This window comes from Macaca fascicularis, chromosome 7 (genome assembly GCF_037993035.2).
Source record: "Macaca fascicularis isolate 582-1 chromosome 7, T2T-MFA8v1.1".
NCBI lineage: Eukaryota > Metazoa > Chordata > Mammalia > Primates > Cercopithecidae > Macaca > Macaca fascicularis.
The window spans coordinates 80,658,011-80,946,368 of NC_088381.1; the positions used below are offsets into that span (position 1 = coordinate 80,658,011).

General features: G+C 39.4%; 3 long non-coding RNA genes across 3 annotated transcripts; all 3 read right to left on the minus strand.

Moving 5' to 3' along the window:
* Window positions 1-77,402: 77,402 nt before the first annotated feature.
* Window positions 77,403-198,605, minus strand: LOC135971653 (uncharacterized). The gene is made up of 3 exons (XR_010587901.2): window positions 198,277-198,605; window positions 132,552-132,596; window positions 77,403-78,186 (listed from the first exon to the last, which is right to left on the minus strand). It is a non-coding gene; the product is annotated as an uncharacterized lncRNA (long non-coding RNA).
* A 17,503-nt stretch (window positions 198,606-216,108) lies between these two features.
* LOC141407247 (uncharacterized) lies at window positions 216,109-217,412 on the minus strand. The gene is made up of 2 exons (XR_012415476.1): window positions 217,278-217,412; window positions 216,109-216,203 (listed from the first exon to the last, which is right to left on the minus strand). It is a non-coding gene; the product is annotated as an uncharacterized lncRNA (long non-coding RNA).
* A 21,102-nt stretch (window positions 217,413-238,514) lies between these two features.
* On the minus strand, window positions 238,515-253,784 carry LOC135971918 (uncharacterized). The gene is made up of 3 exons (XR_010588305.2): window positions 252,775-253,784; window positions 251,861-251,952; window positions 238,515-243,262 (listed from the first exon to the last, which is right to left on the minus strand). It is a non-coding gene; the product is annotated as an uncharacterized lncRNA (long non-coding RNA).
* Window positions 253,785-288,358: the final 34,574 nt, after the last annotated feature.

Here is a 288,358-nt window from a genome sequence, read left to right on the forward strand (position 1 = left end):
TACTACTTAACTAGAAATCTTGAATTTAAAAATATATATCCAATTTTTTTAAATCACTAGATATTTGAGACCCCAATAGAAATCTTTATGTCGTATGAGTCAGCTTGTCATGACAGTTTTTTATTTCACTTAAATGACTGTATGAGCCGGGGTGGAGTTGAGATTCCCATCCCTATGTATATAATTAGGGAATAGGTGTGTGTTAGATAAATACCTTGTATATATATGAATGAATTTCTAATTTGTTGTACAAAAATGAAAATTCTTACCTTGAAGGATAATTACTACAATTTCCCTGTGAGAATAAAATACCACCAAGCACCATACCTCAGGGAATAAATCTGCATCACACTTTCACGAAATTTGCACACAATACAGGTCAGATGGTTAATGAAGCCATAAACTATACTATGTCTGAAGTACTAAACATCACCTTATGCAGTTGGTCTCTGTGGTTAAGAGAGCGGAAGATGTTTATTGCCAGAAGCCACCCCTCTCGCCTTGGAAGGCACATTCAGAGCTAGCTCTTTGTAAATAAACATATAACCTTTGCAAAGGTAATTTAAGGCTGTGCCTTAAAGAAGATCCTAAGAATGCGGGGAGAGAGAGAAGGAAGATAAAAAATCTCATGAATAAAGTCGAAGGCTGCAGGCTAAGGTGGTTATTAAGTCCCAAGCTGTTTTTCCTTCACTTTTCCTCACCACGGAAATAAAAACAATTATTGCTATGATGCTCTAAAATTAGAACACATTTGTCGTTTTTAATGGCAGCTACACTCAACTTGAGCTCGGCAATAAAACCAGAGGCAAAGGAAACACTTGTGCCCTGGGCCTGCCCTCTCTGGGTGTGGCAGCCTAGGAAGAGAAGTATCAGCCCACCTGAGTCTGGGTTTGTGCAGAAACTTCCCTGGCGGAAAAGGCATGGTAAAAGCGGTTTAAGAAATCCCACTGTATGCTGTCCCGGGGCCTTGGTGTTACAGCGCTCAGCTCCATTTCACAGACTGCGCCACGAGGGTGCCCTGCGCCGGAATTGGCTGCAGCACCCAGGTAGGTGAGCTCTATTATTCTGGGTGCAAGCCTTCTAGAGAACTCGGGAAGGCTAAACAAGCTCATCGCCTGCCTTTCTCTACAGCTGTGCAGAAAGACTTGCCTAAATAATGAATTACTAACGACCAAAAGCCTTTCTATTACTTGAAGGGGAAAAAGTCACAATTTGTGACTCGAGTTAGATTACCAATATGAAATGGCCATTTGCGGCTTTTATTCCAAAAATGGAAGTGATTCAACCTCCTCCAATCCATGTTTTCTTCCATTTATTTAGGTATCTCAGCCAAAAAAGGTTTGGCTGATCCCCTTAATTACTGAGATAATTGCCTTAATTCTCTCTTCACTTTACTAATGTAGCTCCAGCTTTGAATCTTAAGCTTTATCCATTAAATCCTTGTAATTGAGAAAAAAAAAATACCAGAAAACTGGGTTTGACCTGATGAGTCCTAAACATTTTAACAATGTGTTGAAGAGCCAAAAGAAAGATGATAGATAGATAGAGATAATTTCATCATATACTTGAAGTAAAAATAGCTTTTCAAGGCAGAAATATTTTCACACAGCTCCCAACACAAGCTTTGAGATTGCTCAAATAAGAATATTCATTTTCTATCAAGTAAATCTTTGATTGTAATTACAAATAATTCAGAATTCCACCCAGAGTATGTGGTGGGGTGTGTGTGTGTGTGTGTGTGTGTGTGTGTGTGTGTGTGTGTGTGTTAAAGCTTAGGCTGAGGGATGTGGGCTATGAGAATCGAGAGCTGTGGTTTTACACCGTCCCTGTGTTTTGCACGTATTTGCAGGTCACAAGTCTTCCTTGGCTGTGAATTCTCATTCACTCTCCTGCCTTCTACCATCATGCAGCAAAGGCTGAGTTCCAGCCAGGGATGCTGAGAGACAGGGGTCATCCTCTATTCTATCAGCCCGCTAGCCTCCCCTCCTTTTCAGAATAAAGTAGCAAACTGCTGGCTTTTAGTGTGGCCCCTGTGGCAATTCTGAGAAAAGGACCAGCTTTCGTTTTAATGTGATTGTAAAATGTCTAGAGATGCTTAGCTATAAGGCACTATAAAAGTTTAAGATATTATTGTTAAAAGGACACAGTAAGGCTATTCATGGCAAAGGTTCATCCGAGTGCAAAAGCATAGGGGCTGAACAAGTAGGATGAGAATTCAGGAAGGTTTCTGTTGTTGTTGATGATGTTATTTTCATTTCCAAGCCTTTCTGTCAATAGTTTTACAGGATACAGCTATCTGAGGTGCTACAAATGGGGGCTTTACATCAGCTTTTCTTTGTACAGAAAAGTATAACTTAATTGAACAGCCTAGAAGTACACATCATCCACAGAATAAGCAAAGGTTGCAAGGTAAATTTATTAAGTCACAGATAAAACATCATGTTCCTAATTCTGGCCCTCAATTCTTTCTGACTTTGCTTCATTCCTTAGACGTGCTGTTTCGGTGATTGCAAATGCTTTTTAGACCACATCTTTGCAAATATCTATATGATGTGAACCATGGTAGCTTGGCATTCCATGACACTTCCATCTATCCTAAAAACCCTGCCTCAACACAGTGCTTCGGAATTCGCTACAGTCAATTCCGTGGGGTAGAGAGAAGAAAATATTGGCTTTTCTTTACTTTCACCTTCCAGTAGAACACATGGGCTCCCCTTGCATTTCTTTGGCCAAAGCAAATCACACAGCCATGGGTGACTTTCTTTTTTTTTTTTTTTTGAGACGGAGTCTTGCTCTGTCGCCCAGGCTGGAGTGCAGTGGCCGGATCTCAGCTCACTGCAAGCTCCGCCTCCCGGGTTCGGGCCATTCTCCTGTCTCAGCCTCCTGAGTAGCTGGGACTACAGGCGCCCGCCACGTCGCCCGGCTAGTTTTTTGTATTTTTTAGTAAAGACGGGGTTTCACCGTGTTAGCCAGGATGGTCTCGATCTCCTGACCTAGTGATCCGCCCGTCTCGGCCTCCCAATTACAGGCTTGGTGACTTTCAATAAAATCCTTTTGCATAGTCAGGCAGGGGAAGAGAAACAGGAACATCACTGAGCAACAGGAACAACTACTATGGGAGGCCACACAGAAGAGGGAAGAACAAGGCAGATACAGAATAGATATAGATGAAAACCTGTGCAAACACCCTGCGTGGGGATGCAGCACGGAAAGGATTGTAAACCATGACAGGAAATAGGTTTGGAGTGGCAGGTAGAAGTCAGATGGTGCAGTGTCCATTACACTATGTTCCCTACGTTTAACAAATATTCAGTAAATACCCACAATGTACCCACTGTTGTTCTAGTTACTTCATTCAATACAGCACTTGATCCTCACCAACAAATTCCACATTTTATTAAATCTAAGATCCCATCCACAGTAAATCAAATCCTTAGTTTATGTATTATTAGGCAAGAAAAGAAAAAAGGAAAAACCACTGCCAATGAAACTATGGAAATACACTTTGTTGCCACTTAGAATGCTTATGTTATACTTGAGAAGGCTCTTTTAAGACCCCAGTATTTCTGTCATCTATCATTCTTGTGTACGTGTATGTGTGCGTATGTGCTTGCATATATATGCAAAATAAATGAGTTAAGAAATTCCTAATACTTTTTTACATTCAGAGCATGACTCTACTGAATCATGTATTTACTCCAAATCATTGATGCCAATGTCTGAGTTTTCACTTCCAGTATTGCACTCTATGCTGTCACAGGGCAAATGCCAAAATTGGGGTTCATCCCAGGAAGCCACATGGGTTCTTGGTTTGCACAGGAAGAAATTCAAGCAGGAGCCCACAAGTAAAGTGAAAACAAGTTTAATAGAGTAAAGGAATATAAGGGTGGCTACTCCACAGCAGACAGCCCCAAAGGCTGCTGGCTATTTTTACTGTTACTTCTTGATCATATGCTAAACAAAGGGTGAATTATTTGTAAATTTTCCAGGAACGGAGCTGGGAATTCTGGGAACTGAGAGTTCCTCTCCCTTTCAGACCATATAGGGTAAACTTACTGTGTCCGGAGTTGGTTCCTTCCCGTGGGTTCGTGGTCTTGCTGACTTCAAGAATGAAGCCACAGACCCTAGCAGTGAGTGTTATAGCTCTTAAAGGTAGTATGGACCCAAAGAGTGAGCAGCAGCAAGATTTAGCCTGAACAGCAAAAGAACAAAGCTTCCACAGCTCGGCACTGGACCCCGGCAGGCTGCCGTTGCTGGCTGGGGGGCGGGGTGGGAGCAAGGTTGACCAGCTTCTTTTATTCTCTTACTTGTCCCCGCCCATGTCCTGCTGATTGGTCCATTTACAGAGTGCTGATTGGCCCATTTTACAGAGCGCCGATTGGTCCATTTTACAGAGTGCTGATTGGTGCGTTTTACAATCCTCTTGTAAGACTGAAAAGTTCTCCGAGTCCACACTCGACCCAGGAAGTCTAGCTGGCTTCACCTCTCATTAGAGATGTTGCCATGGCATTTGTAAGCTGGCATCACACTGGTGCCAGTTTCCTTTCGTATCCTAATGTATTATAATTAGCACATAATGAGCAAAGAGAACAGCCAGCGGTGGCTTTCATCACCATCTTGGTTTTGGCAGGTTTGGCCACTTCTTTACCACATCCTGTTTTATCAGCAGAGTCGTTGTGACCTGTATATTGTGAAACCAGGCCTGCCAAATACCCATCTCAATGCCATAAAGAGAGATGGTGATGAACTCTTTTAAGAAAATAACTATGCACCACCAGTGCTGGACTCCCAGGCCAGCTCTTCAGTAATGAAGAGTCAGCCTGCTCTTGACTCCCACTTCAGGAATGTTGCTAAACATGCCTGATTTGTCATCTCACCCTACTCTCTCTCCCTACCTGTTTGGTTTCTAATAATTAGAAGGGAGCTCACTATAGTTTCTGACATTTTTTTCCAAGTCATTAACAATCATTCTGCTAGTTTTGAGGCTGAAGATTTTGATGTTTACACATCTGCAAGCTGAGACGATTAGACCACAACTGCTACCTGGAAAGCCGTGATTATAAGATACCTCCTATGGTAGGACACAGTCTGCTTTCAAGATTGTTAAAATGTGAGAAAATACTAGAATTGAATAACTATGGTAGCCATGTGTACTGAGTCCTTACTTGTGCCAGATATTGAATTAATAACTGTAGATTAACTCATTTAATCTTGGTAACATGTCAAGGTAGATGTTGTATCTACCTACCTCCAGAGGAAGAATTTCCCAAACTGAGAATCTTGATAAGAAAAAAACTGTAATCTGAACCTTGATTTGTCTAGTTCTCAAGCATTACAATACGAGGCTGTGGGGAGAAATAATCACAAGCAATTTACAGGTGGCAAAGGAAAACTCAAGGCTGTTGAGTGATTTTGCTTACTCTGTGTGGCAAAATTGGGATTATTGTTCAATATTCTTTTACTTGGCCTATGAAGATGCAATCTAGATCTATGTTGTACTTAATTACAACCTGCATTTCAGGTCTGAATTGTAAACCTTTCCCAAATAGAGAAATTGAACAGGGCAAATATGGTTGTGTTTTTCCTTTGGGATTTGTTGCAATGACAATGCCAAATACAGAGAGCTACAAATACCTTTCTTCTTGCTGTAAAGAAGATTACCTTGGTCAGAACCCCAAAGGCATGTTTCCCCGTACTCCATGGTCAGGGTTGGGGTGAACACAGTATGCCCAGGTGTGAATCTTCTGTGAATTTCTCCGGAGTCTCTCAGAGTCATTTATATTTGACTCACCTATGACCCACCTTCTAGTAGGCTAGTCCCCTTCCTGAATGTATATTCCTTCCTTCTGGGTCAAATGTAGAAATAGTTAGGAAGTTAATTGCATCCTGGATACCCTTGTAAGGGTTTTTGACAGCTTCAGTTATTCCACAATTCTAGCCTACCGTTCACATTGCTATGAAATGAATACTTACACCCAGTGGTTAATCTATGTTTCTCCATTAGATCCTGTCAACAAGGTGAAATTACGCATTAAGAAAAGCCTAGCTCGAGGTGAAAAAAATATAGTTTTTCTACTTCTATTGCAAATCCCCACAGGAAACTGATGAATTCAATTTCAAACCCAAATTGAGAAATTTAAGCTCAAATTCCATTTCCTTTCAGCTCAAATTAGACATTTTTATGCAAATAAAATGAAATAAGGCTTAAGGATAGTTTTTTAAAAAATTCACTGGGTATTTTGGACACCAAAAATGTTAAAAATAGTAATAAAAGAAGAGTTCAATGAGTTAAGTGTAAATAAATCAGGAACATATGGGTCAAATTTTCCTTAATATACACTCGGGCTTAAAATTAAATGAAATGTATGAGGAAACACTTTCTCTGGTGGTGACGAAGCAAGAACATTTGAAAAGAAATTGGCAATATTTGAGAAATCTAAAGTACAGCCAATTCCGCCCATTTCTTAGTGACAAAAACCTGGAGACCATACAGTCATCATTAGGGAAGATAGAGTGTCCTAACTGAGGATATTGAAGAAATGATTTTTTTTTTTTTCCCAGAGCTTTAACTCTTATGTGTACATAATTATTTCATTCTGGTTAAAAAAAAAAATAGAGACAAACTCTAAAAACGTTCTGACTTGGCTTCTCATGGTATATTAAAAGCATACTGTAGAGGAACAGACTTAGTTTGGAGGTTTAACCCCAGGGAGAGAAAATTATGGTTCTTTCCATTTATCCATGAACCCTGCAGCTGGTAAGACTGCACTCTGTTAGTAATTACACTGAACAGATGAGGGACTTTTTAATTTTTTTTTTTTATTTTGACCTGCAGTTAAACAAAATTTGCTTGTTTTATTTTTGGTTTAAAAATGATGAGGCAGCACCAACCCCAGTTTCACCCCAGAGCTGTTGATTTTTCCCCCTCCTTCCTAATTTGTTTCAGACTATGAGTGCACAGAGTTCCATTTTAGTGGGAAACATTTGCTGCCAAGACCTTCAGGGGTTTTATCTGCAGTTTATTTTGTTAACTACAAGTTTAAGATTGTTGTGAGTTGTTGTTTTTGTTTTTTTTTTTTTTTTCCTATCAAACTTTGCAACAGAAAAGTTCATCTTTTGCTTTTAGAAAACAAGTTTAAAACAAAATAGAGGGAAAGATGGGTTTGGAGTCTTCTAAAAATCAACAAAGGACTGAAACCAATGATGGTTATAAAGAGGCATAATAAAATAATACAAATGAATTCACCGCCTTAAAGGTTTAGAGCATAGTACGCACTCCACTCCCACCCTTCCTGTTGTAATTCAAATTTAACACTAATAAAAGAGAGGAACTAAAGATAATTGGCTAGAATCAAGCATTACATATCAGGCATTTCACAAGCTGACCCAGCTAAGCAACTGCAACTCAATGCATTTCAACTTACGAGTTCAGAACAAAAAACAATGGTTCATGAGGTGGAAAGAATGTGGTACAACACCCCATGGCCCTGGCTGGTATTTATAAAGTTTTGGCAAAATTTCATAACAAATTTTAAAATAATGTGAAAGTGGCCTGTTTCCGGTTTCTACCATGCACCATGCCCGTCATGAGGATGTTGTGGTCGGGGCAAGTGGCCAAGGGTTTGCCTGGCAACAGAAATGGAACAGACTGACTGCAAATAATCCTCACGTTTGCACAGTGCTTTTTGATTTTATGTTTCAAAGAACTTTCACATAGATCCTTCCATTCGATCCTCACAAGAAGCCTTGTAGACCTGGCTGGTGTTGTTTTGCTGCTGATGAAACCAAGATAAAGAGAGATAAGAGACTTGCTCAAAGGCATGAGTCAAAGAGGATTACGACAGAAAAATTAAACTCACTTTTCCAGTGCAAGACCAAAGAATTCTCCACTAACATTTAAATTTGGAATAACTATACCAAAATCCTTTTTTTTTTTTTACTCTCTTTTCCCTCCTCTCTATAGATCTTCTATTGTCTGTCACTACAGTCACACAAGATTTTGTGGGTGTCCCCAAGAGGACCAGCAGGACCTCACTGGATAAGGCACAGCAAATGATTAATCTGAAGCTGACACACCTTTCCATAAGAACTATAGCGCTCAATTAAACTGGTTTATATTTTTTCAAAACAGGAAAAGAAAATAATCCAATTTAAAGACCAATGGAATCTTTGGCTGCTATCATTTAAATCCAAAGTAAGTTAGCCAATCTATAAAATTTAGTCAAATGTGTATCTTTGTCCATAAAGTGCATTTTTTCAAGTTGAAATATAAGATGCTATGCCCCCTTGGGTGAATAGCACTGCATCTGAAGGGCCCACGGTGTACTGGAAAGAATAGAGGCTATGGGCAAATGTTTTACTCCTACCGCTTCATAGTTATGCGACTTGGGAAGCATTATTGAACCTCGCTGAATCTTAGCATCTTCTATAAAATTGTTCATTTAACCTTCAGAGACTTCTCATGAAGATTAAATCAGACAGTACATATAATGTATCCACAAAATGTGAGCCCCCTTTGTTCTAGTCTTTTAGACATTCTCACTCACTGATGCTTGGGAAGTTCATTCTATAGCTTTGGTTTTCAGGATGCAATCCTGGCCGGTAGTTGTATCTGTGTAACTGTCCTTTGGCCAAATTAATTATGATGTAATTTACACAGAGTGAAATGGTGCAAGGTTGGAATATGCTGTAATGCAGGTTTTTCCCACAAGAGACCTGACCACCCATTGGTGGGTTGTACTAAGAATGCGGGGGAATGGGCCAGAGGTAAATAGGTGGAACCAGCACTACTTAATTCCTTAAATATACTATTTCATTTAATCCTCTCAACAACCTGGAGTGGAGAATTAAGCAATTATATAATTACACAGCAAATAGATCAACTTAGATAGCCAAACTGAGCAATTAGGACAGAAAACATTATTAACTGAGTTTGTAAATGAATCCTTCAGGTATTTATCTTCACCCTCTGCTTCCCTTTGTTCACTGCAGATTATCAGCCCTAGAATAATTTATTGGGTTAACTTAATTGGCACTAAAGCCCAACCAGATAATTCAGGCCTAAAGTATTCACATTGTCTTTCAAATTATCCCAGCATTAAAAGAAGATTTCCCCTTCTCTTGGCCTTTTTGCGTGGTGTTCATCTACAATAGGACACAATTGTGAGTGTGTGGGCTGCCTGGTTTGTCCATTCTTGGGGTTAGAAGGGAGATAAAACGAAGTATTCCAGTTTTTAAAAGATTGGTGGCCTTGTGAGAGTGATGCACGGTATTAGGTATTTTAGGGCTTTGAGCCAAAGGACTCTGTAGGTTTAGATGTAGGATTATTCCAGGATCCTTAAAAACTGAAAGCTTTTTTGAAACTTGGCATGCAGTAAAGCTGAGAAGTTAGGCTAAATATGGAGCACATATCCATGTGGGGCACCCACCTAAAATATAAGCAGAATCATCTATTTAAGATGACCGATCAAAGCTAAATAACACAATACAGTTCTAGAAGAGAAAAAACAAGTTAGAACTAAAGTTATGAAAACTAGGCCAGGCACGGTGGCTTAGCCCTGTAATCCCAGCACTTTGGGAGGCTGAGGTGGGCGGATCACGAGGTCAGGAGATCGAGACCATCCTGGCTAACACAGTGAAACCCCGCCTCTACTAAAAAATACAAAAAAATTAGCCAAGCGTGGTAGCGGACGCCTGTAGTCCCAGCTACTCACTACTCCGGAGGCTGAGGCAGGAGAATGGTGTGAACCCTGGAGGCAGAGCTTGCAGTGAGCCGAGACTGTGCCACTGCACTCCAGCCTGGGCAACAGAGTGAGACGCCATCTCAAAATAAAAAGGAAAAAAAAAAGAACTAAAGTTATGAAAACTAAAAGCATTCCCAATAGACTCATCATCATTTTATTCTCTTCCACCAAATCCTTTCATTGCCTATTTAGATATCATTTTTATTCTTGATGTATACTGGATGTAATACAAAGGTAATATATAGATAGCTAGTAATACTTCTTTGCACTCTGAAGGCAATTTCATAAAAGATCAAGACACAACACATTGATAAATGCAATGAGGATTTTATGTGTGTGTATAATTTATATGACTCTGTGTGTGTGTATGTGTGTGTGTGTGTGTGTGTGTATGTTTAACTGTCCTTTGGCCAAATTAATTATGATGTAATTTGCATGGAGTAAAATGGTGCAAGGTTGGAATATGCTGTAATGCTGGTTTTCCCACAAGAGACCTAACAACCCATTGGTGGGTCATAATAAGGATGCAGGGGAATGGTCCAGCTATTATATACAGTGTCCTTTGAGAGTTCAGTAAAATTATAATCAGCGCTGGGAAAATGCAGCAACCAACATAAGTTTTATGCAAAACAAAACTATAATTTGATACAATCTTGAAAAGCATTACTCTGTTGTATAACCATAGATATTTAGGACTTTAGACAACCCTTTGCCATTTTGAGGTTCTGGTTTTGAGTATTTCTAAGTGCTAACTTACTTTCTAGATTAAAATTAAGGTATCAGGGCACTATTTGGTTGAGTATCCACTTAATGTTGGATAGAAGGTGATTCCTTCTAGAAGCAGGTCACACATATGAGCTTCTCCCAAAACATATCAGGTATATGCCACAAAGAGGCAGGAATTAGGCCTAGGATTTAAAAATAGTGGTGCCATGTTTTCTCTTCTTCCTCCAATTGTATTGTCATACACACATTGAACAACTAAAGGGTAAAGGAGAAAGGACTCTAGATCTACCCATTTTGACTAATTGTAAATTGGATCAGTTCAGTCAAATTTTTTACAGACAAGAACAGATAATATCATATTTGGTCATAAAATGATTTTTTCTCTGCTTTACTAAAAAAAAAAACCTAAATTGACTATATTTTTCATGACTTGTGGCTTGTTATAATCTGAGTTTATTTCAGCTCTCTAATCAAATTAGTGATTGAGTATAGCTTTTTTGGTGTCTGCAGATGTACAAAACAAAAGGAAGCTTTTAACAATGGAATTTTTTTCTATTTATGCAATATATGTATGTTTAAGAAGAAGGAAAAAAATAGTTTACTCACATTTATAAGTGAGGTTTCCATTGTTCTAGTAATGAACTCAGTACATTAAATGCTGGCATATTCTGTTTTCACTTGAAAATTAATTATACAACATACTCAAATGTGTACACTCTGCCTGTGTGTACACAAAGTGGGCATTTAAAGAAATCACTTGGCTATTTCAGACAGAAAAAATATTTAAGGCAAAACTTATTAAAGAAAAGTAGAGAATTTTGTTTGAATTATTACGAGAATCATGGGCTGTTCATTTCTTTTTTGTGTGAGTAGAGCCATATTTTAAATAATTCATATTTCCTTATGATCAAGTTTTCTTCCTTTGCTCATATGTACTTCAGAGATGATTATAGAATCTGAACCTGCAGCATGTCCCCACAAAAATTTAAGACTCATTCAGTGAATTTCGTGATATCCCAATATTTTTATTCTTTCCTCTCTCTGAAAAACATGTTCACTCTCAGCGTCTACCACACTCTGTATCATCAAATTGACAGAGTTTTTAAAAAATTCAAATGGGGGGTGGGTTTGCTCTGTGTATGCGTGCGTGCATGCATGCATTTGTGTGTGTGTGTGTGTGTGTGTGTGTGTGTAGCTCTTATTTTCCCTTTAGAGATGAAGAATTTAGTTTCTGTTTCTGTTATTAATTTTATTTCCTTAGAGGGGACTGGAAGTTGTACCCATCTGAAAGTTACAACTATGAATGTGAAAATGAAGCCAAATCCAGATATTCATTTAGCATGAATCCCTTTTCAATTCCTGCTAATTGGCAATTGTAGGTGGTCTTGATAGAGAGACTAGCAGTTGAACAGGAAAAAAGTCACCATTCTCAATGTGAACCTGCTGGTCCCCGTGCTGTGTCATACTAACAGGACAGGACTAGGTGGTTCAGCTAATTTCCTGAATATATCTACTGCTGAGGAACAGAGGGGATTTCAACTTTGCTACTGGGGTACTGTCTGTCATCAGCACCAAGTTTAATTCCAAGAAACCGAAGGAAACTATGTCAGGCCCATCTTGAACCATCTTTCTGATTCACAGCCAATTCACGATGTTCCATGAAGGGTTTGCAATAAAGAGTAATATGTTGGGGAAATTAAATCATGAATTGGAGCTGTTAATTACACACACATTGGTTTAAAGCTGAAGCAAATACTTCTATCTGCCCTTTGTTGCACATTTTGCATGCCTGCCTGTTCTTCTACTACTGCTGCTCGGTCTGTTTCTCTCTAATCTACGCGTCTAACACCTCCCCTACCCAATTCCAGGAGCTAACACAAATGTAAAATGTAAATTGTGGCCTAGATTGCTGCTACCGCAGTGTGGAGAGAGATGCCAGATTCTGTAATAGCCTAGATGTGTCGGGCATCAACTTCCAGGTCCTTGCATATTGACAAACTCTTCTTGTATCCATCATTTGGGTTTCCTATCCAGTTGTCTTCTTTGGCCAATTATGTGTAGTTCTCATGTGTTTTTCTTGGCATAGAGAGAACTCTATATTTGAGACCTCCAAGCCAACTTACTTCACTTTGAAACTTGCTGCTCTTTCACTTCCCCATGATAAAGCCTGAAGGATAATCCTGCCAATATTTTCTTCCACCAATAATCAACTATCTTACTATCTGTAGTAAGTAGCTACTACAAAATGTTATGGCATAATTGACAATGATATTATACTACACAAACTTTCACTTCTGTCCTCTAAGACCTTTTTACCAAAGAAGGATTTTGGTTATTCTGAACTCTAAGACTACTTCAAGACAAAAAGGAGGGAAGAATATGTGCCAAGACACAGATGTGCAGACTCAGTGTGCCGGGAGGACGGGGACAAGGAAGACATCAATGTGGTGAATGACGGTTCAGGTTAGGGGTGGCAGGAGAGGAGCTGAGAAGAAAGATTATGTTCTGATGATGCAGTAAAGAATCTGCATCTCATCCAGTAAGCAGCAGAAAAGGATCAATGAATATTTTTCTCCAGAGACATTATCCATTGGTTTTTTTAGGGAAAACAAAATAACACCTGGTCATGCTATGGAACATTAACTGAGAAAGAGAATGAGTGAGAGAAACACTGTTGCAACTATCAGAGCAAGAGATGATGTGACCTAGTTTAGGGCAGTGAGAGTATGTGCATGGAGTGGAGGGGGGCTTATTTTGGAAATGGTTCTGAGGCACAGGCAATGGTACTTAGTGTTTGACTGATGTGATGGGTAAAGGATGAGGAGTCAAAGTGGAGAGCGACTTCTTTAACCAAAAGAGGACAAGAAAAAGAAGCGATGTTGCTGAATGATATTTTAAAAAAATGTATTTTTTAGTTGCAGTGAGTCTGAGATACCTACGGATTCTCCAAACAGGGTACCTATAGACAGCTGAAAATACAAGACTGGTTTTATACAGCAGTGTCAGAGCTGAAGAGACAGGTGATAATCACAGGCATGAATGTATTGAAATTACTGAGAGACTACAAAGTGAACACACCTGGGAACAGCACCATCAAAACGATCAGCATTTAAAGAGCAGGGAGTGGGAAGAGCCAATGATTGAAGCTGAGAATAAACTAATTGAAGAAAAAATCGGGGCACAATTTTCTTGCTATAATATACAAAGAGGGAACTTGCGGCAGACGGACTGGAGTGAGAGTGAGTATCAAATTGAATCTGGGTTTGGATTTATGCATGTGGAATCAGGACTATTAAATGGAAGAAGAGACATGACAAACACCAACAAGCCTAGGACAATCCCAGGAACCATAGCTTAGCAATCTTTTCTAAGCACCCTCTGAACTCTACTACATTAGGACTATTTGCTAATCCTGGGCTCAGGATGAAGAGTGTGTAGGAGTGTGTAGCCTCCATTGTTAAATGGCAAAGTGGATATTGCCCCTTCTGACAGTGTCTCCTCTCTGAAAGTGTCTACAACCCAAAACATGCTTTGGGAGCCAGTATTTAAGGATTCTCATCTTAATTGAGAATGTTGTTGTTTATTTAAATAAGCAAATAAACTGGAGCATTTCCAGATTCCTCGTATTCTTCAGACCATGAAAATGTACTCAGCATTGAGTTGAGGCAAGTGTTCTCAGCTTTAATCATAAATAGAATTATATTGGTTTTGTGTTTCATGTAAAAAACATCAACCTGACCTCAGTTGGGGTTCTTTTTTTCCCTTACTTTTATATAATGAAAGTATATTTTTACTTTTATTTATTTTCTATTAGCTTGGGAATTCTGGTGACTGTGGTTGATGAACATCAAGTCAGAAAATCATTACTTAGGCCTGTACTGAAAAGTGCTATGTTATATTTGTGGTGGCTACTTCTGTTTTCAAACTAATGCTTTATTTATTTAGCTGTTCATTTTAAGAACATGAAAAGCATGTTTTAAAAACCCCAAAATTAGCCTTGGGAACAGATGAATAAATATGAAAACAATTTATCCTTTTAACAGCCTAATAAAATATGTTTTCATTATGCTAACTGACCCTGATAAATTCAATAGCCGTCAGTTAAATATATCCATCATCCTTGAGAAGTATATCCAAATGTTTGCTCATTTTCTGATCCTCAATGAGCCTTGGTTGGATGATGATCATTAATTGTGACATCTATAATGTAATACTTTGCTGGCTTTCATTTTTTAAAAAAAATAGTAAGATATCTTTTCATTTCAAACAAGAAAAGCTTTGAAATTCTCCTTCAAGCCATTTTGAAAAAGCCAAATTTTGGTTTAAGCTCATTTGGTGTTTCCTTGCTCAGTTATTTTAATCTTTCAACAGCCACTTTTATTCCCTTTTACTGTTACAGAGCTAATGGCATCCGTTTTGTTTTCTAAGTAGGAAGCACCAGGTACCGACCAACTTGCCTCTTACCTGGAAGGGACTGCAGTTGGGATTCTGGACCTTCATGGTTAGTTGTGGCAACCAGATTTTTCTAAAGAGGCCCAATGGGTGGCCTAAGAGACAGGAGTTCAGTCTGCTCCCCGTTCTGTGTTTCATGAGGGTAAATGAGGAAAAGAGGAGCTCTGTAGGCTCCTGATAACCCAAGTGCCTCAAGTTGCCTCTGGAAATGGGCGCATCTATCAGGACTCTAGGAAGAGCAAGCCCTCTGATACCCAGACCAGGGCAGCCACCCTCCCTCAGCCGAGCTGGCAGGCCTGGGGAACACAGGGCAGGGAGGCATCATGGGGGCAACCCCACTTAGCAGATATTTATGAATACCTAAACATGACTGATAGGCAGACAACCCACGAGAGCCTATGGAGTAATTTCTGGTTCTTTCTTTGCCAGCCTGTCACATGGTTTCATCTTCCACCCCTCCCCCACAGGGCACTGCTGCTCCAATCCCTAAAGCCAGGAACACGTGCTCTTGTTTGCACATCTGGCCTGGGCAAGCCTGGCTCCAATTTAAAAACCTGCATGTTGGTCCAATTCCATTAATGGACAAGGAAATTCTGTTAACTGGTGGGCTCATTTGCATGTCATTACCCAGAATGCCTACCCTGCTCACAGATGTTTCCCAGACATGGGGTGGAGGGAGGTTGGGGGAAAGGTGACGCTTTGGAGACAAATAGAGAGAGTTGTGTATATGTTACTCAAAATTCTTTTCCCTCTGTTTTGTGTCAAGAAATAAAATGTAACATACAAAGTTATGAATTTTTATCTAACTTCAAGAGAAGTTTTTCACCTTATTTTCAGAAAACTTAAACATATTGAAACCAGAAAAACTCCCCTACCAGGGAATGTTCTATTAATCCACTCTGACAAAAGAGAGTTCCACAGACTTCCATACTATCTTTCCAACGTTTGCCATAGAACTTCCTTTTCCTTGAGTATCAGAACACCTTTTTTTCTTAGTGATGTTAAACTGAGAAAAGTGTGGAGAATCTTAGTGGAACTAAATTTTGATAAAAACCACAGTCTGTTTGGAAGGCTTTAAATTGGATAAGTGGCAGTCACACCGTTGTGCCTTCAAATCTGAACTCAGCCACAATGTAAATTTCTTTGCGAAGGTTTTTGCTATTGTTTTCTGAAAAATAACCAAAGGGGTCTGGGCAACAGCTGCAGAACTGGGCTCTGGGCATACACACACAAATGACAACGTAGAACGTCCATAGTTGAAGATTTCAAGATTGATTTTATTTACTCGCATTTTAACAAAAAAAAAAAAAAAATGGAGGGGAATGCTTCATTCATAACAGAGAGACTTAAAAAATAAAATAAAAACTATAATTGCTTTGGGGACTGAAGTTAAAACGCAGGTGTTTTGAGGGGAACATAAACATTTTTTCCTAAATGAGGCGTTGAGGGCTGGGAGAAGGGCAGTAAAATTAGTGGAATTACTGCCTGATTTTAACCAGATGATTGCTGCAGTTGGACACCAGCGAGTTTTCATTAGGGACTCTAATTTACAAGCCATTCAACACATTCCAGTGGAACACAACAACTCCCCCAGGTCCTAAAGAATGCCAGTTCTCCCACTTTATGGCAGAGATGCTGAACCGCAAGGCTCTTAAAGGCCAGCATGACTACGGAATGGAGCTCAAGCTCCGTGAACTAGAGATGATCACATTGTCTCCCCAAATGAGATCGTCCCAGGAAACCAACTTCTGACACACACTTCACCCTCAGTTTATGCACATATGGCCTCTCAGTGTTGTACTAGCAGAAATGGTATGTCAGGAGATGTTTATGGGATGTTCAAGGAATGTTATTTGTTTGCACGTAATAGAGTGGCTTCCAATTTGCAGCTGTAACATGATGTTTAACCTTGTTTGCTTCCACATTTATGATTGCTGATTATGCAAGCACATTTGATAAATAATTTTTCATTTTTACACAGAATTTGCATTCCTGTTTGGAGTCAGGATTTCCGTGGTCTACACCTCATGTGTTGCATCTAGACATTCAAGGTATTTTTATTGTGGTATGTCAGCACACGGAATTGGAAGGCATGTCACAAGGTCAGGACTTCGAGTTCTGTTGATAGTCTCAGAGCTCTTCTAACTTCAACAAGGTCAACAATGTGAGAAATTGTATGTAATCCCCAATCAAGCTCTTCTCCTAAGGATTAAAATGTGTGTCTCAGTGGATCATCAAGAGCATCGTTATGTAACCTAGAAAACAGACCGGGCAGGCCTAGAGCAGTTTAGATCTAGAGTGCACTGGAATGGAAGTCTGGCGTTTTTAAAGCATTAGAAGTACCAATCTGCACAAAATTAACACAACAATAACTGGAAGAGTTGACAGAGGTCAGACAGGTAAATAATCTGGAGTCACAAAATCTCTACAACTATACAAAGTGGGCTACAATTTGCTGGGCTGTGATCTACTTGTTAAGCACTGGTTAGACACGGCATGACATTAGGAAAAGTTGCCGCAGTCCACTTATGAAGTCATGTTTTGCATGTGGTATCTAAAAAAAAAATTAGCCCCTTTGGTGTCCTGCAGATACTATGCAAATACGTTGTATCTTTTCATGATGGCTGGTAGAAGGTGATAAATTCTGTGATCTAGAGAACACTTGACGCTTATGTTTGTTTAAATTTTAGCTGCATGGGATTCTACATTGCAGTTGAAAATTAATTAAAGGCTGTTCTCCACACCCACCAAATAATTCTTTGGTAATTGGCCAAAAACCATAGTAAACAACCAATTGAGAATCTTTCTGAGACACCAAAACCTCAGAGCCTTATTTCTTAAAACCTCTATATAGATATCCAGTTTCCAAAAGAAATTAAAATGTAATACATAGCTAGATAGGCCATTTAAAAACAGTCACTTTCTATAATTCATGGCTGAGAATGATTTGTTTTTTGTTTTATGTGATGTTGGGGTGAAAGAGGAGGTTGGAGTTTTCCATTTTTTGGTTTCTCCCATTCTGGACTGAAGCCAGGTAATTTCTAATCACACAAAAGTGATGATTCACTATCTTTTATAAATTTATCTAAACCTGACTTCTAACTCATAGGCAAATAATTAGTCTATTGTGATTTTCATATTTCCTCATAAAATTATTGAGGAATTTTAGTGAAAAATATAAATTTTAGAAAGTGAATTTGGGGAATATCATTCACCTGCTACAGATGACAAATACCATTAACTTAAGAAAATTATCAGATGTTCACTAAACTCTGATACCAGTTGAATGATCTGGCAGCTAAAGTTATTTTTAGGCACGAAGAAACGTCCCAGTATAGTCTATGGGATAGTTTTTAATTATTCATATTTCTAGAAACATCTTTAAAATACTTGCTAAGACTTTAACCCTTATGGAAGTGATGCATCTTTGTATTTTGTTCAGCTAAAATTTAAATCCATAAAGATCAATACAAAAAAGAAAATTTCAGCTGGGTGCGGTGGCTAATGCCTGTAATCCCAGGAGTTTGGGAGGCCAAGGCGGGTGGGTCACCTGAGGTCGGGAGTTTGAAACCAGCCTGACCAACATGGAAAAACCTTGTCTCTACTAAAAATACAAAATTAGCCCGCCATGGTGGCCCATGCGTAATCTCAGCTACTCAGGAGACTGAAGCAGGGGAATAGTTTGAACCCGGGAGGCAGAGGTGGCAGTGAGCTGAGATCGAGTCATTGCACTCCAGCAGCCTGGGCAACAAGAACGAAACTCCATCTCGAAAGAAAGAAAGAAAGTCAGAAAGAGAGAAGGAGAGAGAGAGAAAGAGAAAGAAAGAAAATTTTGAGAACTTTTAAACAATAGTTATGATTTTATTTGTCATTTTAACAATTGCATTTTTGGATTAGTCAACCAGGCTGTTAGGAAGTCTGTAATTTTACATTTCAACATAATTATATTAAAAGTTATCCAGCCAGTGACTTCTACCACTTTGGCATATATATTGCTAGATTTGGAAACTGTTGCTTTCATAGAATATATGCTGTTCTGTAAATGTTTTTATTCTTTTAATAATATATTAAAAGCACTTTCTTGTGAAAGATTATGAACGAAGATTGCTAACAGTTTTAAATATATGTATATATCAATCCCATGATACTGTGTTGAACTTTGTTTTTGGATTTTCACTATTATACAAATAGTACTTGCCACCTGCCATGTAATGGGAAAAAACACATTGTAACAGATATTTTACATTTAGTCTTTGTTTATACTTCTGATTATTTCCTCAAGGTAAGTATCAAAATTTAAATTTTTAAATAAAGTGTATGCACTTGGCTAAGCCTTTTGATTTGTATCAACAAATTGTCCTCCACAAGTGTTGTGCTACACCAAGTTTCATACCCATCAATAATGTCTAGAGGTTTTTGACCCATTTAGGGCTTTCTAAAATCTTAATATTTAAAAAGAATTCTACAAACCCTTCAGAAATATGTTCTCAACAGAACAGTCTATCAATTCGGTTTGATCAATAGTTATTTATTATGTACTTACTTTTTGTAGATTCTTTGTTGTTCATGTGTGTCACACAGCATCATCCAATATGATGCTTACAGGAATCCCATGAGATATGCTCTGTTCTCACCCTCATGTTATAAGAAGTGAGAGGGCAAGTAACCTGATCAAAGTCACACATCTGGCATGTGACAAAGCCTGACCTTGAACCATAGTCAGTTTTACATCAGCATGCAGGCATTTAATTAGTACTAAACTGACTGCTTCTATCTTGCACTGTTAACTATCCATTAACCCAACATCAAACATTTTGCTCTACCACACTCTTCGGCTTTTACAGGAATGGGCTCATAACCCAGGATAGAGATGCTCTTCCTGAAACCAATGTCAAATGACTAATCTCCTCAATCTCTAGACTCATGTTTTCACACCCATAACATTTTCGCTTCAGTCAGTGCCTCTACTAGATCTGCATTCTGTTCACACCTATAAGGGCCTGCTGAGCACACGTACCCACAGGAGAAACAAACACACCAAAGAGGCTTCTGCCAACAGCACTCTCCAGGCTGCTGAAAGAAAAACACACCACCAGAGGCAAAGGAATGTTTAGCCCCAACTGAAAAATGGAACTTTCCTTTTCTCTCCCATTTTCAAAGTTGTTAGCCCTGTGTCGTGATAGATATTTCAACTTTATCCAAAGGTATGTGCAGCCAGATGAACTATGAGATTATTAGGATTTGATTTTCAGATAAATCACAAACCTGGATGAGCTCATGTTGTTCCAGATGCATTATCTCCTAATCTTCAGGAAGAGGCTCCTTCAGCAGGAAGGAGCATGGCAGGATCTTCCCTGAAAGAACAGATATAGCCATGTCTAATCCCTGCTCTGCCTGGAAAGGAAAAGTCTCACCTATTTCCCATGTCAAGGCAAGAATCAGAATTCCTCTCAAATTCTTAAAACATTGCAAAGTAAGGACAGGTACTGACTCTAAATATGATTCATGCTCTAGTTATTAAAAACGGAATACATTGTACCAGAAGGAAAATGGTAAACAATTTTAAATTCCAAAGGCAAGGGAATGTTTTTGGTTTAATAACCAAAGAGTAGGGCTTCAACAGGAGCTTATGGAGTATACATACTGTAATTAAATCTAATTAATTCAGTCATCTGAGTAGTCAAGTGGTTAAGAGAATAAACTAAGTAATCAATCGTAAAAGTGATTTGCTGTCTAGAAGAAAGAAGTTGTAATATATGTGCCAATATTTTTAAAGAATAAAGAATTTCATGTCTTCAACTCTATCGAAAATTATTAGCATTGTTTTGTTTCAGTCTTCTCATTTACGGAGTAAAAAGAGCATTCATTCATTCAACAAGTACTTATGGAAAGCAGCATTTTCTGAATGATTCTGAGTGATTCTTGCACTCAAGGTGTTTTAGAGTCATGTGGCCTGCCACTTTATTGAACATGTTTTAGGGAAAACTTTAACTTTTGACAAGGTTTACAATTATTCAAACATAACATGAATGGCCAATGAATCTTTTCAGAGAAATCATAGTCTAGTAGATAAATATTTACACTAGTCTGCCACTGAGTCTTACAATTTTTCTATGTCCATTTTTCCTCACTCTGTAATGCTGGGGATACAGAAGGTGGGGCTAGCTGACCTTCAAATTCCCTTCCAATTTTTATGAAATATAATTTTTAGTATTAAGTGAGTAATCACATTGTGCGTGCTTACCTGTGTATAACTCAGTTCTTTTTCTGATTACAAGAATGGAGCAAGCTAGAACCATGAAGTACTAAACAATCCATGGCAATTTTTAAAGGATTCCTCAAGCAGATGGTTCTCTGGTCATTCTTACAGCAGGAAGAGCCCCCTACAGCTCACAAAAGAGTCAGGTTGCACTCTTCCAAACTGTCCTAATTTTGTCAATTTGCATAATCTAATAAAATCTTTCCATCATATTTCTCTTTTCCATTTGTGGACCACTTCTCAGTGAGTACAATTATTATGTTTGGCTAATAATTTACTTTTTGTTTTAAAAGTGCCATATTAACTACCTTTTGAGTGCATGAAAATGCATATTCAGAACATTGCTGAGTTCAGATTGATTGAATTTGACTGTGACCTTAGTGAGCCATTCATTTATTCAACAAAGTTTGATTGAACATTTACCAGCCCATCACCTCAGTCCACACATTGGACAGCCAATCAGAGTTACTACACTTCTTAGGGCATAAAACAGATACATATTCATTAAGTTACTGACTCCCAGTCCAAATTAGCTTGACCCAATTCAAGTCTTCCTTCAGATTGTTAGAGTTCTTGCCAAATCGTTTTCCTATTCCCATTTTCTGTTCACTTCCCATTGCCCTCTTGTCCTCAATTTCTTTTGTATTCATTCTCTCTCTTCTTCTTGTTTTCAATTTCTGTCTTCTATTTCACAAAGAAGTTTTCTCACTTAGCTGTAATGTATGTTTAATAATACACTATTTAATTATTCTGTTACTCAAAATCCTCAAACCACTTTATCTCAAGATGCAAATACCTAGACCTGAGGTTCAAAGCTAATAATCTAAGACAATTCAAATGTCGAACCACATTTCAAAATATTTTCTTCCTGTTCAGCCATACAAGTCTCCTTGTTGTCCCCTGAATACAGTAAGTTCTCACTTAACGTCAGTGGTAGTCTCTTGGAAACTGCAACTTTAAGCAAAACAATATAACGAAACCAATTTTACCATAGGCTAATCGATACAAAAAAGAGTTTAGTTTCTATAGTATATTTCTAGTCACAAAAACATCACAAAACTTCTAAGACTCAAAACATTTCTAATATTAGACATTGAAATAAATGTGAGCTACACATACATTTAAGAATGAGTAATAAAAATGAGTATGATAATTATTTACCCAATTTTTGGTGAATCAGTAAATGACAGTGGTTGTAGTGGTGGTGGTTAAAACAAGGAATAAATGTTCGTAAAGTGCAAATTGAAAGGGGCATGTCCTTGCATCAAGCAGTTCCAAAACCATCACAAATATGATGAGTTCCGTTAGCACTTTCTTACCGCATTGCTTATTGTCACGGATCTCTATGATTATTGTAGATGAATGTATATTTACTCATTAATTCACTTTCCAACCCAATTATTCTAGTTCACGGTCTTGGATGGCCAGAGCCTATCCCCCACAGTTTAGGGTACAAGGCAAAAACCAACCCTGGACAGGATGTCATTCCATCACAGGGCATACTCATCCACATACCCACACTCACTCACACTGGGCCCATGTAGACACACCAGTGAACCTAGTAGGCTCAGTTTTGAGATGTGAGAGGAAACCAGAGTACTTGGAGAAAACCCACACAGACCTGGGGAAAACATGCAGATTCCAGAGAGATGGTGGCCCTGGGCAAGTATTGATTATTTTTCTCATCAACATTATAATAAAATACTGTTAAAAAACAGACATTGTTTAAGGATCTGCTGTATGTTGTGTAGAATCCCACCTCCATAACTTCATTCACAATAGTCTCCTCGCCCAACATGCCATCTTTCTTACCTATGCCATTTTTTAAAACTTGACAAACGTCTAAACTGAAATAGCAAACCTGATCACCTAAGTCCAGGAGAGAGCAAGCTTTCCTCCATATTCCCATGACATTTTTTCTGTCTTGTTCATGGCATACTAGATTATATACTTCCTTGAATTTTTGCCTTTAATATGTTTTATTATTTCAACCATCATAGTATATCTTTCCCAAGTCATGCATCTAGTAATTGGTGAGACCAAGCTGTCCTCCTTATTCCCATGATATTTTTTCTGTTTCATTCATGGAATACTAGATTGTAAACTTTCTGGAATTTTTGCCTTTTAATATGTTTTATTATTTTAACCAACATAGTATATCATTCCCAAGGTCATGCATCTAGTAACTGGCATTCCAGGATTCAAATAGTCATTAGGCTGGTTGCAAAGTACAATTTTCCCACTTATCGTGAAGAAAACAAATGAAAGAAAAATCATCAGTGTTTAAAGACTAATTTAAATGGGTAGAAAGAGAGATATGAGACCACTAACAGAAGATAGGATAGACTTTTTATTAGTCTCGGGGTCAAGCTCATTGTGAGAACTGATGTGTATGAGAGGAGAACCCACAAGCAGACATACCAATTCGGCATTTGGAAATTTGTGATCAGAGCTCAGGAATGGTAACAGGCCCAGATATTTAAATTTGGAAGTCATAATAATAAAAAAAAATGATATTTCAATTTTGGAAGTGGGTCTGGGAAGTAACCATCCAACTGCTTAATATTTTCTAGATTATATACATATCCATATAGAGGTCACATGTGAAAGATCAGATACAGTCATCTTGAAAGCTAGGAAGGGCGAAGGACTTTGCTTTTTAAGAAGATCCATAATTTGGAAGCAAAAGGAAGATAAAGAACCAGGGGAAAGAAAAACAAAAGCTGGCTGGGTGTGGTGGGTCACACCTGTAATCCCAGCACTTTGGAAGGCCAAAGCAGGTGGATCACTTGAGGTCAGGAGTTGGAGACCAGGCTGGCCAACATGGTGAAACCTGGTCTGTACTAAAAAATACAAAAATTAGCCAGGCATGGTGGTGCATGCCTGTAATCCCAGCTACTTGGGAGGCTGAGGCAGGAGAATTGCTTGAACCTGGGAGGCGGAGGTTGCAGTAAACTGGGATAGCACCACTGCACTTCAGTCTGGGTGACAGAGCAAGACTCTGTCTCAAAAAAAAAAAAAAAAAAAAAAAGAAGAAGAAGAAGAAAAGAAAAAGAAAAGGCCAGGACAGCTTAAGGTCATAAAAACAATAATATTTGCTGATTTTAATACAGATTTTGTCATCTTGATCCCTATTTCCAAACCCCAAGCATTTTGTATCGACAGGTGCAAGGTCATCACCACTACATAACACTACAGGTTTCCGAGGCGTGACGCAAAAGACATATTTAGGCACTGATTGATGAAGATTTCTTCAACAATCTTTTAAAAACCAACAATGATTTAGTAAATAAAAGTAATTTATTAATTGTTAATTACTTAATTAACACTAATGTATATATTGATGAATTTTATGGATTGCAAAAAGACAAACGTTATTCGAGTTTTGGCAATAAAAATAAAATAAAACCTATTACACCTTGGAACTTTTTGATGCTATTTTTAGTATTCAACTGCCTTTTAAGAAACACTCTGGCTGGGTGTGGTGGCTCACGCCTATAATCCCAGCACTTTGGGAGGCCGAGGCGGGTGGATCATGAGGTCAGGAGATCGAGACCATCCTGGCTAACACGATGAAACCCCGTCTCTACTAAAAATACAAAAAATTAGCCGGGCGTGGTGGCGGGCACCTGTAGTCCCAGCTACTTGAGAGGCTGAGGCAGGAGAATCGCTTGAACCCGCGAGGCGGAGGTTATAGTGAGCTGAGATCGTGCCACTGCACTCCAGCCTGGGCAACAGAGTGAGACTCCATCTCGAAAAAAAAAAGAAAAGAAAAAAGAAACATTCTAAAATGCTTTCAGCCATGACAGTCTTATTGTCTTTCTTCCCCTGAATCAGAAGTGACTAGGAAGATATGCACTTCTGCCCTACCCCAATAGCTTTCCCAACAGTTGACTTCCAAGCAATTTGGGTGTTGAAAATCTGGAAATGTATTTCTGTGATCTTTGACAATCTCGACTAAAAATCAGTGGGTCCAGTTGCTTCCTACATAAACTGAGTTGTTAACTGAAAGCTCAGCCATACCTTTCTCTGAGACAGCCTTCTGTGGCACCCACAGTAACACTAAATGAATTCACTAGGATTTGAGGCTCATAGTACGTATGAATCTCTTTGAGAAAATCTGCGCTGGAGAAACTTGTTTAACTTTGTCTTCTCCTAACTTCCCTGATTATAAAACAATTTTCTCAAAAGTGAAACCCCAAACGTCCTACAAAGCAAGTTGTCAGCAAAATATTTGGGAGAGGTGATTAGATCTCTTTTAATATCCAACAGGAAAGCACAGAGTATTTACTAAATAATTGTGTTCTGGAAGTTTCTCCACAGAAGCCAAAGGAGAGGAGACATTCAGGGAGGAAGGGTCCTTTTAGTGACCACATTGTCAAAATCCTCCTCATGTAGCTCAAGGAATGTAGAGGTTGAGAAGACACCACTGGTGCTGCTAATTCTGTGTTTGATGTTCCTGTGGCCTCTAGCCTGAGTTCAAGCTATTTTGAGCCCCCAATATCCTTTGACTGGTCTCCCCGGCCAAAAAAAAATTTCTAGTGTCTTCTTTGGGAAAGGATAAAGATATTTTAATAATTTTCATTTTGGGTCATCTTGTTTGCAAGACCTGCCCAGATGAGCAACTAGAAAGTGGCTGAGGACTTTCTCTGTCTTTCAGATGCCCCAGTTTGTACTTGGAGTGCTAGTTAACCTCAGCAAAAAATTATTGTCAGCAATAAATATTTACTTTTCAAAAATATCCTGAGGAGACTGGAAACAATACGGGCAAATCTCTCTGGTACTGTTTTTTCATTTAGAGATGACAAAAAGTCTAGGGGAAAAGTGACAGTTTTAAGGGCTTTAAAAATATCTAATGCTTTAGGTTTGAAATTGGCAGTGAGCCAGGCCCTGTCTTAAAGGGACAGGCACTTTATTATACTTTCTAATTCTTCCAAAGTCTGTCTTTAGGATATATGAGCTGCCTCTAATATGACTACTCTATTCTCATCCTCTAGTGGTATACTCTGGTCTCAGCTCATAAATTGAAAATTGAGGATCTGTAAATCAGGGCAGACTATTTCAGAGAGCTATTGTGAATTTCCAGTCAAATCTTCCAGTTTATCTTAAATATTTCATCTTAATGTCACCTTAAGAAAAATCTTTCATTCAAGTAAGTTACAACATCGAGTTCTAAACTGATTATACTTCTCCACTGACCTTCTGCTAGGAGACTGCTTTTTGTCATTAATGTCATTTCTGCTGACCTATTATGGGACTAAAGGGAGATTTTTTTGTTTCCAAAAACACAAATTGACTAAAACCACATAAAGAATAGGAACTCAAATTTCAAAAGCATACTAGCTGCTTTGTAGAAAGAAGCAATTGAAAAGATTGCTTTCTGTTCATTATTTGCTATTGATATTTTTATTGCCATTTTTTAAAAATGACTGGGCTAATATTCACAGTATACTGTGGTCTGAGGTGATTGACTTGGATTACACACTAAAGCATCTATTTCAAATTAGTTGCCAAACATCTGTTATAAAAATTAAGTTTATACCTTCTAAGTCTATTCATAATTACATGAAATTCTGCCAACTCTGATTGCCCTTGGATGGCTTTTAAAATTTTGCTTTGCTCATTTTTCCTTCTTTAGAACCACTGTTCAGCAGGTTAAATGGAGTTGAGGAAATTTTCATGTCTATTTGTTTATACAGGAATCAACATATTCCACCCTTAACTCACCCACTAACAAGTCTGATGTTGAATTTTCTTGTCATTTGATCTAGCATTTAATAACTTGTCAGCTGAAAGGGCTTTAAATAAACATTTTCGTATAATATTTAATGCAATTCAAGGGTATGTGCCCTGAGGCTAAAGATGAATAGACAAGGGTAACAAGCCTTCCTCCTTAGTAATATATATGCATTTCTACACATCCTAATCCTTTAGTCCTTGAGACTTATAGGCAACAGCCTTGGATCCACAAGAATCCAAAAATACATAAGGTAGTAATATACTTCATGATTCCACTTCCTGTACAAGAGCCTCTTAATTGCTGCTCTCCACTCTCTAGTCACCTCCCACCTACAATAAACAGAGAAGCTAGCAATAAGGCTATTCTACTTTTGCCAAAATACCTTGAGATTAACTTGACATTAAACTTTAAAAGTTGTCAGGTAGCCAGTTTTCCCAGAAGCAACAATCTCATGTGGGTCAAGGTTGGAGTGGTGGATTAGCTAATTAGTCCACACCAGGCCTGAGGATGGAAGGACAGCTTGAGAGCAGCATCAAGTCATGAAATCTCAAAGGACTGAGCTGGCTGGTACCATTCATGTGTGAATTGGTCCAGGTATAAGATAACAAAGAAGAGGGCAGCCTAATGGCAAATTGGAATACTCATACTCCCACCTCCTAAATGCATTCAGTTTCAAACTTTAAAATAACTGTACCAACCAAATCAAAGAAAACAGAAGAGAGAATTTGGTTTGCCAGTCTATGAACCTGGTCTTCACAACGCACATGAATTAGACCAAAGACCATAAAATGATAGCCGGGCCAGGCGCGGTGGCTCACGCCTGTAATCCCAGCACTTTGGGAGGCCGAGATGGGCGGATCACTAGGTCAGGAGATAAGAGACCATCCTGGTGAACACGGTGAAACCCCGTCCCTACTAAAAATACAAAAAAATTAGCCAGGCGTGGTGGCGGGTGCCTGTAGTGCCAGCTACTTGGGAGACTGAGGCAGGAGAATGCCATCAACCTGAGAGGTGGAGGTTAGAGTGAGCCAAGATCACACCACTGCACTCAAGCCTGGGCGACACAGTGAGAGTCCATCTCAAAACAATAATAATAATAATAATAATAATAATAATAATAATAATAAAATGATAGCCACCTGGCCCAACCAAAAAACACAAAAAACATTAAAAATGAGCTGTTCAGAGAACATCGTGAGCCATCATCTCCTGCAGTGGGTTGCTGTTTTTATGTGCTTTCAAGGGAGCATCTATATAGAATTCAAAAAATGGAGGTGAGACCAGATTTAGATTATTCTGTACTTCAAAAGTCAAACTGCCTTCTAGTTGCATTTCCATTGAAAAAGCCACCGACATTATCAGAGAATACATAGTGCACTTTCAAAAGTCAAAGGAAATATATGAATCAGAAAACAATGGCAGTGGATTCTCATTTTTTTGTCATCCAGTTTTCTGAAAATCTCCACAGGTTTCACCCCACCCTGTTTGCTCATTATTGGTATTTTCTTTTATTATCACAATGTGTTTTCACTCCTGTTAAATTGGGCCAATTGAAACAAACAAAAAAAAAGTCTGCCTCTCTCTTCTCTCTCTTGAAGTTGCAACTACCCCACCTCATTAGACCTGAGCAGGAATCACAGAGAAAGTGCTCAATTCATCTATCACCTGGATTTCCACTATGAACTCTGCCATCCTCTTTATTTTGGGGAAACTATTTTTTAGAATTCACCTCAGATACTGGATCATATTTCCTTTTGTTACTCATGTTAAATATTATTGTAAATTTGTGTTCAAAAAGGTAAAGTTATGGTTATCTAAATTCAACCAACTCTAAGTTACATAAAAATCAATCAGAGCTAAAGATGAAGATTTTTTTTGTGAAGATATTTAAACAAACACTGAAAATTTCACCATACTTACAAGCTCATATCTTATTCCACAGGTAATTATCAAAATTCAAAAATTTTATATAATATCAACGTGGGCAATGAAATTGACTACTTCCTCCTCTACCAGGTAGTCAAATAGTTTTCCCCCTAAAAAAGAGTTAGACATAGTCCTTATACTGTTCCTCACTGGCAAAGACAATGTTGATTTAAAAAGAGAATCACTATCCTGTAGTTGGCCACTTCTAGTGTAACTCCTAAGAAACATTTTCCCTTTCAATAAGACTACTTAAAAGGACCGCTTTAGTCTAACAGGCCTTGATATCTCACCATGATTACCGAGAACGCTGATTCACACCCCACAGCAAAAGCCTTGAAGAATTCAGGCTTCCAACTCATGAGTTTGATAGGTTGTGTTTGCTTAATTAAATGCATTACGAATTAGATCTGTCAAGACTTTCATTCTGTAAGAGAAGCAATAGTACCACAAATTAACACTGGAGCTTAATAACAATTCTGGAAACTTCTACATTCCTCCTTAAGCACAAGTAAGTGTTGAGCAAATAAAAATACAAGTCTCCAGCCTAGGCAATATGGTTAAACCCCCTCGCTACAAAAAATTCAAAAATTAGCTGGGCATGGTGGTACCGATAGTACCTGTACCAGGTGGACCCGTTAGTCCCAGCTGCTAGGGAAGCTGAGGTAGGAGGATGGCTTATACCCAGGAGGTCGAGGCTACAGTGAGCCATGAGCGTGCCACTGCACTCCAGCCTGGTTGACAGAGCAAGACCCTGTCTCAAAAAAACAGAAACAAAAACAAATCTCACTCCTCACTCCTCAGTCATACATTGCCCCACCAGCGATACATTCTAGTTTCAATTGTGAACAGTTTATTCAAGATTTTTTTCTCTTTATTTCTTCCAGATTGCTAACTCTGAATTTCTTTTAATAACATTTACATTAAAAATTGGACTAAAATGCCCTACTTTAAACACAAAATATATGTTCTTTTGCTTTCTTCTCCATAGCTGTTTATTCCCTTATCTACATTGAATTGGATCAAATATAATTTGACTTTCCCACTATGCTGATTCTGCAGTTATCACAGAGCTAACTTCTTCCTAGAGAGGATCCCAATACTCATCACTTAGAAATGGCTTTAAAATCCAAAAAATACCTTATGTTCATCCCACCCAAGGCCCTGTGTTCCTTTATAAAAACATGCTACATTATAAGTCCAATGTACCACACCAACAGCCCGTGAGCTATAACATGGGGCCACTGGCAGAGAATGCAGCAGAATCACTTTTATTAGGTTTTGCCTCAGCAGGAAGGAGCAAAGTGACCCCCAGATGCAAAACTAATGGGCAGTGAACAAAGAGGGTAAGACCGGGTTTTCCTTACAAATCAACAGGCTCTTGTTCCCTGGAATTGGTATCTGCCTCACATGCAACTGGCCAAAGTGTTATACCTGGCTGGGTTTAATTTGTTATTTATGTCAGCTTTGCATATTTGTAAGGTTCAAGGGTTTATTGCCCTGGCCTGACCTTGCCAAGTCAGAGTTAACATGTGGTTCTCTAGTAGCAGTTTCTTTCTAATAAACTTTACTTGAAAGAACATGTGTGATAGATTTTGCTCATGATTAAAAAGAACAGTTCTATGTTCATTGTTCCCCAATTTGGTTTTGAAGTTCTGTTGAAAGTCACCTCTGAACTTAAAAAACAAAATACAAAATATTATTCTCTTTTAAATTTCATTGAAGACCTTTATTGTACTTTGTGTTTTAGAATGCTGCTTTGTGACTCTTCTAAAAGATTAATGTGATCCTCTAAAGCTAAGCAAAATAATATATTTCCAAAAGGTTCATAAGATTTGACACACAGTTTAATTTTGGTTCTGAGAATTAGTAAAGTTCAGTAAGCAATCTCTGGTTTAGAAACTTAAGAAATTATTAGTGTGTGTGCATACACACATAAATGCACACATAAACATACACATATATACACATATATACCCCCATACACACACACACACACACATATATATAATACAATACAGCAGAGTGAGTGTAGGATAGAAGATAGCAGGGTGAGTGAAAATCGTCCTTAATTTGCTTGCTTAGTTCCATACCATTAATAATGTGTAGAGGAAAGTACTTTGAAGATATAACATATCCAATCTGTGTCAATCATTCGGATCCTTTTTTTTTTTTTTTTCTTGGAGACAGAGTCTCACTCTGTCACCCAGGCTGGAGTGCAGTGGCACAATTTTGGCTCACTGCAACCTCTGCCTCCTGGGTTCAAGCGATTCTCCTGCCTCGGCCTCCCAGGTAGCTTAGATTACAGGCGCACACCACCATCCCTAGCTAAGTTTTGTATTTTTAGTAGAGATGGGGTTTCACCATGTTGCCCAGGCTGGTCTTGAAGTCTTGACTTCAAGTGATCCTCCTGCCTTGGTCTCCCAAACTGCTGGGATTACGGGCATGAGCCACCATGCACGGCTGGATCCTTTAAGGTGAGAGCCAACTTCCATAACATTAGAAATTGGCTGCTGGAGGCGGACTCCCAAAACTAAGATGACCTGATTTGTCTAGGTTTGTCCAGGAGTTTCTTGGTTGGAAAATAAAAAGTCTCATCTCTCAAGAACTCCCTCTGGTCCAGGCAAACTGAGATGATTAATTATTCTACAGTCCCCATATCGTCCTGGCGAGGTTTCCGGCTCCATTTTCTGTTTTTCTTTTTTTATTTTTTTTGAGACGGAGTCTTGCTCTGTTGCCCAGGCTAGAGTGCAGTGGCAGGATCTCAGCTTACTGCAAACTCCGCCTCCCAGGTTCACACCATTCTTCTGCCTCAACACCCCAAGTAGCTGGGACTACAGGTGTCTGCCACCACGCCCGGCTTATTTTTTGTATTTTTAGTAGAGATGGGGTGTCACCGTGTTAGCCAGGATGGTCTTGATCTCCTGACCTCGTGATCCGCCCGCCTCGGCCTCCCAAAGTGCTAGGATTACAGGCGTGAGCCACCGCACCTGGCCTCCATTTTCTGTTAGTTGATCCAGGGTATCTATTAAATATAAATATTGTCTTCAAAAGCTAATGGACAGAAACATTCATCAAAATCTAAATAAATTCACTGGCCTGTTCATTGGAGTGAAAATGAATGGAACTTCAACTTAACCTGTTGAAGACAACAAGAACACTAATTGTCCATTTTAGTTCATTTCAGGATGACAAAATCAGTTAACTCGGATAAAATGCATCTTAACTATATTAAACTCAAGAGTTTTAAAAATTTTTATTCTTTTTTAATGCTTTTCTGCTCTGCTTTTGATTTGGAAACTCTGAATCTTCATGAAGTCCTGGAACAATAGCAGAAGTGTCATTGTTTTCCCATCAAAATCCAGGCAGTAGAGAGCAGGAACCCGATTTTTCTGTCCAATGAAAGGATATGAGTAGTTGCAGCTTGTGGGGCTGCACTGTTGGTAAGCGTTATTCTTCTTCAGGAAAAAATAAATGAGAACCGACTCACCCCTTTATACACAGTTGTCCTCGTACAGTCCTAACCTCAGATTACTCTATCTTTTTGCTTATGTGTAGAGAAATTTTCCTATTTTATCTTATTATTTAAAAATAAAAATTCGATTAAAACCATGACCACATCTATAGTACAGAAATAGTCAAATTAGTTCAAAGTTGTGTGATCTGGGAATCAAGAAGAAAATATCACTTAGGAGATATTTAGGTGATACATGTCATAAACCACATATGATATATGTGTATATATTTCCATATTTATTTGCAACAACTGAACATAGGAAAGTGAGAGGTTGAACTGAGAGAGAAAATAATTATTTAAGTGGGTTGTGTTTCAAAACCTCTAAAAAGTGTTGCAGGGGTATCTGAGGATTATTGTTTTTCTGAGATCTCTGTTTGATATGAGGACAGCTGTGCCTTAACAGGGGAACAACTAGATGAGGCAACCTCTCCACCTCTCTAGCCCTGCAACTTGTGCTCCTGTGACCTTATCTCTCTTCTCCTGTGCTGTTGCTTGTTTCTGTAACTCCAATGCAATGCAAATGTATTTCCTCAACAGAATCCTATACTTATAACTCTGTGTGAGTGTGTGCACGCATGTGCGTGTGTGTGTGCGTGTGTGTGTGGGTGTGTGTGAAAGAGGTGGGGCAAGCCCAGTGGGGAGATGAAGAGCTAGATGTGAATTGGGCCATAAGTGCATTATTGAGGGTTTATATCTTCCTTTGAAGTATACAGCATTAGCCACTGTCAGGGAGAAGATACCAAGCCAGACAGTAATTGCAATAATGGAACAGACAAATGGTCTATGTCCCCATTAAAGTCATCAACACCTCTAATTTTTGAAAGGGGCTTGTTTGAAATACAGTAATTGTGATTATGTTGTCCATAAAGGCTATGGGCGATCAGCAATTGTCAGCATGCCCAGTGCCTTTCCAATATCCTTCTGGGCAGAGATAACTAAATCTGAACGCTAAAGCACAATTTATTTCTGAATAACCTTATAGAAAGGATGTTTTATAATGTTTAAAAATTTAATACAGCATCTAAGTAACACCTTCCCTTGTAACACCTCTTTTTTCTGATTTTTTTTTAAACTCTCTGCTTTCAAGTCCTCTAATATGCAGCATTTACTCCAAAACCAAACAGTTGTGGCATTCCCTCTTCCTCTCAATGCTCTGCCCAAACCCTTTCATAATTATGCCCTTCTCTGTTTCCTTGTTATTTCCCCTGGGCACTTCTGTTTTTCCTATAAAGTTCTCCTCTCTCTCCTCAGCTTGCCCTTCTTCCTCTGAGCCTTGTAACTGTGTTTCAACAAGGTCACAGTTAGAAAACAACTGACAACGTCATATCCACAGCATTCTGGATAGAGAAATCCTCAAAGTCCAAGAGAGAAAAAATAAGTTCTTTTTTGGAACAAATCCTTAAAGTATTTTCTAAGACCCTGAGAACTTAATTCTGGTGGTAAATATTTTACTCTGAAGGAAACAAAGACACAAGGAACACCAGCTTAATTTCAGAGGCCACTGGACGTTCTGAACTGATTCTTTAGAGGGGACCATGCACCATGAAGTTCTTAGTTCATGCTGGAGAATGAAATTGTTTCCATCAAAAGGAGTTGTGTCACATGTCACATAAATAATGCAAATTAATGGAATAAAAAAATTTGATGAAATGTCATCAGCTTATACTGTTACCCTCCTTCTAAATAGCTAGTACTTAATCTAAGAATAACTGTTTAAACTACACACCATCTACTAGAAAACCTCATTATTAACAAGACTTTTTCATCCTGATTCTCTTGACCTATCAAAAGCCAAAACTCAACACGTTGCCATTTAATGTTTAACAAGGTCCTAGGTTATTGAAACCAGTACGAAATGAAATTTATGGGCTAACATTTAACTGTTATTCTCCACATCTTCCCAGGTTACTCTCCATTCTGGGGAACTATCTTTTATTAGCATGAGTAAATATATAAAAGCCCACTGCTAAAACACTTAACAGATCTTCTCTGTCAAGGCTGTGAACTGCAGTGTCCACTCCATTTGGAGGTCTCTGCTTCTTTTTTTCTTCCTTTGTTTAAAATATGCTGACCACACAGTGACCTCTCCTAACCCACTGGTCGAAAATTACAACCAGCCACACAAACAAGCAGCCCGGGGTCAGAAAGAGCAGGGTCTGCTAAAAGTTAGTAATCATACATTAATTCCCTGACATAATTAATCAAAATGAACCACTGTTATCTAGCAAGAAACCTTTAACCTATTACAAAGGGGTCAATTTGCGAACCACTTGAGCCTGGGAGTTTGGTACAAATAGCATACGCCCTTCATCCGGGATGCCCTAAGTAGGGAAAAATGCCTTTGAAGTCCCAAATCTACTAGATTTAGATATAATTTCATCAATCAAGTTAAAAGCCTGCCTCCCTCCAGAAGGATTTCGTGGAGCTCTGTCAACCAGCTTCGTTGAGTGGTGACTGAAAATCCATTTGTAAGGGTTTTTTTTGGACACAAGTCGACTAGAATAGGTCTGACCTGACAAAAGAGGCAAGAGTTTATCAAATTGAAGAGGAAGAAGAAAGATGTGTGGGCAACTCATTTTCCCCTTGCAAGAAGAGTAGTAAATTGGATGTCTGTTATGCACATGAACTGGTATATGCTTCCATTTTCAAGATTAAACCTGTCAGGTGTTTAAAATCGATATTTGCATGGTGCAGGCAGACAGTAGGAAAAAAATTAGAAGAATTAAAACGGTTTTGCTGTAATTCAGGAGAATGTTTTTGCAGTTTTGCATGTGTATATAATGGAGCATTGGCCTTCGGTCCTATTGCAAACACCCTCCCAGGATGTGCATAGGTGTTCATTTGCAGAAAACCGGTAAGCACAATTTTGTTTGTATTCCTCTCACCATTAATTTCTAGTATCTCCAGAGACTGAAGATGTTGCCCAGGGCCCCAAAATACCTTGAGTTGAAATTGTTACATCACTAATGTGCTTAGAAACTTACATCTATCATATCATACTTGCCCAGTTTGAAGACATTAAAAACCAAAAAGGATACATTGTATTTTGAAAGGATTTATATGGAAATTCACATGCCTTTTGATAGGATCAAACAGATCACATATTTCAAAAGCAATGATGGTCATCAATTTCAGAATTAATGTCTGGCAAAGCGTTGACACTACTCTTACCATGGTCACCTGAGAAACTGATCCCGATGGGAAGGCCCTTGCAATTATTTATTTCAATCCTGGGCCATTTCAATCAGTTTTTCAGTGAATTGCTCTGTTTTATTCCCACACATTCGACATATATTTCACTGAATGTGATCACTGCAGTGGGCCCAGGACACTTGCTGGGAGGTTCTTCAATATGGTGAGTACTGTCATATAGAAATGTGGATAAGGCAACTTGAATGATGCATTTAATTCTTCCTAACCAGTAGATACTTGGAGGTACTGTATTACTCACCTTGCTATTTCAGTCTTGAATCCATTTTAGAGATGAAAAAACTGGAGGCCCAGAGGGATTAAATACTTTAGTCAAGAACACACACCCAGTCCCGGAGTGGTGGCTTATGCCTATAATCCCAGGACTTTGGAAGGCAGAGGCAGGTGGATCACTGGAGGCCAGGAGTTTAAGACCAGCCTGGCCAACATGGCGAAACGTCTCTACTAAAAATACAAAAAATAGCCAGGTATGGTCGTGTGAGGCACAAGATTCATTTGAAACTGGGAGGTGGAGGTTGCAGTGAGCCGAGATCATGCCATTAGCACTCCAGCCTGGTCCACAGAGCAAGAGCAAGAGTGTCTCAGAAAAAAAAAAAAAAAAAAAAATAGAAGAAGAACACACACCCCAGTAGCACCTGAACAGGTATTCAGATACAGGTGGGTTTGTCTTCATATCAAGTTCATTTTTTTTTTTTTCAAAACGCAACCTTCAAAAAAAAGCTTCTGTGGACATGAAAGATAACAAGAATCTGCCAGAACACCCCCTCCATTTTTCTCAGTATAACTCACTATCCGGAATAAGAAAAAGAAAGTATCTGTCCTCAATCCCCACCTAGTAATTTGCTCAGCTGGAACCGTTCTTAAAATCCATTCTACCCTCTGAGCTCAAGCCTTCCTGGCCCCGTTTCTGTTCCTGAGAAGTGTCAAGTTTGTCTCCTCCTCAGGTCTCTTCCCCGCCACGCACTCCCTTCCACGTGGAAGGCTCTTCCCCTCACTAGTTGCTTCACCCGGCCCCTCTACCACTTTCAGGTCTCAATTTAAATGTCCCTTCCTCAGAAAAGCCTTCTCTGGCCTCACTATCTGAAGCCACCCTTTCCTCCTACCCTCCCCGCCTCCCCCCCGCCCCGCCACGGCATAATCACCTCATTAGGCTTTGTTCCCAGCTTTCTTCACAATCCCAAGTGCACCGTTTGTTCCATTTATTTAACATATCTTTCCTTTTCATCTCCCCCCCCCACCATCCCCCACCACCCCCGCCAAGTGGCGGGGTCTTGTCTGTCTTATTGTGGCATTCAAACTGCCTAGCACGGTGCCTGAATGCAGGCGGGAATGAATGAATAGCATCTGGCAAGGTCATGCTCTGACTTTGGAGGCTAATTCTTGATTCAGCTGCGGGAGGAGCAACTATGGCTCTGGGAGTTTCTGTAACTTGCGAATGGGCACCAAGGAGACCAAATCACCTCTTTTGGCAAAGTTGTAAGGGACTTCAATCCATGGACTTCCTGCTCAGCATGAATCTTAGGGATTTTTGCTCTCCTCCAAATGGATCTCTGAAGACGTTGGGACCATTTGTATAGTTTATTTCTCTTTAGCAGTAAGCCCGGTGTTTTCTATGGATTCAAACCTGTTTCAAGAGTACTTGTAACAAAAAACACAGAAGGTGCCTCCAGCTGAAGGTCCCCAACATGCCAGGATCAATGTTCAGGTCCCCGTAGCAACCCTGAAGAAACCGCTTGTCCTCACTCTGCAGATGAAGACATAGAGGCTCAGTGAGGAGCAACAATTCCTAAGAAGTAGGCTAACTCCAAATTCCATGCACTCCTGCAACCCTGTGCTATCTGGTCACCACGCACAGCAAGGAGACAAGCAACACTAAATAACATATAAATGCTAGACGTAAATAAAAGACTTTGCAGCACATGCTCATGAGTTTCATCATTTAAAAATAACCAAACACGTTAAAGAGTCTGGCACCTCCCTCCCCTCTCTCTCTTGCTCTCTCTCTCTCTCTCTCTCTCTCTCTCTCGCTCCCTCTCTCTCTCTCCCTGTGATGTGCCTGCTCCCCTTTGTGTTCCACCACGAGGGAAAGCTTCCTGAGGCCTCACCAGAAGCTGAGCAGATAGATGCTGGTGCCGTGCTTCTTTTACAGCCTGCGGAAACGTGAGCCAAATAGACCCCTCCTCTTTATTAAAAAAAAAAAAAGAAAGAAAGAAAGAGAGAGAAAATAACCACATAAAAGGCACTGATGATTTATTTTAGATAATAGTAGATCATATTTAGTAACTATCATTCACCCCAATAAAGAATACAAAATTACCCACTGTTAAGTTTGACTGACTTAAAAGAGAAAAGAATACAGGCCAGGGTGCAGTGGCTCACGCCTGTAATCCTAGCACTTTGGAAGGCTGAGGTGGGCAGATCACCTGAGGTCAGGAGTTCAAGACCAACCTTGCCAACATGGTGAAAACCTGTCTCTACTAAAAATACAAAAAAAAAAAAAAAATAGCTGGAAGTGGTGGTGGGTGCCTGTAATCCCAGCTACTCAGGAGGTTGAGGCAGGAGAATGACTTAAACCCGGGAGGTGGAGGTTGCGGTGAGCTGAGATCATGTGACTGCATTCCAGCCTGGGTGACAAGAGTGAAACTCTGTCAAGAAAAGAAAAGTAGGGAAGGGAGGGGAGGGGAGGGGAGGCGGAAGGGAGGGGGAATGGCAGGGGCGGGAGAAAGAAATTGAATGCTCCATTTCAAAAGGACTGACTGACAGCCAAAAGTCATGTCATCACTGTCCCAAGGTGACCAGTCTTAGGATGCTAATGGATTTGTAGGCAGAGTGCTTCTCCTTACACATCCCATGGGTCCTTCACTTTCTGTTTGTGAGTGTGCAACTAGAGGCTATGGACAGAGCGCCTTGAAGTCACCTACCGGGGTGACTAGCATGAGTGCATGAGAACCCTGACTCACAGAAGCACCTGGAAGCTCTTCCTCTAAAACTACTGTAAGCCCCAAGATGAGGAAAAACCATGGCCATTCTCTTACTTGAGACTCTAACATCACACCTGTTCCAGCAGCTCCTAACCTCCACATGCCCTCTCTCCCAGCCAGCTCTCCAGGAGCCCAGGTTTTAGTTGGGGCTGGGTTTCCTTCCTCAGTAGACAACAGTGATAACCTCCCAACCCCACCTTCCCTTGACCTGGGAGGCTCCTCATGTGCTACTGGTCCCCTCACATTTAAAGCTCAGTCCTGCCCAGGAGACTTGGAGAAATGTGATACCCGGGCCACCCTGCTTGTCTTTCAAACTGCAAGGCAACATTGCTGAGAAAACGTGTGGATGAAATACAATGCTCAGCGACCTGTGCCTCCGCAAGGCTGTCCAAACAGCAGAATGATGCCAAAATGGCCCACGCTCACAGAGCCAGGTGACAAGAGAGGCAGTTGTGATCCTGTGAGCTGTCTGGGGATTCAGTCTTGTTCATGTCAGGTACTTTCCAAGAATGCAAGGCAGACGACGTGATTTTATAAATTTGCAAAAGCTTCACACCTTGAGACAAGATCCCAATTGTACAGTGGATATGCAAGGAAAAAAAAATCTGGAAAGAAACTTGAAAATTACTACTATTCTCAAGGAAGATACAAATCTAGGCCAAAAAGGCTACTTATTACAACCAGCTCATCGGAGCCCTTCTAAAAATTTCTTGTCACATGTTCACCCTTGACAAGGAGTAAGGGAATTACATTAAGTTAAATTTATATTTTCTATATTCTCTCACTGAAACACTTTATTTTATTTTTTACTGACAATCGTGGGTATTTATTTTACAAAGCCATTAAAACCAAATGAAGTAAGCTTGCTGTTAAATTGTGAGAAGCTTTATATATACTTTTAGAGAAGTCCTAGCCAGAAGAAATGTTTAGCACCTCACAGTGGGTCATGGTTTTAAAAATTATTAACATAAGTTGCCAATATAGCAAGTACACCAAAGAATAAATGCTTTCTGGAGACAGAGGTCAGGGGGACTTCAAAACAATTTCAAAACTGGCTCTTAAGGGGGTTTCCAGCAAGATAGTTCATCATCCCAAGAAAGATGGTGAGATACTGATAGGGGCTTTTGCTGGAACCAAAAGAATTTAGGTTTAATTCCACCTCTCTTCCTACTGACTGTTGGACTTTGAGATGGCCACAGGGCTCTCTAAGCCTCAGTTTTGCCATCTGTAAAATGGAGGCATTAATCTTTACCTTTGAGGATTGAGAAAACTAGAGGGTATGCGTTGCACCCAACAAGTGGGGACCACTGTTTTATCCCTTAAAGACTTAGCCAGTACAAATGCAGTTTCGTTTCGTTTCTCTGAGTTGTACCTTTCTCTGAATGGAATTCAACTTCTGACTCTCCTGGGCTACATCATATTGCTCTGACTGTTCAAAGATGAGGACTTTGGATTTAAAGCTAAGTTATAGAACACAAAGGGAATTCTTCCTAAGAGGAATCGACTTTGGTTATTAAAATACTTTTTTTTTTCCTACGGCAGCTTTACCTAGACAAGATTGTATGACACCCTAGGGTGCCTCCAATGAACTCCAGAGATATTGGAAAATTCTCAAGTTATTCTGAAAAAAAGAATTATTTTAAAGTAAATTCACTTGGGTTTTAGAATTTGCATGTGCCCTATATGGGCATGCATATTTGGTTATGTGACAATGCTATAGAATGGAGAAAAAATAGTGTGCTGAAGTTCCAAAAGATTGGTAATCCTTTTTACTTATGGTTGTGAATGGCTCTCTTGGTTTCTCATTGTAAGAATTACCACATTCTTACAACCCAGTAAGTCAAAGGTAAGGTCTGTCATGAGGTTAACAACATCAAAAAAAAAAACCGAGGGGCTTGTGCAGGTGTCTGTGTGTCACTTAAAAGCTAGAAGTGTTGGTTTTTCTCACTAAGTAGTGGATAATCATCAGGGTGAGCCTTTCACCAAGCCAGTGTGCAGAGGAGGAAGCAAAAAGATCTTGTGTGCACAGCCCATTCCCTTTTCCTTCTTCCCCAGGGTCCTTTGCTCAAAGCATTCCTTGGTGTCCACCAACACACATGGGCCCCCAGCCCTGCTTAATGTCTGATAGGATAACCGTTCAGGAAGCAACTTTCAGCTTTTCTCCAGGAATGCTTAGCCCTTCTTTCAGACCTCTGCCACTCACTGCCCCCAAATACTACTAATTAAATCCAGGACAATTCAGAAAATCATGAAAATGCCTTTCAGAAATAAGAATGGGTTCTCCTCTTCACTCCAAAGCTGTAAATTTCAAGTAATTATAGTCTACCTTTAAAAATTAATGCAAAGCATGTAGATGTTGGCCAGGTTTTAAAAAACCTACAGATGCTGGGTAGGGAGAGACAGAAGAAAAAAAAAAAGAAAAGGAAAGGAAAGAAAAACAAAGAAATGGAAAACGACTTCCCTCCAAAGTCTCCTTTCATGATATAAGCAAATCAACAACTTCCATCAGTTGATATGATTTCCAAATTGAAAACATTACTGAATTGGTCACTTGAAAAATCCACCAAAGATTATTCTTTTTCAGACTGGTAAGAGCTAAGAAGATTTCCTATTTGAAATTGTGTTGAGAATGTTCCATTGTCAGCAACAGAAACTTCTTGTCCATATACTGGGACCAACCAGTTTTAAAGGTGGTGGGCGATACAGGGATTTTAGAATTATTATCATAAAAATCAAATGCAAAGCCAGATGGTCAGTGCAATGGAGAGCATTCATTTTAGGGGTGATCATTTGGGCAATTTCGCAGGAAAATCTATGTGTGACACAAAAATATTATGTGTCACATTTCACCATCTACTGTCCTGAAAACATAAATCTACATTTTCAAGAGAGAACAGAAGACAGGAAATGGTGAAATGTGACACATAATATTTTTGTATTTATGAAGAACGCTATCAATTTGAGCCTCCTACAAAACACTAGTGATATTCAGTCAACATGGGTTGCTGTGGATCTGAAAATTTCCTTCATTTTATCTATCAAAGAACCCTGGCATTTTTCCTGCCACAACCAAGTCTCCTGGCTCTTCCTGGTTTGTGTCACAAGTTCAATTAGGTTATTTAGACACTTTGGACATTTAAATTCTTTGTTTGTGTATGTTTAAAATCAAGGAAAAATGTCATGGAAGGTTACCAAAATCCATGTAATTTACCCAAGAAATGAGTCTACTGGGTAAATACATATTGAGGTAATTTTTAAAGTCATATTTATTTACTCTACACACCTCAGTCTGTGGAATAAATAAATATTTGAGCTGTACACTCTGTGTGTTAAAGCACCTCATGAAAATGTATGCTGACACTAGATGTGCAAGAAGAATCTCCTTTTTAAGTTTTATATCTGAGCCATTTAACTTTGGGGGATAGAGAAAAGGAGCAAATGGAACCATTTTTTAGGGGTAATTGCCACTTTCTATACCCTCACCCACCCCCATCAAAGCATATTTAAGATGAGCAGCTGAAACTCACCACAATTTTTCCCTTTTCTTTTCAAAGGCCACCGACTGCACCAAAATGTGTGCTTTGTAATTAATTCCTTTCAGTCACCTCCACACCTCCTTCTCCAGCAGGCATCAAATCTTTTCGGTTGGGTCCGGTCTCAGAGTTGGATGTGTTTACACTGATGGATCTTAAAATCTGTGGTTTCCCTTCTTTGTTCTTTTCTGGAGACCTGGGAGTAGTACCCTTCAGACATTTTATTGATCTTTCTTCCCCTTTGGCTCATACATACTAATTGTACCTCTGTAGCAAAACAATCTTATTATCATGTTAATTAGTGGGAGGGCTGTTGAGGTTTTCCACTTCATTACCTACTAATTTCAAGATAAATGAATCCACAGGTTACTAAGTAAATAAGGTCACCTATCAAGCACTTGTAAACGTGTTTGTAAACAGGGAAAGGGGAGGCAAAAGGAAACCTGTTTGGTTTTCAAATGAGTGGGCTGGTGGGGCTTGGCTTTCAGTTGGAGTTGAGAGTCCTATCGGGGTGGCCCTGTCCCTGAACTCATTTGTAATGAAAAGGGAACGTTTGCCATCCACCTGGCTTCCCAGTGGGGCATTTCCTCGGAAGCTCTCAAAGGCCTCTTTGTGGCCTAATTCATTCTGTGCATTGGGCACTCATGGTCACTTTTGTAGAGAAAGCCAGAAGTGAGGTTCACACTGGGCAAGAGAACTTTGAAGGGGGAGGCCAGTGGGTGGTGCGATCGCAAATCACACTCTTCTCAACTTCTCAGACTTATATCCATCTTGGGCCGGATTGTTCCTAGTTTCTCTGGATTAAGAAGTAGAAGAATTAGTTATGAGGGAAAATGAGAAAATCGAGCCCGCCAAAACCCAAGATTTTTAGTGGATTTCATTAAGGCAGAAGGTGAAAACAATCGCTAGGAGAATCTTAACTACAATGCCAAAAACTAAACAAAAGGATGAGTGGGAATTATTGTCTTTACCCTTCTGTCTTTGAAAAAAGTCACAATATTCAAACAGGACATTGTTTCGCTCTTTCATCTCCTCTTGATGCTGGTACCTTAAAAAATAAATTAAAGGGAAAAAAAGTTGTATATTTTTATCCCCGAGGAGATTCTCATCTTGTGAGTGTTCTATTTTGTATGTGGAACCTCCAGGGGCATCATTGTCCAACAATCTAACTGGCATCTGAAACACCAAATTCTCCCTTCTTTTTTTTTTTTTTTAATTAAGATAATAAATTGGTCTTAAATTATCCCTGAAATCAGACCAGTGTTGATTACAATGGGGCTCATGCTGTGACAGCTCAAGATGATGTTATTTTTATTCCTTTTCAACGAGATCTTAATCTCTCCCTGCGTGTAAACAAATTGTCACTGTAACCTTGTTCTCTAATCTCCCAGTCAAAGACCTTTAAAGCATTGGGAGATAACAGATCAGGCCAAGATTTCATCAGCTCTTCAGCTTGCGCGGATAGGCCACGTTTCACTCCCACCGGCTGAGTCTTTAAACATTGAAGGAGAATTAATAACTACATCTTACATGAAAAGCTCCACGGAAACCTTTGAAGGCAGTATGTGTTGTATAGCTGGAGTCCCGAAAATGCAAGCTTCTGGTCTGGATGAGGAATGCCTTTGCTTCCAGGAGAAGGACCTGAGCCAGCGGTGGGAAGGGGACTGTTAGGGAAAAGGGACAAGTAGGAGAGGCACTGTTAGGGAAAAGGGACAAGTAGGAGAGACACAGAGAGGGACATTCAGAGACAGCGAGAAACTGCCCTAGAAATAGAAAGAAGGGGAAAAGAAAATTAGAGAGACAGAGTCGAAGTGGAACAAGAATGAGGGAAAGAAGAGCTACAAAAAATGGTCCTGCCAACAACTGGTAAAAGCAACCGGTGACAAACGCCATTTTGCTGGTTTGAGAAAACATTCCAGAGAGTGGATCAGATTACCTTCCCAGTCATTTCAAAATATCCCTGTGTGACTTTCTATTGGAGAGTCTTCTTTCACGCCATAAAGGGAAATTCTGCAAACATTCCCAAACGCTGGTGGGCAAGAAATTACTGATGAGCTACCTAGTGAACCCCAGCTCAGAGACGGCAGATACACGAACTTGTTTGTTTTAAAATCAGTTAAGAGGCATGTCTAGGGTGAGGCAGATCTTCAGCAACGATTCTGAGGGAATGGGCAGCTAGTAGTACTAAGCTCCTGGTGAGGAGGCTGGAAGATTCTCACAAGGCCTCTCCCCAGTCCCCGGCAGAGCCCAGAACTGTCCGCCATTTTCAGACTCGCTCATCCATCTTTGGGTCTTCCCAATTTGACTTCTGTCCTGTGATTCCCCAACCCTTCCTTAGCTAATATTATTAAAAACAGGACAGTGAAGCTTAACAGGTGATTTTGTCTTCAATTAGTAGCGGACTTTGATCACCAGAAGTGGTGATTCAAAGTAGGAAGAAGTTCAGCTTTGGGTTTGCCTTACTTCTAATGAATTTTTTTGGAAACTCCATGAATTTCCACGAGCCAGCATTTTTGAGTGGCAAGGTCATGGACTCTGGTTCAACAGTGTGACCTTTGACAATCTATAAAATGGGGAAAATAATAACATCTTTCCCTTGAGCTATTGCAAAAATTAGATGAGTTAATGTAAATAAAATATAAAAGGCATTATCTGGTACATTAAAAAAATAAAATAATGCTTTTCAATAAATAATTCTTTTCAATAAATGTTAATTATCACCCCCTACAGAGCACACCAGAACCTAAATTTAAGTACCATTTGTCATAGACCAAAATCGTTTGCTTTGAGGTATGAGTCAATTCCTTTGCCCTGGCAGAGAAATAGGTCACTTATAGGAGGAATTGCTTGGCGATTTTCAGGTGTGCTGTGAAAAATCATGCTGCACATATGAAATTTCTTCCTAGGTCAGGGCTTCTTCTTCCTCCAGCTCCTCCAGAGACTTTTTTTCTCTTTAAGAAACACTGGCTTTCATAATATTAGGTGATGTTTAAGTACCTGCTGGGTATTAGTCTGCTTAATTTTATTTTTCATTAAGTCAAAGGATTTGCACATAATTGGTTTCCCTCCGGGCTTCCATACCCACCTGTGGTTAGCAGCCACAACTGTGATATAATGTCCAGACAAAGGTGGCTTTGCTTCTTTTTCTTTCTCTTTCTTTTTTTTTAAGCAACTTCTGGAGGCTTACATTAGTTCATTGGTTTACTTCATTTTTTGACAATATTTATTGCACTTTTTTCTGAATATAAGAGTAATATGTTTATTAAAGAATGCTTGACAAAAAACACACACATATATTTCCTACTATTTATTGAACATTTATTATTTGCAAGACCCTTGTAAAGCTTAGTGGCTTGCAGGCATATGCCACTTAATCTTCATAACAATTTTGTGATGGAAATACCTTACCCAAGACCACAGAATTATAAAAGTGACAAAGTCCAGACTTAGAGTAGATCCATCTTTCTCTAGAGGGTGCAATTTTTATCCCTACCTATCTGTGACAGGTAAGTAAACAGGCAAGAAGCAGGCAGTTATAGAAAGAGGAACATTAAAACCAACATATCCACTCTTTATCCATTGTGTAGGGAGGGGGGATGGTTTCGTTGTAAAGTGAAGTATATTGAGGTATGCATTAGAATTATACTGGTGGATAGGATATGTTTTATGTGAAACATGTGAATGTTAAATTCCTGGTCTCACCACTCATAAAGTAATAAGACCTTTATTGTAGTAAGAGGTTAGATAAGTTACTTATCCTCTTTGTTTGCTATTTCTTTATAATAAGATATTCAGTTCACAAAAAGCATAGAAAATATTTGACATAATAACTAAAATGTGTAAGCACTCATTACACATACACACACTGTACATATACACACATTGCAAAATCAGTACAGCACTCTACATGGTGTCCACTCCATAGCATACCACATCAAACTCATTATTACATCCTGAATATTTACCATTTCAGTTAAGATTCTTTTAATAGCAATATATTTTTCTTTCTTACAATTTCACCGTAATTAATTTAATTTAGCCATTCTTTATTGTTGCACATTTAATTAATTTCAAAGTTTTGCTGTCTTGAAGAATACTTGATTGTAACCCTCCCAATGAATCATTGAGCATCTTCTGTTTTGTTAATATCTCAAAATTGTCCTAACAATCACTGAGTAAAAATGGGCTATTTTCTAGGCTTTCTATAAATACAACCAACTGTGCTTCTGAAAAAAAAATGCGAATTTTCACTTCAATAAGGACACAACAAGCATTTTTTTTTTTTTTTGCCTTGGCCAATAAAAAACTAAAAATGTATTTTTTAAAAAAATCTATTTGATAATTTAATTTATTTTCCCCAAAAAGTATTTCTTCCGTTACCATTGTAAGTGAAAAAATTTTTGATATTTTCTTTGGCTATCTCTATAAATTTTCTTAATTATCAAATTATGTCCTCTGTTCTATTGGTTACCATTTTCCATTTGTTTATCTACTTAATTTTTGAGAACTCACTATAGGTTGTGATTTTCAAATTAAATTGTATAATATTTAATTTTCATATGGCATTATATATTTTAATGTTAATGTAGTTGTTTATACTTTCTTAGTTTCCATTTATACTCAGAAAAGAGCTAGAATATATTCATCCATATTTTCTCTTAATGGTTTCATTATTTCATTTTAATAGTTACTGCTAATTGAGTTTAGTTTTTCTTTTAAGGAAAATGTTGACCTAGGACCTATTACTATGTTCTTGGAGATATATGTCCATTATCTCATTTAATTATAACTCTTACCTCCAGCCAAAAAAATTAAAACAGTAGGGCAGCTGTTAACACTTTTCACAGATGAAGACCTGGACTTGCCCAGAGACCAAAAAGAGTGAAACGGATCAGTTGTGGGTCAAATTTAGGGGTGCTTAGTTAAATTCAAATGAGAAGAAGATAGAGTTTTGAATCATAAAATTGACCAGTATCACCATCACTAGAAAGTGATAGGTAGGAATAGGAGATGCATGGCTCAAGAAAAGATGGAAGAATGGATGAATGGATCAATGGATGGATGGATGAATTAATAGTCTAAAGAGGCAATTTATCAGCCTGACAAAAATGTCTTTCCCTGCTTGGTAGATCATCAGTCTGGTTTAGCCTACAATCATTTCACAATCCTCCAGCCTCCAGGTAAGCTATATTATGATGGTACTACTCAGGAGATTCCTAGGGTCAAAGTGACTGGCATGGATGGGAGATTTCACACTTTCTACTTCCTAAGACCAACAATTCATACTTTCTAAGACCAACAATTCATCCTTTTATGCCATAGTCAGTCCACCAGTGAGCACTTTAATTGGATGTTTTGTAGAGGTTAAAAGCAAGGGCTTATGCAGCTGATTGTCCAAACCTGAATCTTAGCTTCCTAGCTTTGTAACTCTGGCCAAGTTACTTAACCTCTCTGTGCCTCAGTTTTGTCATTTGTAAAATGGGCATCATAACACTTAAAGGCTCAGGCTTTTTTGTTTTTGTTTTTTGCAGATCAATTAATTAATAAATGGAAACCCCTCTAAACAGAGCCTGGAGCATAATAAGTGATAAATAAATGTTTTTAGCTGTTATTATTATTTTCTTCTATGCTAAAGATATATGTGATATGTAATAATAACTTTCATAAACAGTAGAAAAATTGCACAGGAATTTTCTTGTTTCATTAACATGACTCTACACACTTCCAAAAAAAGTATGAGAACATAGAAATGCCCCAGTGGTCTATAATTAACTTTGAGAATTCAGTCTTTTGGGACACAAGATGTTCTCAGGTTGTGTAAGTTATACTTAAACATTTTCTAAAAGAACTAGCCACAGTGCAATTCATACAAGTCACAATATTTGTACTTATCAAGATTGCTTCATAAATATCTCATTTTGAATCAGGAATAAGTTTTATAATGAATACATCTGAATGGGCTTTGGCAGTGCTTACATCGTGTTGGAAAGTCAAAACCTAAAAAACCAGATTATTCAACATCATTATAAGTCTCTAAACCCAAATGTCTGACAGGGTGCAAGTGTCTGTGTGTGTGTGTGTGTGTGTGTGTGTGCGCGCGCGCACGCAGTGTAGACACAATCTTAAATTGCCTAATGTTGGAAAAGCAGACAGTGACAACAGAGGCACGATGATAGATAGCCAATACATTTACTCACCAGGAAACTTTATTTAGAGAGTCACTGAGATCATACACACAGAAATGTTCTTCTCTATCTTATCCCATAGAACCTCCACCATCCACTCTACAGAGAGTGCTGCCAGTACAGGCAAAAGAGACTCACACAAACAAAAACGGCCTGAGATAACCACAGTTTGAAGTCTACAATAGAGAAATGTCCTATCTCTGGATAAGCAGGGTCTGTGGTGACTCCTAGTTTTCTTCTCAGATTTCTGAAATCTCTTCCCTCAAGTGTAATCGACATTTTGCTCCTTCCACCCACCTCACCATCACCACTACTCCAAACAAACACCCAGGAACTTTGACAGTAAGAGAATGATTGCATTGGTGAGAAGCTGGGTGATAAGCCAATTTACTCTAAGCTGAAAAAAAAACCATAGGAGTCACCATGTCCCTTGTTAGTGGTTTAATTTATAAAAGTACAATGCTTAATCATTTAATAGCTTCATTAAAACAACACTAGAAGAAGGCATTAAAAACAAGCATTCTTGTCTTATAAGAAATTGATTTCTTTCTGATACTTCATACCTGTCAAATTGAAAATATGTACTAAAAAAACGTACAACCACTCAGATGACAGCCAAAGGGAAAGTGATGACAATGCATCCTCATATTAGTAATTTAGCTACAAATACACATATGTTTATTGGAACATGAAAAAAGCTATCAAAGAAAAAGACAATTTTAACAAAAGAATCTTGTGTGTTCCCTTTCGAAGAAAAGTATAGTACCATGAAAGTCAAATGATGTATGTTATAACTGTGTCATTTAAACGAACAGATGTTTAGAACATGATGTGATGTCTATAAGAGGTGTAGGGAATAAAAACATTCTAGACTAGTGCACACCATTGTCCAATAAGAGAGAATTTCACTTTTTAGGCAAAATCTCAGAAGACTGAATATACGAACAAGTTGCTTTGGGATAATGGAAAATACGAGCTCATTAGCACCAGGTTTGTTATTTGTTCTACAACAAAAAAGTAAATTACAATGTATTAGTGCAGTTAGTGTTGTTTTTAACGTGCATGGGGATACAATAAAACTTTTATTAGGGAAGTGTGATAGTATGTTTGTGCTACAGTATCAGCATCCTGCTCTTGTACAACAGCCAATCATGTGGCCCAGTGGAACATTCTTATAATGATGTAATAAAATTTGACTCTGATATTGTAAAATATGTTTATGGTAAGGCTGTTGGGATATTTTTATGCAATCTTATTAGAGCAGGTGCCTAAACCTATTATATTTTGTAGTCCAATTTCAGTGGAATTTTTAAAATGTCAAATTTCTAACCTGGAGTTTGAATGCTGAAATGATCACGTTATGATGCAAAATGTGATCTGCAGCCTCCCCCTCCCCCAGGCCTCATGGATATGAGATGGCATGAAATTGCCGTCTTAAAGCAGATATCTAATTGAGAGTTTTATCAATGAATACAATGCTATTGGCTATACTGCAGAATTTGTCTCATGGACGATTGGGCATTTAAAAAAATAGTAACTACAAGTACATGTAACTATTTTTTTCTGGGTCTTCCTTGTTGAATACAGTGTATTCTTAGTTATTTTTCTTCTCCTGTTGTTCAACACTTTTCTTTTCTGGCTTATCATCGCTTTGAGGCCCCAGCAACAGGCATCAAATAATGCATGTCCACAAAAGACAGTTGGCCAGGAAATCTAAGGACAATGCTTGGGAAAGAAAGAAAGGCCATCTATCCCTAAGCTTTGGACTAGGACTTAGGTTTATAAAACCCCTCTTATTCAGAATAACATGAGTTGCTCAAAAGCGGATATTGTTTATTCATGTTGGAGAGGTGGAGATACAGTCTTTAGTGTAAATAATTGTGTTTATTTAATAAAGCACAATGAATCTGTACAAGTTACAAGGCTAATAGGTAACAAGATGATAGGAAGAGCTCAAAACTCTTCTTAATTTTTTTGAGAGCCTAGATCTGAGTTTTCTGAAGTGTTTTTACTAGAAGATGTGCTTCATAAAACATATATCAAAGCCAAATAAATTTTAAAAACTTTGCATATAGTATTAATTATAGTATTGTTTGCTGTGCGTATTTGCATATTAAAGCCTCTGAGAAGTTCTGGGGCAAATACTGGTTGCATTAATGGCACTAATTTTAAAACCGTTTGATCATGCATTTCATTTGTTTTTGCATAGTACACTGGAACACGTTGTAACTGAGAAAAAAGTATAGGCAACATATGTGGTTAGAATAAGAGATTTTAAAAATGTTTTAAAGATTGTGGTTTAACTATTCAAATAATTAGTAATATATAATTTTAAAGCTTAAAAGGGTCTATCTTCCTTGTAACTTTAGGGCAGTTTATGTTTTAAATAATATTTTCTAACTTCTTCTTTCATTGAAAACAGTTCATTAAACCAATTTTGTTAATTATATTTCCAAAAGGCAAAATGCTTGAAATTTTTTTACAATCAAACCTAAATTAATTAAGATCCTCAGGGGATTAAAATTCCAGTTAATTAAATTTTTTAAACAGAAAATTAAACAGAAAAGCCTTTTTGTTTCAACTTATTATTGGGAATTTGTCTTAAATGTATGGGGATGTTTTTGTATTTTACAATGAATTGCTTTGGATTATAATTAAATTTTGTTCCATCATTTAGAATTTTACACAATACCTCTGAATTATCATTCTGAATATCATGATTCTAAAGATCTAGAGGACTGTGGTAGTAGGCACTCAACATGTAGGAGATTAAGTTGAATTGAATTGGTAAGGAACTTGACCTGACTTGGGTCACAGGTCCATCACTGATGTGCGTGCATATTGAATAAGTGTGTAAGTGAGGTGCTGTCCTGCTATATAAGTATCATGATTCTAAAGATCTAGAGGACTGTAGAAGTAGACACTCAACATGTAGGAGATTAAGTTGAATTGAATTGGTAAGGAACTTGGCTCTCACTAACCTGACTTGGGTCACAGGTCCATCACTGATGTGTGTGCATATTGAAAGAATGTGTATGTGAGGAGCTGTCCCACTACAAGCACATAGCTTGGGAGTGGAAAAATGCTGATTCCCTGCCCTCAAAGAAGATGAAATTGGCATCATGTTTGTACACACACACACACACACACCCACACACCCAGCTGATTGATACAGTTGCTTTATTAATTGGTTGTAATCCAACTTGTTAGACTTTATAATTTGCTTATGTTTTCTATAAAATTTAGAAACAGAACTTTTTGGCATTGCTAATCACAAAGTACATTAAATTTTTTAAAAAGTAAGGGGCTGAATTTTGTTCATAAACGAATTGCAAATATTTCAACATAGGGGAATTCAAATATTTTTAAGAAATTGATTTCTCTATATAGCAGGTGTAGGTTATTAACTACAGGCAGCATTCTGCCTCTGTTTAATCACTTCAGTGTGCCTGCTCTTGGACAACTGGGTATAGACAAAGGCATATGCAAGATATTCCAGACCTCATTACAACTATGTAAGGATGTCCCTTCCAGAGGGAATGGGCGGAGGTTTTAGGTGAATCAGAACAAAACGATTTCCTCTTCATACACACACAAACATACTCTGTGCCCATATCAATATATTATTATGCATAGAGTGAACATGGTTATTTACTGTAACATTAATACAGTAGAAAGCTCCCTGGCCTTGGAATCTAAAGGTCTGAGTTTTAGAACTTTTCTTTGGCAAGTCCTTTCACTGCTCTCAGTTTTCTCATCTGTAAGATGAAGTATTTTTAACTACCAGCAGAGCTCTAAGTGTATAATATTCTACAATAACTTGATATATCCTGTCACATTTCCCTTCAGGTATTAGTTTCTGGGAAAATCCAAACGGAATTTAATGTTGGTTCGACAAATAACAATTATACGTGAGCACATACTGATGTCTAGACACTAAACTTGACAATGGGGATTCATCAGTGAACAAAGTTCCTGCTTTCACAGAGTTTGCATTGTACTTAACTCACAGAAGTATATCAACCTACACTTTAGGAGTAAAATTTGTATCCATATCCAACTTATTTTTGGATTTCTTTTCTATGTGATTTCGTCTACCTCATCATTTAATTACCTTTTCTGTAAACAACCTCAAATCATCTTTAGGAAAGCAGGGAAGTTCTTAAATAAAAATAAATAATGCTTTTGGACACTATAGAGTGCAGCAGGCATATCTAAAAGCCCCAAGCTTAAGAACAAGTTGAATAAGAATAAGAGAGACTCATGGAGCAGAATTGTGTTATGAGCAATGCATCTTCAAAACAGGACACATTTCTTTAATTAGTTAGAGTCTTTAATGGAAGAAAAGAACAGGAAAGCCAGGGAATTGAGATTTTGACTCATACCACTGAGGAAGGTCATTAGAAAGAAGCATCAATAAGGCTTTTTAAACCCTTCCTATTTGTAATGCACAGAGCCAAGCTTACAGGAAAACTGGAGCTACAAAAATTACAAATGGCAATGCTATTATTTGGCACATAGTTGCCAAAGGCATTCAATATAAAGATTTTACAGAGGTGTCAACTGATATATAGCAAACACACAAACAGTCTCTAACACTGTAAAATAGGCAAGGAAAGCTGGGGCAAAATATTAAGTATATGAATTATATACATATATATTTTTTGCAATACAGGCTGGGGAAGTGCTTGCTAGGCACTGTAGTTAAAATAAGCAATAAATACCAGGGCGAATGCTGCCAATGTCTTGTTGGGGATGGGTGCGGGGCGGGGGTTCCATTCAATATAGTTTTGGTTTTCCAGTCCATGGTTCCAATTCACATTTTGGAAAATGAAATGGTTAGAAAATTTCTTTCTGGTCTGTTACACATTTAAAACAGGTTTCAATGCTCTCTCTCTCTCACCATCAGGACTCATTTGAGGAGTCAGACATGTGAAAGAGAAGATCGACAGCTTTTTAGAATCAGCCTCTTCTTCCACCCAAGATAAGACTTTGCTGCAGAGGTCAAACATCTGTCCTTCTTTCTCCTCCCCAGGACATTCCTGGTAAGGAGAAAGTGGAGGCACAACTTCACTGGTACTGGAAAGCACTGCAACAGAACGAAGTGGTTCACTTTCTCTATGCATTGTTCCAGTTTCTGGGAAACGCAAGCTTGAATTGGAGTACAGTAGTGGCCTTGCATTAAAATAGCACACTCTGCTAACCCTGTCACAGCCAAGACGATGAAACGATGACAATTTCCCGTTTAACTTTTTATATTCGTATTTTGTTTTTCTTCATAAATCTGGTGAGAAAACACCATCTTCCTTTAAATTCAGGTAAAAGAGATGTCACAGATTAAAAATGCAAATATTGGAGAAGACACGTGCAAATGACAGAGACCTACTGGGAAAGAGTGAGGGAGTAAAAGCCAGAGGACATCCTTCTGTGTGTTAGCTATTTACTCTGGATTTCTCCAGTCGCAAGAAGAAAATTACGATGTGTATGATGAATGCCAAATAGAAAATAAAGTCATTTTTATTTAACTTTAGGATAAAGGTAATCTTCATATTTGTCTGCCAATGTGTCTTTGATTGTGTTTTATTTGGGCTAATGTTAATATAAATCAACACACTCTTAGAATTCATCCAACTCCCAACTCTCATTTTGCAGATGGAGAAGCAAAGTCAAGTGAGGCGAATGATGAGACTGGAGCTCCAGCCCAGGGCGGTGGCTTCAGTCAGAGCTTTTTCCATGTGCACTGAGACAGCACACAAGGACTCAAGCAGGGAATGCGACCTGGACAGTCTGGGCAGGCCTGGGGAACCTTTTCACAGCTTGAATTTTAAATAAAACTGAAAATTTCAGATGTGACCAATGATATGAGCAGCAGGCTGTTAAGATGACAAACACGGGGCAGGAATGGTTCCCCTGGTGGTCAGTCCTCCACAGACACGCCTGTCTCTCAAGTGTTCCCCCAACTTGATGGTCTGTCACTCCAGGCTGCAGCAGAGGTTCAAGGTGATATCCCTTCCCTGGCCACTTCCTGTAATTCTGCAATTTGGGCACACGTGTCCCCTACATATCCGTGCATGCAGCCTTTCTGCCTGAGCACCTCACTTATGACATCATGCTTATATTTGTATAGCTCTGAGTACTTTCACAACTACTCCCTCATTTAAAAAATCATCAGAACAGCTGATGGCAGACAAGGAAACTGAGGCTCAGACATGGAACTTTACACTTAGAACTACCTTTATGAGCTCTGTCCCTCAGCCCACTAACTTGAACAAATGTCTTAAATAGTATGAGTTCAATAAAATGAAAAAAAGACAAAGTTACCTCATCTACTAACACTTGTTCTTGAAAGGCAAATGCTATCAAGAATAATACTTCATATAAAGGCATGGATTTACAAAGTAGATAAATTTGAGAGCAGTGTATTGGACTGCAAAGGAAACCCAACTCCAAACCACCACACCTTTAAAAAAAAAAAAAAAAAGTCACCCCCTTCAAATTTTATCCAGTTAAAGGGGAAAAATATCTTAGTTTACTTACAGCTTATGAGCACATTTGTTATGCGAATTGAAATATATCTGCTAGAGCCAGGCACGGTGGCTCATGCCTGTAATCCCAGAACATTGAGAGGTGGATCACGAGGTCAGGAGTTTGAGACCAGCCTGACCAACATGTTGAAACTCCATCTCTACTAAAAATACAAATATTAGCCTGGCGTAGTGGCACGCGTGTAATCCCAGTTACTCAAGAGGCTGAGGCAGGAGAATCACTTGAACCTGGGAGGCGAAGATTGCAGTGAGCCAAGATCGTGCCACTGCACTCCAGCCTGGGCCACAGAGCAAGACCCCATCAAAAAAAAGAAAGAAGGAAAGAAAGGAAAGGAAATCTATCTGCAGGAGTTTAAAGAAATAAAAAAGTTATTTTTAAAAAATATATTGAGCACCTTTTATATAGTAGAGCCTGTGTTAGGCTTTTTGGTTAACGAGAAAATAAGTCACAGTCCCATCTGGGAGACCTCACGGCCCATTTACCTGTCTCCATGAAGCCATGTACAAAAGCCACTGTTGCAAAAATATCATAGGATGCAGATATTTACAATAAGGAAAGTCTCGGAAAAAAAAGTCTAATAATAAAGGTGACGTCAATGGCTAAATATTCATCTGTATTTATCAAAGTCAGTTTGCATAGGCGATATACCTGCTTATCAGTATGAGATAAAGCACCTTTTAGAAAAGCATATCAGAAAGCAAGTTGGTGTGAATGTTGTTATTCGAGGAGAAGGTAATCTAATTTATAATATCAGTAAGTTGCCCACAAACCGTAGCACTTTGTTTTATTAGTAACAAATGACTTAGGACACACCTCACAACCAAGGTTGGGGAACAGTTGCTCAGTAGCTATGAAAGGCTGGGAATCTAACTGCAGTTTCACCTCAGGACCTGACTAGTCATTTCATTTTAAGATGGTTAAATTCTATCACACACACACACACACACACACCCATACACACACACACACACACACACAAAATTATCTCTTTCCACTAGTTCCTATAGAAACACAGGAAATACTGCCCCCAGAGCTCACCTTCCCTAACACTCAAGACTTCTCCGCAGCCTTGCTGTTGGCAGTTCACCTGTTAGGCTCATAAGGGGCTTGAAAGAGTCCACTGAGCTCACGATAAAAAGAGTTCAAAGTCCCACAACATCTTTGTAGCCTGCGAGCTACTGACAGCTCACACTGTTCCAAGCAAGGAGCGGGTAGTGGAGCTGGGAATGGTGGGGCAACACGCAGCTCTCTGTGGGCAGGACTGGATTTCAAGCCCAACCACAGGGAACAGACAAGGAGGGATGCTCAGAAATGGAAGCATCTTGGCTTTCCTCAGCTTTTCTGCTTCTGCTATTGATTACTAGAGTTAGAGGCAAACCGAAGAAGAAGAATAAAAACTATGTAAAGGCCTTCGCCAGTCCCAGGAAGATGAATGCCATCCTGAGAATTGAGGACGAGCATTTAAGGTGACTTTTTGCATGTGTATCATTGTTTTAAAGTTGTATTGCAGGCCGGGTGCCATGGCTCATGCCTATAATCCCAGAACTTTGGGAGGCTGAGGCTGGCGGATCACAAGGTCAGGAGTTCAAGACCAGCCTGGCCAACATGGTGAAATCCCATCACTACGAAAAAATACAAAAATCAGCTGGGCAAAGTGGTGCGCGTCTGTAATCTCAGCTACTCAGGAGACTGAGGCAGGAGAATCATTTGAACCTGGGAGGCGGAGGTTGCAGTGAGCCGAGATCACGCCACTGCACTCCAGCCTGGGTGACAGAGCAAGACTTGGTCTCAAAAAAAACAAACAAAAAACAACTTGTATAATATTTAATTGTATGGAATGTTGACCAACATGTCCTTTTTCCTAAGGCTGTTTGTATAATAATCCTTTCAAAACCTAAAGTTGAAATGTAATTCTTTTCAATTTCCTTTGTGGTTATTTTTCCCCTTTCCTTCATTGTGGAAACTCACTGATTTATTATCTCCTGGATATTTCCTGGGCCTTGGTGACTTTATTCCGGGAACTAAGAGATAATCAGGTGGTCCTCAAACCTTTCTTCTTAAAGCTGATGCTTGCGTCTACAAAAAAGAGAACTACCTAAGGAAAGAATTCACATGGGTGTGTGGATATTAATGCTTTTGACGAGTAAATAAACCCAGCCCCATGAAAGGTATTGCAACATTTCCAGTTCATTGTTTTTCCTGCTGTCTGTGTCCTGATTGGCTGCCCCTGTGCCAAACATGTTGGGTTTACTAATTGGTATATTGCAAATAATCAATACAGAAAAACAGAAATTGTTGTATTACAGGAAATACAGATTAGAATCATTTCCCTATATACATGCCACCTAATGGCCCAGCTATATAAAATGAAAGGTTATCAATCAGACACCCACTTGTCTCTGATGATTTTGATTTTGAAAATAATCACAACACACTATACAAGATACCCCACACTAGGGAAATGTCATACAATTAGCATTGAACTCTTTCTACAAGCCAGCATTCCAATAGATAGGTTGTTCTGTTCTTGGTTTTGTTTTTAACCCAATACAATTGTCCTTTTGATTCTTTTGTAAGTGTTTAGAGAAAGCCAGTTTTGTTTGTTTGTTTGTTTGTTTTTGTTTTCTGAGACAGACTCTTGCTCCATTGCCCAGGCTGGAGTGCAGTGGCGTGATCTCAACTCACTGCAACCTCCACCTCCTGGGTTCAAGAGATTCTCCTGTTTCAACCTCCCAAGTAGCTGGGATTACAGGTGTGTGCCACCACACCCGGCTAATTCTTGTATTTTTAATAGAGTTGGGGTTACACCATGTTGGCCAGGCTGGTCTCAAACTCCTCACCTTAGGTGATCCACCCACCTCGGCCTCCCAAAGTGCTGGGATTACAGGCATGAGCCACCACACCTGGCCAGAAAGCCGGATTTTAAGTTCACCTTTCTTATGCCTGGTGTATTTGATAAAGGATATCTCCAATCGTCTCTGTCAACTATTCTTTCTCTGCAGCCTACAACTTAGTAGGTAAGTCCTTCAGAAGCAAGCCACCTTCCTCGTCCCATTTCTACTCTGAGCATAGTTGAAGTCCAAAAGACTTACCCAAATGCCTCATGTTAGTTTAACAGGAGAGCTGCTTTGTCTCAGAGCTGGAGTTTGAGGGGAGGACTTAGCTGGAGTGGCCAGTAATCCAGCATTAAGTTTTGAGTTGTTTGCTCTGTTGTGGTGCAATTCTTTTATTCCAGCTTATTAAACTTTGTTGTGTATACGAATGCTTTCTGCAAGTGGGTTTTTAAAAGAAGTCATGGAAAGAGATGGTCCATGGGCCTGTCAATGTGAAACAGAGGGAAGAGGCACAGGAGGTGACATGCCAGTGAGAGTGAAGGGTTAAGAAAAGTCAGAACTAGGCCAGGGTCGGTGGCTCACGCCTGTAATCCTAGCACATTGGGAGGCCGAGACAGGCAGATTGCCTGAGCTCAGGAGTTCAAGATCACCCTGGGGAATATGGTAAAACCCTGTCTCCACCAAAATACAAAAAATTAGCCAGGTGTAGTGGTGCACGCCTGTAGTCCCAGCTACTTGGGAGGCTGAGGCAGGAGAATCCCTTGAACCTGGGAGGCAGATGTTTACAGTGAGCCGAGATCATACCATTGCACTACATCCTGGGTGACAGAGCAAGGCTCTGTCTCCAAAAAAAAAAAAAAAAAAAAAAAAAAAGTCGGAACTCAGACTACGTCAAAAGACATTAGAGAAAACTGAGGAGTCTCTGAAATTTAGGGAGAGACGCTGAGTTTCCCACTGTACATAAATAAAATAGAGGTTTTTACCCAAATCCTTTTAAATTTTCAACAAGGTCACTTTTAATTCACACATCAAAGATATAATATATGCAAGGCACTTAGCACAGAGCCTGGCCCATGATAATCTCTTAATAAATGGTGATGATGATGATGATTTTACATTCAAAGTGACAAAGGGTTTTCTATTTTCTCTCTTTATCATCAGCAAGTTTTAGCAATTGCAAGCAATTATCACAGAAAAAATAGTGTTGTTGGACACCAATTCGATTTTCTCGTACCTGGAAGTCTCATCAAGCCCCCAGAGTTTTTGTAAATGGGTTTTATTCTGTCACTCCCGGGCACCCAGAAGCATTTGTCCACAAGCTCTCTAGGACAGGAGCTGGAAAATGGGGGAGGGGGGGGGGGCCGGGAAACACTGTCAAAGCCTAAATGTTATTTGGGGAGTAGTTGGCTTCTCACATTTCACAGTGAATGGAAGGTACCTGATGGTACCTAGACATGAGGCCTTGTGTGACTATCTTCCTTATAGCAGAAATCCCATCCCATCCTACCCCTCCACACCCCAGAGAGAAAACAGGATCAAGGGAAGTCAGAGTTCACTCAAAGGAGAATGACCTCCACCCCAAGTTATATCACAAATATAAGCATCTTGTGAGCAAACTACTTTTCCTTCTGAATTTGAAAGACTCTCTAAGTGAACTCATCTCTATTGAGAGAAAATGCCAACATATAAGACAATAGATCCCCAAATCCTTCCTCAATTGTTTTAGTCTATTTGTGCTGCTATACCAAAATATCTGAAACTAGGTAATTTATAAAGCAGAGAAATGTATTTCTCACTGTTCTGGAGGCTCGAAAGTCTAAGATCAGGATGCCAGCAGGTTCAGTGCGTGGAGAGGACCCGGTCTCTGTTTCCAAGACTGTACTTTGTTGCTATGTCCTTGCATGGCAGAAAGGCCAAAGTTGTGTTCTCGCACGATGGAAGGCCAAAGGGCAAAAGAAGAGAGAGAGGGAGAACTCTCTCCCTCATCAAGTTCTTTTTGTAAGGACCTCTACTCCTATCCATGAAGGCAGAGCTCTCATATCCTAATCACCCTCTAAAGACCCCACCTCTTAATACTGTTGAGTTAGAAATTAAGTTTCAACACGAATTTTGGAGGAGACACAAACATTCAAGCCATGTCATCAATGCCCATATCCAGACCAGGCAGTGAAAATGACTACCAAGATTTCTAATGGAGGAGTCACTACTTTGAGGTTCCCTGATGCCAGTTTTGATGACTTCCTTGGTTATGTCAACATATTGTAGGGAAACGCATCATTATTATAATGTAGCATTCTGTGGGCAACTTGATGTTAGCACTCCCACAATCCTTGTGTCCAGGTCAAGTATTTTCCCTCCAAAATGCTGCACACTCATGCATCCAAGTCATTATGATACATTATTGTACAGCCTTGGGGGAATGGATGTGTGTCTGTGTGTATGTGCATGTGTGCATGAATGCGTGTGTGTGCCCCTGCGTGAATGATGTAACTAGGAACCCTGGACTTGAAGACAAAACTTCAAATCACCTTTCATACATAGCACCCTATAACCACCCTAAAAATCTGCAACTCTAAATAAATGAGTTTCAAAACCAGATAAAAATATAAGAATTATAAGCAAAAACGTGAAAGCCATGTTTCTAAACCTGAATGTCCCCTAAGAATGAGCAGCCAGAGGTTATTGAGGAAAATATTAAAAATGGAATGATGTTGGGTTATTGAAACGTATTTTTCTAAAAATGTAAACATTAAGATTTAGAGGGCTGTGATTTATTTCTCTAGCTAAAAATCCGATAATACATCACAACAGATGTGAACACGGTCATCAACTTTTGAAGGGTAAAAATGGCATACATGTCCAGGATGTCTAGCAGTTCCCTCCCCTGGATCTTTTGCTGTGTAGCTGAATAGAAATGTTCTCAGCATTCTTTTCCTCTGGAGAAAAGCAAAGAAGTTTCCTCTATGGAGCACACATCCTGGACTTAGCACCAAACAAGGTGCTTTAAGTACACCTACTTTAGAAGATGTAGATATTATGTATGATGTAGATATTAGTGGCTCCATTTCCCAGGGCAGAAATCTGAGAAACAGAGAAGTTAAATAATAAGGCCAAAGTCACACAGCTAGCGGAGGAAAACTGGAATTCAGTTGTCAACTTTGAATTTTCAGTTCAATCCCTCCAGCCCCTTCCCAAATGTATAGGACTCAACACCAAGTTGATTTTTCATAAGTCTCATCCTTGATCAAATCTTAACCTTGCGGATTCTCAGACCGTATTGTGTATAATAGTTTTATCTCCCTAAATAGCCTTTTAACCTCACCTCTAAGGGTGAAGAAGAGCTGCTAAAATAATTAAAATGATTCAGTCACAACAGCCTGCCTGTTTCAAATGTTTTGAACAAACTTTTATGTTCTGATCTCCTGGGGAAAGGCTCCATGTGATTTGCAAGCACCTTTAGAATAAGCAAGCCACGTCGCTTTTAAGAGAGAGCCTGGTTTAATACCTAAACTTGCTGTGGAGGAGAGCTGACCACTTTTTATGCAACTGTGTGCAATTCTTATCAGGACAAGTCCAGCTGCTCTGGGCTAACTAGCTCCCCAAAAGTGATTCCCCCAGGCCCCAGCTAGGAGCAGCTAACATAAATACAAAATGCACAACCCCTTCCCCCTTCACAGATAAAAGGCTGTGGAATATATAGGCCTCATTTTAATAGGGCCTCAGCTAGGTCTCTGTTTTTTGCACCCACAGCTAATTGAAGGGGCAACTAGAGCAGACACAATTGAACACGTAGTTAAGGAACCACCTCACCACCTGGCTTGCACACATAATTAAATATTTGCACCTGCAATGGTAGTATGTGTGAAAGTTATCCCTGTAATTAGTCATCAGGGTAGAAATACATGTAATTTTTAAAACCTTCTCTAATTCCAATAGTTATTTTTAAATAGATTTTTTTTGTTGAAATAAAAGAACTCCTAACAAATTAGTGCTTTTAAAAGAAGCTATTTCATATTGTGTTCTTTTGAGTTACTCCTCTAAAAATATAGCTTTCTACTGCTTCTATAGGCAACTCAATTATAGGAGCATTGTTTGTGTGTATTTTCAATAGGTTTGGCATGTGATTAAGTCTACTTGTTTTTCATTCATTCATTCATTATGCATTTGCTCAATAAACACACTAAGTCCAGACTATGCCCTTGCTTTGGGGATACTAATATATTTAAAAGGGTACCTCTGGCTAGAGACTCATGAGTATGGGGTGAAATCTGGATTAATATTTTTATCAAATATTTATGATTTAATATTCTAAGTGTGTATCTCATACAAGAGATGAGGGTACCTAGAAAACAAAATTAACATAAAATGTTGAGTTGTTTCCCCTCTGTGGAACAATGGTATGTGTAAAGATTTTGACAATGACACAGGTTCTTTATTTGAGAAGATTCTACTGTTTCATTAGCTGCAGATGTTGTTTAACAACATGAAAGAGTTGCCTATTTTTGACATGCTGTGTAAAGTATAACAATAAAAGATTTTAGTAAATAAGCATATTGCCGTACTATAGGACATGAAATGCCTCTTAGCACTGATGGGAAATAAAGTCCCTCTGCCTCTCCCCCAAGAGAGATAACACGCCAACGTTTTGGCAAACGCTTTCAGTACAGATGCATATTGTGTTTCTTTATCCATAATGGACACTTGTACTTGCATTTTTATTCCCCACATCCCTTATATTATTTAAATGCTGAAGCAAAATGTCTGCAGCTCTGAGAGTAAATCCGCAACCTTTAGATTTCACATGGATTGCTCCTCTTTTCTTCACTTTGTATTTGAACTGATGATTTCTTACCTCTAAGGACACGCTGTTTTGGCCACCACTTATCTTGTCTCCTGATAAGCTGGCCCATTTAGGGTTGTCCTAGAGAGGCTTTTGCGGTCCTGAATCTTATGATTATCACACACTGTGGAATTTTGATCTAAACATTGTGAGTGTTCAGAATATCGAAAAGTCACCAAGAAGTCCCACTCTCTCCAACAAGATGACCTGTAAGGGAGGCTTGATAGGAAAGCTGAGCCCAGCTCTCAGAGAATAAGCAGGGGTGTGGGGGCAGCCTGGGAGTTGGGATCAGCCTCTAGACCTTGAAGTGCAGCAGCTGTGCGTTGTCTTTGAGGCTGAGGATCAAGCGGAGAATATGAGATAGGCAAACGTTGGCTTAAACTTTCTTCTCTCTTTGATTGTCCTTGGACATCTGCCTCATCTCCTGTCAAGAATGTTTGGCAGCTGTTAGCTCAGAATAACACAATTCTGCTGCGCCAGCCGCTACCCCAGTCTTCTAATACTTTAAGCCAACTAGTCTCCGTTATATGCCTGGCCTGATACACAACTATGCTAATGCCTTGAGCTAACTAGCTTTCTATCGAGCCATGGAAAACACAGGGAGAGAGTCTTTGGTTTATTTTCCTCACGTGCTAATTGGCTTTAATTGTTGGCCAATTGGATTTCAAGTTCAGAAAAGACTGGACTACACAAAGACAAGTGTTAACTTAAGACCGTGGGAGAAGCAGGCCAACCCTTTTGGTCTCTAATGTAGCAGACTTTATGCAGATGCACATGTCTCGCGGGAGAATGCTCTGGGACCAACATGAGGTTTCTTAAAATTCGTAGTTTTCCCCACAGGCCAAATACCAAGCACAGGGACCACTTACCAGAAGTTGGGGTGTGAATATATTTAGCATTTTTAGCACCTGTTATGTCTCAAGTTTTTATTGTAATGACCTTCTCTCTGTCACTAAGAAATTATCATTGTGAGAAGAGAAAGGGCTGAGTTGAAACTATTTAAAATGGGCATGTTTGTATCTAATCTGTGAGACTCATACGCCATGATAATAAAAATGTAGATCTCTTCCACCCATAGTCCTGATGCCACATTCATGGGTCTTCATGTATGGCAAAACAGAAGTGTCAAAACTGGTCCCCTGAATGCCTGTGCTTTTCAAATAAAGTACAAACAAGTCACCGTAGTCAACTACAAGGGGCATCAGGACACTATATTATTAATAACTTTGATTTATTTCCAATAATGGTCATAGGCTCGTTTTGGGGGCTTCTGTGACTTAAAATTGCCATCGATATGGGATGATATTACAAAATGATGACTTATTGCCCCTTCTCCCAGTCAAATTGTCCCTCAAAGAGATTACCCCAGTGCTAATTCCCCAAATTCTCTTTTTCTATATTGGGTCTGAAATGTATCTACAAGCACAAATGGTTCTACTGCTTTGATGGAATTGACCAGTCAGTCAGTCTAACACCTGTCAACTCGGTCACAGGGTTTTTGACATTTTTGACTGAATTGACCAGGTGCTAGACTAAATCCACCAGTTGATTCCATCAAAACTTGTCAAACCGGTTTTGTGATTGGACAAAGCCAGAATCAACACCCTCATTGGTTTTCCTCTTTCTGCCTTGTTAACACACTTGTTTCCTCATTTTTCTAGCTCCAGATGCCAAAACACCTTGAATTTACATATATTCATATGTACCTGTATATGTGAGGATCTCTTCCAATTAACCATTGTTACATTTGTAATTTATAAATGGTATAGCGCATAGTAAATCATCCATTTGTAAAACTCTAGTTCCAAATAAGATAATTTAATGACCTATTAATTTATTTCACTAGCATTTTTCACTTCTAGCCCTGACATAATAGAGAGTGTAGTAAGGGCAGAATCATAACTGCTTGGCAGGCCAGACAAATGATTCCAGGCCATGTGAAGTAGCTTCTGGAGAAAGCTTTTCTCTCTTCCACTGCCCTAAGACTTACCAAGTTCAGAAATAATTTTTTATGACCATTAGTCATTGCCTATCACCACCCTCCTCACTTCCCACAGGAATTTAAGAAGCATGAGAGAAAACTCTGTCTAATTTATCCCCTGATCACTTCCACATGCCTAGAATTGTGGTAGCACATTACATCTAGACCCTCGGCCACGGTTCTCAGAGATTTCTGGACTAGCAATGCTTATTATAATGGGTTAGGTCTGGAAGGCCCATGCTGGAACGTCTCCTTTCTCTCAACACTCTCAGCACTTTCCACCCAGCTAACTTGAATCATTTAGTCTACCCCACATTACATTTATGATATTATCTTATCTTTTATTCATAGACCATAAATTCCCAGCAGAGGGATAGCGCTGTGGTATAATTCATCCTATGCCAACCACAGGACCTTATAAATAGTAGACAAGAAGAAACATCGATAGGCTTAAGAACATAGTCGTTGATAAGTGAAAGAGCAGTATTCGCTACTAACGGTCAATGCAGCACATAGGACTCACCACAGAATAATTCCACACACTTTACTGAATAATCCATTTCCCTCTCAGGCAATCCAATGTGGATGGGTCAGGTGAGAAAAGAGAACTGGCCAACATGAGATTAGAAAGGAGGCATAGTGGCGGGGCGCAGTGGCTCATGCCTGTAATCCCAGCACTTTGGGAGGCTGAGGCGGGCGGATCACCTGAGGTTCGGAGTTTGAGACCAGCTTGACCAACATGGAGAAACCCTGTCTCTACTAAAAATACAAAATTAGCCGGGCATGGTGGCACATGCCTGTAATCCCAGCAACTAGGGAGGCTGAGGCAGGAAAATTACTTGAAACTGGGAGGGGATGGTTGCGGTGAGCTAAGATCGCACCATTGCACTCCAGTCTGGGCAACAAGAGCGAAACTCCATCTCAAAAAAAAAAAAAAAAAAAAAAAAGAAAAGAAAAAGGAAAAAAAAAAGAAAAGAAAGGAGACATAATGTAATTCAGTGATGGGCCTAATTAGAACCCCAGACTTAGCATCCTTCACTGGCCATAAGCAAAATGTTCTCAGAAACACATGTCTGCAGCTTGGTGGCTCATGCCTGTAATCTCAGCACTTTGGGAGGCCGAGGCAGGCAGATAGCTTGAGTTTAGGAGTTCAAGACCAGCCTGAGCAACATGGCAAAATCCCATCTCTACAAACAAATAGAAAAAAATTTAGCCAGGTGTGGTGGCACATACCTGTAGTCTCAGCTACTCGGGAGGCTGAGGTGGGAGGATCACTTGAACCTAGGAGGCAGAGGTTGTAGTGAGTCATGACTGTGGCACTGCACTCAAGTCTGGGTAACAGAGGGAGACCCTGGAAAAAACAAAAAAAGAAAGGAAAGGAAAGGAAAAGAAAGGAAGGGGAAGGGAAGGGGAGGAGGAGGGAGGGGAGGGGAGCGGAGGGGAGGGGAGGGAAGGGAAGGGAAGGGAAGGGAAGGGAAGGGAAGCGAAGGGAAGGGAAGGGAAGGGAGAAAAGAAACATACCTCAGTGTAATCACACACTCCCCAAAAGAAACTCAGGTTGTTTGAAAATGCACAGCATCTCTGACAAAGTAAGAGCAGGGCAACTCCACCTGTAAAGTAGCCAATTCTCTGGAAGAGCGTTTGATGATTGCTTTTAGAGGATGATTGTTTTCCCCTTCCCCCTCTCTGCACCCTGTCTGATTGCATCATTCCACAGGTCACCTGACCAGGGGACAGAGAGCTGGATGCACTCACGGGGTCATTTTGATACTCCTCATGAGCTACAGACACAGCATTTCTAGTCTCCTCACAAGATCTGCCACCTCTGTTTGTCACCCTCATTTTCCTTGAAGAGTAAACCCCTTCTGAAGAGCTAAATGATATTATGTGTGACACTTGGACTGAACGTCAATTTATAGCCCAGAAAACCATCCTCATTAGGTAAGATACGATCATTATCTCAAGCCTTGGGAAGATCTCCACTTGTATTTTCTCTTTCCTGTGGCTACCACAAGCCAAAGTCATTACTTTTTTCTTCTTTTTTTATTTTCTTTCTTTCTTTTTCTTTTTTCTTTTCTTTTTTTCTTTTTTTTTTTTTTTAGACAAGATCTCACTCTATTACCTTTGCTGGAGTGCAGGCAGTGTGGTCACTCCTCATTGCAGCCTTGACCTCCCAGTTACAAGTGATCCTCCCACCTCAGCTTCCAAAGTAGCTAGGACTACACATGTGCACAACCATGCCTGGCTAATTTTTCTATTTTTGTAGAGACAAGGTTTTACCATGTTGCCCAGGCTGGTCTGAAACTCCTGAGCTCAAGTGATCCTCCTGCCTCAGCCTCCCATAGTGCTGGGATTATAGGTATGTGCTACCATACTCGGCCAAAGTCATTACCTTTCATGGTTTTTGCTGTTAAATCTTCTTTCCCCAAGCCACCTAAAATGATTTGAATCATAAGAGTACTCTGACTAGAAAATCTTGATTCTAGAGTTCTCAATCTGTGCTAATAAATAATAATTGCTAATGGTCGTAAAGCACTATTACCTGCCAGACTCTGTACTGAGGGCATTGCATGGGTTACCCCATCTTGATCCTTCCAATACTCCTATTGAAAGTAGTTATGGTCTGAATGGTTGGGTCTCCTCAATATTGATGTGTTAAAATCCTAATTCCCAAGGGGATGGTATTTGAAGATGTGGCCTTTAGGCTGGAGCCCTTATGAATAGGATTAGTTCCCTTAGAAAAGAGGCCTGAGGGAGCTTCTTTGCCCCTTCCACCAAGTAAGAACACAAAAAGAAGTTACCATCTATGAGAAAGCTGGCCTTCACCATATACTAAATCTCCCTGCCTCTTCATCTTGGACTTCCAGCCTCCAGAACTGTGAAAAATAAATGTTTGTTGTTTATTAGTCACCCAGTCTAAAATATTCTGTAGCAGCCCAAATGGACTAAGGCAAAAGTGTTTTTCACCTCATTTCTTGAGTTCACTCCGGCACCATAGGCACCACCCCCCACCATAACCATGGTACTGTTTGCATGAAGGTCTAAGGATACAGATTACGGTGAGCACTGAACACTAGGAAGCCAGAAAAAGCTCAGGGTCTTCTGCTTCAAGAACGAGCTGTGTTTTCCAAGTAAAGTTGAGTAGAGCCTAGTGTCTAGTTCAAGAGGTATGGAAATGGGGCAGAGAAGTACGAACTTGGATATAAATTTGAATCTTCTTTTTGCAAAGGACATGCCCTCAAGCAAGCCACTGACCCACTCTCTTTTGGAATTTCTTTTAAACAATGGAATTCTTTATGTTGACATGTAACAATGGAATATCTATAAATGAGAACCAATGTTCCAGAGGATCATGCTCTACTGTTCCACGGCATTATTCCTCTCTCTTCCTGTCACCATATATCTTCACCCAGTTGTGAAAATTCAGTCTAGGCTGCTTACAACCTAGGTCGCCTAGTGCCTGCCATAACCAGTACTCCATGTTTAAGGAACGAATGTTCAAATAAAGCCACAGCATAATACTGTTACCCCAAATGGGCACTAAGAGGTTTCATTTCTTTATACTTCTGGTTCTGAACATGCTACGAACATGCTCTCAATAGTTTATAATTCAAAAAGTGAAGATATTAGTTCATCAATATAGAGGGACTGATATTTGATTCAGTTCAAAGAAGTTCATAATTACCTTTTTATGGGCAGTTTGTAGCTCTGTATTTAAAATGCCCAGAGAGACTTCTAAATCTTTTTTTTTTTTTTTTTTTGGAATAAGTTACAAAATCAGCATCACTCCTTTCACATTAAGCCAATAATACTTTCGAAAAGAAAGAAAAACAACCTTTAGAAGCTGAAAGTCATAGATGGTTCAGGGTTTCCAAATGCCAAGAGGCTTGCATTTTAGACACAATAATTTTTTTGTTATTGTTTGCTTCATTGGCATATATCATGTAAAAGAAATGCAAAAGAATTGAAATACAAAAATTATCTTTCCATCCCAAAGTGGAAGCCAGCTTGGCGGCACAGCTGTTTCAGGGCAAGACCTCTGTTCCAGGCTTTCCTGACCTAGGGCTTCTGCCTCCTGTGTCTGTTGCAAACGGTATCTTCTTGCAGGTGGGTCATTTTCCTTTGAAGATTGATGCTTGGAAGAGCAATCTAGAAAGCCTCCTGCTATCTACTTTTCTCTTTGCACAAGACAAGACCACCCGGAGGTTTGCCTGGAGAAATGCTACACCAACCATTGGGTCTGGAGCTTAGAAACTAGCCCAGAAAGCACAGTGGAGCTGAAAACTCGCCCAGGCTAGGATAGAGAAGAAGATTCTTTGGGACAGGAGTAAAGTAAATAAGACAGACTTCACATTATTCCTGACCCGTCCCTCTGCCCCTTCCCCAATACTCAGCTCCACAACTAGGTGGATTTTTAGCAATTTGTGTCAACAAATCATTTATCTTGCAAGTGTTTCTAATTACACTAATTCTTATCACAGTTTTCGATGCCAGCTACAACATAACAAGTTCCTACCAGCCTTTCATCATATAATGATATCCATTTCCAAAAAAGGGATTCCTTCAAGCTGCTTACCTCCCTAAACAGAGACTTCACTAGAGGGTGAACTGTTCAGAATGAGCTTTTCTACATAAGGGACCTCCCCCGTCCACAAAGTTTCCTGTTTTCCTCTACCTATTTCCTTACCTGATCAAGTAAGAAAATTCCAAATTGATAATTCAGATGTTTCTTTGGTAAGCAGGATTGTGTCTTTGTATAGTTTCTTTGCTGGTAATTTAGGAACCTTCAGTGTGGACACTTGACTGAAGGCTCCTCTTCAGTCAAGTGTCCACACTGAAGGTTCCTAAGTGACTTCGAGAGCCATCTCTTCACTCTCCTTAGCTACCAGACTACCAAGTAGCATTGCACTATTCTCTGGTTAAACCAAGTATTTTAGAGACTCAGGCACAGGGGCCAACAGGGGCCTGTCTCTTATCCATGACTACACAAGCCATGCTATTGTTATCATGGGTGAGAAAAACGTCAAGGGAAAGCAGACTCCCTAGCTGTAAAAAATTTAAAAAGTGCTGCTCCAGATAGGTGATGTAATTTGTAGCAAACTCAAATTAGAACTCAGAGTCTCTGCCTTTTAGCTTTCTGGAAGGTTCTTGAGCAAAACATCCAAATACGTAGTGACTGCTCAACTAGGACTTAATGAGGACTAATTGTGAGTCACATAGAAAAAGAAGATAGAAGAAACAGAAGAAGCTTTCTGTCCTTCAGAGGACACCCCGGAAATGGAAATGTGTTGTGCAGAACTCCCAGTATGCAAGTGCTCAGTGTTCATCCTGTACATGGTCTCAGGTACAGTTCTCTGAGCTGAGGCCTGAAAGGGATAAAGCATGATCCATGGTTCCCTACTAAACAATTATACAAAGCAGGATAGAACAAAGAGATGCAGACAAAATTTAGAGCATGCATCCCTATAGATTAGGGTTCCCCAACCTCAGGACTATTGATATTCTGGACTGCATAGATATTTGTAGTAGGGACTGACCTGTGTATCATGGGATGTTTAGCAGCATACTTGTCCTCCACTCACTGGATGCCTGTACACTCCTCTTAGTTGTAATAACCAAAAACTCATTTTAGACTTCACCAAATGTCCTTTGAGAGGCAAAGTCACCCCCAGTTGAGAACCTCTGCTATAACAATGGGAGGTGAGGAAGACTTGAAGTGAGAGAAAGTACAAAATCTGTGACAGAGAAAAAAAGAGCACATTTCAGGCAAGAGAATCAGCAGAACAAGAGTCCTTGGCCTTCCAGAGCCTACTACATTAAGCAAAACCTCCTTAGTATGACACTCAAGGGGTCTTGCGATATAACCTCAACCTACCTATTCAAACGCATTCTGTACTTCTGCCCTTCCCCAAGGCTCATACTCCAGCCATACCAGATGAACAAGGGTGTGCTGTTGCTTGTTTTTCATGCACTCATATAATTTATTAGACAATTAGCTACTCACATGCTTCCTTCAGCTCAAAAATTCCTTCTTCCCACCTTAGTTACTTTGAAGAACTCTGTTATTTTCTAAGGCCAAGGCTGAGCTCAGAGAACAATTCCTCAGTGAAGATTTGAGCAACCCTCAAGTCAATGTTTTCTCCACTGCTTGCAATGTTGGTCTTTGTAACCTATCTCTCTTCTCCCAAATGGGCTCCAGAGGTAAAATTATGTCTCCTGTTCATCTTTCCAATTCAGGTAAACATCATCCTGTTCTGCAAATAATAGGCCTAGAATGAGAATTCTCTGAAAGACAGAAAAAAGTTATGAATCTTCTTTGAAAGACAGAGGGGTGCCTGGGCATGGTAGCTCACGTCTGGAATCCCAGCACTTTGGGAGGCCGAGGCGGGAAGATCACGAGGTCAGGAGTTTGAGACGAGCCTGGCCAACATAGTGAAACCCCGTCTCTACTAAAAATACAAAACATTAGCCGCACATGGTGGTGGGCCCTTGTAATTCCAGGTACTCGGGAGGCTGAGACAGGATAATTGCTTGAACCAGGGAGGCAGAGGTTGCAGTAAGTCAAGATGGCGCCATTGCACTCCAACCTGGGCAACAGGAGTGAAACTCTATCTCAAAAAAAATAAATAAATAAAATAAAAAGAAAGAAGAAAGAAAGAAAAAGAAAAAAGAAAGAAAGACAGAGGCATAGGGGTAAGTATGGCTTGCTCATTCATTCCATATGGAAAGACTTGGACACCAAAAAATAAATTGTGTAATTTTAAAAATTCACTTATTCAACAAGTATTTGTCGAGCAACTATTCTGCTAGACATTGTGCTAGTTGCTGAGGATAGTACAATGTTTAAGTAATTGAGTGTTGTCAGTCAAGTGCTATAGTCTAGACGAGAAGGGAGCAGACAGTAAATATTTTTGCTATACATTTCAGACCATTAGTGCCATAATAATATGATAGTCATGGTGGTGTGATCAAGAGCAATAGGGTGGAGCTAGGTTAGATGTGGTGGTTCAGGGAGGCTTCTTTGAGAAGAGCTTTGAATTAAATTTGAATTCTCAATTTGAATTGAATCCTAGCAGATGTGGAGTTGAGCTAAAAACATCCCAGATAGAGAAGTTAGTGAGAAGTTCACACAATGTAGACAGTTCATCTTGATTAAAACAAAAGAGGCTAATCTACTAGAGTATGTGAATGGTAGAAAATAAGATAGAAAATGAGATTGGATATAAATATTTTTGAATAGTAGTAGAAGGAGAACTGGCTAGGAGCCCAGGCTATGCATACATACACACACACACACACACACACGCACACACATGCATATCTGTAAATCAAAAATCATTACTATCACTCTTGGGCCTGTGGAAATAATACTATAGGTGGTGGTATCCTGGCTTTACAATTCATTTTATTGAATTTTGAGACACCCCTAAAAGATGAGGATTGTTATATCCTTTTTATAACCTGTATATGAAAGTTAAATATTTTCCCAAATATCATACAAGTCACAAGAGACAGAGTCAAATGTGAAGCCCACATCTTCCCCTAACCATACGTTTGCAAAAATTATTACAGAAAACTCAATTATTTTTTATCTCGGGTTATAGCAGTTTTGTTGATCTAATGGTTGCATTTTAAAAAAATAGCATAACCGACTGAATTGCTAAGAAGAATTAGAGGTGAATCAAGTAATTGCATTTGTGCAGGAACTTCAGTAATGCTCTTAATGGCAACTATTATGATATAAAAGTGCATTATCACCTGCAGCATCCACCTTCTTCTTCGTAGTCATGGCAGTTGGGCCCCTTTCATACAAATGGCTTGGAATATAGAAAAATCCATAGACACGTACAAAAGTTGTGAATCACTAAGCCATTCAACGGTGATCCTTTGGAAATGTCTAGAACAACAACGAAACAACTGAAAAAAGGAAAATCCCATCCCTTTAACAGTAGTAAGAAATGAACAGGAAGAAGTCATATATAATGTCCTGTACATGTTTTAAATTAAGTCCTGTTACCTTGCTCAGGAGGGAGTGCTAAAGCAATTTTCCTCCAAACAGTTAAAACTGGAGTTGGAGTTTCCACAAGTGAGTGAAGTTCTGATTTGGTTTAGATAGATTTGTATTCCAGAATTAATCTCAAAATCTCTTCTGGTTTGTGTTAACAGTCACAAGACTTGTGTGGAAATCAAAACCAAGGTCTGGGATTCTATTTATTGCTTCCTGGGATGCCTTCCGCCGCCAAGCTTTTCGTTTCAGAATGAACTGACGGAGTTCTAAACATCAGCTGCATCCTAACAAACTGTAGGGCTTGGGTCTCAGCGGGCTGATGGGGGAGCCGCTAGCATTCCTCTATGTGGTGGTCTCTTCAGGAGGGCATTGGATTACATCGTCCGGCAGCCACCAGCTCTTCCTTTGGCCTCAGCAAACCTTGCAGTGGTGCCTTTTTTTTCCTACACAGCAGGCCCCACTAGCGCCTCTTTGGCTGCTGGGGCCAAATCCCAGGAGCCGGCGGGTGTGGGGCCCAAATTGATAATTGTGTCCATTGACTTTCCGTTCCCAATTCCACCTCTTTCATTATGTTGGGGAGCTTTGTCCCACAGAAGATTATGCAGTGGATTGCAGAGGAGATGGGACTTCAGGAAGATAGAGCACACAAAAACGTGTGACAAATTGCAATGACAGGGCTGCGATGGTCGCTTGTGATGGAGTGAAATTAAATCCCCCACCAAACAATACTGCTTTATTCTATGTCTATGGGGACCCTTGTTGGGCCTAGATTGAGAGAGAAAGTCAGAAGAAGAGAGTAAGAAGGATGCACTCACACAGTCAAAAGGATATTTTTTTCCACATTCATCCGATTTACTTTCTTCAATAAAATTGCAATATAACACATATCTAGAAATGTGGTAAATGTATGGGCATCCCTGAGCAACAACGTAAGAGTGTAGGATGCTCTTTGTGAGTGCCTCACTAATACTTTTTATAATAGCCCAAGTATAAGACACAAAGCTAAATCCTTTCTCACATTCAATGTCTTGATCTGTTACAATTTCGAAGGGATTGTATTAGGATCCTGGTTAAAAAGAAGAATCTGCATGAGCACTCCAGGTCCTTATTTTTCTAGATATATTATGAGGCTTGTACACCCAGCACTCTTCTTCCACCTTATTACATCAGCGCCCTAAGAAGAATTGATACTTCTTTTTCCTGCCAAACACAAATGTCTGGGAAAATGAATTTCAACTTCTAGGCCTCCCTGAACTCAGAGTACAAAGAACTTACTGGGCACTTTGTCATGAATCTCAACTTTTGACATCCCCAGAGTAACAGCCTTAGCTCACCTCCCAAAATCAGTAGAACTGTCCCCCTGCCAGCTAAGTATGGAGGTTACCTCGTAAGTCTCCCTCCCTTCTGAGAAAGCTATCGAAAGATATTATTGTCAAGTTGTCCAGGAGGGGTGAAGTTAAGGTGATTAAAACTGAATCTTGGCCATGTCTCACATTTGTAATGCATTTTCTATTGTGGTAAAATTCACATAACATAAAATTCACTATTTTAACCATTTGAAAGTACCCAGTTCAGTGGCATTTAGTTCACACTTTTGTGCAACCATCACCATTATATAATTTCAGAACATTTTAATCACCTTTCCAAAAAAACCTCGTGCCCATTAAGCCAACACTCCTCATTTTTCTCCTTCCCTCAGTACCTGGCAAACACTAATCTGCTTTGTGTCTCTATGGCAGTGCCTATTTTGAACATTTCATATAGAAGGAATTATTTAACATGCTTTCTTTTGCATCTGACTTCCTTCACTTAGCATAATGTTTTCAAGGTTCATCTATGTTATAGTGTGTATCAATGCTCCATTTCTTTTCATGGCTGAATAATACTCCTTTGGATGGATATACCACATTTTGTTTATTTATGCATCAGTTGATGGACATTTGGGTTGTTTACACTTGTTTGGCTTTTATGAACAATGTTGCTATGAACACTTGTGTGTGCATGTTTTTGTTTGAACATGTTTTCAATGTATGTGTGGGGTATATACCTAGGAAGCGAATTGCTGAATCATATGGTAATTCTATTTTTGACTTTTTGAGGAATTGCCAAACTGCTTTCCACAATGGTGGCATCATTTTTACATTCCCAAAAGCAAATATGAGGTTTCTAATTTCTCCACACTCTTGTTAACGTTTACTATTTTTCATTTTCTTAAAAGGCCATGCTAGATAGTATGAAGTGCTATCTCATTGTGGTTACAATTTGCATTTTCCTAATGAATAATAAGGTGGTGCATATTTGCATATACTTATTGACCATTCATATTTCTTTTTTTATTGGAGAAATGCCTATTCAAGTCCTTTGTCCATTTTTTAAAAATTGGATTGTTTGTCTTTTGGTTGTAGAGTTAATACATTTTGACAGAATGGTGTCAAACACTTTGGAAGGCCAGCACTGTAAGAGAGAGTAGTGAGCAACAGAAATGAGACTATATTTATTGTGAGCCACGGCATCCAAGGACCCTGCATTGACCCTTGCTTTGTCATTCAGGAAGTCGATGAACTAAGCCAAGTTCTTAACATCACAATTCGTAGTGTTGTTGATAGAATGGCAATAATAAGACTAGCCTTCTTGGGTTGAAATGAAGATTAAGTGAGATCATGTACATAAAGCTACTGGTTCAGTGCCTGGCATATAGCAGTAATTCCAAGCAAACATATGGCTTGAATATTCAACTTGCCATTATGGCTGGCAGCAGGGAAGAGAAAAAACCTGATGATTCAGTAATAAATGTATGGCAACCTAGGACCAAAACCATTCTTGACAGAATGACTGTTCTGCTCACCTCCCCAGTGGAGAAACCTGGAGCATTGACCTACCGGCACATTTCGCCAGGTAGTGGCTGAGTCAAATAAAACCAAAGTTGGAGTCTTAACTTCAGGGAAGGATTTCAATCAAAAGTTTATAGGCTTCTGCTGTTAAGTAATTCAAGCAGTGAGTTGATAAATATATACTGAGCATCCACTCTATGCCAGTGGCACAGAGATAATGAAAATACAGCCTGACTTCAAGGAAAAATGGAGATGAAATGAGAAATGGAAAGATAAGTCCTCACATCACTGCCCCAAAGGCATAGGCCCAGTAACACGTTGTGTTTAAATGGTCATTAATAGAGAATTCTTCAAGTAGAGAAAACCTAGATTGACAATATCAATCCATTTAACTAAATCTGTAAAATAAACAGTTGTAGAACACAATCTTTTGATCATTTGCTTAATGAAAAATTCCCAGTTTTGCTTTGGATCTGTGGTTTAGAAAACATATGGTATTTTAATTCTGTTAATATATCATAAGAGAAATATCAACACACTGTAATTGTTTTTCTAGTTGAGTTTGATTTCTTCTTCTTTAGTTAAGTAATATAAAGTAATGGATTAAGAAAAAAAAGTAACTGATTAAGAAAAAAAGTGTAAATTCCCGACTCAGAAACAACGTCAATGATGAATTAATTCACTTAGAGGGAAAGATTTCTCCAGGGAATATAGAAAATACTGAGTTAAAGTTGATTTCCTAACACATGACTTGTGTTCGATAAAGGTTTAAAGTACTTTTTGTTTGGATTTAGTCTGTTATTTTAGATGCATATAATTATGGTGAGTGATTGTTCCAGACACTTAAATGCTACAAAAAAAAAAAAAAAGGATGTTTTCTTTTTCGTAGTTTTAGTGTATTCAGTATTTGTCATTAGGGTACCTGGATCTAGAAAATAATTGGGCCTTTTATTCTCACTACCCCTTCCTCAAGTTGTACACACAGAGAAAGTTGAAGGTAAATGCAAGTTATTTGTTTAAACATCAGGGTAGCCAGGCACAGTACCATGCCACTGTATCATAAAGTAAATTATTTCTATCTATTGAGTTTCACCTTCCCAGTTTTTATGGCTATTGTCACTATTATTGTAACATTCCTGGTTTGTTTGAATGCAACAGTAGTTCAAGCTGAGACAATTTTTATATACCAATTCTCTGACTGTTTCCCATCTCCCCTGATTCCTCCTCCCCCACTAAGCACACCCCAGCTTCAGTTGCCATGGCCAGACTTTAAAAACATTTCAGACTTAAAAGGTTAAGATCTAAGGGCTGCTGATTTTATCTGGGCTTTTAACTAACACAGGCAGGTGGATTAGAGATATGTGTACAATCCCCACTCTAGACACTTGGGTAAATATGCACATGTGCTAGGGCAGCCGAGGAAGCAATCTGATGTTATTGTCTATTAATTCCAAAGTGGAGATTAAAGAAATCAGTAGTGTAAATATCAAAAAGGATTTCCACTTACATATAAGAACATTACTGAAGCAGACTGGTTGCTCCAAATTATATGAAGGCTTTTTTTTTTTTTCTTTAAGAAAAGTGTGAATTTGTTTTACTTGAAATTTGCATATTTTTTGTCTCTCTTTGTCTGCATGGAGGGTGCTAACCCAAGTAGGAATTCTGTGCACATGGTAGTAATTTGTGCTGCTTAGAGTTTCCATGTAGTTTTACCACAATAACAGATATATTTGCCAGAGTTGTAATGTAGAGTTAAATTTTACTTTTTGGCCTCTCTTTATGTAACATTTCCTAGAAATGTCAAAATAGGGGTGAGGGAAGCTGCGTATGAAGTTCAGAGCATTTCTAACTTTAGACAGTTTAAAATCCCCATATAGTTCAGCAGACTTTTCCTCTAAGTTTCAGAATCCAAGCTGAAGTTAAGCCACCCTTGTGCCACCACAAATGAATACCATCTGATGGCTGGAGAAGTTAAAAATCCGGCGATTTTCCACCCTGCTGCAAGTGAGCTGAAGTAGACGTTCCAAAGCTGTGCTTCAGGGGGGGAAATGTCAATTAAAATGCAGGTGCCTCAACTTCAACAAAAGTCATCAAGAATCACCATTAGCTTTTATTATACTATACATCCACTTAAAACACACACATGGCCTCACAGGGCTTTTTAATCAGCCCAGCAGTACAGGGAACCATGTTGGAAAAGTTACAGAATTTTTAGGAATTGTAATAAGAGGTAAGTTTTTCACCCTGTCTTGCAACACATCAATCAGAGATCTCAGTCCATCTTTAGAGGATGTACCTGTGCACTTGGAATCAATTCTAAATGGAACCCATAACTACTCCATAACTCTTTTCTGAGTGATTATGCCCAAAAGAAAAAAAAACAATAGCTATACAGCATCTTCAAAAATGCTATGAGCTACAATGCAGAATATTACTATATGATATCCAACCAACCAGACAACTCTAACCAGGCACCAGATCAATCCAGTGGAAACTATGCATTAAACTTCTTTTTGGCATGAGCAGACAGAGCAAAGGTCAGTGGCCATTCAAAGGAGGAGCACCAAGTGCCTGACTCATATTGGTCTAATGCAATTTAATGCACAGGCATCAGGAAGAAGGAAGGGAGGGAAGCAGTTGTCCTCCAGAAGAGGCAAGAGTCTTGCAGAAGTCTTCCCCTGTCAAAAATATGACATTGTCTTTTCTTCCTCTTGGAGTTCAATGTGGATAAACATGGTCACTGGTTCTCATGTGAATCAAAACGTCATTCCTTTTCACCCTAAGACTAGCTGATCATTTCTTCACATCTCGGCAGAAGTAACTTTCGCATAATGAGCATGTGCTTCTCTGCAGAACAGCCAGCTGGGATGAACTGCACTGGAAAAAAGAGAAAGTTTTGATTAGGAATTGGCGGGGGAGAAGAAATATATATTTGAGGCAAGAATATTTCAGGAAAGAAGAGGCTTGGGAAAGGTGGAATAAGAGGGGCTTTGCCTACCTCACATGGTTGAGGGGGCAGGAAAGGGGCAACAGGAGCGGAGAAACAAGTGGATAAAAGGAAGCTAGAACACAGGACTAACCAACTACAGTGTTTGAAACAAATATAAAAACCTAACCCAGATATTGATAGTTTAATTGCAAGTATTCACATGCAGGTAGCACATAGTCAAAATTTCAATCCATCACTGGACTGCATCAGAAGTTGACAGATTTTCAACCCTGGCATGCAAGGACACTCATCTCGGATTCTGTTGGCCTAGGGGATGAGGAGGCTGCATGAAACCAGGCAGAGAGGTGGTTCTGGGAAAGAGGGAGGGGCAGGTGGCATCTTGGAAAGATTCCTCTGGAAATGAGGCCATCTTGTGTCATCTTTGGCAAACTTACGAGGAATGTGGCAAGTCAGTGTTGAATTTTGGGGAAACTCCTAAGAATAAAGTTCCCAGTTCTACCATTTTTACCTGGAAAGTGAAGGAGTCCTAGTCTCACCTTTATAGAATTGACAGAAAAAAATAAATAATTTAAAAAAAATTTAAATTTGGGTTTCATATTACACCCTAACATAAGTCTTTAAATTAAAGCAGAAAATCAATGTAGGGATTTGGCTTTTAAAGTACAATTTTCAAAATTATTTTAAAAAGTAAAATACATTAGGTGGCTCCCTGATACATATGACTTTTTACAGAAAGCTGTCAAAAGGAAGCCCAATTGAAGTACTCTTACATTTTAACACTCAACTATAAGGTGCTTGCGAAATCTGGAATACAACAATGTAATTCCAACAACTGTGACATATCTCTTGGTAATTTCCCTGATCTTCAGACACTGGAAGAAACATCAAAGAATGAAAATGCCAGTGTAGGGCTCTCAGGATGTTTTTCTGGGTAAGTGTCTATGAAGGTGGGAGGACAAAAAAAGGGTAAAATCAGTCTTTGTGACAAATGATTAATAGTTCAAAGTCTTGATGGCTTTTCTATGAAGAACAGACCTAGGAGGAACAGTATGAAATAAAACAGATCACCTCAATTAGCTTGTCCACACCCTCTTTGGTGTTCTGAAGGAGTACATTCTCAAGGTGAAAAAGCACTTTAGGCCCCAGGCTCTCACTGCACCCATGAACATTTAGGTGTCCCTGGTTTTCAGAATCAGAGCACCTGGATTCTGTTTGGTAATTGCATCTCTTTCTTGGCAGCAAGCAAAGGCCATATTATAAAAAGAAAGGTGGCTGGGTGCGGTGGCTCATGCCTGTAATCCCAGCTCTTTGGGAGGCCGAGGCAAGTGAATTGCCTGAGCTCAGGAGTTCAAGACAAGCCTGGGCAATACGGTGAAACCCTGTCTCTACTAAAATACAAAAAATTAGCCGGCGTGGGCCTGTAGTCCCAGCTACTTGTGAGAATTGCTTGAACCCAGGAGGCAGAGGTTGCAGTGAGCCAAGATTGCACCACCGTACTCCAGCCTGGGTGACAGAGCAAGACTCCATCAAAAAAATAAATAAATAAAAATAAAGGAAAGAAAGAAAAAGAAAGAAGGAAGGAAGGAAGGAGAGAGAGAAAGAAAGAAAGAGAAAGAAAGAACGAAAGAAAGAGAGAGAGAGAGAGGAGGGAGGGAGGGAGGGAGGGAGGGAGGGAGGGAGGAAGGAAGGAAGGAAGGAAGGAAGGAAGGAAGGAAGGAAGGAAGGAAGGAAGGAAGGAAGGAAGGAAGGAAGGGAAAGAAAGGCATATGTGGATACATGAGCCATGCCATGGGATGGAGCCAAAAGATCACCCCTTTCTAGTCATCTAACCCTGGCATGAGTCATTTAACCTTTCTTAGCCTCAGTTCTCACATCTGTATAATGGAAACAATATCTTGTTCCGGAATGAAGTTCACATAGGAAATAGGTTGAAACCTCTGAGGCATTTCCCACATGGAAGGAGCTGTTATTATTCCAGGTTTCCTTCTCTGTTCTGTTGAGTTCCCATGTGTCCACAACTAAACGAAAAACCTAGACATATGTTTTGTCTATCACCAAGGCACACTTGTGGATTCAATTTCATTGTCTTCCATGTTGAATTCCTACCCTGGTCTACTTTTCAGTTGTAACTTTTACGACAAACCACTTTTTTGAAATTCGGCGAACTAAAAGAAGACAACTTAAAAGAATAAGTAAGTACATGGACCAGCACAAATCTCAAAAAACAAAACAAAACCTTACCAGCTTTCTATCACTAGGCAACCTCTCTGAAACCCGTCTCAAACTCGGTGAAAAGACAGAGCATTCTTGAAAAGCTGGAGTCAAACCCAAATTGCACACCCTTATATGCAAAAACCAAATCCAATTCAGGATGCAAGTCAGCTTTAAATTGAAATAAATAGATGGATAAGGAAGCTATTCGAAAAACAAGGGACTTTAAAAAAACAAATAAACAACAACAGAAAATCTTCCCGGTGCACCTGCTGGAGATGCTGTGTGTCAGGCTCTCCATTTCAACCCTAACCTATATTTGATATGGTGTTGTTGCAGCTGTGGGACCAGGGTGGTTTATTTAAGTGGCTCCAAATGCCTGTCAGTGTGGCAACCAGCTGAATACATAAAACAGGCTCTCCAAATCCTTTATGGCCCAGGGTCAGAGTAAATGGAATAATAAAATCCAAATGCTTTTGTCTCATTTTCCATCACCCGGCCCTTCCGCATAAATCTGCAGCTTCACAGTGACCTTCGCGTTCAGTGCGGGATGAGGCCGCGGGTCGGAGACACATTTGGTCTGCATCTTGGGTCTTTAAAAGCTTTTTCCAATTAATTTTAACTGGCTTCCATAAGGATCAAGTACAGTTTCCTCCCCTCCCTCCTCCCCTCACTCCCACCTTTTTAACCAGCCAAGTGACAGAATGCTCTAGGGTAATACAACAGGTATCAACCCCATTATGCTCCGGATGGCCAAGACAAAACATGATTCCAAGTCCCAGAACATCTGAAAGAAACATACTCTTCTTTCCAATCCATGGAGACAGACTTGGGTTTTATTTGGTGGCTTCACCTCTAGCTGCTGCACATCTGTGCAAAGTGGGGAAAACATTGTAAAGTCCTTCTGACAACACTCCTAGTACAAACTCTGGAAATCAGGGTATGCATGTCTTTGGAGTCAGCTGAAGGAAGCTCCTGTCTTATTATTTCTCTGGGCATTTGAAGGCACAAAAATAGAAAATTTGATCTGCCTAATGGACTTGTCATTTGAGTGCTTCAGGAGACTAAGAGAGGAGGAGAATGAAGGTGCATGGGATGAATGACAAGGATCAGAGAAGGATGCAAGAGGAAGGTCCTGGAAAACTATGACCTGGGGCTTCTTTCTGGCACCGACCTTTGCTACCCGCTAAGCTAAAGGAGGAAACAAATAGCACCAGAATGATGTAATGGGGGCATGTTTATTTTCATTCAGCACAGAAACATGTTTATTTATCATGCCTTTTTTGGGGGGGGTGGGGGCTAGATATGGTGAGGGAAAGAGACTTAACTAAGACATAATTCCAGATTCCCATGTTCCCAATCTAGGTCACAGAACTTGCCTAGAAAACAAACATGCCTAAGTTTGAAAAGTATTGTAATGAAAGGGGATGCTTTCAATAAGAACGTTGAATCTTTTGCTCCCATCAGTAACTTGGGTTCTATAATCACTCCCAAGCCCATCACATAGACATTTTCCACTTCCATTTCATCTCTATTTGGACTCTTTTCTTTCCTATTTCCATAATTGTATTTTCCTTACCTGTAGTTATCTCTGTCTTTTCACTCTTTGTATCTCCAGAAAATATACTGAATTTTTTTTTTACTAGTAATTTTTATTTTATTTTATTTATTTTATTTATTTATTTTTTTGAGATGGAGTCTCACTCTTTTTTTTAAAATTTATTTATTATTATTATACTTTAAGTTGTAGGGTACATGTGCATAACGTGCAGGTTTGTTACATATGTATACTTGTGCCATGTTGCTGTGCTGCACCCATCAACTCGTCATTTACATCAGGTATAACTCCCAATGCAATCCCTCCCCCCTCCCCCCTCCCCATGATAGGCCCTGGTGTGTGATGTTCCCCTTCCTGAGTCCAAGTGATCTCATTGTTCAGTTCCCACCTATGAGTGAGAACATGCGGTGTTTGGTTTTCTGTTCTTGTGATAGTTTGCTAAGAATGATGGATTCCAGCTGCATCCAAGTCCCTACAAAGGACACAAACTCATCCTTTTTTATGGCTGCATAGTATTCCATGGTGTATATGTGCCACATTTTCTTAATCCAATCTGTCACTGATGGACATTTGGGTTGATTACAAGTCTTTGCTATTGTGAATAGTGCTGCAATAAACATACGTGTGCATGTGTCTTTATAGCAGCATAATTTATAATCCTTTGGGTATATACCCAGTAATGGGATGGCTGGGTCATATGGTACATCTAGTTCTAGATCCTTGAGGAATCGCCATACTGTTTTCCATAATGGTTGAACTAGTTTACAATCCCACCAACAGTGTAAAAGTGTTCCTATTTCTCCACATCCTCTCCAGCACCTGTTGTTTCCTGACTTTTTAATGATTGCCATTCTAACTGGTGTGAGATGGTATCTCATTGTGGTTTTGATTTGCATTTTTCTGATGGCCAGTGATGATGAGCATTTTTTCATGTGTCTGTTGGCTGTATGAATGTCTTCTTTTGAGAAATGTCTGTTCATATCCTTTGCCCACTTTTTGATGGGGTTGTTTGTTTTTTTCTTGTAAATTTGTTTGAGTTCTTTGTAGGTTCTGGATATTAGCCCTTTGTCAGATGAGTAGATTGCAAAAATGTTCTCCCATTCTGTAGGTTGCCTGTTCACTCTGATGGTAGTTTCTTTTGCTGTGCAGAAGCTCTTTAGTTTAATGAGATCCCATTTGTCAATTTTGGCTTTTGCTGCCGTTGCTTTTGGTGTTTTAGACATGAAGTCTTTGCCCATGCCTATGTCCTGAATGGTACTACCTAGGTTTTCCTCTAGGATTTTTATGGTATTAGGTCTAACATTTAAGTCTCTAATCCATCTTGAATTAATTTTCGTATAAGGAGTAAGGAAAGGATCCAGTTTCAGCTTTCTACTTATGGCTAGCCAATTTTCCCAGCACCATTTATTAAATAGGGAATCCTTTCCCCCTTTCTTGTTTCTCTCAGGTTTGTCAAAGATCAAATGGCTGTAGATGTGTGGTATTATTTCTGAGGACTCTGTTCTGTTCCATTGGTCTATATCTCTGTTTTGGTACCAGTACCATGCTGTTTTGGTTACTGTAGCCTTGTAGTATAGTTTGAAGTCAGGTAGCGTGATGCCTCCAGCTTTGTTCTTTTGACTTAAGATTGTCTTGGAGATGCGGGCTCTTTTTTGGTTCCATATGAACTTTAAAGCAGTTTTTTCCAATTCTGTGAAGAAACTCATTGGTAGCTTGATGGGGATGGCATTGAATCTATAAATTACCTTGGGCAGTATGGCCATTTTCACGATATTGATTCTTCCTATCCATGAGCATGGTATGTTCTTCCATTTGTTTGTGTCCTCTTTTATTTCACTGAGCAGTGGTTTGTAGTTCTCCTTGAAGAGGTCCTTTACATCCCTTGTAAGTTGGATTCCTAGGTATTTGATTCTCTTTGAAGCAATTGTGAATGGAAGTTCATTCCTGATTTGGCTCTCTGTTTGTCTGTTACTGGTGTATAAGAATGCTTGTGCTTTTTGCACATTAATTTTGTATCCTGAGACTTTGCTGAAGTTGCTTATCAGCTTAAGGAGATTTTGGGCTGAGACAATGGGGTTTTCTAAATATACAATCATGTCATCTGCAAACAGGGACAATTTGACTTCTTCTTTTCCTAACTGAATACCCTTGATTTCTTTCTTTTGCCTGATTGCCCTAGCCAGAACTTCCAACACTATGTTGAATAGGAGTGGTGAGAGAGGGCATCCCTGTCTTGTGCCAGTTTTCAAAGGGAATTTTTCCAGTTTTTGCCCATTCAGTATGATATTGGCTGTGGGTTTGTCATAAATAGCTCTTATTATTTTGAGGTACGTTCCATCAATACCGAATTTATTGAGCGTTTTTAGCATGAAGGGCTGTTGAATTTTGTCAAAAGCCTTTTCTGCATCAATTGAGATAATCATGTGGTTCTTGTCTTTGGTTCTGTTTATATGCTGGATTCTGTTTATTGATTTGCGAATGTTGAACCAGCCTTGCATCCCAGGGATGAAGCCCACTTGATCATGGTGGATAAGCTTTTTGATGTGTTGCTGAATCCGGTTTGCCAGTATTTTATTGAGGATTTTTGCATCGATGTTTATACTGAATTTATAAAGAAAGAAAACCTCTACATTAAACGTGAAAATGCATTTATCTAAAATTCGATTGCGTTTCACAAACTTATAGAACGTTCTAGCAGAAAGCAACCCTGGATTTTGTTTGGTTTTGACCTCCTTTATTTTGCAGGAATAAAGGCAATCTAAGGAAACTGAGGATCTGAGGAAGGAATCCATGGTCAAAATACATAAAGCCAGTTAGGGAAGGTCTGGGCGAGCATATTCCACAACCAACCGCCATGCATTCAGCTTTTTTTATTAAGTACCTTCTGAAATGAGTTCTGTTAACTATTGGCTTTTCTGTTTAAGAATTTTGCTGGTGCGCTGAACCTGGGTCATCACATTTCATCAATTCTCATTCCACATTGTACTAACCTGGAATTGGTTAAACTTATAAAACATATACATGAAGCTGATATTCCCATTGCTGCAATGGCTAACAAACTAAATAAAAAAGAAAATTTGGCTCAATCCTAGGACAAATAGTCCCCAACCTAAAGTCAACATCATCCACATCATCTAAGTCAGGCCTATGCAAGAACCAAGATTGGTGGAATAGAAGCTATAAAGTACGTATGCCAGAGAAAATATTTCAACATAAATTTTTTAAAGTTGATTAAAAGGCTTAACCGTAGGTAAATTAGCCCTTAAATTGTTTAGTAAGGATGTATTTGAAAGGAATATGAATGGTTGCGCTGAAATCAAAGGAGGCGGCATGACACACAATGGAAAGTGATAAACCCCAAACAGTATGCAGTCTGTCTTGCTACTTTCTAGGGAATTCATCCACAAAAGAATAAAATAATGGGATCCTGTGAGAATTGAACATCATTCATATCTACCCTCTGAATCTTCACCATTCAGGTTTAGCATGGACAATTCATTAGAAAGGCACTTAAAAGTTTTTAAAATGTGTCATCCGATTTCTTTTGTTTTTGTTACCCTTTAATTTTTTTTTTTTTTTTTTTTTTACTTTTTTAACAGCTCATTTTGTGGGGAAGTCTTTATTATATAGTCCAAAACACACCTCTGAAGGACTTCAAGGCTAACTATGTGGTATCGTGAAAAAGCACGAGTTTTCAATCAAAATACCTGAAGGTCCAAAATCCACCTAAGAAACTCAGAACAGATCAACTTAAACTCTGTGATTCTCAGTTTCTTTATCTGTAAAATGTGGGCAATAAAACAGATCTTACAAGCGTATCATAAAGATTAAGTGAGAGCAAAAATTAGGTGAGATAGTTAAAAGTTAAATGAGATAGCATAAGTGGTGGATACACAGTAGCAAATACAGACCACTCCCCCACCCTCCCGCCCACATACACACACACATTCTCCTAACTTGTGGTTCTACTCTTGACCTTGGAATGTTGCTGTGTTATTTCCCACCCGACACCCAACTAAATATTCGAAGGCATGGGCTCTTTGGCCAGGTTCCACAGCCCCAGTTGCAATGACCCTATCTCACACCCCTCAACACTTCAGTTATTTTCTGAGTATCCTCTGTTTTCTCATATCCTTCTCAAAGATGCATACATAATTTTTAAGCTGTGGGTTAACGAACATGGAGAAAGTAGATATTCTGTTTTTCGAGAACCTCTCATTAATTCAGCATAAGACACATCAAAAGCCTGGTAGTTATTAAGGAAGAGCAGGGTCAGTTTGTAACATGGAGTGTCAAAAAGAGAGCCAGGATAGTGTCCTCCCTTGGTCATTACCTGGCTTGACCAGGGTTGATTGTCCACTGTCCACATTACACAACTGTAAGCACAAGTCCTGCCATTCCTGAATTGGAAACAATTATACTCTTTTGATCCCTACTTGCTTGTTCTTGTGTATAATATCACTTGGTTTAAAACGACTAGGTCTAGTCGCCAAATTCCCTTTGTAAATAAAACAGGATTTTTCAGAAGAACTTTCAAGAAAGGAAGTGAGAGAAATCTATAACAGCTTAGCCAAGTTTCTCCTGAATTAAACATCAATTTTAGAAATCAGGAACCAAGTGTTTTGTCCAAAACTTGAGCTATAATTTGAAAAATATTACAAAACAGAATACTAGTTTTTCAGCTTAGAAATAATAAACCCATCTTCATGAATAGCGATAATTGTGCAATATGTCCTTTGATCAAGGCAGAGAGTCTATAAAAGCAAAAGCCCCTTTTGGGATATAACTCTCAACTTGTTCACTGAATGCTTATATTCCAATTCATTGGCATGAGCATTCACAAAATCAAAACTTTGAGAAGAAACTCACTTCCTTTGAGAGACTCCATGACCCAATATGAAAGCAAAATAAAAACATAATCTAAATCAAGCTCAAAATTATTTATGGTAGCCATGTTGTATTAGTCTGTTTTCACTCCGCTGATAGAGACATACCCGAGACAGGGTAATTTATAAAGAAAAAAAGAGATTTAATGCACCTGTAGTTCCATGTTGCTGGGGAGACCTCACAATCATGGCAGAAGGTGAAAGACATGTCTTACATGGTGGTAGGCAAGAGAAAATGAGAGCCAAGTGAAAGAAGAACACCCCTTTTAAAACCACCAAATCTCATGAGCCTTATTCACTACCACCAGAACAGTATGGGGGAAACCACATCCATGATTCAATTAACTCTCACCAGGTCCCTGCAACAACATGTGGGAATTATGGGAGCTACAATTCAAGATGAGACTTGGGTGGGACACAGTCAAACCATATCACATGTCTAGCTTCCTGTGTCTCCAGATTTGGAAGTACCACATATTATGCAAATAGCTTAAGAATATCCTTCAGACCTCTTGTGTCCACTTTGAATATGAACTGGAACAGAAGCTTTTTAATGGCAAGAAGTTTCTTGATCAAATTTCATCCATCAGTTCCACTGCTAATGCTGATGGCAGTGAGTTTGACTATCATGGTCTCTGGTCTTCCCTCGGTAATTTTCCAATCTGGTCAAGACACTTCTACTGTAAGCACCAGTGCACCTTCCAATATGATCACACAGGTAATATCAGTGCTTGTTTATTTTTCTTGTACACCAGACTGAAAGCTCTGGAGAAATTGAGGCCATGGCTGATTTGTTATTGCCTCTTTAGAATCTAAAACACAGCAAGTGTCCAGTAAATGTTGAATAAATTGTTTTTACAAAAAAAGTTAATGAATGTTCTTGAGAACTCAGAGCTAAGAGGAAAAACAGAAAGCCTATCTATTTCTCATTCTTGGAATGTATGCTCTGAAAGTTAAATGCTTTCTTTGTGCACCTAGCAGTGCAGGTCACAACAGAGGGGCTCAATAACTATCCAACTAAGCTTTGGGGATTGAAAAAAAAGAAGTGTAGGTGAAATGAAGTGCACAGAGGCAGGGTGAGAGGAATGCTATGTAACACTTTGCTGAAGAACAGTTGACAGCTGGGATATAATGTCGGAGAGAAGATCAACCCAACATGTGGTTATCAGACCGTAGGTGGATCCATTTCAGTAAAAGCATTTGCAGTCAGGGCCCAAAGATACAGGCTTGGAAATTAAAGCTGGGAAAACATAAACAAAAAAACCCATGAAGCTAGGAGGGTAAGAGTTCTGGAAGGGTTTTGGATGCAGGCAGACATGATTCCAACCCAATTGAATCACTTTAGCACATCAAGTGTGATCTTATGCTTAACAGCTCTCGTTCTTAAAAAAAAAAAAAAAAAAAAAAAAAAAAAATCTATGAACTGGTAACAGTAACATGTATCCTATGAGGCTTTTATAAGAAGGAATGGGATAGGCAGATAATGAGCTTGACAGGACGAAAGGTTTTAGTATTATTACTGTTTTGAAGAAAAGCATGGATAAAATATGCACAACAGTAGGACACGGGCAATAGAAACTGCACAACAAAGCCAGACACAATGCCATCTGCAGTCACAGAAGACAATTGAAAATGTGTTTGTGAGAACCAAGGCCTTTCATCAAGTCCTCATATGATGGTACTTGGTTCTCATGTCTAGAAAGTACTACTGGCCTGGGCATGGTGCCTCATGCCTATAATCTCAACACATAGAGAGGTCGAAGCAGGAAGGTCACTTAAAGCCAGACCATTGAGACCAGTCTGGGCAACAAAGCAAGACCCTGTCTCTACCAAAAAATAAGAAAAGAAAAAAGAAAGTACTATTGAATCTTGAGAAACTCATCAAACAAAACCAAAATGGACTATTTTCAGTAATATTTGAATTGTGAATATTTGAATAATAAAATATCTGAATCACGATATTCATTGGGCCTACGTTAACTTTGATTTTCAGATACACTATTATTTTACATAATACAAAGAAAAAAGACACTATTTTTATATACCTAAGAAATGCTGCCAATTAAATTATATATGCCATTAGTAAGATACATATTTTTGAGAGATATAAAATGTTTAAAAAGTGCAATGGGCCAGGCATGGTGGCTCACGCCTTTAATCCCAGCACTTTGGGAGGCCGAGGCGGGTGGATCACGAGGTCAGGAGTTCAAAACCAGCCTGGCCAAGATGGTGAAACCCCATCTCTACTAAAAATACAAAAATTAGTCAGGCATGGTGGTGCATGCCTGTAATCTCAGCTACTGAGGAGGCTGAGGCAGAGAATTGTTTGAACCCGGGAGATGGAGGTTGCAGTGAGCCAAGATGGTGCCACTGTACTCCAGCCTGGGTGACAGAGCAAGACTATGTCTCAAAAAAAAAGTGCAATGATGTATAGAATTAAGGAATGAGGGGGTATAAAGGAAAACATGAACCATTTCATAATTAGAATAGTTTCAAGGTCAACTATGATTGTGTGTGTGTATGCGTGTGTGTGTGTGTGTGCATGTTTCTAAGCGTTTTCAAACAGCCAGCAACTCCTCAGCAGTATCCGAGCTTGTTAGTAATCATCACTTTTCTTCACAGTGAATATACAAATATGAAGTTTTTTTTAAGTTTCCCCACTTCCCTTCCAAAAGCAAAAATTCTGGTTTTGTTTTTTTTTTTTTTTTTTTTTTTTTTTTTTTTTTTTTTTTTTTTTGAGACAGAGTTTTGCTCTGTCGCCCAGGCTGGAGTGCAGTGGAGAGATCTCAGCTTACTGCAAGCTCCGCCTCCCGGGTTCAAGCAATTCTCCTGCCTCAGCCTCCCAAGTAGCTGGGACTACAGGCACATGCCACCACGCCTGGCTAATTATTTGTATTTTTAGTAGAGACGTGGTTTCACCACGTTAGCCAGGATGGTCTCTATCTCCTGACCTCGTGATCCAGCTGCCTCGGTCTCCCAGAGTGCTGGGAGTTCAGGCGTGAGCCACCGCACCCGGCCCCCCAAAAGCAAAAATTCTTGTGATGCCCAGTGAGCTAGAAGAGCCTTAGTATATTTCTAGAGTAACAGGTGGAACACAATCTTAACACCCTAATTCTGAGGTTACTTTTAGAGTTGTGGCTTTTATACTAATGCTAACAGGTTTAGAGAAATGAAACATAAAATTGCTTCTAAGTGGATTACTCTGAGAAGAGGTGATAGGGTGGGATACTGGTATTACTTGGAACATTTGCAATAAAGTTCAAATGTTTAGGTTCCAACACTTAATTTTAAGTGTGCAGCAGCAAAATTTAGACAGAAAATATAATTTGCAAAGTGGTCATTTTCTCCCACACCTGGGTCTGTGTGTGTATGTGCATGTACATGTGTGTGTGTTTATACATTTGCGGTTACTCCTTCACGCCATCGGCAGTCACAGAAGTTCTTATATTTCAGACTAACATGATAGAGATTTGGCAATGCCCTGAAGTTGCACAGTGCCCACAGATGGCAAAGCTTTTGCCAACTTTTACCTTTTTATTTTTTGATTGATACATCCAAGATAAAGAAAAAACATCTGTCAGCAAATGACTGGTTATGGACAGCAGTTCCATTTTGCTGATTATCGATTCGTTATATTTTCTTTGATTTAGGGGAATTTTGAATGAAAATAGAGTTTTCATTCCTAGAGATAAGGCACCAGTGTGAAGTGAAAATATGTGATATGTTATTGCATGCTTGTTTTGTCTTAGAATGACCTGTTTGATCTATGAAGGCTTCTATGAATTTTAATATCTCATGTAAGATAAATTACATTGAACACATTTTATGTCAAACATTGTATGTCAATGATCTCAGATAAGTTCTCCAAATAAACCTGTAGTGTAGGTATTACTAAGCCCATTTGTAGAAGGGAAAACTTAAAAGACAGAGAAGTTGGATAAACTCAGAGAATTTAAGTAATTTTCCCAAGGTTTCACAATTAGGCTGTAGCAAAGCAGGGCTTCCACTCCACAGTGGTTTTTAGACCTGTCCTCTTTCCATCATTAAGCCTCAATGCTCCCAATAACGCACTGAACTATAAAGGTAGACACTCATTTCTCTCTTCAGCATAGGCCTCCAAGCTTCATTTTCTGAACAGACCTTGAAAAGTTAACCATATGAGTGGGCTAACCCTAAAGAGAAATAATTGGTTTGCCTCTGCCTTCATTCTAGCACACACAGAAATGGCACACCAATATGTCACAAAGGTGAAGAGCTCAGTTTCCCACCACAGCTTGATCTGAAACCCTCACTGACACTATTCCTCACTCAGCCAAGATCAGCCTATACCACACAAAAGACCTGTTGGAGACTGCATATTCCATCAATTTCACAAGAAGACTAAAAAGAGTTTAACCGAATTAAAATATTTGTAATAATTTTTTGTGCATTTTGCATAGCTGTTGCTTAACAAAATAACAGAAGATTGGCATATTTTTACTGGAAAGTGGTAGCTTTTAATTCCAATTTATTTTATTAGTTCCAACAATATTGTGAAAAACCAACCAGACTGTAGAAGCATGATATAAAGAGAAAATAAGGACAAATGAAGTTATCAGAGGGCTAGGACGTATTCTGACAATATGGTCCAATAATTGCACTCCTTGGTATTTACTCAAATGAACTGAAAACGCATAGCCACACAAAAACCTGCACAAGGATTTTTCATAGCAGGTTATTCCTAATTGCTGAAACTTGGAAGCCATTGAGATGTCCTTCAGTAGGTGAAGAGGTCAATAAACTGTGGTACAGCCAAACAATAAAATGTTATTTATCACTAAAAAGAAAAGAGCTCTTAAGCCATGAGAAGACGTGGAGGAAACTTAAATGCATATTACTAAGTGAAAGAAGCAAATGTGAAAAGGCTACATACAATATACTTTCAACTATGTGACATTCTAAGAAAGACAAAACTATGGAGACAGTAAAAAGATCGGTGGTTTGTCAGAGGTTAGGCAAGAGGGAGGGATGACTAGGTGGAGCACAGAGGACTTTGGGATTGCTGAAACTATTATATATGATATTGCAATGCTGGATACATATCATTATACCTTTGTCCAAACCCACAGAATGTACAACACCAAAAGTGAACCCTAATGTCAACTATAGACTTTGGGTGATAACGTGTCAATGTAGGCTCATCACCTGTAACAAATGTACCACTCTGATGAGGGATGTTGATAGTGATGGAGGCTGTTTATGGTGGGGGTAGCAAATATACGGAAACTCTCTGTATTTCCTGTTCTATTTTGTTGTGAACCTAAAACTCTGTTTAAAAATAACATTTAGGCTGGGCACAGTGACTCACACCTGTAATCCCAGCATTTTGGGAAGCTAAGGTGGAAGGACTGCATCAGCCCAGGCATTCAAGACCAGCCTGGGCAACATAGTGAGACCCTCCTCTCTACTAAAATTTTAAAAATTAGCCGGGTGTGGTGGCATGCACCTGTAGTCCCAACTACTCTGGAGGCTGAGACAGGAGGATCACCTGAGCCCAGGAGGCCATAGCTGCAGTGAGCGGTGATCATGCCACTGTGCTCCAGCTTGGATGACAGAATGAAGACCTTGTCTCAAGAAAAAAAAAAAATGTAAAAAATTTTCTAAAGAAAGAGAAATTTTAAAAAAGAAACAAATGTACAAACATTTTACAAATAAGTTCTATTCATTACAACAATTTAATTCAAGACTTTTCTTCCTTATTTTAATAATTAGTCTATGGTATTAAAAGTGAAGAAACTCTTAAATGCAAAAGGAGACAACTTCAGTGACAGGAAAATCTCCCCTTGCCTGATGGCCACTCTGCTTCCCCGCATTGTTCCTGAGCACAGAATGGCTTGGAAGCCCCTAAACATGGTCCCCCAAGTCAGAGTGTATGCTGCCAATCTGTCATGCAAACCAGCTGTCATGCTTTCTGTCACTGTGTCAGAAGTCAGTGAGGGGGAGGCTTTCCAGAAGCCGCCTCTGGAGAATCTGGCTGCCTGGATCAAGAGCGCTGGCCATTTAACATTACAGCAGGGGGCCAAACATCTGGCCAGAGCCCCAGTAGAGGAAGGGGAATATAAGATGAGGGAGATGAAGGGAGAACAGAGACGGGTCCATGAGGATGGGAGAAGATGGGGAGAAAAGGAGAGGTTTTTTCTGAGATTTGGGGTTTTACTTACTACCAGTAGTTGAAAGTACTGCATCTTAAACTTCAGCACTCAGGAAGAAAATCTGGTCACCACCCACAGCCAATGAAGGGAGATTTGGGGATCCCGGGACATAGGCAAGCAGCAATGAATAGCTCTAAAGAGCCTATGTACGCAGGGTTTGATTGAGAGCCTTTTTTCTCCATCAAATTCAAGTTTTATTAGCCAGCCTCCAGATGCTTCTCCTTAAGACAGATTAATATCAAGTGCGTTGTTCCACTTGAAATTGAAGAATAGGAATGGCGATGTGAGAGCCAAACACATGTGAAGTGTTCAAGAGTCCCAGTAGGAAATCTCCTCTGCAAATAATTTATGAGTGAGCTCTGTTCTTTTTTTGCATCAGTCACCTTTCACGTGCCAGATCAGATAGGAGAGGCCAGGAGACTCTCCGCCTCCCCAAAGTTGTAAACACGAGTTTATTGTCTAGAGACAGCGCTATGATGGCTACAAAAAGTGGTCTGTTCTAGTGGTGCTGTGCTGTTCTTGAGAAGACACTACTTCTCTGAGGAGGAATATCAATGAGCCAGGCTCAAACATATGAGCAGAAACAGGGGAGAGGTTTCTATGAAAGCATCCTAAATAGTGAGTGAATGGCTTCCAAATAATGGCACATGGCTATGAAACGGACACCAACCTCATGTGAGAACAGGTGGTAGGTATCCAGGAAAATCCTAAAAGGACACTCCTGTTCTCAATTATCAGGAGAAGGTGGTTCTGGCCACGCGCGGTGGCTCACGCCTGTAATCCCAGCACTTTGGTAGGCCGAGATGGGTGGATCACCTGAGGTCAGGAATTCGAGACCAGCCTGGCCAATATGGTGAAACCCCATCTCTACTAAAAGTACAAAAAGTTAGCCCAGTGTGGTGGTGCATGCCTGTAGTCCCAGCTACTTGGGAGACTGAGGTGGGAGAGTCGCTTGAACCCGGGAGGCGGAGGTTGCAGTGAGCCGAGATTGTGCCACTGCACTCCAGCCTGGGCAAGACAGAGAGAGACTCTGCCCCCTCCCCCACCCCCAGAAAAAAAAAATTTTTTAAGGTGGTTCTGGGGCTTCCAACATTGGGGCAAATGAAATGACTATAAATGACTGCCATTTCGACTGCAGTTGCCTCCCAAAATGATAGAATGTAGACACATCTACAAAACTTCACAGAAGACCAAAGAGTGCAGGCACCACTCCTGAGCCAAGCTATCTAGATATGAGTTCACAATTTCTGTGTTTAAGGGCATCAGAATACCAGCCTTATCCTTAAGTCCTTTGAACACAACACAGAGGACTCAGGGCCTCCCTCGGTGGCATTTCTCCTGGGTAGAATAAATCTCCATGGCAAAAGTTCTTAGAAACTTAGACCTTGGGACAAACGCCCTGATAGAAATGGGAGGCGCTAATGAGACAATTAGTACAGTGTGAATCTGTCTTTGCAGCCCTCCCAGGTCTCTGTGCTGCACAGAACTTGGAGCATTACCAGAAAAATGTTGGTGATGGAGTGGGGCATTTTCCATTTGGAGAGGTGATTTTTATTATTATTACAGGCTTTTGTCAGTATTACAGAAACGGGGGGGAGAAAAAGAAAAGGGACTAATCACAAATGCTATTTACCAAGCCACATTAGTCAAAATACTGCATTTTAAAGCCCCTTAAGTTGTTATACATCATCATATAAGTCATCGCCAAGTATTAATACAAATTCTTGAGAGTTATGTTGACATGGAATTTGTCAGCCGAAGTGCTGGAAAATTTACCTCTGCTCATATATCTGTAGTCATATCCTCCAAAGAAATTAACATATAATAATGCTAATATTTCAAGGTAATGTTTTCCCATGAGGATGCCATATTTTATCTGTTAATATCATCTGTGTAAAAACTATTCAATTACAGTATCAAGCTGTATATGATTAATATTGATATCAGCATGCTAATGGTGACTTTGCAAGGCATGAAAGCCTTACAGCCAACTCCACCGTGAACCTGGGAAAAGAAATGAATTCATTTCTGCTAAGTGAGTAAAATGGGAGTGAATTGGGACTCACATCAAAAAATGAAATTAATAGACCCACTGAGAGTCAGCCATCTTTACAGAGTTCCAAAACACTGGAAATCTTAGTCTTAAAGGTAGGACTAAAGATAGGGACTTTATGAAGACTCGGGGGCGGGAGGCCAAAGGGTGGAGATGCTAAGTGGGTAGAAGTCCTAGAAAAGTGCATGCAGATTAGTAGGCTGCAAGTATTCAAAAGCGCATGATATTCAGGAAAAAAAAATGTGTATTTTTGATGATCCAGTGTCTTGTTTCTTTGCTGTCTATTTCTTTCAATTTTGTCATCCTTCTCTTATATCAGCCACCTTCATCCCCTCTTTTAAGTTGTACCATTTGCCTTGAGCCTTTGATTTCCCTTGTGCCTCCAGGCTTTCTCTCCTAACTCAAAATTGATCCTGAAATCTCACCTCTTCAGAAGGGCTTCCTGACTACTTTAATATCTAACAGAGATACTGCTTCCCACAAACACTCAGGGCTTTTTTTTTTTTTTTTTTTTCAAGTTATCACATTCACTTATACGTTTGTTTGACTGTAACTTAAATTCCCCAAAAAAGTATATGTATGTAAGTAGACATCCATGGAAACAGCACCCAGAGCTAAACCAATGGAGAATATTTCTCACTATGAGAACCAGGAGACTCTACTTTGCCTTATGGCTAGTGACGATACCATTAACAGTAACCAGTCATCTTCTTGCACATCCATGGCACTATCTTGAAACAAATTAAGCTTGAGAATGTGGCCTCCATAGTGCTTGTTTAGAACAAAAGATTATGAACTAGTAACTTGCTTCTAGTAAGTCAGACATGATCAGAGGAGTCAGAATATGAAAGAACCACTCTGAGTAATATGAAGATGCTGTAATCTCTGAGGCCCAAATCTATAATCTCAAACAATTTCTAGGTCCAGGTATTCATTGACTCAGCACACTTATGTATGAATAAATTTATTATTTATTATTCATGCATAAATAAGTGTGCTGAGTCAGTGGAGGACTGTGTTTTAAATATTTAGTTGTAACTCCTTTTCTTGCTATATTGTGAGATTATCTGAAAAAAAAGTGTAAATCTGGATGTGTATGTATAATCTCCACATTAAATATTGGTGCTTTGGTATGGCTTAGACAGCCCATATCTAGTGGCTGGATCTGGTCTACAGCGTGCAATTGTAAAAGTTTACACTTTACTCCCTGTTTCTCCCCATCAGTCTAAGTGTTGAGAAGCTTAGGTAAATTTGGTAGACAGTATATAAAGCAGTTTAGGTTGAAATAATATCTGCCTATTTCATCCACATCAAGGTTTCCCAAAGTGTCTTCTAGAAGCATTGTTTACACCAGCACCAAACAGGTGTTGCTATTGACAAAAATAAATAAATAAATAAATAAAATTAAAAAAAAATGTTTTAAAGTTCTATTGACAAATAGATCTTGAAAATAATGGTTAAAACAACAATAAAGGGACAAAAGATCCAGAGTAATACAGCGAGAAGTCCAGCAAATCCTCTCCCTAAAAAGCAACAATAAAAGCAACAAAACTGACAAAAGACAATCATTTCAGTACTTCAGAAATAAACCAAAGATATCCAACAAATTAAGAAGTGTTTATTAAAGAAAGAATGCAAAACTCAGGTAAAAGCACTGTTTTTTTTGTAGTTGTTGTCCTTTTTAGTTTGAGGCTGCTGGAATTCCCATCTACTTCACCTCCATAGGCTCTGAATTCTACCAGGGTGGGGCAGGCCATGAAAGCCAATAGCTTCACTGACAAAGACTGACTTGAAGGGAAGATAGAAAAATCCCACGCATAGATATTTTACTGTCAAACAAAGGGAGAACGCCTGTGTTGCAGGTACCCTGAGGTATCATTCTGGTTGAAGCAAGCAATAAAGGAAAGGAAATAAAGAAAAATAAAGACTGTAATTAGATTGTTTGCAACTCAATGAATAAATGTTTGAGGGAATAGATACCCCATTCTCCATGATGTGCTTATTTCACATTTCATGCCTGTATCAAAACATCTCAGGTACCCCATAAATAGGTACACCTATTGTGTACCCACAAAAATTAAAAATAAGAAAAAAGAAATTTACCAGGAAGATCTGGGGAATACAACAGGCATTGTGGGCTGTGATAAATACCCACATAACCCCGGGAGTCTGGAAATCTACACACATGTTCAAGGATGCACACAGTCTCAAGAAATACCAGGGAGGGCCTTATTTAGCACCACATCTTTAGCTGAATGGGAAGTCTTGTGCATGCATAGACAAGACATGGGAAATAAAAGTCATGGAAATTTTTAAGTTGTTTGAACTTGAGTGAATTTTCTAAACCCACCTACAGGTCCATCAGCATAGGGTAGAAGCCTTACTGGCTTAAGTGTTTGAGAACAGTCCATAACCAATCACTGGCTGACCACTGAGGTCTGCTGATTCAGGTCAACCTCCAGAAAACCAGGATTATAAATGAAAACAAAAGGTTTTCTGTTAGTTTGTGTTTTAACAGAAACTGAGCAGAGACATCAGCAGCCACACACTATGAGGAAAATGGAACACACAGAATTACAAGTGGCAAATCACTAAACAAATGAACAAGTAGCAACAAGAATCCTGGGGTAGCCAGAATCCAGAGCTGATAAAGTATATTAAACAATAAGTCAAATTTTATATAAAAAATGTATAAGACATCCAAAGAAACATTAAACTCTGACTCATATATGGGGAAAAGCAGTCAATAGAAACTGTCTCCGAGGAGGCCCAGATGTTAACTTTAGCACACAATGACTTCAAAGTAGTTATTAAAAACACATTACATTCAGTCAGTCACAGTGTCTCATGCCTGTAATCCCAACAATTTGGGAGGCTGAGGCGGGAGGATTGCTTGAGCCCAGGAGTTCAAGACCAATCATCTAGGCAATATGGGAAGACCTCGTCTCTACTAAAAGTTAAAAAAAAAAAAAGAAATAAATAAAGAAAGAAAGGAAAAGAAAAAAAATAGCTAGGTGTGGTGCACACCTGTAGTCCCTGCTGCTCAGGGGGCTAAGATGAAAGAATCACTTGAGCCCAGGAGTTTGAGGCTTCAGTGAGCTCTGATTGCACTGCTGCACTGTAGCCTAGGCAATAGAGCAATAGAGCAAGACTCTCTCTCTCTCTCTCCATATATATATATATATTTGGTGTGTGTGTGTTCACATCACTGAAGAGAATCATGCTTAAGGAATTATAGGAAAGTGTGACAACAATGACTTATCAAAGAGAAAATATCAATAAGAAGATAAAAAAATAGATAATCAAATGGAAATTCTGGAGTTGAAAAATCAATAACTGAAATGAAAAATTTACTGAAATAGTTCAATAGCAGACTTGTCTGCAAAATAATAGAATCAGAAAAATCAAAGATGGATCAGTAGAAATAATCTAATCCAAAGAACGAAAAAATGAAGAAAATGAACAAAGCCTCAGAGACTTGTGGGACACCATCAAGCATATCAACATATATTTAATAGAAGTCCCAGAATAAAAAAATAGTGAGAAAGCAGCAGAAAAAAATGTAATTATGGTAAAATGTAATTATGTTAAAAACTTCCCAAATTTGGTAAATAGGCAGAGCACAGAGGATTTTTAGGTTAGTGAAACTATTCTATATGATAGTATAGTGGTGGATATACGTCATATACATTTGTCAACAACCATAGAATGTGTAATCTCAAGAGTGAAACATACTGTAAACTATGAACGCTGGGTAATAACGATGTGTCAATGTAGGTTTGACTAACAAATGCACAACTATAGAGTGGTCTGTTTTTAGTGGGTGAGGCTATGTATGGGTGGAAGTGGTGGGGTGTGTAGTAACACTATAATTTCTGTTTAACTTTGCTATGAGCCAAAAGTTCCTCTAAAAAATAAGGTCTACTTAAAAAAAACTTTCAAATGTGATTAATAACATTAATGTATCCATCCAAAAAGCTCAACAAACTCCAAGCAAAATACACACAAAGAGATCCACACCTAGACATGTCATAGTCAAACTGTTTACAGATGAAAATCTTAAAAGCAGAAAAGGAAAACTGACTTATCACATGTAAGACACTTACAGAAAACAAATAGCAAAATGACAGAAGTAAATTCAACCATGTCAACAATTACATTAAGTGTAAATGGGTAAAACATTCCAGTAACAACTCAGAGATTGTCAGACTCGATTAACAGCAAGATCAAACTCAACACTGTCTAAAGAGACACATTTTACATTCAAAAACTTATAAAGGTTAAAAGTTAAATGATGAAAATATGTGTCATGCAAACAGTAACCATAAGACAGCAGAAATGTCAAAACCAGAAAAAATAAAATATCAGACAAAATACACATTTAGACAAAAATATTACTTTAGTTAAAAAAAAAGGAGATGTTTAAATGATCAGTTGTGCAGTTGTGGTCAATTCATTAGCAATAGCCAAGTATGGTAATGCAAGCCTTTAGTCCCAGCTACCCAGTAGGCTGAGGCAAGAGCTCAGAAGTTTGAGGCTACAATGAGCTGTGACTATCCCACAGCACTCCCTAGGCAACAGAATGAGAAGCCACCTTAGAAAAAATGAAGAAGATACAAAAATTACAATCATTATGTTATGTATTATATTCTAAACATTCTGTTTTATATATAATAAGAGTCTCAAAATATATGAGGCAAAACCTGATATAAGTGAAAGGAGATTTCAGCAATAATAAATTGTTGGAGACTTCATTACTATATTCTCAATAGTTGATAAAACAACTAGTCCAAAAAACCAACAAGATATACAAGACTTGAACATTATCAACTAACTTTACCTAATTGGTATCTATAGAACACCACACCCAATGATAGCAGAATAAACATTCTGCTAAAATAAACATTTTAAGTACAATCTTGGAACATTCACCAAGGTAGACCATATGCTAGGCATAAAAATAAGCACAAAACAAGTCTCAATATATTTAAATAGATTGAAATCACACAAAATAAATTATCTGACCACAATGAAATGCAAATAAAAGTCAACAACAAAAAGAAATTTGAGTTACCCCAAAGTACTTGAAAATAAAACACATATTTTAAATAATGGGTCAAAGAAAAAAAACACAATGGAAATTACAAAATACCTTGAATGAAAATGAAAATACAATATATTAAAATATATGAAATGCAGCTAAAGCTAAAGGAGTTCTTAGAGAGAAAGTAATAGTTTTAAATGCTAATAGCAGGAAAAAAGAATGGCCACGAATCAATACTTAAGCTAATATTATAACTAGAAAAGACTATCACACTAGTGTCAAAACCAGCAGAAGGAAAAAAATAATAGAAATTAAATTAGAAATCAATTAAACAGTGAACAAAAACAAAAAGGAAAATGGAATGTTGATTATTTTAAAAGATCAACAAAATTGACAAGTTTTTACTAGAATACAAGAAAAAAGAGAAAAGCAAATTACCAAAACTCAAGAATAAAGAAGAAGACATCACTACCTAGACTAAGTTAAAAGACTCAAAGGAGCATACTATTATGTTATTAAAACATTCATTCTAACAAATTAGAAACATATGAAATGAACAAATCTCTAGACAGTCACGAATTCTCAAAATTATTTTCAGGAGAGGTAGAAAATCTGAATAGATCTTTAAAGAAGTTAAATTAGTAATTAAAAATTCATTACCCAAAATCTTAGGTACAGAGGACTTTTGCCAGTGAAGTCTATCAAATACTTGAAGAAATAATACCAATCCTTCTAAATGGACATTTCTCTAAAGATAATAATAAATGAATGGCTAATAGGCACAAATTAAAATCACTATTTGATGCCACTGAGGCAGAAGGCAGAACTCAACTCTGGAGGTAGTGTTTGGACTCTGGACCAGATTGAGGACTAGCTAAAACAGGGAAGAGGTGAAAGCATCTCTCCATAAGAGGTGCCCACCAATGTGCCATGTCAGTTTACCATTGCCATGGCAATGTCTGCAAGTCACCACCCCATTCTGTGTCAACTACTCAACATCTCGAACGTTACCACCCTTTCCAAAAAAATCTGCATAATCTGCCCCTTAATTTGCATACAATTAAAATTAGGTGTAAATATGGCAGAACCATCTCTGAGTTCCTACTCTTAACACGCTGCATATGGAGTAGTCCTGCTCCACAGGAGCAGTCACAGAGCTGTGACACTGCCACCTTAGTAAAGCTGTGTTCCTCCCAAATCAGCACACTCTTGAATTCATTCCTGAGCCACGCCAAGAACTTTCCTGAGCTAAGCCTCAATTTGGAGCTCGCCTGTCCTGCATCACCACCACAGCCATTAGGACAGCTATAACCAGAACACAAGCAAAAATAAGTACTGGGAATGTGTGAAGAAACCAGAAATCTCACTCATTTCTGGCAGACATGTAAAATGGTAGCACCACTTAGGAAAACAATTTATGTTTAAACATTTGTACATATTTACCGTATAATCTATGAATATTACATAGGTCCTACATATCTACTCAGTAGAAATGCCCACACAAAAACTTGTAAACAAATTTCCTTGGAAACATTTTTTTTTTTTTTAAACGGAGATTTGCTCTTGTTACCCAGGCTGGAGTGCAATGGCACGATCTTGGCTCACTGCAACCTCCACCTCACAGGTTCAAGTGATTCTCCTGCCTCAGCCTCCTGAGTAGCTGGGATTACAGGCACCCACCACCACACCTGGCTAATTTTTTTGTATTTTTAGTAGAGATGGGGTTTCATCATGTTGGCCAGGCTGGTCTCAAACTCCTGACCTCAGGTGATCCATCCCCCTTGGCCTCCCAAAGTGCTGGAATTACAGGTGTGAGCCACTGAGCCCGGTCAACATTATTCTTTTTTTTTTTTTTTTTTTTTTTTTTTCTTTTTTTTTGAGACAGACTCTCGCTCTGTTGCTCAGGCTGGAGTGCAGTGGCATGATCTCAGCTCACTGCAACTTCTGCCTCCTGGGTTCAAGCAATTTTCCTGCCTCAGCCTCCCAAGAAGCTGGGACTACAGGCACGTGCCACCATACCTGGCTAATATTTTATATTTTTAATAGAGACGGGGTTTCACCATGTTAGCCAGGCTGGTCTCCATCTCCTGACCTCGTGATCTACCCGCCTCGGCCTCTCAAAGTGCTGGGATTACAGGTGTGAGCCATCACGCCTGGCCCTACATTATTCTTAATAACCCCAAGGTGGAAACAATCTACATGCCCATCAATTGATGAAAGGATAAAGACAATGTCAATACAATTGAATATTCGGCAATAAAAGGAACTACTGATACATGACACAACATGGATAAATCTCAAAACCATTATGTTAAGTGAGAGAAGCCAAACACAAAAAGATTACATGTTATATGTTCCACTTATATTGAATGTCCAGAAAAGGCAAGTCTATAGAAACAGGAAGCAAATTATTGGTTGTTTGCCTGTGTGGGTAGAAACAAGGATCAACTAACTGCAAATGGGCATGAGTGATCATTTTCAAGTGATAGAATGTTCTAAACGTGGATTGTGATGACTGCTGTACAATTTATAAATTTACTTAGAATCATCAAATTGTTCACTTAAAATTTGTGCATGGTATATTATGTAAATTATCCTGCCATAAAGCTGCTTTAAAAGCAGCAGTAAAAAGATTAAATTTGCTTGCTACTTTACTTTGCAGAGTAAATAAGCAATGAGCATTGTAAATCTCAGAGATACAGATTACAGGCCATTTACTAAACTTGTTTGACTCATAGAACACTTTATCAATAGTTTTAGAAGACTTTTTTCCCCTTAGTTTCCATTCTGCCCATGATATGTAGAGCAATTCATGTTATTAAAGATATGAGATACAGTCTATAGTAGGCAGTAATAGGACTCATCAAGATTTCTGCCTCTCCTTTTATTCTAGGCACATGAACCATTTCTTTGGCCAGTTAAATGTGAGCAGAAGTCTGTCACATCTGAGTGGGAATCCTTTAAAACACAATCTTTGATTCTCCAAGTTTTCTTCCCCTGCCACCAGGAAGCCTGAAGCTTAGCACTGAGATGATGATGCCAACAGATGGTAGAGCCCCACTCTACACAGGCATCTGAGAAACTATGATAGAAGAAGCACCTGTCCTCCTCACTGCTATCCTTTGGATGTGAAGCATGAGAGAGAAATTAATTTTCATTGTTTTTTTTTTTTTTTTTTTGAAACGGAGTCTCACACTGTCACCCAGACTGGAGTGCAGTGGCGCTATCTCGGTTCACTGCAACTTCCACCTCCTGGGTTTAAGCAATTCTCCTGCCTCAGTCTCCCAAGTATCTGGGATTACAGGCACCCACCACCATGCCCAGCTAATGTTTGTATTTTTAGTAGAGACAGGGTTTCACTATGTTGGCCAGGCTGGTCTCAAACTCCTGATCCCAGGTAATCTGCCTGCCTCAGCCTCCCAAAGTGGTGGGATTACAGGCGTGAGCCACCACACCCAATTTTCATTGTTTTTAAATCAGTGAGACTGTTGGATTTTAGTCCATCTTCTGAGTTTATCCAAATTGTGAAATATATTATTATGAGAAAATAAGAAATATGGAGAAGGTTTTTTTTATCCAAGTGCCTTAAATTGTGTATGCATTGTGAGAAATACATTAATACTACTTATAAGTAAATTATTTAGCAATCATCATACACACACACACACACACACACACACACACCCCAACCTGGCACTTTTAGGCAACTTACTTTATTATAAGTCTCTGCCAGTTCACCAAAAAATGTCTAATTTGACAATCGAAGAAGAAAAAAATAAAGAACACAAAATGCCAAGTTTACTGGCAGCATTTAGCATACATTAGAACTTGGGCTCTACAATTGCCCCAGATTCCAGAACCTGGTTATTCAAGACAATGTGGGTCAGAGATTTCCTCTGGGTCCAGGAGATAGGCACTAATCCTATGTTTCTAAATCTTACTTGTGGAAAATAGAGCAGAGTGGATGTGGTTAACGATAGCAGCTATGCCACACTTGAGTCAACAAAATATAAGCCCAGGGAATATTGAGTAAAGTTGGAATACCCAAGGGAGCACAGACAGTGCGCCTCTAGAGGACAGCAAGAATAGATTCAATACTTAGAGAAGTAAGAAGCAACCCCAGGGATCCACTAGTGAAATAGGCCCACACATCCATTTTCAGCAAATACACCTATGAATTCCACAGCTTTTTGACATCATCCAGTCACTTACGCTTCTGTCCAATTCAATCAAAATGGTCAAATTAGTGATGCTTGTACAGAGTCCAATGTACCTTTCTACAAACTCTAAGAAGAATGGGATGCTTGTCCACATGAGTATCAGGAGATTCTATTCTAAAGGAAGCAAACATACTCATGGTATGGCAAATAAAGTGCTTCCCCAATGGCAGGTTTTAGTATCACTAGCACCTCTCAGGTCCTCCTCTCTGAGATGGGATCACCCTGCTGCAAGGTGTTCGTAACTAATGAGCAATGAACAGGAAAGAAGATGGTGAAGGAAAATAAAACTCACTCTAAGTTTACAAAGTAAACTTCATAAAGTAAGTTACTGTTATCATTGAGGAACAATTCAATACCTCTCTTGCCCAAAGCAGAGCACTAACCTCTTCACACTGTTTATTTTATGTAGTCCACAAAATGATCCTATGAGGTATATACTATTCCCATTTTTCTCTTAGAGAAACTGAGGCTAAGAAACAGGCTACTTTGGATAAGCACCCAGTCAGCAATACTTGCTCACCATTTCTTTAGTTTTTAAATAAGTTTAAAAATAATTAGAAGCATATAAATTGTAAAATTAGCACAGAGACTTCTCACTTGACAGACGCATTGTTGATTGTCACAATTGTAGGAGTGGGGTTATAATACTGGTATTAAGTGAGTAGACGCCAGGGCTATTGCTAAACACTGTAGAATACCTTGGTAGCCCTTACAGAAAAGAGCCATCAGGCTCAAAATGTCAATAGTGCCAAGGTTGGGAAAACTTGGTTTAGAGAACTATAGGTCTCATGGGAAATCATTTCTCACTTGATCATGTTAGCACCATTTAAACCAGGAAATTCAAACTAAAATATCCACAGTTGCCAGTCAGGCAGCGATCAAGAGTGCAGCAGACCCAGGTACACACGGTAGAGAACTAAAAATCTAGGGGCCTTTACCAACAGACCCAAGATTGTGCTCGAAAGAAACAATTGCCCGCAGTGTCCTCCCCAACAGGTCAGCCCTCTGTCTTTGTGTACATGTCCAAGGTTGGCTTCTAGGAAAAATCTGATGACCCAGCAAATTTGGCCTATGCTTCACCATGGCAAGCCCCACTTGAGCTGAGCAGCAGCTGCTCCCTTTGGGCAGGGAATGTGCTTTCTGGTTTTACACGCTCTACCTAGTCTGCTGTATTTGTGACCACTGCCTGGCTGGCCGCTGTAGATACTTGAGTTTGAATTCCCTGGTTTAAATGGTGTGATATGATCAAGTGAGAAGTGATTTCCCATGAGACTTATAGTTCTCTAAAGCAGGTTTTCCCTACCTTGGCACTATTGACATTTTGAGCTGGGTGATTCTTTTCTGTAAGGGCTACCAAGGTATTCTAGGGTGTTTAGCAATGTTGCTGGCCTCTGATCACTAGATACCAGTATTATAACCCCACCCCGACAATTATGACAACCAACAATGTCTCTCGATATTGTCAAATATCTCCTGGGGGACAAAATCATCTTCGGTTGAGAATCTTCTCCTTGGAACATACTATTCTTGAGGCTCAAAACACTTAAAAATAGTCAAGCAAATAGAGTCTCCATGTGAGTAAACAGCATTGTACCGATGTCAATTTCCTGGTTTTGAAAACGTATTACAGATATGCATAATATTTTGTGCATTGGAGAAGGCTGGTACAAGGGAAGTCTCTGTGCTATTTTTACAATTTATATGCCTCTAACTATTTTTGAAGTTATTTAAAAATTAAAGAAAAGGTGAACAAATATTGAATAAATGAAAGCATGCTGAAATGTATACTTCTTTCTCATTTTTAATAAAGTGTATTTGATTTCCTTGAGGGTAGTAAACCTCACAGGTTATAGCTCTCTATCCCAGGTGCTTAATAAGGTGTCTGGTGTAGAAAACCTTCAAGAAATATTTAAAAAGTTTTAAGGTAATTTAAGAGCAGCTCAGGAGACAGGAACTCATGGATATATATTGACCACTTGGTAATCTCTTGAAAGAAAAGACATTACCTTTCTCCATAAAGCAATGAGCAAAAGAAGACGACTGAGGAGAAATAAAAAGCACAAGGAAGAAATTTGGATTCCTGAACTCATTTGACCTATTTAACAAAGGGAAGCACATTTTAAAGTTGAGAAAGAAAGAAAAATGGAAGGAAGGAAGGAAGAAAGGAAGGAAGGAAGGAAGGAAGGAAGGAAGGAAGGAAGGAAGGAAGGAAGGAAGGAAGGAAGGAAGGAAAGAAGGAAGGAAGGAAGGAAAGAAGGAAGGAAGGAAGGAAGGAAGGAAGGAAGGAAGGAAGGAAGGAAGGAAAGAAGGAAGGAAGGAAGGAAGGAAGGAAGGAAGGAAGGAAGGAAGGAAAGAAGGAGGAAGGAAGGAAGGAAGGAAGGAAGGAGGGAAGGAAGGAAGGAAGGAAGGAAGGAAGGAAGGAAAGAGTAGGGAGGGAAGTATGGAAAGAAGGAAGAAGGAATGAAAGGAAGGGAAAGGAAAGGAAGGGAAGGAAAGGAAGGAGGGAAGGAAGGAAGGGGGAAGGAAGGAGAGAGAGAAAGAGAGGAAAGCTGAAAGGGAAAAGAAGTTATTCTTATAATGATTTTCTGTCATAAACACATTTTGAACAGATTGTAAAAAGTAATTCAACGGAAATGAGACTACAAAGAGCACACAGTACACTAAGTGTGACTGTATTATGCAAACAGGGAATTCATTAGTTTAGAACTTGGTTTTTCCACTAAAATCTGCAAACATGTGAGTCTTCTTGGTGACAGTCTTGGGTCTTTCCCTTAAGGAGATGTGAATCTTGGTGACATGACATTTCTAGGCTTTGGTCCTTGCCCACTAGGATCCACTGCAATTAGTCACTTGATCTTTAGGTGGTGACACCTGGATTCATGGGGGAATTTCTACATCATTAGAAGAAAACTGCTTACTTCCATTTCATCATTCTTTTAATCAGTGAACACAGGCAGTGACATTTCAGTTAGGCTGGTACAAAATGGTAATGGAACACCTCCTCATAGGTTTTGTCAAATTTTGCCTCCAAAAATAAAGAAAACAGTTTTAATTTGACATTAATGCATTAATACACTTATTAATAATTCTAATAATCAACAGCTAATAGGTCTGTGGAGTGTTTCCATCACTCTGATAGCTTATTGGGCCATACTACAAATGCATTATTTTATTTTAATATGATCACATTGGATTTGATTTGCTTGGGCTGTTATAAAAAGGCTTGGTAGTAATCTCTGGTTGTAAATCAGGGACACCTGGAAGTTTGTTGGGTTTTTTTGCTCTTTTTTTTTTTTTTTTTTTTTTTTTTGAGATGGAGTTTTGCTGTTGTCACCCAGGCTGGAGTGCAGTGGCGCGATCTCGGCTCAGTGCAACCTCCGCCTCCCAGGTTCAAGCAATTCTCCTGCCTCAGCTTCTCGAGTAGCTGGGACTACAGGCACCCACCATCACATGCGGCTAATTTTTGTATTTTTAGTACAGATGGGTTTCACCATGTTGGCCAGGCTGGTCTCGAACTCCTGACCTCAGGTGATCCACCCACCTTGGCCTCCCAAAGTGCTGGGATTACAGGAGTGAGCCATCGTACCTGGCCCTGGCAGTATTCTTTTTTTAATGTACCTGTATTTCAGATTAAAAGAGGCTAGAAAGATGTTTAAGAATGCCAAGCCTTCTAAATACCAATGACATATGATGAAAACTTCACATTTACAGTTGACAAGTTTGGCCAGAGCTGAGAGCATTCATAATATATTGTTTTACCTTTATCATAACCCTATGAGTTCAGTAATAGTTTTTCTATTTAACATAGTAGGATATTTAGCTTCAAAGAAGTGAAATAATTTGTTTAGTGTCGCACATATGAGAAAGAACTATATTTCAACTCTGGTGTGAATTCAAACTTGAAGTCCATACTCTTTCCAACTTCCACTGCTGCCTGTATGGATGCATGCACATGAACAGTACTGATACTGTGAAAGGAAAGCATGATGAAATTGAAGAACATAAGCAAAGAGGGGTCCATCCCTCAGGACTGGTGCTGCCTGCTCTCTTCCTCACGGCTATCTACAAATTCATCCCAAGGAATCAAGGAATCCAGGACAGGTGCTTTCTATTACAACTCTGCTAGCAACTGGATTTCCATCACAAGGACCAACAAGGAAATACCCATGCAAGCCTTCATAAGGCCTTCCAATCTCATGCCTGATTTCTTGCTGCACAATAACCCCATGCCTGCCGCTCTTGTAATGAGAGCAGCTTTGCCACCCGCTAGTCCTCTTGTTTTAATTTCTGCTCTGTAGCATCCTTTATCACAAGGGAAGCACAGACTCAGCCATTCTCCCAGCATCTCTCCATTATCAAATACACTTCTTGTTCCCACTACTGGCTGCTTGGGGAGATGTTAACTGATTCCCTGGTTTAAATCTACAGCACTTCAAAAGACTGTTCTGTCTTCACTAGCACCAGAACCTGGCACATGGCCACAGCCAGGGAGCTGAGGTTCCCTCTTGAGTCCCAATGCAATCATGCACTGTCTGCTTCTCGCTGCTCCCAAGTTCTGAAAGTGTTTTCAAAAATCCTCTGTGTTGCCAGAATGACAATTGACTCAAGATAGCCAGAGCCATCCAGCTGCTGAGAAAAGCCTATCTGCAACAGAGCGATTAGAGAGGAACATTTCTGCTGGAGGAAGGGCAGGGCTTGAATAGCCAGCGACATCCTTCTGTGAAGAAGGAGAGGCGAGGAGGCCGGGGTGACTTCTCTTCACTCCAGCATTTATTAGTCACTCTCTCGGCACCACAGTAGTCTGTGGCAGTGCAGAGCTTCCACAAAGAAACACGTGCTCCTGAACATCTGGCAGTGGACAAATCAACCACGCAACAAATATGATCCTGGAGGTGCCTGGGCAAGGGGCTGGAGACACTTGGAAGGGAGACGTGATGCCTGTCCTCAAGGCGATGACTCTTTCAAAGAGAGAGCAACCAAATTCAGCTTCATAATGGTTAAAGAGAAGCACACCTGGTTTACCTTGTGTATGACAGTGTCAGGGGCACGCATGCAGGCCCATTTGCATGTGTCTCTAGTCAGTGTGAGGTCACGGCAGAAAAGGCAGGATTGTCTTAAACAAGTTTTAACAGTGCAGATATGGGCGCTGCACGCAGTGAGAGTATCTGGTACAAATAAACCAGCAGCCTGGAGGTCGAGGACATTCGCACCACTTGAGTCCCTAGCATATTCCAAAGGAAGTGGGGCTGGGAGATCAGACTGAAAGGTAAAAGTGCGATGGAGAGGAGGCAGGCCTCAATGCTGCAGGATTGAGCCTGGACTTGTTCTCTGCAGGGTTTCTTAATTTTCTCTTTAGAGAGTGGTCTGGTTAGTTCTGCATCTTAGAAAGATCCCTCTGGCCACCATAGAGAGGGAGGATCAAAGCCAGTGAGACCTAAGGCAGAGGAGTTAGTGAAAGAGTCCAAAACAATTGTTGCAAAAAGAGGCCACTGGGGCCTGAACATCGGGAGCACTGAGGCCCAGCTTTGCCTTCATCAGTCCTGTAAGACACACTGATCAGTTAGATGGGAGACTCGAGGGGAGAGATGAACTGAGGGTGACTCCTGGTTTCTGTCTTAAATATCAGAGAATAATAGCAGATAAAGAATGTATATGTGTGTTGGGGGTGGAGTGGGGCAGAGAGGATGCTGACTCTTCATGGATAAACAGATGCTGAATTTAGAAGACCCTGGATATGCCCATCATGAGCTTAGGTGAGAAGTTAGAGATTCTAGGTCCAGATTTGGGAGCCGTAAGAATGGACAGGGTTGCCCAGGATTTTGCAAAAGAAAGAAATTCCAGGGAGCATATCTTCTCAAGTAGCAGAAGGCTCAAAATTTTCAGTTATCTCAAAGGGGCAAATGTGCTGCAAGATGTAGAAGGCAGCAGAGGGCTGAGTTGGGGACCTTCTTGACAGCCCTCTCTGCCCAAGGTCCTGTCAGGTCAGCTGAGCCTGCCTGAGTGTCCCTTGAAGCTCAGTGATCGAATGAGCACAAAGGAGATAATAATTAATACCTGGTTTGCAGGGTTGAAGAGAAATTTGCATACAGTATATACAACGTGCTTAGTACACAATTAGTGCTCAAAAGCAGGCATTATATTGTTGCATGTGTGTGCATGGTGTGTGTGTGTGTGTGTGCATGTGTGTGTGCGTGGTGTGTGTGTGTGCATGTGTGTGTGCGTGGTGTGTGTGTGTGTTGTGTATGGGTGAGAATAAATAAGCTGCTTTTTTCCCCTTCTCTCTGATCCATGGGAGACTCAGCATTTTGTTCTGACTGGTGCAAAAGGCGATGAAGAGTGGAGAACAACAGGGCAAATTGTCCAAGCGTAACTCTGCTGTGGTTCATAAAGGAAGTAATGAGTGGGCAGGAGCACAGCTAAAGACTACGTTGCCCCGACCCCTGCCTGGTTCCAGAGCCTCGGGGCCCCGCAGCAGAGGGGCTGTGAGGGGAATTCAGCAGGGCTGTTCCTTTTCCCTTCCCAGGTTCAAAGATTAGAGCACATTATGAGAGATCTCCCAATAAAACTGAAAACAGCACACTGATGATACCTCTGTCTTGCAAGGAGGTAGGCAGAACCATCCTAGATTTTTTTTTTTTTTGGTAGGAAAATCTATACCTAAGATTAAGAAAAAGCCAAACAATAAAGTGTGTATTATGAATTTATCAAGAAAACATGGCCTGTCCCCCGCAAACATCAGGGCTGTTGGTAGATTTAATAGATGCAAAAGTGGGTTCTTAGTTAGGAGATTGAGTAGAGGGACATTCAGGTGCTCCCCAAGGATCTTTAAAATTCATTTGTTCCAAAGAAGCATACACTGTCTCTTACACCAGCATCACTACTCGGAGCACCCTTAGTTAGAACTGACAGCCATGGAATTAAGTAAGAAGCACAAAAGACCAACCCCTAAGAGGAAGTAGCTACACAAAAGAATTTTCACAAACACTTCAAAAAAAAAAAAAAAAGTACCTTCTTTGCTTGATGAGGCCGATCAAGATAAAAGATTCACTAAATTAGTACAGTTTCTACAAAAGGCCATAAGAGAGACAATAGATGAGGGAAAAAAAAAAGAAATTTAAATCAGGCTTGGCTTATGCCAAACAGAGACTGTCTAATTAAACAAAGAAATAAGATGAAATTAACGTACAGGAACTTTTCCTCATATAGGAGGAAAATAAAGTCTGACAGTTTAAGTAGGAAAGTTTATGATCACTTTTAAAGGAAGATAAGAAACGCTAAAGACAGAAGACTATTTGATATCGACAGTTTATTCATTTGCACACAGACAGATATTCTTTCTCAACACGAAGCATGAAATCTTATGGCCACGAAGCTTGAGGGCCCTGGCATGGAGAGTCCGTATACAGCTACAAAGACATTTAAGAAATCAGTTGCATGAAGATTGCTAGTTGCCCACAAAAATCTATCCTTCCCTACTTCCAGGTCATATGGATAAACCACATTTCCTGGCCTCCCTTACAGTTAGATGTGGTCATAGAACTGATTTATGGCCAAGGAATGTGAGAAGCAATGTATGCCATTTCCCAACATGGGCCTTGGGTCATTGCCTCCTCCACTCCTCTATCTCCTTCCTGCCGACTGGAACTCAGTAGGGGCTGTGACCTATCTTCAACCTTCTGTGGGGAAACTCCCCACAGAAGGACCCTGAGTCCCTGAATGATTCTGTGGAACAGAGAACTTCCACCAACCTGGACTACTCATCTTGGAGTTGAATGTAAAAGAGAAACAAGTTTTCATGGTCTTTAAGCAACTAATTTAGGTCTTCTTGTTTCTGTATCTTTGTGTTCCCCTGAACTGTGTACAAAGAAACAAAAGATGCTTTCAAAACTATGTATTGAGAAGTTACTATGTCCTCAGCCTTGGTGTAAGCACTGAACAAATACTCGATGCTAAATGAGACCTTAACAAAGGAAGAAATACGCACATAAATTATTTGTTCCAGTGTAAACATTGCCTTATTCTAGATCCACGCACACACAGTGAATACAAAGAGTGGGCATCTCATACTGCTTGGAAAAAGAGAAGGAAGAATCAATACAGTAATGGCATGTGGGTTGAGCCTAAGAACAGAGGTCCTCTGGGCAGAAAAGGGGGAAGGAGGAAGGAAATAAAGGAGAAGAAATCCCATAGTGTGTAGATAGGAAGATGCAGCCAGTCAGTAGTGTGAATGGCTAGAGGTACTGGAGTAGAGCCAGGAAGACATTTGAAGACCAGAATGTGAAGATAATTATTTGGACTTCGCCCTGCAGGACAATTAAAAGCCTGATGAGGTTTAAAGTGAGCACTTGATAAGGCCAGATTTGTGCACTACAAAGGGCCTACTAGAGGGTATTTGCAGAATGGACCAGAGTGGGGAGAGACCAAGACAGGGAGCCCAGTTAGGAAGTGCCACATCAGCCCAAATACCTCTAGTGGACACCTGAACAGGAAGGTAACATGAGACTGGAGAGGAAGGGGCAGAGTGGAGACACCTTTCAGAGTGGAGGAGCGTGGAACCTGGCAACAACTGAATGGGTCTGTTAAGAAAGATGACCAAGTCACCAGCTCACCCTGGCTCTCGCAGTGAGCTCTAGACTGTAAGGGCCACTTCTGAAAGAATCAATTCACTTTTCCTCTCCCTCTCTCTACAGCCAACAGCAGTCCCTCCTAAGCGGACCCTCATGTCAGTCCCAGGCCATTTCCTCCTACCCACCCCAACCATCCACCTACCCAAGAGTCTTCAAGAGCCATCCCAGATTAAATCTGTTTCTCTCTTAATATCATGGGCATGTCTTGCCCTCCCTTCTAGATCCTATACCTTGCCCTCCTACAGCCGAGGATCAACCATGTTTGGCTTCCAGAATGAAAGATTATAGTTGAAAAAAAAAAAAAAAACCAGAGAAGCATTTCCAAATGAAAAGAAGATGTGATGAAAAGGATGAAAAACCAGAAGGAGAACATTATCAGGATGAGACTGAGCTAGTCCTGGAACATCTTCTGGCCTCAGGTTTGTAAAAGGAACAGATTGCACTAGATATTTTCTAATAGTCCTTATGGCCCTCATGAAACTAAAGAATGAATTATTCTAGAACAATGAAAAAATAATTGTGCATGTATTTTGTATTATAAAATAACAACAATGTCTAGATTTCCGATACAACCAAATTAACTGTGTAAAACTACCTAAGTAAATCACAAATTAAATGAGCTAAGAAATGGAAAAGTTATATGAGTGCATGCTTTTGGGGCCTAAACAAACACAGTAGTTTAAGATTTGGAGTCATTTACTAGGAGTCAGTGTAGAATATGGATTTAAATTAACAATAAGTACTATGCTAAAAGAAGGAATAATAATTCTGGTAACCAGAAAGGACATATAAAATTAATACTAATAATTACAGAGGAATTACTTAATTATCTGACTTGTGGAGAGAATAAAATCAGATGCTATTAAATAGAATTGAACCTTATATTACTTTGCTCTTATATGTCAGTCAAACAGGATATTTTAGAACAAAGAAGTAGTGATGAATTGACACATTATATAAGATGATGGTTAGCTAAAATAATTATCTGAACTAATTAATTTAATTTGGTTTATTGTAGCCGTAGTTCACAGAAGTACAGAAATTGTAAAATATTTAAGGACATTATACAGTGAGGCAAATATTAAGGAAATCAAGACTGTTTTCATGAACCTGAAAGCAAATATGCCAATAAAATTTATGATATAGCTGTTATTACAAAGTTCCATATGATGGTGAGCATTTCTCAAATCTTTTGAAAATTGTTTTTGCCTAAAGATTGAAAAATATTATCTAGAGAGCATTGAAGTATAAGTAGATAGTAACAATGCTAGAAAGCATTAGAGTATAAGTAGTTAGTAATAATAACAGAATTGCTGAGCACTATGTGTCTGGCACTCTTCTAAGTATCTTCCTGGGATTAATTCATTCAATCATTGCAGCTCTACTAGGAGATTGGGACTATACCCCCATTGTGCAGGTAAGAAAATCGAGGCACAAGGAGACTAAAGATAACATAGATAGTAAATATCTAAGCCAGAATTTGAAGCCAAGCTCTCTGCTTCCAGGCCCAGTGTTCTAACCACTATCTTTGGCATCAATCTGAATAACACGTAATTCACTGGTCCATAAAGAATTCATGCCCAAGTCTCCTGATGGCTGCTAGAAAATCAGGGATTGAAGAGAGCTAGTGGGGAGGAAGAGCCTTCACTGAAAACATCTTGAGTACCTCTGGGAAAACAAGTGCCAGTTGGTGGCATCAACACCTTCCAAAGATCAGGGTCAGCATTTCAGACCTTCAGGTTTCCATCACTGATGTGGGATACAGAGAGGTTATTTTAAGATAATCAAATATTTCAGTTGGCTTTGCTGGAGCCACTGTTTTTCCCACCAAAACTTTCACAGGTGACCATGAACAGGGGTATTACTTACAACAGGCCAAAGAAGACAGTCTGAGGTTCCCAAAGTCCAAGCTCTTGATAACTCAGTAGGCACCCAGAGTATGTTCATCTTGTCCTTAGGAAAGAAACATAACTTATCCCTTATGTTTCTAGTGACAGGATAATTTATTGTCCAAATCAGGCGTTTTTGAGATGGAAAGGGGACACTATTAATAATGACTCCAGGGAGGGAAAAAAGACAAAAACAAGCCTTGCCCCACACAAACAAGGAGGTATTGTCACACCATTCATTTTGTTCTTTTTCCTCTGCGTTACAAAGCATTATGTTGATTTTTTCTCTCCAGTTTTGCAGTCCTTAAATGCAGTTTAAATATTTTCCACAGAGACAGAGACATGGTTATGACCATGAGTCAACAAAATCATTTCTTAGTGGCAGATAATGATGGAACCACACAGCAAGAAAAAAAAAATGTCCTCTTGGGTCACACTGAGCCTTCCAGTGGAGCTGGGGTCACACAGCTGGGGTCACCCTCTGGGTTAACTCTTTAGAATTACATTCATTGAAACTCCACCTGGAAAAAGCCTGAGAAGTTGTCCGCTTACCAAATCTCTAAGTGGCTAAAGAGACTTATCTAGATGGTGGCAAATAACTAGCTTTTTTTTCATTTTCCCATAGGATTTGCTAGATGTATCGATTTAGATAATTTTGAGAATTTATTATTCAGGGCTCTGCAGAGCTAGTTGGCATGTGCCATGCATGCATTAATTCATTCATTCTCTGATTGATACATGTTTTTAAACCAAAATGTATCATAACTGGAAGTCAATTCTTCCTTTTACCCATACAAATACTCAATCTAAATTACTCCCTTATTCATTTCTTTATTCATCCCAATTGTTTGGATGTCTATGTGCCAAGTACTATGCTAATTGCTGAGGGTGAATCAATTAAATAGGACAGACATCATTTCTATGCTCATAGAACTTGCAAAAACAGAAAAATTAAACACTCAAAAATTGAAATAAGTTCTACGAAACAAACAAAATAAATATATAAGATGCTGAGTTAGGAATTAACAGGGAAGATGTTTTATTCTTTTGTTTATTCTTCAAATTTGTAGCCAACAACACCTGTAGGCTTGTAAGCAGTGAGATCACTGTGGTTAAAAATATAAAGGGTTATGGTTCCTACTTCATGGGGTGCACAGTCAGCTGATGAGGGCAGATAAACAGCAAGTAAATGAGCACAGGGACAGTTAAAAATCGCAATAAATGCTATTAAGGAAACTAAAAGCGTTAAGCAATAGTGTAGGAGTCAGAAAACTATGGACCCCCAGAGCCATATCCAGGTTACTTGCGCCCTGATTTTGTAAATAAAGTTTTATTGAAACACAGTCGTGCCCAAGCATTTTGTTTTGCCTACAGCTGCTTTTAACGTGCAACTGAAGGGTAAAATAGTTGCAACGGAGACCTTGTGGCCTACAAAACTTACAATTTTTATTATCTGGCCCTTTAGTGAAAAAGTTTGTTGGTCCCTGCAAAAGGAATAACAACCGATGACAGATGGAAAGAGGGGGACACTTTATTTAAATAGAAGACTCAGGGAATATTGCTTTGCAGATCTGGCATTTAACCAAAGGCTAGAAAGAGAAGGAACTGGTCACAGGAATCAATGAAAGAATAGCTCCCCATCGGAGAAAATTACAGGAGCAAAAGTCCCTCACGTCAGAGGCCAAGAAACTGAAAAGACTTGTGTGGCTCTGGTGTGGTGAAAGAAGGAGGGAGGACAAGGCTGGGCTGCAGAGGTAGGCAAGTGCCAGGTTCTGGAGGCATTGGAGTTGGTGATAAAAAGATTGGATTCCATTCTGAAAGCAGTAGGATAACATAGATAGGTTTTACTTAGGGGGGTAATGCAATTTGTTTGGAATTATAAAATATGACTCTGACTGCTGGTCAGCACATGTAGTTGGAAAGGTGGAGACTAAATGCTGGGAACATAGTAGGAAGTAATGTCTGTTGTCCAAGTGAGGGCTACTGAAGACTTGGCCATGGGATTGGGGAAATCTGTTACATGGAAGCATGTTGCTTCTGGGGCTTCAATATCATCAGTTTTTCAACCAGTAGGAGTGTGGGTTTCAGACTGTTAACAATGGTCCTCTCATACTCTCCTTGCTGCCTGAGAGAAACAGGTAGAGCACCACAGCTTCAGAGTTAATCAGATGCTGAGTCTTACTTGAACTTTGTTGTCTACAAATGAGCTATGGCATATGATAATTAGCCTTGACCAGGATGCTATCATTGTGATCAACTCAGAGCCTCAAATATAGAGGGCTGGAGAGGCATAGCTACACATTGTTGGACGGCACTGACTTATACTGAGTTCCCCCCAGAAAGCAGAACCTGAGACAGGGTTTCCAGACCCCATATGCAGGAGCTAGGTGAGAAGATCATACAAGGGAACGTTCTTGAGAGGGTCACTATGATGGGCAGCAAGGTTCAATCCATCTGTGGTCATCAGTCCATCATGGTCTATGCTCTGAAGAGCACAGAAAATGAGTCTCAGACTCAAGTGCGGAAGAGAGTGTTATTCATCCTGTGGCTTCTGTACCTCTGTGTTCAAGAGTTTGTTCATGGGATGATCTGAGTAATGCATGAATAATTTCAACATGCCATTGGGGAATCTTTGGCCCAGAAAGCTAGAGATTCCTGGAACAGCTAGGAGGAGGGTCTGTCAAGCTACAGCACCCTGAAGTTTTTGCCGCAGCAGCAGCTCAAATAAAGGGAGTCTAAATCATGTGATGAGAGGCAAACAGGTGTTCAAGAGAAGCCCCTTACTCACTAATGAAGCACCCTCTACACCCTCTCCCATTTGACCTTCATAAAGGTCTGTGAGGTCTTTATGCGCATCTTAGTTACATAAAATGTTACATCTTATAACATTCCCATTACAGAGATAAGCAAACTGAGCCCCCAAGACACAATGAAAACGATGTCAAGGCCAGGACCAGCATCCACACTTTTTTACCCCCCAGCTAGTGCCCTTTGCACTACACCTACTACTTCTCCTAAATAACTGAACCAAAGGCCTAAGTGAGGAGAAACACCTCACACCTAAGTAAGTGTGAGCGCAAAGCAAGAGAGAGGGAAGTTGATTTTGCCTGGAAAGGAACCATGTAGGAAGGCCTCTTAATGAAGCCATCTTGTTTGAATGATCCAGTGTTTGGTAAACAAGTCCTTAATCATACCTTTGAGTATTGTATACGCTTATAATAACGTCATCTCTCAGCTTCCCCCTTTCCAGCCTGAGTAATCCCTGTCTCTTTGGTCTCTGCACGTGACAGCTTCAGTATCTCATTTCCTGTCAATTCCCCAGTTTTGTTGTAGCTTTCTTGAGGGACGGTGCAAACATTCCATGATGTGCTGGAAAATGCTAATTACTATTTATTATTTAAGAAAAACAAGATAGGCCCATGTGTGTAACTGAACTCCCCGAAGCCTAGGTTGCCAATGATCATGGTCCCCGTCCCTTAGTGGGCAGGTTACTTGTCATGTGTGCTTAACACTTGCAGGGAGAGTGCAAGGCAAAATCATAGCAACTGAAAATGCCCTTCCATACCTCCTGGGAATTCACCTGTGGATTTTCTTACCCTCCTCAGCCATGACTCACCTGACAGGGTGACCACTTCAAGGCAGGTTGAGGGGGCTGTCACATAGGAGTGCTGCAATGACTTGACCACCTGGTCCTCCTGGGCAAGAAAACAAACTTTTCCCCACAGAGTAAAGATAGCTTTATTATAAAGGACAATTTGGATTCCATACTAATTTACATAAAATGAAAGTGAATTACTAGAAAACATCAGCCTCTGGACTGTCATTACTACATGAGTTCTGAGAGCCTCATTCTCAATCTCAGCCTCTTCCTGGGAAGCCAAGTTCTGCCTCTACAGTTATTGGAAATTTAAACTAGACTTGAAATCATAGGATTATCAGTGAAAATACTCTGACTGTTAATAGTAATCATGCCTCAGAGGAAGACATCGACACATCTGTCAAAGCACGGTTTCTAGTCTATTGTAAAGGCTAGGGCTTGCTAGCACCTGACGTCAAATAAACCTCTTAACTACCCACTGAGCCTCAATTTCCTTCTCTGCCAAATGGGGATACAGAAGAACTGGAACAGAACTAAGCAAATAATAAGGGTTCAATAAATGGCAACTTACTATTAATAATAGCAGTATCATTATAATTAAAAAAACCTAACATGCCAAGTGACCTACAAAAGTTCTCAAAATAAACAGTCTCAGATTCAGATTGTGCTGTGTCAACCAGGAGTTTCCCGAACAAACACTTTCCCCTATGACCAAATATAAAGCAGCTTCACTCGCCTCTCCACAGACCTTCTAATTATCTCTGCTGTTTACAGCATCTAGCCCCTCCGCTACCCAATTCTCCATTATTCTGACAGCCAACAAACTAGACCTATTAGAACTCAGCACAACTTTTGCCTAAGGCAGGAACTTTGTGAGACCACAAATCGTCTTGGTATTAAAAGTCGGTGCATAAGAACTGCCCTCAGCTTTTGCGCTAAATTGCTAGTTTGAAGACATTCATTGCGGTATATTGTATTTCCACTATATTTTGCTTTAATAGACTTCGTGGTGAAGTGTATAAGAAGAGTTTTAAAGCCCGAGGTAGCACACAGTCAACTTTTTTTTCCCTTTTATATATTTTTCCATCTTTTGTTTGTCACCTTATATTGTTTTGTTGCTTCACATACATAAAACAACCTGGCAATCACAGAACAATACCCAGCAGTTAGTTGGAGGCACATATTGACTTTACTATTAAAAGTTGAAACAATCAAGCTAAAGAATCTGTGGTGTATTTTTCTGCTACTTGCATGAGACTTTAATTTGAAAACGAATGGAAAATATCCCCTCTGAATGTAATAGCACTTTCATCGACCTTGGTTTATGTCTATCCTTTTGCATTGACTGCCTAGCAGAATTCCACATTTAGAGGTAGAAATGGAAGAAAGTGTTTGCCTAGCACTTTCACCTGGAAGTCCTGAATGCGTTTTATGGCCCAGGTTCCAGGTCAGTTGGCTGACTGACGCCAACACACCTTGCTTCCCCTTGGTTTAGGTGACATCTGTCTTTCCTTTGTTCAACTTCATGATACTGGGGCAACAGTCTAGATAACCTCTACTTATCATCTTAGGGCACTGGGGATAAGGGAGAGTGAAGGTTACGTGCTCCCTGTCTTCATGTAGCGCCCAGTCTTATCTTCTTAGAGCATATAGTTCCTGAGAGACATGAGGATTAAACAGCCAGGTAAAGACACATATAACTGTAGATATCTGTAAGTATATTACGGCCTCTTTACCATCAAGGTTATGAAGAAATATATTATGAGGGGATCAACTTTGGATGTGGGGGCAAATGGGGAAAGCCCACACTGTTTTCTTCTCTATACTCACATTCAACACAGAACACTTCCGTAACCAAATGTATGGGGTGTTTTCCTATGTCAAGCAATTCTCCAGTTCTCTGCAGATGATGACTGGGTGTCTGACAATTAAACTTGATTCTGACACCATCTACCTGGAGATAACATCCCATCCCATAGGTTAAGGGCTCAGCCTCACAAGACTGTACACATTTCAGATGCCAATCTCAAGTCCAGGGGTTTCTATGATCCCCTCCTCAGGTTTTATTATTTGCTAGAATGGCTCACAGAACTCAAAGAAATACTTTACTTAGATTATTTACTCATTAATGAGATACAACTCAGAAACAGCCAAATGGAAGAGATGTACAGGGCAAGGTATGAGGGCAGGATCATGGAGCTCCTGCATCCTCTCTAGGCACACCCTACTGGCACATCCATGCACTCAGCAACCCAGAAACCCTCTGAACCCAGGCCTTTGGGGTTTTTATGGAGCCTTCATTATGTAGGCATGATTGATTAAGTAATTAGCCATTGGTAATCAACTTAACCTTCAGCCCCTCTTCTGTCCCCAGAGGTCAGGGCATGGGACTGAAAGTTCCAACTCCAGTTACATGGTTGGTTCCCCTGGCAGCCAGCCTCTATCCTGAGGCTATCCAGGTGCCCCAGCTATCCATCATCTCATGAGCATACAAAAAAAAAAAAATTATCACTTCAGAGATTCCAAGGGCTTTCGGAGCTGTGAACCAGGAAACTGAGGGAAGATTGACATATATATATTTCTTACTATATCATGATATCACAGGAAGTCAGGGAAGATCTCTGCAGAAAATGATGGAAATGGGAAGAAGATGAGGTAGTTGCATAATAGTCATCTGAGGGAGAAGTGCAGAAATAAGAAACCACCTGTGAAAAAGCCCCAGGGCAGAAAAGAGCTAGAACCTTCGGGAAACAACCAAAGCAAGAAGAGTGCCCACCTGCAGGAGAAGTAGAAGGTGGAAATGAAATGATGGGCAGAGCTAGAGCTGAAAGGATCTTGTAGGTGATGGCAGAGAGGTGGGATTGTATTCCAAGGGCAATGGGAGTCCATTCAAATTCTTTCAACAGAGGAGTTACATGATCCAAATTGACTCACGTTTGGAAGGATCTCTCTCCCTCCAGCTTCCATATGGAGAATGAATTGAAAGAAAGCTGGAAAATAGGTGTTAAAGCCACTTTTGATGGAGAGGAGCCTAGGTGAGAAAGAAGTGTCACTTGAAAAGTTTTAGAAAAGAAACATTTGAGAAAAAGTATTTCAAGGTGATTTCATGGACTTGATATGGTGCTGAAGGAAAAGGACAGTTTCTAGAGAGATGCTGAGATGTCCAGTTGCGCAACCAGTGTGTATGCTGAAACAGGAAACTCTAGAAGGAACATATTCAAAAGAATATCAAGCATTTAATTATAAACACCTAAGGATTTATTTGAAATGTGAATAGTCAGAATCAAATTCCAACTAAAGAGAGGTCTATTGGAAGAAAAGGGGGATATCTCATAAAAGTTGAGAAAGAAGTGATACATAAGAAGAGGAGAACCAGGGAAGCTCAGGGAACCGGGCAGCAAGAATTCATTGATCTCCCAAGAAATCTGACATTGATCTCAGTTTAGCAACTCCAATTGCAAGCGCCAAATGTGGGAAGAGAGAATCCCACATCAGTCTGGGTTGGTGCAGAGGCCCACTCTTCTCCAATCAACAATGGACAGGAAAGCAGGACTTCATACTACAAATGTGGCTGCTCCATCCTCATTCATGTAGCTTGGCGGAATCCTTAAGAGAAGACTGTAAGTTGTGAAACGGTGAGATAGTTCATATGTCTTTTGAACAAATATGCAATCTCCTTAAACCTTTGCAACTGAGATATATGCTGAGATGGTTGCTGTTACAACCATGTTATAGAGAAGGACAGTAAGCCCAGAGAAGTTAATCATCTCCAAGGCCACAGAGATAGGAGGTGGTGGCACTGTAAGTTAAACCTACATCGGCAATGCCTTAAAAACCTGACGGACTCAGTCTCCACTCACTGCTTCACAAAACGCACTTTTGCAGCTGTGGCCTTGTTATAGTTTGATGCGTACCCCAGAGAAGAGAGGTTTGGTTAAGCTTAATTATGTTCTAGTAGATTTCATCAGACTTCTGGAATCTGAGATTTATGCATTTTCACAGATGGTTAACATAATGATTAGAGGGATGAAAGTGCATTTGCCCAGAGTTAAACGGAAGGTTGGTAAAGCAGCATCATCGCTTCTGTTTCAGGGCTTGGCCAACAAGTAGACAATACTTTTCCTTTAGGAGACCAGGAGAGTGAATCTCTCCTTTTGAAGCAGTTGCACGAATTGTCCACAAGTCTTTCTATGAACCCTGTGAAAGACAGATGGGATTTATCTTGACTGAAATGGGGAGAATCAAATTATCTTCATCAACATCAGAAAAAAAAGTGTGATTATACATAATAAAATACCCTCCATCATACATCATACTCCCATTTGCATTAAATGAAGGAATTGTGAAGGGCCTGGGATAATATATTAGTTATATTACAAAGAACCCCTATACATGTGTAGTATATTCACCAAGGTTTCAGTCTGAAGAAAAGAAAATCGCTTGGATCTATATATGTTATACCTTTCAGATTGGACTCAAATTTAAAACAAGAGACACTTTTCAGCATTGGGTCTTACCTTGTGTTAAATGTCAACATATTGTAGTATGTGGTAGCCTTTTTCAACTCTCTTACTCTATTTTTTATGATATCTAACATTATATTTTTATGTATTTCCTTGTTTATTATAAATTTCCTCTACAAGAATATAAACTCTACAAGAGCAAGGACTTTGTCTTCTTCATTGCGGTATTCAGCGTCAAGACTAGCGTCTGGCATGTGATATCCAAATGCTTAGAACATGCTTATGGAAAGAGAGAATGATTCCTCTCTGCCACCACTGAGAAGCCCTCATTCTGTGTAGATCAACTCTTTTCTAAATCCATGGCAGTATCCCCTAGTGGATCTCTGCGTGTGGCCTCTACCTTAAACTCAAATCTGCTACGCATTCCCCAAAGTAAGCTTTGAAATCACAAATCATATTAGAGCATTCCTTTCATTAGCTAATTTTATGGCTTCATAACACTTTTAGGCATAGGCTTCCTATCAAGGAATTGAAGGTCTTCTGTAATCTGGCACCAAACTAAGTCTTTCTAACTTGACTTCTCAACTCCTTGCCCTCTGCTTATTTATCTGTCATGCATTTACAGGCCTAAGTAAGCACACCACAGTCTGAGTAAGAGGCCCAAGACTCATTCCCTGCCCTTAAAAAGAAGTCCAACATTCAGTCTTGCAGAGAAACTGAAGAGAAAACAGATTGCTATGGAAGCACATAGTAAGGAGCCCACAGAACATCCGGAGCCTTCACAGATCAGGTGCTGGTTCTCCAGCTTGCCACACTCTGGTTTTGTTGTGACTTTGCACATCTCACTTCTCCGACTGAATATCCTCCTTACCCACCTACCACACCCAGAGAACTTGTCCTTCAACATCCAGTCTAATTTCCCATTGCTGAATCTATTCAGACCAATTGTCTTTTTTGTTCTGTCTTAAATCAGACATTTAGGCATCTGGAGAAGATTGATCACTGGTTGCCTAACTCAGCAAACAACCTGCAGCTAGTTATCAAACTGATACACAGATAAAATACATTTCCCAGAAATTAACTTTCATCTGAGGCATTTGGTTTTTTTTAGGAAAACAAAATTTAAATGAAATAAAATATTGATTCTTAAGCTCTCTCCCAAACCCCCAGAACAAAATTTCCTAGGGGAAGTCCTAAGAACTTGTCTATTTCACAAGAAATGTGATTCTCAGTTGTTGGTTCTCAGAGTGAGACTTTCCCTGACCAGCAGCAGCAGCCTCTGGGAACCTGTTAAAAATGCATGTTCTTAGGCTCCACTCCAGGGGATGGCCTGACAACCATGTGTGACTCACCCTCCAGAAGATGCTGTCACATACTCAACTGTGACCCACTGCTCCAAGTCAACTCCTGGGAGTAGAAAATTAAATGTTGGCCTAAAAAACTAAGTGATACCTCCATTGCCCAAAAGCATAAATAACAGCCTCATAAGAAGCTTCTTTTTGCCACAGTGTGGCTAATGCTAAACTGACCCAACAGAAATAGAAATTTCAGAAAGGCCATGGGCCTAAAATCAGAATTTTCTGCCACATTACATCTGGAACCATTGAAGCTATAAAGACATTTCTGTCTTGTGACTGGAAAAGGCAGCAATACCCAAGAAATGGAGGGGGAAACAAAAGCAAGCACCAGGCACAAAAGAACCTTCAATTATCTGGATATTTTAATAGGTAGCCCCAAAGATTCCCTGGAGCCACAATTTTTCAAAATTTGTTTTTAGCCACGGAGCCCTTTCTTCAAAACATATAGATTTAACCCCCTATCTACATAACAGAAAAGAGTTGCTGCTGGGCCCAGTGTCCTGGCCTTCGTCAAGAACCCTGAGGCCCCTGTGGCATCCCCAGGAAACCCTACAAGGATGGAAAAAGCAGGCTGAACATTTCTGTTCTAGATGGTATTTCCTTCTGAATTCTCATAGTCACACACAACTGCAGAGAGAAAACAGGAGCTGGTGCATTCAACAGCAACAAAAGAGATTATTCTAGTGTTGACTCAGTGGAGGTCACTAGACTATATTTGAAAAGATCAGTATAATATGATCGGTTTAGGATGATTTAAAATTAAGCAAAGAAAGAAGGAGGAAAAGTAGGGAGGGAGGGAGGGAGGGAGGGAGGAAGGAAGGAAGGGAGGAAGGAAGAAAGGGAGGGAGGGAGGAAGGAAGGAAGGAAGGAAGGAAGGAAGGAAGGAAAAAGAAAGAAAAAAGAGGAAGAACAGGAAGAAGAAAGCAAGCAAGCAAGCAATTCTAAACTGCTAAACGGTTCCACTTTTCATCTTGAGATGCCTGGAAGCACTGACTTTTGTTGTCACTCTCGGCCCAAGGCGCCCCTTCTTTTCCCACGCTGACCTCTGCCATTTCTGTAGGTGGTTTACATAGCAGAGTGCAGGGTTACAGCTCTTCGGCAAACTTCTTCACAGCAGAAAGGGCAAACAAGGTTCCACATAACTTCCTGTTTCTCAACAGAGCTGAGTCTCTCCCTCCCCCATGTTTTTGTTTTTCTGCTCATTCTCATGGAAAAAAAAAAAAAAAAAAAAAACCTGGAGATTTTTAGAAAAGGAAAATAACTTAATTGGAAGCAGGGAATAATCAGAAACTTACATGGGGCTAAATTTGCATTTCATTTTCTTTTTTCCATCATGTATTTGAGAGGTTTGTATATGTTCTGTCAATTTTGTAAGGAGTGAGTGAAAAACGTAACATATGTACAGGCGTTTATTCATGTGCTTTATGCTCTTTTCTTTTTATGGCAAATGCCCTGGAGAGTTTTAACTACAGGGATGTTGTGTGGAGAAGGGTTTTTGGGTTTAAGATTTTAAGATGAGGCTTTTTGGTTGACCCTTGACATGGCCTTTAACTGGAAGTCCCTCCAGAGAAAGAACTTGGGCTTATTCATCTTTATGACCCCTGCACCCATCATCACAGTGCTGGGTACAAAGTGGACACTCAGAAAGTTTACTAAGTCAATGTGGGTTGAAAGTCATAACCCCAAATTTTCTTTGCCATCTGTAAAGATAATAACAATAATACACAGCCAAGAATATCATGTCATGAATAATTTCTTAAAGTGCTTTGAAATTAGTTCCAGAAAGTTTGGAAAATTTTTTGAAAACCTAAGATGCAACATGTACGGTTTTAAACTCTGACCTTTTCAATACAAACTTTCTCTTCCTTTACATTTGTATACTCCCAACAAACTTAAAATGTTATGTTTCAGGTAAGGAGGCATTCTGCCAAAACAACTGGCCAATTACATCAAAGGAAAAGAGCCTTCTGGAAATCACCAGGTGGCTGACTAAGTTGTTTCAATTTGCCAACTGTAAGTCTAGGAGATGCCCTCACCCTTGAGTAAGAGCCTAGAGCTCACAGTGTTTTCTGGCATCATGTCTATATTCTTTTACATGGACATGAATGCATTCTTTAATATGAAACTTTCATATTCAGAAAGCTGGGACAGTTTTGTATTAAAGAGCCCTCTTGCCCTTAAGAGCAAACAGGTAGATAGAATCCCTTACCAATACCTGTCTTAGGCAGTCTGGATATCCAAGGCAACAATGAATTGCTTTCCATATCCCAACATCACATTTGGTGAGAATTTCTTTCACACCAGGCCAAATCACTGTGTTCAAAATTCCATCGAGATAGTTTGCCATTCATACATTTGGTGTAGCAGGTTGTGAATAATGCAAATCATTTCAATTGTAATTAACAAGAGTGCAATTGTTTCTGCATGCAACTGAGGGAGGAGGAAGACCCCTGAGAAATGTCTCTTACAAAACGCAACCTTAACTTAGTTTTCCATTTAGATAATGATGGGCTCATGGAAGATCATTGACCACTTTTACCTGCTCATACGCATTGAAAATCCATCTCGACTTCTTTAGAAAATTAAATTGGGCCAGAATTATATCAGATTGAGAGGTCTGCAGATCAACTCCTCATATTTGTCTCTTATCAACCAAGGAATCTTTTTTTTAAAAAAGGATATTTTCTTCGACAAAGTAGAATCTGCAAGTGGCGGAGGGAAGAAATATTTAGAAGAGAGGGGATTATATTTGTGAATCTGTGTTTTAGGCAGTGGATTGGACGTTGTGTCACTGGCTGCGTTAAACAGTATGCAGAAAACGGAAGCTGAAGCAAAACCTGAGGCAAAATCTCCGGTGGGACATGGAAGAGTAAAAGTGAGAGAAAAAGGGAAGGCGAGCAGGAGAGGGTCAGGGAGGCAGAAAGGAGGGCAGCGCTGGGAGAAGACATGAAAAATTAGAACAGGAGCTCAGAGTACTCGGGAGAGCAGGGGAAATGACAGTTGAAATTAGAACAGGAGCTAAGAGGAGCCAGCAGAAGGGGACGGCAGGAACTAGGAAATTTAAGGCGGGGAGAAACAACTGAGAGAAGTGGACAGAAAAAAGAAAGCTTAGCTTCAATAAGAAGGCCCGGGACTCCCGTGCGTCCAGTAGACCTGCCCTGCTATGGATCAAAACAAATGATTTGTCATTCTGAAATGACTCTGAAAGGGGGAATGGAATGTGCCCCAACAATCAATATTAAATTTTATGCCTGCTGCACCTTTCAAAAGGCTCAAGAAGACATTGATTCAAGTAAGTGCCACATTTTTAAATGACCTTTGATGATTCACTTTAACAGTTTGAGAGCAGAAGTTTGCACCCAGAGCTGGGGAGCAGTGAGAACCAAAGGGTGGTTTCCACTTGTGTTTGTGGTTGTGGCTGTGGGGCTGCGAGGATGCGCTGGTCACTGTGGCAGGGGCAGGGATGCTCTGGCAGGAGAAAGTGCTGTTTCCTGTTCAACTAGGGCATGCGTGTGGGAGGCTGGAGTTTATGTTTTTCATTATATAGCTGGCGTTCTTAGAAAGCCAAGAAGAGTTGCGCTTTTGGGCTGGTTGGATGAAGTGCTTTGGGCACTTTGTATTTTGTGGCCAATTTTATGAGAGGAAAATATCTGATTCCAATGGAATGGATTGGGAAACCTGAAGGTGGGTTTCCCAGATGAGGCCTTCCCAGAGGAGGCCTCTGCAGAGCGGGCCAATCGGGATTCTGGTTTTGCAGAGTTTTCACTGACGTCGCCGTGTCTCTTGCAGTCAGCCACCTGTACTGGGTCAGAATTGGTTGTAACAAGTAAAGACTCTTCTCTGGGACTGAGTGAAAAGGATTTCAAGCTGGAACATGTGGCGTATTCATGCTCTATGTTTCTCCATACCTAAATGCCAAAATCAGAGCCTGGGTTTTAGGCCTAAAATACATTATTTATTATTTCAGAAATCTCCATGTATAGCAGATTGGCTTCCGTGAGGGGAATCCACCACCCTGTCTGCTCCATGTCTGGATTTTAAATGCTACCTGCCCAAAGAGCTAGGGCCAGCCGTGGTGCTTCCTTAATCTGGTTCTGGATCCTTGGTTCTGGTGACTCGTTTTATCTTCTAACTCTGGTTGATTTCCTGAATTCAGCTTCTCCATAACCTCTGATTTGGGAATCCCTCTCATCAACTGGTCCTGAGCAACCAAATCCCTTTCCCTGCCATACCCACACAGAGAGAGTCACTTGGGCCACATTCCACCATGTTGCTGATGATGCAAAATATCCTGGCGTTCTTATTTCTATGGTTTACTTGATAATTACATGTTTATATATTGTTCACCTAACTACTCAGCAAGGTCTATCTTTCCCCCACTGCTTCTTGCCTTCAGCCTACAAGGGGGTACCTGTCTCCTCAATTTTAGAAACTCACTCATGCTTCTTCAATACATGTTTGTTGAATCAATATGATGTTCTGGGTAGTGTGCTAGGCACCAATCAACTTTTATTCATTCCATTGAATCGTACTCATGCGAATATTTATTAAACAAAAATCATTTATTGGGTGCTTTTCTAAGTAGTGGAAGTAGAAGATAAAGCAGTGATAAAAATAAAGTTCCAGTTTCCACAGATCTTACATTTTGTTGGGTAGACCCAAGAAATACATAAACAAGTAAATATCGTAGGTTATATGATGACATGAGAGAAAATAAAGGAGAGTAATGAATAAGAGTGGAGGTTATTTTTTATAGGAAAAATCTCATGATAAGTGATATTTGAGAAGAAATGTTTAAAAGTAAAAGAGCAAGTTATACAGATTTGAGGGGAAGCATATACCAGTAAGAAAGAAGCAGAGTATTCAAATACCCTGAGAGGTTTAGTTTGTTTGAGGAACAGGCAGTAGGACAGTATAGCTGGCACAGAGTGAGCAAAAGATAGTGAAAGAGAAGATGAAGTCAAAGAATTGCCAGGGCCCAGATTAGGTAGACTCTTGAAGCCATTGAAGCAAGGACTTTGGTTTTTACCTTTGGTGAAGTTTAGAAAACTACTGGAGGCCTCTGAGCAGAAGAGTGGCATAAACAATGTTTTCAAAAAGTCACTCTAGCTGCTGTTGAGAAGAGACTCTGGGTGGGCAAGTGTGGAAGCAGAGAGAGTACATAGAAGGTACTGTAATAGTCCAGGCAAGAAATGAAGTTGACTTGGGCAAAACTGGTGACAGTGGATGTGGTGGGGTGCTAGATTATTTCAAACAGAGAGTTTATGGTATTTGCTGATGGATTGGTTTGAAAGTATGAAGAAAAGAAAGTAGTCAAGACTATCTACATTGTTTTTGCCTAGACAACTGGAAAGATGATGTTGCCAGTTACTAAGGTTAAAAAAAAAAAAGACTAAGCTAGGTGTAACGGCATGACGCCATAGTCCCAGCTAAATGAGAGGCTGAGGTGGGAGGATCGCTTGAGCTGGGAAGTTTGAGTCCAGCCTGGGCAACATAATAAGACTCCATCTCAAAAAAAAAAAAAAAAAAAAAGACTGGAGAAGAAGCAAGTTTAGAAGAATGGTGGTTAGGGAGGAGCCATGAGTTTGGTTTTAGAAGGGTTGAGTTGGAGATACTGTTTGGACATGACAAGCACATATATAATATTTAAATTTGTGGGTACAAGTCCAGGCTGGAAGGCGAAGGAGGAACAAAAGCACGTCTTACGTGGTGGCAGGCAAGAGAGAAGTGCAGGGGAACTGTCCTTTATAAAACCATCAGATCTCATGAGACTTATTCACTATCACGAGAACAACATGGGAAAAAACTGTCCACATGATTCAATCACATCCCACTGGGTCCCTCCCATAGCGTGTGGGGATTATGGGAGCTACAGTTCAAGATGACATTTGGGTGGGAGCAAAGCCAAACCGTATCACTGACTGTTGATACAGACATAGAGATGAATGTGTGGAAGTTCTCCAATGATTGCTTCTAAATTTTCCATTAATTTAGTCAGAAAATTCATAAGCAGAGAGTGAGGCTGGTGGAGGAGGTGTTGACGGTTTAGACAGAATGACCTGCGCCAAGATTTGGAAGTAGGGGAAAATTAGGCAGGTTTCAGAAATTTTGCTGGCTACTTCTCAGCCTCTATCCTTTTCAGAGCTAATATCCCCCAGAGCGTGGGCAGCAACTGATGCTCACACTAGTTTCATCAGCGTCCTGCATCCTAGCTCCCAGGAAGATGACTCACACCCTTGAATCTGCTTATGCATTTTCCGTTGGATCTTCTGTGACTTCTGCATCTTGAAACTCAAGATGCCAAGTTTCTGTCCTCAACATACCTGCAGCAGTCCATTCCACTCCGTGGACCACCCCCGACTTGTTGAAATGCCAGCCTCATTTCCATGACTATAGAACAACTCAGGCCTCTTTCTATCATTCTTTTCTGTACCTTTCACTAATTTTTCATCTTCCTACTCTCCATTAAAGGGGCCAGTGCCCTCCCCACTCCCCTCCCCCGCAAGAACCTGCCTGTTCTCTCCATTCCCCTTTAGTAAGCAACCCTGTTTATTACCACAGTATCAGTCACAACCGTATCGTTGATGTTCTCAAACCAGTATCACCTCCATTCCCCACTATCTGATAAACATTTCTGATGAAGTTGTTCTGCAAGAATATGCTGTCAACGGCTCAAATCAAAATATTTTAAGCTGTATTTCTCACCGTTCTTCCACAATGAGTTCTATATCCTGACTTATCTACTGTTATTAATAGCACTATGATTCCATCAGATCTCTGGGTTTGAAAATTAGGCATTATTTTCATCTTTTCTCTTCCTCTCATGCCCACACACAGTTTTAATGGACAGAGCCATATTCTCACAGCATGTACCTCTCAAGAAATTTCTCAGAGGGTCTTAAATATAACAGGTACTTGGTTGACATGCAAAGTGAATACCCATGCAATATTTAATAACCTACTGCCTGTGCCATGATGTCATCCTTTCTCTTCATTCACTGCTGCCAGTGCCTTATCTTCAGCCCAGTTTGCTTTGGATCTACCAGGATTGGCACAGCACATTTACTGACCCCAAAAAGAGGCCTTCACAATTTGCAATAGATCAGAAGAGATACTTTAGAATGACTAAATGTTATAGAAATTGGTGTCTGTTCAGAAAACATCCTTCATGACTTTGCAAATAGGCAAAAATGTCAAGTCAGCTCTACTCTGAAGCCATTTGGAGACATTTGCAACAATGAATGCATGATTAAGTTTATTGTTTAGTAAACAGTTTGCAGACATTAGCCAAGGAAGAGTTATGGCGGCAGTTTACAAATAATTGCAATTGAATTAGGCAGACTGCAATGCAAAAGCAGTGCAAATAACTTGCCAATTCCATAAAATGTTTTGCAAACAGATTCTGGGAGAAAATAGAATGAGAAAAGCAGAAAATCCAGAAAGCAATGTTTTCCGAGTCTGCTCTGCAGATAGTGAGAGAGGATGCCCTCATATTTTACCATGAGAGTAAAGTGTTAGTGAAAGGTGTTTATTTCTGCTTTGCCTCAGAGACAGAGCTTGGCACAGACTTCAGAGTAGGAAAAAGGGGGCATGACTCAGTGATTTGGCACTTAACAAATTCAATTGAACAAAAGTAGCAGAACCATTTTAAAATAGAGTATATGCGTTTGACTGAGGGGGATTGTGGTGGGAGAATTCTGGCCTATAGAAATACACTACTCAGAGAAACTCATTGCCAAGATAAATCTGTGCACAATGTTGGAGAGCTGACTGTATATCCGGAGTACGCTTAAGAGATGGTTTATTTTATTAAATATACATTATATGACACATATATTTAATTAAGAGATAAGCAGTATATATGTATATATATAACTATATATAGAATAGTGTATGTACATATTATATATAATATGTATATAATGATGTGAATGTATAATAAATATGTAATATTTAATAACACACAATTAATAAAATATTTAATAATATATACTATGTCAGTATCAAGGTTACCTCTCCTAGATCAAAAAACATTTCCTAGACATGTTATGTTTGCTTTTCCCAAGCTGTTTTATTCATTTCTTAGCAATAATTCTATGAATCAAAGATACAAATCCAACTATAAACACATTAGAACGAATCTAGAAATCAAATGAATAAAGAATTAGACAAAGCTTAAATTGTAGTTACTCACCAAAACTGCTTGATTAAGAATCCCTCAGCCACATTGTCATAACTTCTATGTTAAAAAAAAAAAAGAAAACACAGAACATTCATAAAAAACATAAGCATGATTTAGTGAAAGATTTTCTGCATGAGGAACACCCACGGGACTTTTGTGGTTAAAGTTGGCCTTTTGTCTCAAAATGCATCCTGAGCACACGGCTTTCCTCTTCTAACCACACCCTTTATCAAAAGCTATTGATTTTGTAACTACTCAACCAGATTCTTAGGTTCAAAAATGAATCTAGGGAAGAACAGGTGATCTAAAACAAATTCTTGAGTTCCATGTCACATACCAAGGGCTGGGACAATTAGTTTAAGCAAAAAATTGACTTCTGTCTCCTCTGAAAGGATTCAGGATTGGTCACAGATCAATTGGAATTTAAAACAGTCAGAAGTATGGATTAGGAAATTTCATTTTAATCCCCTCTCACAACATTTTGAAGTCTACAACAGATGCATAATTTGTGGATTTACCACAAATATGTTTAAATCTATAGATCTGTGTAGTAGCTGAGGCTGGGCTAATGGGTCAAGTATACTATAATTGGACAGTTCTTTGCACTGAAACTAGATGCAAAAATCTATCCATCATTTCTCAAAGGCAAATTATGTTTATACAGTGCCTCATTTTGCACATTCAAAAGTTTTCAGTATCTACCATAGCCATTTGGGGTGAGACAGATCATGCTCACAAATGGATCCTTTGGAATCATATCCTTTGCAGTATTTTAGTTGCAAAGCAATTCTATATCTTAGAGTTTGGCATCATAGGAAGCTACTGAGTTGAAAACTAAATAAAAGAGAACATTAGATGACAAGAAATCCAGGCGCTATCTTTCCCTTTTATCTTTTGCTCTTCTGTCCCTGAAAAGAGGCACCATTTTCTCTTTGCAACATAAGGAAGAGAAAGATGCTTGGTTTCAGCACTTGTTGATCCCATTAACAGGAAAGATTGACAAGAAGTAGACAATTATATCTGACATGAATATGGATATGGAGGGGATTGTTGAAATGGAGACTCTTGCTAATGGAAGAAAGATGATTCAAGCCTTCTGACAGATGTCAAGTAGATTGGAGTCCAGTGAACTTACAACCATTTAATCTGCATTGCAAGAGAAGACAAATTGCATGACTGATAACCTCTTTATTTTTTATTCTATAATTTTTTACTCTGCAGTGTAGAAAGAGTTAGGGTTTTCAACTTGCTAATGTGGGTCACTATTATTCACCCAGAGTTTCAATGGCATTGGGGCTTTTGTTAGCAGGTGGCTTCTTCTCTGGGTCAAGGAAGAAAATAAATAAATGAAAAAGACATGAATACAGAAATGATATAAATCAATCTGAGAATTACAACTCTTCAATAAGATTTTGACCTCAGTTGCAGGAATGCAATTTCTGACTCTGTCTGAAAGGCATTAGTGACTCATTTAATGTTATGTGAAAGTAAGGTAAGTAGGAAAAATGTACTTGAACTCCATTTGGTTCTACAATATAATAGAGATAGAAATGTTTCTTTATTTAAAAACAATCTTTTATCCTTCTGAGATATTTGTGTATAGTATGTTTGTGTATTTCTGAGTAAAGATTGTTTAAAACAAAACAGTTGCTTTGTTTCTCTAGTATACTGGTACAAGCAAACAGACAGGGAGAAGAAGAGTTGATTTATGACCTTTGACCTCTTTCATATTATGTTTTTTTTTATTTTCCTTGTCTAGATTAAAAAGTTCCCTCCCATACTCATGTCTAGTGCTTTTGAGTTCTACTCAAAGCCAATTCAATTTGGTAAAACTTGTGATGTTCCTCCAGTAGAAGAAATTTCTTGACTCTCAAATTTGATGACACCCTAAAGTGAAAATTGCATAGAAAATCCCATCCTCAAGTGGTGGTGCATGCCTGTCATCCCAGATACTCAGGAGGTTGAGGCAGGAGAATCACCTGAACCCAGAAGGTGGAGGTTGCAGTGAGCCGAGGTTGTGCCACTGTACTCCAGCCTGGGCGACAGAGTGAGACTCCATCTCAAAATAAGAAAGAAAAAAGAAAAAGAAAGAAAATCCCATCCTCTGATGATGAGTAGTTTTCCTTTTAAGGTTCCAAAAGAGCTCTGTCAGCATTCTCTGTAGTTAATTGGCAGTAGGATTCGGAGAGCCACTCTCACTCCAAAGAGAATGAACTTGGCTTGGAGAAGGCAGAGAGCCATGGGAAATCCCACACAATGAACCAGGTTATGGGGACTTACATTGTAACATTTCCTTATAATAACCAAATCACCTGCAATACTCTTCAGGTCAATGTGCACTTCTTGAGTGTCTACTTTGTTCTTGACAGTGCATTGGGTTTTGGGTCTGCAAAGACAGGGGATCTGACCCTCAAGTAGCTTACAGTTCAGAGGGGAAAAGAGACCCACAGGCATATTCTTTCAATGCAATGTAGTAACATAAAGAGGTCAGCAAAGGAAGTGGAAGTCAGATGTCATGCCCCCTGGCAAGGTCTGAATGTTCTGTCCTCAACAAAGTCATCCCTGGAAAAAGCTATGAGTCAGGTGAAAGAGCCCCATCAGCTTCTTGGCCAGAGGAAGTTCTGTGAGGACAGCCACGTAGGCGTTACCTGCCATGAGGAGGGATGGTGACTCCTCTCAAGCGGCACTTTCCCAGTCCAGGTCTTGCACACTTGCGTTTCCCATTTATCTTGTTCTGATCAATACCTCGAACCACAGCTCCAATACCACTTTGGCAATGGGGCCTACTGGGAACACCCACTGGTGGAAAGAATAACTTGACTGTGTGAGCTTGGAAGCCCTCAACTCCCTCCTTTCCTTCCTTTTTTTTTTTTTTTTTTTTTAGACAGAGTCTTGCTCTGTTGCCCAGGCTGGAGTGCAGTGACGCGATCTCCACTCACTGCAAGCTCCGCCTCCCGGGTTCACGCCATTCTCCTACCTCAGCCTACCCGGTAGCTGGGACTACAGGCACCCGCCACCGCCCCCAGCTAATTTTTTTTTTTTTTTTGTATTTTTAGTAGAGACGGGGTTTCACTGTGTTAGTCAGGATGGTCTCGATCTCCTGACCTGGTGATCCGCCCGTCTCAGCCTCCCAATCCTTCCTTCTTTTGGTTTATTTTTGCTCGTTTGTTTTACACTTATTTATTCCTCTTCCCTCCACATGCCATTTAACTTTGCTGAGCACTTCACTGAACCAGGATGTTCGAAGGTTTTGCATGTATTATCTCAATTAATCTTTACAATAATCCCCTGGGGTAAGTAATATGATTTGCCTGTTTTACAGATGTGAACTGAGGCACAGCCAGGTTACGCAAGTTGTCCAAACATATAATGAATAAGTGGTGGAGCCAGGGTTTTCCTCAGGCAATCTGATTCCAAGACCACTATACTGCAGCTATTTTCAGGTGCCTTGTATCCTTAACTATATTACAAAGCTCTTGAGAGGAACAGAGATCACTTGTTATTTGCAATTTATACAATACCTACTCTCTTGACATTGTAGGGGTGATCACATGATATTATTGCATGAAAGGGTAGATGAACAAATAAATGAATGGGAGAACTCTACTTAGAAAGCTGGTGAAAAAAAAAAAAACGTGACCTATAAAAGGTTGAGCAGGAGGATGAATGATAAAAGGAATTTAATGGTATTTTAGGAAGATAAGCCTTCCTTTATGAAAGGAAGAGCAATAGAATATAGACTTTTCACTAGGCCTTTCTAGTCTTCAAAATACTGGCATGAAGACCTGAGTCAGCATGGATGTTATCAGAAAGATGAGAACTGGATACTTGCATCATCGCAAAGGGAAAACTTGGTAACTGCATATGGAGACATGTAGAAGGATATTGTTGCAATGTAAAAAAAAAATCCTCATTATCCTAATGGAAAACACATTAAAAGCATTTAAAGAAGCACAATCATTCCTAATCTTACCATCTGATGGTAGACAAAATTAACATTTTTATATTATCAGCATTGGTTATTGCATGAAAATCAATTTAAAATATTAGACCAAGCAAGAAAATAATGGCATGTCAATTTCTCCTCAAAATTCCAGTTGCAAAATACTACACCAAATTAATGTTCACTTCGAATCGCCAAATGACTGGTCTATTCGGCTGTGTGGAAACCGGCCGCTGATGTTGTGAATAACTGAGTTGACTTAGTTTTAGTCTACTTCCATCATCATGGGACTAATGTGTGCTGAACATCAAGGATGCAAAAGTTAAGCACACCCTACCCTGATTTTCTGATGTAATATTCCTGCAAAATGTTTTCTGGTTTGAGTGTCTACTGATCAGTTACTTTCTGACTTAACTCTTCCAGTCTTACACAGACAATGCCCACAGGGCTTTGTTTATGACCCTTCTGCCTAGTTTCTCAAAAAAAAAAAAAAAAACATTTTCACAGAATCATTAAAGTTGTAAACATCATCTATAATTGTATAAATGATACCTTTGCCTCTCTAAAAAATACAAATTAATTGAAAAATTGCATTGCAAATGCCAATTAAGTAGAGCATTTGTTTCTTAGCATAGTAATTTCAAATGCAGCTCACTATAAATTCACATGTAAGCATCCGGAATTATAAAACCAATACTTTGAGGAGAAAGCAAGTGGTTATTGCTTTATATAACATTTCCTCTGGAATTCCTTCAAGAGGTAAGGCTTGCCAGTTTCACTAAAATGAAATATACTGATATTGATTCATAAATCTACTATGTATAAAGCCTCTCTTCTGTGCCAGGCACCGTGCTGGGGGCTGAATTATACATATTATTTTTCCAGAAACACATCTGAACATACATATGATCAATGCACATATGTGCAGTTCTTAGGATAATTTATGAGACAACTACTCTTGTCTGAGTCAATCAGCTTGACAAAGACTGTTGCCAGGGAAGTATTTATTTAGTAGATGTTTGCCATAGCTTTGGTATGTTTTCCCACCTGTCTCCTCCAGCAGACTTTATCTTGCAGAATTTCAGGAGACATTTCTAGAACTTAATTAAAACATTTTCATATTGGAAGATGATACAATGTGGTTTGTATTTTAGGTGTCAAATTACTCCCAAGAATTATTAACTACTGATTGTACCCTCAGAACAGTTATTAGATATTAGGAGTCTCCAGTTGAAACATTTTTTTTTTCCTAGAAACTTAGATGTTGAATTTAGAACTTAAATTCACTAGGGTCTGTAAAATGAAAAACAAAGTCCATAGAAGGTTACTTGACGATACTTTTGATGATACAGTGAATAAGAACAAAATGCAAAAGGCTATAAATTCTATGGTGCTGCTGGGTGACTCAGAACGCCCAGGTTTGGACCTTGGTCTTTGGAGTTATCTGACCTAGTTGATCTTATATAACCTCTCTAAACTTCTGACTCCATGACTGCAAGAATAGATTTTATCATGACAAAGATGCTGTGATGATAATGAGATAATGGATCTAAGGTGCTTTGTAAGTACTAAAGTGACATAAATAATATTATTAATATTAATTTTATAGATATCTCCACAAATATACCACTTTGAATAATATTCCAATATAACACAATAAATTATAACTCATCTTAAGCTGCCATCATCCTTCCAAAATTCATAGGCCACATCACTTCTGCATGATAAAGATAATTGCAAAAATTCTTAGAGATGGATTTTATCTTGGAACCTACTGTGTTTCAAGGGGAACATATCATTATCTCAATATGCCAACATAATGCTGATCCATTATTAGAAAAACACGAATATGTGCTGATGATAACCTGACAGGATATAGTTTTGCCTTCTTTCGAATGTCTGAGATTAAGAGAATGATTGAGTTGAAGGAACAGACTAAAGCTTACTGACTCAACTACCAATAAACCATGACCTCTTCAGCACCATGCTTCCCGTCGAACATGTCTGCTTCTGAAGAGTGTTCCTACTTGCAGGCAACTTGAAATAACTTCCCAAAAGTTAACCACCTGCAATGCTTACCTGCAGGCAGGTAGATGCAGCTCCAGGGGCCCTTTAGGATCGATGGCTCCAGATAGCTCAGAAATGACTGAATTTTCAATGCAGCAAACACTTCCCAGGGAAAGCAAAATTCACCCTGGAGCCCCCCACGTACAAATTATAGTCACCATTTAAACCATCATCACAGTATTTGAGGTTAGTAAAACATATTGCTTGAGCTATAAAACATTCTAAACTAGCATTCCAAATGTCTCGCCTCAAGCAAGCACTTAAATTAAAGTTTCAGACAGCTGGCACTGGAATCATAATAACAGTTTTACACAAAGGGATTGGCTAAACATGATTATTGTTTTGATAATTTATTGTCAACATGCATTATTGTGCCCTGATCCCAACACTCGGGTTTGGTTCTTTTCTGTTGTCAACAGGTGACAAGGTCTGGTTTAGGTGATAGAGTAGAACATTTGTTGCCCTGGTTCTAGCTAGATCACACACACACACTCACACACACACAGTGTATTACAATTAATTTATACAATCTGATCATTTTAGGGTCTCTTTCCTCTAAATTGCTGTGTTAGTAAAGAGAAATAATCTCCAGGTACCCCTATTAAAAAAAAAAAAAAAGTCGACTGACTAAATTCTCTTGGAATATCTAATTTCCAGTGCCTCCCTTTGTGCAACAGATAAAAACAGAAATGCTACAGTATTTCTTTTGTAATTTGAAGTGCGTACATAACACTGGCAGCCTTGTATCTATTTAGGCAGATGGGTGCTAATTCACCCAAGGCACAGACAATGCTGACGATAGCTATTTGCCCTTTAGCCAATTCTAAAGCACAATATTTTGCAGACATATTAACATATTTTCAAGTATAACAGATTCTCTGTTCACTTCAACTTGGACCACTTTGAAATATTTTATTTCCACCACAGGGAAATAAGCGTGATTGACATTGATGTTCCATTTTACTCAAACCGGTCTCATTCACAGATTTTATAACAGAATTAGAAACAGAAAATTATATTTTTATTATTTAAATTAAGCCCAACATATAGTACAGGCAAATTTTCTTTCTCAGTCTGTTTGAACATTTAGGAACATTGTGGTAATATGTTTTACCATTTTATTAAGAAAGCAAGCACTCTTGTCTTTGGGTGGTGGGGATTGCTATATCAGTGCAACAGGTTTTTCTGGATTATGTCTTTCTGTGCACAAAACACACTAAAAAATCGGAAAAGTCAGAAAGAGTCAGTATGCTCAGATCAGCCAAGAGGGAAATAAAGGACACATTTGAGTACCTTTAAAATTTTTTCTGAACATCACTTTTCCATTGACTTTAATTAAGATTTCATTAAACCCTGAGTTTGGAAAGCTTTTAATTGAGAGAGAATTTGCTTACTGGGCATATTTTTGGTGAGCTGTAAAGAGAATCTCTCTATAATTAATGGCCCTTCCAACTTTACAGTAAGTTCAACCTTGTTCTACCTTTGCAGAAACTGGTTATAGATCCACTCTTAAGAAATGAGCCATGCCACAATAATGATTTTTATCTTGTAATAAAATGGCACAAAGTTGGCGCTAGTATACTTTATGATTATATTGGCTGCTGACAAATTAATCCAATTAGCAAAGGTGAAGGTTTATAATTGGGGTTAACTAGAATTTAACTGGTCATTGCTCATCAAACCTCCCTCACCTCCTCTAGAGCATGGTCCCCTAAGTTATTCGAGTAGTCACAGCCAGTCCCCAGATCAAACCAAAAGTCTGACTTCAAAAATCATGTTTCAAGAAAAACTGATAGAGCCACCTTTCCAAAACCATGACAACAATGGAACTTGGTGGCATGGTATTTTCCTGCTGTTTGGGAGAGTGAGTCCCCACCCCCACCCTTTCTCCACCCCCCGACTACTGAGAGTATTTTTATATAGTTCAAGTCCCTATTGGTCTGCAGTTTGCAGTGCGGTTTAAAAAGTAATACATCTTTTCTTAGATGTACCCCAGTTTCTGCTTTTTAATAGACATGATAATGAGCTTCTGGGTCTTCATTTCCCAGTGTGCAGAGAGCTCAAATAAATCTTTGATTGTTCACAACCCAGGAGAAGTTTCCGGAGCACTGGGATCCATTGAGGTCTCTCTAAACAACTATTATTTTAAGGATATTTTTTAAATGTTGGACTTTCCTGGCACTGTTGAGTTTTTCTTTTCCAATGTTGTTAGTGGCACCTGCTTATAGTGAACTTAGACAAAATGAAATTCCTTTTACAGTGAATCAGGATGAATAAAAGTTCCCAACTGTTTCAGAGCAGCATAATATGCTAACTTAGTAAAGGTTTCCTTATAGGTAAAAGGAAAAGTAAGCTTTACTGTAGATTTTCACAAAAACATGTCTGCGTGAGGAGTCCAGGTTTTTCCTAGATTTCAAAATTCTGGAAGACGTTTTACGTTTCTGCAGGCAAAAGTATGCCAATGTGAAAATATGTTTGACCACTTTGAAGACAATTGTTTTTGGAGATTATGACTTATTTACATCTAGCATAATATAGGGTCTTCTTAATGAAATGCTTTCCAAAAAGCAAATTCAAAAGTCTGTCTAACAAACTTAGAAATGCACAATTACTTATTTCTATTTTTTTTAAGTCAAAACATCCTTTGGGCAATTTCTGTTTTCAGTTTTATTGACAACTTTGAAAACAGAAATCCGAACACTGAAAAGTCCTACTACTGTCAGAGTTTTCATAAATTTCAGGGAAAAAATATGCATCTTCTACTCTTTGTTATCTGGGGGGGAAGGAGTAATGACATCAGGCATATATTTTGATATGATATGACCTCAGGTTATGCTTAAAGGAATATATATTACATTGACTGGAATTTTTGTTTATTATAGCTAAAGTGATGGATGCTGCTTCCATAATTCTAAAATAAGCCATTGAAAACTATCTTTATATGACTACAGACAAAACTTCCTCAATTTCCCTAGCCAACTGGATCTGGTGGGAGGTTGAAAAACGTTTTTATTTAATTTTTTTACTTCTGTTTTTATAAAAGAAGAAGATAGTGGCTTATGCCCATCCCCACAGCTTTAGCCAATTGACTATGATTGAATACTTTTTCTTATTACTGCTCACTGGGATCTTCTTATGAAATGCACATTTCATTTTTATCCGGGACCTGGGGATATGGGGCGACAGAGGAATATTACTTGAAATTCGGCATACCACGGTCTATAGAAAGCTGCACACCAAGACTGTGGAAGAGTTATAATTTTAATTCTTTTTACAATGACAAGGTTATTTCAAAGTTAAATTATCATTATCTCTTAAACAAACAGCACTGTGGCAGTTTTAGTAGGGCAAGGTGGCTTATTCTAATTGGTAGTATCTGTGGATTCCTACGCTGAATTTTAGATCTAAGCATTTCCAAATGAATAGGAAGATTGAAGAGAAGGGATATATTTGCAATCTGTTTGGGCTGAAATGGGTACTTGGTGCCACATATCTTAATGCAGCAAGTCATCATTATGATTATTACTGCCTCCATGATAGCCAGGTAGAAGCACCTGCTCTTCCTCTGCCTTCACCAGTTAATCCCTAACAATCAATTAATTTCTGAGAAACACTAATGATGAGACAAAGACACAAACTTTTATAATATTAAAGGAGGATGTGCTTGACATTGGTCAGTAGAGAGGCTGGGCTTGTAGAATCCCAAAGGTTTAAGAGCACGGATGCTCAGCTGAAATAAAGCTGAGTTCAGTCCTGTAACACCCTGCTCTGAACAGAATCCACTGCAACCCATTTTTTTAAGTAAGAAATTCAACTGTGATATTCTCTGTTTATAGACTCTGTCATCAGTAGGGTTGGATTCTGTGACTCGAAGATTCCCAGCTTGTAATTTTGTGAGAAACATGTTCCTGATTTTGCATAAAAGAAAAAAACAAAGCAGAGGAGGTTGTTTTACCACAGATGATATAATAGGGATAACAAAACAAATACAAGTAAGCAAGCATCCAGCACACATATACATGACTGCAAAACAAAACACACACACACACAAATTCAGAATCATAGAAGAATAAAATCTGCAAATCTATTTTGTGCACAGTATTTAGCACCATATATTTCCAGTGTGTAATATGTCTTCCTCACAAAGGAAATTCATGATGAAATAGATCAAATAATTTAACACATCGTTCAAAGTGGAAAAGTGGGAAATTTTGTTCATTTTCCCACAATAGCAACAGGGATTTTTCCAAATCATTTTTATACCGTCAGACCAAAAAATATATTCAGATTAAAACCAAATTAATCAAACTGGAGCTCTCTATATCACCAAGGAAGAATGGGATGTGCTCTTTCCTCTTCCTTCTCAAATTCCTCCTTCTCCTCCTACTTCTTCTTTTTAATGTATCGATAGAAAAGGATCTAATATTTGGATTCATGGCCAACGTTAAAATCAGAATCGATAGAATAAAAATATAGTTTTTGTTTTTCTTGAAAATTCAGCTCTGACAAAAGCAGACCTTTGTTTTCACCTGTAAACAAAAGACTTCGGCTTGTGTGACTGTCCCAGTAGACCAAGCACTCCCTCTCCTCCCATTTTCCAACAATCCCCACCTAACCCATGCAACTCACTGAAGTCACCAGCGGGACCATGTCACCTTCTGGTTGGCAGTCAATCCATGACTTAAAATGGGAACAGTCACCACCCCTGAATCTCCTCACCTCTCTGTTCTCTGTCAGGAACCATCTTTCTTGGCCATGTCAGCCTACCTACCATCTTCCCTCCTTCGTTTGCTCTTTTCTACCCCAGTAGTTTTCCTGGGTGACCTTATTTCAAGAAAGCACACCCTTCTCCAATTCATGTCTGTCCTTTGTCTGAGATTCTAGACAAAACCTCCCCTCTGTATAGCATTTTTGACCAGCCAGCTCTGCTCTGCTCTGGTCCCTGTTCTAGTCCACATGTCCTGCATCCACACCTTGATACATGGTAGGCTCAACGAAAGCCTGTGGTACGAAATAATTAATATTTGCTGAAATAAGTGTTCTTCAAAAACACAGTTCCCCTCATCAATTTCTTGGCAATTACATACAGAAGACCTGCCACATGCCCTCAGAATTCCCCTTGGAGCTAGAATTTGGCCACTGCCTTCATTTACAATGGTTGATTACATTTCCCAGTAAGTGTGACTGCATTTCAGTCTCACCTCTCTATCCAGTCTTCCTAGGTGATATAGAAAACTTCTGAAGTCAAGAACCAAAATCTTCCAGTTCTTGGTGCCCCTTAAGACAAAAGGACATTGTCCTCTGACATCTATAGTGGAAACCATCTCTCCTGCCTCAGAATTCACATCACGTTTTCTACCATTTCCAATGTACTTATCACATTTTATTTCACATTAAATAGTAATAGACTATACTCTGTTTAAGGGCAGAGTGTATACTTTATTCAACTTTGTATTACCCTTAAAGATAATCACCCTTCTATGTGTTTGAATTAATGAAAGTTAAACATTCATCAAAGGATACTGGTTGATTCAATGTACATTAGAACCTAAATTTCCAGAGTCTAAGATTTAATGTATTTTTGTTTTTGTTTTTGAGACAGAGTCTCACTCTGTCACCTAGGATGGAGTACAGTGGCCTGTGGCTCGCTGCAGCCTAGACTTCCCAAACTGAGGTGATTCTCCCACCTCAGTCTCCTGAGTAGCTGGGACTACAGGTGTGCACCACCATGCGTAGCTAATTTTTGTGTTTGTTGCAGAGATGGGGTTTCACCATGTTGCCCAGTCTGGTCTTGTACTCCTGGGCTCAAGCTGTCTGCCTGCCTCAGCCCTCCAATATGCTAGAATTGCAGGTGTGAGTCATTGTGCCCAGACAAGAGTTAACATTTATGGGTGCAGCACACCAACATGGCACAAGTATACATATGTAACAAACCTGCACGTTATGCACATGTACCCTAGAACTTAAAGTATAATAATAAAATAAATAAATAAATAAATAATAAAAATAAATAAAATAAAGTTACCAACAACTCATTAAAGATTCACATTCCCAGTTTATATGGATTCAGGTGCCCCAGGAAAAGAAGTCACAGGAAGCAGGAAGTCTCAGGGGAATGAATCTTCCCTGACAAGATACTGCTCCTGTTTCCTTCAAGACCATAACCCCTACCATCCTTTCATTGCCAGTGATATTAAGTTGCAACATGAAGGCAATTAAATGCAGATGAGGTGCTTTCCATCATTAGTTTTTGCTTTGATTTAAAGCATTAAATTCTCTTGATCAAATAGACACACATCTGAAAGGGTTATTTCCTCGAAGTACTAGAGTATGAATACATTTATCATGTTATCTATCCTAGAATAGTCCCTGAAGAAAAGGGGACACAGGATGGATGTTTTGATTTATGAGTAGGGAATGAGAATAAAAAGGATGAGGTTTCTTAAATGAAGAGTCTTAGGGTATCTGTGTTGAGGACTTTAAATTAAGTTGAGGTTGGTATAGAGCAGGTCATACCTATTTTTGTAAAGGGCTTCATAGGATCTTGAAAATAACCTTTGTGTGTTTTAAGATATTGCCTTCAGCTTCCCCTGTTTCTAATTACTACACCAAATTCTATCCATTCCAAAACATGCCTTTTTCCCTTAGCCTACGATTCTAACACAACATTCTGTTTCTTGGTCTCTTATACCCAATGCACATGTAAACACACACACACACACACACACACACACACACACACACACACACACAGTTTGGGCTCCTCTTTCTGTTTATTTCCAACAGCAGAAACATGAAGCAATGACAAGATGGCCAGAGTTTCATATCAGACTCAAACTCTAGTAGGAGCAGCTTCAAAAACAGATAGGCTGGGTTGTTCATCAGAAGATGTGGTATGTATGCTTATCTCCTTAAGGATCTGCTTTAAGAATTTCATATTTTGTATTTCTGAACATGCTCCATTGGAAATGTTGAAGCAAAAAATGTTAATAACAGAAAACTCTGCCCCTTATTTCAGGGACCTTGAACAAGTTTCTTAGGTATTATTTTCCCCATCTTATCAACAAAGAAACACATAGCTACCTCATGGAATTGTGAATGTTGATAAAATATGAAATCTCCAAAAAGGTGACACACACATAGTGAAGATTCAAGAAACGGCTGTTTCCCTCCACTTCCCCAGAATTCCCTTATGTGGCTTTAAATATGTCCAAAGAGCCTTTTGCAGAAACATGAATAGATTTTGTAAGTTTAACCAAGTCATCATGTGCTTTCACTTTTGTTACAACTTGTATTTGAAAGACTCTTGGAAAAGCAGAAACCCAGTAAGGAGAATTCATGGCTTGACACTAGCTACCTTAGGGATTCTGGTGCTGTCGGAGAAGACATCTGGGCAACAGAATGAGCAGGTCCCACGCATGGACAGCTTTGTCATTCAGAAGGAAAAAACAAAGGAAGTCTTGAGAAATCTATCTTGGGAATATTATCTTCATAGTGCCAACATTTCTTGGATTCTTTCACCTTGATTATTAAAAGACTGTAGAAGAAATGAAAAATCGTATACGTCTTCCTTTCCAAACATATTTCAATGTCCCTGTCAATATTCACTTGGGATGCACCACTGATTCTGAGATCATCAAAGGACATTTCTTCTAGATTAATAGCCTAAATTAATTAATTAGCTTCATTCTCTCATTGCCTTCACCTCTCTGCCTCTTATCTTCCCTTCCCCCATTCCCAATTGCTTTTCCTTTGTGTCTTTTTTTCCCCCTTCTGGAGCAATAATTTACCCATCCTTGAAGATTTGCCATTCCCCCAAGAGTTTTGCATATATGAGCTGTGAGGTTCTGTTAATTTACATTCCTAGTTTGAAGTCATATGTGAAACATACAGCCAGAAAAAAAAAATTATCATGGGATTTTACATTTTTTTATTCTGGGAAAAAATACAAAAAAATTATGGGATCATTTGAGATAAGAGTGAGAAACCGCACTGCATCCTGAATCAATTAGCCATATCACAATTTTTGTGAACAATCACATGAAGTCGGTCAAGGAATTGGCAATTGCGTGTTTCAGAGAAGAATCACCTCATATTAAGATGGGAGGCAAATGGAATCGGTGACTCAATGTTTATGACTTCTCCATGATCACTGTTTTGAGCCTTCTCCAAATCCAATCCTGCTACAGTAAGACAGAGATAAGAAAGAATTTACCAGCTGTACCCATTAATTAATTACCCAGACTATGGAACCTTCCGCAGTTCCAGAGACATTAGCTTTATGTTTCAAGTAAGCCCTCCTATGTAGGTAAAGAATCCTCTTTGTCCTGGTCTAAGTTTTAATAAAAAGTAATGATATTCATTATGCAGTGTTAAAGTGGAAAGCAAAATAATGAGGGTAGAGGGGTTATTTAATAACTAGAAATTTAAAATATATAGCCAGAAATCTTTCTTTCCTCCTTGTCCCCACTTCCTTCTCCATCAACTACTCATGTCTCCTTCTTCTGCTGATGGGGAGGCTGGCCGCTGAGCAGAAGACAATTGCCATGAATACCCCTAATCATGGGGTTTGACCAGTTAATCAGTATCTCTGTGGCTGCCCATTGTTTACAGAGGGAAGGGGCCCCAAGATTCTTGATCTCAAATACTGGAAGGCTGTAAGTCGGGGCCTTCAGCTCTCCAGCAAGCAGTTGCAGCCTCAATTTAATTAACTGCCTATCCTTGCCCTGGTGTGACTTGTATGGCCAGGAAGGTGTTTCCCAAGGAAATCAGAATGGGTGGGGGCAGAGCGGGAAAGAAGAAAAAAAAGGTTCAGGAGGGCAATGAGGCGGGGGTTAACAACGCTGCTTAAGATCAAGGGCTGGAGTGCTGAGATGCTGCCAGACTTGAAAACTTTAATTTACTGTCACTGTTAGCCCCCTTTGAGGTTTATGGTGGTATTTATACACACAGCATCAATCACATGAAACAAGGAGGGGATTTATAGTTTGTTTTAAAGACTGCAAATGCAATGTAATGCAAATAGCTTGCCTCATGGGCATTTACGTTTAATGGGAAAATTACAGATGCAAAAGATTGGTAGAACAAATTTTAAATTGACTTTATTACATCTAGTGCTTTTCAGAGAATACTATTAAAAAAATGAAAAAAAAAAAGGATATGGTAATGGAGTTCTACACTGTAGCCTGACAACTTAAATTCCACTTAACTGACTTTCTTTCTTATTTCCTTCCTTTCTTTCTTTCTTTCTTTTTTTTTTTTTTTGTTTTTTTTGTTTCGTTTTGTTTTGTTTTTGGTTTGTTTCTTGCATCTTATGTTATCTCTACAGTAAGTTAAGCTAAATGAAAAATCCCTAGGATTGTAAACTGATTGATTACAAATTTGATTTTTCCTTATTTCATTTTATATGACTTTTTAGACCAAGCCAAAGAACATTTCCATATGATTTGCATGTATCCATAGAATTACATCATGGTTGCATATGCAGTTTTAGCCTATGCTATAAAATGCCTATTTTTTTTTTTAAAGATGTTATTTTCTTAGAGCAGTTTTAGGTTTACAGCAAAATTGAAAGGAAGTTACAGAGATGTCCCACAGACCCCTTGCCCCCACGCATTTATAGCCCCACCAAAGGGGTACATTTATTAACAGTTGATGAACCTATGTTGACACATCATAATCACCCAAAGTCCACAGTTACATTAGAGTTCACTATTGCTGTTGTACATTCTATGGGTTTTGACAAATGTATAATGACACGCATCCATCATTATAGTGTCGTACAGAGTAGTTTCACTGCCTTAAAAATCCTCTGTGCTCCACGTATCCATCCCCCAATCCCCAACTTCTGGTAACCACTGATCTTTTTGCTGTCTCCATAGTTTTGTCATTTCCAGATGTCATATGTGTGGAATCACAGTGTATGTAGCCTTTTCAGATTGGCTTCTTTCACTTAGTAATATGCATTTAACTTTCCTCCATGGCTTCTCATGGCTTGGTAGCACATTTCTTGTTAGTGTTGAATAATAGTCCTTTGTCAGGATGTACCACAGTTAGTTTACCCTAGTGAATTCACCTACCGAAGGACTTCGGCATCATGGTTGCTTCCAAGTTTTGACAATTATGAATAAAGCTGCTGTAAATATCTGTGTCTAGGCTTTTGTGTGGACAAATGTTTTCCCATCATTTTCATAAGTACCACGGAGCACAACTGCTGGATCATATGGTATGAGTGTGTTTAGTTTTGAATAAACTGCCAAACTGTCTTCCAAAATGGTTATACTATTTTGTATTCTCACCAACAAAGAATGAGGGTTTCTGTTGCTCTACATCCTCACCGGCATTGGGTTTTGTCCGTGTTACAAATTTGGGCCATGGTATAGTGGTATCTTGTTTTCATTAGCATTTCTCCAATATGTGATGTGGAGCACATGTTAATAGGCTTACTTGCCACCTGCATATCTTCTCTGGTGCAATGTCTGTTAAGATCTTGGTCCCAATTTTTTCTCCTGGTTCTTTGTTTTTTTATTGTTGAGTTTTAAGAGTTGTATGTATAATTTTAAATGAGTCCTTTATCAGATGTGTCTTTTACAAATATTTTCTTTCCTCCTGTGGCTTATCTATTCATTCCCTTGATATTGATATTGTCTACTTGATACTGGCTACTTTTTACATTAATATGTAAATGCCTTTAATCAAGGATTTAAAGTTTTGAGATAGATAGGTCTCTTGTCCTCGTTTCATAAAATATGATTCAGTGTGTGTGTGTGTGCACGCGCATGTGTGTGTGTGTGTGAACGTTTTGGCAAAGATCCTTTCCTGAGCCGTGAACTCTAAAGGTTATCATGTGATAGTTGCTTAGTTGTTTTTTGCAGGAGATGAACTGGCACTCTCAGCTTGTACTCTGGCCAATGCCTAGTGCCCCCTTACAAAACTGACATTTAAACTGGCACGACCTGGTCAAAAGAAAAACAAGGGCTAAATAGGCAGGAGAGAAGAGTTTTGCTTGTATTGGAGGCTGCAGAAGCTTCATCTTCACATGCACAAAAGCACTGTCTTGGTTGGATGCCGTGGCTCACATATGGAATCCCAGCACTCTGGGAGGCTGAGGCAGGAGGATTGCTCGAACCCAGGAGTTTGAGTCCAGTCTGGGCAACATAGGAGACCCTGTCTCTGCAAAAAATTTAAAAATTATCTGAGTATTGAGGTTCATGTCTGTGGGCCCAGCTACTCAAGAGGCTGAGGTGGGAGGCTCACTTGGATCTTGGAGATTGGTTTTAGTGCTCGCAGTGAGCCATAATCATGCCACTGCTGCACTCCAGCCTGCACAACAGAGCAAGACTCTGTCAGAAAAAAAAAAAAAAAAAGTCACTGTCTTCTTATCAGTTTACAAAAAGCATTTCCATGATAAGCTGGTCAACACCAATTAGAAGCTATGTCCACGCTGTTTTCTAAAAAAAATTTTGCTATGATTTTTAGGCTGATTTGTTCCTTATTCTCTACTTCTTTCACAAAGTACTTAGGATGATTTAAAAAATGAATAGGATTGTAAATGCAGAAATGCTGTGGTTAGATTCTTTCTTGTAACTTTTTAATTTTTTCCCATGCATACATAACTTTTTAAATATATTCCTCTTATATGTATTCTAGTATTCATATAAAAGTACTTCAGAAAAAAAGACTATGACCAGGCACAAATAACTTAAAGAATTTTCCTGTCTTTGTAACTTTTTACAAAATATTCTAAATAATGAACAACTACAGTTAGAAGTTATTGTTTTCTAATAGTGGCAACAAGATCCCTGTAAGGCCATGTTTATATTTGACCTCCAAATCTATCTGCAATATGACCAGTATGTTAGGACCAGGTTGTGTTGTGCATAACAGTAAAATTCCAAATAACAGTGATGAAAATAAGAAATTAATTTCTCCTACTTCAAACAAATCAAGGGGCTCTGGTGACACTCTTACAGAATGTCTGGAAGAACTCACACTCTTTCTATCTTTTTGCTTTATTATACTTGACTTTCACTTTGAAAGTCACCTCCTTGTCCAAGATGGTTGCCTCATTTTTCTCCATGATGTATTCATTTTAACCGGAAGGGTGGAGAAGAAAGAGCACAATGGCCTCCAGTCTCTGCTGCAGAAATACTGGGGAGTTGCCTACATCACTTGTACTTACATCTCATTGGCCAGAACTTTGCCACATGGTCACACATAGCTTCGTGGAAGGCTGGAAATGTGCGCTTTTATTTTTCTCAGACAGCCTTAAGTCTGGCTAAAATGTAGAGGTCTTTCACTAAAGTAAAAAGTGAAGAACAAATTTCAAGGACAATCTAGCAGTACATACCAGAGTCTCCAAGATTATTTTTACCCATATTTGGAATTGGTATTAATGCTTACACTCAAAAGAGTTGGATGGTAATCTGTGTCAACCAGACATGACAACCAGAATGAACAGTTTGGCTTTGTGATCACTGGATTAACTACGTAGACTCCATTTCACTCATAGGACTAGTATGTTAGATTTACCATTAGCAATTTGCTGGGGTCTGATTTTTTTTTTAACTCACAGGTATAGGCATTGTTTCAATATTTGCATTATTAGCTATTCAGTAATTGATATCTGAGTGCAGTTGCTCAAATATTCAAAGCAATACGAAACATGCATGCATTTTTCCTGATTCAGCAAAGAATTGGGGGGAGGGGTACATATTTGGCTTGATTTATCAAAGTCAAAATTCTCTGAATAGCTTCCAGGTTTCTACTCCTTTATGCAGACTCAACTAGAAGACTCTGGCATTTGCCAGACATTGGGCTGTATGCACTTGATTTATTTAATCCTGGAGGTAGGTAGTGGAAGAAAATATCATTTCCCACCTCTGTATTAACAAATGAGACAGACTCTGAGATTCTGAGTAGTTAATGATATGCTAGTTCCTATCAAGACCAGTATCATTAGATTGGAAGACCAGACAGACTGAGAGCAAGCAAGGATGCCTCGAAATGTGTATTTGAACAAATATCAAAGGAAAAAGTCATGAGATTTATATTAACAGCAACAATGTAACTACCCTCAAATGATTAAACAGCCTCTAAAATGCAAAGGCAAGTGACCAATTAAGGCTTCAATCTTTGATCTGTGAATTCACTGGTAGCCTTAAATTGTTAAATTAAAAGCTGAGAGACACAAATCTCTTCATTAAGTTGATCTCTCAATAGATACTAAATAGATCTATTAAAGATAAATTATGAGAGAGTGAAATGTCTCCCAACAACAAGAGCTTTTTCACGACAAACGAAAAGGAGCATACTATTTAGAGTGAAAAATGTGATTTTTCCTCTCTTTCAAATTTATTTTATTTATGAGGGGTCAGAATTTTATTCAGATGGAAGCTGAGTCTTCTTTAATTTAGGGGGAAAGGCAGGGGAGTTGTAGAAAAAATACACAAAAATGTTTATAGCTTTGTAAAGTTTATAAAAGCCTAATACCCTGTGATATGGTTTGGCTGTGTCCCCACCCAAATCTCATCTTGAATTGTAGCTCCCATCATTCCCATGTGCTGTTGGGAGGACCTGGTGAGAGGTAAGTGAATCATGGGGGTGGTTTCCCCCATACTGCTCTCATGGCAGTGAATAAGTCTCATGAGACCTGATGGTTTTATAAGGGGGAACCCCCTTCAGTTGGTTCTCATTTTTCTCTCTTGTCTGCCGCTACGTAAGATGTGCCTTTCACCTTCTGCCGTGACTGTGAGGCCTCCCCAGCCACTTGGAACTATGAGTCCATTAAATCTCTTTTTCTTTATAAATTACCCACACTCATGTATGTCTTTATCAGCAGTGTGAGAACAGATGAATACACCCACGAATACATTGATTGGGCCTCTCCCTGATGTTGGAAGGTGCCATGCAAGTGAGGTCCCTACTCCCTGGTGAATGTGCCTCTCATCCTGTATCCAGACAATGAAGCCAGGATCACTGCAGCATCCCCAGCACATTAGCACCCCTCCACCAGCACTTTGTTTTCTAGAGAAAACAAATTGATTTCCTAGAGTCAGGTGTTATTTTCTACAGTTCAGGAGATGCCGATCCATGTTAAAACTTTTCAAGAGAATCAAGAACAAGGTAACTGTAGTGATGCTCAATTACTCTAAATAGTTCTGTAGTATTCTAAATTTCTCAATAAGCATGTACTATTTGTTCTAATATAAAAATAGTTGTAGGGAAGGTACTCATCATAAGAAAAATGTTATGATGCATGATTGTAAACTAAATATCTATCTAGTTGCCTCATCTTTCACCAATATAAGTAGCCATGGGAGTAGCATGACCTAATAAGATTTCCTTCTAGGATGGGTGTGGTGGCTCACACCTGTAATCCCAGTGCTTTGTGAGGCCGAGGCAGGTGGATCACTTGAGGTCAGGAGTTCAAGAGCAGCCTGGAGAACCTGGTGAAATTCTGTCTCTACTAAAAATACAAAAATTAGCTGGACGTGGTGGTGGGCACCTGTAGTCCCAGCCACTCAGGATGCTGAGGCATGAAAATCCCTTGAACCCAGGAGGCAGAGGTTGCAGTTAGCCGAGATCGTGCCACTGCACTCCAGCCTGGGTGACAGAACAAGACTTCATCTGAAGAAAAAAAAAAAAAAAAAAACCAGAAAAAGAAAAGATTTCCTTCTAAGCAGAAGCTCTCAAAAATGTGGTGTGGTAGAGGGAGAGGCTTAATGTAATTGTTACCTACCTTCTTCCCTAATCTCCCTGCCCCCTGCTCCCATCAGGATCATCTAAACTTTTGGGAAACTTTATTCATAAATGCCAACTACTATTGCCCCAGTGACATCACGATCTTTGGACAGAGGTGCTTAAAGTTAGATCCCCAGAAAGTATAAGCATGACCTAGTCAGTTGTTAGAAATGCAAGTTCTTGGACCTATCCTTACACCTACTGGGTCAGAAACTCTATAAATAAAGACCAGCAAACTGCCTGAATCTGATACACACTCAAGTTGCAGACCCTTTCCTGAGAGAAAATACAGGCTGAACACAGGCAAGTAATATGTCTAGCGCACCTCTGCTATCCTGCAGTGTCTCTAGTCATGTGTTGCCTTCTATAATTAACTTCTTCATAGAACAGTGCCTGTAATCCCAGCACTTTGGGAGGCCAAGGCAGGCAGATCACCTGAGGTCAGGCATTCGAGACCAGCCTGGCCAACATGGTGAAACCCCATCTCTACTAAAAATACAAAAAATTAGCCAGTGTGGTGGCAGGCACCTGTAATTCCAGCTACTTGGGAGGCTGAGGCAGGAGAATGGCTTGAACCCAGGAGGTGGAAGTTGCAGTGAGCCAAGATGGCACCATTGCACTCCAGCCTGGGTAACAAGAGCAAAACTCCATCCCCCCCAAAAATGAGTAAAAAGAGTCTTCTAATTCTGAAGCTTAAAGTAAAATAAGGGAATTACAAAGATATTTAGAAAAGATATGTGTGTGTATGTTTATGTTTCCTTTGTGGGTTTTTGTTTTGTTTTGTTTTGGACATTAGGAGAAATAAAATTAATTTCCACATGCCAAAACTCACTCCGAGAGAAGCTTGGGAAAAATATAAAGAAAGTCATTTAACTGATGGTAGAAGGTAGGTCCATGGCTGTGGTACCCACCTGTTAGGATTTTAGGACTGGCAACATTTTAGAAGACATGTCAGGGTATTTCTTTTTCTTTCTCTTTTTTCTTCTTTTGCTGAGTAAGAACATTACCTTTTTTTAAAAAAACCCATCCACTAGTATCATCATTTTGCTTTTTAAAAGTATTTTAATACTAGTATTAAATAGCAATTATTGTAATTAATAGTAATTAATAGCAATTAAGGGTATACTTAGAGGAAAGTAGAATAGTCTTTCCCAAGAAAACTTTGTTGGCAGACTTACACCAACACTTCCACTGCAAACTGTAAAACTTGAGGACCGTGTAGGATTTTTGCTTTAAAATAAGCCTTTGACAATTACAAAGAATATGTCCCAAGACTTTCACAAATGTTTGCATTTGCTAGCATTTCTTGTTTGTTTGCTTAAGCATCTGGCTCTCCCCTGAAACACAAGTCAATCCAAAGCCATTTATTCCACAAATATTCGGGCGTCCACCGCGAGTCAGGCAATGGTCTTGACCCTTGCAGTCAAGGCAGTCCTGCCTTCTGAGAGCTTATAGTCCAATGGAGGAAAGAGACACACAACAGTTAAGCCAACACACGGATGTTCAGGTGTTGGTAAGCATGTGAGGAGGAATAAAGCAGCGACAGGAAAAGAAAATGTCACGGGCTGAACTGTGTTTGGTGTTTTTGTTTTTGTTTTCTTAGAGGCAGGGTCTCACTCTATTACCCACGCTGGAGGGCAGTGGCACAGTCAGAACTCACCACAGCCTCAACCTCCTGGGCTTAAGTGATCCTTCCACCTTGGCCTCCCCTAAGGTACAGGCTGAGTTGTGCACTTCTGGAATTCATACACTGAAGTACTAGCTGCTCATAGCTCAGAATGTAACTGTATATGAATACAATGTTTTGGAAAAAAGTGGTTAAGTTAAAATGTGTTCCTGAGAGCAGGTCCTGTCCAATATGACTGATGTCTTTGCATGAAAAGGAGATTAGGTCACAGACATCCACATAGCGGGAAGTCCTGGTGTAGACCTGGGGACAAATGGCCAGGGAGAGTGACATCAGTGAAAACCAACCCCGGTACCTTGATCTTGGACTCCTAGCCTTCAGAATTGTAAGAAATGGAATTTCTGTTGTTTACGCCATCCCATCTGTGCTACTTTGTTATGGCAGCCCTAACAAACTAATACTGAGAGTCCAGGATTTCAGTGATCGCCTCTCAGGGTGACATTTGTGCAGACACTGTGATGCAGTACAGGATTGAGGCAGGCGTGGGTTTGGGGGTTGAGCAAGGCAGGCAGAAGGACCAGCATATGCTTCTTATGTACATGACCTTAAACCACAGGCTAGCAACGTTTGCAGTTAGTCCTACAATTGCGTTACCCCTGGATGGGCATTTTTCACAAAGAAACCAAGTTGAGAGGTAAAGACAACTCAACTACATAAATGCCTTGTTTCCATACATATTCACAGTAGTACTGCAGGGAAACATGTGCCTCAGTGCAAATTCCAATTGTTACCTGCTACCATCCTTCTGACTTGTTCAGAACTCATTGTAATCTTAAAAGTTACACCCAACTACACTGTCTACTTTATACACTACACCAAGTAAAATGGGTACATTTCTAGTGATCTATTTTGTTTGTTTAAAAACATGCTGTATTTATTTATTTAAACTTGTTAGATGAATGCTATATGTAATTGCAAGTTATGTATTGACTGTCTGCATATTTTTATTATTTTTTGTTTTACATATATTTGCTTCAATAAAAACTCTGGTGTCTTACTGTTAGGCTAATTATCTGATGCCAGTTAATTCTGGTTTCCTTCCATGGTTTTTAATTTATATTAATAACCATATCCTCTAGTAGTACTATGGGTATTTTAACAGACTGCTATTATGTGTTGTTCTTGCAATTTGGCGTCAGAAGTTGTCAGTCTGCATTGCAGCACTATTTTGAAACTCATTCAAAGAGGCATTATTCTGCGCTTCTTCACCACAGGCTAAAGGCCTGCTCGCATCTGGGAACTGCCCAGTGAGAGCTGCAGGCCAAATCTGGCATGAATTTATCCAAAGACTAGCCTTACTGTTCACATTTCAACGCTGAATGGACTATTGAATTCCACTACCACCCCCAACCTCTCTCCTTCTTGAAGGTGAACTGTCTCCCATAAAGGAATTTGTAGATTTTTTTTTATTAACTTGTTAAAACCTTTGTAATGGATTGCAATTGGGTTTTTTCTTAGGTGTATGAAGATAATAGCATTCAATAGGGATAAAGATGCAAGAGACTGGTACATGCCAAAAAGAAGGAAAAAAATAAATAATTTTCATATCATATGATTTATGAATGGTAGACTAGTTTTCAGACATAAACGTGATCTAGCTTATTCACCCACAAGTTGACCCAATTTTAAGCCCACTATGGAGTAGACCAGAATGCTTTGGACATGTCTTAAGTAAGTCAGGCCTGTTTCTTTTGCAAAATTCCTTTGGGATATTTCACCAACATGGACCTCTTTCCATCAACATGGCTATTGAAATTGTAGTCATAATCAAGTATTTAGTATCTAAACGTTCCCTGATTTCTTGCTGCAGATACATTCTGTCTTCTCTGGTTGGCAGGGAGATGTTAGAGGTCGGGGAAGTGTGTATAGGCTCCTCTTATTTCATCAGGGCCTCTGAGAGTTTTCTGCTCAGTAGTAAGAGTGCAGCTAGGAATTGTTGCTTAGTGAATTAATCATTTTCTTCCCTGACAGCTCTGCATTCATTCATCACTGTTGTTTGCTCATCTCAATTTCAAGTTCTACTACTATTATGTCTCATAAAGATTGGTGTATATACTTTTTGACGAAATATTAAAACTTTGATGAAAGACTCTCTATAAGTCAGGTATTTACAGCAATACTTTATTCTCCAAATACCTCTGGAAAATGAGACAAGGCTTGCTCCTGCTGTGTAACAAAACCCACCCCAGCACTCATTGGCTTGAAACAGTAACCATTGATTATTTCTCATGACTGTACATCAGCTAGGTGGTTCCTCTGGACACTTGGGAGTGATTAATTTACCCCAATCATTTAAATTTCAATTTACCCATAATCATTTCAATGATTAAAACTTAAATGATTAGTGGTAAATTAATTGCTCCAAACCCTCAATAACACCTGTGCACTCCCAAAAGCTTGCTGTTCATGCTGTTTGTGAAAAAAGCAAAACAATTGGACAGGGACAGGAGATAGAATGAAAAACACCTAATCTCCTGGAAATTCACAGAAATCTTAAGAAGGGTTTATTTATGCAAATTTCATGCATAACATTAGGAAAGATGGTTCCAGTCAGTTTTTGCTAAACTCTCAAACCAGAGGGGTCACCTCAGCTGATATTCAGGCTACAAATGAATTAGTACGTTATTTTATATTAATAGGTAATGAATATATTGTTAAAGTACAACTTTTCTGATTATAACAGTAAAGTTTAAAGTACAAAGTTGTATACAATTAATATTAGCATAAAAGGAAAAAGTGAAAATTACCTCTAATACCCTCACTCCCAAAAAGTTACCATTTGTAGTTTGTTATCTATGTTTTCAGGTTTTTCACCCCAGTCCTTGAATCTCAGTCAGCTGTGTGAGCCACGAGATTCATACTGATAAATGATAAGGGTAAAGTTCCCAACTTAGTCCTCAAAAAGCGTTGCACACTTCTACTCTCTCTTGAAACTTTTCTTTGTGAAATAAGCAAGCTCAAGCCTTAGAGACCACATAAAATATAAACCAGTTGTCCTAAACAAAGCCATCCTAGACTAGCCAACAACTAACCAACTCCCACACAGGTAAGGAAGCTACCAAAGGCAAAGAGCTGCCTCCCCAAACCACAAATGTCTATAGACACATGAATGACCTGTCTTGTCCAGAGAAACCACCTAGCTGACCTAGCTGACCTACAGTCATGAGAAATAATAAACGGTTACTCTTTCAAGCCAATGAGTCTTGGGGTGGGTTTTGTTACACAGCTATAGCTAACTTATACATGTTATTTGTAGAAAAATTGAATTCAAAAAAGCTCAAATTACTTGCTCATGTAACATGCCATAATAAAAACAGAATTAAAACTTCATGACTTCTGTGTCCAAATAAAATGAGCATTTTTCCCAATGTATATCTTTCTAAAGTAGTTTTTGTTGTTGTTGTTGTTGTTATTTTGAGATGGAGTCTTGCTCCATTGCCCAGGCTGGAGTGCAATGGCACAATCTCAGCTCACTGCAACCTCTGCCTCCTGGGTTCAAGCAATTGTCATGTCTCAGCCTCCCGGGTAGCTCGGATTACAGGCACTCACCACCATGCCTGGCTAATTTTTTGTATTTTTAGTAGACGGGGTTTCACCATGTTGTCCAGGCTGGTCTCAAACTCCTGAGCTCAGGCAATCTACCTGCTTCAGCCTCCCAAAGCACTAGGATTACAGGTGTGAGCCACCACGCCTGGTTGGTACAAAAATAATTACAAACATACACACACACGCACACTGCTTCTTGGATTATGTATCTTGCTCAAGAATAGCCCCAATCATGTAGTCATGCATGATCAAAATTGTGAAACCATCATTAACTTATCCTCCTCCATCATAAACTGTCTATTAATTTTGCGAAGACTTCTTATAAGTGTCTCATGTAGTCTTTCTTTGCACTTCATGACCACAGCCACAGCTCTGATAGAAGTTTCTACCTGTACATTGATGCTTTCAAATTCCATCCATCATACTTCTAGTGAGAGAGATTGGTAAGCTAAAAGCTATAATAACCTCCAGATTCCTTTGCAATTCTGGATAAGGATTAGTTCTGTCTTTGAAGCATTTACATAGGGTTTGGAAAGCAAGAAAGTCATTACACACATTGGATCCCTGACTCCTTTTCTGGCTATTTCTATCTGCAAACATGAATGTGGAAACTGAGCTTTGACAGCAGCAGCACTCTAGTGTCCATTCTCCACAGCTTACTGAGCATCTAGAGGCAGCTGCAGCTGCAACCATGGCCTCAGGAACAGCAGCTTCCCTGCCAGACCCATGCTTTGGGATCCTGGGAGCTTCCCTCAAAGGTCAGCCTATGTCCCGGGCTCTTCCAGTGCTTTTGCAAATGCCTAATTTTCTGTATTAAATCCCATTCTCCTTCAAATGTCTGGAGTTATTTCTAAAAATTTAAATAATATAACAAAAATTCATTCTGGAATATAGAACTTTGTCCCTATAAATGGAGAATATACATTTCATTCAAGCATCCCTTTGTTATTTATGGTTACTTTTCTCAGAGTGTAGCTATATCAGGATTAACTGAGTACTGGTGAGAATGCATTTTCCCACCCCTATTGAATTATAATTTCCAGAGAGGAACTAAACATGTGCATTCCAACACCTCAGGGATTCTCATGTACTCTAAAATATGAGAATCCCGGTTTATAATAATTGCGCAAGTGTTAGACTTTTAAAAACTAAATAAATAGAAACTGTACATGTTACATTTTCTGACCCATACAATTAAGTTAGATATTGTAACAAAGTATTACATCATAAGAAACCAGTAACTGAAAAATTTATGTATCCTACCCACTAAATTATCTCAAAGAGGAAAGCAGAATAAAATAACGTGTTTGTCAGAAAATAATATCTATTGGGTCATTACATAACACAAGGTAATGAATGCAGTCAAAGATGCTTTCAGAAGGAAATTTGGAGACACAAACATTTATATTATTAAACAAGGAGGAAAAATGATGAAGTCAAATCAGAAGTTAGAAAAGGAATCATAAAATAAAGACCAAGGAAAGAGGGTGAAAAATAATCATAAAACTAAGGGAAGGTATCAATTAATTAAAATAAGGAAACAAAGTAGAATTCAAAAATAAATATAAGAATTGATTTATGAGGAAACTGTGGAGTCAGCATAAAAGTTTTTACATAAAAATATAAAATAATACGTAAGAATTTTTTGATATTTCGAAAATATAAAAAGATTAAAATTTTTCTGAGAATGTTTAAATTATCAAAATCATTTCAAAAATTTGTATGTATATATGCATGCATGTGAACAGACAAAAGATACAGGAAGAAATAAAAAAAAAATGATTAAAGTCCAAGTAAGATGGCCAGATGATTTTATGGACGCATTTCTTATAAATGAGCTTTTTCAGAGCATGAAAAAGATAGAAAGCTTCTCAATTCATTTTTAAAGACAATAAATTCAGTACATTAAAATCTAAAAGAGATAACACTAAAAAGAGAAAATTCCAGTGCATCTCAATTGTTAGTATTAATAAAAAGCATTATTATATAAAATCCAATTAAATAAACTACACCATACCATTGAAAAACAAAATGATCAACAAGTATTTAGATTATAAATATAAGGATGGTTTAATATAAAACAGTTTACTGATATTATTCATTCATAACACCAATTTGCTGAGGAAGGAAAATCAGGTGATTATTGTGATGGATTTTAAAACTTGCAAAATTCAATATAGTTTTTTATTAATGCAAGCTATTTTTATTATGTTTCAAATTTTCCTTCCATTTATTATTTTCTGTCAAATCACAGCAAAGCTCACATACATTAGTTTGAAGCATATATTTTAAGTTCAAATAATGAATTGGAATGTCTCATATCACTACTATTAGTTTACATTATTTAAAAAGATTTCGGCAGTTCCACATTATTTTAAAAGTAGGCAATAACATTATTTGAAGATAATATGAACAACTACCTAGCACCCCCCAAAAATAAAATGAAATAGTCTTATACCTCACATGAGAGATGAGTTAACAAAATCAATATGGAGGGCATGACCATTGTTCACAAATATCCCATTCTCCTCTACTTCTTGGTGCATTGCTTCCTTTCTCTCTTTATGTTTGTCCTGGCCATGTAACTACTGCTGGTCATAAATTTGAGAAGTGATTCATATATGTTTTTAGGTCAAAGTGTTTTTGTTTGCATGTTTGTTTATTTGTTTGTTTGAGACAGAGTCTCACTCTGTCACCCAGGCTGGAGTTCAGTGGCATGATCTTGGCTTACTGCAACCTCCACCTCCCGGGTTCAAGGAATCCTCCTGCCTCAGCCTCCCAAGTAGCTGAGATTGCAGGGCACACCACCACACCCAGCTAACTTTCGCAGTAGAGACAGGGATTTTTAGTAGAGACAGGGTTTCACTGTGTTGGCCAGGCTATTCTCGAATTTCTGGCCTCAAGGGATCTGCCTCCCAAAGTGCTGGGATTACAGGTGTGAGCCACTGCGCCCAGCCTGTTTTTAGGCTGAAGTATTTTACTTGCTAATGCTCAACTCTCCAATCTGCCTTCCCTGGCTAAGGCAACTGTGAAAACATTTGCTGATATAAGGGTAACCAAGGTAGATGTAACCTAGGTCACTGAGCTAACACGTGGTGGGTAACTTCCTCAGAGGGTTCTCCAGACCTGCAGAGGGCTTTACATGATGAAGAAACAGATGCTTATTATATTAAACCACTACAATGTGGGGTTGTTACTGAAAAATAATCAATCCCAAATAATGCAACAAATATTTAAAAATGAAGGACTTTTCAAATATACATAACACAGTGGACAAAATCTCAGGTATGTTATAATAAATCTTAAATATTTAAGCATTAACAAAAATATTCACAACTACATTAAAAACATAAAACTTCACTTAAAGCCTAAGTGCTTAATAAATGGAAAGTTATATGAATCAACAAGAAGAGATGACAATATCCTAAACCTGTCTAGCTTTTCACAAGTTCATTGATAAATTTAATCATTTCTAGTTAAAGCTCCACAGTAATTTTTTTCTAAGCTTAACAAAATCATTATAGAACACATCTGAAGAAATAAAGCTTTAAAAACAACTGAGAAAATTTTTGAAAATGATGATGATGACTCGTACTATTAAATACTTGGAGAACGTTTTTGTTGTACATGTGTATGACAAAAAATATATATCCAAAATTTATGTTTAAAAAAACTCTTATAATTCAATAATAAAAAGGCAACCCAGTTTAAATGTGGATGAAAGGTTTCAATAGACATTTCATAGAAGCACATAAAATGATAGTCAATATCGGTAGTCATCCAGAAAATACAAATTAAAACCGTAATAAGCTACCACTACTCAAACACTAGAACAGTTAAAATTCTAAAACACTGGCAACAGCAAGTGTTTGCAAGGATGTGGTACAAACGGAATTGGTATGTAAAATGATAAAAGCACTTGGAAAAGAGATGGCAGTAACTTAGAAAGTTAAGCATATATTCTCCATATAACTCTCCAATTACAGCAATTCCAATCTCAGGTATTTAACCAAAAGAAATGAAAATATATGTGCACAAAAAGACTTGTACAGGAATGTTCATGGCAGCTCTAGTGATGACAGCCAAAAATAACCCAAATGTTCATCAACAAGTAAATGGATAAACAGAACGTACTTCAACCATACAATGGAATACTGCTCAGCAGTTAAAAGAAATAGACTACTGACAAATGCAAAAACATGGATGAATCTCAAGACCATTATGTAGAGTCCAAGATACCAGACACAAAAGAACTTACAACAAATTGGAGACGTTTGAAATGTTATATATTCTGATTGTTTACATTAATTACAGTGCATCAAAACACTTAAAATGAATACATTTTATATGTAAATTTTACCTATAAAAAGTAGATTTTTCTAAAAATGAACCAAGATGATCTTAGCAGTCTTGACATGCTATGATATATATTCAATAAATCTCCCTCCATTTTAGAAGAAAAGGACTTTCTTTTCTGGGCTCATGCCTGTAATCCCAGAACTTCAGTAGGCTAAGGCTGGTGAAGTGCTTGAGGCCAGGAGTCCAAGACCAGCCTGGGCAACATAACAAGACACAGTCTCTACAAAAAAAAAAAAAAAAAAAATTAGCCAGGCATAGTGGTGCATGCCTATAGTTCCAGCTGCTCAGGAGGCTGAGGTGGAAAGATCACTTGAGCCCATGAGTTCGAGGTTACAGTGAGCTATGATGACACCATTGCACTCCAGCCTGGGCAAAAAGACCCTATCTCTTAAAACAAAACAAAACAAACAGAAACAAAAGCAGAGTATTGAGTCAAGTGAACAAATGTCCAATGGTGGAACTTGTGAGAATAGAAGAGCAGAAATGCTTTCTTTTCTGGGCAGCTAACACCCTACCAATAGGGGCACACTCACTGTTCCAATACAAGGAAAGCCTAGCCACTGATCTTCCATTTATTCTGTGATTTCTAATTAAGTTCGACCTTCTCACTCTGAATTGAAGGGACCAGCAAATCATTCTCACTTTGTAGCATTAGCAAAGAAAGGCCTGCTTTCTGTGTCCAACTTAGCTGTTTTGAGATTGTTAAACTTTGAATTGAAATAAAACTAAATGCACGTAACAGAGAAAGAAGAACTGGAATCAGATACTAAGGAAAGAAAGAAGGAAGATTGAGGAAGGGATCCAGGAAGAGAGGGAACGAGGAAGTGAGGGAGGGAGGAGTGAGGGAGAGAAGAACAGAGGGAGGGAGGGAAGGAAGGAGGGAGGGAGGGAAAGGAAGGAAGGAAGGAAGGAAGACCTTTGACAAGTCAAAAAAGATAAGGCAGATCAAGCAGAAAGAGGATCTTTTTCTAGAACAATTCTGTTTGATTAGCTTGAGGTTACACTTACCCCTAGTTGTTTATCTGGGAACTTTTATGAGGCATCAGCCAAAGGCCAATGAGAAGAACCAGTTCTTCTATGAGATGCAAAGTTGCCAACTTTTTTTCATAAGTTTAATGTTTAAAAAGACAGCATCAGAGAGCAGGAAGCACAGACTCTATAAAGGCAGATGATTTTAAGGTTTTCCTGACCATTTCCAACCTACTTTTCTCTCGTCAAAATTTGAGAGGATACCATTTATAGAAAAGTCTCTTTTAATAAAACAAAAATGGAATGATTTAAACGTTACTTATTAGCTATAGTCAAGGCACACAGTACCTACAAGTCACATGCATAGTCTGTGCTGACTACACTAGCAGGAATTGTTCCCCTAAACTGAGGGATATTTTCTACTAGAGCTGCTAGAAAGTCCAAAGAGGCCATAAGGAACAAGTTAAAGGAGGGGGAGGGGGATTACAGGTGAATGCTCTTGATAGACAGGTCAGAATTAAGTTTCTTGTAATAGCCAAGTACCCATTTCTGACGGCAACCCTGGATTCCGCTGCACATCAGACCAGGGCTCAGCCTGAGCCTGCAGCATCATAAAGCAAACCTGTGTATATGTCTTGAGGCAATTAGAAGATCAAACATGTGGGAGAGGTGAGGGGGCTCTGGCTGGGTCTGCAATTGAAACATAGGCCATAAAATTCTGGAAATGAAGGTTTCTCGGCTATCAAGCCAATGATTGCCACATGCCAAAACATAAACCAGATTGCATAATGAGTAGGTTTTTCATAATTTCCTCAAATTAGGTTTTTATTAATGCCTGTCAACAGCAAATGATAGGCATGTGTTGCATTAGCAGCTGCTATGGGTCATGCCAGCTCTGATATCACAGCTAATCTAAAGCTTACAGTAAGCCACGGACCCATAGGCCCTATTCTAATGAAACCTCAAATCGTCTGTAATAAATAAGTAGTAGTCCATTTAGCATTTCACCATTAGTGGAAAATAGTTGTTGTTGAATGTGGTTTTAAATACATTCAAATTAATTTTCATCCAAAACCAAATGTCTTCACTTTTCTCCATGGTTTGCAGACAACTTGATGTAGTGTAGGGCCTCTGGTATCTTTCTAGGGTATTTCAGGGGTTCTGGTCTATTTAAGTTCCACCCTCCTTTAGCTTCTCACACATAATCATGAAAGACTTGTTGCTTCCAAAGGGGGATGCTGATGATGTGACTGATTTCAGAGACACAACCTCACGGTGGACTTCTAGAGAGAAGAGCTAGAATTGTAATCATTTTTAAGCAAGGTATTAGTTGGACAATCAATTAATACAGCTCATGATTTTCATTTTAATGGAAAATACAGTAAAAGGGAGACAAAGATACTATTTTACTAAAAACGAAAACATTTTTATTAATACCATAAATTTAAGGCCCACAATGATGGGGAACATTTTTATTGATGCAACTTAGTAAAACCTAGACATCTCTTAGGGCGAGGGGTGTGAGGACGCCAGGGCTCCAGGCAAAGAAGAAGTCCAGTTGACAGGAGTGGGATCAGAAAGCCAAGCAATGAAAGAAAAACTTGGAAGCCAGAGTAAGGAAGGTGGATTTTATGGAACAGAACCCTAAGGTAAATTCCTAAGTGTCCCACATCATGGAGGTAACAGAATTTTTGGCAGATCATTTGAAAGAATGGCTTCCATGAAGGAGAAGATGGAAACAGGACATGGTAGCTAGGAAGTAAATCCAGTAATGCAGAGAAATAGAAAGCAAGCAAACAAACAAACAAACAAACCACGAGCTAGTGTAACATATGCAAATGGGAGAAAGTATAAATCGACGTGACATTTTAAAAGGATTATGGGATGTAGTGATTAACTAAGAACAGGGAATTCTGAATTAAGATAGGTTACAATTAACTGAGATCTTGGACCTAAGAATGGAGGTAATTATGGTGTTGGCCCATTTTATTTTTCTTTTTGTAGAAATGGGAAAGGGAGACAGGATTCTCTGTGTGAAGATCTGAGGATGGTAAATTCCACTCTTGGTGGATATAATATTTTAGACCTACAGCATAGGTGGGAGGGACGATTTGGGGATGGATGTTAAAGTCAGAAATTTCTTCTACTATAAGGAAGGTCGCCCCATCGGATGTGTCTGTAATATAAATGATCCTGTTCTACTGGCCACAGCTAATTGAGTCATCTAAGGGTTTAGATTTGGGACAAGCAATTCAAGTTAATCTCTGTGGCTGGCTTCAACCGAGGATGGGTAAACTCAAAAGTTGTAAACAACTCGTAGAAACAGAGGAAGCTTATTACTAGCAAGAAGAATACCCAGAGAGGTGAAAATGAAATCGATCCTCAGAGAGGCAGTTTTCGGTTTGAGCAATTATGTGAGCCAATGAAAGACAGAAAGAGACTGCCTTGGTTCCTGCCCTATTTCCTACTTCCTGCATCAGTCTCTTATCCCAAGTTCTATCATCTCTGTCTACATCTTTCGCCTTCTCACTTTTCTTTCTTTTTGTAGAGAGTGAGGTTTTGTTTGTTTCCATTTCTAGTAAGAAGAGATTCTTGACTGAACAAGGCTGTAGACTAGTCACGGTTTGGGACGTCACCAGCTTATGAATAGTGGGTAAGAAGGTTAATAATTCTAGAAAGATAATGGGAAGGCACACAGGAAAACAGGTAAGTATTCAAGGTTAGCAAAGAACTATAAAGAAAATGAGATTTCTCCATCAAAGAAAAATCCTCAAAAGGCTCTATTGGCTTGCCAGACAGATTCCATCTCTTTCTCAGCCAATGTCTGTATGTCCCAGTATTATTCAGGAAAATAGTTATCTAGTAGGTCCCTATTTCCCTCTATCCCCTATTGCCTTCCATATTGCTGGTCAAGGCCACAACTTTATTAACAACCCTTCAGGCAGATCAAGGTAGAGACAGGAAATCGGTCAGACCCTTCAAAACTTGGCAGGGCAAGATATTGAAATGATTGGCTAACAAAATTATTTATTCACTCTTTCGTTATTTTCCAGTAATACAGAAAATCATGAGTTGGCTCTAATAGACTTGACAACATCATTCAAAATATATAGAAAACCATATTTGTATGCATTAAATAGCTTGGATTCAATGCCAAATTTAATTTTTCCACACTGAATGATGCTGGCATATTTTCAACTCCCAATTATTCATATAAGCACATTCTTACTGCACTTTAAAGAAGAAAAAAACGCAAAACTCTCTGAAGGCAGGATTGGGTCATCTTAATAGATCCAAGATATTGATCATTTAAGTGCTCAACAAGCAGCTGCTAAATTGAAAGGCAAATACTAATGTTCCTCATTTCACCAAACTGCCACTACTTTATATCTTCCCAACATTTTTAAAGTATTTTTAAATGCTAACATTTCCAAAGGTGGATGCCTCAAAATTAGATTTCAAGCACTGTAAGCACATGTAGAAATGCATCATCCAAATTAATTCCTACCTATTTTTTAAAAAAAAAAACTTTTTCTGAAAACCTTAGAATTTTTGCAATGTTAAGCAAGTATTTATAACAATGGTTAGCTTTATGTTCATGACCACAGCTCTTTTAACTGATGAAACTGATCCAATTTGCTAACAAGTAAGTGAACTTGGAGAGAGGGGAGGGAGATGATAGGTAGTAAGTTTTTAAGTGCCTAGAAGAAAATAGAGTCACTTTTTAAATAGAGTTTCTTTTTAAATGAGCAAAACCTATATGGTATTTAGATGAAATAACAAATTAGGATTGAAATACAGGTAGTTTACAATGTTTGAGGGAATAAGTAAATTTACAAAGTACAAAGCCTTTTTACATATTAGAAGCCGTTAACTTGAAAAGCCTTAAGAAACACTGAAATAATCATTGCATCTTCATGGAGAAATAAGGAAATAAGTTTCCCAGAATCCTCAATCCTTTCAAAATTCCTTTGCATTTTTCCAAAGGAAAGTTTAAAAGTGAAATCTTGATCTGAGCTTCACACTTCTATAATAGATCACCTCTTGCCCTCCTGTCTCATGACAACCACTGATGGCCACAAGAAGTTTAATCTGGTAACTAAATGGTGAATGTTGATCTACTATGAAGTAGACTGGGCAATGTTTTAATAAAAATAGTTAAATGCCAAGGTTTGGAGTGATCACACATGCACAAGAACTGAAAGAAGCCTCTTCTTATAACACCATCATTCTGTCTTGGTTCCATGGGACATGTGTTCTTATATGAGAGGGATGTATTTGTGTGGCAATACAGCCATCTTCCAGAAACTGCCCTTCCTAAGCACCCGTAGGAGAATGTAACTTACTTATCCACTACTGCCAAAAAGAAACCTCATCAGAGAGACTCGAGAATTTCCTCTGGAGAATATTGTATTGTAACTTGACTCCATTGAGCCCCATGCATAGAACAGAAGACCCTTGAACAAACTGGTAGCCAGATTGTTAAACAGTCACTGTTATCTGCAAACAATCATTTATTAAGTAGATTTTATTTTGTATATTATTCCACCCCCGTCGTCTGGAATAATATATTGTTTATTTTGACACAGGACAGTATGGATGAATATCTCATCACAACAAGCTTTGGAATGAATTTTTTTAAAAAGTTCTAACTCTTCCTTGTGTCTGGGGACATGCAGGAAATGTATACTTTTTCTCTGATGCTCATATTAACCATGAAAGGGAGTGGCATTGCCCTAATTCGTAATAGGAAATTGACATTAAGATAAATTAACTAGACCAATATCACTCAACCAGAAAATAGCCAAATTAGGGTTAGGGCCCCATCTGTGATAAAAGCTGATGTATTTCCACTACCTGACGCCACCTTCCAAATGTGACCAGGATGTACTTCCCTACAACAAATTCATCTGAGCGAATCATAGAATTTTAAAGGTGTTGGAGAGTTTAGGGATCATCTCATCATCCTCTTTGATTAATCAAATTGTCTTCAGACTTGAGTCCTGAACCAAATTTGTGAGCATGACAAATCTAGTCCCTATCCAGTGTCCCCAGTCTGTGAGTGACATCACCATCCACTGGGTAATTCCAGCCAGAAACTGAGGGACATGTTCTCGAATCTTAAACCAGACCCATCACCATATGCTGTCAAGTGTCTCTTAAGCATCTCTTCATTCTGCTCACCTACTTTTGCTCATCCTCCCCACCAGGCTCTCAGGCAGGTAATGCCCAACCTCTCTTGACTGGTTTACTACCTTAGCTGCCCGCTGCTTGACCCATTCCCACTCTTGGTCTTTTCCACCAAGTTCTTGGCAAATCTTTTGCCAACCCAAATCTGATCACGCCGCATCCCCTTACCATATGCCTCCCTCTGCAGCCTTCTGTCACTGCCACCTGCCGTTGCTCCTTCCTTATACACCCTCCAGTCCTGTGCACTTCTTAAGGACATCAGTGTCATTAAGATTCCTTACACTGATGAGACTTGCCTCCCCTGCACATTCCCTTTGCTCTGTTTGGACATTAAATTATCACATCTCAGCTCAAGCCACAGCTCTCCCTCTTTTTTGCTCACTTTTGAATCCTCAAAACCTATCACAGTTTATGCTATATGGTGGCTAGGTTCCATAAATATTTATTGAATAAATCTTCCTCAATAGATAAAAATAAATGGGTCCTTCGAGGATAAGTAAATGTCTCAAGACATCAGCTGGTTAGGAACAGAATTGGCACAGAAACCCACACCTCCTCACTCCAAGTTAAGTGCCCCTTCCCCTTGGTGCCCCATCCACTCTTGCCAACAGACACGCCTCTGCCCTGCCCCTGTTTCCCACGTGCCTCATGGCCCACTGAAGCATGCATATTCACAAACTATATTTAGAAGGCACAGCACAGCCAACTCTTCACAGAGCAAAGATGCCACAGACTAGAAGACTCCATTCTCAAAGTCACAAGTACAATCAACAACTCCGACTTCAAAAAATGAGTCCTCAATAACCCCCTGATCCAGACTTTCCTTCATCTTGGCAGGAGGAGGAGCTCACCAACCTGCCACCATCCAATCAATTATTGGGTTCAGCAGGGAGGGAGATGATAAGTGTGTCCTTCTCACACACAAGGGAAATTGAAATTAATCTAATTAGAGTGAAGGAGCACTTCAATGCCTTAGTGATCAGTACTAGATGCAGAGATGAAAGATGGAAATACAGATGAAAATTGATGGTTCTTTTCTGTGTAGTTTCAGGTTGGAGGTAATTTTCGAAGACTTGTTTTGCCGTTAAGATTCCTTACACTGATGAGACCCAACTGCTTAACTCTTTAAGCACTTCCAGAGAAACTCGCGAATGCACACGCATGCACACACACACACACACAAACACACAGGCACACACATGACTACATAATAGGTAGATAAAGCTTACAAAAGTTGCAAATATAGCAATTTTAGCTTCTATATTTCTTCTTTAGCATTGTGACTGTAAAAGAAGTGATTTCTTTTTTCAGTGTAAAATTTTTAACCAGGATGACCAAGATCAATTTATTTGGTGGCTTGTGATAAATACTTGGAGTTACACAGATACTGTTTCTGTGAGAAGACTACCCTTCCCAATGAATTTCCAGTACCTAGGTGTGGTTTATGGATCTCCCATCAATGCATCAAAAATGTGATGTGCATTTGGCTTCTGTTTCTAATTAATGTGACACTTTCAAATATTTCAGAAGGAAGCTATCAAGACATTATTAAGAAATGGTGACGGTGTTTCAGACAACTGAAGTGAAACTCTGGAGAGAAAATGCCAGCCACTGTTTAATAATAGTTTGTCTAATGAAATATTCATATTATCATATATTTCCCATCATAGAGGATAGATCTTAATGTCATTTTAATATTTTTCCTACTAAAATAAAATTTTAATTAAGGCTAAAGATATATTGCCTAAGGTAAGCTAAACTGTTTAAAATTATTAACTGCTTGAATACTTGTTGCTATACTACAAGCTGCCATAAAAGAAAAGAAATTAAGTACTCGAGGGATTAACGCAATTTTGAAAGCTGCACCCCCTCCTCCCTTCTTCTTTCAGATAAGCCTAACTGAACCATAACTGTTTTTCTCCACTCAGCCAGACTCCAGCTTTGTGGCTTTTTTAATAACCTGGCTTTTCAAGGCCCTGCTCCAGAGAGCTTTTTCATTTCTGCCGCACTACCTACAAGCAAATTTCTTCCAGTTGCTCAACAGTCGAATGCCTCCCTTTCTTCGTTGCTGAAGCATTTCATTGCAGTTTCATTGACAGGGTGGTGTTCTGTTACAGTGGAATCAATAGCTCAGCGCTTCCCAGCACACCGATTAGCTTGTCAGTCAGGGCCTGGGGGAGGTAGTGTAAATCCCAGAATACCAGGGGCCAGGGGTTTGAAAACGGAGGAATGCACACAAGCCCCGTGGTTGTCTACCACCTGTTGCTCTGCAACATGTGCAAAGTGAATTAACTTTTTTGCTGCAACATGCCTTAAAGGTCAACTGCAATGGAAGCCTTAAGCTTTTCGAATATTTTAACTCATTACAAAAAATCCACCCCTCCTGATTTGTTACTGGTTCTGCGACAAAAAAGGGAATTTATTCTTTGAGAGGCTAAGTTTGACAAACAGGTTGTCGAATGTGGGGGCTTAGTCTAATCTGGAAGGGCATGGAGGGGAGGGCAACTGGTTTCTTATTTTATTTTTCAAAGTAAATGGTCTGCCTGCTTCTTGATTACACATTAATGGAAAACAGTTTCCACAGTTAATGTGAGCATGCTGTGGCTTTCCGTGTGGGGTGTGTGTAAGTGTGTGTGAGTGTTTCTTTCTCGAACTTCTAATAAGACTTTTTTTGAAAACTGGGGAGTCATTAGTTTGTTTTGTTTTTGTTTTTTCTTGTCCACATGTTGGACAAACAAGATAATAAAAGAGTAAACAAAGAAATGCAAGACTCATCAGAAGTTATTATGCATAACTTCTTGGACCACACAACAAAAAGAGGTGTGAGTATTTGAGTTAATAGGGGATTAAATGATTATTGTCTATTAGGAGATAATTACAAAGAGATGTGACTTCAATATACTAAAAAGAAAAGTCTTCCAGTTTCACTGTGTAATGCTGTGAAATCAACCACTTCAAGTGTCAATGATGCTTCCAGTCAACCTCAGGAAATCTTTTTACAGATATTTATTATCCAATGCCAGGTCACCCTAGACCACAAAAGGAAATTCTGTGCTTAGTACATCAAGGCACTACGGGCTGAGAAAGGTTTGCTTTCAGCTCTTGCAGTTTTCTCACGAAACCGCCTTTAAACTCACCACAAACCACAATGTAAACCAGTGCACTTCAGATATGACTTGTTAACCTAATTCCACCAAATTAATTCACCCATTTTTAAAAGCATTTCTAATGATGCAAACAAAAGCTCCAAAGCCATGACAACACCCATTTGAATTCAAAGCTTAGCAGAGAAAATATTAATCTTTTGGAAAAAAAAAATACACAGAAGGAAAGCATTGAATTCTACAGTGGCCAATGTAACTCTACCCCCCAAAAAAGTTATTTAACTAAATTTTATCTGAGAAATAAATGTGTCCATTTCAGAATAAAGAAGGTACGTAGCACCCCCCAACTTTATTTCCCTGAGGGGGAAAACAAATGTGTATTCTAATTTAAAGTGTCTAGTTGCTTGTCTTTCTAATTATGTATGTGCAGTTGCTAGAAAAATATTATACAGAAGTTTAATTCTTATATGCTTTAAAAATGTGAATATGTCCTTCTGTTATTTCCACCCTTAGTTTTGTCAGTATGTTTAATGCCATGGGTATCTATTGCCCACCAACAGCACACACGCCCTTGTAGCTAGCAATAGAGGGTGTCGTGATATAGTGCAAAGAAAATCAAGTCCATGGCCCCTGGACTCCAGTCTTCTGATTCAGCATCACACCAAGTTGTGTATAGCTTAGGAAGAGAAACTCATTCCCAGTAGTTAGTAAACATGACCACTCCAATAACATAACTTGGTATTGCACGGCTCAAAAACATACAAAAATATACCTTCTTCTCCACAAGCTTACTTTCTAACTTTGCACACCCTTCCAGAAAAGGATTTGGTTATTTTAAATCAAACACAGCTTCACACCTTTGCAGAACCACAACCACGGGAGACCTGAGTGTTGTTTCTCCTGGTCATGTCCAACTATTGTTAATAGCTGCTTTTTCTCCAATCCTGCAGCTACTTTTAGCAAATGAATTCAGGACCTGATACTAGTAACTCCTTAAAACTCTGCCATGAGGAAAAGAAAATGAAGAGAGATACACATAAAGAAAAATGAGTCATGATGCCATTGTGATTCCATCTCAGAATTTTCTCTAGCAGTTCGCAGATCCACCCACGATACCCTGTGGGTTTCAAAGTGGACATGTGACAGGCATTATGTAGACAGATACAGGATAGGATAGATGTGAGAGCTGAAACCATGTGTACAAGAAATGGGGAAACAACATTTTCCATGTCTTTACCAACATTCTGTTAAAATTTGTGTTTTCAGTTAAAAGTGTCTAGCTGCGTACACTGTCTTTACAGTCACTACGGCTCTGTGTGAGTGTAACTTAGCTTTATTTCACAAGTATGTGTGAATAGCTGCTCCTGTCATCTCCTAACAGGGGCCTAGAGTCAGCTCCCACAGAGTAAGAATCCTCTGCAGTCACGGCGTCTTATTAAGCCCATACATGATGATACCTCACTGGAACATTCCAAGCGATGTTTTAACTCCTCCCTGCTGCCCAGCACCTGCTTCCTATGCACCCGAGCCAAAGGTTGCTGCGGTCCCCATGCTCACAGTGGCCCATCCTGTGCCTGCCCACACACAAAATTACGTTCATTTGCAGACAAGCAGACTTCTCTGGTGAATATCCAGATGGGCCCCTCAAGATCAAATAAACTCACACTAAGCTTTGAAAGAAAGGTTCTACTGATGCTGCTATCATCTAAACTTCTGACACTGTTTGAAAGAAGCAAAACAAGATGGTTCTATAGGGTACTTTCTTCCCCCGACCTGACAGGCATGGTCAAGTTGTCTATTTTGCTTACTTTAAAGAATATTACATTTGAAATCTGTATTATTATTATTACTTATTGTTCCAAGTATATTGACATTGCATACATTTTGGAAATAATAATAATTGTTTCTCTGACCTTGGGCCCAACTGGCCATTTTAAATAGGAGTAGCTACAAATAGATACATCTGGAACATATAGACATTCTCCAATACTTGCTTGGTTACATGTCTTATACCATTGCATAAGATATTAGAGAAATGAGGTGATTAGAATCAATCACCCCTGTTGGATGGGATTAAAATCGTATCTAGCTCTTTACCACTGGAAGCCTTGCCATACCAGGGACATTCCAGGCTCAAGTAATCTGCAGAAAACCTATTACAGTGTCTATTACATTATATTTTTATTTTACTCTATTATATTCTCAAAAAGAGTTAACATGAGTTATAGCTCTAATACACCAAGATAACACGAAAATTAGAATAAATAGGCAAAGAGAACAAGTGAGAAAGTCAAGAGGGAAGTCAAATATGTCTGGGCGTCAGGTAGATGGTACAATTTGGAAGTCAGGTCAGGTGACTACAAAGTTCTCTCAACTGCCACCTGCAAAGGTCCGAGGGTGACCTTGTCAGCAAATTCAGACAAGGAATAAATAACCAATCATTTGGGAGATTGTAGCAGACACACGAGATGAAAATTTATTTTGCCACTCCAGATCCATAGGAAAATAAAGTGGGCAGCACTTTTCTTTCTTCTGTTGAAACTGATGTTTAAAAACATGCTAATTAAATCAGATTATATATAAATTATATTAATTCAATTATCTGAATGACTTAAGGCTGAATTAATCTTAACTTCAATATTATAATCGGCTTTACGTTAAGCATTGCAAAAGTGAATTTCTCATCCTGTGTAACTTTCTTCTTTTCATTAACATATTTTCAGAACATTTGCTTTATATTACAGTTTGTCAGGAATATACATCTGCATAATAATCAGAATTCTACACGCTCTATTCAGTCAAGTAACAATTTCTTAATTCTTAAGGAATCTTCTCCAAGTTCTTCCAATGGATCATACACACTCACTTTCCACCTCCATGGGCAAAACACAACTTGCTTCACATTTTATTATTTTGTTTAGTCATCTGTCATCTGGTCAAAAAAAAAGAGAGTAAGAGAGAGAGAGCAGGAGCAGCAAGGAAGAGGACTGGAAAGGATGGGAGGAGGAATGAAGTTTTTTGAGAGTGACAAACTTCACATGGTTATTCACAGTATTTATCGGCCCACACACGTTCAGAATTTTTTCTTTAAATGTCAAACATTCTCGTAAACGCCTAAAGCAACTCACTCTAATATCAGTTGTATGGTGATTAAGAAGGAGCACAAAATTGGGGGATCATGGCGACCGAGTGTTAAATTTTAACCTTGCTACTTAGTAAATCTGCTTTGAGACCTGAGGTGTGCTACTTACTCCCATTTGACTTCAGTTATGCCTCAACCATTGAACAGAGACAATAGTATCAACTTCCAGGGTTATTATTAGAATTAGAAATAATATAATAAGCACGTATAGTCATTGACTGGAACATGTTAGGCACTCAGTAAAAAGTAGATGATGTTAAATTTCCTGTTCAGAAATAAATGGTATTACATTCCCAGAATTAAACTGCAGTATAAAAACGTATAAATTAAATTGCTAATTCCCATGATATTTAGAAATTGTTTATTGAGTCCCAATGCCTTTAAAGATGGTCCTGTACAAACAGGGGAACAACAGACACTGGCGTCTCTCAGAGGGTGGAGGGTGGAAGGAGAAAGATAATCAGGAAAAATAATTAATAAGTACTATGCTTAATGCCGGGGTGACAAAATAACCTGTATGACAAACCCCCATGACACAAATGTACCTGTATAACAAACCTGCACATGTGCCCTTGAACTTAAAATAAAAGTTGAAATAAATAAAGATGGTTTTAGGAACAGTATCTTAAGAACACTAGAGAGTCATATTATCTAGGTCTTATCAGGGGACCCAGGTGGGACCACCAGGTTGTCAGTCCAAGGAGACTAGCATGTGCAGGGAGAGGCAAGATGTTGTTAAAGTACTTCTTATTGAGTGTACACCTCAAAAACACCAGGCCAAATGATGTATATGCATTACCTAATTTAATACAACACATCTAGAAGGCAAGCACTATGGAGATAGCCACTTTAGAGCTGAGAAAGCTGAGATACTGGGTTCTCCAAAGTCTCACAACTGGAAAGTGAAGTTGATGCTGTGATTCAAATCATCACAGTCCAACTCTGGGGCACATGCTGCTAGCCTCTGTGGCAGGATAAATATAAGGAGCAGAACTACAAATCAAGCCCGTGATGTAACAGGTATAATACTGATTGGGCACATGGAAGAAGAGATAAGAAATTTCAGCTACATAAGTCAAGAAACAGCAAGGCACTAGCAGGTAGAACCAGGCAGCTCAAGAGTTCACTCCATGGACACTGGCACCTGGCAGGATTGTGCTGTTTGTTTCAGGACCACAGGCAACCTCTCAAAGGGACCAAGCTGGGCTAGAAAAATTGGCACATTCTAAATGTAATTTACAATCTATGTTTTTGAAACTGAAGAACACTTTCTCAAAAAGAAAACTTTAACATAGATCATACAAATGGCCAACGAGCATATAAAGAGATGCTTAATACCATTAACCATTAAGGAAATGCAAATCAAAACCACAATGAGATTGTTCATGCACACTTAGATAACTACCCAAATAATGGACAATAGCAAGTGTTGGAAAGGATGTAGAGAAATTGGAACCCTAGGACATTGCTAGCAGGAATGTGAGATGGTGCAGCCACCATGGAAAGCAATTTGATAGTTCCCCAATGAGTTCAATAGAGAATTTCCATATGACCTAGGAACTCTACTCCTGGGTATATTCCCCAAGGAACTGGAAACCAGTGTTGAAATAAAAACATTCACACAAATGCTCGTATTAGCACTATTCACAGTAGCAAAATAATAAGAACAACTCAAATGTTCATCCACTCATGAAGGAATTTTTTAATATGTGACATATGCATGGAAAGGAATACTATTCAACCATAAAAAGGGATGCAATTTTGATACATGCTACAAGGTGAATGAACTTCGATTGAAAACATTTATTGTAAGTAGAAGCAGTGAGACATAGAAGGCTATGTATATGGCATAATTCCATTTATATGAAATATAAAAACCAGAGTTGGCAAATCCATACAGACAGAAAGCAGATTAGTGGTTGCCATGGGCTGGTGGAAGTGGGAAAATGAAGAGTAACTGTTTAATGGGTATGGGGTTTCCTTTTGGGGTGGTGAAAATATTCTAGTGGTGATGGTTGCATCACAACATGGTAAATGCAGTTAGTGTCATGAATAGTAAATTTTATGTTATATGTATTTTACCACAATTTTAAAAAAGAAAAAGAAAACCTTTATGGAAGCTCTGTGTGGAAAACAGATAAAAGCAGGGTAGCGCTGGTGAAATCTGGCATCGACAGGAACCCTGGAGCCATTCTTCTTCCAGCTTCCCTGAACACACTGTCGTTAGAACAGAGAAAGCCAAGTTTACTTATCTAACCCATAACATGCAGCTCTGAAGAAGAGCAGAACTGAAATTTTGCTGTTGTCACATGGAAGTGCCAGCTACACTTTGAACCAAATGCTAAGGGAAAGTTTTCAAAAGTTCAAATTTATAGAATCCACACTAGGAATTTTAATTTTCATGGAAAAACGAAAAACAAGCCTCTCAAAAACAAACAAAGCCTATGGGAATGTTTCCAGTAATTTTTAAGTATTTGCTGATAGAAAACATAAGCCAAACTTTCCCCTGTTGCCTCTCATGGAAAACAAAAAAAAAAAAAGCCAAAAAAAGGGTCTTACTTTGTAGCATACGTTGCCATTTTTCATCAATTTTGCAAAGCCAAGTTCTACCTTTTCATTTAATTTTGGGGACGTGTCTCTCAACCAAAATTTAAGTTTTCAAGGTGCTTCGTTCATTGCTTTAAAAGTTCCTTCAGGTGGTGGTGTCATCTTTTTGTCCACTTATTTGTTGGGAAGCCGTTCACTGGTGTCCTAAGCCAGGATTCAGCATTACTCTCAGCCTTGCAAATGAATTAGTGGGTGACCATCTTGCTATTGCTATTTTGGAAACAGACTTGAACATGCTCACCTCTTTCAGTCCTAATCTCTTCTTTCCTTCCTCCCAACTCACAGTTGCCTGCAACTGGTTCCAAGGGTCCATGTGTGGGCATCTCGACCGAGGGAGGGAGGCATGGGGTGAGGTCCTTTCTTCCTCTTTAAGGAGTGGATTTTCTCAAAAGCAACATGGAAAGTTCTAAATTAATGTCGAAGCTGAGCTTTCTTGCCACTGTTTGTGTGTGGCACAGGAAACAGGCTCTCCACATGATGGTAAGAAGCCTTAAACCCAGATTACGGCACCTTTCTCTCTGGAGTGCTCTTTTTGGGTAGAGGGTAAAAGGTCATCCTCTCAGACTGGATAGTTGTTCTCAGCCAATTACATGATCTCCGTGGATTCTACAAAAGGGATCTTTGAAACTGCATCAAAAGATTTTATGCAACTGATTTACAAAAAGCACAATTAAGTAGATGGAAGCATCATTCAAGACCATCTGGTGGAAGAGGTAGCATATTTAAAATTCTAGTATAATTATTAGCTGCAAAAAAGATTGTTTTAATTGTAAGTGACGAGCTATCCATTATCTGTCATACTCTAGTAGACTACATATCTCCATTTATTCCATCAAGGTCCCAAAATAAAAAGATGCAAACATGGTACCATTGGAGTGCTAGAACTCAAGAAATCTACATATAGAGACGAAGCTCAGGAGAGAAGCTATGGATGGCCTTGAACTCCCAATTATAAATCTTTATTTTCTCTGTTTCATTGGAAGCATTAAAACTGCTTAAATGGAAAAGAAATCAGATTTATATTCTTTTTCTTTTTCTTTTCTCTGGGCGTCATTCAAACCAAGGACAGCGCCTTGCCGGGATTTTTCTCATCCTTGAAGGGCAATTGTCAAGCATAAGTCTCCAGCGTAAGAAGGTGTTGAGTCAGTGTGTTTCTGTGTCAAGGACTGCAGACCCAATTGCACTTCCAAAATGCCCTCCTTTGTCTTTAATATAATCAGAGGTGATTTAGGTCAACACTTGTGCCATGATGAATACGTTTATCCGCAACTAATACTTGGTTACCCCGAGGTTGTTTAGAGTATTACATACAGTTTTTAACAGATCCCTGCTCTTTTTTTCTACATGGAAATAATAATCTTGTTGAGAGAGAAACCATTTTGACAAACAGAGCTGGAAAATTGGAAATAGACATTCATTTTTGGAAATATATTCACTCTATCACCTTTGTTATCTTATCACATATGAAAGCAATCACTTTCTTCTAAAACATGCCCTAGCAACTGTTAAGAAATTCTGAATCATATTAAAGCAATGCATTCCTATTCTCTAGATTTAGCTCTGGAAGTTAGCAAGTTTATTTTATTTTATTTTATTTTAGACAAAGTCTTGCTCTGTCACCCAGGCTGGAGTGCAATGGCACAATCTCTGCTCACTGCAACCTCCGCCTCCCAGGTTCAAGCAATTCTCCTGTCTTAACCTCCTGAGTAGCTGGGATTACAGGCATGCACCACCACACCCACCTAATTATTATTATTATTATTATTATTATTATTATTGTATTTTTAGTAGAGACGGTTTTCACCACATCTCCAATGGCCACGCTGGTCTCGAACTCCTGACCTCAAGTGATCCACCCACCTCGGCCTCACAAGTAAGCAAGTTTAGACTATTCTGCTACAAAATTGGGGTCCAAATAATCATTCATTTGGTTTACACATGTTGATTGAGAACTTATTTTAAGGTTTCAGTCACCCCAATGGACCAGAGCAATGAGGAATTGGCCTAGAAGAAGCCATAAGGTAGAATCATAAAGTACAAACAGCAGAAGACTTCAACAACAGAAGAGGATAAAAATAAAAGGATTTAAGTTCTTCACATATTTTCAATTTAAACATCCAAAAGAGGTCAAATTATACCTATGGGTTTGAAAAACAATATTTTAATGGGAAATTTCCAAGGGAGAGCCCTATGCATCTAATGTCACCCCAAACACAGAAAGGCAGATAAATGGAGCTGGGAGGGTAGGAACAGAAATGGTCTCATACCTCCTTGTAAGCTCAGCTCTTAAACAAATCAAAGTACACTAAAGTATCACTTCCAAAAACAGAGATGTAGTATGTCTACTAATCATTTTTTTTGATGAGGTGGCCTGAGGACCTACACTTATTCCTTCCAAAGAAGCCACAGAAAGGCAAAATCCTTGATCCTGTTCTGATTATGGAATGTTTGCTCTGAAAACTTTTAGAAATAACTTGCTCACTTTATTCCTCACCTAAATCTTCAAGAACACAGGTATTTGAGGGGAAAAAAAAAAAAAACTCAGTGATTTTCATACAGTATGAGCAAATTTTTCAAACACCACATGAAAATACAAAGAACAACAATAAGTGTGTTCATGCATTCCAAGTCTTTGCTGATTCAGTGCCCAGCTTGTGCTAGGTGTGGGTCTAGGCCCATGAGTTAAGCCTTGGACCAAGCCCTGCGTGGAATGTGGCAGGCCCAGGGAATATCCAGGGAAGAACATTTTGGAAAAAGGGGACACTACAGGCAATGACTCTGCTCATTCATCCAAGCAGGAGGGTGAAAAGCAAGTTTGAGTAACAGAAAGATGGTAGGGCCACAGCAGAGTGAGCAAGGTAGGAGGGTGAGGAAAGGCTCCCAGAAAGTGAAAGGAAACTGAGTCAGAGCCAAGCATGAAAAACATTATGATGCTAATGGAAAGATTTGTTTGTAAAAATTCCTTTTTCTAAGTGAGATGAGAACCTTGAGCGAGGTGAGAACTAGGAGGGGTTTTAGTAACAGAGCAACTGAATTCCAGAACAAATACTTAGGAAGGATTGCAGGATTCTAAGTGAGATGGTGGTGGTGGACTGGACCAGAATCACAAGGAAATTCCTCCAAAAGGCCTGCAGCTTCTTCCTTCTCCACTAAATGGTCTTGAAGTGAATAAAAAGAATTGCACAGGGCTAATGAGAAACTGTGGTATTGTGGAATTCAGTGCCATCTGCACAAAATCCCAGCCAAAGGGGTTCCCCACTGTCCCACCCCAGTTCAATGACCCCACACATAACTGGGAAAGTGGGCAAACAGCTTGGCTCCAATTTCCTTATGTAGGAAGATTAATATTACATGAGTCAATGAATCTTCACTTCTCAAATTTGCCACAAATGAAAGAACTTCCTCTGCCCCCTCAAAACATCTGGATGCTGCCTGCCAGGGCCTCAAATCCAAGTGAAAACATCTGGGTGTCAGTGAAGAGGTAGAACTGGGTGGCATCTAAATAGGATTTTGAAAAGTTGCTTGAATAACAGCATTTTTTATTGTTGTTTTTAAGTTTAGCCCTGTACTATGTAAATCTACAGTGTACTTAGATGTGCTCGTTTATGTTTTCACTCATCAGCACTGCCCACATTATGGGAAAGACATAGGACTTGATGATAAAGAAATGTAGCTACGTTATCTAAGCATGCCTTTCCCAGTTCATCCTCCTGTTAACTACTGAACATGCAGCTCTTTTTGTTCTTTCTGCTTCGGGTAGTCAGGTTCCTCTCTGTGACTCTGGAAATCTGGAATCCGTGGGCAATTCTGGCCCTAGCCACTTGGAACTCCCACTCTGCATGCTTTTTGTATGACTGCCTTTCACTCAGGAGGTTCGAAAAATAGAAGCAGTATGCATGCGGGAGAAATGTGTACATCAGTCATTTTATTCAGTGCATACTATGTTGTCAGCACTGTCAAACATAATAAAAGTGCAGCTAAAACACTTAACCACATATTGATCTGCTCCCACGTCTCCTGTAGTGAGCTTAGAGTAACAGAGCCCCCTCCTTATTCCCCCCACGCTTTAATGCACAGGGTAGTGAGCTTCCTGTAACTGTTTATTTTGGAAACAGTTGAGGAAGCATCGACCTCAAACTTTCCCATTGTTCAGCTATTGCCATATAATCCCTTGTATGAACTGAAATTTCTTACAAGAAACGTTAAGATGAGCTTGGGTGGCTTGGTTCAAGGCTGGTTTGTTATTAGTAGGATTCTTCCTATTATTATTAGCATTATGAGTTTTTGTCATAAGTATATTTTTTCTCTTTTAGACTATAAACTTTCAGCTCTTATTACTAGTAACTGGAATGAGAGCCACCATACACTGAATGCTCACTACATTATAAAAACACTATGCTGAGGATTTCCATATATGCTTGTTTCACATACCACCTCTAAGGAAATATTATCTATATTTTACAGAGAAGGAAGCTGAGGCTCAGATGAGAAAGAAAGAGAGGGAAAGTGACTGGCCCACAATCACAGAGAAAACATAAATCCATGACTGATTAATTCTGAAGCTCATATTCTTAACCAGTTTACTAGGTTGCAAGTTCATGTCTAGAATAGGGAAGACATCTTCCTGCTGGATTGATGTGTATGTTTGAAAGCAAAGCTAAGGAATCTTCACTGTGACCTACAGTCACAATCTGGAAATCGGGACTCAAATTCCCAGCCTCCCTTGCATCTTCCCAACGTGCCACCTGCAGGATACACACCGTGAAAACTGGTTTCAGACACCTGGTGGAGTTTCCATTTTGCTGGTAGGGGTAGCCACATAAGCCACCAGCTTTGGGTTGCAAAGTTGAGTTCTCCAGGCAGGCTTGGCTTCCATCAGTGCCAAGAACAGCAATGATTGTAGAAAAATTCTCAGTCCTCTGTTCAATAAAGCAGCAATGACAACTGTCTCTTCGTGTCAGTGTCACGGTTTGGGGGCATGTTTTGGGATACGTTTCTGGAAGCTTAGCCTTAAATCTGTTTCTCTAGTTCCCCAGTGATTCTATAAGCTATTTAATTTTCTGTATTAAACCTCTTTTCCCTTTAATCTAGCCAAAGTGGAGTCTGTTGTTTGCAACTTAGACAACACAAACAGGAAAGACAAATAGAGGAAATGTATATATTTCTTTACTTGCAACTGTTTCTCAAGTGAGCTGTAATTTTATGCCACCACTAGCACCCTACAGGAACTATCTCATTCCCCATAGGAGTGGATGAGGCTATTATGTGTGAAAAATATTCACCTTTTCCTGCTCTGGCATGGGAGTAGGAAATCAGGATCTTAGGGCAGTGAAGAGCTTCTCTACTTGGGCAAAAAGGAAAAGGAGCCTCAGTTTTCTCAACAGAAGCCCATCCACAATGGATAGACGTGTTCCGTTATTGGCAGGCTTGAAAGCATCATTCTTTACAATCGTGCCCAACTCCCTGGGAGTGAAAAAGCTGGATTGTACACAGGGGTTTCCTGCTTTCCTCGAGTTGTGTTTACTTCTCTCTACTGATTCCACACATTTCCAGATAAATTTAGGCTCCATTTCATCTCATTAAAGCAAAATCTGTTCAACTATGTCAACAAGTAGAAAAGTTTTCTACTCAAATATTATTTTTGTCCAGGAACACAGGATGAGGACCAGAACAGAAGAAGTGAGGTACTTGGCAATCTTGACCAGGCCCAAGTAGAAATCTGAGATAACCCAACCCCAGCTTATGCAAAAGGGTACAGGCAGATAGCACAGCATTTCAGGCTCAATGGGGAGCAGCCAGCAGTCTGAGGTGTAGGCTGATAGGTGGGTTAACAGGTGAGCATGCGAGAAGAACTGCTTGAGTTCGGTATAGGTCAGCAGGCAGCAGGGCGTGATCCAGGAGCCCTGACAAGCAGGTCGTGGGCCTTTTCCTCTCCCTCTGGAAGAAGTTGAATTGAACATGGTTAAACAATACTTCAGTTTAAGATAGTGACGCAGATTCATTCAAGCAAGAGAAAGTTAGATGCCTTACAAATTCACTCCTCTTTTTGGTCCTAAGGGAACCACGTACTCTTATACATTTGCTCTTACTACTCCAGACTTCACAAATTCTTGTAAAAGTTTTGTACAGTAATCTTCTGCTTTTCCTAGCCTGTGTTCTTAAAAAACAAGACTGGATACTTGACAAACTGGAATTTCTAGACTCCCTTAGGGTAATTCCAAACCATGATAGGTATGTTAAATTCTAGCAACCCCACTATATATTTTTTGTTTGTTTGTTTGTTTTGCCTATTAACACCCAACAATCAGAAATCCTGCCCTAGAGGCAGCAACATAAAGTACCATGGAAGTCTCAGAGTGGAATACAGAAGATAATGTAACATAATTGTCTGTTTTTGTCAAAAAAAGTAAATACACATGTACATAAATATACCTGTATTGTATGTTATTTTTTACAGAAGTGAAACAACAGACCAACAAAATTTCTAAATACTTCAAATTCCCATTCCTATCCTATCTCCTCCAAACTCACTCATGCTATGTATGTTCACATTTCTCATGAAACAACAAAAAAGAATGCTTTCTGATATATAGCGAAAATACATATGCAATATTATTTTTAATAGCAGCAATTGAAAATAACCTATAGGTCCGGGAATGGGGTAATTATTAATCTGGATTATGGAAAACTATAATAAATACTTATAATAAGATTTTGTAATCATGATAAATGAAAAATTTAAAGAACATTTGAGAGTGAAAAAATGTTTATCAAGGTAAGAGTAGCATTCAAATCTGCATGACAGTTATCCTAATCATGTATGTATTTATACACACTTTTTTCCTTAACAAAATTTATATGTGTTGATAAAAAACGCTGGAAGGAGTAATGTCAAAAATATTTGCAGTAATGAAATTTTCGATAAATTTTTATTCCCTTCTTCACGGTTTTCCCAATCTTCTTTAGTATTATATAAAATTATGTTAACATAAAATAATAAATAATACTATGTTACTATAATATTATATTACCTTCCAAAGGTAAAAGAAACCTATTTGCTCTAAGGAAATCCTACTACAGGGTTGGATGAGCTAGAAATTACCTCTTGCATTCCCGACAACCTCAGTTTTCAATAATTAATCCCTGTTGCAATTTCTGCAAAACCCCCTTGGGTAAAGATGTTCATTTTTTTTTATGGAGCTGTCTTGTTTGCTGTGTGTTTTCCACGACAGCCTCTGTGCCTTCTACTTCCAAACAAAAACCCTGGGAATTTGGTGGTCCAGTAGAAAAGAATATTTGAAATAATTGCCACCCTAGAAAATCGGTGATCTCTAAGAATTTAGTTTCAATGAAGTTATTTAATAAGATAAAAAGGAAGTCACTGCTGCAGCTGCTGAGCTATGTGGCAGTCTTGTTATCTGTAACATGAGGAAATGGTATCTATCTCTTCTCAGGGTTGGGGGAAAAAGATAGTAAGATCATTGTATATATAAAGTCCATAACAATGTCTGGCAATAGATAATTTTTAAAAGTGAAAAGTTTATGTTTTATTGGGATAGTTAGTACCTAGAAGGCAGGGTGTTTGAAGGGAGGAAAGTAATGCCTGCATATGGTAATACCAAGACAATGAACACGGAACCACAGAGGGGCAGCAGCCTGCTTGGATGTGAATTTCCTCCTTGTGATGTCTTGACCAGGTTACCTAATTTCGCCCCACCTCAGTTTCCCCATTTGTAAAGTAGAGCTGATAACATTTCTTGCTTCAGAAAGTTGTTATGAGGATTATGCCAGGCATTTAGGACAATGCCTAGCATACAGGAATCACTGTAGGAGCCAAGGTGAATGTCTGTTGTGACTTGTTCCACATAACACAAATGGAATTGCCTAGGGTACAGCACTATTTGCGAAGTCAGTTTGGACACCTGGAGTTAGATGCCTCCTGCACTGAACTCTCTGTACCCACAGTGGTTCTTTATGTACACACTAATTTCCTCGGACCTTCACTAATCTAGTTCCCGATTGTGTCTTATCTTTGTGTTCTCAAAACCTAGCACCGTGATGTCCACACTAAATATTGAATGTCTTTAGAAACAGGCTACAACACTTATTGTGTATAGACAATGCATGTTGTTCGTGTTAGGTTGTCTTCAGTTTCTTCCCCCAACCACACACAGAAAATGTACTCATTAGATAGATTTTGGGAAAGAAGGACACATTCTACCTCAAACATTGAAAGGTATGAATAAATCCACATTCCATATCTTATTTTTAATAAAATTATTAGGATTCTAGCAAGTAAAATTATATCACTCACTGGAATGACTTTGCCTATTTAAAGACACATTTCCATCATTCCAATTTGAGCTACTAAGAAAACTAAGCAGAAGCTATTGACCCAGCTATATCTATGCTGCTAAGAGTAAAACTCTCTATACTTACAGCTCACAGCTTACTTTGTGGGTAGCAGGACTCCACAGGAAACAATAAGGGCATCAACAACACAGAACTTACAGGCCTGGAGTCTTGGCTTCTGGGTCAGGTGACCTCGGGGAAGTCACTTCACCTTCCCAGGTCTGATTTCCTTATTTGCCGAGCTAAAATAAGGCTGACAAACCGGTCTACAATTCATCAAGCTATAGAAGCACAGCAAAGACCCCTGAAAAATTCTGCCCTATTGTGAAATGGACAGTTAGCAAGGAACTAGCAAGTTGATGTCTGTAATTAAACCAGTAACTGAAGCTTATTTCTGTTGAAGTTTCTAGATGCTTCCAAGACGGTGCTGTCTACCTAAATTTTTCTAAACAACTCCAAGTCATCCTTAAAGTGTTTGCCGAATGGACATTCTCAGGCAAAGTCGTTTCCAAGCCCCTTCGGCTCAGCGCTGCACGGCAGATCACTGCCTTCTCGAATCAAAGGGGGTTCCCTGCAGAGTTTGTTTACACCATTAAATTTCCTCCAATGTAAAGCCAGGAGAATTTTTCCAGGTGTTCGAATTCCTAGAGGGTGGGGAAAGTGCCGAGCTCTATATTAGAGCAATACCACGCTAGAGTGAAACACAAAGAACCTTTTTTATGGTGTTGCCCCCTCTGGAGATCTCTATTTAGGGGCTGCCTTGGCAGGGCCCACCAGACCGTCTGTCACTCTCCGGTGACACCGGCTGCCGGCGGAGGGCGGTCCCCGAGGCTCTCGTGCTGGCGGCAGCCCCGCGCTGGCCCCGGGCAAGCCTTGATCCGCCCTGCGCCACGTGGAAGGTGCCTGGACACGGGCTCAGCCGCAGGGGCCCCTAGTACCTCCATCGGGTCTCGTCCCCTACGGCGGGGTCAGAGGGCAAGGCACCGGCCAACCTCCTCCAGGAGCTCTGTTTAAATGAGAGGCAAAAGAAATTCCAAGGAGAGCCACAGGTTGAAATTGGAGCGAAAGCCTGAGCTTCCCCGAGCCAGGTGAAGAGAGCTGGCAAGGTCACCCACTCAGTCACCAGGTGGTGCATTTAATTTAAAAGGAGTGTTAACCTTGTTTATACAAAATAACACCAATATGCAGAGAAGCAGTAAATCCATTGTCGTTAAACAGCGGGGAGCCGCTGGCTCTGGCAGCCTGCCCACCGGCGACGGTGAACCGGGCTGGCACCGAGCAGGGAGCCGGGCCTGCCAGCCTGTCCGCCTCGCGAGAGGAGGCCCGGGCTCGCCCTCTCTGCCCTCCAGATGACTCTTTGCATTCTTGTCAAATATATTTAGAACAAGAGGTGTCCACTTAAAGAGAAACATTTGTTAATCACTTAAATGCAGGCGCTTGGCAGCCCTCCAGTTTCACCTTTATAAATATGTAGGATCGGTTTCCAGCTAAGCAGGGAACTCCGCAGCAAGTTCCCTTTTTCTCCGCGTCCCCTCGAATTGACCCAAGGTGAATGTCCCTAGCACCTTATTAATTTTCTATCCCAGTGGGCTTTCCGGAGTTAATGCCAGTCTTCTATCTGAAAGTTGATGGAGATAAATAAATGATGCACCACGGAGGGAGGAAGAGAGAGAGAATAAGAGGAGTGTTTCTTTAAGTAAGGGACAGATTAAAGTTAAAATTCCTGTTGACGGAGGCGCTGGTGTCGACATCCTCCTTGTTTACCAGCAGCTGTCCCTGTTAATGACACTCTGATAAGGTTCGGAGGCTGCCCTGCGGTAGTAGGGGGGAAGAAGATAAAGAGGCCTCTGTTTAAATACTCCGGGCCTCGACCCCAATCTTTTTAACTTCCCTTCCTCAAAGAATGAGTGAAACTGTTCAGAAGGGGCAAACCCTGGGTGCAGAGATTTTTGCCCCGGAAATTTTGAGTTCACAGCATAAAAACTCCGTAGAGCTGATGCCTATTCCAGGAGTGGAAACTCAGGGGTGGGGGTGGGGGACACAAAAGGCAGCTGGTCTGCAAGGTGAGGAGGTCTGCAGGAGGCCAGAGGAGAACTCTTCCTTTTGTTTTAAAAACACTGACACTTCCTTGCCCTCCCCGCTCCCAGTCCCACCCCAAACAAGTCTTACAGAGGTAACTAAATATGTTAGGGACAAGGTTACAGAATTAAGGTTCTTTGAAGACCAATGTATCCTTACCATGAACCACATGAAAATCACTTTGAATACTTGGAACACTCTCCCTCATGAGGTTCTCAGGTTGTTGGGGACCTTGCCCCGCATCCAGGCTAAAACTTTGAATGTGCAGCTGAGAAAGCAGTTCCAGTAGGTGAAGGGACCTGCCTAAAATCACTTAGTAAGTTTAGTGGCAGGAGGGGACTGGAACCCAGTCCCCTGTCCAACGTTCTTTTCAGACAGACAAATAGATGTGAAATACTTTATATTTCATATAATACATATAGATACAAATTTATACATTTTTTAAATTTCTTCCTCCCATCCTGAGATAGCAGGCAGACGGCAGCAGCTATCTAGTCTCTTTCACATTGAAAAAAAGCCAGCGCTCTCACTTGGCTCAAGTCCCAGACTGGTAGATGCTTGGGCTTCCCTCAAGACCCACCTCCGCCCCGATTATTTCATGAATACAATTCACTTAAAGATCAACAAACGTGGAATCCCATAATCTTATTCATGCTCTAACCGGTCAGGCAGACATGCCTCCAATAAAGCAAGCACAGAGGACAAATATTTTTCTGACGATGGAAAATGAAGATGGTGTGAAACAAATGATCTTGCAATTTTTTGCACCTCTGTTTTGTCACCTAAAGCATGTCCTTTATTCATCTCAAAAGATTTGGGGAGGGAAAAAACTAAATTAAAAGGCAGGCAAAGTATTTTGAGTTCACATGCTCAGAAGAAAGATGCTGACATTTTTGATCCATGTAATTTTCTCTGGAAAGTTCTTTATAATGTTTTTAAAGATCAACGACTATCATGTACTTTCCAGTGGCTTACAATAACACAAGTTCATCATTTATATTCCAAATGGTAGTGACTCCACAACTTTCTCTTTATATATAGTAAGGTATATAGAATTATTCTCTCTACAAAATTTTAATTTAGCTTATAATCTGTTTATGGCAATTTGTTAACTACCAATTGTTATGGGTTGAATTGTGTTCCCCCAAAATTCATATGCTGAATTTCTAACCCCCCAGTTATAAGAGCTTATTTAGAGATAGGATCTTGGCAGATGTAATCAAATTAAAAGAAGTTCACCAAGGTGTACCCTAATCCAATATGATTGCTGTTTTCATAAAAAGGGGAAATTTAGAAACAGAGATATGTATGCATTGATGATATAAAGAGATGTAGGGAGAAAGCCACCATCTTCAAGTCAAGGACAGAGGCCTCCAGCGGCTCCCTTCCTCACAGCCATCAGGAGAAACCAACCCTGCCGACACCTTAAATGTGACTTACATCCGCCAGAACTTTAAAACAATGAATTTATGTTGTTGAAGCCATCCAGGCTGTGGTACTTGGTTATGTGAGAACCTTAGCATACCAGCCAATTTTAGCCACCTCAGTAACTTTAATATCCCCTCAGATCAATATTTCAAAAACATATGAAACCAAATTAAATGGCTTAAAATTATGTTTAAAGTGTCCTGTGCAATGGGAAGGCAAAAGGAACTAGTATGTATTGTGCACCCATCATATCCTGGGCAGAATTTGGAGAACTTGATATATTTTTGTGGATTTCACATGTATAAACCACTCTTTCAACAATAAAATTTTATCTAATTCAATAGAAACACATCTTGTGCAGTAAGAACATTTACAGTAAACATGAGTAATTTAAATGAGTACCAATTAAGGGGATTGCACCTTGCTTAGTATATTTCATCAAATTATACATCGTAAGAGGTGGAATCTTCTCTACATTATGAGCAATGGTACTTGTTGATTTCTTCTCCATCACTTCACCCACATTTTTTGATGTATCATATAATTGATGGTTGAAAAGTTTATAGTAGGTTTTGTCAAGGACCCAATTGTGAACAGAGATTATAAATAAGCACAGTCAATCAAGAAGATTTATCAAGTAGGCGCTCTGTATACAGCACTAGAAGGAGAAGGGGAGGTTGCAGAAGCCACACTGCCTGGTTTGGGCTACATAAGAGTCTAATTGGTGAGAACAGCTATAAGCAAGTCAAGAAGGCAAATTAATAATATGCTTTGGAGCAATATCTCAGCAGTGCAAAAGAAAAGGAACTCAAGATAGGGGGCCATAGATCCCTGTGTGCCAGTAATAGTCCCAGTTTACACTCACTGTCTCTGCTTAATTGTTAAGAGTGATTTTTTCATTCCCCAAAATGTCTGAGGTTGGTTGAAAAAGTCTGGGGTCACTATACCTCCGGACTTCTCAACCTCCACACTACTAAAGTTTGAAGATGGATGATTCTTTGTTATGGGGTCTGTCCTATGCACTGCAGGGTACTTGGCAGTATCCCTAACCTCCACTCATGAGATGCCACAAGCAACGCCCTCTCTCCTTTGTGACAACCAAAAATATCCCCAGACATTGCCAAATGTCCCCTCAAGGCAAAACCACCCCCAGTTGATGACCACTGTATAGGAATGATGATTACATCATGGAAAACTATCTTTAGAAGATTAGATTTCAGCATCTGTAGATAAAGAACCTGAACTGCCTGAAAAAGGAGGATTTTTTTTTTTTTTTTTTTTTTTTTTTGGTGTTGTTGAGATGGAGTTTCGCTCTTGTTGCCCAGGCTGGAGTGCAATGGTGCCATCTCGGCTCACCGCAACCTCTGCCTCCCAGGCTCAAGTGATTCTCCTGCCTCAGCCTCCCTAGTAGCTGGGATTACAGGCATGTGCCACCATGCCCGGCTCATTTTGTATTTTTAGTAGAGACGGGGTTTCTCCATGTTGGTCAGGCTGGTCTCAAACTCCCAACCTCAGGGGATCTGCCCACCTTGGCCTCCCAAAGTGCTGGGATTACAGGCATCAGCCACCGTGCCTAGCCAAAAGGAGAACATTTTCTATATAAAAGTATGAAAGTAGAAAACAGCAAGTTGAAGTCAGAAGTACAAGGGATGGCAGTAACCACGAATAAAGATTGGGGAGTTAAACAAGTTAACCAACCGGTTTACCGAGCTAAAGCTATGTTGATGTACCCCACAAGAACACTTAAAAATAATAAATTACTAAAATCTCTAATTTCTGGGGCATCCACAGTCCTTGGCACAGTGTGTTAAATTAGACTATTTACATTGCTTAGCTTCTTAATATATAGAGAGGAAGAGAGTGACGCCCTGCGCAATTGTTTTCTGAAAGAAGAAGAGTAGATAGGAGCAGTAATAATAATAGCAGCAGCTATTTATTTGGAGTCTCTTACAACCAAGACTTTTTATAGACATTATCATTATCTGGTTTAATCCCCTGAAGACTTTTTTTCTTTTTTGAGATGGAGTCTTGCTCTGTTGCCCAGGCTGGAATGCAGTGGCGCAATGTTGGCTCACCACAGTCACCACAGCCTCCACCTCCTGGGTTCAAGCAATTCTCCTGCCTCAGCTTCCTGAGTAGCTGGGATTACAGGCATGGGCCACTACATCCAGCTAATTTTTGTATTTTTAGTAGAGACGGGGTTTCATCATGTTGGTCAGGCTGGTCTTGAACTCCTGACCTCGTGATCCACCCACCTCAGTCTCCCAAAGTGCTGGGATCACAGGCGTGAGCCACCATGCCCAGCCATCCCTTGAAGACTTTTGCAAGACCAGTACTAACTTCTCTGGGCTTCAGTTTCCTAAGCTGCGACATGGGTAAAGGTAGGTGGTGTCATGCATCTATTATGCGTCAGGGCCATGACTTGAACCCAGGTCCAGCTCCCCTAAGCCTGTGTGAGTTTCCCTTGCCTCACTGCACTGGCTGGCAGAAGAGCAAGCAGAGAAGATTTCACATAAAAAGAGAACACAACCAATTTAAGAACATAGTAAACATGATCATTCTTCATACAGACTCTGAAACATGGGGAGGTGGGTAAGGCTTTTGTTGTTTTATTTCAAATTAACCTTTAATGACTGAGGGTGTCCTTATTTATCAAAATGAAGTAAGCTTTGTCTGGTGTCTTTCATTTACCGTTAGGTGATCATTTTGGATTAGGGGTCTCCAGATGTGTTGATGTTTAGTAGAAGTATATCAATATGATTCTGATGCTGGCTAGGGCAAATTCTCCAAAATGAAGAGTTAAATGCTTAATTTTTGTTTCAGACTCTCCCAGGTCAGGATATTCAATATCCAAAGGCACAATCTCCTCCCATCTTGTTTCATTCTTAGTCCTTCTTTTACTCAGTAAATTTAGCTCACACATGTGGCTGGAAGGAAGTTATTTGGTTGCAAGGAGATTTCCATGAAGACGTGAGCAGTATCAATTATTACCATCACTTGTTACTTTCTTTGCCGCACTAAGCTAAATGGGGAAAGACAAAATACTCACAGCGCCAGGCTAGTGGGAAAAAAAAGAAATTCAGTAAAATGTAGTCATGTGTGATTTGTACCAAAAATAATTATTGCTAGTCAAGGCGGCTCAGGTCTGTAATCTCAGAACTTTGGGAGGCTGAGGCCAGAGGATCACTTTAGCCCAGGAGTTCAAGACGAGCCTGGGTGCCATAGGGAGACCCCAGTCTCTACAAAATAACAAACAATTAGCCTTGCATGGTGGTGCATGCCTATAGTCCTTGTTATTTAGGAGGCTGAAGCAGGAGGATCACTTGAGCCTGAGAGGTCAAGGCTGCAGTAAGCCATGATTGCGCCACTGCACTCCAGCCTGCGCAACAGAATGCGACCCTGTCTCAAAAACAACACAAACAAAAATTATTATTTAGACATCCACAGAGAGAAGTAGGATTTAAGCCAGGTCAAAATATATGCTTTTTGTCTATCCGCATTAGAGCAGTATGGTGCTTTACATCTGCTATTTTATTATATCAACACCCAAACCTAGAGACAGAAGATATATTATAACCCCTCTAACTTAGGTGAAGAAAGAGAGCATCAAGGGAAATTAAATAACCTGCCCAAGGTCGAATGGCTAGGAAGTAATGTGGCCATGATTCAAACCCAGGTCTACTTGATTTCAAAGCCTGTAGTCTTTCCACTGACAAAAGTAATTCAATAAAAATTTAGCCATATAATTTAAGGAAGTGAGGAGATTAAACTTCCAGCCTATCCCAGAGAAGACAAGGTAAACCCCAGGTCAGTAGAGAGGTACTGAAGGCTTTCGGGCTCCCAGGATGCAGTTTATGTCAGCACCCTGCAGCCCACTAAATGGCATCCCTCCCAGAAGAGCAGCAGTTGAACATCACCTTGTCTGAAGGACTTAACAACCATCCGTTTCCAACCCTTGGGAGGTAAACATTAAGCTAGATGGTGGCTTTAAATGATGTTTTCCAACATAGATGATATTGCAGAAAGTGCAAGAAGAGGCAGATAAATTCACTGGGATCTGAGCACAGTCTTTTCATTTTGGGGTGCTGCTGTATCATTTGCCAGGCATCTCACAGAGAAGGGAACCTTCAGTGCTCCCCAGCTAGACACAGTCCTCGTCCTGGATAGAACATTCATCCATGCCTACTGAAGCCTTGTGGAAGGGTCCAGGAGAGCAAGCTGTGAGGAAGCAAGGAGGTTGGAGACTTTCACAGGCTGCCCTTGTGCTCTTCGTTCCTCTTGCTTTTCTAGTACTGTGAGAAGATGTGCAGTAGGAAGAAGGATCTGCTGGGTCCATTTCTACAAGGTAATCTGAGTGAGGGGGAGTACCAGGAGCAGGTGAAGGGAGCACATAAACTTTCAAATGTGTACAGGGGTCTATGTATCACTTCAACAAATACATCCAGCATCACTCAGATGCTTTACTGAACAAAACAAAGTGCTGTCCACCATGCAGCTTGTAATCTTGTAGGGCAAAAAGAAGACCTGGGAACAAATTTAGGAGGTCAGGGGATGATAAGAATGGGGGAGGTGCAATGTTCTGTAGTATTTTCACACAAGGGCTTTCCAAGGAAATGACGTAAGAACAGAAAACAAAACAAAGCACAGAAATGAGCCAGAACAATTTCTGGGGAAAGAATCTTCCTGAGAGAGGGAATCACAAGTGCCAATTCTCCAAAGGATGCCAATGTACTAATAGTAAAAGGATGGAGGGCAGAATAGAGACTATAGAAGGCCAATGAACTACAGAGAGTTCTATCTTATTAAGTCTGACTGGTGCATAGTATTACTTGCAGGAATATACCATATTCATTAATTCCTCTATTGACATACATTTAGCTTGTTTCCAGTTATTCACTCACAAGCTATAATGGTGTAGTTTTCTCTACTGTATATATAAGTGATGTGGTTTGGCTCTGTGTCTCTACCCGAGTCTCATCTTGAATTGTACTCCCCTAACTCCCACATGTTGTGGGAGGGATGCGGTGGGAAATAATTTTAATCAGTATGTGGTTTTAATCAGTATGTTCTGGTGGTAGCAAATAAGTCTCACGAGATCTGATGGTTTTGTAAGGGGTTTTCACTTTTACACCTTCCTCATTTTCTCTTGCTGCCACCATGTAAGATGTGCCTTTCACCTCATATCATGATTCTGAGGCCTCCCCAGCCAGGTGAAACTGTAAGTTCAATTAAACCTCTTTTCCTTCCCAGTCTCGGGTATGTCTTTGTCAGCAGTGTGAAAACAGACTAATACAATAAGGAAGTACAATTGCTGGTTATAGTGGATGAACATCTCCAGCTTTGTTACATATTATGGAGTCAGTCATTCTCCAGAGTGTCAGTTCTAATTTACAGCCCTTAAAGTGGTATATGAAGCTCCATTTTCCTCACATTTTCCCCAATATTTGGTGTTATTTGGTGTTATCAGAGTTTTTGTTTCGTTTTGTTTTGTTCGCCATTCTGATGCGTTGGAAACACTATCTTCATCATTTTAATTTGTATTTCCCTAATGTCAAAGCAAGGGAGAGGGATGAATTTTTTTTCAAACATTTATTGTTGCTTCAGGTTTCCTCTGTTGTGACTGGTCTTTCCTAACTTCTGCTCATTTTTCTCTTTGACTATTTGTCTTTGATAAACATGTAGAATTTCTACGTTCATAATATGAACTCTTTTGTAAGTATTAAAATATGTTTTCCCAGGATGTAGGATTTTAAAAATATTTTAGGGTATATGCAACCTAAGAAAAGAATTTTAATAGAAGAGATTACATTGAATTTAATCAAATTTATTAATTGACTTATGATTTATACTTTTTATATGTTTAAAAATTATTTCCTTTCATAATGTCATAAACATATTCTCTTCCTTTTCTGTCTAAGAATGTTAAAGGTTTGCTTCCAAATGTTAGTATCTGAAGTTTATTTTATTTATACATATATGATATCTATATCTACTTTTTTGTATGGAAAGCCCATTTCCCCCCACTGATCTGTAAGACTATCTCTTATCCATTCTCGTATCTCTGTAGGTCTGTTCCTGGAGTCTTTATTTCTCTACCAGTGTACCACCAGCACACTGTCTTGAATATGATCACTTTAACATCAGTCTCTAACTGCGCTGTGCTTTTTCTTTACTCTTCCTCTTCAAAATCACTAAGTTGAGCTATTTGGGGCTCTTGATTCTTCCAGATGAATTAACTAGTTCCACATGAACTGACTAGCTCTGTGAAGAAAAATCTCTATTGGGGTTTTAATTAAAGTTTTAGATTACTTTTGGGATTATTGATCTATTTAGGAAAATAAATCTTCCCATATATAAAATATCTAAGGCCAGGTACAGTGGCTCATGGCTATAATCCCAGCTCTTTGGGAGGCCAAGGCGGGCAGATTACCTGAGGTCAGGAGTTTGAGACCAGCCTTGTCAACATGGCAAGACCCAGTCTCTACTAAAAATACAAAAAAATTAGCCAGGCATGGTGGCGTGTGCCTGTAATCCCAGCTACTTGGGAGGCTGAGGCAGGAGAATCTCTTGAACCTGGGAAGCAGAGGTTGCACTGAGCTGAGGCCGCCCCACTGCATTCCATTCTGGGTGACAGAATGGAACTCCATCTCAAAAACAAAATAAAATATCTGTGTGTCATTTTGTGTCTTTTGACACTGTTGTACAATATTCTTCATACAGGGCATTCATTTCTCACATTTACTCATTGATACCTGGTGCTTATTGGGCACAGAAGCCTTTAAAGAATACATTTTCTAATTGATCATGCTGATATTTAGGGACACAATCAGGTACATGTATTGATACTTATATATCAACCTTATATCTATCAAGTTGCCAAAATTCATTGAAAATTTTTATTAAAAAATTATACTACCTGTAATCATGACAGTTTCTTCATTCCAATAATTATAGTTTATATTTCTTTTTTTGTGTGTATTGCACTGTCTAGGACCTAGACAGAGTAATAAGACAATGGAATTCATTGTCTTACTCTTCACCTTATAGAAAATGTTCCTGACACATCAGCATCAAATATGATTTTTCATTTTAAGTATTTGTAGATACTTTATCAAATTAAGAAAGTTCCTTTTTGTTTCCAAAAAGTCCAAGAAATTCTGATACAGTAACGGAAATCCAATTGCAATTCCCAGGCTAGCATCAGGCATGTAATAAGTGTGATCCATTTTCCATCAATAGAATGAAAAATGTGGATAATGCAATTGTCTAAATGTTTACAGAGTTTATAGAGGATATACTTGTTAACTTTCTTCTGTGGGCTAATACTTGGGATTTAGTAGTAGAATAATGTAAAATTTTCTCTAAAACAATCTCTTCGGGTTTAAATAATCTCTTTGAGCAGCGTCACAATAGTTTAGCTTTAGTCTTTTAGAGTAATGGAATTCTATCTCTTGCCTAACAAAAGTAATATTATTCTGAGAGTTCAAGATATAGAAAATTATATATTAGAAAATTCTTACAAAAATTATAAAACCAGCAGACCTATACTAAGTTCTGTTTCCAAATCTCTTATTCTAACAGCATTTCAGAAATAACTTGGGGATTAAAATGGCCTGTCAGGTTGACATCCACATTTCTAGATTAATTCACTTCACATGAATATATATTTTCAATAACTTTATTGAGAGTTGTAAAAATATTTACAAGACTTTATTTTGTCCTGGTTTTACTTTAACCACACTCACTTCTCTAAGGGTAAAAAATGATAGGTTTTAGCTAAATATAACTGAAACTTTAAAATGATACAGTTAAAGGTTTTCAGAAATGCAATGTAAGCTATCTGAAGGAGTGAGAGAGGATTATTGGATGTATATTCAGAAAATGCAAAGATTCAAAGAAATAGCTAAGAAAATAATGCACCCTCAGGAGGCTCAAGGATTAGAGCCAGACCCATGATGCTATTCTTTCTCTTTCTTTCTCCCTCTCTCTCTTTCTCTCTCCTTCCATTCATCCATCCTACTATCTCTCATCTTTGCTTCACTCTCTCAGCCTTTCTCTAGTAGTGCAGGAAACAGATGCTTTCAGGATAAATAGCTAATGCATGCGGGGCTTAAAACCTAGGTGATGGGTTGATAGGTACAGCAAACCACCATGGCACACATATCCCTATGTAACAAACCTGCACGTTCTGCACATGTATCCCGGAAGTCAAAGTAAAATTAAAAAGAAAATACATGCTCTGGAAAATGCTCAGGAAGTCCCCAAATCCACCCTCAGGTTTAATAATTTATTAGTAGGACTCAGAGAACTCAGAAAAGCCATTACACTCATGGTTACGATTTATCGCAGTGAAAGGGTACAGATTAGAATCAACAACGAGAGGAGGTGCATAGGCCCGGGTCTAGGACATACCAGGCATGGAGTTTCAGTTCCCTCTCAGCAGATAATGCGAACATGATATATTTCTCCCAGCAACGATATATAGCAATGCACACAGAATATTACCAACCAGGGAAACTCACCCAAGCTTTGTTGTCCAGAGTTGGGAGCTGGCCATTCGGACATTCTGTTCATCCACGTGACTACCCTTAGTCTCTAACCCCTCTAGAGCTTGAGTGGTACCACATGTGCCAAGGACCCCACCAAAAGTTACATTGTTAGCACAGACTATCTGGCATTGCTCAAGGCCTCAAGTAAACAAAGACACTCCTACAGGCAGAACATTCCAAGGGCTTAGAAATTACAGCCCTGCAGCTGGGGACAAAAGGGCCAAACCTCTTTAGGGCAAAGTTAATCCTTTACTGCACACGCTGGAGACTGAGGTCACATCCTTACCAACCCAGGAAAGAAGGATTGTTTTCCCTGATACTTGGAGTATAACAAACTCCAGGGAACAATTCTGATTGACCCAGCTTGGGCCACGTGCCCCTCTCTGCACCAATCACTGTGGCTCAGGGAATGAGGTAATATGATTGGTCCAACCTGTGTCATGCGCTCAGCTTCGAGGTCGGAGAACTGAACCAGTTACCAGAAGAATTTCATGTTTGTCAATGAAAATAACAGCAACTACAACAACAACAACCTTAGACAATTAAAAAAAAAAGGGGGCAATAAATCATTGTCTTGCTCTTCTTACTTTGAATTAAGTTCTGATTTCTAGATCAGGATATCTACAGATCTCAGGGAAGCAGATCTTAAGTTAACTAAGGATATCAGAAACATCCACTGAGCTCTTTCATATTTATATAATCGGTGGGAAAAATATAATTCAAAACAGCCAAGGGAGTGAGATTTTTATTTTTGAATGTTATTTTTTGCCATTCTGATTGTACCCCAAAGTTTTAAACATTTTTGTTTTGTATATGATGATTCCTACTTGATGTCATTACTTGTGATGAAAACAAGGATTAGGGATTTATTATTGCAACTCAAAAATATTATGAGTTTTAAGACAATAGGAAATTATTAGAAACTGGAGTTTTAAAAAAATGTTTGTTATCACAAATATCCTTTCATAACAATCATTTAAATTATTACACTCTGGTTTTCGTAAGCACTTTCTGAATATGAAAAAAGCTGGATAATGAGAAGTTTTATCAAACTTAAAAGAAATATGTCTTTAAAAGCAACTCATTGTTTATAAGCTAGCCAACTCCAGATATTCCTTAAAGTGATTACCCAATTAAATTCTGGTATTAGAGGTCACTGAGATTTTTTAAAATATTCCGGACTTGAAAAAATGTCCTAGATTTAACAGGCCAGTTCTGTGACACCTGTGATTTTAGCTGAGTTCACTGGGAAACTAGATGCAAAGTAAATATTAGCACATAAACAAAGTTACCTGTCAAGGTAATGTACTTGGCAAAATACGAACTGAATATAATAATGATTATAATTATATCACCTAATCTCATGACAAATCATATGCTTATTTCACAAATGTGAAAAATGCTGTGAAACAGCAGCACGCAGGTGGCCCTAGTGCCATAGACAGCATATGACTGTGGAGGGATTGGAATTCAGGTCTCACCCCAAAGCTGTATACTTAATCAATCCCCAGCCCATTAGGCAACCTGGAAAAGACAAGGTCACCTCATGAAATCATTACTGGCCTCAGTCTCCCACTCAATAATGGTTTTGCACTGCTCACTCCCAGCAATGCTGTTCATAAAGTAAACTTTTCTGTGATCACCAGTCTCTCATAATTTTCCATGGTTTGCTTACTGTGTGCCTCTAAACAGGTGAAAACTAGTGCCATGCCAGGGGTGGAGAGAAGGAAGAAAAGAAAATTACTGCACCTGAATAAGAGATAGTATGATCTCATCCAAATATCCTTTAAGTCTCAGTTCAAATCTTCCCTTCTTTCAGAGCCTTCCTGATGGTCCCAAAGCACATACTCTTGACTACATTGCCCAAGACCTACCAGGTTTTTGTTAGCAGACAGCTGGGATTCCTCCATCCACCGCTCCAAAATGCCTTCAAATGCTAAGCCTCATCTACCCCGAGATTGGCCAGTCCCCTGGCAGTACAACCATTACACAGATACAAACATAATCTATGGCCACTGTTCAATTTAGAGCTTGTTAGTAGTAAAGACATTTTTCTGATAACATTTTTTAAAACCATCTAGTTATTTGTACATTTTCAAGGAGTTGTATGTTTATTTTTCTTGGTTGCTTAAATTCAATTGTTCCTATTTATCTTAAAGAAAGACTAAATATTTTAAAATTTAGAATGACATAGCTGATATGGCTTAAATTCTTTTGCCTTGCCAAGTTTTTATTTTTTTAAATAAGGATACAGTTTGCAAATTTATTTTGGAAAGTCCAGTTGCCTCAGAAAGTAATTCTGCAGTAAAGTGGATTTTATAAAGCCTCTATTATTTTAGGCTATCTAATCCTTTTTCCAATACTCTGATGGTCATATGCACAAAAACAGAAAAATAAATAGGCCTGAGACATGTCAAAAATAAAACTTAAGATTTCAAGCTTTTAGAGATTGTCTACCTTCTCACCGGTGTTTTGAAAAAGTTTTAATTTGAGAAAGAAAAATAATTCATCACCAGTGATACTTCGAATTCATGCAGGAATTGTTATAGAGTGCTCAAATAACTTCATTTCATTTCAAGATAAGTAAAATAAATAGTTGCTGATTATGATAATAATAATAATAGCAAATATTGCTTACTCTTACATGTCAGACATTTTACGCATATCATCACATTTAATCCTCCCAGAAAAGCTGTTTTAATCAACCACTTACAAAAGAAGGAACTGCGATTTAGAGAGACGGAATAACATGCTGCAATTACACAGAGGTGATGGAGGGTTGAACCCCGGATGTGTGCCTCTAACCTCAAACAGTGTGCTGTGCTGATGATGCCAGGAAGGCTTATGATCTGGGCTCGGGAGTATGGCCTGAAGCAAAGCTTCAGGCTCCCTTTCCACCTAACCTCACATCTGCTGTGGTTTGGATATGGCTTGTGTTTGGCCCCATCAAATTTCATGCAGGAATTTGATCTCAGTGTTGGAGGTGGGGCCTGGTGGGAGGTGTTTGGGTCATGGAGGCAGATCCTTCATGCATGAATGGCTTGGTGCCATCCTTGCAGTAACAAATGAGTTCTTGAGAGTTCCATCAAGAGCCAGTTGTTAAAAAGAGCCTGGCACCGCTCTGCTAAATCTCACCTCCTGCCCTGTGATCTCTGCAGGCCACCTCCTCTTCACCTTCCACCATGAGTGGAAGCAGACTAAAGCCCTCACCAGATGCAGATGCTAGAGCCTTGTTTCTTGTACAGCTGAAAAAGGGCAAGCCAAATGAGCTTCTTTTCTTTATAAATTACACAGCCTTGGGTATTCCTTTATCACAACACAAACAGACTAAGATACCATCAAAGGCCAAGGGTTGCCTACCTTGCTCACATCCTTCCAGGACAGGGTTAGAGATGTGATGCCATTCATGTACATCTCTCTTTGCAACCAGATACACCTGTGAGACTGTACTCATTATTTCATTTCCAGTTGTTAGAATTAGAACTCCTTTTTTCCAGATATGACTCGAATGTGAAATGCTGTATCTTAAGGCCAAAACTGATTCACTCCTAACAAAGACTATACCAGTCCTTCATATCCACTTTAACCTTCTCTTAATTTGGTCTCTGCAAAATCACAGAGTTTGGAGTTTTTGAAAAAGGGCTATTAGATTCATTCCATCAATGCCAGCGGAAGGTAGAAGTGATCCAACTAGTTAAATGTTTATAATTCTTGGCCGGGTGCGGTTGCTCATGCCTGTAATCCCAGCACTTTGGGAGGCCGAGGCGGGCGACTTACCAGAGGTTGGGAGTTCAAGACCAGTCTGACCAACATGGAGAAACCCCATCTCTACTAAAAATACAAAATGATCCGGGCGTGGTGGCACACGCCTGTAATCCCAGCTACTCAGGCGGCTGAGGTAGGAGAATTGCTTGAACCCGGGAGGCGGAGGTTGTGGTGAGCTGAGATCGCGTCATTGAACTGCAGCTTAGGCAACAAGAGCGAAACTCTGTCTCAAAAAAAAAAAAAAAGAATTTATAATTCTTTTTACGAGACATTTTTTCCCACTAGGTTTAAATAGGGTTATATTTACCATAACCAACATTATTCTTAAAGTACAAATTTAAAATTTTCTCCATATACATAGTCATTCAGTAGTTATCCCAGACCAGAAAAAAGAAAGACATATTAGGCATATTGTATGCATGTCACAAAATCTTTCAAGTTTGTGCATTTCCCTGGCTTCTGGCATGAGACATGCTCAGGTGATATCTTTCCCCTCAGTGCAATCTTGTAAACAAGTGGGAGAATTATCAGCCTCACCACTAAACACCAGTTTTGTAGTTTAGGCTTGCAGACAACACCTGCTCCCTAAATACAAGTTTGTTGAAATGATGGAAGCCACCAGTGAATTTCAAAATCTATTGTTTCCAAAATATCTTTGGAATGTAACATGTTTTTAGTTTAATAATAATCACATAGACTCTTGGACTCAATACCATGTTTGAAGAAATACTTAAGTGGTGATAACAGGTATCAGGACCCACAACATAGACTCGCACCCTGATTTGTTTGTCTTTGATGTAGCCATTTTAAAAGCCGTCTCATCATTAAGAGCTCTACCAGGCAGAAAAGGGAGTTGCCGGTCATGAATGCTTCTCGTGGCTTCTCCATGTGGGCAGAGCTTATTGGGCCTACTGAAGTCCAAATGAAATGGATTTATTTTTCCCAAGCAGATCTTACTTGTTTCTGGCTGTGGATTTCCTCCTACATACCTGTGGAGTCTCATTTGAAATTTTCCAGGGCTCTTCTGGTCTGTACACACAGAAAGGGGAGGACAGGGAAAGAACTGCACACTCCACATTAGAGAGGAAGTGCCTGGAGGACAGGAAACTGGAGAAAGCCACCAGATAGATATCTGCCCACCTACCCCCTGGGACTCAGATCCAGGAGAGATAGAACCATGAATCCAGAAATAGCCCTGGGGTGCAGTTGCTTCTGTCTTCACTTTACAGGTGAGGAAATAAAGGCTGTGAGAACAGGCTTCCTGCTGTGGCTTCACCCGAGTTTGGTTCCCTGGGTTTCCCGTCCAGCACAGCATCTTTCATAACAGCAGCCAGCAGATCCAGATCTTCCGAGCTTGTAGGAATTCCCAAAGGGGGCCATGGAAGCCCTACAATTAATTCTCACATTTCTTTTTTTTTCTTCTTTTTTTTTTTGTTTCTGAGACAATGTCTTGCTCTGTCACCCAGGATAGAGTGCAGTGGCGCGATCTCAGCTCACTGAAACCTCTGCCTCCCAGGTTCAAGCGATTCTCCGATTCTCCTGCCTCAGCCTCCCGAGTAACTGGGATTACAGGCACCTGCCACCGCACCTGGCCAATTTTTGTATATTTAGTAGAGACAGGGTTTCACCATCTTGACCAGGCTGGTCTCGAACTCCTGATCTTGTGATCCACCTGCCTTGGCCTCCGAAAGTGTTGGGATTACAGGCGTAACTTGCACATTTCAAAAAGCCCAAGAAACCCCAGATTTACCATCAATTAAGCCACACAGTGTATTTAATACAAGCAGTAGGGGTATTCTTCAATTAGTGATATTCATAGGGAGTCAGAGGCAGTTAATTAAAGAGGCTCTTGATCTGAAAAATAAAAAGTCAGGAACACTTGCACTAGAGCATACAACATGCTCTGAATGGCTGCAGAGAACATGTGGTCCCACACACATATTTGACATGGCTACATGGGTTGGATGTGTGTGTGTGTGTGTGTGTGCGCGCACATGCACACACACACATGCGTGTGCCAACTTAGGTCTGTGTGGCTGCAGCCACATCCTTCAAGAGAAATATCTGCGTATGTTTGCCGAGGGCCATTGACTCTCAGATTTCCATAAAAGGACCTCAACAGAAATAAAAGGGAAGGGAAGGGGAGAAAAAGGAGAAAGAAAAATAAAGAAGGTCTAAGAATTATTCAGGCACTTACTTCTCTTTAGCTTTATGACACCTGACTCCCCACTAACCTGATAAAACACTGAAACTTAATTGCCAAGTAAGGAGATTTAGTATGGGACTGGAGGAAATGGTTTCCCATTGTAAATGAGAAAGAAAAAAAATCAGTTGTTCTTCTTCAATAAAGGATATACACAAATAGGGAAGTCCTGCACATTCCTGATTGGCCAGTTCTATAGAAGCAGTGTGCTGATTTCCAGAAGGGAGACGAATCGGGAAACGGGGCACACGATCTGGATGTTTGCTGATGGTTCTTTATCTAGAGTATCAACAAATGTGATCTCTTGTAATCAGCATGTGCTCTGACTCAGGGATTGCCTGGCACAGGAGAGATCTTAAAGCTGACTCCCAGTGCCACCGGCTCTCCAGCAAGTCCCGCATTCCATTGGCATGGTGCTCCCGAGCAGATGGGCACGAAATCATCCTGCCAGGAAAACAGTATGTGCATCGTGTTCGTAGTTTAGGGGGTGACTTTCCATCCCAGAATTCCAGCTGAGAAGTTTGGATCATATAGCTCCATGAGTGGAAAAAAATACATAGTTACTCCAACTCTTCCCATCTTTTTATTTTTCAAGGATTTATTTATAAGTAGGAAAAAAAAAACTTATTGAGGAAATTGCAATAAAAATAATTGATGCTTAAAACTTGACTGTTAGAATTTAATTTTCCAGATACCTTTTCTCATTTCCAAAGAACCACTTTTTCCAAAGATGTATTTTTCAGAGACTCAGTAGATGGCAAAAATAAACAGCTAGGGAGGCTGGTGGAAGGATGGCGGGTGGAAGGAGGATGCATCCTCGCTCTCCCTCTCACAGCAACCTGAGGCTCAGGGGATGTATTTTAAAAGCCACTGAAAGACACTGATCTCGATCAAAATGAAAATATTCCTTTCAAGAATTTCCATTTACATTCTTATCAAGCATTTCTACCCAATGGGAATAAAGGTATAGATGAGGAAGCCTGTAGATATTACATAAATAATTAGTTCTTGAGCTGGGTCAGATGCTCCAGTGGGGTATAGAAGATAGATGAGAATTGTGTGGCCCCCACTTCTCTGACAGCGGGTCCAGCTCTGTTGGGCTTTAACGGCATCAGCTGAACCCGTAATCAACCCTAAGGATCCACAGACAAAGCCCCAAGGAACGTTCTTAGCAGGCAGTGGACCACCAGCTTCTATCTCAACACAGGATGTTATGAGACAATGAAACAAAGACCAGATGCCCTGTCACATCACAGCTCCCCAAACTCTGGGCTCTTCTCACCAATCTCGAATTGACTGTAGACTTTAGAGGTTGCCTACAGAGCCCAGAGGATGCAAACAGTCCACAAATATCTTTTGCTTGACTCTCACCATGGTTCATAGAAATATGGTATAATCATAATATAATACAGTATAACATAGCATAATACAATGTAATATAGCATAACATAATACTATGTGTAAAACTACACATTAGCTTACAATGGGATTATGTTCTGATAACCCCATTGTAAGTTGAAAATATTATAAATTAAAAATGCATTTAATACACTAAACCCACCAAACATCATGGCTTAGCTTAATCTACATTAAACATGCTCAGAACACACGTTAGCCTACAGCTGGGCCATACCCAACTGTTCATTTTACAATACAGTGTTGAAGATCTCTTGTAATGTACTGAATACAGTACACTGTAGAGTACAGTATCGGTTGTTCACCCTTCTGACTGTGTGGCTGACAGGGGGCTGTGCTCACGGCCGCTGCCCAGCATCACAAGAGAGCATCACACCATATTTCACTAGCCCAGGAAAAGATCAAAATTCAAAATTCAATGTGCAGTGTCTACTGAATGCATATCACATTCACATCATCAGAAAGTTGACAATTCAAAAGTTGAACCCTATTTCAGGAACTATTTGTACATAAAATATATATATGTATATATACACCTATACTGTATTTAAAAATTACAGATAATCTACGAAGTCAGGGCCCCTGTTTCCCAACAGAAATAGAAGACAGCGGCATGGCTACTCTTTCCGATCTGCAAACACTCAGTTTTACCTCATCAAGGCAGGTACGCTAGTCGCTTTCGTGAGGATTAAATGAAATTCTGTATGTAATCCTGTATGTAAATGCTCCTAGCACATGGTAGGTGTGCAATAAATGATAGCTATTATCATTTATTTATTAGCCTAATCAGAGTCCTTTAAAGAACCACTTGAGAATTTGCATTGCTCACATGGCAAACACTACAGATGGTATGAGTATGTTTAGCCAAACAATTTTTCAGTCTAGGAAAATAGAACGTACATGAACTTTTAGTGGAGAAATTAATGACTGTATTTTTTTCTTTTTTTTTTTTTTTTTTTTGAGTCGGAGTCTCGCTCTGTCGCCCAGGCTGGAGTGCAGTGGCCGGATCTCGGCTCACTGCAAGCTCCGCCTCCTGGGTCTACGCCATTCTCCTGGCTCAGCCTCCCGAGTAGCTGGGACTACAGGCGCCCGCCACCTCGCCCGGCTAGTTTTTTGTATTTTTTTTTTGGTAGAGACGGGGTTTCACCGTGTTAGCCAGGCTGGTCTCGATCTCCTGACCTCGTGATCCGCCCGTCTCGGCCTCCCAAAGTGCTGGGATTACAGGCTTGAGCCACCGCGCCCGGCCATAATGACTGTATTTTTAAATCACTTCCTGAGATTTTATGAAAGAAAAATATGGAGGATGGAAATTACATGGGAGCCCTTGACATTGTCTTAGCCTGTGTGCTAGAGATAAGTCCAGCAGCTGTGTTTACTGCCAGAGATTTCAAGAGCTTAGCCCAGGCCTTGATGGAATGGAAATGCTAAACAAGATGCCCAAACAGTAAAGGGCTTGGTGCAAGGGAAGCCATGGAAGGCATGGCCACAGTGAGAGTCCAATTAGGTGCAAGAGCCTGGCGGTAGGAATGGCCAAACTGAATAATTAAGGCTAAAAATGTATCCAACCCACCCAAGTAGCCACACAGTGACCAAAAGGTATTGTCTCTGCAGGAAAGCCATGCAATGAAGGGGCTAGCACCCTGCTTATACATAGTCAGCCAACTCAAATACTTTTTAGATGTCGGCAAGAAGATGAAAAATAAATCTCACCTATAATCCCAGCACTTTAGGAGGCTGAGGCAAGAGGATGGTTTGAGGCCAGGAGTTTAAGACCATCCCGGGCAACATAGCGAGACCCCCATCTCCACAAAAAGTTTAAACATTAGCCACGTAAAATAGTGTGTGCCTGTAGTCCTAGCTATTCAGGAGGCTGAGGTGGGAGGATTGCTTGAGTCCCAGAGTTTGAGGCTGCGGTGAGCCATGATTGCACCACTGCACTCTAGCCTAGGTGACAGAACAAGACCTTATCTCTGAAAAAAAAAAAAAATCTGAAAGAAAACTAAATACGTAACTATTAAAACTCCACATATATCTATTTTCTGAAACTGCTCAAGTAAAGCAGTAAAATACGTAAAACTTGTAAGTTAAATGTACATGAATATGTTTGTTTCTACACATGTAAATATATTCAGTGTTTATTAAATGTAGAGAAGTCAGGCATTAAAAACACAAAACCAGGAAGGGGTGATTCCTTTGCAGGTCCTCAAAGATTAGTTGTTGCTTAAACAAAGAAGATTCAGTAATGGGCTGTCTGATTGAAGACCAAACGTAAAGTGAATTTTCTTAGTTTTCTCTCAAACAGTGGTAAATTCCTTACAGAAATCCTACTGGAGGCTCTGAGAAAGAGAGGCGGAGTCGAAAACTGGGTGCAGGTGACACAGGGAATGGCAAGGAAGTGGAAAAGAGTAGCAAGTTCTTTCCAGGAAACTAGAAAGGAAACAAGTTGGGCTCTGCTTGAGTTTTATCTCCTCCTGAGCATCTGTGTCCCTGACACCCCCACTCCAAGCACTGTCATCTTCCCAGCACCCAGAGGCTTGATCAGCTGCAACTTCTTCCTTTCCCAACCTAAGACACATTGGTTATGGGCATTGACTCCTACAAGCTTTCAAGTTACTCATCCCACTGTCTTTAGCTGAATGCAAGATCACACCATGATGAAACCTTGCGGGATGGCAACTGCAGGACCAGGAAATCAGTCCCCCAGTCTGAGTTGTCTGCTGAGACATCAGGCAACAGGCTACAGTATTATAGGTTCAGCAGAGAAAGGGAAATCATGATACTAAATTGCACTGTAAACTTTATAGTTTCTATCTTGTTTTCTCAGTAGAGTGGAAGTCTTAATTATTATTTATTTATTTATTTTTGAGACAGCCTTGCTCTGTTGCCCAGGTTGGAGTGCAGTGGTGTGATCTTGGCTCACTGCAACCTCTGCCTCCCGGGTTCAAGTAATTCTCTGCCTCAGCCTCTCAAGTAGCTGGGATTACAGGTGCCCACCACCAAGCCTGGCTAATTTTTTTTTGTATTTTTAGTAGAGACAGAGTTTCACCATGTTGGCCAGGCTGGTCTTGAACTCCTGACCTCGTGATCCACCTGCCTCGGCCTCCCAAAGTGCTGGGATTATAGGCGTGAGCCACCTCACCCAGCTGGGAAGTCTTAATTATTTTATATTTCTAAATCTAGTGCAATCCCACAATATGTGTTTGATTAGATGTTTTCTATGTTCTTGCAAATACGATTTGGGAGACTTTGGGTCCTTTCTTTTAGACAGCACACAGGCATGCCATGCATGTTCCTTCTCAGCAATTTTGAGCTGAGATCCTCTTGATCTGATGGATCCTCTTGCCCTGATTCAACTGTAATTATTGGAATAACCCTGGCCCTATATGTCAGAGAATATATAGTCTGCTGTGACTATATGTTCACCATAGGTGGTCTCATTCAGTTCCTTGGCTCTAAGCACCATTCATCTGCTTCTGACTCCCAAAGTTTATCTCTAGGCTTTACCTTTCCACTGAGCTCTAGAATCATGTATCCAACTGCCTACTGGACATCTTTACCTAGATTCCAAATATATATCCTTAAACTTAACTGGCCAAGTCAGATCTCATGATTTCCCATATCCCAAACTTCCACTCTCCCCTACGTTAGTGTAAGACAGTGTACTCAGTATACTTAGTTTATGACTCTAGCCAAAAACCTAGAGGAGTCTGATTCTCCTCTTTCCCACACTGCCAACATTAAATTCTTCAAAAAGTCCTTTTGTCTCCTTCACCACTGCTCTCTGCTTCTACTGCTACAACCTTCATCCACTGAACCTCTATCTCTTGCCTGGACTCCTGAAATAGCCTCCTAGCTAGTCTCCCTGCTGCCATTTTTGTTATTCCAGAAGCCATGCCCCACACGACAGCTGGAGTGATCTTTAAACATACAAATAAGACCGTGTTACTCCCCAGCTTTAAAATCTCCCTCAACTTCCTAATGCATTTGCCAGGAAATCCAAACTCTTTGTCCTGGTCCTACAACATCTAGCCCCTGCTTACCTAATCTCATCTTACTCTGCTCTTCTCACCATCACCAAGCTACCACAGTTGTTTCTATGTTCTCTAAACATGGAAAGTTTATTTTTATCTTAGGGTTCTAAAACCTGCTGTTAACTTCTACCTGAAATTCTCTATTCCCTTACTTTCACACCAGCTTTTTTATATAACTCAGGTTTCAGCTCAGATTTCATATTCACAGAGAGATATTCCTGGCCATCTAAATAACACACCCACACCCACACACACACACACACACACACACTTTCTTATGTTGAGATTGGGAAATGCTTTGTGTTTCAAAATCTCATGAGGAAATCACGTAATTTTAGTCTTTCAAAGAGGAAGAAACCAAGAATATGGTCCAAAAGAACTAAAATGCTTGCCAGTTATAAAATCATCATCATCATCATTTTTACCATCATTATATATGTATATATTTGAGTACGAGTACATATGTGTATGTTTTATATAATACATATATCCCTTTATATATATATATATCCTGTATGTCATATATATACAAAAACATATATATGTATGTGTTTTACTTTGTGTGTATTTCTATATATCCTATATTATATACATACACCAAAAAAAAGACAAATGACTGATAGTCTGGCTGTCTTTCAGAGTCACAACAATACAGAATTTTCTAAGTCAGGGTAAAAGGCATATGTGATGTGATGTCACTACAGGTTTGATAATGTAAAATATTCTGTCTATAAAAGTCCTTTAATCTACCTTCATCTGTGCTCCAGGTATTGCTAGTTTAATTGCCATAATGTAAATATAAAGTAATGAGTAGTTTTTTCAATTGTCATTTATGGATTGTAGAAATGGGTAAAGCATTTCTTTTGCACATCCATAATTATTTAATGATAGCTACATAAAGGCTTTTAATTATATGGGAATAGTAATAATAATTATAAAGGCCCGCAGTCAGCTGATAAAATATATATTGTTCCAGAAAAATATATTATGTCTATTAAAAATGAATCATTTCCTCCAGTGAATGACTCATATGACATTTTTTAACAATTAAAACGTGCAGTTTTCAGTTTTTACCTTTTACTGGGAAACAAATTCCTGGTTTGTGGAATCAGAAAATTATTTTTTCTGTTCTTTCTTTTTGTTTAAATCCTCCTAAGACTTCTACTTATTATCTTATTCTTTTGGTGTCAAGTCTGTGCCCATCAACTCTTAAAAAAACCATATAAAGAAAAATCGAAGTTGATTTTTCATGTTGAAATTTAGTTTAAAATTGATATTGTGGAATGGCTGATTCAAGTGTTAATCTTCTTGTGTGTTTACCAGAGTGTCTTTCTCTGCAAGGAAACTGCAGCTATCTATGGAAAGAAACCTGTCACATCTTGTCATGTCTTAACTGTAATGCCAACAACCAAGTTTCTATAATTTTCATATACAGTCACCAATATTTGTAAATTCAAATAATGTATTTGATCTCAAATACAAAAATCTAGTAATTATTCATGTGATAATTTTTAAATAGTGTTTCCTTCTGATATGTAACTTGCCCTAAAATTATAATAAAAAATTCAACAAAGTAGATTATTGTCTTTTAAAAATGTCTCAAAGTTGAGAATTTAGTGTCCTTAGGTAAAGCTGGCAGCTAACTTAACTGCATTTGAGACATTATTGCAATGTCAATACCATAATAGTCTTACTACACTTTCTTTTTCTAAAAACTTTAAAAGGAAGCATTTATTTTTACAAAATCATTTACCCTTTTTTGGTTTAGTGTAAGGAAATAGTACTGCAATAACCCTCTGAAATTGGAATATTTCTATATTGCATTTCAAGGTTTAGGTTGGAGGAATGGGGGATGGAGGAATTAAGGCTGGTCAATGAGATTAGTGTTTCAAAAATAAAAAAAAGAGAGAGAGAGAGAGACTCCAATTAGAAGTATCCTGGGGTTATTAGCGATAACAGTGCTCATATCCAATTAAGATGAAAACCATTTTACCAGCTTAATGTGCCACCTCTGGCAGTGTGGGTTTATTAGTTTTATCAGACTTGAGAACTGAAACTTGAAATGATATGTATGCTGGGTACCAAAGAGACACTGCTAAGACTTAGAGATAATTGGTATAAAATGAGATGCCTCAAAAATTGTTGATTAACAAGCATTGTGGATTTTGGAGAAAGGAAGAAATTGGTCATTTCAGACAATATATGAAAAGAAAAGATGAGTGTGTTGTGCAATGAGATTCTGAAGAAAAGAAGTTTCTATGACCTTCTTGAAAAATGCCATTATGTTACATATTCACCTAGAGCAAGACAACCTTCAAGATCCATGATGCATATTCTGTATAAATGCTCAAATGATCAAAGGCAATTGTTTATGATGAATGCCAGGGTTTTGTTTTACCCTCCAGATTAAAAAATATAATTACTAATGATTCATATTAATAATTAATAAGAAAATCTTTTACGCTATCTCCAAGCTTCTCAAGATGGCCTACATAACCAATAAAACTTTTTAAAATTTTTTCACACAATCATTTAAGTTTTTCGAAATAAATGTATCTTTATGTTTTTATATCATCCATTTGCGTACCATGGAATGATTAACAAATAAACAAATATATAAACAGTAAAGCTTCCCACTTAGGCAGCAATAAAATCACTGTTGCATTGCTTCAGTAGATATCTCCTTGACTAATAAAATTCTTGTCGCTTATTTCTGAAGCAGTTGAGGAAAGCCTTCATTCTGAAGGCACGGTGTTCTGAATGTTTGTCTTTGGTAAAATATTCGGTGCACGGCCAGGAATGTGACCGGTGGCCTCATACAAGTAGTTCTTCTGGGAGGCACATTGGTACATTCTCTACTGTTTGTGCCCAGGTAGGCAAGCCCTGTCCCATGGGACTAAGAAACAAATCTGAATGGCTGGAGGCAGGTGAGATTCATTGCTGGGTGGGAGGACGGCATGGTCAAGTAAAGAAACATAGGCCATCTCATCTACATCGTGAGTTGAATGGAATATTCTCTTTCATAGAAAAAAGATTAGGTTCATCAAGTGAGCCCTGGTTTAGCAGATACTTAATGATTAAACTTCTAATTATGTCTTTTACATGTGAGTCTTTCAACTTTATAAAGGAGTGAATATACTACTGTGTTGGCAACATATTTGTTTGCTTCTGCCAAGTAAAAATGAGGAACGGCTTAACAATAAACCTTAAATTGGCACTGGTCACATGTGACTCTTCTAGAAAACAAAGTGAAGATTCGGATTTTTTTAAAGTCATAAAATTATGTGTGTGTGTGTCTGTGTGTGTTTTCTGGATCTTTTTTGAACAATAGTTCTTAGAACAAAACCAATGATTACCAGACGGTAATTTAGTTTTCAAAAGGCATTACTTATGTGGTTTGGTGATAGCATGTGTTTTAATGTTTCTAAAGGTATATGTATTTATTGAGTACAGTAGCCAGCTTACTTAAGTAACATATGTCACCTTTTAATTAAATGTCATGATCAAAATAGCATTAACATTACTGAAAGCCAGGCGCGGTGGCTCACCTCTGTAATCCCAGCACTTTGGGAGGCCAAGGCAGGTGGTCAGGAGTTCAAGACCAGCCTGGCCAACATGGTGAAATCCCATCTCTACTAAAAATGCAAAAATCAGCCGGGCGTGGTGGTGCGTGCCTGTAATCCCAGCTACATGGGAGGCTGAGGCAGGAGACTCGCTTGAACCCAGGAGGCAGAGGTTGCAGTGAGCCGAGACCACGCCACTGCACTCCAGCCTGGCAACAGAGCGAGACTCTGTCTCAAAAAAAAAAAAAAAAAAATTACTGAAAATAAGTCTTAATGAATCAATTGATTAATCGTATGTGCACATAGTTTATACAAAGGAATCATATATATTTGAATTTTCTACAACATAACAGTTAAATTTTTACTTCCAGAAATATACTAAGAGTTATCCACAGATTCAATTCTTGTACATGATAGAAAAATTGACCATAGCTATGTTAACAGAACAGAGAAGGTACAGCATAGGAGAGAATGCTCATTAGCTGTGTGACATCATCTGATGTAACCAGCAAACTAAATTTTTTATTAAATAGATCCCTAAGAAGTTCTATAAGACCATAGGTCTAAAGTGTGGGGATATGGTACCATACACCTTTGCACTACCCTTCTCAAATGGAATGAAGGGGGTGAAAAATGAACCTGGAATTATTAATTATTAAGAAATGTGGCCTCACTGAAAAGTATTTCATACAACTGCACTTGAAGCAATGAAGATAGACCTGGAAGTTGGAATTGGGATATATTTTAGGTTGTCTAAGAAACAGTTTTCATTCACTTCAATCAATCTATGAACATAATGAAAGCCTTGAAACATCTATTCAGGAATATACATGATAGAAAATATAGAAAACACAGATAGTTTATTTTACTTATCTGGTTTTACTCTATCCATAGAAAACAAATAGCATTTTAATAAGTGTTTTTCCAGAAATTTCTCTACTTCAAAAAAATGCACGTATGTTATCTATAATACAAGTATGGGATAAGAGTGGATTTTAAACTAGTTTTTAATGAGATTTTTAACTTCTTTTAAAAATGTCATAGTAAACATTAAACATCTTTTCATATCAATAAAGATTATTTTATTCTTTTTAGTGGTTTGTTTGCATTTTTCCTGAGCAGAGTTACCAATATTATTCAATAACTTCTTGGAGGAGTGGTATTCAGGTTGTTCCTAGTTTTGCCACAATAAACAACATCGTGAAGGAAATTCTCTAATCTTGATAGATTATCTCTTTAGGATATATTCTAGGACTACTTTCAGATCCAAGGATATGAATATGCAATACCATTCATATAGTATGACATCCCTTTGGTCCCCCACACACTCAGGGCAAAGGCCTGAAAAAGAACCTGAAGGACACAAAGGTAGATCACAGACAAAGAAAAGTAATTGTGCTACCTTAAAAGCCACATGAAATGGGGCTACTCACTGTGTTCTCCTCAATATGAAAGCCAAATACTGTGTGCATGTGTGTGTTTGTATGTGCGTGCATGTATTTGCTATCTATTACTGAATAACAAATTAACACAAATTTAGCATTTTTTAAAACACACATTTATTTTCTCACAGTAGAAGAATTAGGACACAACTTAGCTGAGTCCTTTGCTTCAGGGTCTGTCACAAGCTGCAATCAAAAAGTTGGCTAGGACCTCATCTGAAGACTCACTTGGGGAAGAAGTCACTTCCAAGCTCACTTACGTGCTTGTTAGTTGACAGAATTCAGTTTCCTTGGGTTGTGGGACTGAGGGACTCCTTCCTACCTGGCTGTTGGACTTAGTTCCTACAGGACTCTCAGTTCTTTGCCACATGAGCCTCACCAACATGGCATATTGCATCATCAAAGCTAGCAAAGAAGAGAATTGGCTTGCAAGATGGAAGTTACAATCTTACATTATCACAGAAGTGACATCCCATTGCTTTTGCTGTAATCTTAAAGACTAGAAGTAAGCCACAGGCTTATAATCAAGGGAAGGAGATTACCCCAGACTGTGAATACCAGGAGGCAGGGATCACTGGGGTCCTTCTTACTGACTGCCTGCCACCATGAGGCTGTGGTTGGAGGTGTATAATAACCTGAGAGAAGCTGGTGAGGTATGCATATGTCAGAAATGTGTTTCTAGACATGACAGAAGATTTTTTCAGCTATGCAAAGTTGTGGAATAAACAGTTTTATTTGTTTTAATAGTCCCCAGTATTTAACCTTTAATTTTCCGAGGTATGAAGATTGATCTGATGTCAATATTTCTATAATTATCAGGAAACATTTTAAAGTGTTACATGTTAAAGAAAAAATTGCCTTACTTCCCCTTGTGGCTTTTATTATTTAATATTTAATTAAATTTAAAACATCTTAATTGATAGCCTGTGTGTACATACTTTAACCAACCACATTATTTATATTATTTCAGAAAATGAAAAATATCTATTATGATAAAATATGGCTCTTATTGCATTTCAACTTTAATTTTGCCTCATAATATAGATGTGACCAATAGTAATAATGAGATATCAATGTTCTATTATTGAATATTTATTGTACTTATTGGAAAAATACCCCTTATAACACTCTTTTAAAAACACATTTCAAGTGCATGTATACAAACATATAACCAATCACAAGAAAGAAGGACTGATGACAAATGACATTAAGTGATAACTTTCTGATGACTGTGAAGGTCCCATTTTTCTAATATCTGTACAATAGTTTTCCTATTTCACCAGTGATTTTGGGTTCCTGCTGCTGAAAGTCCATCCGTACAAGGTCGTAATCCGTGGTTGAATGGCAGATGGAGCCCAGGGCATCCACCTTTCCCCAAATTGGCCTTTAACTGGCATAAGCAGTAGCTTGAATTACTGATTCCACTGATGGAATTGTGTTCTCTCCTCTGACCAATGAGAGTGTCTTCCTTTTTCTTTTCCTTATTTTTAAAGAAGATAAGAAAAATGGTGATAAATTAATGACTTTTTAAAGGGCGATCCAGAAACTGAAACATTTGTGAATAAAATGCAACTTAATGATAAAGCACGGGCTTCCCAGCTTCGTTCTCATTAAAGAGGGAAGTATTTATGTACCTAGTAAAGGTTTAAAAATAACTAAGCAGCCAGAAGTACCGACTGAGAGTTAGGGAATAATGAATCTGCAAATCATTATTGATTAAGCTGTGAATTCAAGATTGCTTCTTAACCTAAGAAAATTTCTGGACCCATACTTTTTTATTTTATTTTGTCAAATGAATTCAATTCAATTAGTAGTTATTGAACACTTACTCAACGCATGATACTCTAGGAAGGTGAAAAATACTCAGATTCAATCTTTGACCTGTTAGGGAATACAGCTTCCCGAAGCAATGTCAAGGTACTCTCCCAACCCCACCTACCCTCTCTCCTCAAGGCCGAAGTCTAAGTCGTTCGCTTACAGGACATTTTGTCCTATAGCAGGTGCACAAGCCCTATGTTTAGGCCTTTAGCCCAATTCCTCAGCCCACCCTGGGGTGCGGCTTTTAAGGAGTAACTATAATTTCCAGACCTGACTGCAGGGTCACTCAGAGCAGTGGTGGAAGGCAGAAGTCCCCATTCATAAAGCAGCTAAGATAGCTAAGAATCCAAGCCTGGCCGGGCGCGGTGGCTCACGCATGTAATCCCAGCACTTTGGAAGGCAGAGGAGGGTGGACCATGAGGTCAGGAGATCGAGACCATTCTGGATAACACGGTGAAACCCCGCCTCTACTAAAAATACAAAAAATTAGCCGGGCCTGGTGGCGGGCACCTATAGTCCCAGCTACTCGGGAGGCTGAGGCAGGAGAATGGCCTGAACCCGGGAGGCGGAGGTTGCAGTGAGCCGAGATTGCGCCACTGCACACTGCACTACAGTCTGGGCGACAGAGCGAGACTCCGTCTCAAAAAAAAAAAAAGGCCAAGCCCACCAGCAACCCCTTAGACTTCCAGGATGTCAGGAGCTTGGGGAACCAAATGGAAGAAGACCTCCTTCTTACCTCCAAGTTTCATGGAGAAGAAGGCCAGAGCAGGAGTCCTGATATTTGAATTCCAGCTTTGCCACTGAACGCACCAGTTCGACGTCCATGGGCACATTTTTAATCTGGTTTTTTTCCTCTATTAAAATAAAACCAGGAATGATATTTTACATGAAAGTTGAAAGGATAAAATGAGGTAACAATCAATAAAAAGCAAATTGTATGCAAATCCTGTTTTGTTTTATGATAAATGCAGCTCAATGAATGTACGATAAATAAATGAAATTTATGTCAGAGGGAAGTGTTGTCCCTGAGTTAGCAATAGTCCTCTGTTAGATGACTTAAAATAGGAACCCCAGAGTAAAAAGATAAAGAGGCTAGATTCTGCCTAAACCTTGAGGAAGGAGGAAGGAGATCAAATATGAGCCACTTCACTGTAACACTCACAGCTCTCAGGATCCAAATTTCTAGAAAATGACTATTTGCCTTGACTGTCCAATGACTTGCTCTCTCTAGTAGTATAAGGAAGGAGGGAGAGGATAGGGAGATGATGAGTTGGCATTAATTAATGAATTAATTTTCCAAATATTTTCAGTAAAATTCAACTGCAGGTACATGGGCTAAGCGAAATGCTTTGATTCCAAGATCAATATCTTTAGTGACAATTGTATCCCTTGAACTAACCTTACCCATATTACTTTCCTTTAAAATAAAAAAGCAGAGTCTAGGTGCATTGGCTCACACCTGTAATCCCAGCACTTTGGGAGGCCAAGATGGTGGATCACCTGAGGTCAGGAGTTTGAGACTAGCCTGACCAATACGGTGAAATCCCATCTCTACTAAAAATACAAAAATTAGCTGGGCAGGATGGCTCATGCCTGTAATCCCAGCTACTCGGGAGGCTGAGAAAGGAGAATCACTTGAACGTGAGAGGCAGGCGTTGCAGTGAGCAGAGATGGCGCCACTGCACTCCAGCCTGGGGGACACAGCGAGATTCCATCTCAAAAAAAAAAAGAAAAGAAAAGAAAAAAAGGAAGCATACATTTACAAGAAAGAGAATCTGATTTTTCATGCACATTTGCTATATGCCTGACACTTTGCAGTATGTATATTTTAATTGTTGTTTTGGCAAAAGCAAGAATTAATTGAGGTCTTAAATGAGCCAAGCACTGGGTTATTTATGGACCATATTATTTTATATTCTCAGCAACTCTGTGAGTTGATACCATTCTCACTTGACAGATGACAACAAACTGTGACTTAGGAAGACAAGGGGACTTGCCTAAAGCCACATAATGAGGACACGAAGGATCTGCAAAACTTCAGACCTCTGTTCTTTATTATGGGTGTATTGAGATAACAGAGGCTTTGATAGGCGCTCCAGAAATCTTCATACTAGCCTGTAGTTCAAGCGTAGTTATTCTCACATAATGCATATAAGGAAACCAATCTTGCCCCCAAAATCCTTCCCCTTCCATGAGGTTTCTCATGAAAATAGACCATTAATAAAATTCTATTTAAAATTCTGCCTTTACTACATCACCAACTTCATGATGGCTCACCAGCTATGGGCTATATATCCATATATAAAGTCTTTGCCCATGTCCCAAAGACTTCTATTTATGTATTATAGATACACTTCTCTCTTTCAAATTCTTTGTCTTACCAGGGTTTCCAAACGACTCTTTGAGTCCGTCAAATCCAAATCACAGCAGTCTTTGCCTCTTCCTCTTTTAAACAGTCCCACTCATTCCAGTGATTTACTGTCACCCCAACACATGCCCTGCTAAATTCCCCAAAATGGGCTTGTCCACCTCCAGCTCCTGCAGGGCTGCAACCCCAGCTCCCAGGTCTTCAGAGGCCAGCTGCCTGGAACATCACAGGCACACAGCAGAGTTCATGAGAGGCAGTGACAACATACGTTTATGCATGCAGTTGATTCTCCTTGGAAAACACTTCTTAAAAAAAACCTTTGCCTGTCTTGATTCAATTTGGTCAGAATAAAGTTCCTTAAAAACAAACATGTCTTTCAAAAATGTGTTTATAGAAACATTTTTTAAAGAAACATTTCCTTTAGCATGGTATGGCCCAACTTTTCCATTTGGTTTACCTAAGAGATGAACTTATGGTTAAGATGTTTATAGAAATCCTTTTAATTTAAAAAAATTTCTTATAAAACATTTTGAAAGCAGCAACATTTAGACCTTTTCAAATAGTAAATTGTATGTCCAATACTTAAAAAGTACTAAAATATAGTAAAGACTAGATTTTTAAATCAAGTTTTTAAATATTCATTTGTTTACATACACTAAATACTTTGTCTTGTTACTTATAGAAGATGATTAAGAATCTTTGAGAAATAAACATCTGACCAAAAATATAAAATACATCTTACAGGATAAATTTTCACCAAATAACAACGTTAGGGTGCAGCTTTAGTAAAACTTTATGGTGAGTTTTATGTTCATTGAATATTACAGGGGGAGGGGTAATTGAACACAATTTAATAAAAAATCCACTTTTCTATGAAATCAAGACTGATTACAAGCTGCATAATGGTTGAGTTATAGAATGATTCCTCTCATGACATGGCAATCATTTCTGAAAACATAAAAAAATAGTTGCCAAGAAAAATTCTCCAATGAGGAATTTAGTTAATGTGGTAGATTTCTCCCCCTTCCTTCCATCTGAATATTTAACATAAGAGAAAAGTCCTACTCTGTTTTTCAGCTGGAATCACAGCAGTTTCTGTTTCTAACCTGGGAAGAATGTGGTTGGGACTGAAAAGCCCCCTGTCCTATTGTTAGACTCCTCGGCACTGATCCTTGCTTTTAACATCATAATGAAGGATGCTCTTTAGTGGATTATCTTGAGAAGGGATTAACTCCTTCAAGTCTTCTTAGGGGGCAAGGTGTTTTGAGCCCTAAATACACACCAATTGCCTGCTTAACTTTTCATCTTATTTTGAAAACTGCCCAGCTGGAATTCAAATTCTTTTCCATAGAGCTGAATTTTATTAGTAGCAAAGTTGGAGTTGGGGGCAGCAGATGCTAAATATAAGCACTGTTCTTTTAATCTCATGGGGCCAAATGTTTCAGATATTTCACTGAGACAGGCACGTCAGGATAAGACTCAATCTAAACTCTGCTGTAAACTTTGCAAGCACTAAATCCTGGCCCCATCTCCCAGGCCCATGACTTAAGCTCTCTAGAAGACCATGCTTTTACTAGGATTCTACCTTTAAACTCCTCTTGCCTATATGGCCCTTGTACCACGGCTTTTAATGTTATTATCCACATTGTTTTAAGTCACACTCAAAGTAGAATTCAAATGCCTGGTAAACACACATGCACACACACACACACACACACACACAATTGAAAAGAGGACTAATTGCTCTATAATTTACAATCAACTGGTTTCCTTAGCCTCTGCTGCTTTATCTTAATAACCATTTATTTCTGTCTCCCTACTACATTAATACTGAAATCTTGCATTTGTTTCGTATTCACCTTCCCCCTTCTCTAACCTCATTTCTGTTATTAACTACCCATTGTATTATGATATGATTTGCCATGAAACTAGACAGTTCTAAATTTGTCCTTTCTCCTCCTTTTCTGTTAATTCAAACTTCTTTTCTTAATAGATTACAACTTTTCTTTTGTTCAACCAAAAGAATATTTTCAACACTGAAAACACTCATTTTAAAGGTGTTTGTTAAATGTAGGAAATTACTTTTAAACACACACATGCCAAAAAAAAAAAAAAAACAAAAAACACTTTTTCTTGGAACTTTGTCTTTTAGACTGATTTATTTTTTAATCAAATTGCAACACACATCACCTGTAGCTTTTTAAATAAAAAGATATAAATTAATTAGAATTTGCTAGGCTACATGTGTAAGAAGTTTTAAATATTAGAAAATCAAAATATATGTATATGCGACAAAAACTACAACAAAAAGATCTTAATAAAATGAAGTTTCACGATTTTTTACAAACAAGGGTATCTAGGTGCAGTTTTCTTGTGAAGAAAATGAAATGAACTCTGTCTTTATATAGAAATCTCTCTATATATATACATATAATAACTGTATTCTAGAGGCTCTGCTTTAATTGTAAATAATCCTCCACATTCTTTCAGTGTAAACTCTTTAAGGAGTCATGAATTTTATTTATACTCTCTCTCTCTTTGAGAGTCTTTTGTTTATTTGCTGTTTCGTTCTTTGTGAAATAACACTCCCAGAGGAAAATCCCCCTCTCTGCTTAAGGAATTAGGCCAGAGACAAAAGCAGGGAATTCTTTAAGCCTTGTTTTGTGCTACGAGAAATGTTTGACATTTCTGTGGAGAGGTGTTTAGTTTGGATTCATTAGGTCTTAGGGACTCTTTTCTCTTTTCTGGCCTTTCAGTTTCTGTCACTGTTTTTTTCTGTGTTTGGTAGACTGAAGAGAATTTACCAGGGTGTAATTAGGTTTCCTACACTGGAATAGCAAAAATCCAGTTGTTGCAAATGGGTAGACCAAGTATTCCCCTGGCTCAGCAGGCCAAGACCTGAACCTCACTTTCTGATACCCATCTGGGTAGGAGAATGTTCAGCAGCGGAAGCAAGGGGTAAAAAACACTTTCAAGAAAGTTTATGCCCCGATCGAAATAAATACCTCTCATCAGCATCTTTAAACAAAGCTGCTTGACCATCACTCCCACAGTTCTACCCCGGAAAGCCAACGCCTTTGGTTTTTCTGTGCTTCCTCTCAGACCATGAAATAAAATTAGCTTTAAGACGCTTTTTTTTTTTTTCAACACAAAAGGAGATTTTTTTTTAACTTTTTGAATCTTACAACAGCTTGGCTGGCCTCTACTTCTTCCCAAGATCATTTGAAGGCTGTCTGTTGCCTGACTTGGGAATGGTATAGTCTGATAGGATATCCCAGCCAGATCATTTGCCTTCTGCAAAACAACACAGATACTTGCTGGATTATTAGTTTCGCTTCCTGAATTAGTAGAAGCTCAAATATTTGGTAATTCCCCAAATCCTGAGGAGCCAGAAATAGAGCTCGGTGTTATTTTTTTTTTCTTTTTGGATATGACATTATAGACTAAACCATGATGATCTATCTGCATTCTGCCTTTACTACTGCTGTTATCAAAGCATGGAAAGGGTAGCAGTGTGTCCTAAAGGCTCCACTTAAAAACAGTTCAGAGATTAGCAAGTACCAGCCATACAGTCTGTATAGACTCCTTTCCAACTAAATCCCAGTTGATGTTCCAAAGCTTGGCGGTCTGAGCCCAATGACCTCTGACTTTGAGCTTAGAAAACGTGCCCTCTAGCAACTGCTGGGCCACATGTTCTCCATTCACACCACACCTGGAGAGTGATGAAGTTAACAGTCAGAGAAAAAGAGCCATGGACAAGCCCGCCGGTGTATTGGGTTGCCAGCTTCCTTTGACTGGCTAACAATAACCCTTTGGCAGATCTGGCTGGGAAAGTATTAACCCTCCCACCAACCCCCCCCAAAAAATACAGAAACATTGAAGAAAGACCCAATGCCTCTGATTAAATGGGGGAGAGACCAGATACTAACACCTTCAAATAATGGATTGTATCATTGTGAAGTGTACCTTCCCAACCCTACTTCCATCCCCATAAAAATAATGATTTGTCTTTCTGGAAATTGTGGAGAAACTGTCACCTTGTCAATCCAGCTCCATCAACAAAAATGTGTATAAAATGCCAACCCCTTTCAGCCTACTATCTCCAGAAAAATCTTCACCACGTACTCCAGTGGATCTCTTCCATTAGATATTTAACTCTGCCATGTTAAACTTAATTCTAAACTGAGTATTATTTAAAAGAGTCAAAAACTAAGACTACTGTTTTTCCTCTTCTTTTTAAATCTCTGGATTGTGAATTTTGGTTCAAATCCTATGAGAGTCTAGAGATCATATCAAAAAGCTTTTTGCAGTTCCACATAATTTAGTGGCCTTTGACAATAAATATAAAAGTAAGGAAAAGTAAGCTGAAATCATTTATTCATAAAAAAGTAAGGAAAGGTAATGTTTGAAATCATTTATTCATTAAAAATGGTAAAAGATAAATCCATCAGACTTTATTCGCAGAAGAGTAAGTTAGAAGAAATAAGATAATTATTTGTGAAAAGGTGTGGACATCAAGAAATGTTAAGTATTTAGGGCATCAGAAGAGTTAATAATTTAAGTATGAGCACTGGATCAAATTTTCAAATGTATCCTTTCTTAAAAGAAAGAACACTATGGTTTTTGGGAAGGAAAGGGGGTCAGAAGGAAAAGGAGAAACAGCTGAAATATAACACAGTCAAGCATACGCACTGCAGTCAACCAAAGGTCTTCCCTTGAATTGAGAACTGAAAAACTTATCAGGCAGAGAGTTTGCAATGATAGCAGATGTCCCCAGTCCCTGATATGAGGCTGGCATATTACTGATTAGTTCCCTTGGGTAAAACCTACCATTTTCAACAATGAGCCCATGTTTTAGAGAAGCTTTTCTATCTTCATCCTCTGTAGTGATCCTAAAGTAGTAGGAGAAACAGGAAAGGGAATTCTGGAAGGACTTTCAACCCCCTCTATTTGAGAGAGCAGGGAAGAAGGAAGCAAATGCCATCATCCTTAAAGAAATACTATTTGGGGCAATAACAAAAATGAATAAACTTTTGAGAGGAAAACTCAATTTGCTGTTTCATTATATAGAATAAATTTGGGTTGACTAGATGAATTTAAATAATCATATTTTCCCTTTTTTTTTTTTTTTTTTTTGAGACAGGGTTTTTCTCTGTTGCCCAGGTTGAGGTGCAATGGTGTGATCTCAACTCACTGCAACTTCTGCCTCTGGGGATCAAGCGATCCTCCCACCTCATCCTCCCGAGTGGCTGGGACTCAGGCTCACACCACCACACTCAGCTAATATTTGTATTTTTTGCAGAAATGGAGTTTCACCATGTTTCCCAAGCTGGTCTCCAACTCCTGGGCTCAAGCGATCCACCCACCTTGGCCTCCCAAAGTGCTGGGATTACAGGTGTGAGCCACTGCATTTGGCCAATAATCATATTTTTTCTTTCTCTTCTGTTAAAAAGCTCAGAGACAATAATAGAAAGAAGCTCTTGAGTACCCAAAGAAAACAAAGTTTGCTATGCGGTGGCATATTAATAATTCAGTGGCAAGTAAATGGAGCTGTTATAACCAGAATGTTATTAAACAGAATGTTTAATATTCATATGTATAAACTATATTGTTATATATAAAAGATACTGTTTTATACATAAGGATATAATAATGATGGAATTTGCTCTGCAAGTATATGTCTAGTCATACTATATAAACTCAGTGATTATAAGTCCCACCAGACTCTTTTCTCTAAATCTACCAAATATTATGTGTTCTAATGTGCAAAGAAAGTTATAAAGAACAGCTTCCATCTTAACCCCAGAGCCTTTGACCCTGGTACCTCAATATGAAGATTCAGGGTCTTCATTAATTGTAATTATTTAGAATCAAATGTGTTTCTGTATTTTAAATATTTGTGTAAATACACTTCTTATATTCTAAACAAAAAAAGTTACTATCCCACATACTATTCCTGTTATTTCTTCATTACTTCACAGATTAGAACTTTAAATAAACATGATCCTTAAAATTCTTAGTAAAGACAAATTGACTTCTTGAGTTATTATAAAAAGTGACATATTTTGTGATTAAATGCATGTTTGTAGTTCTGAGACACTGCAAAAAATTAATGTTTCTTTTTGATAGTAGCTTTTATTTTTCTTACAGTGACCAAACCATGTTCCATCCTCCCTCACTTACTTGCAGATAAGGCAGAATGACTTGAGGCATTAAAGATGTGATTATATCCTATATATTTAGTTGGTTCCCAACTCTTCTTGTCTCTGTGTGAGGTCTAAGATACTCATTCCATGGTATAAGAAAATGTGATTGATTTCCAAAGGAAATGGTTGAACCAAAAAGAGATGCATTTTTGAGATGCTATTTTGTTGAACCATTTTTAGAAATAGGCAAACGTTCAAAAAAATTACTATAAGTACATTATGGTTTTTTGCAGAATAAATTTGATCTAAACCTTTTGACATTTTGTGCTGTAATATTTAACAGCATTGAGGGAAAGCTAATGGAACCTTTCTAACAAGTACAAGTATTGCCATTTCTCACAATAAGAGCACATTCTCTGTCAAAATTTTTAAAGATTTTTAAATGTTTGCTACTAGATTTGGATTAAATATTGAAAGCAAATGTTTTGCTTACAGGAATTTTTGGCATCATGTCAACCAAACAAAACCCCAATATAAGACAATTTTTCATATTTGATGTGGATTTTAAGAGTTCCTTTGCAGATATTATTTTAAATGTGATTATCTCACCTCCTTTTTTTATTGTTACAAAATAAAGACTTTTTTTTTTCCTGTAGGTTGCCTGTCACTTTTGAAATGGAAAACATGATGAATTATGGCACATTTGCCTTGCTATGCTTTATCAAGCTCATTAGAGATGATGCATGATCTGAACTTTATGGAAGGAAAAAAAATACATGGACACCCTCTTTCTTATCTTCTCTGTTTACCTCTAAAATCGTTCTGGTTTACTTGTTGCACAAACTGACCACCTATTAAGGAAAAAAATGGTCTTGTCTGTAAAACACATGGCTTTCCTGTAGAACAGCCCTAAACTTCAGCTGTAAATTCTCAAGGAGTGATATCACCTCCAAACATTTAGCTCAGAATGCTTCATTTTATTTTTCCATTGTCATGCTATGCAAACAAACAACTTTATGTGTATGTTTAGATATAATGGGAAAGGTTATTTTTAATTCAATTTTCCAATGAGATAGCCCTATAATGGAAATTTTCAGAAAGAAAACTCCAGTCTTACAAACCCAACTTTCGTCTATGAATTTAAACAAATTTTATTCTGCTTCAGAATCATAATGGTTACTGAATATTCATTTTTAAAGAAAATTTTAAGACTGAGTTTTAAACTGACTTATGCCAAATAAGTTTTAAACAAGTCTTTAAAATCCCAAATTTATTACAGAGATAAAAACCCTATCTCCTTACCTCTCTCTAGAGTACTTTGAAAAATTTGATTTGCACTAAAACCTAAACAGATTCACCATGATGAAGGTTATCAGATAAAAAATGTTTCTCCAAGTTTAATTCAATACTTATCAGCTAGAACAATTCCTTCCTAATCCTTCAGATGTTAAGCGCTATCAAGAAGTAAAATGCAAATGAATATTATTTTAAAATGTTAATACAGAGTTGGAGAAGGCATTTGGCCTCAAAATAAGAAACATGACTACTGTAATAGTAAAGATACATATTACCTGAATTTCTTTTTTATTAATAAATCTTTCATTTCTGGCACTTACGATTGATGAGTTTCCTTGGAAATAGAACACTGAGGCACTTATGTTAAAAAGACATCATATTCCAAAACCATGGAGAATTGTGCTACAATTCCTTAACTTCTTGCCTGAGAGAGTCTTCCTGCTGGCCCATGGGTTAATCTCTCCTTGTAAAAATGTTTACAAAAATGGCATATATATGTTTGCTTCTGTGATTGATCAGCTCAAATACATGAAATTAATATTTTACGTGTAAGTGGTGTTCGCCGTTTTACACCAGGTATCACCGGCATCATCTTATTCTCTTCCTTCTTTCACCTAGGAAATGTTCCATGTCTGGTAGTCTACTAGGTTCTGGAAGGCTGTGTCAACAAGTCATAGCTCAGCCCTGCCCTGATGGGGATGAGAGTCTGGAGAAAAGATCAGTCTTAATTTAATATCATCTAATCAGATAAAGAATTAAATGGCTCACGACTGAAATGAGTCTGGTGAAGGAGGCATTCAGGGGCTCTTCAAGCATATGTCAGGCAAGACCAGACCTAGCGCGGAATGATAGGGGTGCCTACCCAGCACGACAGAGGACGGGAACCTAGCTCCAGATATCATGATGTCAGAAGGCCTCTCTTAGAAAGGTATGCTAAGGTGAATTCAAGGTTTTAAAAGAAAGCCAGTGGGGGCTAAAAAGAAGTCATTACCAAGAGGAGTTATTAAGGAGGAGGCTAGTGAGAGAAACAGGGTCAGATCATGTGCTGCCCTGAAGTCGTCGTAAGGATACGTTTGTTTGTTCAAAGACTCACAGAAAGCCAAAAAAAGATTCAGGGAAAGCTTCAACAAAGGAGAGGGACACAACCTGACTTGCCTTTTTTTTTTTCTTTGAGACAGAGTTTCACTCTTGTTGCCCAGGCTGGAGTGCATTGGCACGATCTCGGTTCACTGCAACCTCCACCTCCTAGGTTCAAGCGATTCTCCTGCCTCAGCCTCCTGAGTAGCTGGGATTACAGGCATGCGCCACCAAGCCTGGCTAATTTTTTTTTTTAGAGACAGGGTTTCTCCATGTTGGTCAGGCTGGTCTCAAACTCCCGACCTCAGGTGATCCGCCCTCTTTGGCCTCCCAAATTGCTGGGATTACAGGTGTGAGCCACCGCGCCCGGCCTGACTTGCATTTTTTATAGATGATCAACAAAGAAATTCTATGAGGTAGGCAAATTAAGTGCGATAAAGCCCATTGAACAAATGTAGAAACTAAGATGCCGAGATTCAGTTCCTTGCCAAAGGTGAGATGTGCAGGAGAGTGATTGATACATCCACATGCCCATGTGCATGGGGTGCATTCATGTGTGTGTGCAAAATTCTGTTCTATTTCTATCATGGATCTCTGTCTGCTGCAGCACACATTCAAAAACAATGCCAAGCTTTGCATTTCATTCTAATTCCAAGCTGGAAGATGTTATTTAGGTACGTTGTGAACCAAAAAACTTAGAGAATAGTAATTTAACAATGTTTTTCTCTTCAATATGTGCCTATTGGTTGTCTAAGGAATTCTCTGGATAAGTTATTTTTGCATACTTTAATAAGCATTTCGGCTCAAAGACTAGAATAACATTTAAATAGTGGCAACACTATCCATTCTAAAAAGCAGTCTAAATAGATCATTAGAACCACATTATACTCCCCACATAAAATAACTTATTATATACCAAACCGTAACTACAAGTACCTTTTCTAGCACTGAAGTAGTATAAATAGAAGATCTGAGAAAAATATGGCTTATGACACTCTGCTCAGTTATGACAAGTGAGCAAACACCACTTGAAGGAAGAAAGTCAGCCATGCTTTATAGGAAAATAGAGGAAAGCCTCTCTCCAATGCTCTCACTTTGGTTCTTCCCATTCTCTGACCCATATGCTGGGTAAGAGGTTAGATCTAGGCATTGTTTCCCCAGGACTTGGTGTACAAAGTGTTTGTCCACCTCTAGAAACAAGAAGGAAATATTTGGGCCTGGCATTTGCTCTTGCAGAGAAGAAAGAATGAAGAAGTTACAGCAGGAACATCTCATTTTTGCGAGGAGGAATGACGTGACAAGATCAACGGAGCATGATGATTCCTGGAGTGGTTCTAGAACAGCTGTCAATGTCTACCTTGTATTACAAGCTTAATCAAAAGTGCTTGACAAAATTAATTGGCTAAAGATTCGGCAGCACACGGAAGCCAGAACATCTACAGCTACGTTTGCAGGATGACTGGTTTGAGTATACCATGCTGAAGCTGGATTACTCTAGGAAGTGTGTTAAGCACAGCACAGAGTAAAACAGAAAGACCCATCACCAGGTTGGCCCTGTGGGTTTCCTGGGTTTTAAGGTGGCATTGTTTAGTAGGCAGTTGGATAAAAGAACACAAAGCTTAAGGGAAAAGACTCTAGACAAACAAACAGATTTGGAAGCAGCAAAAGGGCGTAAGAGGAGGAGACTCAAGCGCCGAAGGCCAGGCCCCAGAAACAGTAACTCCTCTCACACTGATTGCCTCCTTCTCTCTTTTGCTTTTACATCAAACTGTGCATCATCTCATCTGATACTAACTCCTTACACAATCTTTATATTGCCAGTTAAACTGTTAGATCCTTGAGGTCAGGAGAATATAACATAATGTTCTGATATCCTATTGTTCACCCAAAATAGAAGTCAGGAATTGAGAGAACTATCTAAATTCTACCACCAAATCTCAACCCAATCAAACGCCACTAGTTTAAGTATTTCATTACACATAGAGATTAATCTGTTTTGGTTTCTGGGCTGACCTGCCTAAATCATTGTTTACTTCTTAAAGTGAGTGGGGTCAGTCATTCTTCGTGGGGTAGGGTAGGGCAATGAGAGAGTAGAAGTGACATTGAGATTTCACTGGGATGCTTCAGAATTCAGGTTCCCAAATGCAATTAACCAGTTGAGTGAAACTGTATTTTCCAAGACACAATGAATCACACACATATGAAAAAACCCTTTGGAAGGGAGGACACCCACATGTGTGCGTTTCCTCTATCACCTTGTAGAACGTACACAACCTTCTGTGATTGATGCCAAAATTCACTTTTAGTCATGCTTACAGTTCCAAAAAGAAAAAAAAAATTGTTTTTACTGGGCCAGTTTCAAGTTCTGGTTATGTGTGTCCTTTTAATCATTCCCTTTCTGTTAAAATCTGAGGAATTGTCTTAATATGTACGTCCAAAAGGAGATCAAAATCTTTGCAAAGCTAAGGAAGTTTACTTTCAGGTAGAACAAGAGAAATTGATGAGAATGTCTAACGTGACGTTTAAGATAGTTGATAATTTGGAGGGACTTAGAAGACTTTACAGGTATATGATTAAAGAACATATTTCATTTAGCCATAGTCTGTTGCATTTCATAGACATTGCAGTTTACTTGATAATACAACCTAATTTTTAAGATATTATTCTACAATTTAGTTGAAAAACTTTTGCATCTGATATAAATATATAGATTTCTCTGATTTAACCAAATATGATAAGAGAGTTAAATTCTGTGCCAAAAATATCATAGGCTATTATATCTTTGCTATTTAGAAAAAAAATAAATGTTTCCAATTTGAAAGAAGAACTTACTGTAAATTCTTGAAATTTGAAAGTGGCTTTCATGTCTGGACTCTCAGTGGGTCACTTGATATGCGTCCCTGAACTCTGCCTACATTGGTGAGCTGGTATAACCGTTCCTTTAACAAATCTGCTTTGAAACACAGAAGAAGCTTGCTGTTTAAAACCTGGTGAAAGGTGATTGCAAGCCTTGAAATTAAAAAGCCTAGTTTAATTTTTTTTTTTTAAACAAGACCCTTCTCAGTTTGACTGAAATGCAGTAAGCAGGACAGAGTGACTATCTCGTGATTGTCAGCAGATTGGCAATCTGACATAGAATTCTGGCAAACCTGTACTTAATTGCTAAAATATGACTTCCTAGCAACTACAAGTATGTTCTGGCAATGTCAAGTTATCCCAAACCACATGACTTGACTTCTGCTTTGGAATTAAAATTGAAGATTTATCCCAGGTTGAAGCTGCTCCTCACGCATTCTGCAAGAACTCTATAGACTGCAGACAGGAAAACGGGATATCGTTAAAGTATTGCAGTGCCCCAGGGGTCAATGTCAGATACAATCTAATTTAACATCTTTATTAAGGATCTCGAAGAGGGAGTAAGCCACATATTAATGAAATGTGCAAATGATATTAAACTGGGAGCTGGTGTAACCACCAGTAAGGACAAAGAAATAATAGAAATGCACCAAAAGAGGTTAAAACTATGAGCAGAAAATTATTATATGAAAATCACCTTCTTGGGATTGATAGTTTTGGAGATGAGCGCTGGGAGTCAGAAATCTCAAAGTTTGGGGGCTGCATCCAATTGGGAACCAAAACGAAAGAAAAGAGGGCAACCCTTAGCCAGCATCTAATTTAGATACCAACGCAAACACTTTACATTACATTATGTAAGTTTATACAATCTTTAAAATCAGAAAGATCACCAACTGTAAAAATTTAGGAACAGGCCAACTCAAATGTAGTAGCTTAACTAGGCACAACACAGACAGCTATTAAAAATGACTAGTACTGAACAATATTGACATGCAGAATATGTGAACTAACATGCAGTAAAACAAAAGGCAGAGTATAAGTTGTGTGCATGCTGACAGCACTTCAAATACATGGATGCTCATTAGACAAGATCCAGAGGGCTCCACCCAGAAGCCAAAGTTTTCAAATAGACATTAATTTGGAAAAAGAGAAAAATGTGTCTTTTTAAAAAATAAAAACAAAAAAGCAGTGAAGCCCTGACTCCTTAGCTTTTTCTATTTCCCCATGTCTCCCTATTCCTCACGCTCCCAGAAAAGTTGAAACAACTCTGAAATGACTCTGCCAAACCTATAACTAAAATAAAATGCCCTTAAGGCAACATCTGACAACCTTCTGAGATTCAAGTAGGAATCCCCTGACTGCCTATAACTTCTTGAAACCATTCTGTCTTCTTTTCCCACCTCCACTTCTACTCCCATGCCAACACTCTTGGCCATCCCTTAGATATTCAGGCATATTGACAATAAACTTTAAACAAGCAAACACCTTGCATTTTAGAACTCCTGCCTTTTACCCTTTGAGTTCTTCAAAGGACTGGTCTTCATTGAACTATATGCTATGACATACACAAAGCACGGAGCTGGAATGGCAGACCTGGTGTATAAGCATAGCATCCCTGGAATCTTTGATTTCACCCCTCTATCTTTAATGCCTACTTAATAAAAGGTGGCTTTCACTTGTCTTCTAATTCCTGCCATGACCCTTACCTCCTTTTAGGGTCCAGGAGAAAAAGTAAAGAATGAAAATTCCCTAAAGCCCGAGATAGACCAAGAAGGAACCTGTTGACCTACCATGGAACCCACAACAGTAGCTCCTTTTTTTTTTTTTTAAGGATCTCGAAGAGGGAGTAAGCAACATATTAATGAAATGTGCAAATGATATTAAACTGGAAGCTGGTGTAACCACCAGTACAGACAAAGAAATAATAGGACAAGGAAATTTTTTTTTAAGAAAAAAAAATCTCTAGTTGCAAATAATCTATTCTTTTGTAATTTAAAGTACTATCAGAATGAAGGATGGAGTCAATGGAAGAAAAGCCATCTTTTTTTTTTTTTTTTTTTTTTTTGACGGAGTCTTGCTCTGTCACCCAGGCTGGAGTGCAATGGTATGATGCTGGCTCACTGCAACCTCCACCTCCCGGGTTCAAATGATTCTCCTGCCTCAGCTTTCCGAGTAGCTGGGATTACAGGCGCCTGCCACCACACCCAGCTAATTTTTATATTTTTAGTAGAGACGGGGATTCACCATGTTGGCCAGGCTGGTCTCAAACTCCTGACCTCGTGATGCACCCACCTCGGTCTCCCAAAGTGCTGGGATTACAGGTGTGAGCCACCGCACCCAGCCAACAGTAGCTCCTTTTAAACAGCAAGACTTTAGTAGCAGACCATCTAAAATGCAGATACAAGTACATCCAATGAATCTATGATATTGATGTTCTAAAGTAGTGGAAAAATCAACTTTATTCATGCTTTACACAAAGAAACTCAAACCAACACCACACAACTGTGGGGTTAATGCTCTCTGTGTCAGAATGATTTGAATATACCAGTGGGTGACCAGAAGGTCATGGCACACAAAGGGCACAAAGGAAAGATTATAGACCCCAAGTAAGGATAGCAACTAATAGGGATGAACATGCTGGAAACCTTCAAAGCATGCTTTTGCCAATGAAGAAGAAGTATTTTAAGTATAGTAGAAGGAATTGAAATATGCAAATAAAATTCAAGGAGAAGACAAGTGGGCTAAAGCTAAAGAATTTTCTTATAGTATAGATAGTATAGATACTTTTTTTTTTTTTTTTTGAGACGTATTCTCTCTCTATTGCCCAGGCTGAAATGCAGTGGCACAGTCTCAGCTTACCACAACTTCCACCTCCCAGGTTCAAACAATTCTCGTGCCTCAGTTGTGCCACCATGCCCAGCTAATTTTTTTTTTCTTTTTTTTTTTGGTTTTTTTTTTTTGTTTTTTGCATTTTTAGTAGAGATGGGGTTTTGCTATGTTGGCCAGGTTAGTCTCGAATTCCCAACCTTGTGATCCGCCCACCTTGGCCTCCCAAAGGGCTGGGATTACAGGCGTGAGCCACTGCCCCCAGCCTATAGTATAGCTTTTTTATGGACTTAAGATGCCTGAGTACATACTGAAAAACAGCTCTATTAATGATCCCTAAGAAACTGAGTTAGAATACACTTCTTCATAGGAAGTCTAGCATTTCCTTTACTTGATTATCTGAGTTCATTTACAAGATAGGATTTCCATGTAATCTCCCCACCGTGTCAGGCACAGTGAACTTCACTCTACTCCAAGCAAAACTCTTTCTAAAGTTAGAAAAATATCTCCAAAAGTTATTGTGTTTTCTTAGATACTTTAGCTTTTCTTAAGGTATAATTAGAAAACACATCAGAAGTCCAACTATAGAAATTATTTTGAAATATTTTCTCCTGTAACAAAATAGGATTTTTTCTCCTTAGAGGAAAGTCAATTCAGCTTACCTGTCTATATCTTCTTCCAAATGTATATGAAGTAAAAATTGCTAATGCCACAATATATGGGAAAATGTTTAGTGCCTGCTCTATGTCAGCCCTTCTTCTAGGTGGTGAGAATGCAGAAAAAAATATCAGTCCTATTTCCTACCCTTTCTCACTATTAAAAAGCTTGCTATTAGGTGAGAGATACTAACCAATAAACAGTTTCCTATTGTAGGCTATATTTAAGCATTAGGATTAATGATACCAATACTTCTTCCAGTTATGCCATCAAGAATAAATTACTTGATTTTCAAATATTAAAATACAAGTTTTGTAAATGAATATGTGATGTTTTTCAAAGAACAAAATAGTAACTTTCAAAGAGCAGCTGAAAAGACTTGTGACAAGTATATTGTTCCCCTCTTGAGGGCACATGAGAGGATTGTAATTCCTTGTCACTTGCAACTGGGCACATTGGCTCACCCCTGTAATCCCAGCACTTTGGAAGGCTGAGGTGGGCAGATCACCTGAGGTCAAGAGTTCAAGACCAGCCTGGCCAGCACAGTGGAACCCAATTTCTACTAAAAATACAAAACAATTAGCCGGGCATGGTGGCACACAAACTGTGGTCCCAGCTACTTGGGAGGCTGAGGCAGGAGAATCACTTGAACCGAGGAGGGGGAGGTTGCAGTGAGCTGAGGTCACACCACTGCTCTCCAGCCTGCATGACAGAGTGAGACTCAATTAAAAAATAATAATAATAATAAAGTGACTTGCCTTGGTTGATGAAATGTGTGTAGAAATGAGGAGTGGAACTTCTTAGAAGCTTTCAACTGCCATTGTTTGAATTCCTTCTTTTATTGCTTTGGCAATCACTAAAGTGCATATTGACAGGAAGGTGAATTTCAGATCAATCACCTAGAAGATAGCATGTTGGAGAGACATTCAGATCTACAATGCATGAGCTAGAACTGGACTTTTCTTGTTAAAGTCACTGATACTTAGGGATGTTTATTACTGCAGCACAACCTTGCCTAACCTAACTGATTCACTCAGCAAACTCAATGACAAAGATAATGTACTCTTTATAAAGCAACTGTTACCAAAAAAAAAAAAAAAGGCTAAATGAGTTTATTGCCAGGTAGTCAAGAAGCATTTACTGTATGTCCACAAAGTGCAGAATAGCTTAACCAGCCATGTGTCAGGATTTATTTCATAGAATATCGTGACTTTTCCCAGCTCATTATTATCCATGAATAATGAAGATAAAGAGATCTGGTACTGAGTATCTGTCATTCTGAGGACCAAGTGCACCTACCTCTTCAACAGGTAGCCTGTGGGCTTGCAGCCATCCATACCTGAGAAACATTTTGAGAACCTCTAATGTAGGCAAAGTGATTTGAATATTTTCTCTGTCAGACACTTAATAGAGATTTTGACAAGAAAAAAAAAATACACGTGATCAAGAAATCATTCTTAAAATTGACTCCATAGCAACAATAATGGGCAAAAAATAAAAATAAATACGTCTAATCACAGACTAGTTTATCACGTGAAATAAAAATGAGTACTTTTGCATTGAAGATCATTCTCATGTATCTAATGTGGAGAGATACTTAACAAATAGTATAACAAAGGCCACTTTCTATTATAATAGGTAATTGATGTAGACTCAACCATTTTGCCTGATGGATTTCAGGGCAGAAGAAGAATGACAATTGCTCACTGTACCATCACTGAAAAGCTGAATTATAGATAATTTTTTTCAATTTTTATGCTTCTTGAATTGAGAAAATGGACTATCCATGAAAGACCATTGTTGTCACTGTTTTCATGAAGTGCCGCATGCAGAATTTCAAAACAACACTGGAGCTCCAGCTCATAAAACTGTTGAGAAGAATCACTGGTCTGGTCTTTGAGTCAGAGACCTGTCTTCCTGGTTTCTGGGCTCATGTCTTCCACATCCAAACCTGTTACTATTCAACTACCAGAGCTAATGTTCTAAATATAAAGCTGACCTCATTCCTTCTACTTGAACAAGTTCCAGTGCTTCTCAATCGTCTTGTGCATAAAGTTCAAATTTCTTAGCCTACTCCCCTGTCTAAAAAAACCCTTTGCTCCCACTATGCCCAGTAGATCTCACTCCCTGCATTTATCATGGTCCTTCCTTCTCTTATCGGAGGCATGTTTCTTCAACTTCTTTTTCTCTATTTGTGAACTCATCGCTCAAGAGAAAGCTCACTCATATGACATCTCTTTAGTAAAACTAAGATTTCTTGTTTCTCTTTGCCTATTTTAGATGCATGTTTGTTTCTATTAATCCGTTGTATAATATGATTGCTATATTTTACTATAATGATTTATGCACTTGTTCAACTGGACTAACTCAATCTCTTCAAAGAGAATGTATTTCATTTAACTTTGCATCACATCCTCTTCTATCCAATAGCTCAAGTGTCAGACATATAATCATGGATAAATATTGGTGGATGAGGATACAAACGAATGAATGAATCAGATCTGAATTCAACTGATGGTTTTATCAGTGACCTACTGTGTAACCTTGGCCTGGTCAATTTGCCTCTCTGTGCCCCAGATTGCTGATATGAGAATGGGGGGGATATAATTACTACCTGCCATAGAGGGATGCTGCGAGGATTAATGAAATAATTTTATAAAGCAGTTTGAGCTCCCTAGAAGAAAGGCACTATGTAAGAACAAAGTGTTATTGTAATTATTATGTAGCACCTTTCATCTGAGAATCTCAAAGCACTTCACCAAACATTGACTCATTAATCTTCCCAACTCTCCTGCAAGAGAATTAAATTACCTTCATTTAAAAAAAAAGGGGGGGGGGAATGCAGACAACAAAATGTTTAATGCCCAGCCCATGATACCATCCCCGTTGAATGCCAAAGCCAAGAGTGAGTTGCAGGACTCCAACTCAAAGGAGACTCCTAGTTCAAAGGAGACAGCTCTTTGAACCTTGAGGCACGGTAACTTCCACATTTTCCCTAATCAGAGAAAATCATTGAGCAGCCTGGGTGGATGGCAACGATCCAGTTGGAAGGAAGGCCCATGGTAATACCTTCCACAGAAGAATGGGTGGGGTGGGGCAGCAAGGTGATGACCACAATCCTTCCCTCAACTGTAGCAGTGGAAAGAAAATGTAAGCAATTCCTGCAGTCAATCGCTTACCCTCCTCCTATGGCTGTGGCTCAAATCTTTTCATCAGCCCTCTTTTAACTTGACACCTTTCTGAGACGTCTCTGTCTCTCAGCCAGAAAATGTCTCATCACCTTTGAATACAAAGGTAGCAGTTTAGCAACCAAAGAAATAATCCTAAAATACTGCATTCAAAGGAGCTTTCCCCTCATAATACTGTTTTTCCTGCTGAATCCCATGAACGTTAGCTGAGACAGGTGGTACTAATCCGCCTTCTAAGAGGAAAAGGAAGAATGTTAGCTATTCTCCATATACTGGGGGTAAGGGGGAGCCGTATTTTGGATTAAGATGTGTTACATCAGGAACTTCTAGCAAAGTGGAGCCATTTTTATTCATAGCTAACCAGAGAAGCAACATTTGTGCTTTTCTCACAGATGTTAAGTTCATACTTCCTGGAGGTTGTGGTCAAGATTACTGGCCCAATCATGTGTGTGAATCTGTTACAAATATGCATAGAATGTGTGCCTCCAGGACCCGGAAGTAACAAGATTGTGTCCCCAAGTCAAGTGAATTCAATATTCATCATTCCAGCACAGCATCCATTTCTTTCTTTCTTTCCTTCCTTCCTTCCTTCCTTTCTTTTCTTTTTTTTTTTTTTTTTTTTTTTTTTTTGACAGAGTCTTGTTCTGTCACCAGGTTGGAGTGCAGTGGCACCATCTCGGCTCACTGCAACCTCCACCTCCTGGGTTCAAGTGATTCTCATCCCTCACCCTCCCGAGTAGCTGGGATTATAGGCACGCACCACCACACCAAGCTAATTTTTGTACTTTTAGTAGAGATGGGGTTTCACCATGTTGGCCGGTATGGTCTTGAGCTCCTGACCTGGTGATCTGCCTGCCTCAGCCTCCCAAAGTGCTGGGATTACAGGCGTGAGCCACCACACCTGGCCCACAGCACCCATTTCTAAAGGAAATATTAATTTCATCTTGATTTTAAATCTGGAAGAGCAGAGTTTGTTAATTATGATAAGCTTCATGCTGACAAAAGGGAGTCCCTCGACTCCCTTTTCTCCTTTTTCTCCACTCTGTTTATTAACAAGCCCACCTCCCTGAAGTTAGTTACTCACAAACTGTGTCACTGTAAAGATCTTAGACTCCTGGTCTACTCTTCCTGACCACTGTCTTTCTTACCTTTCTTACTTCCTCATACCTCCTTGAAAGCCACCCATAGTTATGGAAAGAGAATGGGCTTTGGAACCAAACCAATCTGACAGTTAATCCTAGCACCCACCACTTCCTGTTCTGTGACTTTGTGCAAGCTCCTGAACCTCTCTGAGCCTTCTTTTGTGGCCTATAAAATAAGAACTACAATTCTACTTTGCAGGCATTTGAGACATTAAGCACACACACAGCAGTTCTCAACAAAGATAAGGGTCCTTGGCTGACAGGGACCTCCAAATACGAAGTGGAAGATGGAATTTAAATTCATACAGCAAGCACCAGAAGATGTGATACACTCACGGTGCCAGGATTGCCATTCCAGAGGATGTCCCAGAAACAGAGACTAGGCCTGGGTGAGGCCTTGACAATGGAAATGCAACAGATGAAACTAAGCAAGGTCCATGAGCGGGGAGCACAGACCAAGGTCAAAGCCTAAATTGGCAGGCAGTAATTTCCAGGAAGGTCTGGAAACTAAGGGGCAGAAAATCGCCATGGGGACCAGAGTTTTACAATCATAATCTCTGGAGGAAACTGAGATATGGTAGGGAAGTCAAAGAAGTAGGGGATTGGGTTGAGAATTAGGCTAGAACTTCAGCAAGAACATCTGTCTCAGGGTGAATCCAAGCAATCAGACGAAGAATGTACATGAAGAACCATCTCCAAGGAGTTCACTTCTCCCCTGATCTCAACCTTTCAACTACAGGTTCCACAGTTCTGGGCCCCCTTGGGTTTACACCATCTTGTCTTGTATAGACTTGGATATTGAAGCTGAACTGTTCATCTATATCTGACTCCAAAGTCTCATTTAGATACTAGACTAGTATGTGCTCTCAGGCACCAAAAATACTATGTTGTGTGGTCACTCAAGTTCCCAGGGCACTACTGAGCACTTCCCCAGTCACCTGCCACTCCATATGGAGAAGAACCTCAGGCAAGAGTAGACAAGAATGGGAATTAATTACTGGAACTCCAGCAAACTACTTCACCAAGAACAAGAGGAGGCAAAAAGGCAGTACACAGAAGACTGCTCCCATTCCTCCTTGAGAGGAGATAGAATTGCAGATTCAGGGGAGGGGTGACCCTACAGATGGGAGCTAAGTTTCTACTGTGGAGCCTGGCCGGGCATCACACCATCCGCTAGCCACCTGACACTCCACTGGTGATCTCTCCTACTCTTGTGGCTTTAGGTACTACCACTAAACAGATGACTTCCCACCTGTTCATCTCTCATCTCTAGCTTTTCTCCAGAGCTACAGGCTCACATTTTATAAGGCTGTCAGGCATGCACACCTAAATATCTCATGGACATCTCAAATCCATTATACCGTTCTCCACATTTATTACCAACAACGAATATTTCCTACATACCAAGTTCAAGATGATGCTTTGAGTTTCCAAGTTGGAGATTGAATAAGCTCACAGCCCGACCTCAGGACCAGTGTCTAACTGTGTATTAACAGTGCTGGAAGGAGAATTCTTTGCCCCAGAGACACTTCTGCACCACATGCAATAAGGACCAACACTTTCACTCAAAGATTAGGTGAAGCAAGACTTCTGTGGTGTCCAGTCCCATACATCTGGACAATGTGCCCAAGGCATCCCCTGCACACAGACAGTGAATTAGACATGCCTGAATACAGCAGATGTAGCTGAGTTAGCTCTAGGACAATATTAAATGAGTTTCAAAAATTGACCATCATACCCACATTCTAGCTACTGAAAAGAAATGGGGGATTCTAAATTAACTGAGCTCAGTTGCAGATAAGGAAAGAATAGTGTTAGTAAAGATGGTAGCTTTTGAATCTACTATCTACATATCCCCCACAGGGTCCAGCACATGTTAAGTAATTAAATATTTACTGAATGAAAGAATGTATCTTTGATTTTAGATCTAGCCTTTACTTCTCTGGGGTATTTTGTTACTTGTGAGATCTCACTTTCTAGTTAGTTCCTTCCCAAACCTCCCCCCACTATTTAGAATTCTAGGGAGCACTTGATTTTCCAAGTGCATTTCACCCTGTGACCTAGCACTGTGAGCCAGTCAGTATAGTGTAAGCACTTACTTCAATCACGAGTTCTACAGGGCACCTCATTCCTCAGCACAGAAATTAGAATAACCCCAGGTGAATCAGGTCAAATCTGTCCTGGAGTTTGCCCACAGAGAATGGTAACAATAAGTACTTCCATTTATCCAGTCTTTGTGATGGGCCAGGCTCTGTGCTAAGCCCTTCACAGACTCTAATCTTCACTCAACAAGCAGGAACCCCATATAATCTCCCCTTTTTTATGGAGGGGCTAATCACACAATGAATTAGTGGTGGAGTGGGACTCTAAACACAGGTCCATCAGCTCCCCAACTGGAGCTCCTCCTACCATGCAACTCACTCCCATCCCAGGGGGATATTTGCAACTCTTTCAGCCCCCTTGGATGTACACCTTGGTGGAATCTTTGCCAGTTTTTCCCAAAGTTCTCAAAAATTTTATTTCCAGTTCAGGCTCAGCAGGAAATACGTTTTCCATTGCCATCCACAAACACTATAAGTAGAAATTGAATGTCTGCAGCACCAGAAAGGGTATTAAAAGGAGTCCTCCTTGTCCAGACAGAGGGACTCAATGGAAAAAAAAAAAAAACCATAGTTTTAAACTTTCGAATTGCATTTTTAAACACTAAATGTACTCAACCAGAATAAGCACGTCAAAATAAAGAAGTCTCCATAGCACAGATGTGGAGACTCAAGATGTCATTTAAAATTAAGACGTTTCTGAATGAAATGACTCTTCTGGTAAGTTATGTCTGAACATGACCACTGGAATTTCAGAATTGACTATAGGGAGATACAAAATGTAAATGAGCTTTGCCTGGAGGATTCCAGGCCGTGGGGTTTTCTGGAGAGCATGATAGGAAGTTGAACTAGCTACGGTTTCATCCCAAATAAATTAACCTTGCATCAAGGGCCAAACTTCTTATTAACGCCATAAAGCGCCCCCAGATGTTTCTGCAACTCAGCCACTTCCAAAGTATGATTTTACTCAAGAAAAAAAAAAAAACAAGTACTATAACATTCCCATTTAGCCAAGCATGGCTAATCTAATTAGCAGGTTCTTCAACACCGCTCTTTTTAGATTGACAACTTTCTTTCCAAAATTGAGAAAAAGAACAATTATTTGAGCATCCAGACCCTGCAGTGCTTCCGCATTCAACACATTGCATTGGCCTTTGAAACCCTCACCTCCACTTAGGGACAATTTTAGTTAGTCCATGGCTGTGGCCTGTTACAAACTGGGCTGCACAACAGAAGGTGAGTGGTAAGTGAGTGAGTGAAGCTTCATCTGTATTTACAGCCGCTCCCCATTGCTCACATTATTGCCTGAGTTCCACCTCCCGTCACATCAGCAGCAGCATTAGATTCTCGTAGGAGCATGAACTCTATTGAGAACTGTGCATGTGAGAGATCTAGTTTGCATGCACCTCATGAGAATCTAATGCCTGATGATCTGTCACTGTCTCCCATCACCCCCAGATGGGACCATCTGGTCACAAGAGAACAAGCTCAGGGCTCCCACTGATTCACTGATACTACATTATGGTGAGTTTATAAGTATTTCATTCTATATTACAGGGTAACAATAATAGAATAAAGTGCACAATAAATGTAATGTGCTTGAATCATCCTGAGACAATCCCCCTCACCCCAAGTCCATGGAAAAATTGTCTTCCATGAAACCAGTCCCTGGTGTCAAAAAGGTTGGGGACTGATGCCTTAGATGGCTCAGTATCAGTCATAGCTTCTATCTCATCCAGAAGATTGCAGGGAAGATGCAAATCCAGGTATCTTCAGCAGGATAGCTGGTAGGTACCTGAAGGGGAAGGGCTGCTGCTGCTTCCCTGACTTTCAAAGTTTAGAGTTATAGCTTTAATTTCTAGACAGGCCTAGACAGTTGCTACAGCCACTCACCGATGCAGGTGTCACTACATAGGACTGGAATTATGCCAAGAGGCAGGGATACTCCATACACAGAGCCAAAAGAGGCCAGGGAGAGGGCTACATGGGGCAGGAAGTGGGGAAAGGCAGCCAAATCTTAGCTCACACTAGACATTGAAAAGTCCAGACTGCAAAGTCTGCTGGACATGAAGGCTCTAGCATAGGCTGTGCTTCTGTGCAAGACAGAGCCTGGAGGTGGTAAGAACTTTTCATCGGTTGAATTTCATACCATCACATGCATGACAACTACTTGTCTGTATCCCCTGCTAAAATATATCAAGGGCGGGGAATGAATCCATTTGCTTCACCAGCATATCCTAAATAAATAGGATAGTACCCACTGAATGGTAGGTGCACAAAATAGTTTTTGAACATTAGATGTCAAACAACCCTTGACTTGGTGTGTCTTCCGGACAATATTCATTCATTCTACAAGTATGCATTAAGTTGCCTTCTGTGTGCCAGGGCCAGCACCAATGGGTAAGGCTCAATAACATGTGGATTCTAATGAGGCAGGCCAGACTCTGTCTTCAAGATTTCACTGCAGATCAAATTGTCCAGGCTTTATGTTAGTGGGCTCAGCTTTAAGATGCAGAGAGGGAGAGGGAGGAGATAGCCTTCAGTTCATGGGCAGGGAAGGTGGTAACACATGGGGGAAGGAAGATATAGGGGCTGCGCACCCAGGGGAGCAGCACAGTCCTAGAACAGCCTCTCCCCACTCCTTGCTTTGATTTTCTTCCTGGATCTGCATGTGGAAAGACAGTGGTCGACAGGTGTGCTGGTTCTTCGGCGAGGTGGGGCTTCACAGGTGTTTCAATTTCTTGATTGCCACTCCAGCAGAGAGCTGGGCCCTTGAGAAGTTCTTGCAGCCCTGACAGTTGAGTCCTTCTGGTTACTGGCAAGGAGACCGCTGTTCCTTTGTTGTCCTTGGCCCCACATGTTAAAGCCCCCATCAGAGAGGACCACACCAACCCTGGCACAGGAAGGCTTTGGTTGACTCTCATGTCATCATTTATTACTTAGTGGCCTTAGGAGAACCTCTGAATCTCTTCTCTGAGGCTCCTTTCTTCATCTATCCAATGGGGAGGTGATTTCTGCTCTTCCTTGCTTCCAAAGCTTCTTAAGGACAAAAAGACACATGGAGATCTAGATAAAAATAAGATATAACATGATAGGTAAGGGAGAGAATTATGTGCATAAAATCATTTTCTTCTCAATTTTCTTCTCAAAATGAACTTGGTGTTGAAAATGGCAAGTAACTATAATATATAAACTTGAAAGGATATAATTGATTCTTTTATATATTCATTCAGCAAATCATTAGGTACTTACTATGTATCTGTCCTGTAATTTCTTAAACAAGACCCCCTCCTTCTGATGCTTTATGAAGGTTTATTGTCACACATGTCATTTTTTCAAGTGAAGCTCTCAAGGGAATGGCCCAATTTGTATAAAATCACTTATCAGGAGTGACATAGATTGGGGATTTGCAACTTCACTAGTAAAATGGGTACCAAAGTGAGCAACCATCATTTCTTCTTTCTGCTCTATCAACTTAATCTTAAAACTATGAGGTTGCTACATATAGCTTCGAATGAAATAAAACATTTGATAAAAATATACATAACTGACCTTACAACAGCGGTTCTCAAAGTGTGGTCTCAGGACTGGCAGCATCAGTATCACCTGAGCCCTAGTTAGAAATGCAGATTCTCAGGCCACCCCAAACCTGCCAATTCAGATTCTGGGACTGGACCCAGCCACCCGGGTTTTCGTAAGTGTCCCAGGGGGTTCTGCCACAACACTGCTGCAAAGCTTGCTGAAGCTGCTGGGATGCATCGGAAGCAAACAGGGAAGAGGAGGCAAGGAGAAAACCTCTTAGTGTGAAGCCGATTATCTCAAGACAGATGAAACAGGTTTCATTTCTTGTCCTATAACTAGGAAAGCTTTCATAATTACTTAGAAGTATTTTACACACCACCTCAGATAAAATACTTTTGATTGTCAAAAGACTATATGGCCATTATATTTTCTGTCTCCTAAAATTAATGTGGTACCAAACATTCTGATAATGCCTGACTGAGAGGGGAAAGAAGTAACTATTTGGAAACTAAAATTTCTTTCTTTGCATCTCTCCTTAAGTCAGAGATGGTCCAAAGCATTTTCATCTGAAGTTTCATATTAATACTTTTAATGAGGAAACAGAAAGTACAGGAAATGATTTTTAAAATAGAAACTTCGTTACTTCCAAGTTCTTTATTCAAAAGTAACCTGTGTTTGATGGTATTCTGATTTTTATTGTTTTGTAAGTATTGTGAGTAACCATCTCGAATAATAAACTTGTTAGCTGTGGAAACACATAATAAATAGAATGTCCTAAATTCTTAAGTACAAATTTCAATAATGAACAACCCCCACAAACCCCTATCAAAGCCAAAAATCAAGATAAGTTATCTAAAATGTTTGCACTTTAAATACAAAAACACCACACAGACCTTTTTAAATGAAATTCTCTCCCTTTGCAATAGCCTACATGGCCAAGAAATCACACCCAGAAGTACTGCTCAGTATCCATCGTGCTGGATACAGATCCCAGGGTCCAGAAGTCAGAATGTGCTCAGGCACTGCTACTTGGTTTGATCAGAACTTCTTAAAACATTCATCCTAATGCTGTTCTGAGGTCCTCATGTTGTTTTATTTATTTGTTAGAGCAACTTTTCATTATTTTATATATATCATGGGACAACTTTTCATTATTTTATATGTTATTTTATATATATCATGATCCATTAATATGCCTCTTACCCTATTGTGTTCACATTTAAGAACACAGAGGTCCTCAAGTTGCTTTATTTATTTTTTTATTGGAAACTTCTAGAGGGATAACTTTTCATTATTTATATATATCATGATTCATTAACATGGCTCTTACCCTACTGTGTTCACATTTAAGAACAAAGCACTAAATAGATGCACAGGCAAAATCAACAGGTGCCAGTATCTCTGATTCAACAGGTGTTATTGTGAAAATAATGATGGCTACAAATTAAACATCTGGTGCTATGCCAGCTTTTTTTTCTTCCTTCATGTGAATATAAACAGATCTGTGCTATGTATAGATTCACATCTAATCAGATGAGGCCTATGTAAAACTATCCTGATCATCTATAAACATTTATTCACAATCTTGGATTATAATAACTTTTTCACTTCACCTTTCCTAATCCCCATTCACCATTTCTTTATCATATCAATCTATCTTGAAAATTATGGCCCAGAAGGCTGAAGAGTGAACATTTTAGCATATTTGAATGCTAATTTAGATAAATTAATACTGACCAGTAGTTCTAATATGCAGTTCCATTAGTTTGCTCTTGCTGAAGAAGGATTCTATAAAATAGAATAGGTCCTGAAATACAATTTTGTTTTCAATGCCATTCACCAAATTTTTATTTCTCATGTACTATAGGTAATATCATATTTCCTTCTGTCTCTATTAACATTGTAGCTAATGATTCGTTGCCGGGGATAGTTGAAGGGTCAGTTAATTTAGTCCTCTGGATTTCATTGAGAAATTAATAGAGAACTGTAGGACTTAACTGAGAAAATTAATATAAGGGATTCTTTTCATATGGCATCTGAGAAATGAAAGCTGGCTGTCAACTTGGGTCTTCTGTCAGTTAGCACTTTCTGTCTCATGTAAACCAGTATGAGATTGTAAACTATCCTAAGAATTTTATGTGTCTTCTTACTTATGAGGAAAAAAAAAAGATAATACTATGCACTAGGTTGACCAGTTGCTTCTTTCAATTGACTGAAATAATCAGGTGTTCTGAAATCACATTATCTGATTTGTCTAGAAATACAGTCAACTTGGTCTTAGAAACTACAGACAACCAGTAGACCTAGAAAAGTAATCTCATAAAGCTTGCTTAAAACAATATAAGTATCTGATAAATTTCACATACAAAAGAAATAAATATGCCTTAGTACAACAATTCAATTATGAGAATATAAAGTTGTGAAAATATTACAATAATCTGACTGTCAAATGTGGATTAGTGAAATAAAATATAGTCAGCCATAAAATGAAATACTAAATACATCCACCTTAATTGTCATACCATAGATGACATGGAAAGAGATCTGTACTATATTTAAGTTAAAAAACGGACTATACTGCCATATTTCAATATGACTCAATATTTCATTAAAACATATATGTGGTGTGTTTATACATGATCTCCAAAAGGTTAGAAGAGGTCATTAAATTTATTTAGGTCATATTTCGTTTACTTCTCTTGTCTTTTTTTTTCCCCCCCTTGGAGAGTGAGTTTCACTCTGGCACCCAGGCTGGAGTTCAGTACACAACCATAGCTCACTGCATCCTCAAACTGCTGGGCTCAAGCCATTCTCCCACCTCAGCCTCCCCAGTAGTTGGGAGAACTATGAGTCTACAAGTGTGTGCCACCATAACGTGCCTGGCTAATTTTTCTTTTTCTTTTTCTTCTTTTTTCTTTTTCTTTCTTCTACTTTTTTTTTTTTTTCTTTTTGAGACAGGGTCTCACTTTGTTGCCCAGGCTGGTCTCAAACTCTGATGCTCAACTGATCTTCCCATCTCGGCCTTCCAATGTGCTTGGATTGCATACATGAGCCACCGCACCTGGCCTTTATTTTCTTTTTAATCATTTTATTGTTTTAATTATTTCTTCACTGATTATGTATCACTATATAATAATAATAAAGCAATACAAATCATTTGAATACATAGTTCAAAAAATATATATTTTTTCCTCCTGAGTAGCTGGAACCATAGGCACTTGCCATGCGCCAACACGCCTCATGTTTTTTTGCGTTTTTTTTGTTTTTGTTTTTGTTTTTGTTTTTGTTTGGTAGAGATTGGGTTTCTGTATGTTGCCCAGGCTGGTCTTAAACTGCTGGGCTCATGGGATCCTCTCACCTCAGCATCCCAAAGTGCTGGGATTACAGGCACGAGCCACTGTCTCCAGCTAGTTTCATATTTTTAATGAGGTACATTTCTTGGGACATGGTTGTAGAAAAGTCCAGAATTTTTCACAAAGCCAAAGAAAATATCCCTAAGAGTTGTCTTTAAGTGAATCTATTGTTTCTCACGAAGCAAGCTTCATGCGTAACTCCCCATTATTTGGCAAAGTTTGCTGTATGTTGTTCTTATAATGTTTGCTGCTCCTTTCTCGGCATTAAAGATTATTGTAGTTTTTAGGGTGCTTTACCCATTGCTTCTTGCCCTTCTTTAATGGGATGTCAGCATTTCTGGCTATGGAATTGTAACTGTTGCATAAGTGAAAGGTAGTCCTGAATTTGCGGACAGCATTAATTCCTAAATGTTTGTTACTAAACTGGTGATTTCCATCTCAGAATGCATTTTCCCATAAAAACCATTATCCACTGTCACTGTGTTCCACAACATGTGACCCATATATACTTGGAGACTATCATTGTTGTAATGGGGAAAGACCAATGGAAGCTTAGCCAGCATATGTAATGGGTGTTCAGTGGATTCCCTTGGGCAGCTAGATATGAGATACTCCTCTGGCACTTTTCCTTCCCCACTTTTCTCCCCCTGTTTATAATAAACACTTCGGAGAGTGGCCTCCTGGTCCCTGGCAGCAACTTCACCAATCAGGGCAGGGCAGGGGCTAGGGAAGGAACAATAAGAACGAGAGTGGGAGAATGTCCATAGAGGTGAACCATCCAAGCAAAGAGCAGGGCTCTGAGGGTCAAAGCGAAGCTCTTATGGCTGAGCCTCAAGGGGCATGTCTTGATTATGGAACAAAAGCTAGGAGTCTGATTCCTAACTCAGCCGCTCAGCAGCTGGGTGACCAGATGCCTCAGCTTCCTGGGGCCCACCATAAAGTGAACTGCAGCCGCCCAGCTGTCTTTCTCTTGCTCTCTCAACTTGAACTTGGCACACAGCTAACTTTTGATTTTCTTAGGATTATCACTGTTCACAAAACAAGAAAGACGACAACAACAATAATAATGCCCAATTATATTTACCTACAGTTCTGTAGATTAGATTACAAGATATTTTATAGTCATAAACTCATTTGTCCTAGAAACTCACAGGAATTATGTAAATTTCCTGATTTTTCTTATCAATTTTAAGAACAACAGCATCACAGAAGTATATAAACTGTAAAATTTACTACAGGTGTTTGTGTCTTCAATAATCTATTTCCATTGCAAACCACCTTCAGACTTTTGTTGGCATTTTATCCGAGGACATGGGGTTCTGCGGAGCAGACTGGAGTGGAGGAGAAAAAAAAAAGCATCACTGATGCTTCCGTGATGCCTCCGGGGCTGGAAGTGAGAAGAAAGATGAAAGAGACGGAGAACAGGGAGCATTCCTAGAGTTAAGCCTCCTCCTGTCTATGGGGCAGACTTCTCAGAATCAAAGGTCCAATGGAAAGAACAAAAGAAGAAGGAAGGTAGAAAGAAGATCTTTTTACCACCTATATTCAGGTGACCTTTTCGTATATAAAGGAATATGCAAATTGCATGTATAAGAGAGAGTGTTTGCAGTGCTAAACCACGGCAGGGCAGCTTGCACTCTACATTGCAAACGTCTCCCTGCGGTTGGTCAGAAGTACTTGCCCACTTCACCACTTCATAGAGTCCTACTACAGCTTAGCCACTGACTCTAGACACTGCTGTGTATCCAAGCTGCTAGTCTCTCATTAATGATGTAGAAAATATGTTGACTGCAATCACACACTTGCTCTTATCATGTAGTGATACCATTTATTACGGTAATACTCCCAGCACTTAAATAATCGGGGTCAATCTTCATTTTTTCTAAGAAATGGAACTCCAAACCATGTATGTGTGCATGTGGCCATAGATTCATGGGCACACGTGGAATGCGAATGTGCTCCGGAAGGTTCAATTAAGACAATTGGTGTATTTGTTTAAGGCATACAACAAAGATGGAAAACAAAATGAGAAAAGCAGGTTGAAAAGCTGCCTCAAATTTCTACCTCTTCGTTCTTCCTTGTACTTAGAGTAAATATTGAGCGCACCACTTTGGTTACATCTAAAATATGGGAAAGCAAAAAGAACCAAAATTCATCTGAGTTATCCTAGACCAGTTTCTCAAAGTGTAGGTAGAAGTTCACACCTATAATCCCAGCATTTTGGGAGACCGAGATGAGTGAATCACTTGAGATCAGGAGTTCAAGACCAGCTGAGCCAACATGGGGAAACCCCATCTCTACTTAAAAATGCAAAAATATTAGCTGGTGCCACCTGTAGTCCCAGCTACTCGGGAGACTGAGGCAGGAGACTCGCTTAAACCCGGTAGGTGGAGGTTGCAGTGAGTGGAGATTGCGCCTCTGCACCTCCAGCCTGGGTGACAGAGGGAAACGCCGTCTCAAAAAAAAAAAAAAAAAAAACAAGAATGGACTACAATGCTTGCAAATAATACCTGGGCCCCACCTCAAATCTTCTGGGTCAGAATCTCTCTCAGGGTGGTTCCCAAAATCCATATTACTAACAAACACCCTGAGGAAATGTAATGTGTACCAAAAATTGAGAAACACTTAATGTGTATCAAAAATTTACAGTAGAAACATCCAGTCCTCTATTATTAATTGTACCGATTTGTCTTGTTTATATTGTGTGAAATTTTGGTTGACTATTCCAAGCGTTATAATAGATACTTTTGTGCTTATATTTTTTTCTCGAAATCCAACATGTGGAAAGGCGTATTTTTTGGAAACCTATAATGTAACTTCCTTACTTTTTACTTTTTTAGTTATTAGTCATTGCAAATATGTAGAAATCTATTAATAAGAATATGGTGTTAAATACTTCTATACCAATCTAGGTGAATTTCTATATATTAAGTTATATTTTCTCACTAAGTTAAATAAAAAAACAAAATTCTTGGGTGCATTAATGCCCTCAACACTATTGAGTAGGACTTAAAATTTAATAAGAGTCAACATAATGCATGCATATTACATGTGTTGTATAATATGAACCTAAACCATCTTATTTAGAATTCTCTAATGACAATCTTTAATCCTTTAAAGTTTATTAAGAGGCCATCCAGTTAGACACATATATGAAAATACAGTTGATATCATATATATTCACAAACAATGGAATATTCTTCAGCCTTTAAAAATAAGGAAATCCTGCCATTTACGACAACATGAATGAACCTGCAAGACATTTTGCTAAATGAAATAAGCCAGACACAGAAAGAAAAATACCGCATGATGTCACTTCTATGCAAAACCTAAAAAGTCAAACTCATAGAAACAGAGAGTAGAATGGTTGTTACCAGCAGCCGGTGGGAGGAAGAAGTGGAGCGGTCTTGGGCAAAGGTTACAAACGTTTACTTATATGATGAATAGGTTCTGGAGAACTAATACATAACAGAATGACTATAGCTAATAGCACTGTATACTTGAATTTATACTTGAATTTGTATACAATGTTATTCAAGTATACTTCATTGAATACTTGAAATTTGCTAAGAGAATTGATCTTCAGTGTTCTCACCACACCAAAAAAATAAAAAAATTAAAAAAGTAACTACATGAGGTGATGGATATGTTAACTAGCTTGCTTGGTTGTGGTAATTATTTCATGATGTTTACATCTATCAAGCACTGTGTTGTACACCTTCACAATATCTAATTTTTATTTGTCAATTATACATCAATATAGCTGGAAAAAAAAGAAAATATAGCTGAGTTTAAGTATACTTATTCATAGTTGAGGATATATATTTTCCTACTTTGTGAATAAGGAAAAGGAGATAATCAGGAAGGAAGAGAAGGAAAAGAGAAAGAGACAAACCCCTAGGGAGAGAGGGTCCAGTTTGGAGATTTTTTTTTTTTTTTTTTCTTTTTGAGCCAGGTCTCGATTAGTCGCCCAGGCTGGAGTGCAGTGGTACCATCATAGCTCACTACAGCCTCAATCTCCCAGGCTCCAGCTATCCTTCCACCTCAGCCTCCTGAGTAGCTGGGACCACACGTGTGTGCCACACAGTTTGGAGATCTTGATGCCCAGTCATTACTCAAGCACCAAAAGCCTGAGTTGCCCAGAGTTTACTGCCTCAAAATTTCCCACTGGCCTTATGAAAACCTGACATCAGTCACATCCATACAGCTTCAAACCTGGCACCTCATAGACTCCCAAGTGTATTCTCCTCTGTTTCCCTGAACACATGGCTCCCAAAACATGTCTTTTTAAAGTTATTTTAATGATCACCTAGGATATTAATTTTAAGTGATTTTAATGATTGCCCAGGATTTTTTGCTGACCTGGAGTTGGCTTATTTAATTTTAAGTGATTTTAATGATCACCTAGGATTTTATGGTGACCTGGAGTTGGCTTATTTGCTCCCTGTCATATCTAGAAGAGCACAGCCCAATGTCTCCTGTCTACATTCTTTTTTTTTTTTTTTTTTTTTTTTGAGACAGAGTCTCATTCTCTCACCCAGGCTAGAGTGCAATGGCACGACTTTGGCTCACTGCAACCTCCACCTCCCTGGTTCAACTGATTCTCCTGCCTCAGCCTCTCAAGTAGCTGGGATTACAGGCACGTGCCACCACACCCAGCTAATTTTTTGTATTTTTAGTAGAGATAGAGTTTCACCATGTTAGCCAGGATGGTCTCGATCTCCTGACCTCATGATCCGCCCACCTCGGCCTACCAAAGTGCTGGGATTACAGGCATGAGCCACCGTACCTGGCCTCTTCGTTGTCTCTTTAATCATCATTTCTTCAGGGTTCACTAAGTTCCTCAGTCAGGTACAAAGCTGGAGTCATCCTGATTGTCTGCTAGTTAACAATTTGGGCAGAGAAGATATGTTAGTGCCTGATGCAACATTTTGAAGGGCAAATTCATTTAGCATAAAAGAAAACTAAAGCCAGAGGTTGGGTAAAACAAAAAAAAACCAAAATGTAACACAAAAAATAATATTTCTTGATTTATTTCTTGAGCGTTTGCTACCTATTAGGCCCTATAACGTTCCTTCTATGCGTTATTATTATAAATTTTCATCATAACCTGGTTAGCTAGATATCATCACCCCAATATTAAAGATCACACAAGATGTGGAGGAAAAAGTGTCCACATTGACGAAGCTGGTAAGTGGAAAATCTGGGATTCAAAACCATATCCATTTGTCACAAAAGGCTTTAAACTTTCCTCACCTGGTTCTCTTTTTTTTTTTTTTTTTGAGACAGAGTCTTGCTCTGTCAGCCAGGCTGGAGCGCAGTGGCGTGATCTCGGCTCACTGCAACCTCTGTCTCCTGGGCTCAAGCAATTCTTGTGCCTCAGCCTCCTGAGTAGCTGGGATTATAGGCGTAGGCCACCACACCCTGCTAATTTTTGTATTTTTAGTAGAGACGGGGGTTTCACCATGTCGGCCAGACTGGTCTCGAACTCCTGACTTCAGATAATCCACCTGCCTTGGCCTCCCAAAGTGCTGGGATTACAGGTATGAGCCACTGCGCTGGCCTCACTATATTTTTTTTCCAAAAATATTTAGCACTTAAAGTCATTCCAGTTGTTATTTTGCTTTATAAACAGCCTAAAATCTTTGGCCTTGGCCACCTCTAAGTTGCTTGAGGCTCATTTCAACTGCCTTATCTGCTCACCTGCTGTTATGGCTTCTCCACAGTATCTTCTTCTTTTCTTCTTTTCTACTATGTTGTTGTTGTTGTTTGAAATGGCCTCTCGCTCTGTCATTCAGGTTGGAATGCAGTGGCACAATCTCTGCTCACTGCAACCTCCACCTTTCCATGATCAAGCGATTCCCCTGCCTCAGCTTCCCGAGTAGCTGGGATTATAGGCATGCAACACCACGCCCGGCTACTTTTCGTATTTTGAGTGGAGATCGGGCTTCAGCATGTTGGCCAGGCTGCTGTTGAACTCCTGACCTCAGATGAGCCACCTTCCTCAGCCTCCCAAAGTGCTGGGATTACAAGCATGAGCCACCACGCCTGGTCTTTTCTATTATCTTCTTTTAATTATTTCTTCAAATTTATATTGAGCCCCTATCATATGTCACACTCTATCCTTAAAGTGGTCTTTGGTTCACTCAGCTTATGAATACATATTTTTGTGGAAGTTTCTTAGTCCATCTGCTACATTTTTCAAAAGTATAGACGACTATAACTGCTAAATAACTGTTCTTGCAAACTGTGGACCACAGTCCACTTATTAAGGATATCAGTTTTATGGTTTGCAACTAGCATTTATTTTTAAAGTGAAATAGGATACAATAGAAAATACATGTGTATTGCAGATAGTAGAGTTAGCATTAATTGGAAACTTGTTTCAACACTCATTTGCATTTGTGTTGCAGTGTAAAATGTATTTATTACTCAGGGTCTCAGCCAACATCATTTGAAAAACCCTTCCTTGGACTAAAGGCTTGTAATGTGGAAAATATGTCTTGTTTTTCTATCTTCAATTGACCACATTGCTGTCACTCAATTGGGTGGGTTATTACCTCTAATTTTAAGAGAAAGTTCCCTGCTTATTGATTCTGAATACCGACTTTAAGAATTGCAAATGATGTTCTGATGTTCTTAATGTGATTGTCTTTTCCTCCATTTATCAATGCATCAGACAGTGGGCTGCCTGGATAGCAAAATTCAGTGACTTTCTGTAAAGGAAAAAAAAAATCTTTCATTAGTAATGCACTCATTTATTCTTTGCCAAAACACTTTTCATCATGTAGACATGGTCTTAGCACCTTGAATGTTAATTATCCACTTCGATGGTACTAGATATTCCTGTGGGGAAAATATATTTGATGAGTCAGGCTAGGGAAAAAGTTCTGAAACATACCTTTACAGTATGATTTGTACAAGGCCAAATTTGAAAGGTCACATGGTATAGGAGACCCAAGGTAAAACCCAAGATTTGTTGCTCCATCTTACAATTGTACCCAAGTTTCTTTTTTTTTCTTTGAGACAGGGTCTCACTTTGTTGCCCAGACTCAAGTACGGTGCTGTGATCTTGGCTCACTGCAGTCTTGACCTCCTGGGCTCAGGTGATCCTCCCACTTTAGCCTCCCAAGTAGCTGAGACTACAGGCATATGCCAACAGCCCTGCTAATTTTTATAATTTTTTGTAGAGATGAGTTTTCACCATGTTACGCAGACTGATCTCCAACTCCTGGGCTCAAGCAATCGGCTGGCCTCAGACTCCCAAAGTGCTGGGATTACAATCATGAACCACTTGTCTGGCCTATACCCAAGTTGCATGAGTCTGGACCTATAGTTAGTTAAATTATTTGTGAAATGAATTTCTGAATTATAACACATCATATTTTGGTGATCCAGAAACAAGAATATGATGTAAAATATAGAAAATGCACCCGTCTTCCACAATGTATATCCAAGGGATTTTATTGTCAAGCTCATATGTATGTCAAGTAGAGCGGCTTTGAAGAAAAACTCTGAGTTGGTTGGAGTGGAGGGTAGGATGGGAGAGAATTTGATAAACAATGAAGGAAACCACAGTTTCAATAGAAAATCAGTGCTAGAAATTGAGCCATCACCACTCCCCAAGTGAGACAGAGTGTTAAAGATTAGATAAAGGATAAGAATTCACATCTCCTCTGGCTGATGAGCCAATACCCTCAGTGCTAGACAGATTAAAAATAAACTTTGTTTTTGCCTGTGTTTAGTCACAAATCATTTTGGCCCAGAATGGAGTCAAACGGTGTGGGTAGAAAAAAATTGCCAAATATTCGATTCATGTAGAACTACGTGCCTTCTGCAGAAAGAAACTGGAGTTGCTTGGGTTGGTTATTACTCAATGTTTTCTTTTGCCTTTCCTTTCTTTCTGTTGTAAAAAATCTCTGCAAGACCCAATCTAGAAGTGCCCGTGGATTCTAAATTGTAGGATTTGAACTGTGATTGGAACAAGAAACCTGACTTTTGAGTTGCATTAATGGAGTCCTCACTAGTATTTTGACTACCTGCACCACCAAATTTGGAATTAAGAGCGTGATCAGATTGATGAAAGAATTGCTACAGAAAGTGCAATGAACAGCTCTGAAATCTTGCAGGATTACAGGCTCTCAGTGACCTATTTTGAGCGCAAAATTTTAAGGTTGTAAATATTATTAAAACCCCTAGAAATGTCCAAGCTGGTGCTTCCTCCACCTACTCTCACACAATGATTGAAGCACAAGGAGAGATGGTAGGAGGCCGACACAGGAAAACCTCCTACATCCCAGGGACACGAGTCCCTCTGTGTTCCCACAGCACCTTATCCAAAGGACTGACATATTTGTTACACACACTATCCCCTATCCCATCCTCAGTGAATAAGATAGACCTGGAACAGAATAAACATGTATCAGTATCAATTAAAATTTTTCTTTACCAAGACATTTTGGTTTATGACTTTATGACTCAGTGAATAAGTCATCTTCTTCATGGTGACTATAAAGGAACCTCTTGTTATAATTTACTGTTCTTTTGCCTAGCCACCTGATCTCACTGAATTCCAAATACTAGCATGAAGAAAACCTGATCACCTAAATCTCCAAGACATTATAAAACAGGCGTTGTATATGTATGTGTATGTGTGTGTAGATATATATATACACATGGGAGAATAAACTAAAAGGCTAATTCTGTCACTAAAATGTATCTGGCTTTAAGAAAAATATTCTTCCTTCATCGAAGTCCTACTAATGAGTTTCTGCCTTTGAGTACAGACATTGCCAACATTGGAAAAAACATCCAGCCATTTACTTAAAGTCATGACCTCTGGCTCCTCAGGACCATGTGACCACCATGTAACATAAGCGCTCCAAAATACATCTCAGATTCTCAACAAAATGTAGTCTTGCAGTTACAACACACCAGGTGAACAGCCCCTGACTGTTGAGGGAGCCTTCCCTGACTCACTTTGGCCTCTGATGAGTTCATATGTGCAAAAGGATTGTACGTGTTTAGGTAATTTACTTATTAAAAACATTAAAAGTTTTTGGTTTTTAGAAATTTAAAGAAAAAGACACTCCTTGAGTGACTCCTGACCCTAGCTTATCAGATGAAGGGTGCCCTGCTGTCAAGGCCTCATCACTGACCATGTAAAGAAGGCCACATTTTAGAGGTGTTTACAACAGTATAAGGTTCACGCTGTCCATTTGTGTCAACACTAGGCAATGCAGATCAACTAGCCCGACTAGTGGGGTCAGGCACAAAAAGAAAAGCAACGTAGATAAATCCTGATCTAATTAAGGGTCACAGCTCTTTTTTTTCCACAACGTTTTACATCAAAAGGAGCAAATAAAACTGGAGAAAGCAATCTTCCCTTGTACATTTCCCTACCTGGTAATCCACATTTCAGAGGCAATTGCTTTAAATATTTAAAGTACTGCAGAGGTGTCAGCTAGATGGCCTGAATTCCATGGGTCCCTGGAAAAGTTGGCCACTACTTTTTGCTAAATTAGCTATTTTCTTTTTTTTTTTTTTTTAGATACTATGTTTTAGGAGAGAAGACTATCACTTTGTTCCAGTGAAAAGCTTAAGCAAGTTGCTGGACTAGATTTGTGGAGTATGCAGGCATTCATATAGTACCTCACAGTGTGTGTGTGGTGGGGGGGAGGGCAGGTGTGCGTGTGTGTGTACGTCGGTGCATGCCATGTGCACCTTCGTTTTATCTAAATTGCAGGCAATAGCAATACAATATCCCCATACAATTGCTCTCTGTCTGGAGTCACTGTGTCTGGGTTTAACTTAGAGTTAAGGGAAAACAAGTTCTTCAGGTCACTTTAAAAATCAGCATATCTGAAATGCATTTGAATATTTTGGTTGATCAAGAGGGATGGTTTTGTCACTGAAATATCTGATGTCTTATCTCATACTTTTTTAATCCAGTGCTTTATAAGAGGATCTGAGAGCATCTGTGTGAATGTTGCATGCCTGAATACCTGGAAAACACCTGATTTGTGGGAGTCAATTCTCTTTTCTTTACTAGTTTGTTTTTTAAAACACATCTCTAGCTAAGGAGATCTTCTGTGTAAATGGTATTATCTTGGAGTAACGTCTTTAGCCTGATGTACCACTAAATTCCACATGTCTACCCTAAATCAGAATCTGCAATCTCAATTTTAATTTTTGTTCATTTTGCACTCTTACGAGGGTGAACTCAAAAGTAAATGATATAGCATTACAAGTTTAATTCTATGTACATTTATAGGATAGAAAATGCACTCCCATTATACTCAGAAGCCTAACTTAAAAATTGGCTTCTTTATCTAAATCTTCTCAAGAAGCTTCCATCCCCCATTTAGCTCCCCCATGTATGGGAAGAGAAAAAAAAGTTACTCCCTGCTCCTCCCCAAGATGGTGCCTGTGTATGAAGAAGCTTGCTGTGTCTTTGGGCAGCAAGAAGACAGGGGATCAGAGTCACAGGGGACTCTGGACACATTTGGTATCTAATGGTCTGGCTGGTACCCGCAGAGGCAGGAGGTCCTGTCTCACCTGCTGACATGTCAGGCTTCTAGTCTTGGAGGTCCCAGCTGCCACTGCATCTTGACTCTCATGCTGGCCCTCTGCTAGTATACAGCCTCAACCCAACACACCTCATCATGAAGGACTGTGGGAACCGCTGAGATCCTGTGCTGAGCGCAGAAGTAGTGCAGCCTCAAGCACATCCATCAGGCCCAGATGCCATCGTGTGGCTGCAGCACCAACGGGGCCTGTCATAGTGGTTTCCCAGACTGTACCATGGGAGTAGGCAAGGCCTCACATCCTTGACTCCCCTAAATCTATCTGGTCATTTCTAACACACATCTGTTCACCCTACTCTTTTCTCCCAGTATCAGTTCTCTCATTTGTCCTCACTTGTTCCCTAATTTTTTCCTCTAGCTATAAGGACCCCAGAATTTTAGCTCTCCACATGGCTTCTCTGAATAGCAATTATATTCTCCACCTTCCTTTGCCTCTGGGTGGTCAAATGACTAACCTCTGCTAAGGGATATTAGCAAAGTGATCAAATGTGGAAGTGTGGCCTTCTTTACTTTTTTTTTCCTTTACTGAGGGAGACACAGATGAGTAGACAGAGCTGCAGCAGCTATCTTGCACCATGAGGCAATCTTGGAATAAGGATCATGGCAGAGTAAAAAATAAAAAGATGAAGCTTGAGTCTCTTACACTGAAGAGTGCCATCCCAGCCTTGAACTGCCTTCCCCAGGCAACCAGAAAGGAGAGAAACACATTCAATCTTGTTTCAACCACTGCTTAGACTTCCAGTCACTCAGCATCAAGCCTAATCCCGCCACATCTCTGTGTCTACTTTCTCTCTCCCGCATTCTACCTGAGTTGAAGTAGAGTTTCCTCTCTGTCTTTCTGACTTGTAGAGATGCTATCCCATTCTTGTGGAACCCTAAGTCTACTGGCTCAGCTTTTCTTTTCTTTCTTTCTTTTTTTTTTCTTTTTTTTTTTTTTTTTTGTTGTTGTTGTTGTTTGGGGAACAAGGTCTCGTGCTCGCCTGGGCTGGAGTGCAGATGTGTGATCATGGCTCACTGCAGCCTCAATTTCCCCAGCCCAGGCAATCTTCCGCCTCGCCTCCCACCTTGCCTCCCAGGTAACTGGGACTACAGATACACACCACTAAACCCAGATAATTTTTAAAAATTGGGGTAGAAACAAGGTCTCACTATGTTGCCCATGCTGGTCTCAAACTCCTGAGCTCAAGTGATCCTCCCACCTCAGCCTCCCAAAGTGCTGGGATTGCAGGCATGAGACACCATGCCCTGTTGACTCTGCTGTTTTGACAGAAGCAGAGGTCCTCCTCTTGAAGAAATAGATGATCTCATCTTCCAGGTCTGACTTCTAATAAGTTAACCCAAATGGATGGAAATTTAGAAAAGTATTTTCCAAAGGCTAACTTACTACAGTCTCAACAAAATTCTCTAACAGATGATAAAAGCTATGTCCTTCCCTCTTTTTGCAGTCCCATTAGAATAACTGTGATCCTCCCCGTGACAGCTGAATACTTTGGACAATGTGGGTGGTAGTGGTTGTGGGAGGTAAGTGGGAAATCATGCACCTGAAAAGTGAGAAAAGGAAGGACATGAATATATTTAAGAAGCATTTACATCGCCATTACATATGCATGTATGTATATGTACACTCACAATACTCATATGCATGTGTGGGTGGATATATACACATATGCAGTGTATAATTAAGCAATTCCTGCCCAATCAACATTAGGCATAAATAAAATATATTAACTTTAGTTTTTTTCAGGATCAAACCCCCTTCCTAGCTGGCAAAGAACCTCAAAACCTCTTCCCGCCCCGCCACCCTCAACAAATGCCCCTCTCCCCAAGTTATTCCTGAATAGGGTCTCTAGGGTCTCGTTGGCTTAAAGCCTCAGTGAGTATGTCAAAAAAACCCATCTCTGTGTCGCTTGCCAAGGTGCAGATGTGAAGAGCTGAGAGAGAGCTGTATGGAGGCTCCCACTGCCCCCTGTGTTGAGTACCTTTGCCAAGTATGCAAACTACACAACTGTGCATGACAGCCTGCTGCCTAAAAGCCACTCGCAAGAGACACTTCACTGTATGGCAAACACCCCTGCCCTTCAAAAGCAGGACTCCTCGCCCTCTGGGGGTTCCCCTCCAGGGCTTCCCAGACTTGTCAAACTCTTGAGATATGTCAGTCTTTTAGTCATGATTATGTGGCTGTTTGGTCACTCTGCATGCTGCTCAGATATGGGGGAAGTCTCCTTTTCTCGGTTCCAGATCACTGAGTCCCAGATCAATACCCCTCGCTAAATTTAATAAAAATCCCTGATGTAAACACCTCATGAATACTTCCCTCTTCCTTGGTGATAAAACTTCATCTCACCATTCATTCTTCTGCCTCCCCATTTCCCATCCAAGGACCCAAGCACAAAATCTCATCCCCTAGGTCTTGCCCGGCCGCCCACCCCATCCCATCTCATCCTGCAGGAGGCTCCCCGGAGCTCCTGGGCTCCAGCTTGGCACTCCTTCAGCAGCTTGAACGCACTGTATTCCTTCGGCTAGGCATGGGCTGTCTCCTGCGCCCCAGATGGTGACCCATCTCACCCCCAACTCAGTAAGTCTGTGGCCCCAGCTTGCCCTTCAGATCTTAGCTCGAACATCAGCTGCTCAGGGCAGCCATCCCTGCCCACGGGTCCTCTCCGTCTGTCCTCTCTCAGGAGTACTTGTTACACTTTCAGTGCCAGCGCCCCCACCCCACCTTTTTGTACAAATTGTTTTCTTGCATTTCTGTGTGCCAGATCTATGTGGACACTGATCCTAAGAGTAGCTTGAGGATATCTTGTTTCTTCATCACTTCCTCCCTTGGAAACAGGCATATAGGACCTCAGAGGGAATGAATACAGAGTGAATTACTCCAAAGCATACAAAACCTGAGAATACGGACTTCTATGTGAAAACCTTCTGATGTAAAATGAAATAAAATGAGATAACAACCTAAAAATGTTTTAGAAGAAAGGGAAAGAAAAATACACCATAAGAAAGCACAGTTTTTGCCAGGCATGGTGGCTCACGGTCTGTAATCCTAGCACTTCGGGAGGATGAGGCGGGCAGATCACTTGAGGTCAGGAGTTCAAAACCAGCCTGGCCAACATGGTGAAACCTTGTCTTTGCTAAAAATACAAACAATTAGCCAGGCATGGTGGCAGGCACCTGTAATCCCAGGTACTTGGGAGGCTGGGGTAGGAGAATCGCTTGAACTGGGAGTCGGAGGTGGCAGTGAGCCAAGATCATGCCACTGCACTCCAGCCTCCAGCCTGGGCAACAGAGAGAGATTATCTCAAAAAAAAAAAAAAAAGAAAGAAAGAAAAAGAAAAAGAAAAGAAAAGCAGTTTTTGGGTATCTGATATATCCAGGTGGATGTCTACAGGAATGTCTGTATACTTCACTAATTTAGTTTAAAAACAATAGTGCAGCAGTGAATATTGGCTGGACTATCTAATGCTGTGCAGTCAAACAATGTTGATTGATCCAGCTTCCCTGTTTGAATTCTGTGCCTCATCATTGCCTATGCAAGCCATAGAGCTTCTTGTATATGACAGTTCTCAGGACAATCTCTTTTGTTGGCCTGTCTCAAATCTTTTCTGAGATGTAAACAGAGTCGTGCTGTGCAGTTGCCGGATTCAACAGGCTCTCAAGAGTCCAGTGTGCACCTCTCTTTTAACTCTTCATTTGGTATCATCACACTGGTAGGTCAAAATTGACTATGGTGGGAATATCACCAAAAGGAAACAAGCCAATAGCATAAATCAAGGTTTTATTCCAAAGTGCCAGTTGTTAAACCTTTCTCAGCACATCACTGGAGGTAAGAAAATTCATAACCAAATCAAGAATCCTGTTTTTAAACAAGTTAATTTAGGGCCACCAAGTCCTGATCATATTTCTTCTATTCCACTGAAAAGATCGTGTAGATCTACTGATTTAACATGGTATTGTTAAACCTTTCATACATTGCTTGGGTGAAATTCTGAAGCCACAGTAAGACGAAATAACAAAACAAATTAAATAAAGCCTCTGATGTAGAAGTTTCTCATTAAACTTATTGACGTCTGACCTCATTGACACTGATTGTGGAATTTCCATGCATCCTTTTTCTCATTTGGTTAAGAAAAAAGTGAATGGGTTGCTTCATTAGCCAGAAACAGTACAGGAAAGGTGATGGGGGGAGCTGTGGCTGAGATTCACAGGATACCTGGCACCTGTGCTCTACAGATTCCCCTCCCCACACCCATTTTCTCCAGTTCCCGTGACAGCTCTGATTTCCTCCCATTCCAATTCTTTTCAACTTACTAAAAAATGGATTTTATGCATAATAAAAACATTTAAAAATAAATATTAAAAGAGGGAGTTTAAGAGTACGAGTTAGAAACTCGATTGAGATGAATGACAAATTCTGCCAATAGTTACCATCACTTACGTTTTAAAAATAGGGAAGACCCCTTCCATTAATATAACTAGCAATGACCATAATGATGCCTTCCTCTTCTCTTAAGCTTTGGAGTAAAACAACTGTATATTTAAACTTATACCAAATCACATAAAATTCTCCATCTGGAGCCCGATTCTGATAATATCTCCTTTGGGATCCATCTCCCTCTCTGTTTGCACTTGATGTGAATTTATAAATGTATAATACAATCTTCTGGCTCTTTAGGTGCAGAGAATTTCCATTATAGGGCAAAAGTCATCAGTGTCTTTAAACACTCACACCTACACTCCTAAACAGACAGGAGCATTTTGTCCCATAAGAAACATTTATACAAAATGTTGCATGACCTTAGGACAGAGAGAAAGGAGGCTGATTGTGAAGACTTGAAACCAATAAAGTGAGAGCTGACACTTCAGTGATATTTATGATGTGTCAGACATTGTTCCAAGCACCTTACATGTATTAACACATGTAATCTTCTCAAGATTCTTAGAGATAGTAATTGGTATTATCCCTACTTAACAGTAGACAAAATCAGGGCAAAAAGAGGTTACATGACTTTCCTGGTAGCACATACTGGTAAGTAACGGAGCTGGAATTTAAACCCTGCATTCTGGCTCTAAAATTTATATCACTACACCAGCTCCCCAAACACATGAGGTAGAATCATCCAACTGCAGCCCAGCAGAAGAGGTGTGCTTCATTTGCTTAATTGTCTCCCAAAACTACCTCAACTTATGTTTTTGTGGGATCCAGAAGCACTCACATCAGAAGGAAAATAAATGCAAGCCAGTATACTATAGATTAGGAAGACAACAAAGATAAATGGGTTTGCTACCAACAAGCTCAGAGTATAAAGAGAAAGCCACCACACTGTATTTTAATAATATGAGGGTTGGGAATATTTAAACTGCCCTTTCAAAAGATACTTTCTGTTACTCCTAAAATAAAACAAACATGTTTTCTCATTTTTTATAATTCTTATTTACATTAATGTTAGATAGTCAATGATAATCAAAGTAAGTACTAAAAAGAAAGTCTACTATGCTGTTGTCTAGACCTTCAAAACCAGAATCTGCCTTTCAGATAATTATCCAGTCCCAGTAATGTGTGGAGAATGGTGGAAATTCTTTAAATATTACCATTTGCATACCAGAATTTATCAATTTTGCATTAAAATTCAGTTTCTAAAACAGTTATTACCTCCACAAACCATAGAATAGATTTTTCTGAGATATATGAGTGAAATACCCATAATATGATACAGGTATTTCGTAAAAGTGATAATATGAGTGAAATTCATGTTGCCCAATCCATGGTTTGAACCGAAGTCTATCTTCATCAGATTTACTTATCCAGTGTCTTTAAAAGTCACAAAGAAGAACCAACCTGCTTAGCTTTCTATTTCCTATTGAGAGCCTACTAACCATGCCTTAGGCTCGGACAATGAAGTCTCATCTAATGTGGGGATTAGAGTTTATATTAAATGTACATGTGATGTACAGATCTGGATCCTGTATTAGAAATACATATACGATGTTGCAAAAGTATTAACTGCTGGCTACGTGGAAATGGGCTAAAGATGAGTTTCGGCACATCTTCATTGAGGAGAGAACATTTGCATGTTGAGAAATAAATAAATTCTCCTATAAAGCAGGATAGGTAGAAAATCATGATCCAGACAGTAGTACCAAAATGTGCAAATGCATGGAAACTTGAAAGAACATGGGATGTTTGGGGAGCCACCAACAGCTCCTCATGCCTACAGTAGGTTCATCCTTAAAGTACTTTTCAAAAACTTGGAAGGTTTTTTGAGGTAGCAACTTTTGAAGCTGTAAAGGAAGGAAGTTGCAAGGTCAGTCAGGGTCTCAGGCATTAGACCAAGAACTATGAAGTTGATTTTGCAAGTAACCTTGATTGAAATTTCAAACAGGAAGAGGGCATCATATTTGTGTTTTGAGAGTTCCCATGGTCAGCAACAGGATGTGTACATTGCACAGTTAGGAAGCGACTAGAATTGTCCAGGTAAAAGGAGATTAGAGTGTAAACTGAGAAAGTGCAGCTGAGAAAAGTGAAAGGTAACAAATACTATTTAAATCAAGTAGAATTTTACAACATGTCCCTTATGGAACATTACCAAAAATATTTAATAAGAATCTCTCTTAAAAAGAGTACTTACTGATTTGAGTTATATCTCAAATTATTCCTTTAAGCAGTAAATGCAATTTAAAATTTTTGGAAGTTTCAAAAAAGTCTAATAAAATCTCACAATAAGTTTATCCATTTACTAGATGAAAAAATACATACCTTCTGGATGTGAATTTGTAGATTATAAAACCAACCAAATGGAGAACAGAAAAGAAAAATGGAACCAAGCAGCTGACTTGGATAAACAGTATCATACAAGACCCTATAGCTGAATCAAATGCAAGTCTACAAAAGCCAGGAGAGGCTGGGCACGGTGGTTCACACCTGTAATCCCAGCACTTTGGGAGGCCTAGGTGGGTGAATCACCTGAGATCAGGAGTTCGAGACCAGCCTGGCCAACATGATGAAACCCTCATCTCTACTAAAAATAAAAATTAGCTGAGCATGGTAGCACATGCCTGTAATCCCAGCTACTCAGGAGGCTGAGACAGGAGAATCGCTTGAACTTAGGAGACAGAGGTTGCAGTGAGCCGAGATCACGCCACTACACTCCAGCCTGGGCGACAGAGCGAGACTCCAACTCAAAAAACAAAAACAAAAAAACCTATATTTTCATCAGATATCGGGTACTTATGTCCTTCAAGGAAGGCTGGGTCCCACAGTTCTTACAGTGAATTCATCACAGAAAGTCTACTGATTTTTGGAGCCACCACCAATGAAGTTCTCGCTAAAGTACCAGAAGGCAAGGACCGTCAAGGCCCTCTGGGCAAAGTCTTTATGATTTCTGCCCTTGTCATGCTTTTCAGCAGCCAAATATAGTGGTCATGCTTGGAGCTGCAGAAGCTCTGTAGCAACTTGGGAACACAAGACTATCACCTTGAGAATAGCAGAGCAGGAAAAAAGCCTTCGATTTTTGATTATGCCATTGAACTGCTGAAGAAGCCTCACTCAGATACGGACGCACCTCCAAACTTTATTATATTAGATAATAAAAGTCCTAATCATTTAAACCAGCTGAATTAATATTTCTATTGGCTGCCAAACACATCTTGATCAACATCTTATATTCAGTTAAACACATGTTTTGGTCAAAAGTGGTTTCACTTCTGCTCGGTTTGTCTTCCTGATTTGATCATGATTTCCAAAGGAAGCTCTTCCTGATTTGATCACCTCTTGCTAAGGAAGTTCTCAACAGCACAGTGTTGGATATCCAGTGACCATTAGGTAAACGAGTTTTTCTCAGAACTTTTTATAATTCATAGGAAAACTGTATTTTAAGTTACATTTCAGACTGTTTACTATTGGACAAAACGGAAAAGTGTATCAATTGTAACTAGGCCTGCATGACTGGGGAAGAAAAAATAAATTATTCCAACTTACCTGTTGGACTTCTCTAGGAACAAGTAAGGTGAGATAGTTAGGATCCGTTTCCATTTTTATGCATATATTTGCCATTTTCTACAACTTGCTATCTACAGGTGCTGGTACTGTTTTTCAGATTTGGCAGAACAAAATTATGAATTACATTATGCAGATCCTCCAATTGAGATCAAGAAAGGTGGAATGAACATATCACTAAGCTAGAAAACAGTATCTTTTAGAGCCCAAACTTTTCCCACTGGACCATATTGTCTAAAAGAATGAGGCATGGAGGTGTTTTATATACTATTACAGACATTATTAGGGTTGGCAGGTGCATTTCTTAAAGTAACACCATAGTTTATGCCTCAAGGTGGATTTAGGTCTTCCATCTTTTTTTACTTTTTTTTTTTTTTTTTTTTGCATTTCCTATATGTTCCTATTGAGCAAAGTTTCAGATTAAAGATAGATTGAGTTGAATATTATCTGATTAAAAAATATTAGATCCTTTATCAGATTCAAATTATCCATGCCACATATGTAGAACAAAAGAAAAAAAAATCAGAGCCCATGTAAATGCAAGCATGAGAATACATGCTGCGCCTTCGCTGCACAGGATCACGGAGTCAGTAAGAAATCAGAAAGGGAATGTCACACCAGGTAAAGGATTACATGTGGCACAGTGAAGGACAATTCTCTCAAAATAAGAACAACCCTATCTTGAACTGAATGACAAAATGGGAATGGATTGGGAAGAATTTTTCTTTATTCCCATAATAGTTATCCAACTACAGGAAAGCAGTTGGGCCTCAGAAACAAATGGATCCAGGAATGCTCATGAGATCCTCTTTCCAGTCCTCTCCTTTGCAACTGTCTTCATGCCTGGTGGTTCCTTTTTTTTTTTTTTTTTTTTTTTGAGATGCAATTTTGCTCTTGTTGTCCAGGCTGGAGTGCAATGGCATGATCTCAGCTCACTGCAACCCCTGCCTCCCAGGTTCAAAGGATTCTCCTGCCTCAACCTCCCAAGTAGCTGGGATTACAGGTATGTAGCACCAAGCCTGGCTAATTTTTGTATTTTTAGTGAAGATGGGGTTTTGCCATGTTGGCCAGGCTGGTCTTGAACACCTGACCTCAGGCTATCCACCTTCCTCGGCCTCCCAAAGTGCGGGGTTACAGATATTAGCCCAGCCAGGTTCCTTTTTATTCTCTCTTGAAATCAATTTTCTTTTCCTTCCTAGTTCAAATAGTGGAAAATATTGCCATCAACAGTCTAGTAGCTCAGTCGTGCCATCCAAGTGTCAAAATTCCTAGAGTTTGGCTCAGTTTTGCTCAAGTGTCCATCTTTGGACCAATCACTTTTGACTATGGGAATGGGCTAAATTGGACCATCTGGAGTGAGGTGCCCTCCTCTGAACCAATCAACGATAGCCAGAGATTAAGTCCCGCTAAGCAATATAGCTACCTGTGCTGTCCTCATAGTGGGGAACGGATGAGGGAAAGTGCTCAAGAAAGAGTCAGAAAGGCCGAAGCTTACAGAGTAATTTTACCTTCTGGGCTGGGTGCATAATTTGCAGGACCCAGTGCAAAATGAAAATGCAGGGTCTTTTGTCTAAAAATTATGAAGATTTTTGGGGCCAGGCGCGGTGGCTCATGCCTGTAATCCTAGCACTTTGGGAGGCCGAGGCAGGCAGATCACGAGGTCAGGAGTTTGAGACCAGCCTGGCCAACATGATGAAGCCCTGTCTCTACTAAAAATACAAAAATAATAATAAAAAAATTTAGCTGGGTGTGGTGGCAGGCACCTGTAACCCCAGCTACTTGGGAGGCTGAGGCAGGAGAATCGCTTGAACCCAGGGGGCAAAGGTTGCAGTGAGCCAAGATCACGCCACTACACTCCAGCCCAGGTGACAGTGCGAGACAAGACACCATCTCAAAAAAAAATAAATAAATAAAATAAGTGCGAAGATTTTCAAGCAGCAGAGTCTTAAGCTAAGTGCGAGGCCGTTTGGAGTGTTGAGCCCTGTGTGGTAGCACAGGTTGTATGCCCATAAAGCTGGCCCTAATTGCCTTCTACCATTCCCTTGTAAAAGTAAAAAATAGGCTGGGTGCTGTGGCTCACGCCTGTAATCCCAGCACTTTGGGAGGCCAAGGCCGGTAGATCCCAAGGTCAGGAGATTGAGACCATCCTAGCTAACATGGTGAAACCCCGTTCCCACTAAAAATACAAAAAATTAGCCAGGCATGGTGGTATGCACCTGTAGTTCCAGCTACTCGGGAGGCTGAGGCAGGAGAATCGCTTGAACCCAAGAGGCAAAGATTGCAGTGAGCTGAGATCGCATCACTGCACTCCAGCTTGGGCAACAGAGTGAGACTCCGTCTCAAAAAAGGAAAAAAAAAAAAGTAAAAAATAAAAACAATGTAATGACAAAGTTTACCAGGTTAGTACTGAGGGCCTACTATTTGCACAACATCCTCATGATACCAAGATATAAGTTTTCCATTTTATATACGGAAAAACATGCTTGAGGAGACAAGGATTGTCATCTAAATTCTACAGATCCAGCAATTCCAAACTCAAGTCTTTTGAATTGAGGGTGGGGGATGTTCTTATTCTACGTAACCAAGACATGAACCTCATCATTGTTTTAGGTAATGATATTTAGATTTTCTCCCTCTTCAATTTTTTTTCTATTGATTTGCAATTTAATTCAATGGTGGGAGTAAATTCATGCTATAGGTGGAGACGTATCCTTTTCTGCCTAGATTAGAATTATTCTAATACATGAAAATATTATTCTACTAGACACTCGAAGATGACTAAGAACAAAAATGGCAAAGGACTCTAATATTAGAACCACATTAGATTTAATATTATCTAAGTAGTAGAAATATAACCTAAATGTCAGCTGTCAGATACCCTTCTCAATATTTTTGTAAACTCTTGTGGACTTAGGCTCATGGTGACTTGTTCTCTCTGAGTTTCTGTCTCCCAAATGCCCCAATTCCCCACATCTCGTCTATCACAGACATTATTTGTTTCATTTGAACTGTGCCAACCCAGCATTTAAACCTACCCCCTTTCCCTTAATTTCCCTAAAACCAACCACATGGATATTCACATTTTTTGCTATTGTTGCTTTATTTTGTTCAAATTGAGACAGGGTCTTGCTCTGTCACCCAAGCTGGAGTGCAATGGCACAATCACACCTCACTGCACCCTCAAATTCCTGGGCTCAAGTGATCCTCCCACCTCAGCCTCCCAAAGGTCTGGGATTACAGGTGTGAGCCACGATGCCTGGCAGTACTTGCATTGTACTAACTATCTCAGTCTTACATTGAAGCAACACAAATAAGTCAAAAACAAGTGTTAAGCGCCTACTTTGTTTAAAGCTCTTCAGCCCCAACTCATAGTTGGCCGTCCTTCCCGTTATCACAGAAAATGTTGGTTCTTTGACCTATTACCCTAGTGGGCTGTCATTACCGACCCAAAGACATTAACATTACTGCTTCTGCTAAACCTACTCTTACAATTTGAACAATACAGAGAGCACTGGTTTAAGTTTTCACAGCGAAAACACTCTTCATCTTCCCCTATCTCCTCCAAACCATCACCAGCGATTTCTCAAATTGGAATGAAACACCAAAGAGATGGGGGTATTTTTTTTTTTTTTCACTATATAAATCTTGCCACTCCCTGTTCCAAGGAAACTTTTTCTTAGAAGGCAGAAGGGCCCACAGACAGCTTGGGTTTTAAATAAAAATTTTATTTCACCACACTACACGGGGAACAAGTAAAATAAGCTTCTTTACTGTTTCATAAAATGTAATTCCATTTTAGCTTATTTTAATCTCAATTTTCTTTTGTTTCTATAGAAACAAAGAAATCAAATCCCAGCATTGTGTTCACACAAGTGAATTTTCAGTTTATAAAATGGTTTTTCTCTATTATTTTAGTGTCTAGCAAATTCAAAAGTGCTATTAAAACCAAGTTATTTATCATAAAATCTATAATTAAAAAAACCTCCACCCCCCCAAACACGACAAAGAACACCAAAGAAAATTAAACTATTAAACTATGTATTATAATGTTCCTGAAACTATTAATGCCATGAAGTAACAAAGTCTTGTAAGGTGGCGCTTCTCTTAGGCAACTCAGTTTTATAAATTATATTTTTAAGTGCTAGTTCCTTCTTTAATAATTAATTTTACTTACCTGATTTGTTACTTCTCCCAGTCTCTTAAAATGAAAGGGAAATTGGGCCGGGCACGATGGTTCACGCCTGTAATCCCAGCACTTTGGGAGTCCGAGGCGGGCGGATCACGATGTCAGGAGATCCAAACCATCCTGGCTAACATGGTGAAACCCCGTCTCTACCAAAAACGCAAAAAAAAAAAAAAAAAAAAAAAATTAGCCGGGCGCGGTTGTGGGCGCCTGTAGTCCCAGCTACTCGGGAGACTGAGGCAGGAGAATGGTGCGAACCCTGGAGGGGGAGCTTGCAGTGAGCCGAGATCGCGCCACCGCACTCCAGCCTGGGCGACAGAGTGAGACTCCGTCTCAAAAAAAAAAAAAAAAAAAAAAAGGGAAATTGCACTTGTGCCCATCACAATGGAAATAATCTTTAGTTAAAAGTCCAGGAAAATGTTTTGAGAGATGGTAATGCCAATAGAGGATTTCACATAAAGAAATACAGAAATCTAGGCCAGGCGCAGTGACTCACGCCTGTTATCCCAGCACTTTGGGAGGCCTAGGCTGGAGGATCACCTGAGGTCGGGAGTTTGAGAGCAGCCTGACCAACATGGAGAAACCCCATCTCTACTAAAAATACAAAATTAGCTGGGTGTGGTAGCACATGCCTGTAACCCCAGCTACTCAGGAGGTTGAGGCAGGAGAATCGTTTGAACCTGGGAGGTGGAAGTAATGGTGAGCCAAGATCGCGCCATTGCACTCCAGCCTGGGCAACAAGTATGAAACTCCGCCACAAAAAAAAAAAAAAAAATACAGAAATCCAATATTTTTGAGTGTGCATTATATTTAGTATGCTGTGGTAGGTAGAGTAGAATGTATCAAAATGACTTAAATTAGAATACCAGTCTAGTCTTTCATAAGGTAGAGGACTTCCAGTAAATTATGGGACCTCCATTTGCCTCAGTCTCTTTGTCTGTGAAATGGTGACAAAATTTATCTTATAAAGTTATTGCGCATCTATTATTGGGCACTTTACAAAAGTGATCTCATATAACCCTCGGAACAACCCTATGTAAGAGGTACAGCTGGTTCTTGAATAACTATTTCATTCAGTTTTGTTTCTTTACAATATGGATGGGAAAAAATGTCTATCCCAGCTGGGGCCACAATCTTCCTTGGTTTTCTCCAGGTATCCCCTAAAGATGTGCACGTCAGGTTATCCGATGTATCCACACGGTCCCAGTGTGAGTGAGTGTAAGCGTGGGTGGGTATGAGTGACCCCTGCAGTGGGGTGACATCCTGCCCAGGGCTGGTTCCAACCTTATGCTCTGAGCTGCCAGAATGGGTTCTGATCACTCCTAACCCTGAATTGGAAAAAGCATTTAAATAATGACCTTATTTGTGTTTATTAATCTTTCTTAAATATATGTGTAATCGCATTTATTTCAATGTTTAATATTAGAAGTGTTTTAGTTTTTTGGGTTTTTGTTTTGTTTTGTTTTGTTTTTGAGATGGAGTCTTGCTCTGTCACCCAGGCTGGAGTGCAGTGGCGCAATCTCGGCTCACTGCAACCTCCACCTCCCGGGTTCAAGTGATTCTCCTGCCTCAGCCTCCGGAGTAGCTGGGACAACAGGCGCACGCCGCCATGCCTGGCTAATGTGTGTGTGTGTGTGTGTGTGTGTGTGTGTGTGTGTGTGTGTGTGTATTTTAGTAGAGACAGGGTTTCACCATGTTGCCCAGGCTGGTCTCGAACTTCTGAGCTCAGGCAATCTGCCCGCCTCAGCCTCCCAAAGTGCTGGGACTACAGGTGTGAGCTGCGCCCAGCCATGTTCTAGTTTTTATTTAGAAGTTTGGCGATGTTTTTGTGACCGGAAGTACTTCCTAGGCCATTAACTCTTGAGTATGTGAATAAGCCCATGGTAAGATTGGGTTTTTTTTTTTTTTTTTTAATGCATCATTTTGCTTAAATTCAGTTTCCAAGAACCTATGGGTGACACTGAGGACTTATTGTAATAATATCCCGATTTTTGTGGCAAGAAAATGAAGATTCAGAGGGATTAAGTGACTTGTTGAAGCATTAAGTGGCAGAACTGGAATTCAAACCTAAGCCTCTGATTCTAAATCCTGCCCTCTGAACTTCCATTCCCTATCTACTATAGCAAGTTCATTTATGTTAGTTCATTATTTCCCATTTTTGAAAAGCAGTGGTGCTCAAAGTGTGGTCGCCATACTGGGGCAGCAGCGGTGTCACCTGGGAATTTATTAGAAATGCCAATTCTCATGCCCTACCCCAGATGTATTGAATTAGAAACACCAGGGATGGGGCCCAGCAATCTGTTTTTTTTTTTTTTTTTTTTTTTTGAGACGGAGTCTCACGCTGTTGCCCAGGCTGGAGTGCAGTGGCGCGATCTCGGCTCACTGCAAGCTCCGCCTCCCGGGTTCCCGCCATTCTCCTGCCTCAGCCTCCTGAGTAGCTGGGACTACAGGCGCCCGCCACCGCGCCCGGCTAATTTTTTGTATTTTTAGTAGAGACGGGGTTTCACTGTGGTCTCGATCTCCTGACCTTGTGATCCGCCCGCCTCGGCCTCCCAAAGTGCTGGGATTACAGGCTTGAGCCACCGCGCCCGGCCTCCAGCAATCTGTTTTAATGAACCCTCAGATGGTTGTGATTCGTGCTAACGTTTGAGAACCACTCCATAAAGGTTATGAATGAAGACATGATTTGGGTGGCTAAAAATCAGTACAAGAACAGAAAGACACAAAGAACCATAATACAAGTAAAATTCTGATTAATGCAATGAAAGAGATCAATAAAGTGCAAAGAGGAAATAATGGAAGGAAAGATTAATTTAGAGTGGTCACTCTGGGAATTTGAGCAGGGCTTTAAAGAACGAGTAGGACAGGCGAAAATGAGGGTAAAGTGGTGGGCAGGAGGAGGTGAAGAGTGTCATGAAAGTAGCTCTATAGTGCTGGAGTGCAGGAGGATTGAAAGATATGAGGGATATCAGACTGAGGACATGAACTGGAGCCAAGGGGAGGGGGAGAATGTATTCTGTGCACAATTGGGAAGGTTTTAACAATGTTTCCAGAGAGATGATAACAGGTTTTAACAATGTTTCCAGAGAGAGGATACAGGGCCATAGCTTCGGAAAGAGAAATCTGATGGCAGCCTGGAGAATGGGATGGCAGGGGAGAGAGTGATGGCAGGCGGTTAGGCCCGAAGCACCCTCCCTGGCCAGAGCCTGTGCTGAGCCCCTTAAAGAAATTGACCTCACACTGTATGTGGGTCTGCGTATTAGGCGTGTAGAATATATACATATAAAAAGTACCTATAAATAATCTCTTCATCTTCTACTACATGGTCCTTTTCAGTTTTCCTTTTAAGAGTGATTAATTTCTGGCCAAAGTGTCTCACACCTGTGATTCCAGAACATTTGGAGTCTAAGGTGGGAGGATCGCTTGAGCCCAGGAGTTCGAGACCAGCCTGGGCTCGAACATGGTAAAACTCCATCTCTACAAAAATAAAAAATTAGCAAGGTGTGGTGGCACGTGCCTGTTGTATTAGTCACTTCTCATGCTGCTAATAAAGATATACCCAAGACTAGGTAATTTATGAAGAAAAGTGGTTTAATTGGCTCACAATTTCACACGGTTGGGGAGGCCTCACAATCACGGCGGAAGGCAAAAGAGGAGCAAAGTCACGTCTTACATGGTGGCAGGCAAGAGAGAGCATGTGCACGGGAACTCCCCTTTATAAAACCATCAGCTCTCATGAGACTTATTCACTACCATGAGAACATCATGGGAAATATCCACCCCTATGATTCAATTATCTCCCACCAGGTCCCTCCCACAGTAAGTGTGAATTATGTGAGCTACAATTCAAGATGAGATTTTGGGTGGGGACACAGCCAAACCATATCACCTGTGGTCCCAGCTACTCAGGGGACTGAGGTGGGAGTATCGCTTGGGCCCAGGAGGTAGCATCCGCAGTGAGCTGTAATTGCACCACTGAATTCAAAAAAAAAAAAAAAAAAAAGAGTGATTTATTTCTAATTGTGAAACTCATGCATCTTGATTAGAAATTCATAAAATTTAGAGAACTTTAAAGATTATAATAGAAATCAGTTAAACTTAGACTATTGTTAGCACTCTGATGCAAATCATTTGAAAGATGTGAATGCATATATGATATACGTATCCCTCCATATGGATCAGACCTTGATACAACTGTTTTTCTTCTTATTCATTGAACATAGTAGACACTTTTCCATGTAATCAAAATTATCGGAAAGCACCAATTTTGATGAGTACATAGTGTTCTAGCTCATGGGTATTCTGTAGTTTATATAATACTTCAATGGCCATCCTTCTGCACCCAGCCTTGCCTACAATTCTACATCTGTAGTCATCTCAACAGGTAGATTCTTGTGGGTGGAATAAGGCTCAGATCCTAAGAATATATCGTAACCTATTCTAATTTCATATCATGAGATTGGCCCCTAGGAATGATGCACTATTTCACTCTTTAACTAATGTTTATGAATATATCAAGCTTACCATGACCTCACCAGTGTTAAGCATCATTTAATTTATCTTGATGTATGCTTTTTATAGCAATATAATACTGTTAGGACTGATAATAGCACAACACTGGCACTGACTTTTTAGCATAGCCTGAGAGTGACATTTTTAGAATTTAACTAATCCCCCTCAAAACCACTTTTCTGATACAGCCATTGTGAGTCTATGGGTACCAACTCATGCTGTCAGTAGCTATCAATAAATATCGCAAACTATGAGAGAGTGCAGAGTGAAATGTCTTGGAGACCAAAGAAAAATCCCATGAGAACCAGAAGACAACAAATAAATCTGGCTTCTGGACCTACAGCAGATTCATTTATTAATTCATCCATTTTAGTAATATACAGGGTGATAAATTTGGAATAACATAAAGGGCTTCATTGATTATGAACAGAACATTGGGTGCAGACAAGATTTTCTTAATGCATGGGAGGTTAAGAATGATCGCTTTTGATGTTAATTGGAAGAATTCTCTATAGGGTAGGTGCTCTCTTGACAAATGAGTTCTCAGTTAATTTCAGGGCATGGTAAGTGAGTGGTACACTCTTTAAGAACAAGTTTTCCTCTCATTTATCAATACTGTGCCCTATAATGCTATATTTAAAATTGCTTTCACTTATGATTACATTCTTATAAAAGTAAATTCAGAGTGAGGTCAAGAATATAACCACTTTGTTTTTAATTAGTATTGAATAGTTTACAACAACAGAAAACTTGTTATTTCTCTGTGTGTTGAACCGAGAAATTCCTACTAATACACAATTCAGCTCACAGCATCAGCCCTGGAAGGTCTTCTTCACCATTCACAGATTGAATTAGTCAGGATGTTCTCTCTGCTTCTGCAATCCCTTTCATCTGTCTGTTATGTCACTAATTGTGTTGCCCTGGAATCAACTGGTGCCATGTTGCTCTCTCCAACTGAACTGTGAGGCCCTGAAGTCAAAAGTCATGATTCTGTCCATCTCTAGCACACAGGACAGTGCCCATTCTCAATATTTTCTTGCTGAATAAATAGATTAATGAACAGGGCCAGTAGTAGTGTGTCTGAAATTTATTCCTTCCAGTGGGTTCTTGGTCTCACTGACTTCAAGAATGAAGTCGCGGACCTTCCAGATGAGTGTTACTGCTCTTAAAAATGGTGGGTCCGGAGTTTGTTTCTTCAGATGTTCAGATGTGTCCGGAGTTTCTTCCTTCTGGTGGGTTCCTGGTCTTGCTGACTTCAGGAGTGAAGCTGGAAACCTTCACAGTGAGTGTTACAGCTCTTAAAGGTGGTGCATCTGGAGTTGTTTCTTCCTTCCGGTGGGTTCATGGTCTCACTGACTTCAGGAATGAAACCACAGACCCTCGCAGTGAGTGTTACAGCTCATAAAGGCAGTGCAGACCCAAAGAGTGAGCAACAGCAAGATTTATTGTAAAGAGTGAAAGAACAACGCTTCCACCTGGAAGGCGACCTGAGCAGGTTGCTGCTGCTGGCTTGGGTGGCCAGCTTTTATTCCCTTATTTGGCCCCACCCATGTCCTGCTGATTGGTCCATTTTACAGAGTGCTGATCAGTCCATTTTACAGAGTTCTGACTGGTGTGTTTACAAACCTTTAGCTAGACACAGAGCGCTGATTGGTGCGTTTTTACAGCGTGCTGATTGGTGCATTTACAAACCTTTAGCTAGACACAGAGGGCTGATTGGTGCATTTTTACAGAGTGCTGATTGGTACATTTACAAACCTTTAGCTCGACACAGAGCGCTGATCAGTGCGTTTTTACAGAGTGCTGATTGGTGCGTTTATAATCCTCTAGATAGAAAAGTTCTCCAAGTCTCCACCCAACCCCAAAGCCCAGCTGGCTTCACCTCTCAGTAGCAATGAAGTAGAGGCACACAGAGTCCACTTGGCTTTTTAAAAATCTAAGCAAAAGGACAGTGAAGATGTGAAGTTAGATGATAATGGTGGGAAACAAGGAGTGTTTTATTCAAAGTCAGTGGAAATTTATTTCAAGTAAACATAGGAAAGTTAAGAAGCAAGGTGTGTAGAGACTGTCCATTGCCCACCCCAAAACATTTTGGACTTTCTTCCTTTCTAATATAACTCCCATTTATTGAAACAGCACTATGTCCCGATCTTTTGAACTCCATTTCTCTGCCTCCCTTGTACATCAGGGTGGTCATGCGACACTACTCTGCTCAATTCAATGTCAGCAAAGATTATTACATGTTGCTTTCAGGAATGCTCCCCTTAAAGGGTGGCAGTTTCAGTTGGCAGATGCCCTTTGGTTCTGTGATCATCCTCTTCCTTTCTGCCTGAAATGCAGAAGCTGCAGCTAGAGCTCCAGCAACTATCTTGAGAACATAGGAATGAGCATCACAGAGAATGAGCACACACCCTTGCTTCGGTCTATCTAGCTTATAAGTGTGAAAAACATTGTGAGATAAAATTGACAGGCCTTACAATGAAGCTGGGGTATTTCCTGGATCTAGAGGTCAAACAAGAGTGTAGAGACAAAGATAATGCTGAAGTTTTGAGGCTTTAACACCAGGAGGTTTATTTCCATATACAAACAAAATGGCTGAGACAAAGGGGAAGGGATAGGAGAGGTGGCTTACAGAGACAATTGAAGAGTTTTGGCTTTATATACTGAGCTTGAGGAAATCCAGGTGAAGATAACAAGCTTAGGAGAAAAATCATGGTGGCCCAGCTCTTTGGATAGAGGAGATAACTGGAGTAGCAAGAATGGATGGGTTTGCTTAAAGATAAAGCATCAGGCAAAGAGAAGATGATAATGAACAGAACCCTGAGCATGCACCTTAAAGCAACAGAATAGTATTCATCAGAATTCAGAAGAAAACGAAATACAAGAAGAGTGCAGGAGACAGCAAGTCCTAGGATTTTCAACATGGTCAATGGTGCAAAATGGCAAAGGAGAAGAATCAAGTTGACCCTTGGGCAGGTAAAGGGGCCTGTGAAAAATATGGTTTCAGTACCTGGGAGTGGAAAGAGCTGGGGATTCAAAACCCATGAGGAATTGTTCCCAAGGAGAGTAAGACTTCAAGGATTTTTACTATGAAGGGAGGAAGAGAAATTACCATGTAACTAATACCATAAAAAGGTAGCAGGCTAGTCACTCCCCCGAGAGCAGCCTGAAAACAATTTTTCCATTGGCTGAACAATATGACATTTTAATATTTAATCAAATCTAATAGTTACTAAGTTTCTACATTTAATGTGAATGGGGAATATAAAATAAGCTGCCAGTCACATTTTGGGCCATCCAGATTGCTGGTGGTAAATCTTTGTTTTTAAGACAAGCATCCTGGCCAGACACGGTGGCTTGTGACTGTAATCCCAGCACTTTTGGAAGCTGAGGTAGGAGGATCAGCTGAGGTAGGAGTTTGAGACCAGCCTGGGCAACATATTGAGACCCTGTTTTTATTTTTAAAAAATTAAAATTAGCCAAGTGTGACGGTATATGCCTGTGGTCCCAGCTATTCAGGAGGCTGAGGTGGGAGAATTGCTTGAGCCCAGAAGGTGGAGGCTGCAGTGAGCCAAGGTCATTCTGCTGCACTCCAGCCTGAGCAACAGAGCAAAACCAATGCTGTCCCAGAAAAGAGAAGGGAAGGGAAGGGAAGGGGAGGGGAGGGGAGGGGAGGGAAGGGAAGGGAAGGGGAGGGAAGGGAAGGGAAAAAAGAAAAACATTCTGTGAAATCCCTAAGTCCCTAATATAAGAAGGTTTGTAAACAATATATTGCTATTTTATAATTAAAAGCCCATGGGTTTAATGTTTTAATTCCACAATGATTTTATTATGGCCTTTGTATTTATTTATACCTTTTAACCTTCCTCTCTTAACGGGTGAAAATTGGATGCTAAAAATTGCCAAGGTCAGCATTGCTTCATACTTGGCATTGGCCCAGCAAGCGTTTTCCACCTTCTCCCCTAGATCCTTATATTTAGCCAGATTTACTTGGATCTGACCAAGTAGGCTACTCCAGGCTCATACTGGCACCTCTCCTAAGTCAACTCACCCACTGATTCTATAGCATATATAACTTCATGGAAGGAAGGTTCAGAGAGAACTCGAGGATCTATCCACATTCTCATATGTCTGTATTTGGACTGGCACCTAGAATTATGAGTATATAAAATCACCATGATCATCATTTATACATGTATTAATAGCCAACAATTTTTCTAGCATTAACTGTGTGCCAAATATTTTATACACATTACTTGATTTCATTCTGCAACAACACTAACCCCATTTCACAGATTATAAAATTGATTGTCAAAGATTTTTAGTGACCCATATAAGGCCACAGAGCTAGAAAACAGAGGGGCAGAAATTTGAACCTAGATGTGTTGCATTGCAAAGTTCAAATTTCTAATCACTGGGATTTATTGACTTTCATATTATCATGGACACTTCAATTTTAGAAGTAGTTTTATAATTTTGCTCCTCATAATGACCCAATTAAAATGGGTATAATTATTTTTCATTTGTATTATTAATTTTACTCACAGGTAACAACTGAGACTCAGAAATATGCCCTAGACATTCAGCTAGTCATGAACCAAGTCAACATTCAAGCCCAGATATCCCACTCCAAATTCTAATCCCCTTCTTTTAACTACTTTATACTAGAATGTAAAATATGTTTATTAAGTCTAGTCTCTGCTGTGGTGGTCAGACACCTATACTACAACCATTTGGATTGATTGTTTTCTTTGTTCTTAGTTATCTATTTTAAAAACACCATCCTCCAAAGGTTTCTAAAATCCTGTAATCCATATTAGAGATGGATCCACCAGATCATTTGGAACAAGGCTTTGGGGTCGATCATTTTTAGAACCAAAAGCAGAGCAAACCATTTTTGGTTTACTATTTTGAGGTTCTGAAATGTTCAGTTGCGTTTGTTCCCTTTGGTCTGCAGCCAGGAACAGAGGCAGAAGGGCTCAAATACCAAATGAAAGGGTGTTCTCACAGTGTTTCTGGCCAGGACCACAGTGGAAATATCGGAAAGCTCACGAGCAAAAGCTGTTCTTCTGAGATTTTTATCTCAGAAACCTGTAAAAGCAAGATTCTTGCAAAAATATATATATTTTTTCCTCTGAGTAGTTATCTGAAGCAAATTCTTACTGTGAACTCTGCCAGACCTGACTTTCCACATCACATCTCTCCACCCCTACCCATGATGTCTATTCATCCATCCCAAGACCATGTGTCTATGTCTGTGTCCTCTTCTGCTTGAATGACTAGGTGATTCTTTTACAAATACACCTCAGAGGTACACTTTGCTATTTTGCTTTTCATTCCCAGAAGGACACATTAGAAGCCATTTATTCTACTTTCTTTAAGAGTACAGACCAGGCAAATGAGGTCACCAAAAAATCTACATGATTATATTCAACTTCCCAAAAGCTCTTAAATTGTTGACTTAAGAGAAATAGTGCTATCCTCAAGACTCCTCAAATTTTTTACTGCATCCATATCCATTTCTACCACCTATTTTTGATTATTAGATTAATATAGCTTGAAGCATAGCATTTCTAAATTTTATCACATTCCACAGGTTTCAAGGGTAAAGTAGGAGCTCTCAAAATGTAATTGTCTTCCCTTTATTTAACAGCCATGGACTTGTGAATTTCTACTCTTTATGCATGAATTTTATTTCTAAATTAATAGTTTAATTTTTTCTAGATCATTTGTGTCCTACCCTCATAACTACTTCGGTTAAAGTAAAAACTACAGTATTTAAATAGAATCATGCTCAATATGAGAGTCCATTTAAACTAGCAGTTCAAGAAAAGAGCAGACATCCTTCAAGATGACCAGAAAGGCTGGGTCTCAGTCAGACCAAAAACAAGCAGGAAATTCCTTGAGGGAGGTTATAGAAAGGTAGGACATTAGTTAGAGATCGTAAAGAGGAGTGTTCACTAAAGCATGTTCCATCGAACATCAATAAATAATTGCCACTTGAAGAAAGAATTGGATAGTTAAATAACTTTGAGAAACACTGAGTTCAACCAACTTAGCCAGTTTCTTTTTGTCAGGTTCTTTCAGAAACTTTAAGGAGCTAATGGTCCCATTAACAGTCTGGAAGGCAGTATAATGTGCAGCTGCCAAATATGATTGATGGTACACAGTTTTTCCACAGACCATCTCATGGGGTTATTGCTCCTTAGAATTCACTTTGGGGAGCTCTGAACTAGAACAATCATGGCCCATTGGAAGAAAAATAAGTGACCCTCTTCTGAGCATTGCACTGGTGTCTTAAGTATATCATTGTATTTAGTCTTCACAACAGTCCTGTACACTGAATAGAAAATGTTGTTTCTATTACAAATGAGGACACTCAAGTGCGAGGGATTTATTAGTAGTTATTGATCCCCGCTGATTTTAAGCAATATGGAGACCAATCTCTGACCTACTGAGCTAAAATTTCAGGAGGATGATCCAGGTGTATATGCGCATATATAACGCTCAACAGATGTTTTTGTCGTATAGTAATGTTTGGGAACTATTGGAAGAAACTATTTCCCCATGGCCTTGTAATTTTTTATTTATTTTTATTTTTTATTTTATTTTATTTTATTTTTTTTTTTGAGACAGTCTTTCTCTGTCTCCCAGGCTGGAGTGCAGTGGCGCGATCTCGGCTCACTGCAACCTCTACCTCCCAGGTTCAAGAGATTCTGGTGCGTCAGCCTCCCAAGTAGCTGGGATTACAGGTGTGAGCCGATACTTTGAATTCTATCTTCTGACTCCCAAGTGCAGTGTTCTTTTTACTATAACATGCCACCCATGAATGATTCTCTGCTGCTGGATGTCTCTAGATAAAAATCTGGAAATTGTCAGAAGATACACACTGGCTGATTGGTACCCTTTCACCTTCACTGTTCAAGGTGGAACAGTGATCTCTAAGATAGCAGGTAAACAACACAATTCTTTAGAAATAAAAGTCAACACATTAAATTGCACATACTTCTCGTGAAACCACCTAGAGACATATGTCTTATAAGCATTGCATAAGGTATTGTCAGACTTGAATGCTTTCCTTACCATGATCAAATGGAGGCATTGTTGCATTTCTCCAGAGAATTATATATGGATTTCAAATGTTGGGTGACTGGTCCTTAAAAATCTAAATTAAACTATGTTCTCAAATATAAAATAAGCCCTTTTCTTTGGTCTCTCTAAAATCCATGGAAACTTTCCTTTCCACATACAATGGTGAGTTTTCCAGATCTGCCTGCCTGCCCTTTCATTCTGATTGTGAATGTTCCGGTTCAACTCCCATTTCTGCAATAAAACTGCTTGTTAAAAAAAAAAAAAATTGTCAGCAACTATTAACCCCTTTGCTTCTGCTTCCTGTGGTCACAGATAGCAACTGGACAGACTCCTGATCTGGACACTGAGTTTGTCCAATTAAAGTGCCTCAGGTACTAATTCATGGGGGGTAGAGGGTATATTATTTTGTTTCTAAAGCAATATTTCTATCCTGCAGACATTTTACATTAATCTCCTTAGGCTACTTACTCTTTCCTAGTGTCTCTGTTAATAAGGAAACTTAGGCAGGTCTTGACCAGATAGAATGCCACCTCGTTTAGGCCACTCAATGGTAGATGAACACACTTCTCAGTTATTCCCTGAACTTTGGAATGAAGCAAGCAAACACCCAAACCTTGAAAAAATGTCTCCCTTTGCTCTCAAATGGACTAAGAAAATTACTTAGAAAGGAGCAAAGGAAAATTCAAAGAGAAATGAGCTTGTGCTGTTATATTTACAGGTAAAATGGCTGTTTTGGGATACATTGTGCATCTTTCGGTAATACACAGAGTACTCACTCAGTTGAGCCTAATGGCTCTTCGAAAGCCATTAAGGTGTACTAAGTAAATACATCTTTTTTGGTATGTGTGTGCTCATTTGAAAAACACTTTATTTTACTTAGAATGCATTCTTTCATGTCAGAAGCTACTGCCCCAGAAGTGGCCCCCTGTTTGGGTGGGCAGTTTACTGAGTAGGGAAGGGAGGTAAAGCCTTGTGGAAGAGGGTTTCTGCTGCACCTGGGAAAGCTCTGGTTAGCAGCTGATGTTCGTTTTCAAAAAATGCAAATAAATGCTTTGGAGGTGATTCACATCATCTAAGAGCTGCAAGCAATTCCTGAAGAGAAGGAGCTAAGAATATTCTTGAGTTAAGAAAAACCCCTTCATGACATCAAATATCAAATGCCTCATCAACATGGGAGAGGAAAACTTTTGAGATGGTGTGTCGGCGGGCAAGGGGGTGTTTACTGTTAACCAACAAATGGGGAAGGAGAACCACATTACATGGTTTTAGTGAACCAAATAAGAATAATTGTTTAACTAGAGATTAATTGGCAAACCTACTTATTCTCTCAATGAGGGACAGGAAATCTGGAGTGCTAAATTGACTTGCCCACTATCCCAGAGCTACTAAGGAGCAAAGTGAAAGCTTATTTCTGTCTTGTCATCCCCATGGTCACTCCATGGTAGGCCTTCTGCATGCACCAGGAGAAGTGGTCAATGCAGCTCCCTTTAACAAAATTTCACCAAGGTATTCGAAAACCCACAGTCAGCCCTGTTCTTAAGAGACCCACAGTTTGATTTCATTGAATGCCTAAACTTGGACCATAACCCTCATTCATATCCATGTATTCCCTATCTTGGATGGTGGCACCACGTCAGGTACCATACTCCAGAACTGAGAGTCAGCCTGGATTCTCTCTCTTCCTTCTGCACCTGAGCTCACCCCTATCTGCTACCAACCCACGCAGCTCTCCCACTGTTCTGCGTTCCAGTGAACCTCACCTCCTCCAAGCCCTTACAACCTGGCCCTGGACCACAGACTACGTTACCCATTTCCTAATGGGCTTTACCACCCTACTTGTTATTCTTCACACACGTTTGAGCAGAGGCATTTCAGCTGTGCCCAAGCCATCGTTTGTCCTTCTGCATAAAGCTTAAGAAATTTGACCTGGGAAAGAAAACACCCATGACCTGGCCACTGCCTGCCTCTCCAATAGCATCACTCTCATTACCCACTACCTCTAGCTCTGTGCAGCATAACATTGATTGCTGGTACTTTCTTACCTCCCACCCACACACACACACTCCACACACATACACACACCATGTGGCTTCATCTCCCTATGATTTTCCTGCCTCACTGCCTGGAATGCCCTCTTACTCTGGTCTCCCCCACCTAGTCCACCTAGATAACTTCAACTCATTCCCTAAGGTTTGACATACATACCATCACCACCACCTCTGCTGGAAAACTTCCTGTGTCATCTGACACCCCACACTCACTAATGAGGTGATCCTCCCCACTGTTCCCATAAGGCACTTCATCCTACATTTCTGTGTTTAGTTCTCTGCATGTGATCTTCACCATGGAAGAGGGTGAAGTAACTCTTTGAAATTCAGAACCATGTTTTATTTATCTTTGTATTCTAAATGCCTATCATGGGGCCAAGAGTTTAATGGTGCTCGGACTTTGTTGAATAAATGGAGAAATAAAGCATTCATATCCCAGATAATTCCATTTTCCAAAAGTATGCTACAGTATGAAATCTCATTGTAATGTAAGTGTAAAAATTTCAACCTTTGATTTCTTTATTTTTAGGAATTGCAAGCATGTACATTTTTACTTAGTTGACACATAATATCAAAGGATATTAAGCATTTTAAGTGGGACTCTTAATAATACTGTATTGGCCTCTAGTTGCAAATAAGCTAATCTTTTCTAATTTGAAGTATTATCAGAATGAAGGATGAAGGCAGTGGAAGTAAACTATCTTTTTTTTTTAATGGAGTCTTGCTCTGTCACCCAGACTGGAATGCAATGGTGCAATGAGCTTGGCTCACTGCAACCTCCACCTCCCAGGTTCAAGCAATTCTCCTGCCTCAGCCACCTGAGTAGCTGAGATTACAGGAGCCTGCCACCACACCTGGCTAATTTTGTATTTTTAGTAGAGACAGGGTTTCACCATGTTGGCCAGGCCAGTCTTGAACTCTTGACCTCAGGCGATCCACCTGCCTCGGCCTCCCAAAGTGCTGGGATTACAGGTGTGAGCCACCGCACCTGGCCAGAAAACCATCTTATCTTGAGTACCCACTACTTGCTAGGAGTTATAATCTCTACTTTTCAGGTAAAGAAATACAGTTACATAGAGGTCAAATAACTTGAATATAGCAGAGTCAGGATTAGAACTCAGATCCATCTGAATCAAAATCTATGTCCCTCTCACTGCACCAAGTTGCCTCATGCAAGAATACCATCATATTACATTTAGATTTTATACAACTCATCTAAGAATGCATGAAGAATTTTTAAATGTTTAATACGTGAGAGATTCACAACTTTGCTTATAAAGTATTATATTGAAGTGAATTTCATTATTTTAAATAGCTTGTGTTTGATTTCTTTAGAGAAAAGAAACAAATAATCAAAATAAAGATATAAAAATCCTTGGCTCTGAGCATTGCTCACCCCTTTAAAGGCTACGGACCATGGCCTCTGGCTCACAGAAAGCCCAAATGAATTCTATTTTCCCTTCTCCCTCATCCAGCAGAGCACAGCTTTGCAATCCTCCTTCCATTATTACCCCTTATTTCTTTTACCAACCCCATCTCCTTTTAAAATATCATTTTTATGAAGGGTAATGTTACATGGTAGAAAACTGTAAAAAATTAATGGATAGAGTTGGTATGAGGAAAATGCATTATTTCAATAGTTTTATTACTTTTGCCCATTACGCATTTACAAGTCTTGTTGTTTATACGGGTATGTTTTATAGATGGCTCTATTCAAAACATATTACTTTAACACTTTGATCATTGAGAAATTTAAATCAACAGTCGGCTTGCTTTTCCAGAGGAAGAACTCTTTTGAAATATTTACCTAGATTGTTGTTAATAGTCTTATTCTTTTGTAAAAAAAAATTATTAGAACCTCTCACAGAGGGTCATATGAAAATTATCTTAAGGTTGAACAAATGTCATTAGCCCATTCATTTAGCTCCTGAAAGCTCAACAACAAATATCTATTAGAACATCTATTGTTTTCAAATTCCTGGGCTCAAGAGATCCTCCCGCCTTGGCCTCCCAACATGCTGCGATTACAGTTATGAGCCACCGTGCCCAGCCACATCTATTGTTCTCAGTATTTTATTTTGTTTGTCACTGACTCAAGTGCCTAGAACAGTGCCTGGTGCTGGTATGTGCTTTCAAAATACATGTCCAGTGAGAAAATGCTGTCTAGTAATCTGACCTGTTATCTAGTGATATCTTTTTCTGTGTTCACATTTTTTTATTCTATCACTTAGACAATCAGTTAAACTCTGACTAAATGAAGCAAAAGACCTGGAAGGATATGGAGCGGCTCAGAGAACCCAAAATCTGGATACTCAGATCATGACAGAACAAAGATGAGAACCAGATAGCTTCAGAGCTCCAGGTAGCAGGAATGAATAAATAGCCTCTTCAAGGTTCTGCTCACAGGAAGAATCTGTTCCAAGCATATTCCCGCTTTTGTGTCTCACCACTCAGAATTCAGCTTCCCAGAAGGGAAAGCCTGAGTGGCTGAGCTTGAGCTATTCCCCCTGCTTAAGACTGGAAGGTGGATAGGGAGTGTACTTGGCAAAGCACCACATAAACCATGTAGACTGAGACCAAGCAGGGATGCCTCCTCGAGAAAATCCAGGTATTCCTCCTGAATGACAAACGAAATTGACAAATACCCACCAAGCCTCTGACAGCATATTGGATGGATTTCGATTGCATCTTCTAACAAAGTGATGAAATTCTTATGCATTAATTTTGCATCCTGAGGTCTCAAATTTCATTTTCTATATAAAATAGCCAGCAGTTTTATACAATATTATGTAATTGCATGCTTCCTCTCCCATTCTATTTCCCATGCTCACTCAGTCCAAAGAAATAGAAAACTGAATAATAAATTAAATACAAAGAGTGAGTTAATAGTAAGAGAGGCTGAAGAAGTTGATTTTGGATGAGTAAAACCTTAAAATCATTATATTGTAAGCCTAAGGTATAAAATTATCAACTATACTAATACTAATTAATAAACAATGATGTTTATGAGAGTCTTTTTTAAATGGGTGGGTCTCTGCAAAGAAAATCTACATGACAGATCTTATGCTCAGGTAAACACAAAAATGGGCAAATTGTTTGAAGAACCCATAAAATGAGATTTAAGGCAAACTGAGAAAAACACTTCAGTGGGAGGGATGAAGGAAGAAAGCAGTTGGTTCCTTCTCCTTCATGGTCCAAAATGTTGCTCTTGATACTTCCTCTAACAAGCTATTCTCTCTCTCTTTCACCAGCCAATTCAAATGTCACCTACTCTTAAGACATTTCCTTTAATATATTCCTCATTTCAGTCAGCCAAGCCTTCTGTCCTATTCCTATAGTATTTTCTAAATGCAAGTATTGCAGCTTTATTTCATTGGCTTTTTCTCTTAATCTGCCATATTAGTACATTATATTTATTGAGGATTTATTGCGTGCTAGACATATAAGTGTTTTATCACACTTAGAAGTATTATAATAAGTAGGCCAGGCACAGTGGCTCATGCCTGTAATACCAGCACTTGGGGAGGCCAAGGTGGGAGGATCACTTGAGGTCAGGAGTTCAAGACCAGCCTGGTCAACAAGGTGAAAACCCGTCTCTACTAAAAATACAAAAACTATTAGCTGGACATGGTGCTGGGTGCCTGTAATCCCAGCTACTCAGCAGGCTGAGGCGGGAGAATTGCTTGAGTCCAGGAGGCAGAGGTTGCAGTGAGCCGAGATTGCTCCTCTTCACTCCAGCTGGGGTAACAGAGCAAGACTCCATCTCAAAAAAAAGAAAAAAAGAAGTATTATAAGTAAAACTATGTTTTATGTCTGTATTTATAAATATCATAAATATTTTGTATTTTATAGCATTAATTTTAAGTATTATATTATCACCCCAACAACCCTTTGTAGTTGGTCTTCTGGTTGTCTTTATTTTATAGACCAGAGAGATTAAGTGCAATCATGAGTCATTTAATGATTGGGAAACATTCTGAGACATGCATTGTTATGTGATTTTGTTGTCATTGTGTGAACATCAAAAAGTATAGCTATACAAACCTAGATGGCATAGCCTACAATACACCTAGGCTACATGATATGGCTTACTGCATCTAGGCTACAAGTCTATACAGGCTAATATTTGTACATATTTGTGCATATTTGTACACAAACCTGTACAAATATTTCTGTACTGAATGACGTAACCTATGGTCACACCATGGTATTTGTGTATCTAAACATATCTAAACATATAAAAGGTATGGTAAAAATATGGTACCATTATAACCTAAAGGGACCACTGTCTTTTTTTTTTCTTTTTGTTTTGTTTGGCTTTGTTTTGTTTTTGAGACGGAGTCTCACTCTTGTAACCTGGGCTGGAGTGCAGTGGTGTGATCTTGGCTCACTGCAACCTCTGCCTCCCAGGTTTAAGTGATTCTCCTGCCTCAGCCTCCCGAGCAGGGGAGATTACAGGTGCCTGCCACCACGCCCAGGTAATGTTTTTTGTATTTTCAGTAGAGCCCCGGAATTCCACCATGTTGGCCAGGCTGGTCTCCAACTCCCGACCTCAGATGATCTGCATATAATCTTCAACTGCCAGGTGCAGTGGCTCACACCTGTAATCTCAGCACTTTAGGAGGCCAGGGCCAGAGGATCACTACAGCCTAAGAATTCAAGACTCATTTAGGCAACATAGGGAGACCTTGTCTCTACAAAAAATAAAAATAAAAAAGTTAGCCAGGTGTGGTGATGCATATTTGTGGTCCCAGCTACTCGAGGGGCTGAGGTGGGAGAACCACTTGAGCCTGGGAGGTTAAGGCTGCAGAGAGCCGTGATGCACTCCAGCCTAGGAGTCAGAGTGAGACCTTGTCTGGAAAATAAAAACAGA